Source organism: Anabas testudineus, chromosome 14, assembly GCF_900324465.2.
Source record: "Anabas testudineus chromosome 14, fAnaTes1.2, whole genome shotgun sequence".
NCBI classification, from domain to species: domain Eukaryota; kingdom Metazoa; phylum Chordata; class Actinopteri; order Anabantiformes; family Anabantidae; genus Anabas; species Anabas testudineus.
This window is the reverse complement of record NC_046623.1, coordinates 16,260,717-16,549,074: the sequence shown is the minus strand read 5'-3', so window position 1 is coordinate 16,549,074 and position 288,358 is coordinate 16,260,717. Positions and strand designations below refer to the sequence as shown.

General features: G+C 40.3%; 10 protein-coding genes across 18 annotated transcripts; 5 read left to right on the top strand and 5 right to left on the bottom strand.

Annotated features, from left to right (window-relative positions):
• Positions 1-88,052: 88,052 nt before the first annotated feature.
• Positions 88,053-113,768, bottom strand: sept8a (septin 8a). Of its 2 annotated transcripts, XM_026370369.1 has the most exons (10): positions 113,628-113,768; positions 106,368-106,482; positions 105,970-106,165; positions 104,535-104,721; positions 100,169-100,330; positions 99,222-99,318; positions 95,152-95,320; positions 94,912-95,044; positions 94,492-94,661; positions 88,053-88,221 (listed from the first exon to the last, which is right to left on the bottom strand). In XM_026370369.1, exons 1-10 carry the CDS (start codon positions 113,655-113,657, stop codon positions 88,053-88,055), a joined length of 1,428 nt encoding a protein of 475 aa, XP_026226154.1. In that variant the 5' UTR covers positions 113,658-113,768. The 2 variants fall into 2 exon arrangements, with proteins under 2 accessions (XP_026226154.1, XP_026226153.1); XM_026370368.1 differs by lacking the exons at positions 88,053-88,221; positions 113,628-113,768 and adding an exon at positions 91,650-92,805.
• Positions 113,769-114,687: 919 nt separating this feature from the next.
• Positions 114,688-117,257, top strand: LOC113169178 (ankyrin repeat domain-containing protein SOWAHA-like). 2 transcript variants are annotated; one of them, XM_026370367.1, is made up of 2 exons: positions 114,688-115,634; positions 115,722-117,257. In XM_026370367.1, the coding sequence occupies exons 1-2, from the start codon at positions 114,786-114,788 to the stop codon at positions 116,367-116,369; spliced, it is 1,497 nt and encodes a 498-aa protein (XP_026226152.1). In that variant the 5' UTR covers positions 114,688-114,785; the 3' UTR covers positions 116,370-117,257. The 2 variants fall into 2 exon arrangements, with proteins under 2 accessions (XP_026226152.1, XP_026226151.1); XM_026370366.1 differs by having other exon boundaries at positions 114,689-117,257.
• Positions 117,258-119,328: 2,071 nt separating this feature from the next.
• On the bottom strand, positions 119,329-144,960 carry shroom1 (shroom family member 1). 4 transcript variants are annotated; one of them, XM_026371455.2, is made up of 9 exons: positions 144,787-144,960; positions 126,855-129,759; positions 126,567-126,753; positions 126,414-126,466; positions 125,353-125,997; positions 124,552-125,130; positions 123,742-123,850; positions 123,248-123,520; positions 119,329-121,710 (listed from the first exon to the last, which is right to left on the bottom strand). In XM_026371455.2, the coding sequence occupies exons 2-9, from the start codon at positions 129,539-129,541 to the stop codon at positions 121,456-121,458; spliced, it is 4,788 nt and encodes a 1,595-aa protein (XP_026227240.1). In that variant the 5' UTR covers positions 129,542-129,759; positions 144,787-144,960; the 3' UTR covers positions 119,329-121,455. The 4 variants fall into 4 exon arrangements, with proteins under 4 accessions (XP_026227240.1, XP_026227243.1, XP_026227241.1 ...); XM_026371458.2 differs by having other exon boundaries at positions 124,552-125,127; XM_026371456.2 differs by lacking the exon at positions 144,787-144,960 and adding an exon at positions 137,416-137,443.
• Positions 144,961-147,106: 2,146 nt separating this feature from the next.
• On the bottom strand, positions 147,107-173,864 carry aff4 (AF4/FMR2 family, member 4). 3 transcript variants are annotated; one of them, XM_026371460.1, is made up of 21 exons: positions 173,573-173,864; positions 161,400-161,529; positions 158,056-158,859; positions 157,693-157,731; positions 157,441-157,527; positions 157,071-157,098; positions 156,883-156,946; positions 156,554-156,643; positions 156,162-156,306; positions 155,174-155,930; positions 154,843-154,994; positions 154,365-154,450; positions 153,704-153,938; positions 153,245-153,342; positions 152,861-152,924; positions 151,959-152,095; positions 151,448-151,519; positions 151,164-151,257; positions 150,974-151,017; positions 150,514-150,731; positions 147,107-150,262 (listed from the first exon to the last, which is right to left on the bottom strand). In XM_026371460.1, the coding sequence occupies exons 2-21, from the start codon at positions 161,523-161,525 to the stop codon at positions 150,135-150,137; spliced, it is 3,468 nt and encodes a 1,155-aa protein (XP_026227245.1). In that variant the 5' UTR covers positions 161,526-161,529; positions 173,573-173,864; the 3' UTR covers positions 147,107-150,134. The 3 variants fall into 3 exon arrangements, with proteins under 3 accessions (XP_026227245.1, XP_026227244.1, XP_026227246.1); XM_026371459.1 differs by lacking the exon at positions 173,573-173,864 and adding an exon at positions 165,958-166,215; XM_026371461.1 differs by lacking the exon at positions 173,573-173,864 and having other exon boundaries at positions 158,056-158,854; positions 161,400-161,491.
• A 1,126-nt stretch (positions 173,865-174,990) lies between these two features.
• zcchc10 (zinc finger, CCHC domain containing 10) lies at positions 174,991-180,795 on the bottom strand. Its single transcript, XM_026370123.1, has 4 exons — positions 180,721-180,795; positions 179,469-179,630; positions 177,959-178,000; positions 174,991-175,858 (listed from the first exon to the last, which is right to left on the bottom strand). Exons 1-4 carry the CDS (start codon positions 180,759-180,761, stop codon positions 175,618-175,620), a joined length of 486 nt encoding a protein of 161 aa, XP_026225908.1. The 5' UTR covers positions 180,762-180,795; the 3' UTR covers positions 174,991-175,617.
• Positions 180,796-182,167: 1,372 nt separating this feature from the next.
• Positions 182,168-194,365, top strand: hspa4a (heat shock protein 4a). Of its 2 annotated transcripts, none has more exons than XM_026372669.1 (19): positions 182,168-182,480; positions 184,197-184,254; positions 184,369-184,509; positions 184,950-185,072; positions 186,029-186,128; positions 186,371-186,504; positions 186,944-187,188; positions 187,426-187,502; positions 187,874-188,025; positions 188,166-188,272; positions 188,796-188,929; positions 189,212-189,393; positions 189,893-189,961; positions 191,614-191,769; positions 192,112-192,237; positions 192,419-192,526; positions 192,796-192,915; positions 193,105-193,266; positions 193,418-194,365. In XM_026372669.1, exons 1-19 carry the CDS (start codon positions 182,374-182,376, stop codon positions 193,619-193,621), a joined length of 2,505 nt encoding a protein of 834 aa, XP_026228454.1. In that variant the 5' UTR covers positions 182,168-182,373; the 3' UTR covers positions 193,622-194,365. The 2 variants fall into 2 exon arrangements, with proteins under 2 accessions (XP_026228454.1, XP_026228453.1); XM_026372668.1 differs by having other exon boundaries at positions 189,893-189,976.
• Positions 194,366-194,857: 492 nt separating this feature from the next.
• rnf14 (ring finger protein 14) lies at positions 194,858-199,912 on the top strand. The gene is made up of 9 exons (XM_026373114.1): positions 194,858-194,931; positions 195,539-195,697; positions 196,284-196,414; positions 196,674-196,863; positions 197,100-197,476; positions 197,602-197,830; positions 197,939-198,111; positions 198,310-198,440; positions 198,526-199,912. Exons 2-9 carry the CDS (start codon positions 195,547-195,549, stop codon positions 198,581-198,583), a joined length of 1,440 nt encoding a protein of 479 aa, XP_026228899.1. The 5' UTR covers positions 194,858-194,931; positions 195,539-195,546; the 3' UTR covers positions 198,584-199,912.
• Positions 199,913-201,934: 2,022 nt separating this feature from the next.
• On the top strand, positions 201,935-205,801 carry endou2 (endonuclease, polyU-specific 2). Its single transcript, XM_026372714.1, has 6 exons — positions 201,935-202,036; positions 202,253-202,358; positions 203,947-204,068; positions 204,275-204,387; positions 204,584-204,737; positions 205,547-205,801. The coding sequence occupies exons 1-6, from the start codon at positions 201,935-201,937 to the stop codon at positions 205,799-205,801; spliced, it is 852 nt and encodes a 283-aa protein (XP_026228499.1).
• Positions 205,802-206,718: 917 nt separating this feature from the next.
• Positions 206,719-214,470, top strand: ndfip1l (Nedd4 family interacting protein 1, like). Its single transcript, XM_026372065.1, has 7 exons — positions 206,719-206,899; positions 209,252-209,339; positions 209,646-209,776; positions 211,438-211,525; positions 211,656-211,780; positions 212,056-212,122; positions 213,245-214,470. Exons 1-7 carry the CDS (start codon positions 206,870-206,872, stop codon positions 213,346-213,348), a joined length of 633 nt encoding a protein of 210 aa, XP_026227850.1. The 5' UTR covers positions 206,719-206,869; the 3' UTR covers positions 213,349-214,470.
• Positions 214,471-254,705: 40,235 nt separating this feature from the next.
• spry4 (sprouty homolog 4 (Drosophila)) lies at positions 254,706-259,965 on the bottom strand. The gene is made up of 2 exons (XM_026372092.1): positions 259,733-259,965; positions 254,706-257,785 (listed from the first exon to the last, which is right to left on the bottom strand). The coding sequence occupies exon 2, from the start codon at positions 257,731-257,733 to the stop codon at positions 256,585-256,587; it is 1,149 nt and encodes a 382-aa protein (XP_026227877.1). The 5' UTR covers positions 257,734-257,785; positions 259,733-259,965; the 3' UTR covers positions 254,706-256,584.
• Between the last annotated feature and the right edge of the window lie 28,393 nt (positions 259,966-288,358).

Genomic DNA, 288,358 nt, shown 5'->3' with positions numbered 1-288,358 from the left:
TGCTTTTGTCTTTTCAAGTCTTGCACTTCCTGTCCTTTCATGTCCTCCCTCTCTTGCCTCACCCTGTCTTGTCGTGACTTATCTTGTCTCACCTACTTATCTCTTTTCCTTCCTTTTGGTTTCATTTGATTGTACAGCTCTTTCCCTGCAGCCTCCGCACATCAGTTTAAATTTAAATGCATCTGGAAAATGGCACAACTAAAAGCAATGATTAACATAGTCGGAGATGAATTTTAATAACTCAAATTTTTTACTTGGAACTGTGTTACAAATGACACTTCTTTTTATTCTCTGTGCTGTCATGGGGAAAGAGCAGGCTCCAAATATGTTCTCTGATAAGATTGTTGGCTTAAGGACACAAAGTGGGAACAAAAGCCAAGTCTGATATGGCTGTATAATGTGGGTCTCCTTGGGCTACAGGTGCTTTCATAAATATTTATTTTAAGCCTCAGGTTGGCATGAGTTGTGATTGGTTATTCTGGCAAGCAGTTGTCAGAGCAAACATGCTGATGCATTAAGTAGATCAGGAAACATTTGCATACTGGTTTACACGTAATTGAGCCTGACATGCAGTCATGCAGTTTGAGTTAGAGACAGAGCTCCTGCTGGCAGTCTTAAACCCACTATGTATTTAGTTTAGTTGGTAAAATTAATTTTCCTCTTTCCCTATCATTAAGTAAAAATTACATTCAGAAACTTCATATGAAATTTGAATGCAGGTTGGTACATTGTTGACCTATTGATATGCAGTAAAAATGTGAGCATCTTTTGCATCCGACCACATACGTCAGTGATTTAAATTATATGAACTGATGATGAGAGGCCTCTTTGTATCAAGCCTCTTATGCATTCCTGCAAAACACTGTGGACTTCATACATTTTCCAACAAAGAAACTGGCTCATTTATTGTTTTTGTTTTAATGCAGAAAGCTTGCAACAGAAAAATCAGTGCAGTTTCTTGGCTGTTAACAACATTACTTCAGGGGAGCTTACTTTCAGTCTACTATGTCTATTAGACTGGGTTTGAATGACAGAGCCGTTAGGACTGGTCCCCTCTCTGCATTCCTCCTTTAGCATTTCCATCTTTGGGGGGTTTGTGTTAAAAATGGTGTAGAAGGCTTGATGGCTTAAAGGTGAATGGAAGCCACTCTTGGTAAATTGTCTGTGAAGGACAGTCTGAGAGCAAGAGATGGATGGAGGAAGAGTGAGAACATGAGAGACTGAGTGGGAATAAGCACCAGCAGAAATGCAGAAGAAAGGTCGAGGACAAAAGACAAGTTACAATGGGACAATTAGGACAAAGACGCTGAAGGAGAGAAATGAGAAAGAAAATAGGAATCTGCTAGAAAATAGAAAGAAATGTGGAAATGAAGAAGGGAAAGATGTGGTTGCCAGTCACTTCTCTTGATGTCAGGCCTTGGCTCCTGCTGCCTTCGAGGCCCAGACATAAAATGGTGTGAATCAGGAGGAAAACAGGAAAGTGAGAGCTCCAGGGATATTGAAGAATAATACAGGAAATTGCATTGTGAAACTCTCTACCTCAGAAAGTTTGAACCTGTCTGACTCAGACAAACTGACAAATACAGCTTTGGAGAGTAATAGGACACTGAAATATTCACGAATCTTGGTTTTCCAAAAGCATAAAATAAGTATGAGATGCATTAGGACATTCCGTGCTGAAACTAAACTACACTAAACACAAAAAAATCTTTTTAGGATTTGATATTGTGTCTCCTGTTAGAAGCTATGAACTTCACCTGTGGTTCACAATATGATTTATTTACATGTTTTGTTTTAGCTTGAAGAGAACTACGTTTCTTTTCGGGTGTTACTTTCTTGCAATAACTCTGGCTGAGATGTTTATTCCTCTTATTATAAATGTTGTATTTTGCATATTAAGCTAAATAATTATCCCCTGAACACCTCATCTGAAGCATTATTCTTGCCATTAGCTCTGACCCAACTTCCTGCAACGTGTATGTGTGTGCACGCACACGTGTCCACATTCTTCCCATATTTAAGCTCCTCCTGTAGAGGTTGTATGATTGTTATTCGAGCTGACAGTTTCTAGCCCTTGTCAGGCAGTTTGGCAGCCTGTGGCTTTCCCCAACTCTAGGATTTTCCACTATGTCGCGTTATACAAAGCGGATAAAAAGTGTTGAAAACAAGCTCATTTTCCACTTGAAAATGGTTCATCTTAAAAAAACTGAAGAAAGGCTTTTCTTCCTGTGCTTTATTCACACTTAGAACTTTAACATCTAATAGATTACCCATCCCCAGGTCATGCACCTTCGCAGTAAAAAAATTCGATATGATTTTTGTTTAATTTACTGTGACCATCTCATGGTGGATTAACAGCAGAACTGGAAGGTTTGCCCAGTATGGGAACATATTTAACAAACTTGTTTTGTTAACTAGTCTCCATGTACAGTGTTTCAGTAGCATTCGACCACATCTGCATCTAAACCCATTGAAACGGCGTTTGTGATTTTCAGCTGTTTAATGTGGTTCAGACTGATTAGTCAAATCAAGTATGCAGACAGTGAATCCCCACTGGATGTTTGTCTGAAACACAAATGCTAGAAATAGCCACCTACTTTAAATATACTAGAATAACCAGTCATGTGTCTCAGTTTGCACACCAGAACATTTAAGTGTAATCTGTAAATCTGCAGGTTCATCTAGTATCCATCTATGTAACATGATTTACAGCCTAAAGGGTGACCAAAGCTGATATGAAGGATTGTGAGCGATAACAGAAGCACAGAGCAAGCTGTGCGTACTCTAGAAAGACAAGGGAACACTGATATAATCTCTTCTCTTGTCTTCTCCATATATCTGCAGCACCTGCTTTTGTTTCCATGTGCTAAATTTGTTTCCCCACTAAATCGTGTCTGCAGCATTTATTCACAGGCAGATTTGGCTAAATCAAGGAGTAGTGGGATGCTCTGTTCTTTCCTTTCAGGGATGCTTCTTCATTAAACATCAGAAAACCCTGCATGGTAAATCCAAACTACTCAGACCTCAGTCTCACTACGAAACTGAGGTCTTGTTTGACCTCATTCGTAGTTTGTGACTACGAATGAGTAGTAAATCATTTCCTTTCATCACAGAGGGAACCTCACTTGGTCTCTGTGAGCTACTGTAACAGCACAGAGGCCTGCACACAAATGTCCACCTCACAGGTCAGTGGGCTTTGATGGAGAGTGGGGTCATAGTGAACTGGATGGGGGGGCCACAGATTGAAGGAGGAGGTGGCGCCTCTCGGCGGGTGGCTCGGAAGCAGCCTCAAGTTATTTTATTAGCCAGACAGAAACACTGCAGGATGCTCTCTAATACCACCGGTGATTTACATGGTTTCTGGGACACACACACACACACACACACATATGCTATCATTGTGAGATCCAGGATGAATTTTTAACCATTGGACTGAGGACATTTTTACAAAGTGTCCTCACATTAAGAAGGGTGTAAAGGATTCCAGGGTTAAGACCAGCTTTTAGGGTTAGAATAAGGTATTAGTTAGGGTTAGGGCAAAGTTTCTTACAGCACTATGCAGAGATTAGCCGTTACTTTACATCAGCAAAGCAGATTTAAGGAAAGTTGTTACTGTGATCTTGACATGTAGAAAATGGCTGTGAAGTACTGTATGTATGCAACTTACGAGTGTGATCCAGCTGTGCACTGTCTGCATGTTCAGTGTGTGTGTACATATAGCTTCACGGGGGGGAGAGAGTCAAGAGTTTGACTGTTAATCTATTTTTAAGAAAAGAAATAGCATACTAGAATTCTTAGTTTTTTTATGATGATCAGTTCATCATTTATTAAGTAAACCTTTTGTTTATAATGGTTTATTTCTTTAGTAGAATAGGTTTCCAAACTTATCATGAAGAGCTGCCACCGACAGGTCATGAGTCAGACCGTCAGTGGCACAGAGATATTTGCTTGTCTTCATTTTTGAGTGAGAATTTCCACTCAGTATTTCAATGATTTCTATTTGACTATTAAGTTTTGGAGCTTCTTATTAATTTTGATTTGACATTGAGTAATACTTTAAGAGCTGTACAGAACATGGTGGAGATTAGAAGAACACATCAGAGGGCTACTGTCTGTCACTTGTATTGTGTATTATTATGCATTATATCCTCATTGATTCATGTATCTGTATTATATTAAGACCTTAAATTCATAGTACTTGAGTGTTCGTGCCTTGGGTTATATGGTTTTTATTTAAAACTGCTCTCCCTCTTTAATAGAGCCTCTCAAATCAATGCAAAAAAACTGCTTTTTTTTACAAACCTTTACATTTTTATGTGTAACATTGTGAGATTTGAGTACAACAGATGAAAATTTGCCTTTTGGCTAACTCTCGCATGATGTTATTAATGTACCTGAAGTCGTTATTTCCAAGGAAAAGAAAGAAAACACACACACATTGTACACAAGTAATACATTTCCATTTACCCTAACAGAGGGATATTGTGGCTGAAGTAAGAACTGACAAGAAAAATACCACGTTGTAGATAAAGTCAAATTTTATAAAGTACAATGCCACAGCTCTCGACGACCATTACTGTCAAATGATTACGGTGGCTATTACAAAGAATGAACAGAAAAACAAAATGACAAAAGCTCTTTGAACGATGGACTATTTTGAATGATCTGTAGTTCTGGAATGGGCCTAGTCAACTTCTACTACTTCTATCATCACTTTTTAATGGCACACATTAATCTTTCAAGTCTACCTAAGCGGCTCCAACAGGAGTTATCATAAGCCCAGAGATTTCAAAATACTTCTTCTGAGCAGAGTGACTTATCTGATGCCAGAGGCTGGGAGATGAGTCAAATGTAGTGAAATTCACTGCCTTTCCTTTGCACCTCTTATCCTCATATGCAGACTCCTTGCTAAAGAACCTTATACCCCACCCAGATTTATCTCACTTTTATTTCCTTCTGTTTTTTGGGTTTGTTTTTTTTTTTTTTTTTGCCTTGCTGTGACCCAGTTGCAAAGGTAATCTTAGTGAAAGATCCTTTTCTTGCTTGACTCCCTGTCCTACATATCAAGTTAAAAAATATTTTAACTACATCTTATAATACACTCTACACATATTGATATATTGGTTTCATTCTTACCTCAATCACCATTACAAGCACTGAGAGCCATTAACGTGACCCTGAAATGAATTCCTCATGCTCGAGTCTAATTCAATATCAATTCCATTCGATATTGATAACTCATTAAAGGCTCATTGTCATCAAATGATTTAGTGAAGCGAGTGGCACTCATTGCCTTTCAACTGTCCATGCATGACACAGGTTCAATACGATCAATAAGTCATTCTCTTGATGTTTCACCGTTTGATAATGACCTTCAAAAACCCTCCACATTCCTGGTTGGATTATTTAACCGTTCACTAATGAATTCAATCACTTCTACTTTGCTGCTCTTGTGGTTTGATGACAGGCTAATCTATGGACTAAAGACATAAATACATTACAAACAAACATACAGGTGGGAAATTTTGATGTTTAGATTTCTTTTCTTTTTTTTATTTTAAAATTTAAGTACATAATAAAAATGTACAAGTTGCATAATATTTGAGAGGGAAACTGCTGAGCGAGCAGAGGTGGGTAGGTCTTTCCACAATTGTGGAAATACTGAGATGAAAATGTATCCTTGAATCTTTTGAGGTGAGGCGACCTACAGGAGTTCCATGTCTGTGGAGGGACCCCTCTTGACTGATTGACATCAAGGAGGTCGTTCCTAGAAAGGAAGCCAGTCAGTTATTTCAAGACTGCTACTTCAAGGGTCTTGGCAAGGAATGGGATAAGAGAGACAGGTCTGCAATTCTCCACAAGGGAGGGGTCAAGAGCAGGTTCCTTAAGGAGTGGGGTGATCTGGGCCTGCTTAAATAAGGTGGGAAAGGTGCCTGTTGTGAGAGATGTGTTAATGATTTGTGTAATGGCTAGGATTAGTGTGGAGGCAGTTGTTTTAAGGAGAGTGGAGGGAAATCACTACCTCCATATCACACTGTTAACCTGTATGGTTTGTGACGTAACAAACAGGGTTCAGAGTTCATTTCACGTGTCAAAGGTGCAGAGGAGAGCCTGGTGAAGACGTTTGAATCCACCTCTATTACAATGGAAGGCCATGCAATTCAAAGCATGATACAGAGCCAGAAAGCTTTAGTGACTAAGAGCACATTCACCCAGGGGAATTAAGAAGGGAAGAGGCCTCTAAGAATGATTGTGGCAGGTTCTGAATTATTGTCTTCTCCCATCTGGCTCCCCTTTGCTTTTCTCTCTCCTTCTCCTCTCCCCCTTGGCTGTGAATACAACCAAATCCCCTTGCTTTGCCTGACTGGCTAGTGTAATTTGACCATGCAGAAAAGCCCCATAGAGATTTAACGCATGGTTTTGTCTGACTTAGAGAAACTAACTATAAAGTTAATGCCAGGCAATAAAAAGATATTATAGTAATAACAGTAATAAGGAACAGTGCCACTGTGTAGACATCATTCTTAGTTCCTTTTGGTTCCTGTTACAATTGATCAAATGCTGGTATCCTAGTATTTACAGAGAGAAGCAAACAGACAAACCAGCAAAGAAAAACAGAGGAGACAAGTGTTCTTCCATCAGTTGAGAGAATTAGACCGTGTTGGCTCTTACAGTCGAAAACTTTACAAAACGTGCACTGATTTTACTGTACCTGAAAGTAAAAAGCAGGAAATTGCTTCATCTCACCTCAGGCTCTAAATGTCTGCTTTACAAGTGGAACTCTCAAAGATAGATTTTCTTACATAGGCACTATGGATGTTTCTGGAAAAGCACCTTCAATTTAACTTCACCATTACAAGTGGCAGAGGTTTCACATTTCAACAGCCTTAGAGGTTAACAAAAATGGGTTAGGGAAGCTGTCTACATTTAGATTGGGATTGAGCTTTTTATAGATGTGTATGTCTGTATGCATCCCTGCCTGTGTGCAAATTCAAGACTGTGCATGTCATCAGTGCGTACTGATTCGGCTCACTTCGTCCTTATTCATGCATCGTCTTTTTATATTCAGTGCAGTGCCTCCACATGAAAAGAGCTATCCTAATTGGAGACTGCTTTCTATGCAGGTTCTGCTCCACATTGCCACATCAGGAATTCACAGAAAATAATGATAGCATGGAACAGTAAATGGAGAAGGACATGTGTGTTTGTGTGCATACTACAAATCAGTAGAAAGAAAATAAGAGGCTGGAAAAGAGAAAAGAAGAGAAAGAGGAGGAAAACTGAGACGTGATTATGGCTAAACTGTCCTCCTCCATTTTCGATCTGAATGATTCTATTATCTTGACATAATCCATCCAAGATCTGCTTATTCTCCATCCCAGCTCTGAAAATTTCACAATGAACGAATCGGTTTCAGTTACTGCATCTCAATCAGGTCATTGTCTTACTTTTCAAGGGCGGGCGCTCAGCTAGCACTCAATAAAAGCCAAAGAAAGGGCCTTGAGGACTTTGATTATACAACTCCTTCATTTTGTATACATCATCTCTTCTTCCTTCTGTCTGCACAAGCACACGTTTCCAGTCATCTGTACATTTTATGCTTCTTTAGGAGAGAGTTACTTGGAGGTGTGGTCATCGTGAGCTCTTAAAATAAAAATTCAGCTTAAGGCAGGCTAAGGTTAGGAATTAGTGTCTGCAGCATAGCTTGGCCCAGGTCCTTGGTCAGATATTGGAAGAGATTTTAATGTGGTTAGCATGCATGAGAACAGCAGTCCCTCCACCCAGAAGATGAGTTTGCCTGGCACGGAGAAAAGGGCAGAAAACAAGAAAGGGTTGACAGGCGGAGAGGGCGAATAGTTGGTGAAGGGGAAAGCATAAAAAAGGACAAGAGTGAATCTGCAAATGACTGGAGAGAAATAAGAAAAAAGCAGGGAGACTGGGATGATTTAAAATGAAACAGTGAGACAGAGAAGAGGGGCAAAACGGAGTGAGGGCTTTAAAGAAAGAAAGTGGGATGAGGATAGAAGAGAAAATATACAGAAAAGACAGCAGAAAGGGGAAAGAGAATAAGGAGAGAAAGAGGAAGATTGGAAGAGTGTGGTTTAAAAGTGAAACACAATGAAAGAATTTCACCAGAGGCACAGATTGTCTATCCAGAACTTTTCTTTTTCAGCACCATCAAAGAAGGCAATACTTGCCGATGCGGCGCTTTTTATCTCTCCATTCTCTCTCTCTCTCTCTCTCTCTCTCTCTCTCTCTCTCTCTCTCTGCACGTCTATTTTCTTTCTCTCCAAAAGACATCTGAAATGGCTGACATTCAAGGGTGACCTCATTGTGGATTTCTTATTCTATTATTTTTGTTCCCATTAAACAAGCTTTGCTGCCTCACGCCAGCGGTACCCAGCAACCTCTGTTGTGAAATTGCACTGATCTGGGACAAAGATTAATCTCCTTATCTCTTAACGAATCCAGGCCTAAGGGTGTGCATATTATTAGCTTTAAGACCTCTGTGGTTTAATATCACTCCACCAGACATGACTCCTCACCACAGACAAAGTGTTGGTGATATATCTTTGGATCCAAGTGACAAAGAGATGATGGTCCTTTCCACAAAGCCCAGTGATCAATGAACAATCAGGCAGCAGATGAGAGACTGCTCAAATTTTTTTAGATTATCAGGTAAGTGCATACTAGGAGGAAAGATACAAATGAGGTGATTTATGTACAGGTGAGTTTGGCAATAGACAACCTAGCAGTCTAGCAATGTAAGCATTGATGTGGTAACAAACCAGAACTGAAAGCAGCTACTGAAAGCACAGATGATGGGACTGATCACAATCAATCATCCCTCTAAACAGGTGTGACTGTCAGTCTCAAAACACTAGTTTGGAAATGATTTGGAATTTGTAGGCAAGAGGTTCATGAGGAAACAGCCAAAATGTCTCATCACACCTTCTCATAAGATTCAGTCCACAACATAAGGCCACCAGTTAATTTTCGAGAAAGAACAAGAAAAACAGATTCAGTGTTGAGAACATGGAACCGTTGATGTTTTTGACATTTTTGTCAAACAACTCTAAATCTGAATAATATTCATTCTTCCCTGTGGCCAGAAAACAATAAACAGCAGGGTTTCAGACAAAGCATGTATATTTTAAAATGAATTGAGAATATAATGCATTCTAAAAATGACCTCTGCTTTGCATTTTATTGCTTGAATGGCTTTTCATATTCAAGTTGGTGTAGCTGAAAACAACTCAGCCCAGTAAGCCGGTTGTGGTGATTAGCAGAAAAAAAAAAAAAAAAAGAACAGCCAGGAATTTGATCAAACTGCACATGTAGTGGTCAAAAGTTCACATTTTTATACATCTAAATTAACTGTTGTCTCGAAGGCATTTCAACGAACATCACTGAACCTTATTGCAACCTACAGGTGAAATGAATCCTTTACTTTGAATATAGCAGGTAAAGGGAACCGAGGATGCAGGCAGCATGCAGATCTCCACAATTCAATCACTACTACACTTTAAACCACTTTTTACTGTGAAATATATTCTCAATACAACCTTCATAACATTGAGTTCATACATTTCATCCACTCCCCCACCCCACTAAGACCTGTCAATCATCTTGATGTGCTGTCTTCCACGAGAAGGCATCTAGCCTGCAGCTGAGGTAAGGAAGCTGCATCCATAAAGCTAGAGTTGTTCAAGAAGCAGATGGCGAACAGAATCAATTGGCAATAAAAACAGGAAGGTGAACATTGACTTCCAGCACAGCAGTGCATCTATAAAATACATACCTACAGCACAGTGGAAAATGCTCCACATGTCCAATATTAGAAAATAAACTGAGCACATACATGCATTATGTAAAGACACCATATCTGGTATAATGTGGAACAAGGCAGAAGCTTTCCTGCAAAAGTCTTGGAAATAAATCATCAGGTATCAAACTTCAGTAGCAGGAAAACTTACTCCAATGTGTGTTTTTATATGTAATTGCATTTTCCATCAAGGTTAATGGAATGAATTTTTAAATCTCAGATCTCTGAGTTAAGTTGTGGGCTTACCCCTCTTTTCCTTTTGTCTGTATCTTTGTCTTCTAATAATGTCCTCTCAGAGCCTCTGTAGTCACATAGGAAGAGAACTCTAGAGGCTCACCGATGGCAAACCATCATCTCTGTCCAAAATAAAGAGTTCCCTCATCATTCAGAGCCCCCCCAACACCCAACACACCCCCACCCAGAGGCACCTGTGAACATTTTCTCCTTAAAAACTTTCCCACCCTGGCTCTCAGAGAAAATGAGCCATCTTTCACTCTTTCTTCATTTTTCTCGCTCGATATTTCTCTTACTCTTCCAATTCTAAGCTCTTTTATTTCTGTCTGTGTTCATAAAAAATTTATAACATAGTCAAGAGTTTGAAAAGTTCTTCCCCTTAAAAAAAAAAATTCACATTAAAAGCTTCAGTTTTTAAAATGTGTCAAAATGATTGTCACAGTTTTACTGTGCAGAATGAATGTTTTTAAACTTCTAAATGCACAAACAAGGTTTTTATGACTTAATAAATAACTACGATATGTGTGGGATCCAACAAATACTCATGTAAATACGTCATTTACACAGATGTAATGTGGAAAGTTAAAACCTCCATTGACTGCTACAAATTAACTTCAATATTGTTTTTATTTCATAGACAATTAAGCAGACCTGATGCAGTCTTGGAGGCAAAGATAACATAGATGGATCGAATCCCATGGAACTGGAGAAGTGTCAGGGCGCTTAGCCACCTCAGTGGCCTCAATCACAGCCATTAAAATCAGAAAGAAAAAAGAGAGGGAATAAAACTTGATTTGATTAAATTACATCAGCTTCTTATAAGATATATTTATCTACAGATGAGGAGGAAATATGTTCATTATAATGTGCAAAGAAAATAAACTGACATAAAAACCTAATCGCTTTTCAAGAAGCTCAGTGGTGAGCAACTCAGGGTCAAGGCGACATGACGATATTAGTGTCTGCCATCACTTTTAAAAGTGTGGGGAATGTTTCTACTGTATCTCCTATCAAATATGAGCCAGATGAAACCCCACTAAGTCCTCTCAAATTGATGCAAATGGAAAGATTTTTCAGAGCACAGGCACGAGAATAAAATAAATAAATAAAGAGAGCTAGGAGAGATATATCCAAAGAGCAGAAGAACTGGGTAAGAAGGATAGTGCTGCTTCCCTAAAACAAAAAGCTTTCAGGAATAACGCTACAGCAGCATTAAACTTCATGCAACTAGTCAAAATATTTCAGTGTAGGTGACTCAATGTTAAATGCTCAAGTGAATACATGCATTTTAGAGCAGCCACACAGCACTGCCTGCATTACACCATGATTACTTTTGGACATTGCAATTCAAAGAGCAAAGAGAACAAACACACCGATATATATTTTCTGTCAGTTTGTGGAGACCAGAAAACAGATGAGCAGACAGTCTGACAGAAGAAACATCACTCAAGGACAAAAGTGGTTTCTGAGACTTGAGAATTTGATCAGATGGCTCAAATGAAAATTCTCTATAAGGCTGCTGTCCTAGCCAAATGCTCGGGGTCAAGATGGTGAACTGTTCTAAAGCTGAAGAGGACCAGGATTGGTCTAGAGGAAACTCTGTTCTGTCACAGCTGTGTTTGTCACTTAAAGTCCAGATCAAATCAATCAGCTAGACGTGCAAAAATGATATGAACCCTCATCGTAAATAGGTACTAAAACAGTCCATCCCCTTATTTCAGGGATGATCTTGCTGCTGGATCTAGAAACTGTGTTCTTCTTTTTCTTTTTCGGCTTTTCCCATCAGGGGTCGCCACAGCGAATCATCCTTTTCCACCTCACTCTATCATGAACATCTTCTACCCTAACACTAGCCAACCTCATGTCCTCTGTTATAACATCCATATATCATCTAGAAACTGTGTTCCAAATCTTTAAAAAAAAGTTATCTTTAGCATTTATGAAAAACCATAGAAGGCATTTATTTGATTAAAACATGTTATGCTCAATGTAAACAATGATCTTATAGTATAGTTAAGGAATAGTACCTTTTTTTATTTCTGAACCTCAGAATACCAACTATAGCAGCTAGACACAAAGCTAAATATACCCCTAATTAAAATAAATGGTCTAATACAACGCACCTCGAATAAATCCTCCCTCCATACAGGTTATAAAGCTGTGTTTTAGAGAGGTGATATTTCAACTTTATGTTAATTTTGCACCGTATGTTTCTAATATTTAGTCCACACCATTAATATCAATAAGGCTAAATATAAAGTGTAACATTTTCAGCATAAACTGGAAGATACAGCCCTCACAAAAAATAGGATTTATTGCAGGGAGGTGGCACAAATTGTGTTAGTTTCAGCTGGATGTGCCTATTATACCGAGTTAGTCAGTTCATTTACTTCCATAAGAGCAAGAACGACACAGGGACGAACAAAACTGAGACCATGTATTAGAAGAAATTAACACTTTCTATATAACATATATAATATAAACAGCAATCTTCATAATCATAACTATTCCTTGACTGTAGCGTTAAAAGCTTCAGTGTCACTTTTGAAGGCAGCCACTAATGATCTGTTCTGCCACTCGGGTATGGGGACCTCTCGACCTGTGCTAATGTGCTTGAAATTTGGTGAGAGAAGAGTGATGTGTGATTCTGTTGCTAAAGCTAAGTAATGAGCTCCATCTCCAGCAAAATGACTCAACCTTCTCCTCTCTCCAGGAAAAAAAACACAACATAGATGTCATATAATAAGATTTATTACGTTTCACTCTCCCTCTCGCTCTCTCGCTTCTCCCCTCTCTGCAACAACACGTCTTTATCCCACCCAGCATCCATCTCTCCTGGCTGCATATGGACCCAGAGCCCTGTGAGCCCTCTCAGCAGTCCAGTCCTCGTGCACCTCTCCATTCCTCGTTTCACTATCAGAAGCTGAATCCACTGATAGCTCCCCATAATAGAGAAATCCAATCAGTCTGCCCACCTGCACAATGGGAGATATGAACCCAGCCTTTAACAAAGAGATAGACGGACAAGGAGAGAAAGATAGAGAAATGCCTCGGAGTATATTTTTATATTTCAATGGAAAAGAAAAGGGTAAAGTGGGCTTGCAGTTATAATCCTTACGATTTTCATTTTATCAAACTCTATTTATATTATAGTTATAATACAGTCTGCCTTTCCAACCCAATATTCAAGACACACACACACACACACACATACACACACACGCAGGATGTACTTCATTAACTATGGAGCAAAACTCAGATGTTGAATAGCCAATGATGAAACCTTCAGTCTGACAACATGTATTTCTGTTGAACTATTCCTCTAAGTGATACTGTTCATAATATTATCCAACTGAAAGACGCTTTGAGGAGCTGCAGGCAACAGGCTTAGTGCAGTTTGTGCAATCCAGCACATCAGACAGAGCAATACTGTAAACAGGAATCACCAGGGTTCGTGCATAATGTGATCTTAATTTACAAAACTAAATTTAATAGGCCATTAGTAACAAAGGGTGGAAACAAACTATATTATAATGTAATGCATTTTGAGACAGAAGAGAGTCGAGACCCGGTTAAATATTAGAGAAATCACACACCTATAAATGTTCTCACATTTAAAGAGAACTTCATTTAGTGCTTTTAAAAATAACTTAATCATATTAAAAATAAACATTACAACCTCACATTGTGTATTCATTCTTTTTTTTCATTTCTGATAACAACCCAACTCTACTCACTCATAACCTTATCCAGTCGCTCTCCACGAAACTCCAGCTGTACGATGCATAACGGCTGCTGCTATTCATTACTCACCCCACTCTGCATATTTTTGATTATTATTCCCCAATAGTCTCATCCTAATTTGAACCACTTGCTTGGCTCTTGAGCTAATTATACTGTGTAGCACGGTTCTTGCTTAATGCTTACAAAGGGCTCTGGCACACTGCGGTACACAACTCTCCCTCCCACCTGTTTGTATTCAAATCTGTACTCATCTTGCTTCTAGTGTTCACAAGTCAGCAGTTTGCCTCATCTTTTAAAAGTTTCAGACCTCGTTTTCTGTCCTCTCATCCTCTTTTCTCCCACCACACAGATGAATAATAAATGGACCATCATGGGGTTTGCGCTTTCAGATGAGCAGCTGCGTTTTGTGAGTCAAATGCCCTAAATTTTAACCGACATGTATAGAGTCAGTGGCAGAAGTTATGAGGAAGATTAGTTCTGGATGGTTTGTTAAAATCCTCGGCATTTAGGGCCTGGAGGATCATGTCTAGGGAAAAGATATTTATCAAGAATCAAGGCATGCAAATAAACATGCAGTTCTATTAACTGCAGCTAAGAGGTGATTTGAATTGCTTAATAAATGAAAACAAATTAGAATTTAAACCAAACAACATGAGTTATTAAAATTCTTTAGAGTATGATGATGCTATGGTATGTTCACCATGAGATAAATTAGTTTCATGTGATTTTTCAGTGTTTCCTAAAGTCTACCACAAACAATAAATCAGTCAACTCAGAAAAATGATGTGTAGAAAAAAAAAGGCCCATTACAATCTGAAGAGAGAAAAGGTTCCACTCATCTCTCAGTTTTATAAAAAGGAAATTCACACTATGTAAGTTGGATTTCATCCTTTTATTTTATACTTGCTATTACATTCTGTATACCATGATTCATCCATGCACCTTTCTAATGTAATGTAATGCATAACTACCGTTACTCACACTGAACTTTATTTAATTTTGTGTAAATATGTCATGTCATGATATATATTATTACTGGATGTTTACAATCCTAATGCAACATTACACTGCACTCTGTTTCATCATACAAGACACTATAACGACAACATTTTAACTGGGCAGCAACATACTACCCAATATCTGACGATACTGTCGTCACATTCCAATAAACTACTGTTACTGATAAAGTTCATGCTCAGTTTGCTGCTCACATCTGGAGAGTGATGGGCAATTTCATGATATACAGATAAGAAACCTCATTATATGATATTACCCTAGTCATCACGACTCTGTGACTCCTTCAACCTCTGTCTCTCTCGCTCTCTCGTCTTCTGGAGGAACAGATAACGCTGCAATAGCTCCATCGATAAAGTGGACTCTCTTTGTGCTCTGAGCTGTGGCTGTTTGAGGAGGCCTAAATCGCTAAATAGATCCAGTCATTAGAGTCAGGGATTATGGCAGAACATTAGGTCTTGTCCTCTCAATAATTAGCTGGAGAAACAGCTATAGATTTCATTTTGAACTGGACTCTTCTAAAGTGATTTTTTTTATCCTTGTGAATGTGGTTAATGTGTTTTAGTAACATGGATTTTGGCTGTGATTCATGTGAATAAGAACAACATAATTCACAATGACAAACTGGTCAAAATCATCTCATAATATCCTGACATTTAAAGCCCCGTCAAATCAAACACTAGATCCTACCGGTGCATTTCCTATAACGCAGTCACACTCCATCTACTGATTGCTAGAATACCTCCCTCCCCCTCAGACTAAAGGAAGCCATTCGGTTTTACCCAACACACATCTATCCATCCAGATCCTTATAAAATCTAATGAGGTTAAGTTTTTAATACTTGCAAGTAACTGGAGTTATAAAAAGCAAAAATCCAAATGTCTCGTTAGGTGAGAATGGAGACGACATTTTTGGTGGCAGCTGAAATAATGTTGACAACTTGCTGTGCCAACCTAAAAATGAGACAAGCAGCAGAAGATATGATTAAATATGTATGTGACACACTGAAAAGCAAAACCTGAGCACCTTATTTTTGTCAAGCTATTTGCTCCAAACTTTTCTGTATGTGGAAGGCAATGTGAAATGTAACACATATGAAACAGAAGCGGGACAGGATGTAATGTCATAACTCCGGCTCTTCATTTAGGAAGCAGACCCCAAAATGGAACAAGCACTCGGAAAGCAAACCTTTCCACCAGAATCCCGGAAGATTTTTCATTAGCGTTTTCTTAAATTCAGAATGAATTCACATGAAGCTTCACAGATTTTTCAGGCATGATGAAATTACAACATTGAATGGAGCCATTCTGAATGGGAGGGGGCACAGGTTGGTGAGGTTGAGTGGAGCTCTGAGGGTGGAAGGAGATGGGAATCAATAGAGCTCGACAACATGCACTTGTGATAGCAATTTGTAACAAGATAGCTATCAGACATAACTATCTAGTTCCCAACAACATGCAGTTTAAAGCTTTGTATGCTGTTGGAGCGTCAGCCATGAGAAAGAAATTAACATTTTAAACAAGATGAATCGCTACGATTTTACCAAGTCAGGGTCCTAAATAGGCAATTACTCATGTACTACCATCACATCTAGGCAACCTTAGCCAATACACTGATGTTCTGTAAGAGACTTAGGTTTATAAAGATATTTTCCTACATGTCCACATCCTGCAAATTGCTTTCAACAGAACACATGTAAAGGTTTTTGCCTCAGAACGCAACATTAACCAGCCACCTTACTTTATGTACAATAATTTATGTGTTTGTGCTGCTCAACAGTAAATTAATCTTAAACTACTGTGGCTCCTGAATGATGTGTACCATTTATGAACTCTGAATGTCAATAACACAGTGGATGAAGTCACTTGGAACTGCAGGGTGTACATAAAGTCAATCTGAATAATGACCAATACAAATGTCACCATATGGCTTGCACGCACACACGCGCACACACACTCCGTTGCCTGCACATTTAACATTAATATCCATTTAACAAAAATTTACTAAATACGACAGCACAAACATTTGGAAATAGTCACTGGTGGCATGATCGTCCTTATGTTTGTATTATTATTGTCAACAGCAGGTTTCTACAGAAATTAATTCCTTTGGGCTACAACAAATTCATTAATTAGCAATTAGATCTTTAATATGCCAATTATGTTCTCAGCTAATCAGTTTCTTGGTTTCTAGAATGTCAACAGAGTGAAAGTGTCCATCAGTTACTCGAAGACTTAGGTAACGCTATAGTATATTAAGCTTCAGCCGAGAAATAATAATCATCCTCATCGACTAAATCATCAGTTCTGCTTCTTTACAGCACAGGAAAAGGTAGATGCAAAGAGGTTTTATATAATGTTAAGGTTTGAGAGTGGAGTGACACGGGCACTGCTGTTTTTCTAGATCCAGGCCTCAGTTAATTCAGGTAGTTTTTCCTCATGATTTGACAACAATAGGTTTGTATTTTAAAAACACTGAACGACATTCTGTGACTTTTCATCAAGAAAGAGTCTCTGCAGACAGCAGCAGCCAGAGAACATGCACACCAAAGCCTTCTACCCTCTTTGAAAATTCACATTTATCTCTATGTGAACCCTGTCAAACACGTGTCTGCTTTTTTTTTGGGGTCATCACCCGAGTGAGAAAGATCAGACTGTCCAAGTGCAATAAAGGCTGAGAAGTGGGTCTACTAGTGCATATATTCAATTTCACAGGACTGAAAGTAGCCATCATAACGGATATAGTCACTCAAGTGAAAATTCATGTCCACGATAAGCTCCTGTATCTTCTCATGAGCATAAAACTGTGGAGCATCGTGCAGTAAACACACATTTTTCCAACCAACTGTATGTGGTGAAACAAACTCTTTGATTGCCTCAAAGAGAAGAAGATAAAGAGAAGTATCTTCCCATACAGCACTTATTAACATCAAAGTGACTATAAGCACATTTTATTTCACTTGGTTATTGTTTTAGTTTGAATCTGTTACTTCATCGTCCCAAAGTTTTCTGTGGCGTCTACATTGTGTAATTCTCCCATTGTGATTATTGGTTTAAGTAATTCATTTATCTTTACAGCAGCTGATCAGTTCTTTGCAAGTTCACTAGTTTTATTTCTGTATAAGCCACTAGTTGTATAGTTTTAATTTCTTCTCTTTATTATTGTGTTTATACAAATGAAAGCAAATGAGTGTGTCAGCTATTTGCCTTTAAAACTGGCTAGTTTGGTTTCCTCTGCTCAAAGCATCGGAAAAGTCAACAACATCCAAACAAGTTTTAAAAAACGAGCAACTTTCAGCTACATTTTAGAAAGTTTCCTATAATTGTTGAATAGTAAATCCTGGTACTTTTACAATGTCTGTTCACCTCAAGGGCAGAACTCACCCTGTTCCCAGGTTTGTTCAGATAAGAATCAATGATCAAGGTGACTTAACAGAAATATTGTGTGCATTTTCTTTCTACAAATAAATGCAGTTGTTTAATTCCTCTGCACCTGTTTCGAGGTTCTTCAGTACTTTTCGTTGGCTATACTGTATATGCCAATGGCTATCTATAATTACATCCACCGTCATTTGTGTGGAGAAATGATTACACTTGGTAGAGCAGACATGAGGCGCGGAAACGCTTTGCTGATAAAGCACATGACAGAAAGTTTGCAAACCCGTGTCATTGCCAAGAGACAGGGGCACGAATACAAGCGTAGAAAGATAATGTATGCACGTACAGACACATGCAAATCTGACAGAAGTTTGTCTGCAGTATCATAAGTATTAATATACGTCTGAGCACACGCTCGTTTTGTTTATTTGCATTATGATTTTTAATATCGTCAATGGTTTTGAGTCCTGTAAAAATGACATAAGCAAAAACTGTTTTTAGCTAAAGCGGCTCACAACTGTGACAAATGCAGCTTCTTTTTACAGCGAATTAACTAAAAAAAGAGAAAGAGGCAATAAAAGGTTCTAAGATTAGAATGCTTAATGCATTTATATTATCAACGTGGAACAAAATCAAAGATTGAACGTGCTATCAGAACAACCATACTGCAGACACTGGGACAAATTAAGACAATGCATGGTGTCCCTGTGCAACACACATATCAATGCCATTGGAGGGGGAGCAGCACTTCAAACTCCTCCACTAATGTGATGATGGGGAGAGCTATTGGAGTAACTCGTCTCGATCCAGGCCTCCAGCAGCTCCTCGACACCTGACTGTATTTCCTCTTAGCTTTGCATTTTGTCTTGGATTTACCCTTCTGTCTTCTCCTCGTCATAAATAATTTACATTTTAGCCTTGAAACATTGTACCAGGGGATCTGCAATACACACATTCATACACACGCTGTACACTGTGGCTTTAGGTCATACAATTTCGCATTTCAGCTGTTTTTGCGATAGAGTTTTAACTGTAATTTGAGTAAATCTTTTAGTACACCAACCTTTCCCAAAAAAACATTTTATAGGCCTCCTATCTTTTTAAAAACTCTCTTCAGTTTCTGAGAAGTAAGTGAATGTGCAATGTAATAAATATTAATCCCATGCAAATAATTTGCAGACACAAAGAGGTGTTCGTTTGCACAAAAGTTGTGTATTTCTGCAGCCAATTATCGTTTCAACAGCACCGTCACCAACTTCTGTAAATGTGTTTCTGTGAGTCACACAAACACAAACATGCACAGATGTTAAAATGCAGTACGCTGCTGTAAACCATCCTTTTCTGAATCCCCTTCGGGCAAAGATGCTCAGCCTTGTCTAGACACTACAGTGATGCCAAAGTCTGTGCTTCTTCATGGTGCTATGAGTACTTCTGCCACACTCACCAGGGAACCCGCTCTATGTAGTGCCACTGGCTCTCAGACCCAAGTGCCCACATTAACATTGACTTGGAAGACTTTACACTTCCCTTTTTCCAGCTATTCTAAACACATTTTTCTACCGAACCATGAAGAAAATCATTCCCTTGAACAGGATTTTGACAGTCCTGCAGCAATTGTATATATGCTTCTATTCCCTGGCGGGTGTGGCATTGTTGGGTGAGCAGAGGGGGAGATGGAGCTGACACAAGGAGCGCGGGTGGCTGTTGACATTCAGGGACACATCCTCTTCTTCTAGCATGGAGCCAATTTTCTGTTTATCTCCTTCTCAAATACACAGAAGCATGTGCATGTACAGCCAGAGCAATCAGTGAAGATGTGTGCATAAGTTTCAGAATGTGTCTGCGGCAGTGACGAGTGGTGGAACGACATGTTAAGGATGAGAGACTCATGAGAGATCGGTTACTACTGTGGAGAAACGCATGGGGAAGCTGTAAAATTGGAAATAAACACAGTATACACACTGTCAACTTAAAATAAAATTCTACTGTAAGATATCTTTAGTCAAATTTGTCACTTGTATCTTATATTACCAATTTTTGGAGAAAACAAAACTGCTGCCTACATAATATTGAGACAACTTTTTCCTCCCAGTCTGAATTATTACCTTCTTAGACTGGACCACACAAAAAAGTTCTAAGTAGGAATGTGGACATGAAAAACAGAATGAATTGAGTTTTTTTCCTGTGTTATTATGTGTGGGTTACAAAGACCCTTTGTTAAAAGATCCTGGCCTTGTTAAATATTAAAAAAAGAAAATGCATCCTGTCTCATGCTTCAAGTCTCTGTTGACTTTTTAAATATTTAACTGGGACCATGATCTTTTCTGAGCCTTAGCCAGAGTGTCAAACAGTGTTTGAGAGTACAGTATCACTTCAAACTCGGTGAACCCCTTAGAATTTTCTCCATTTCTGCTTGAATAGGACCTATAATAGAGATTTTAGCAGATAATAGAACCCAGTAAAACAAACTTAAAAATGCATTCCACTTATTTATTAATCTTAAATGTGAGCCTCTAATATTATGAGGTAATTTAAAGAAGCAATTAGAGATCAGTGGTTCAAACAAATGGATCAGTATGTTGTGATATTTGTGAAAATGTGCTGTGGCCTGAACAAAAGAGATTTTAAAGACCTTTGGCATCAAGTGAATCATGCCGCTGGCCAACAACCCTAAGAAAGTGTTCTAACAAAGAACAGTTAAAGAAGAAGAAATCTAATGTTCTGGAAAAGACGAGTCAAAGTCCTGACCTTAATCCTGGAGAAATGCCGTGGAAGGACTTGAAGCAGGCAGTTTATGCAACGATGCCAAGCAACACCCCTGAGCTGAAGCTGTTCTGTAAGTAGGAATGAGCTAAAATCCCCCCAAGCTGATGTGCAGAACTGATAAACAGTTGCTGTTTATTTGAAGTTATAGCTGCAAAAGGGGTCACATCAGTTACTGAAGGCATAGGAAAAAAAAAAAGGAACCTGCAAATATGTAAGATCAGATCATCTCCTACAATATGTATTTGTCTTACTTGGTTAATTTGGTTCCTTTTAGTTTTACAACTTGCATGAAGATTTAATTTCCTCCTTACATCATTAGAACATTTTACCAATGTACTCTGAGAAAGAACCATACAAACAAACCCTTTGTATTTTTTATTTCACCTACATCTGTCCAAAGAGATGTGGCTCATTTCCCTTGTTGGAGGTCAGTTTATCATTGAAGGAAAGATGCAAAGTGAACATTTGAAGACTGCAGAGCAGAGCACCGCACACAGTCACGTTAGCGTCTATCCATGTGTTCTGATCCGCTGACATCTAACAACAGGCTTCATCGAGTACTAATGGGTACATAAAACTTTATGTAAATCAGTAACAGTGTTAGTCTTGTTTATTCCTCCCTCCCTTAATATACAGGCCAAGACAACAGCGGGCAGCACACCGGTAACTAACTCTCTTCTTCTAGTCTGTCAATAATGAGGCCTGACAGTAGCTGGGAGGAAAACATGCACAAAGCACAAACAAGTACACACACACGCACACACACGTACACACACACGCACACACACGTACACACACACGCACACACACGTACACACACATTTTTGTCAGGGAATCAATAACACAATCTCCAACATGCAACACGTTCGTCCATGTGTGGACACATTTGTCTCTTCAGTACAATATCAGTAAATAACCTGAATCTAATGCCTGCAAACAAACCAAAATACATTTGAGATTACTCCTGAGCGCATTATGCTCAGGTGTTTCCCAGGTGTCTTTTGTCCCCGTCATTTCTTCCCTTCTTCTCTTTTCATTGCTCTCCGTGGTATCCAAACCTGTCCTCCCTCGTCCCTCGTCCCTCGTCCCTCGTGCCTCGTCCCTTCCTTCCTCTGATCAGTCTGAAACATTGTTCTTCCACCCTCTTTTCACGGTGGTGTCTATAAACAGATCAGTCTAAAGTTGTCCTGGACAGGTGTAAACCTGACACTGATTTTAATAGACTCCATTTGACACAGCACAATCGCGTTCTAAAACACACACACACAGACAGACATTTAGACACAAACACACCACACACACACTCAAAACTATTGCTAAAGCACACTAAAACCAATACTGTTTACTCAATATATTGTTGTATTTAGAATCAATACAGTATAATATAAGAACAACTCCAGTATATTTATTACTTAATGTCCAATTATACTTTTAGTCTGACTTAGCGATGAATGATTTGAGGAAATGATCGTAATTTTCTGACCAACAATGCAACTGTGATTTTGTTCCATTGATTAAAGCTCAGGTAGGATTCTTGGTCTAAATACAAATACACAAGACAGGTTTGTACCCCAAATTTACCTCGTCTCTAAATGAACAGAATGAGAAATAAGTGATGTAGTTGCTTGCTGCTGGCCTCCTCCCATAGTTCAATAGATTCAGTCTCAGAAACGTCAAGGTCTAATTAACTTAATTGTTTTTCTCGTGACCAATTTAGTTTTTATATTTATTAAAATATTATACTAATGGCTCATTGCTGTTATTCAATAATATTAAATTATAATCGTGACATTTAGTATTACGTGTTTTTTGTTGTAAATTAATTATCTACAGATGAGTACATTTGCTGGTTACAAAAGTGATTATGCAACTAAAAGGCCATGCCATACATTATGAACAGCTACAGTCCTAAATGCTGTGACATTTATCCCTTACAATCCAAGTAGCTGCACTTTAAGTTCTATTAGGACGTTTACCTGAGATGTATGTGCGTTACCTATGTGAAAGTTTTACAGCTGCCACAACTGAAAAGTTCAAACATGCAAGAGTTATGACTTTGACTTTTTTGCCTTCCCAGCAAAGCTACTGCTGATGAAACGTTGATGAAATGAATTTCTACAGTCTGTACTTGTGAATTACTGTACGTTTTTTTCCCCCATATCTTGAGACCAGAGACTCTGATTGGCTCCTTTCTTCTGCAGAGTCAGAGTGACGACTCACTGCTCTCTGTTCCTCTCTCTCTTTCCCTAGATAATCTGTTGAAAGTTTGTCCAACGCCGCTGCAAGTCTGCCACTCGATGAGCTTCAAAGTAAATTCCACAGACTTCTCCTACACGTCGTAGCCTCAGAGCACAGCCCGTCCCTGAGCTCCAGCTCCCTGCAGATCGAAAGCAGGTTGCTGTCACTGGGCTTAATGAAGACCTTGCATTCTATTTCATCAACCCTTTCTTCTTCTACTACTATAACTAGATTGCATATGGCGATTTCATTATTAATATAGTCATTTCTTCACTAATGAGTACACTGATTTCAGAGCTGTTTTGTTTGAGTGTCATGTTGTTGTGACAAAAAGTGAAAAATCCTGGCTTTGATTTTTTTTTTTGAGTTTTTTGTAACCAAGATTACAAATGAAACTATATAAACTGGTATCTTGTTATGTTATCTTGTGTTGTTTAGACAAAACTTGGGAAATGAGGCTGAGAGTCAACATGCAATTAATAAAAAGTAAGAAGTAAGAATAAAACAAATGATTGTGAAAGACGAGGAGGTCCAAATAAGCTGGTTTATTAATGTTGGCTGCAGTCTAGAATCTGACTGTGACCTTTGAAGCTCAAACATTTATTTTTGCAAGTAACATTTCATGCCAATTACACCTCGGAAAGAGTAATTTCCTGTCCTCGCTTCTTCCCTTTCTTGCCCCACTTCCTTTCCTCTAGTTTCATCTTTGTTTCCCTAATTTCCCACATTCCCTTCATTATTCTCATCACACCTGCTCCACGTTCCTTTTCACCCTTCGCTCCCGCTCTCAGCTATCCCCTTTTCTCCCTCTTATTCCACCCATGCTACCTTTCACCATTTCACCTGTTAGTTCCAGCTCAGCGTGGCCTGAGTGCTGTCAGCATGCAGACACACTTTCTTTCCCCCTGTGGTCGCAGAACCAACCTAATCAGCTCTTAGCTCCTTGTCCTCCTGCAAGACACTGATAGAAGTGCTGTGGTTTGTTTTCCTGCTAGTGTTAATTATGTAACCCAATTATACCATCACAGAACTGATGCAGGGAAGCTAAATTAAAAGTGATTGGCTTCATTACAGTCGCCTGAAAGCTGCACAGGGTGCTTTCAGGAGCCCCATTTAAAGTTACTCCTCTGATGAAAATCATTCCAATCTGCGGGGTGTCACTTTATTGGATTTCCAGAATAGCTGCAGCAAATGTGGCGCATATATTTAGTGGAAATTTGATTTTCATTCATTTCCATAAGAATACATACAGACTGATGTTTAAAATCCACCACCTGATCTACAGGCCTCCTTTGCTTCCACTCATGATGTTCTGCTTGTTTGTACCGGCAGACAAGTCATTACTGCACCAAGACAGAGGCAAAAGGTCTTCAATTCTGCTGGATTAGAACAAAGTGGGAGCTTTCAAACAGAAATGGCACGATCTGCATATATTTCTCCATCTCCACACACACACACACACACAACCAGTGTGTAACCTGTGATCCATCTACCCTCCTCACTCAGTGAGACACGCCTTTTCAGTACTCCACAGTATTTGTCTTACCCCTAATGGTGATATTGTGCAGTTCATGTAACGATAATATCATGTTCATTCATACAATGTTTATGACTCGTTCAAACATTTATAACATTGAAAATGTTCAAAAGTGAAACACCAAGAGATGAAGCCTGGAAGTAGACTTTTAGCAGGTAAGTTTAAAAGTGAAACATTGATAACCATGACTTCAAATTAGTTTTAATATTCAATACTCACAACTTAAAACCTTTACCTCTTTTTACAGTTTAACACTAAACAAAACCAAGTCTACAACCATGCTAGTAGCTCTGCATGGATGTAAATAAGCCCAGGATTGCACTTGATAATTTCCACTGCACGTCACCACAACTGAGTCAGTGTATCAACTTGTCAGGCAATCCATTAAATAAACGAGATATTTTACTTAAAACCACAAGCGTCCACCTCATTGTAGCAATAGAGGAGAATTCAGGGGAAGAAGATTCATTTTGTCAATCTATGTCAATCTATCCAGTAGATGTTAAAATATTCCACTTGATAAAACTAAAGGTCAGAGCATAAGTTCTACCAATGTCATGCAAAATTCAATTAAGACAACAATTAAGATTAAAATTAATTTTCTGTTCTCTCATTTCCTGTCTACTGGAGGATTAAGGCACAATAAGTCACAGGATTCATCATCTGGGGACCATGATTATCTGCACAAAGGTTCCTGTAATTCATCCAGAGGCTGTTGTGATAGTGTTTCAGTGTGGACTGATGTGATGGACCAACAGATTAATGTGTGTATGTGTAGAGTCAACCTGGCTCAGAAACTCCAATCTGTTTAATCAAGATGTTGGAAGTGCATTTTAATCAAACTCAATTAACTGCGTTTTGGCAGTAATCAAACTACTTTCAGAGGCAGAAATCTCTCAAGTGAAATAACAGTTTTAACTCAAAATCTACACTTTGAATGATTCCACCCCTCATTTCTGTAAAGTCATACTTTAGAAATATCTGGACGTGCACAGACCAACCTAAACATGATGCTTCTGAATCTGGATTTCTCTTCTCTCTCCAGTAAAGTGGGTCAGATTATGACAAAGTGAAAACTTGAGCCAGCCCCTCCCTCTGTGGAACTTAACATCCAAAAGAGGGGTTTGGGTGCGACGCCCTGCAACCGCCTAATATTTTGTCCAGAGCTTTTATTTGAGCATCAATCTGCCTCAGGCTACAAAACAGAAGATTAGCTGCAGCTCTGGGTGCCGTTTTAAAATAAAGACGCACAAACTTTGTGTAGTTATTTTCTCATCTTCTTCTGCGAGTGTCCACATAATTACTTGTTTTGAGCCTTATATACGTGTCACTTCTGTTAAATTACTGAATTAATAATTGAAGTATTCACCTCTGAAATAGTTGTGTTGCATCCCTCTTGACCTACTTCTGAAGACAAAGCATTTTAAGGACGCCTCTGACGTTTAGTTTGTTTGAGGTGAATTAATTTCTCTGAGTAGCTTGATTCCACATCAGCTCCACAGCATGACACTGACATACATAAATGCCTCCACTTGATCAAGGGCCTCATCTACCTGAAGAGACAACACAGAGAGAGAAGGAGGCCGTGACGAGGGAAAAAGATAAAGAGGAAAGAGAAATGAACAAAATCAGGGATTAGGAAGGAAGGGATTGGGGAAGACGAGGGTTGAGGGATGCGAGGGAAATGTATTCAGCTCAGTTGAGTGTGACTGCCACACTTTGCTATATATTTAGCCTTCATAAACAGAGGCAGCTATTTTTGTGTACCAAACCAAAAGCGATGACTCGCTCAACTCGCTGCTCTTCAACTCGTCTTGTCCTGTGTAGAATTTATGGTCACTGTTCATTTCTGCTTTCCAAACATGGAACAAGGATCAAATGTCGGTTTCTCCTAATGTCTATTCTAGGTAGAGGAAAAGGAGAGTCATGTTAGCCAAACACAACATCATTAAGTCAATTTCTCATAGCTGCCTGTATTAACATCACAGCCATTAGTGGTGATATTGTTGTAGCTTCACAAACTTACCACTACCCCTCTGTTCTCCTCCCACCTTTTTGTTTGCATATGCACTCATCCAGCTTCTCTCAACTTCTTTCTTCTTCTTCCCAACATTTGTTCTTTCTCCAAACTCCTACACTTCTCTGCCTCTTCTCCTTCCTTTCAGTCATTCCCTCCTCCATAAAGAAGTTGTAAGCACTTTCAACAAGTCTTCAGAATAAGGTATGAACCAACACTGCCACCTAAAGGCTGAAGGAACTTGGGAAAACTAATGTTAGAGGTTAGAGGTGGATTTGTAAAATGAATACACGTTTTATAGATTTATTGTCTGGAGAATGTGTTCGTTATCTTCACAACTCTGCATATAATGTTATTACTCAAAGGAAATGGTGAAATAAAAAGGATTTGTCTCTCAAAGGCAACACTTTCTGTCCAGTAATGAAAATGAGAAATATGAAAAAGGATGAGGAGCCACAATTCACCATCAGCTTAAAGTTTAGTATTGAGAAAGTCTGTTTGTCACTGCTGCAAACTACACTGTTCATCCCATTTTGTGGAATTAATGTGTGTTGATTTTTCACTGACAGTCATTTGTTTTGTTGTTTATTTAGTCAGCAAGTGGATTTGGCTGCGAGGCAGCGTATCAGAAGCATCTAAAAAGAGTTAAAATAACTCTGATGGATGTCGACTTCCATAACAACTGGCACGGCGTTTACTTGTTACGCTCCCAGTTTAATTAACAGTGATTTTGCTGTGTGCAAGTCGCTTTGTAAAAGCACTTGTCAAATGTTTGCTGCATCATTCTGAGAGCCATATGCATCATGCTCACTAGAACAGGATGGGTGCAGACAAGAGAAACAGAAAAACATTGGTGTCACAGATAACAAGGCCGCAATAACTGAAAATCAGAATCAACAACGCCGTCTACCACCTTCTAGTGTAAAGCGTGTGCAGAAATATCAGCTTGAGTTATGTTGTCAGACGTGAATACACCATTTTAGACTTGCCAGACAGATGTTTCATTGAAGCTCTGAGGTGGAAAGACACATGTTTTGCAAAGCAGTGTTTGGCAATGTTGCAGTGTAATCATAAACATCAGCATTTCCATTACTACTGCATGAAAATTACCATTCTCCCCTGTGTGCAGGATATTGCCGTGTACTTTACTCTGAACCTCCGTCACCTGAAAGTCATTGATATTCAGTATTCAGGGTGGATTCTGACCTGCATGCAAAGTTAGCACAGTCATCCTCGGCTCGCCGAGTAACCACAAACTCTCAGCCACGTGACACTGGGGGAACCTGTTGTGAAAACTGATGCATTGAAAATAGATTTCCTCAGCAATTTTAGCTGCCACTGAAACCACGTAGCCTTTATCCTCCCACTTTAAGTTAAGAAGAAGAAAACAGCAACAAAAGGTTTTCAATAGGTGTAGTGAATGATTCCAAGTCATTTTTTTTCTATAAGCTGTTATATGTGTTTTCCTGATGTCTGCTATACTCCACTGTACTGACATCAGCTTTCACAGAAACCTTATTTTTCTGCTATAATCCTAAAAGCTGCGACTGATGGTGTGTAGAAAAGATTTGAATGTCAAATCAAGAGTCGTGACCATTAAGATGCAATGTGTGCATCATGTAACAATGAGTAAGACTGTCGATTAGTCAATCGTGCTACTAGCACTGGGTATTAACTATCTTGGATCAAGTCATTAGAATTACTAACTCACAGTTCTACTTGCGCTTCCTTGTAAATCACAAGAACATTTGAATTTTACAATTCAGTGGTTTTTGGCAACGTTTTGTTTTCTGAAGAGGGAGTTCAGGCAAGCAGACACTCAGATCCCTGATTGGACTTGCTAATGTAAAGGCTCGAAGACATTTGTCTGTGTGATGTGTAAAACAACAGTGAAGTTATGGTTGGTCACGGAAAACAATAAAATAGACACATGTTGGATAAATAAATATATATTAGACAAACCAGAAGAGTGAGAGAGAGACTTTTACTTATGCAGGATGAGAGTGATTATGATGATTCCCCTTCAACACCTACATGAGCCAGGTTAGTGCACGACCAATGATACAAGAGCCTGAAATACATTTACACATTTAAACCTGCCGTGGTGACCAATAACATTGACCAATATTACCTGATTTAGGCCATTTTATCCATTAGACAGCACCGACAAGTGTATTTTTAAACTGTAAAAGTTCTGTACATATTTTGCTTGTTAATATCTAAACTAAAAATCAAGACTTAAAACAGTATCTGGTTGATTCATTTAAAAAGCATCAAATTTATTTAAACATTCAAATATTGTGTGAATCATGCTTCAGTGTTTACATTGCACTTCTGCACAAACATTATGTTTTATAATCTGGGGAGATAAAAGGCCTAAAGTTATTTTTGATTGCATAATCAAGTTTGCATTTAGTTATTAATCACACTTTAACCAAAGCAACTAACAAGTGAGGCACAAAGCAAACACAATATCGAAGCCAAGGTGACGAACTTTACTTTAAAGTGCTTTAGAAAGAGCTGCTTCAGTTACATGAGGTATGCAAGATTGTTTTTGTGGTTAAGTTTTGTTTTAGTGTGCTGTGATCAAGTGTGTCTCAACACAAACCACCACACAGCCAAAATTTGCAAGAGCAGTTCAAGTGCCTGGTGCAGCTAAAGAAGAACTAGAGTAATAAGTGAGAACAAATCCTGGGACTGTCAGCAGCAATGTGGCTTTTTGTTGTTGCCAGAGCTGAAATATTCAATAGAAGAGTCTTGTTTTTAAACAAAAGTCTGCAAGAAATCATTTTATTTAGTTTCATTTTCTGTCAGAGCTGATATCTACCTTCTTTCCCACAATGTACACTTCCAGTGTTACACTGTTTAGCTATTAAACACTTCTAGTAACCCTAATTACCTTCTCTCTCCAGACAACATAGACCTGTGTGCTGTGTCATCTGTTCTCTTTGTAGATCAGCGTGACCCCTGGAGGATTAGTAGGAGACCCCTGCCTCAACAGGGTCACTGGAACACTGCCTAATGAGACACACACTCACACACACGTGCATAAACAGCATACTCAGAGAGAAAAGTGATGGGGAGTAATGAATATCTCACCAGCTCCACTGTAGACGCAACCAGCCAATTACTGTCTGTGTGGTGAACAATGCAGCTGAGTCTCTCAATGACTTCGAGCATTAGTTAAAAAGAAAAGAAAACGCAGAGAAAGAAAAAGTGAGACAACTTCAATCTTCACCTTCAGATAATACTGTAGCTGTTATAAGTCATCAATACTCAACTATTTTTAACAGTCTATTGATAACTTATTATAGTTACTAACTAGTGCTGTATTCCCATTTCCTGTTTGGTATGAATTTTTTTATTTGATGCCATACGGTCGCATAGCTGAGCTACAGCAGGAACCTTGTTGTTCATGTTTACTCTTCTTACCCATATTGATTTTTTACCTACACCTTTTATAAACTTCACAACAATATGTGACAGATGGACAGTGTGTAACACTAATAAATCAAGGCTACACCGTTAGAAAACTGGAGATGAAACGAGTGAAGATACATCAGAAGAAGTTTTGGCAAGAGAGAAGCTGTGTCTGCAGTTTGTAGCATAGGTTACAAAAACATACAGACAGTCAAGCGAGGTGGTTCCAGAGGAATGATGAAAACAATTAACAGTTCATTCTGTGTTTATTATAGTGTCTGTAAAACATTTTATGACAATCCATCAAACCATGAACAATTGTTTCAAATCTTAAATTGCTGAAACTACCATGTATAAGTAAAAGTAGTAAAACAGGTCAGCAGCACATGGATTGTACTGCTCTAAAACCTCAATCTGAAGTCTTGACTGGAACATTTGTAAAAACCAGACAGTCATGACCCCTGTCAGCAAAAAAGCAACTAATCACAAAGCCCGTTTGGCAGTCCTTGATTCAGTGCCAACGCAACAGAACCAGTGAAACAGTGAACTAAAGGTCGGGGGTGGGGTGGAGGAAAGCCGGTCTTCTGGGTATACTCTATGCCCAACTCTTGTGTTTTATTTGAAACTGATGGTTTGTGCCAGAGATGATAAGGAGGCAGATGAGAGCAAAGCAAAGTTCATCAACTTCTGATTTGATTAAATATCCCCAGAGGAAGACTGTTGAAGCAGATAAGATGGAGAAGAACTACAGTAAAAGAATTCTAGTTTTCCAAAGATTAGATCACCTGTGCAATTTGTTATTATTGCACAGGTGATTTGTTCCTTGTGAATGAGTGAAATGGTTTTGTGCTACAGGTAGACTGGTCTTTGGACAATGAAACTGTGACTAATCAATTGTTAATGCAGGAAAAAGTGCACGTGCAGACTACAGTATTCACACTAGCATCACCTTTATTTGTCTCTTGAATGCTGCACATTCTTCTCAAGTATTTGAGTACAGGGAGCTTTTTTAACCTTTTAACAAGGAAAAGGCTTCTAAGGTCACATTCCTATTTGCAGAAGACACCTGAGGGATTAGCTGCATGTGGAGAAACGGAGACACTAATTCACACGCTCGCACCTGGGAGCTGCCCAGTGTTATCACAATGTTATACAGCAGTTCTGCTGAGGGAGCCAACTGCACCTTCACCGAGAATCTCATCTGCTTTGTTGTCTGAGCAACACCTTCGCTCAACAACATGCTACAAATAATTTTACCCACAATTATCGTTTCTTTTAATTGCATCTGAGTGAAACAGAAACAACCAGCACACAAGTTCAAATACTCACAATAGCTTAACCTACAGCATATGTTCTGCATGGTGTCAAAGATCTCACAGCAACAAGCCTAAAGTTCACTTGCTTTTACTTTTATTCTTTAAAAACTTTTGGGATTGCTCCATGCCTATCCTATTATTTTTGAAACTCCTCTGGAGAATGTCCTCGTTTTCATATTCATGCTTTTCCCCCCTTTCAATCCAAGGACAATCTACTAGAAGGGCATTTTTGATGCATTACTGTTTGGAGTAAATCAAATCTGAAAAAAGCTAAAATAACTTTAAACATAGAAACTCGATGGAGCTGAAGATCGAAAGTGCCACTGGCCAACTTTGTCTCGCTTCTTGACATATTAGCGATTGAGTCAGTGTGAGTCAGCTGTGTGCGTTTGCAAAAAAACTGGCCAATAAATGGGATGTATAAAGGTAGAAGAACAGTTTAAGGCCACACAGGGCAAACATAACATAGCTCAGTGGGTCCCAGTATACAGCAGTGGATCTTAGTGAGACCGAATTAAATCTTCTTCAAAAGAAAGGGAATAAGTCTATTCAGTTTATTAGGGGGCAAAATCATTGCAAAATTTCTGGACCATTATGTATTTTGTAGTTCTTTACAACAATTTTGTAATAACTTCAGTAGTGGCCGACTTAATCTCCATAGCAACAGCAGCTGTGGTTACCATGGTAATTACAGTACGCCACACCAAAGAGCAAAATCTTTATGAAATTGTTCCCAAAACACAACCTAGTAGGAATGTTTTGAAAATAAGCATAGAGTTCCTAGTTTGAAGATCATTTTAATTTTCTATTTCTCCTGTCTATGACAAGTACAGTATATAAAAATGAACCTGCCGATACAGGAGCACTTTGCTAAGCTTGTCAACATGAGATAAGATGATCAACATGAGAATACTCAAGCAGATGCCTGGTAACGCTGTGAGAAACTGTATTTAACTGTTCCAAGTGAGCATTAGAGAAATGGATAAATTATACAGTTTAGAGTAAAAGCGAGTCAACAAAAACAGATGAACCAGTTACAAAAAGAAGCTCTGACAGATCACTCAGGAGCACTCTGAAAATCGTTTAATGTGTTGGGTTGTTCCTTTTACAATGTAGTTGATTCTACTTTTGATCAGCCTCTCTGTATTCTGGGAGCTTCAAGAAAAGAAAGCAACAAAGGGCATCAGTCCATCAGAGATGAGAGCTGACCTTGCTGCGTGTACAAAGATATTCTGTTCTGCTGTTGGTAAAAGTAACATTTCTCCATCCAGTACAATATGGTGAGAATATAAATGGAGATATAAACTTCAAAAGAATGAGTAAAAAAGCTAAAAGAAAAAAAATTATGTCTATGCAAAACATCAAAACAAAAGGGAAATCTGCATTCATCATAGTGACACATGAGAAAAAGGAAAAACTAACTATGCTTGATGAAAGACTACCTGTCACTTCAACCCTCCAGCTCTCGATTGTCAAAGACACATCTACAGTGAGTGTTTGTGTTTTTCTTAACAGCAAAATACCTTCTTACGTTTCCTTTACAGTAGCTGTTTAATAACAGCCTAGTAATCGTGGTCTGTTTTGGATCTCACCGTTCACATCCAGTGCTAATGCAGGAAAGCATTGTGTACTTTATGTACAGTAGCAAGGCCAGAAGTACGGACGTAGAGGTTGTGGATGGATGGATGGAAATCAAACTGTTGATTTTTATCAATAATTCCAAAGTGTTCTCCTCAAAATCCCAGGATCTGTCACAGTGAAGAAAGCTAATAGTTAACAGAGAAATTAAACCTCTATCACAGCTTTATTCTGTACTAAATGTGAGCTGCAGGGAAATTATGTTGTTTCAAACCAAGTGATCCAGAGTCATGGAACGAGACGCAGAGGCATTTACTGTGTCAAAGATTCACAGCATAGAGGAGCTGAGACTTTTTAGTCTGGTCACATTCAATGTTTGAGTACTTAATGAAAAGAATATCTTAAAAAGTATCAGCGAAATGAAAACAAAAGTGCATTACAAGAGATAAAGTTGCTCAATGAGCAACATTGTGGTTGCCTTGTCTCACCAGACTCCGCACAGAGCGACACTTGGCTGCTGATATTACAGCCTGGAGGCAACTCACAGCTTTAGAAACTTTACATTTCACACTTCAGAGGAAAAAAAATGGCCTAAACTTTTACACTCAAACTAGTCGAGTAATTTCATCCATGGTTACTGGTTCAAAAATAAATAAATAAATAACTTCTGCGATAGGCTCTCTAGAAAGTAGGCCGACTTTAATTGAATCAGAATAGGAAAAAGGTTTTTAATTTGTTCATCTTGAGGCAAAGCATGAACGGTACAAATTATTTAATTAGCAGTGACTGCCATGGTGAAGTATGCCTACATGACTTGCTTAATAATTTTGATTTACCTTAACCGTAAGCCTGAAATTAGCACTGAACATCCTACTTTTGCTTCTTCTCTGTCTCTTCTTAAAATAGCACCAAGTCTGAGCTAATTTATTTTTGACTCGGCCTATGTGAGAGCCGGATGTAATGAGCAGGAGCTATAGTGAGAAGTTACACGTTGCCATGGCACCTTAGATAAGAAGCAGACAGGAAACTGTTGATTTTCCATTTTCAGCTTTTGAGTTTCATAAAATCTGGATTTTATGAAACAGCATAACTGCAAGACTTCAACTGTCTTTTGCAACTCACCACTCAGGCCTCTAGGAGTCTTGGACATTTTCTTCCAACTGCAAAGAAATGCATTTTCAGCTTCACATGACTCAGTCAATTTCAACTTGCAGCCTATAGCAAGTCACTGGGTCAAACAGAAGTTGTTAAAGTTACATACAAAGTCACCAGCAGCCACTGAGGAGGTGCTACACACTTAACTGCTGGTACTTATTAAATACATCAAAGCCATGTTGTACTGAAAAAATTAATGCAGATCTCCTTAGCAAACCAGAATTAAGCGTACGGCCAGAACGGTCTACAAGAGGGTTGTGATACCAATAATCTGTATTCTAATGAATGTTTTATCTTCTAATATTCCCTTCTAACCGCAGAGCGAGTGCAATAAAACCAAAACTGCTGAATTTCATGGTAGTTAAGGTTAAGGATGAGCTTTAGTGCGTCTGTGCACACAACTACTCTGTGCACGCTGTAAGTACTTGTGTGCAGTAACTGTATGTGAATGTAGTAAACATCAAGTCTGCAGTATTCTTACAATGTGACTTATAGGCAAAAAAAAAAAAACAACAGGAAGTTCCAGAGTCCCATTCAGGAGCACGAACTTTAGTTTATGGCTTTGACTTTACCACATGTACTGTATATAGTGAATCTTGTTTAGCACCACCGTCCATCTCCATGGGTGTTAAGACAAGCAGTAAAGTCACCTAAGGCAGTGAAAGATGAGGCCAACATTAATGAGCACAGAAGTAGCCAGTGCGCTGTTACTGGTAATGTTTCCCATCTGTATCCTCTACACATTATCACCCACAGTTCATATCTTTCGCACGCAGTTATTCCCCAGGCTGCAGAAGATCAAATAATGCTGTAGAGGTGATGGATTACACTGAAAACACTTACAAATTGTCCTCAGTAATGACAAAAAAGGTGTGAACTGTGATATGCATTATAAACTCGTAACAAAGTAAGCATGACACTGGACTCAAAGAACAAGGGCACTGTCTTGACAACACCCAAATCTTTGTTTTCAGTCATGTCATCCTCCTCATCTTCCTCTGACTTATGAGCTGTCCAGGCTGGAGGAACCAGATACAGGGAATCTGCACATTACACAGCCAAACTAAACTGTACTGAAGGCAGCTGAAAGCACAAGAACAACTTTCTTAAACAAATTAAGTATCTAGTGTTGCTGATTCAGTCGAATTTCAAAACGTACGGTTTGCCAACAAGGCTGCTGAGAAACACTTTGATGCAGGATTTTCACTCTACCCTTGTAAAACTTTGACTAGAAGAGTAACTGAGGCTAACCTGATAGAGGGGGGGAGAAAACTCTCACATTCAACGCATTCAAGTGTTCAATCCAGTTAGATTCTTCCAAAATTAAATGACAAGACAGAGACAAAACATTTAAATGTGAAGACGAATGTAAAAGGCCCTGTAGCACCTGACTTCACCCTCGGTTTGTTCAATGCAGTCGCCCCAACGTCCACTAGTAAAGGTCTGAAATGGATCAATGTAGGCCGTTATATCTGTGTATCTACATGTATATTTGTTTAAACTCAAATCTCTGAATCTTTGCTTTTATTTTATGTCATTTTAAGTTGAGGCAAAGACATGAAGCAAGTCAAACTGTAAATTTGAGCCCTCCTAATGATTAAAAGAGGATTTTGTGCTCACAGTCTTACAGCATGCAGAAGCTTTATAAAAGTTGCTGGGTTGTCAAGATATTGACAAAACACACACAAGACATGTTCCATATTTAAATAGCAACACCTATTGACACAATATTTATTTTAATTAGTGTTCCAGCCTTTTGCACAATGTAGCAGACATTATCCTGAAGCCACAAATCGAGTTCTCTCCCTCACAGTCAACAGTGTGTTTGTAATCCTGTTTGCAACACATATACACTGTCATAGTCACTGCCAGGCGAAGCTAAGAACACAGCAAACAAACACTGTGCACAAACACACACACACACACACACACACACACACACACACACACACACAGCTTATGTATGCTGCAAAGTACTTTAAGCTAAAATTGCCTCCACTATACACTAGCACAAGTTGGCAACAGAGTGGTGTTGAAGACAGAAAAAACAAAAGAGCACAGAGAGGGAGGCATGGATGAAAAGACCAAGAAGGGCCGAAAGAGAAAGAAGCAGCAGGAGAAGGGTGTGGGTAACTCAACAAATTGGATATCAAATTAGATTATGAGCTTGGACATGTCTTTTGTGCACTCAGGCCTTCTCGCTTTGTCTCATTCGCCATGTCTGCCCCCGTCACACCTGACTAAGAGACAATAATGTGAGATGCTAGTGTACATTTGGCCACAGTGAAACACTTTATCCTTGGCCACTTTCCACTTTGCACTCAAATAGATGTATACACAACAAAAAGCCCGGCTATACACATATAAAGAAACTCACACACCTCTGGCAAAGTGTCAGGTCCTCTAAGGAAACTAAATAGGCATAAGAAATGATGTTGCAAGTCAATGTCCTTTGCTGTTATCTCTCATTTTCTATTGTTCAACCACTGAAGTACAAGGTGTACCAAGTTTCAGTGTGGCAGAGCAAACATAAAATCTAACAGACAAAGAAGACGTGTTTGTCATTCCATAGTATACAAAATAGATTTAAAAGTCTCTGGATGCAAGACTAGAGCTGCAAGTTCTTCAAAGTAGATGGCGAGCGGAGGGCTTCAGTGAAGACAACTTACAAACATAACAGCATTTTTTATTGCTTTCAATTCATCCACTTTTGTCATCTTGGGTTGCTGTTCTTCACAAAGCCAGAGTTTGTGGTAAGTTGGAGGTTTCATAAGCAGATTGGGACACACAACAAGATCGCCTCAATCAAAAACCATGTTTGTGCATTCGTATGAAGGGGGCGGCCTCCCTGTCAGAGTTGGATCAACTTCTATTACTGAACATGCCACAGAAAAAAATGCCGTCAACGCAGAAAAAACATGTCAAACAAAAACGTGAATGATTTCTTATGAGGCACCAAAGTGAGACAAGGGAACAAGAAAACAATCAATACTGCACAGAAAACAGAGGTGTGTGGTATAGTGAGAACAATCAGGCTGAGAGAGCAGAGTTGATGTCCATCGCTACATATATGAATTCCCAGAAGCAGCTCTGCAGCAGAGTTATTCAACATTTATTTTACAGTGGCCCCAGTTTTAGTAGTCATAACTGTCCCATTGCAGCTATTAAATGTAAAATTGAAGATGGAATTAATTTATGTGCATTTTCAGATAAATTACACTATAATACTTAAAAAATTATGATTTTCCATATTTGCTCGATGGAAAGACGTCTGTAAAGCATGCTGGAGGCATTTGATGGACTGGGGCTGCTTTGATGGTAGTAAAGTGTGAGATTTGTGCAGGGTGAGTAGAATCCTTCAGAAGGAAGTCACTTGATTTACCAAAGTCATGCCACACTCTGCAGACGGCATGAACCTGTAGCCAATTTCACCTTACAACAGGACAATGGCCCAAAGCATATCTCCACACTATGCAAAAACTATAAGCAGTAACATGATATTCTATCAATAATGGAGTGGCCAGGACAGTCACTAACTTTTACTCTAATTGAGCTGTTGTGGGATTAGCTTCACTAAATGGTTTATAAGAGGTGTCAGTCAAGTCAATCCAATTTGCGGGAGTTGCTTCAGAAAGCACGAAGTAAAATCTCTTCAAATGATCTCAAACTGCACTTCTTTGATTCCAGCAAAGTTTGAAGGGCGCTTATTTCAATTAAACATGTTTTTTTCCCCACCTTCCTTAATGACTACATTCCCTTTTCATTTAGCTAAATATAACATCTTATTGAAATTCATTTCATGTATGTTTGAAACAAAGAATATTTCTATGTGGACCCAGACAGTTGAGTGCAGCAGGAACACAGACATCACATCACATCACATCACTGAGATAAACTTGTAACTCACCAGATTTTCAATCCCAGTGGTTCAAGCATTGGCACAAAAGCAAGTCATACAGCTGGGGTAACTTTCAAGTACAAACACAGGTTACTGCTGCAAAACTTTTCAAATTGTAGGAAGCAAGATATAAATGAGGTGCATCAAGCATTTTCAATCAAAATGCTTGACATGAAGGTTGGAAGCTGCCTCAGGCAAAGACGCTTTTACTGAAGCATTTTGGCTTCCACAAAGGGGTTCACTGGCAGAGCTGTTTACTCAACAAAAACATTGTTTATAATAAGAAAATTAGACATATCCGTCATGTTAAAACAGATACGAGACTGTTAGGTAGCAGTTTACATTACACAAGCACGTACATTGCAGAAATCACATAGCTCTTTAACGAAGACTCCTGATATGGTTGTTGTTCATGTATTTGTTCACCAGCTCTGCTTAATTAATATGACACCAAAGTGGAGAATCTGATCTCCATTTCTGACCTGAGATGCAGACTGACCGACGATACTAACAAAAACTAAACTCTGTAATGACAAATGAATCTAGTAATTCATAAAAACACAATCATCTGATGCTGGCCTTGCCTGTACTTTTTGATGTGTATGCCAATACAACAACAGAGCGTGTAGCCACTAGGAGGAACAAAATGCAGTCCATGCCAAATAAGACACTCGCAGATGGGAAATGGCCTCACAGGTAGAAATGGAAACCCCCCAGACGGAAACGCACAGAGACATGAACAATTGTTCTCTTGATGTCACACTCTCACTCAATCCCACGGACACACACACAAACACAAACGAGCCGGCATACAGTGATTGAGCCAGGAAGACACAGGAGGGATTTGCCCAAACGAGCTGCATGTGAGAGTAATCCCTGCAGAAGGTAAATAGACTGGGGAGGTTTTATACAGAAGCCAGGGAGAAGAGCTGGGAGTGTCACCTCCCGCTGCGGCTTTGAACGCTGGGGTTGGAGAGCACGAAGGCAGATAGGACAGGGGGAGCAGGGAGCAAGCATCAGGTTTTGTTTTTTTTTTGTTTGCTTGGTCTGTTGGGCTGTTTTATCTGTCTCTCTTCCTGCTTCTTAGTCTGTATATTTCTTTCCTTCTTCTGTCTTGTTCCATTTTCCTCAGTCTCTTTGTCTGTGTGGTGTTCTCAGACTTTTTCCCTCTATGAAGATAAAGATGAATCTTTAATGATCCTCCATGGAAACTTTTCCAGAAGCAAAAGTCAGAATAAAGAAGGGGGAAGTATAAACATGAAAACAGAGTACAAGGAATTGAGATTATATAAAGTTATCTGAGCTGTCAAATAAAAACCTTGTAAATCCAAAATGTTTTTTTTTATCCAGAACTTGTCAGGAACTAAGAAAGCAGCCATTTTCTTGCATGATTCATTTAAGACACAATGCAAAGGGAACTTGAAAGAGGTTAAAAAGCCACTGGAGTGGTAGACAAAAACAAGAACCTTTATTTAAAATGAAAACTACTACATGTGGAACTGTTTGATTCACATGAGCGCACATATAGATTTAAGATAACAGATTCTGTTTCCAGAAATTACACAATATTCACACACACATACAACTGTCAGAGGATATCAGAGTGACACAGGAAGAGTACCCAACATTGGTGAAGGCAGCCATCTCTAGAGAGCGCTCAGGCTCCATCATTTATAGGACACAGTTTTTATTTCACTGTCACTTTTTGATTGATCACTTCCTCTGAAGAGAAATGATGCCCTGTCAGTGATCAAACCTACCAGCAGAATTTAATTTTAGAAAATACATTTAATATTGCTTCAGTCTCAGGTGGTGACACAGTCACCTGCACGGATGGTCCACTTCACCCTAGGAAGTGTTTGTCAGTGGCTGCGGATATGCATGTTGCTTGTGTTGAACGGGTGGCCTATTTCTGTACAGACATTTATGGTTTCCAGACATTGGGACCTCGTTAAATTTTCAACAGACATGTCATCGCTTGTCCCACAAATTATATACATCCAACACTTATCAGTATGTTATGTCTTTAAAAGGTACAATGTCTACATGTTTTTACCTTAATGACACTGTATAAAAACCTAATACCGATTCAAACACTGGATAATTCTAATCTACAACAAATTAGTTTTGCATGTCATGTGGACTCAAATGGTACTTCATCAATGTAGCTGATTCTTGGACACATTAATCTCGTCATCACTACATCACTCAGCATCTGCCTCTCATCTCTTCATCTGCACTGCAACACTCTCTCCCTTCCTCCACCTTAAGAACTCTGAACGTATTTAACACCTTATTGGCCCTGCACAACAGCACATTCCCAAGTCCTGCTGTCGAACAGAGGTTTATATGTATGACTCAGAGAAGTGAGGCAGTACAGATAGACTGTACACACCAAGTAAGACAAACTCCAATACAGTGCATCTTTAACTTATTTTTAATTACTACAACATCCATTTTCCTCTCTTTAGGAAATTCCTTTAAGCTCCATCACCATATTTGTCCTTGTTTCACCAACGTTATTCATGGCAAAAAGCAGTAAGTAAGTAGTGGTGGTAGTGTACAATGTAAGAACAGAGAAGAGATTATTAAAATACATGAATGTGTACAAATACTACTCTCAAATACTGCTCTTTTTACACAGAAGAATGCTCATCCACACACACTCTAACAGCAATGTACACAGTCAAAAACCAAACAGCAATAAAATAAGTCTCATACAGCATGCTTATTCTGCACATGTACATAATGTGCATCTTTTCCACACAAAAATCAGCATGCTCTGATATACACTCACCTAGAAGAACCCTTAAGCCTGCAAGCAGACAAAGAGGACAGGTTGTTGGCCTTTAAAACGCAGAAAGTGCTGACGCCTGCCATCGATTGATATCTTTCATCTGTTCGATGGGGTGAACGCATGCATAATCACAATTACAGAGGGCTCTGATCTTTAATCTACAGCTGATTCATTTTTGTCGATGCCTTTCATTTATATTCATTAGCTCTTTGAAGCTGAAAAGACAGGTTTCCTTTTACACCTCTGAGGTCAGATGCTGCTTGCCGTCACAAAACCTTTGTACTCGAGTGTCATTTTCCTTCTCCATGTATCCATTCATCCATCCATAAAATCCATATTTCAGGAAAGTTACCTCGGCCCTTGTTTGAGGATACAGTACCAACATCAACCTAAACTTTGTGGGAAAAATAGCTGCCTCATCGGTTTTCACCAACTCTCACTTTGAATGCTCCTGCTAGAACATTACTTCAGTTTCAAAGTGGTTTCATCATAAAATGTGTCTCTAATATCCAAAGAGAGCAGAGGAGAGGCCATAAATTAGCACATTTATTACTCTTTCATCAGAATTGCCAAAGTAAGCTTGTGTTTTAAAGTGAGGGGAAGCAGACAAGTCAGACAGACTATTCAGAGGTTTCCCAAAAGGAGGAAAAGCTAAATGAGAGCCCTCAAGGTCCCACCACTAATTGATCTGAGCTTTTGCAAACTGTATGTGAAGTACTTAACAAAAATATTGCAATGACAGTTGCAAAAAATGACTTTTTAAAATGGCATTTTAAGACGTGGATACAGAAAAAGAGCATAGCTCTGTTGCATCTATATTTAAAACATGTATTAAAAAAATAATCAATACATGTTATAACATAAACAGACAGTATTTTAGGGACAACATCAGCATGCAGACGCCTCCTTTCATAATCTTTCACCTCACCCTAACCTCAGATATGCCATATTTTTAAGTGCTGTGATAAAACATGATGAGATACCAAGGTGATGGCATAAAAACACAATTACTCTAGTCAGTTTTTGAATGGATGACTTGACTTTTTTTCTCCTGAACTCAAAGCCTTCCTGGCTGCAGTGCTATGGGTAACTAATGTTGACAGATCTGTTTGAAAGTGATTATATTGATGAGACGTTTGGGGCCAAGTATGAGGAGAGACACCCAGCAGCTACAAGCAATACGATTTACAGTATGAACAGAACCTCCTTTGTGCCAGCAGACATGAGGAAACCTACAGTAAGTGCACAGTGTCATGTCTGCATTTTGAGTAAAACATTTTAGATACCTAATCCACCCGGGGAGGAGACGCAGTCTAAATAAAAGGACTCCATGTGCATTTTTCTTATTTTGAAATATGTTTTCACTCCTCAACACTCACGACTCCAGCAAGAGAACAACACAGACAGAAGCTTGTTGGCCTGTTGAAGACAATTTGTTATTTTCAGAGATGCAAGTTGTCAAATCCTTTTTTGTTAACGGACTTAGAAAAATCAATTAACCAATTAGGTTAAAATCAGAAGGGGGGCCGGGTGCAACTAGTTGTGGCAAGTGAAATTAATTACACCATCTAACCAAGCTTAACAATAATCCATCACTTTAACCATCACGATTAGCGTCATCATGGTTCATTCACTAGTCATCTGTTGTGAATGACTGGGACCTGCATTATGCAAATCCTGCAAGTTAACAGCACTGGTGCTCAGATGCACCCTGTGAGGTTTGATTGAAAATGTAATTACTGTTTTTCAGATTAATTTGTCAGTAAATTAGCCCCAACTATGGCACAAAAACAAACAGGCTGATTTTAATCATTTTCTAACAATTAACAATAAACCTTTTGAGTTGTGAACAATCATGAATCTTCCCAGCTGAGCAATATATTATAGAAGACTCAGTGTTTACTTTCCAATGCCAAAACTCATAGGTTTGCCAATATCTGTTTGGTAAAAGAGTCAGAAATAAGGTTCCATATGAATATGGGAACCCACGCATGATGGAACAGAAATATCAAAGAAGAAAAAAGTGACGAGTTAAAACAGGTTCTCACACACAGATCACATTAACCTTTCATCCCTGTTTAAAGTTAACTCTTTTAAAGCTCTTATTACTCTGAAGTCCAGTCCCTTTGGGTGTCCCTAAGGAACCTGTTGGTTATTTATAAAAACACAGACTCTTGCCTCATTACTGTAAGGATGCTTCTCCAACATGCACCCTCTTGGTCAGAAGTTCATTTTCACACATTTAAGATTTGCAAAAAAAGAAATTCAACCTATGATCGATTGTTGTCATGCTTTTCTCCCTTTGCTCAAAGTAACAGGTCATTTATTTTGTCTTTTCAAAATATTTGATTAGCATTTTTGCACATGCACATTACCTTTAAACGCTTATGTGGCCTTGTTGGCCCAGTGCCAGTGGAGGGTTTTTAATCTCAGTGGGATTCGCTTTCCTACGACCTCCTCTGGCCTAGTTCAGCATTCCCACAGAATAAAAGAGGAAACAGTAAAAAGAGGCAGATGAAAAAAGAGACTTAAGTTAGTTCAGGATAAAACACTGCAAGTCCTAGAAAGTCGATAAAGTTGCGTAACTCAATTTCCTCCAAGTCGAGGAACATCATGAAGATAATGGATTTCTTGTCAAGGGAGCAGGGACTTGGTGGTGTAAGATGCCAGCTGCACAGAACACAAACTCACACACATACTGTAGTGCATAGAGTTTATGCAGAGATAAGGATGACTAAAACGTATAAAAAGTAAAAGGGATAGAAAAGTGTTGGAAGAAAATAGAGAAACTGGGGAAGAGAGAAGGATGGCAGCTAAAGATAAAATGAAGAGGATGGAGGACAGAGGAATGGATATTTTAGCTGGAGGATAAAAGGAGATCCTAAGGGAAATACAGCGGGCACAGGGAAGGTTGAAAAGAAAGAGTCTGAGAGGCAAATTGACCAAAGAAAGAACAGAAACAGGAAGAAGGTGAAGTATTGAAAGGAAGAGAGAGTGAAGAAAGGACAAGTAATTTGACCGGTGGTTTAAATGACATCCTCGGGGAGCATTAAAGAGGCAAAGAAACTGAATCGGGGGAAGGACAAGGAGAAAACAAAGAAGATAATTATATAAAGGCATTCAAAGGTAAAATAATTTTGCTTGAGGATCCAGCATCACAGATGCACGTTGATCAAAGAGAGAAAAACAAGCAGAGGGGGAAACAACGGAAGGACAGAACAAAATTATAAAGACAGAGGGAAGAGAAGGAATCAACGATAGATAGTTTCACTGAAGGATTAAGGACCCTGGGGGCCATCCCAGAGGAAGGGAGAATGATCAGAGAGAAGCACTGACAGCTGGTGGAGATTCAAATTCTCACAAGTTTAACGTGAATTACCGAGGGCTTTTTAAAGTTAGGAGTTCACTGTGAAGTTTGTGCCCACTAATGAAAAATGTCTGAACCACCTGCAGCATTAAGAGACTCTGTTTGCAGCGTGGCCTCAGCTGAGGTCAATTCATTGTCAGAAAGAGAACGACAGTGACTGAGCACAGAGGAAAAACAGTCTGCTCTCAGCAACAATATACGCTGTGTTAACATAGCAGTGATATGTTGTCATTTCCTAACCCTAACCACGAGATCGCAACCATGATAACAAATATGATCCGACCTTAATATTAAGACCAAAGTGAAAGCATCTTAACGAGGCAGGTGCTAAAGCTAAAGGAGGCTGCAACCATGAACACTTCAGGTTACAACAGCGGTATCATCAAATCAAATTACAGTTTGGAAGCTTAGTGGTATAGATGTCATGCAAATGTGGTGTACTGTGGTTTGTTTACAGCCTAGCAATACCTTTACAAATCAGAGGTGATGTTCGTTTGTGAAAAGTTACTGAACAAAATGTATCATAAGCTTCTGTATTTGCTGCAAAAAAACAAAATGTAATGGAAAAAATACAATTGGCTTTTGTGAACTAAGGTGATGCCAACTTCAGGACTGCCCCACAAACAAAATAGAATTTATCACCTTCAGGCTTTAGAGAGTTAATCTATTCTTCTATTCCATCTTGTTTTACGTCCTGTTCAACACTGAAAGTGCATTTTCTCCACATCATTTTTTGAAATGGTACATTTCCCTGTTGGACATCAGTCTATGACCTGAAGCACGGTGAACAGTACAGTACATTAACTACTGGGCCATGAGTGTCATCCATATGGGAATAAGAGGAAAGAGAATGAGAGAGGGAGAGTGTTTCTCTGCTGTTCAGCAGCGACAGCGATGTAAGAGTTGTAAATGTTGCTCATTGATTTATGACAAACTGGACATAAACGCATTTAATCTTGTTCACTTTGAATTTGTAAAGGTGGACAGCAAAGACATGAAACTTGGTACAATCACGTCTGAGTCAGCATGTTAACAAGGAGCATCACAGACGCTGCAGCAGGAGAAGATGTGTGATGTGCTTCACAGAAGAAACTCTAGAGAGGGTTGAGAAGGAAACAAAATGGTTTCCAACACAGTGCGAACAATTAGCAGAGCTGCAGGTCAGCACATGTGGAAAGAACCAGCTCGTGGTCAACATTTCAAAGTCCACACAGATGGAGAGTGAAGAGAAAGACGTGCAAAGAACGTAAGCCACATGCAGCATGGTTCAGAGCTCTGGAGAGGACACGTTTGTCTAGGTGCTGACACCACATGAGGCAGGGCTAGAGTATTTGTAGCTGATTGAAACCAGCTGGTGTACAGCCAAATTGATTTGAAAGGATTTGATGATGACACACACACACACACACACGGACACACGGACACCAAGGGGGATGCTGATTAGAGCTAATGGTCAGGAAAGTCTGAGATGAAAGGACTAAAAGGAAAAATACAGTAAGTGAATCTAGTTGTGGGGAGTTGATATGTACTGTGGGTGGGTGCATCTTCCACCCACTGTATTTTATTTATTTATTTATTCTTATAACATTACTGTGTCTTGTAACTAGCTCAGTATGAAAATGCACAGCTCAGAGTCGTTTCTCTGTTGTGCACAAGTGAAGGCTACATCTCAATCAAAGAATATATTTTCTGCTTACCCAGATAAAAACGTCAACAATTAGTTTATTGAACCACTATCCTACTTCCAGAGATCAGTTAGAGTAACATCTATACAGTGTCCACAGTACCTCTTCCAGTTTCTCAGCCTTTTCTGTATCTCTCGGTCCTTTTTACTCTCACACTCATTACTTTATCTCATCCCAATAAATCCAATTTCTCCTCTTGGGCTTTTCTGCCTTCTTCTCTGAGTGATTAAAGTTCTACCACACCCCGTTCTCTGGTCCCACTGCAGACTTATACACAATCATATTAGTGACATTACTGAGCAAGGCCAATAGAGATGATGCTAGCAGAGTGTGCTTGAAGTGAATTAGGAATATGTGTGTGTGTGTGTGTGTGTGTGTGTATCTCTGGACAGCTGTCTCCATGTTTAATCATTTCAAAGTGAAAGCCAATAACCTGCACCAACAATGTCGCTCTTGAGGTTTCGACAGATCAAGTATAAGCCTAACATTAAAAAGGTAGGTAAAAGCAAAGTGGGTGCTTGGAATTCACAAGAAGGAAACTGTGGACTTGAAAAGTTCAATTTCACACAAAGGCTACAACATCTAAAATGAATTAACCTCAAACTGTGCCAGTGTTGCTGCACAATTACCAGAAATGAAGACTGTGATTCTTCTCACCAGGCCCAGGTGTCTGTAAAATGTGGGTCTGAGAGAACATAAGGGTAAGATTAAAATAAAAACTCTATATCAGCCTTCAGCAACATAAGTCAGGATGGATAAATGTTAATAAAGTTGCATGTAAATTATACATCTGAAGTGAAATGTCATGAACAAATCAAACAAAGTCCGGATACTTTGTTCATTTTATTATTAGTGAGGTAACTTTAATCTCACCTTCCCTGGTGATTTTAATTCAGTCCAGAACACATACTGTATGAGATTCATTGTCCAGCTCTTTATTCCAGGCATATTTACAGTAGAAATAATATTTTCCAGCAAATTCAGCAATTTATCACGTGGCCTTTGTGGAAATAGTCAAAAATGTTTTTGCTCATCAGATGAATGGATATATGCTAAACAACAACAACTCGAGAGCTGATCTGATGATAGGAAAAAGCTCATCAAATGGGCAGCTGTGATGCTGACAACCAGTATTAAGTTTGAGTCCTGTCTTGCCTTATGTCTGTTTGCATTTTCATCATTGAAACGACAACAAGTGATGGGGATACATAAAACACAACCATCACTGGATAATCTTGATACAGAAAACTAAGATGTAATGAGTTTCATACATTTGCTGAGGCGTCTGTTATTTTTAACCAGATTTATGGATGTTTATGCACAACTGACAATACAATCCTTACAATGCATAACTCACACTGAATGACAAATGTGTTTCATGTCTGTGTAGTAAGAGTTAGTGAGGCTGTGACACTGAGTCAAAGGCATCTCACACAGCATCTTTGAGTCCCCTGTTGCTCTTCCCTGTGGAGGCTTTTGGACTTTCTTATTTGCTATTATTCTTGCAAAGTCACATTAATTCTAATTACATCAATTAGGAGCTTGACCTTTATATATTGACAAATCCTCACAGGTCAAAAGAACAGTTTGCACTAAATCCACATTACAGTCTTTCATCATGGTTCTCCTAACATTTCAGGGCTCTAGAGACACCTACCTTTAAACATCACCTCGCACAGCTATGGCCACAAAAGTAAACAGACAAGATCACTGCATACATGTTGGTGTAAGTCGACTTAAGACCTGGCAACTCCCACTGCAGTGTTTTTTTAAGTCAGCTGCAGTCACTCACGCAAGCACAAGCTACAAATATGAAGTATACAGCAGCTATAATCTATATGAATGTGAAACTGTGGCTGTGTTAGACCAAAGCAGCTTGCCCACCCATCCAAACATGGCCATGGAAAAAAAACATTACACCACCAATAAGAGCTTATCATATAGCAGCCATGAAAAAAGGAACAATCAATCAGAGCCCAATGACAGCTGGGTAATTTAAACAGCAGCACGCCGCGGGCTCGCCTGTGTGTGTATATGCCTGTAAAGTATGTGAGAGAGCATGCTCCTCATCGGTGTGTCTGTGAGCGTACTGGTCTACTACCGCTCAGCCCCACAGCCACTGGCAGGTAATGAGAGCTTTATGTGTTTTCATTACTTTGTGCCAGACAACAGCATCACACTGAGAGCTGTTGGCAGAGACAGTGGCTCAAGGAATGGAGTCAAATCAGATTAAGGAGCTGAGATATATGGTACTACAGGTGAGCAGGCAGGCTGAGTCCTGCTCCTGCTCTGGGGAGTAACACACACAAAGACTCACATAGCGGCATCACAAAGTGTGAAAGCATGCCCTCAGCTGTGTGTGCACACAAACACAATCACAGTTATTGATGCGCTGTGTCGTATATTTGCTCACATCATGGCTGTCGCGAAATTCAAAGTAGCATTCGAAAGAGGCAAAATGTAATTTAATCTGATCTGTAATCATATGTCATTTTAGGTTTCGTACAAAGGCCATGCTTCATATGCCTTGTAAAAATCACAGATTAGGGCAAGGCTACTTGCTGACTTGGAAAAATGAAGCTGCTTTTCAGCATTGTGTGTTGTTTTTGAACGAGTCTGAATGAATTACAGAAGAGCCGCTGCTAGTATGGTGAAGCTCTGGGGGTCAACTGTCCACAAGAGGCCTAAACTAGTCAAGGAACCAGCATAAAAACACAACAAATTACAGCAGAATCAATCGCCTTACAAGAAGAACAACAACAGATGGCACCACATAACAAACATGCTCAGTAATGACATCGCAAAAGACGTAGTGCCAATTCAAGAAGCTGAGGCAGATGATTCCAAACTACTTTTAAATGCATTAGTCCTAAGAGAGACACTGCCTGGACAGATCAGCCGTTCTGTTTCACACTTTACCAGTGTGATTTACTTATTGACAAGATCCCAGGAAATATCAGGGTTTTATTTGTCAATTCCACACTCCCTTAATTAACTTCAATATATTATTTGTATATTTACTGACAAATGCAAGACAGAGACAGCTTGTTGTTGTTCGCAACCTAAGAGGGACCAATACACCAATATGATTCACTGTAAGTGGCATTGATTCACTCACACTGACTCACTTTCCACCTCCATGCCAAACCCTGTCCTTATGTTACAACATCTGAATGAGTTTCACACAGAGAGGCACCAAATACACTGAATCTAGGTAGTGGAATTGCAAGAGGAAAAACAAAATCTGTGCATCCCTACCAATACTGCAAACACAGTCAAGATTGGATACAAGTAGGTGGGGGTTCACTCCACAGGCAGCTTGTGCTGAGGAGACAACATGTCCATGTAAGTTGAAGGTTTCAGAACAGCTCACGCTTTTTTCCAAATTTCTTTTTTTACTGACAGTGACACAAGAAAAAAGGAGACTTACTGTAGGAGTCTTAAGGAAAATGAAAGACACAAACAACCGGAGTTTTCAAATCACTCAGCATGCGAGTCCGAGCTTTAACGCTAACAGACACTAAAGTTTTTACTGCTGCAGCCGACGTCTGCGCCATCAGTTCATAGATTGTCTGAGAAAAATAAACACGGGTTGCAGAAATAGTTATTCTCAGTTTGAACGCATCCTAGTCCATCTCCTTGCACTTGTCTTTCACTGCATATTGACTAGAGATGCTGCTGCAAAGGGAAAATAAAGCACTCAAGCTCTTTGTTTCATAAAGCACCTTCAGAAACTTTGCCAGCACAGATGCAACCACACATACTGTTCAGTCACATTGTTTCTGCATGTCCAAAACTTTGGAGAGTCTACAATCAGTCATAGTGCAAATACAGCCTGAAAAATAACTTGTAAAGTCAATACAGGAAGAGGAAAACGTGAGAAGAGGAAATGAAAAGCGATAAATGGGGGATTTATGGAGCGAGAAAGGGAGATCAAAGATATAGATTTTAAAAAAAGGTGACAGATTTAGAGAAAAAAATGACAGGGTAATAGAAGGTAAGTGCCGGCAGACAGTACAAAATTTAATGCAGCTGCCTCCAGACTCACATTTATCCCTGATGAGTTTGGCCTGAATCCCACCACTTTCATCTGATTTTTGCCACAGGCCCATGGATTGGACTTATCGCTCTTCTTCGCAATAAAAAAAGACAAAGGCTAGGTCAGGAACAAATGGAGCAGTGGGTGCCACAGGAATTATTAGTAGTAAATTATGGATGTGGGAGCGCAGAGACTGGAAATTGGTCTAATAAAGGAGCAGCAGAATGAAGAGAAGTGATGAGCGCTGGTGGCAGGAGAACAAGCTGTGGTGTTATTGGGAGCAATGAAAACAACTGAAGTTACTCCTGGAGTACAACCGATATAGCTCCTATATTAAAATTTAATGACTAAATGTTTTGGCTGCAATATGTTTTACAGATGCACACATAGTTGTTTATGTTCACATAAGATGAGTAAACCAGGAAAAGACCAGTATTTAAGTTAAAACAGTATCTCGGTGTGATTTTGTTGGTCACACTTAACCGAGTGAATAAGACTTTAAACTGACAGAAGGAATAAAAGATAAAACTTCCAATGAGACACAAACTGAAGTCCAAAGTCAAGGTACATTGGTTGCTTAAGGAGTCACTGTTTATTATTGTGATCTAATGTCCTTGTTCTTCTGTCTATCTACATGAAAGATACGTGAGCAGTGTGTTGTGTCTGTTTAAAAAAAACTATTGGAGAAACCAAAAGCAAGTCAAAAAGTGTTCTTGTATCGTGTCAGCCTTTATCTGCGTCTCTTTCTGGCTGTCTCTTCTTCTCAACAATCAGGTCAGTCACAGTGTCTCACCAACGTGCATGTGCTCCCACAAACCCTGCTCTCACACTTGCAACCTGACGATGCAAGAAATGCAGCATGAGGAGGGTAAAGGGGTAAAAGAGGAAAGGGGAAAATATGCAGCAATATGCTCAGCATCTTCAAAGACGACCATTATCTTTAAAAAAAATAAAAAGAGAGACAGAGGGTGCACAAAATCAGAAACATAATTAAACAGAGAAGGGCTTGTTGGCAACCACACATTCTCCTGAGACCGTCATCTATTTTTGCTGCCTGACGATCATGTTCTTTCACTGTGATGTGCGTCAGGGCAGGGGGGACACAGTGAACACACAGTGATTCAGCTACATCTCTCTCTCTCCTTTGCCATCTCCCACTTTCTCTCACACGCGCACATTTGTCTCCCCATGGATGCCATGTCACCGACTTGAAAAGAGGAGCATTTGCATTTCTCTTCCCCTGCGTTTCCAAACTCACATGCTGATTCACGTGACAGTGATTGCATGTGCTTGTTAGTGTGTGACTGATACTGTACAGTATGCAGATTCAGTATACATGTGCTTACAAGCATGTCATGTTTGCACATTTTCACGTGCCCGTTTGGGTTTTTAATCACGCCTTGTACAAGCGCAGGGGTCATGTGTGCGCATGTATTTGTTTTGGCACGTGATGTATATCGTCAAGAAAGGACGTGCTTAAGCCAAACATCTTTACGCTTTTAGACATGGAGCTTACAGTGGGGAGAAACACAGAGGGGATTTTGTCAGAAGGGAGTATTTCCAGCTGAGAGCCACAAGGCAGATATGAGGAAACACGGATAATCAGCAACATTTGGCACATTTTTCAACCATGCACAATTTTTACAAAGTATGACGAGTGACAATAGGCAAAAGATTGGAAACGTTTGTTTAAAACTCTAGAGACATGCTGGTACATTCTATAGCTAAAATGCATTTATGCAGATATAACACGATTATCCCTATGCTGTATACACAACAAGTCTGAATTCATGGTAGTCAAGTTAATAACTTGACTATGTGAGATAGACACGAGGGTGTCAGGCCATCCAAGATCTTAGAAGTTAGAAGAGCAGCTTCATTTAAGCAGCACAGCAGGTCCAAACCTTTCCAAAAAGGTACAAGCTACAGCAGTTAATGAACTGAAAATATTCTGTTTCAAAAAGTGAGTTGAAGGAGCAAGTGGAAAAAGTTAAACTGTCATGAACTTTGTCAGCAGCAGCAAAATACTGTGAAAAAAACAAACTGCAAAAGGATGATATGTGAAATATGTTTTATAGAAATGGAAAAAATAAAAGAAATGAATCAAGCAACAAATAAGAGCGACCATGACTAAATTCCTCAGTGCTCCTACTTTAATACTTCTGAATATCCACCATGTACTGCACACCAGAGGGACTAAAGGGGCTCCGAGTCAGCCGATTGCAGCTCCTGAGAGTTCAGTGGCTGGATGACGGACTGACAGAGTGACACGTCAGCTGGTTCTGTGATTAACCTTGTAGTTAAGAGTCACAGAAAAGGCTGAGTAGTTTAACCCAATAGAAAAAAGAAGGTTGTGTGAGAAAGAAGAGAAAATGGGAGGCACAGGATTTGCCTAAGCATCTTATTTTACCCCTCCCCCCTCTGTCCTGACCTGTGGAGATGAAGTGTTTTAATTAAACTCATTATCCTCAGGGAGAGGGTAAGGGTGAGCAGGAGCAGGGAGAGAACAGGAGGGCAGAGGTGAGGGAGTGAGGGCGAGAGGGAAAAGGTTCATGGGAGGATAAGACCACAAATGGGAGGGTGAGATGAAGGATGCCATCACCCCGGTTCTAATTTTATGCCTCTCACGGTCTGTATAATAGTTCTGTATACTACTAAGAAAAGTGGTCCTTGTCCAAAGAAACGGGTGGAAGGATTATAACTGAGATTTAATATTGTCAAGTGTGCAAAACCTGATCGTGCTTGGGTGGATAAGTTAATGCATATGCAAAGAAATGATCACCTTAAGGAGGAACGTGTCACTCCTGCAAAGAAGAGTCGGAACAATCGGTTACAGGAAATACAATGAGAACTTAAATTACAAAGTTGGACTGGATGGACCTGTGAATGAGGTCACACACTGATTCAGTAGCATTTTAAACAATATAAATATCCCACTGTGTAAGATACAGCAGCCGCCATTTGCAACAGACGCCTGTCGCAAAAAAGGCCATGCTCTTTAAACACATGCTCGTGCTGGGTGCATGAGGTGGAGGTTCTAGGAGCAAAGTTGGCACAGAAGAAAAATTAAAGCCAATTGTGGGTTTAGATTATTTATTCTAGTCCTTATTAAACTACATAAACTCATAACTAGCCCCTTGATGTCAGCAGGAGGTTCCAAATACTGTAGTTACTCCATGGACATGTAGCACAGAAATACCCAAGCTGCTTGCAGCATTTGATTAAACTGTCAGCAGCAGGAGTAGTTGTCCAGCACTGCAGTCTAATGGCCATTAGACTCGACAGTAGCTGAGGATTGTAGAGTGAGCAATACTGATGTACACTTAATGGATATTTCATTGTCACTACTGGGAACATCATTAGGGTCTGCTAGCCTCACACGGCACTGACATTAGACAATTACAATGTTTATGAGTTCAATTAATTAACACCATCTGACTTTTGGTGTGAGGAATTTTTCAGCGCGCTGCAGGAGAAATGTATCACTGCTTTGGGAGGAGGTCTGTTTATGTACACCTGCATCATCTTGAGAAATCTCTCTATATTATGGTGAGACTGTTTCCAGAGCCGTTTGTTTGTGCTCTGTGGGGTAATCTACATCCTTGTGTGACACCACTGTGGGCATATTACTTTTTATGTGATATTTTAACTACCAGTCAGCCTCTAATGATCTGTCAACCTTCAAATTCACAATGCACGAGCACAACAGGTCACACTGTACCTTGCACACCAGTGGGAGGTGATTATATAAGATATATGGCACACAAGGTTACTTTATCAGTCAATTCAGCAATTGTTGACCTCTTCATTAACACCAAGGAAGAATTCTAATGATTAGAGGTGAACAGATAATGATGGTGACAAAATGTCTGACAATGTTCGAGCATTTTAGATTTCACACCGTACAACATATGGTATGGTGATCTGGCTTTTCTACCTTTTAAATATGAATAAAGCTTTAAAGCAACTTTACTATAACAATAAATCTGAGGTCACTTGTTGCCATTAGCCTCCACCCCCAATTAGGAATGCCAAATCAATAATGCAATTTAAAAGAATATGATCAAGTTTTTTATTTAAAAGGTACAGACTAAACAACCAGAGGCATACCCACAGGCTTCATGTGCAGACACTTTCTGGTTGTAGATGAGAGGATGCGCAGCAGGAACAGGTGTTGTGCTGAATGTGTTTGGCTAACCAACCACATGAGACAACGCCACAAATCTCCAGCATAACCGGGCTGAGTTGATGATTTAATGAATAAAAAACACATCTGTTGATACAATTTTCAACCACCAAGTATCAGCTGACAGGCGTCATTTATTACAGTACCAACTTGGATGAAAACTTGAATGGACTTCATCATCAAAGCAAAAACAACTAACAATATATTGAGTTGTGAAGTTCACAGTTCAGGGTATTTGTCAGGGGACAGTAAATGTTTTTGGATAACAGGCATGGGTGGGGAGGAGTTTGAAATTCGCTCTTGAACTGAATCAAACAAGTTCAAAAGAGCTGATCTATGCATCATTAAAAGGAGACTCTTCAGAGAAACCAGAGCTGGGTGATTAAATTGTGGAGCTGTTCAAACAATGATGGAAGCACAGTATATATTGATTGATGTTTGGCCAGAGGTGTGAGGACATCTCAGACGGTGGTGGCAGTGCTGCCTCAGCAGAAGAGCGAGGGGACTTTATCTTGGCTGCATCACAGGGTCGATCTTTCCCCAAGCACTCGGGCACCAAGCAGTCTCTAGCAAATGTAACTAATCACCTTATGTTTCGTGCTCGTTTACGCCATAAACATTTCATCCAGCAGCATTTTGGAGGCCGGTCTCAGCTCCATCACCATCAGAACAAACCTAAACGGCTGAATATAATTTTCAGGTGGGCAGTGAAAGGAGTGCCGAGCTCTTATTAGCACCACGGGACCAAGTTCAAGAAGACTGATCAAACCATAATTTCAAAAGGAGGCGAGAAGAGTAAATTCTTAGCTTGTTCCATTATTGTCCTAGATGAGTAAATTATGGATTTCCATTGATGGCTCTAGATGCTGATCGTGCACACCTTTCAACAATGACAACAGGAGGATTCCTTGTGAACTACTTTACTGATTGTAGTTTGGCAGACGATGTAAGAGGGGGTGTGTCTTCAAATGATGAAGGTGGTGCTGATTCAGCAGAGATCGTGAAGGTTAAGGTGACTCATTTCTAATCCTCCCAATGAGTGTTTTATTAGTTTAGTTTCATAGACCATAAAATGAATGGATGCAGTGTACTGCACTACAGTCTATGGATTTTTGGACCGTTTTCACAGCAAGCAAAAAACAGCTTACTTTGTCTGTGTAGCTACAGTAAATTATTGCAAACTACTTAACTACTAGACATGCTTTATCTTTTACTCTAGCAAATACAGTAGCACTGCTGCCGCTAGTTGAATTTCTAATCACTGCACCAACTTTGCGCAGCCCAGAGGGACCCATCTTTGGAGGTTACAGTATATGACCCATATTACTACTGTGAAATTACCAACTGCTCTCACAGGATAAAGTAAAGCTCTTCAAGGAATAGCATTTGACATATCTGCAATTTTATACAACGAGGGAAATGGAAAGCTTCAAACGTTGCCATAAGGTTTAATCTGGTTTGTTAAACCTGCACCTACTATATTGTAATGGAATTTGCTGATTGCCTAGTTAACACTTGACATGTTTCATTCCACTTTCTCTGATCTACTTGATTTACAGTCACCATATATCCTCCAATTCTGCCTTTGAATTGTTGAAACCATTTAGAAATTAGGTTAATCCTGACAAAAGAAAATCATGTGTGTTGTCAAGAAAACACAAAGTAAAAATGTTGACATCTCTCAGCCCTCGAGTGTTGAATTGTTTTACTCGCTTGGCTGGGTCAGCTTGAGCCCTTGGTGTGAAGTTTATTGATCCATCCTGAGAAAAGAGATTGAAATACACCAATGGCGCCGCTTCCCATAGACACTGGAGCTTAAGTCCTTTTGTCAGACCGTTCCTACTCTCACAATCTGATGAATGTACAATTAATGTGAAGTATCTTAGGAGAAGGAAAAGCCAGCGACCAAACAGAGGCTAATGCTGCGGAGCCAGAGTTTGGGGAAAAAAAAGCCTCTTGTAAAGTAGATAAAGATTAGCGGTGCTACGAAGAGAAACCAAACTGAGCTTTGAGCAGGAGGCACAACGTGCAGTGGTACAAGACAGAAGGCAATATACACATAATCTTTATGGATCATTCCTCACTTATAAGGAGGCGTCACTCTTCACAGCACACCTCAAATAAATCTCTAAAAGAGAGAAACACTGTTGGCCTGCTGCAATATTTACTTTAATACAAACTCCAGGGAATTCATCTGCCACTCAGAGTAAAAACAAACATAACTTAATGAATGTTTGTCGGCCCTGTGTGCAGGAATGCTAATTTAAGGGATTTCCCCTCACACCTAACCACTTCTTCATCCAACTCCTCTTTAATGTTCTGCCATAAATATTTTCTCTTGTTCCTTTGCTCATTTCCCCTCTGTGCTTATACTTCCTTCTACAGATTTTATATCTTCCATATTCAAACAAATGTCCTGTTTAACACTGCAGAGCTTCATTCTTCCATTTTTTTAAGAGTTGTTATAAACTGAAACAACACCGCTGCAGTTTATCTTGGCTTGGCTGGTTTAACACCATCTGTGGCTGTATTATTTAAATCCTGTTTATTTTAAATCAGTATATTTTGCTCTTTCACCCAGTTTCCCTAATGCAGGATGGATCATGATCAGGTTCAGCTAAACCAGCAGTAGGTGGCTACCAACACTAGTTCCTGTCCATCAATCCCAACGAGTCTGCTTCTTACTGTAGATGCCACTTGTTTAAATTGAAAGTACAATAACACACCATCATAACCATTTAATGGGAGTCCATTAGAGGTTCAGTCTCATCACTTAATCTAAAAATCAGTTGTGTGTGCAGCTAACCTTGTCAGTGAGACCTGCCTTGATCAAACACAAATATCTGCATTAATCTCATTTCTTCTTGCCTTCTTGTCTATTCTTTGTCTATTGGCATATTCCAACAACGTTTTCATTCCCTCACTTTCCATCGTTGCCATCAATTACCAGTCTCACCTATCCTCCAAATCCAACATCTGCCTGTACTAGACCGGGAGACTTGGGGCCAATGAAATACATAAAAAGGTCTCAGCTTGCAGTTGCATCATACGTTACTGTAACAGGTCTGATGAAATAAGTCACTATAGCCCTGAACACTGCATCATCTCAGACATGACTCATGTCTAGTGGTTTCCACATTTAGTACAAATGCATCAACCTGATGCATTTTGTTAGCCCGTTCCAACATCAGAGGGAATAACCAACAATCTGCCAATCTGACGTGAAAGATGTGAGGTTTTTTATGTTCTAATCTCACTCTCACCAAGCTGGAAAAACGGCTGCTGCTATTCCAGTAAACCCATGATAGAGGAGAACATTTTCTTCCAGCAACATGACCTCAACTTTTCATCTCTCTAAGCAATTTCCTTGCATTTAAATACACCATCATTTACTTTGCAAACTCTTACAAAATCAATGTAAATCTTTGATGTAAAAGTGCACTGTTGTCTTTCCAGGAGAAAGTTCTGCCTCAGGGAATTATGTCCTGGAGCTCCTTGCTATGTGTATCGGTTTGCATTAAACCACACGGTAAATGGAAGGACACCGCTTAGCAAGCTAATTGTAAAAGCAGTGGCTCCACTCCAGAGACTGTCCTCAGGAGTGAAGCTGGCAGTAACCAACACACAGCAAAGAGGAGCAGAGGACATTTAGGCAAATACTACTTTAAAACTGATCTGAACATTCTTCTTTTTACTCTCATTATTCCTGCTGATTACTTACTTTGGATATTTAGGTAATGACTGCACCAGTTTTGACATCAGGTGCCAGAATGATGGTCTGTTTAGCACTTACTTTCACCCTAAACTATCATAATGCTGGGAAACAATTGTGCAACCAAAGCGATTTGACATCCACTCCAACCTCCACCTGGAGGACAGAGGGTTTTATTTAATGGTGGACATGTAATATTCACTGCAGAGAGACAAGACATATGTGTTGATCACTTCATTTGCTGCCATCTACAGCAATGTATTTCACACGAAGACAGTGTCTTACATCCACCTGGCCACAATATCTGCCTGTGATAGTCCATGCACATTTATGTTCATCTACAATCAAAAAGAGAAATCAGGGGACAAAATCTTAAAACCCTGCAGATCTTTGCTGCCTCCAGAGGCTGTAAGCAGCAGCAGTTGGGACCCCAGAAAGATGCCTCTTCATCTGCATCCATCAAGTGCAGATTATCAGTCAACTGTGACTTTAAATTGATTGAAATCTGTGTTTTTATGGAAGAACACGTTCCATCACTAATTTATGCAGAAATCCAGGAAACTGCAAACTTTGCCATTACTTTTTCTTGTGACTGTAATCCACTTCTACTGTTTACTGGAGCCATCAATGCTCAGATCACTACCTCACGCCCCCCCAAGATGAAAACTAATATGAATCTGGATCTGCTTCAATGTTTTTCTCATTAAACTTTAACAGTGGGGTTTTTGGGACAGGCAAGATTTATTAAAAGAAATAAAATAAAATAAAATAAAATAAAAGAAAGTATGTTTAAGCGAACCGCTGTCCCGGATTCTCTCTTTTCACATACATATTTGCTAGATTCAGCACCCTGGTGAAATCATGTAAAGAGTGTTAGATGCAGTGTTCTCCATTTGAGGGCAGTTAGTGAGAACACGCTGCAGGGCAGCTTCAATTCCCACGACTGTTAACGCCGAGGTTGCAGTGAGTGCCTCCAAGACTTGCAAAGATCAGTCTGTCCTTTAGTGGGAACTTCGGGGTCTAACCTCTCCCACAGACATAATACACTCTCTCTTTACAAGCTTGACACTGGCTAACTTTTGTGGACACACATGCAACGCGACTGACACAGATACACACTCAACCTCAAGAGGGAAACCACCGTAATACTTCCGATCCTCACCCTCCCTGATTAAAATGTGATGGCTTGCTTATTGTTCCGCTCCTCTTTTTTTCTGCTGTCAGCCATTGATTTCCCTGGTCTGATCTAATCCTGGGTTCACATAGCTGAGCATTAATTAGAGAGGGAGGTGGAGCAGGAGAGGGAATAAAGTCCATATTACATACAGTACACATACCAAAACTGCACATTCAGAGTTGGATCAAGAGCCAGATAAAAAGCAACCCCTGTAAAAACACAAAACATCTGTTTTTTTATTGTGTTACCCAAACATTAGGTCCATTTGTGAAATCTCTCTAGAGGTTCAGCACCAACACCCTGACCCTGTCTTGCCTCCAGGCTATATAGAGGTTCCCTATATCTAAAATCTGATCGGTCTGTGAAATTGGGCCATCACATGTAAGGAGCACTCTTTCTACCTTTATAAAAGTGATTAAAGAGGGTCCAAAACGATTGGTCTGCCTGGTAGCAGTTCCTGCATGCCACTCGCCATCTGAAGTAACTCATACCCAGCTTGTCCTTTGTGCTGGTCTGTGTGACTTTGCTTCCATCTACTGTGCACAGAGGAAACTGCAGGGGGACATTGGGGCAACAAAGTCTGAAGAACCTTACTGTATGTGTCTTGTGTCAGTGAGACTTCAATTCAAAGAAAGGATCATTGTAATGAGTTAGTAACTTATGACTTTTACTGCTGAGAACTGTAAACAACACAGGCAGCTGTCTTCATTTTTCACTCTGCTCTTTCTCTGCTCTTGGATCTTTAACAGCTCTCATATTTCTTTTATGCCTGCAGACTAGAAATTGTTGCATGAACTAAAAGTGGGAAATATTGTAAAAAATATTGAGTGTATCAATTAACAGATGCAGAAGTCAGAAACAGCTGCATCAGTTGGAAACCGGCAGTACAGTGAAGCACTGTGGAGAACTGAAGCACGTATCGCAATGCATTGCATACTGAATGATTTGAGAGGCAGAGATACACACCCCTAGAAAAAAACTGATTCATATTGCATTTTTGAAATAGGTCTATATGTATTAACACTAATGAAGTGATGTTCCATTCAATCCATTCTGACTTCGACTGCCATTCAGTGCCATAAACTGCTATTTTTAAGTCTGTAAACTGGATTTCTTTAATGTATCTTCGAGCATTTTCAAGAGATGGAGAGATGATGACAACCAAATTTTGTTAACTCTAGTGATGCTATATGACTTGTAAATAAAATGCTTTAGATGAGCTCATTACAGCGATGTTAAGTGTGGCATGGTTACCTGTGAGCTAAAGCATGAGAAGTACTTTCACCTGGGCTTCCTGGTTGGCAGCAGCTGTCTTCTGCCAATTAGACATATCGTCCAAGTGTGCATGCACACGTGGATTCATCTATAAACAAATACAATGCAGCTCTCCTTACCCCCCCGGGCTCATGCTGCCTGAGCTCTGGCAAGCCTCCTACTCATACACAAACGCACACGATCCTCACACTGAAATTAAAGCCCCAGTTTCCCCATATCCATGTCCCTGCACCCAGAAGGCACAGAGTTGCTCCAGGGTTGACAAACACAAATTCCCTCCCTTATCAATTAACATGTAATGCCATCTAAATATGGAACAAGCTGCAGTGAAAGAGGAAGGAATGAAAAGCAGCAGGAGAGGACAAGAGTACTGAAAATAATAGAAGAAAAAACAGTTAAAGATTGATTTTTAATTTGTCAGTATAAAAGGTTCACATAATAAAAGTTGCTTCCACTAAAGAGAGCATTTAGACTCCTTCACTTTTTTAGCACAGCAATGCAGATTTCATTTTTAATGGATACAAAGTCAAAAAGTGACCACTGGACCTGGATAGAAAAGTGGAAAATGATTTGGAAATATTGAGTTTATGTTTCAATTGCATATTAATTTCAACATATGTTACAGTCTCCTCATCAGTCCACAGAGATCTGATGTTTTAGTCTCCTGCTTTCAACAAGTCCCTAAAGGATCCAGTTGCCCTGGTTGCAGAAGTCAGATTGTGGACATGTGCGAATGTGCTCACAGCTTTTAAATATACACCACAGATGTACAACGTTGACTGTGCTTGTTAGGTGGTTAACAGCATATTTACTGTAAATTAGCTAGCAGGGACAGCTAGCAGCAGTAACTAACCAATTCTGTGATTTCATTAAACACACATTACTTTACAGTGTTGTTAAAAGAGACAAGTAAACTCCATGTATCTATTATCTATACCACTTAACCTGTAAAGGGTCAAACAGGGCTGAAGATGTACCCAGGATAGATCACCCATCTATCACAGCACTGACACAAAGACAGATAATCATTCATGCTCACATTCACACTAAAGGTAATTTACGTTAACCAACTAATCTGACTGCATGCGTTTGGTTTGTGGAAGGAAACGGAAAAAATCCCACGCGAACGCGGGGAGAATATTTAAGTTCACACAGAAATGCCACAACGGACAAGACAGATTTCTGAAATCAGTACAGAACTGTAGAAGATAAAAGCTAACTAAAGAATTTGTTTATCAAAATAAATATTGGTGCTTCGTGTCACATTTAAATATCAATACATCATATCCCCATTAACAGACAGTATAATTACAGTAATTAACATGCTTACTACTCAAAGCTTCTGTTTGTATGCATGAACACTACAATTTACAATAAATGCAACTTTGTGCTTCTTTGTGGCAGATTATTTTACCTTTTTAAACAAACCTATGGTATGTATAATTTTCTACCATTCTAAAAAAGTCTCAGCTTTATCTTTTCCAGTCTAATTAGGTTCACATGATGAGCTGGAAGGCCAAGTTTGAGCTATATAGAACAGACATTGAGCGCAGGTTCTTAGTGCTGGAACGGTAGGATCTCTGCAGCTTACACAGTGATGGCTTGTTTACAACTTTAAAGTTTTACAATTTATTATCTGCACACTAATGTCTGAAGGTATACGTCTCAGCAGCCCAGATCCATATGAGCATCCACAATGCAGAGAGGCATTGTTCAAAATCAAATATCAATCACATTCAAATTTATTTTACTATTCAATTATAGAATAAAATTTAACATTTGTTGACAGCTCTAATGAGCTGATGACCAGCAGCAGATGATGTTCATATGATGATAAATTGGTGCTCTACTGTGTGTAATATTCCTCCCTTCTGTCTACAAAGAAAATATACTTGACACTGAACAGACTTTTTTCCTCCCCTCAAGAAAAAGTCACTAATGGAAGGATAAAAGCTTGAGTGCTCTGAGGTCCCTTTGCCAGACTGCCCTCTTACTCCCACAGCGAACCATGGTTGTAACAAAACTCACCAGCAAATGTGTGCACACTGGTAAACATTAATAAGGGATGTGTGCCAGTGCTGACAGCTGTGTTTGTGTGAAATCTTTGGGCTGAGACCCTAACCAGGCTGCCCGTGGTAAAGCTGATGCCATCTAACACACACTAAGAACAAACAATGCAACAATACATTTTTCCGATGACCTCTCGTTTTTAACCATAAACATGAACATAAAATTGTGGGAAATTTTTTCATTATGAACTTTTCTCCTTCTTAAAGCACCGTCACTCACTCGTAACATCAAACAGCACTACAACAACTTACTATGCCCGTCTTGTTAGACAAAGAGGCCTGAAAATGACAGCGGCCTGTTGGAAGGTCACAGCCTGTGCACTACATATCCATTTGAGCTTTTTGGGATGGCGATCTGCTATGATAATGGCTGCCTGAAGGGGGAACTCACTGGATTGATGCAGCCGTTTTAATCTCAGAGTGGAAGACCTCTACGACCTTGTCAGGTGGTGTCCCAGGTCTGGGTGACTGACGAGGCTCCCCATAGGGAACACACCTACAATCTGATGCAGTGGAGAACGGGGGGGGGAAAATAAAGATAAGAGGGGGCGTGCAGGTTTCACTTCTCAGGCTTACAAAGAAGACACAAGCATAAATGAAACAGATAAATGCATCTACAGTCTGTCAGAAATAAGATTTGTAGCTAAAACCACCTATTCAACACACCTCACTTTGAGTTTCTACTGCAGACATAGTTGAGCATCATGTTATATTTCAGATATTCTCCGTGTCGCCATATTTTCTGCTCCCCGACTCAGACTCAAACTTGACTGACAACTGATAATGAGGGTGCTGTTCAACATAATGAATTTATGAAAAAAGAAACACCTTAATTTCCTCCTGCACACTCAGAAGCCTGCAGAAGAATATATTAAACATCCAGAGTCCATAACACAGCAGTGCAGAAGCCAGCTACTGTGGTTTGGCCCAAGTCAATTATTACAATCTTGACTGATGGTATGTCAAACTGTAATTCCTGCACAGTGTCGGACCATCGGCACCAGCAGTGGAACATCCTGTATTACATTTTTTGTCTTCTAACGCAATTCACACACTTTAATCAATAACCATCTTCTCATGTAACCTGCAATTATCTGCAGCATTTTGGTCCAGGTCAGTGGGTCAGGCACACAGATCGAGTCAAGATGCTTGTTCCATTCATCTATTCAAAGTTCCTCGAGGCACTGGTTACAGTTTCAGCTGAGCTGTCAGAGTGCTGCCAGTTTTGAGGTTGGGTTGTGTGTGTTGTCGCCATCTCCCACGCGTGTCAGTGCTGGTAGGTTGATTTGGCAGACAACACAAGACCCCATTTCACTTGGTGACTTAGAGAATTGTTGTTATCACACTGTGTCAATGTGATAAAGTTCCTTGATTGTCAAGTACTTGTATTCTACTAAAAAAAATAATACACATCATCTATAAGTGATTTCTTCCCACAGAATGTTCTGTTTCCTAATATACACTACCAACTCCTACTGCGCTGAGAGATTCCTGCCTCTACCTTCAGAAAACTGAATGCAGACTAAGGTGGTGATCAGCAGCCAAATGCAGCCCATTTCAACTCAGCCAGACAGGTGAACGTTTCAGCACAAACTCAAATCAAAGCCAATGTTTATCCATCTGTTAGATACATTTCCATACATTCATTCCCCGGTCGATTTGGCCACCGTTACCATGGTAACAAGTGAGCACAGTTTAATACTACAGCAAACAATCACTGAGCAGCTACTTTGTCAGAAATACAACAGAGGAGCAACGGGTGCCAACAAACAAACATTTTGTCCAAAATTAAATCAGTCAAATAGAAACTGTGATCCAACAGTAGGTTTTCCCACAGAACAGCCGCGACTGTTCACTCGCCAAGTAGTTGGAGTGCAACCTGTCATATGCTGCATCTGCAAGAATTGCCTATAATATTTGTGGTAAATGCATACTGCATTTCCCATGATCACTTCATAATAAAACTGCCTGTGAAAAAAAATAATAATAATAAAAATCTGCATTATCATCGGCAGTCGATCACTAATAGATCATCTCCCAAAGCATTCTGTTAAAGGGGAAACGAATTTTCCCCTATTGTCAAGGATAATGGTATATTGGGCTTTCTGAGAAACAATCGTTTACCATAACTCACTAAAGCTTATCACTGAAACCTGAAAGCAATCAATTGGAAATGTTATTTCCAGTGTCAGGGTTTGGCTGAACAGATGGTTACTCCAGTGACCTACAAACAAAAGAAAATCTATTTCACTGAACTATCAATAATGCAGCAATTCTAGTGATTAACATCGTATCTTAATGTCTATAATGCCGAGATAATTATACGCTGCGCTGTCCTTCAGACATTTCTCTTTGCATCGAGGAATAATTACATGAACAGTGAACACATGGTAATGAGTTCAGAGAATTCAAGTCACAACTGCTGCTGAATGTTAATTTGATCCAGGTGCTTAAGTTCACCTACACATTTGCCAATGGCTGATCCACATGTTTGCAGGAAAAGAACAAGAGTAGGCAGTTAGCTGCATGTGGCCTTTATCTGCTCTTTGAGAATGACTAAGCTCGTTAGGTAAAACGTCGCTGCACCCCCTGTAATAAAAGTTAAGTTTACGATTCATGCTGAAATTCATGTATTCTGTTGAAATAAACTTGAAATCAGAGGTGGCCTGAAGGTTAGAGGAGCGGGGATGTGACTGGAACACAACTGGTCGTACCCGATTGGCTGGAGGTGTTACCACAACGTTCAACCGCAGCCGGGAGGAACAGTGGCTGCTGGACAAGTAAATGCAGTAACACAGCTGACTAAGGCAAGATAATCAAACAGCTTTGTGTAAATGGACTTCCCAGGGACACTCAAATATCAAAATGAAAGATTTACAAATAAAAAAAGACATCTGTAAGTGCTACACAGCCTGAGGGCGACGGTGCAATGTGTACGAGTTAAATCACTGAAAGCTAGCTTTGTTACATGAGAGGAAATCTCATCTCAGTTATGAAAATATGTATAAAATGTTAGATTTCCCTGCGTGGATTACTAGACTTTTAGTGTTTGTCATGAGAAAATGAAAGCGTTTATGTTTCTAGCAGGTGAAACTGTCTCATACGCTCTCTCTAGTGATTTTTATTTCATCAGGGGCCTTGAACCTCCCTGGCAGAACAAGGAACGATATGATGAAATACTAGAATTTGCTGAACAAATTGGAGGGTACAGTTTGTAGTAAAGTGTTATATCCACTCTCAACTCCATGTTCAATATTACACTTCCAAATCACATTTGTTCTGCTGAAGGTTAATTGCAATCCAATGCAGGGAACTGGGTTTTGTAACAACATGTCCTGGAAGATGGGTTGTTTTTGATAAGGTGTATATTCCACACTACATCACCGTCACAATTATCGTTCAATTGTAAGTGAAACTGACATCTAAGTGCATGTCCTTCTCCTGTTAATACACACACACACAGTCTAGAATCAGCAGGGCTGCCTGCAGCAATTATTGGAGTTGTTATGGCCCAGTAGTGAGTGGCACAGTGGCGCTCCTGTTTGGAAACCTAATCGACAGGTGAACTCTATTATTTTGACTGCTGGGCGCTGCAGTCAAACAAATAAACACACACACCCACCCAGACTGCCAGGCCCGACGTGACAGCCACCTACCCTCTGGTTCCCCGCCAGGTCAGACTCGTTAACTGTATCCACGTCCATTTAAAGCCACTTAGCACAGGAAACAACTCCCTCTATCATTTTCCCCATCTCTCCTGTACCTCACTGTGTCACCGACTCGTTCAGTCCCTCACTCTGCACCACTTGTTTGTTTTATGATGCCCCTCCTTCCCTTTTCTCTCCCATCGAATGGGTTCTGGCCATTTAGCAAAGCCTATTACGGTCTATTGTCTTTGGAGAGCAATGGCCAGTCAAACCAGCCCTGCCTAATCAGAGTGCAGGGAATTCATCACCATCTTAAGGGAAAAGAGCTGTTGATGCCGTTTGTTTCTCTCACACTGTTCCAGAGGCAAAAAACACACAGCTCAACTAAACAGCTCCACAGAGAGTGTGATTCAACCATGTGTGTAGCAGATTTGCTTTACATATACAGTATCTATATATGCTCTCAAAAGAAACTTCAAATAAGACTTAAGATAATATCAACTTCCTTCGAAACTACTTTGAGTGTACCTATAGCTAATGACCCACAAACCTAATTATAATCCTAATAACTGGATGAACCTTCATTAGCAGCAGTAACATTAAACTATAGCTACCATGTAGATGGAGATTAGACCTGCACAACATTAAGAATTTTTGAGCCATTCGCCTCTAAAAGTCTAAAACGTAACCGACATAGGAAAATTAATGCAAGAGGCAGTCACTTCTCAATACAGACACCCATTAAAACAAGTGCTTGTGCCAATAATGCTAAAACTCACTGCACTCAGTGCTGCATTCACGTCTTCTGAAATTTGGATTGGTCTTAAATATTTGACTAATGGAGGAATTAAAACTTAAATATTGCCAAATGCTGAGCAAAAGTGGAGCTGACAAGCCCATTTGTCTACAGGACGCTCAACCACGTTTCATTACTAATGTAATTTGTTCTCTAATTTGGTTAAATGAGCTCTGTACATTAGGATGGAAACCTTTTTGTTTAATTGTCTTTGAGAAAGAGACTTAGATTCAGCAAAGGGATCGTCTCTGAGGTCAACCAGATCCAACATCATCAGCCAACTCAAAGGTATCTGTGATTGCCAGTTGACATTTGGCATCAATGCTCAGACCTCATAGTTGGCACATGCCTTAATACAGGGGAACATCATGAAGTAAAGTATCTAGTGAATTAATCAGTCCAAAACAGTCAGCTGATATGCACAGACCGTGTGGATTAAGACTCATTTTAAACCTGATTTGGTCTCCTCCAAGTGCTGTAAGAACGGGCTGAATTTCTCCCAGATTGGATGTCGTTGGACAAGGAGTTTGAGGGAGGTCACAACACCTGATTAACTGCCTGAACGACCAACAACCTGGTTCTTGGACGACTGGAAGGATTTTAAATTGGGCAATTTGGCCTGCTAACTTGCAGCTTGAGCAGTTTCATGATCCAATTTTCCACATGGCTGCTGTCAAAAAAATCCAATATAAAGTGTAGAGAGTTTTTTTGTGGTTGTTTTTAATATTACTGGAATGGTGCTTTACATGTTGAGGCTAAAATGTAACATGCTGCAACATAAGACTGAACTTCACTGCAGACCACACTACATCCTGCAGCCATCTAAAGGTTTTGTTCCTAATTATCATCATCATCATCATCATCACCATCATCATCACCATCATCATTGTGGAAGTGCACAAAGTAACACTAACTATCTAACTTCACTCCTCAAAAAGCCAAGTTGTTCCTACTTAATTTGTTTTTATAATATCAGCATCAAGTTTGAGGCCAATTAAAACACATTAATGAGTTTACATACAAGATGAATAAAGCTGCACAATGCTAAACAACCCTAAATATTTCACATACATCAAAATCCCTTAAAAAGGCTAAAAAGAAGCTAAACACCAACTACTAACAACAGTTTAACCTGTGATATGACAGTTTTCTAACATCACCAAGTGCGCAAACCCAAACAGAGCAACAACAACAATAAACCTGTTGGCACAAGCAGCAAACACTTACTGGAGACTTGAGCGGTCATGCAGTGCTGCTGGTCCTCTCATGGAGAAGAAATGTTCCCTTGGGAAAAGTTTTAGTCCAGAAAAAAAAAATAAAAAAGACGTGACTGACTTTGAAACGCGCAACAGCCTTTGGCTAAATCACAGAAGAGGAGTGGACCGAGCAGCGCAGCTCAAATAGTCCGCCTGACTGCAAAGGTGCGTTGGATTCATGTCACAGCCACTGGAGGATGTCACATGTGCTTCAGCTCCAGTTTGTTTTACTACATTTATCATCTCCACAGCTCAATCAGCATTTTTAATGCTGCACAGAAAAATATAAAACACTAAAGCACTGGATTGGAGAGGAGATGGCACAGAGCTATCAATTCAATATCAGTAAAGACCATTTTTATTGCAGCTTTATTGATTTTTAAATGTATTTCAGGAGCCAAATAAAACCGATAGAAATGACCTTTTTGTGATTTAGTCCAGCAACAGTTGAAATTCAGCTCAAACAAGAGGATCATACACGTTATGGTGAAGTGTTTGGAGCCACAGTTAATCATTAGAGTTTTCCCCCCAATGATTAACAAAATTTAACAAACTCAAAATAATGCTGAGAATGCTGTTCTGTTTACACTGTGTGCGTAGCATCAATGTGATCAATAAAAAGAAGGTGAAAAGGAGCAGAGGAGGTATGAATGTGTATTTTCTAACATGTGGAGCAGAGCTGCTGTGCACATGCTTGATGACTGCCACTCATTTCACGTAGAAAGAAATTACATTTCTCCTCAGGCGATTACATCAAGCGCCACATTATTGCACTAATGGGACTATATTGCATTGATTTAGGGAAAAGAGGCATTTTTAAAAGCTGCAAAGCTCCAAGGGAGGGGGGGGGGGGGGTGACACAAGTGAGCTTTGATGTAAGAGAAACATGAACAGTGATGACGCAAGTGAAATGTGGGAGTGTGAACAGTCTCAATGAAGCAGCTTCGTCTATTTTTAGTGTTACTTTAAAATATGAGGAGATGAAAATAAAAACAAAAACACACGAACCTACAGACAAAGATTCTTTTCTGGGGAGAATATCGGATTTATTTTCTCAAACTTAACAAGTTCTGTTGTTGAGATTCAAAAAGAATAAAAGAGAAAAAGAATGGATGAAGTTCACTGTGTTAAATTATCATGCAGAGCTCAGAGTACTAGTGATGCTGCACCATAAATTCATTCCTACTGGTAAAGTATGTTGACGTTATAGATAAGTTCTTTTTACTGGTGTTTAAAGTCCTGAAGATCTGAAAAGCCTCAGTGTTCCACTAGACTGAAATATAAAACTATTTTTGCTCCTTCCTTTGAATACTAGTGCCTTTGGATCACAGACTATCTGACAGGTCAGTCTCAGACATGTACATCAGACACCGGAGTGGGCAGCAGCAGAGCTCCTCAGGGGACGAGTCCTGTCACCCTACACACTTCACACTTCACATATGAGAGTGGGTTCTTGAATGTCTGCTACCCTAGGCTGTATCAGCAGGTAACAAAAGGATGAATACAGAGGCGTTGTGGACATGTTTGTGGAGTAGTGTGGTGAAAAAACATTCCCATATTCCTCATAGGTACGATACCACAAAGGTCACCCAGTAGCCATCAGTCTGTACAATCCCATCTCCTATTGACAAGGATTATTATCTTGCACGGTCATCATGTACTTCAGTACTCACTGTAACTTGTTTCTCATGCTATTTCCTCCCATGATGTGCACCTCTGGACTTCATACATTTATATCCATTCACTGTACATGTATTTTGTGTTATTTCCCAATCAAGGAGCATCAAATCAAATCAAACAGGACAGTGATTGTTTATTTATTAGTAAATGTATGAAAAGTGGAAGAGAATGATGGAGCCGGATGACAGGAAAGCGTAGGCACCAGATGACCATGGCTTCCTTTGTCTGTATTTTATTTATGAATGTAACATTGCTTTGCTACTATCCACCAGAAATTCATCAGTAAATAATCTGAGTAAGTAGAAATCGGAGTAGTAAAGGCTGCCACTCTACATTTGGTCATGTGTGTCCCCTAGTTTTTAAATTCTGCGACATTCATAATGTTTCTTTCTTCCTCAAGGCTCATTAATTTTGTTTAAGTCAACCAGGGAACAAACTTTTTCGCCTCCTGAGCAAGAGCAGTGTTTATTTTGTGTTCTGCACCATCCCACCCACTCTCACACAACACATAACAACACATAACCCCCTCCACATGAGCAGACTCTTCTTCACATTATTCATTTCTACTCTCTCTTCTGATCCTTTAAAGTGGCAGATCTTTCTGCTTTGTTCTCCTCTTTTGTTGTTGATTTCATGATGGAGTTCTTTTTATTTTTCTCAGTGAGCATTGATCCCAGATGGGCCATTTTCTTTGTATGTTTTTGTTCTAACAGGTTATTGAAATAAAATGCACTGTTTGAAAACACTCATGGAATCAATAAGAATTTCTTCTCCAGCAGCCACCATGCAAAAACATGCCAGTCAAATACTGATTGAGTAGAAATGTTCTCAAATTCAAATTCAGACAATACAAAACATGAATGCTTGGACTGAAAGCAAGTTATGCAGCCTCTAATTGAAGTGTGTTTCGTTTTGAAACTCTCATAATATAAACCTTCATTAAATGGCAGCAAAGCATTCTTTCCACACAAGTGCTCCCCAGTTGCTTTTTAGAATAATACAGAATCTCTGCAGCTACTTCACAGGGACCATGGAGACAGACGGAGGAAGTGGTTTAAATCATGGACTATTTAAAACACAGGCACATAGGAAGCAGACTGCTTGTTGGATAGTTGGCAGACATTTTCTAAATCCTGAACAATGACCACCGTGAGCTTGCAGAAGAAGACATATGACGAAAGTGACATGGAGAACTACTATTGATCTTGATGATGATTATATCAAGCAGCCTAACATAGGGAAGGTACCTGTAATTAAGAAACCTAATTCATTTATGTCACCCGTTTAATATTGGTAATCTCCATTGTAATGACTTGTTTTTAAGCCCCATAACCCAAGTTTCATATCATATAAGATGCATGAGGCTCCACTGACATTAAATACAGTTTGAATTGTGTTATGTCACCTAAAGTTGAAAACATGTTCGCTCATCCTGTTTTAATGCACTGGTGGAAAGGAGTTAGCACGGGAAACTTTGAATACTTAACTAAAGTCTGCTCAAACCTAACCCCAACCACATGCGAGCCTGCCAGTGTCCACTACCACCGCCTCCCTGCAATATATATAGAACACATAGAAGAAGAAGTATATCTTTAAAAACGTTAATATTAATATTATGTTAATGCAATTTCTAGGATTAGCTCACCAAGTCTGGCAGATGTGCAAGTTGAGCTAATTTTAAATGTAAAAGTTGGGGAAAAATATGTTTAGAGATTTTCAGCAAATGCTACAGCTCATCTGAGATCCTGGTCAATGTATGATGACAAACCCGAGAGTAGGAAAAGGATCACTAAATATTTAGTGTATAAAATTAGTGCAGTATCAGTGCCTAAAGAAAAAGTCCTTCGTCACTTCACTAAAGAGAAACCCAAGGTTTTTCTGTTCAAGCATAAACGAAAGCAAAGTAGCAGGTCATGAGAGAACCCAAGCAGGAAAGATTATTTTCCCTCTCACCTCATGTGGGGTGAGCACAGGGACAAATCCAGCAGGAGGGCATTGTGAGTTAATGGGTAGAGAAGTCAGAGTGAGTTCATTTGCATCTTTCATGTCGATCTGAAACTTTAAGGCAAAGGAGAAATCCAACTTTCACCCAAACGAATTTGGAAGATTAAATCAGGTAGACTACTTAAGAGACGTACGGTACTGGGACACTGTGTCCACTCACAATGTGTCTTCATTTCTCCTGATGCACTGTGATGAGCTCTACTTTCAACACAACACTTCATTGCTCGATTTGCCACAAACACTAGTTTTGAGAAGCTGCTACTCTGCAGTACAGAACTGTTGCTGTCCACCTGTGTTAACACTTCAGACACGTCACGTCCAGGTATTACCAACAAATAGATGTGGTTTGATGCCTCAATTCAGTTCAGTTACGTTATTGTGCTTCATGGTTGGATGGTTGCACTTTACACTTTCCTTTCTAAAATGTTGTGCTAAGTAGGAATGATTCAAACTAATGCAGGTTTAGATTGCCAAAGACAGACTTTCTGACACCCTGTCACAGAAGATGTCGAACTCTTTTCTGACTCATAGGGTATATTGCTATTTTTACCTGCATGAAACATGGAAACCACTCACACAAAAATGTAACTTTTCGCCTTGAGTCAGGAAAATGAGTCATTAGTCGTCACCTCTTCCCCTCAGTCGGTCAAGTTCACACCCCCACATTTGTCAACCATTATGATGAGCTGTCTACCTTTGCCTACAGCATCCTCGACGCTGTCACCGATTTTAAAGAAGGGAATTGTCAAGAGAAAAAGTAACGCTGGTGTCGCCCCCTGTTCATGACCTTGCTAATTCTGCTACATGTTTAGTGACTGTCAACCTTAGGCCACAAATGGACACTGGCAATGTATCCTACATCCTTGTTACACTGTCTTGTTGTATTAATCTGGAAAGGTGGTACATTAAATAGAGCATCACATTATGTACGTGCACTGACACAGTCTAGTAAATTAAAGGTAAATATTAAGTAAATGAAAAACCTTTTAGAGATACTTATTTTAAGAATAAGAATAAGAATAAAACAGCAGTTGGAGAAAAACCAGTTCTTGTGCTGTGAGGTTTTGGTCCTGATGGAGCACAGTGTCTTAGCAGTGGGGAGTCTTTCAAAGCGTTTCTGTCCAGGGAGGGAGGGGTCAGACATAATTCCCATGACTCTTCAGGGTTCTGGAGTCGTGCAGTTCCTAGAGCGATGGCAGATTGCAGCAAATGCAAATGATACGCTGCAGCGTGCTTTTATCCTTGACGGTGGAGGCAACTGGTGATGGAGCAGGTCAGGGTAGATTTAATGAAGGCGGTGTAAAATGCACCAGTATTGACTCTGGCAGGTTGAATTTCTTCATCTGCTGCTGGAAGAGGAACATTCTGCTGCACTGGTAGGGAGCAGTTGTTCTGCTCCCATTGGAGGTTCTGATTATGGGGCCCGGGAATCAAAATCACCCTGCAGTACTGAGCTCGATGGGGTTATAGGGGACGGAGTCCAGGTAAAAAATGTGAAATATACAAAGTTATAGCAGGCCAAAGCATAAATAAGTGTACTTGGAGACGGACAAATGATTAGTATAGTTAAGCTGTGTTTTTACAAAGTGTATTTAAGTTGCAATAAATTTAAACCAAATCATTTCAACCCACACATAATGCTTCTATAATTCCTTGCAATTCCAGTGTGAACTACGAAGGTCAAGTGACTATCCTACTCAGGTCGCTCAGGTCAGTATAATAATATGAGCTATCACTCACACATTGCAGGAGCTTGATGGACTGGTGGCTCGAGGTGCAGCTGTGCAGGGAAGACGAGTAGAGACGAAAGAAGACAGACATGTGGCGCCTGTGCAGATGGTTGGGGGGTCAGAGACACGTTGGCTCAACTTCACATGCTGCTTCATGCCAATAGCATCAATTTATTTATTAACTTAATATCTCAGGTCACACTGGGACGCAGCCTTATGGCAGGTTGTAATAAAATGATGGAATACAGTTTCCCAAAAAGATTGATTTTTTGAAACTACTGCTGCTAAAACAAAGTAGAGGAGCAAATTGTGCATAAGAGCAGTTGTAGATTATTAGATTGTTTGATCAAGATAAGTGTTGGACTGATGATAACAACTTTTAATTCACTGAAGGTCATTTTGGGATAACCAGATTTGAACTTGTGTAGAAGACCCACAGGTTTTCTACACCTACAAGCCATCATGCTTTTGCTTACGCAGTATATGTGATCCCAGTGGAGTCAAACCCCCTTAGCTCTGCAGCCTTCAGACCCTTGATCCCTTTTAATTTTCCCTGCTTCCATCCCTTTGAACCAAGTGTTGGTTCACTCATTAATATTTATTTCCCTTTACATCACTTTGATGGTGAAGCCTTTTAAATGTTTAATTTTGGTTCTAAGCCATTAAACAGCAACATCTTTTAATTCTAATGTCCACATTTTGGCACAGACTGGATAGAGGATATGTGGAGATGAAATGTTTACTCTGCACCTTGTTTCCTGTTTCCTAGTTTTCTGCTTCTCTCAAGCAAAGGAATTTTGAACACAGACACTGATTGAGGTTCACTGTCTTTACATTTATTACAAATGTTAAATAGCTGCTGAGAGAACAAAGTGTGTGGTGAGGATGCACAGGTACAACAAGTCAATTTACTAGTCAAAGGGAGAATTACACAATCTGTTGCATAATGTCTCCTGTGGTTCTGAAGGAGCTTTTAAAAGTCTAAGGAAATTACGCAAGCGATGAAATTTGAACAATATCGACTCGAGCTTGGAGAATTTTAACAGAGAGCCTGCATCATAAAAGACGTGGGAGTTCATGATTTGAGGTAGATTTAATGAAAGATGCTGTCAGGTTGCATTACGGGATGTACAGTATGTGACCTGCTGTTTTGAAGTTTGACCCATACTAAAATCAAAATTCACAATATCTCAGCTTGTATTGCATCAAAAGAGTGTAGGATATTTCATATCTGTCTTTCACAACTTATCCAACACTACAGAGGATCAACACTCAATCCCTGATCATGTTTGTTCATAAACTTTTCAAGTAGTTTTACTCTAGAGGATGTTTTGGATGCAGTTGGAGAACAGAGAAAGTTTTTTGAATTATTTTTACCTGAAGTTAACAGGAAACATTTAAAAATAAAATCTAGAAGCTAATGTTTCTAACTTTTACTGATGATTAAGGTTAGAAAATCTGTGAGCAGGAAATCTATAGGAGCAATAAACTGGTGATAAAGAGCAATTCTAAAAAGTGATATTTAATATACTATAATATCAGTTTCATGATTATAAATGAAATACAGAAGCTAAGTGTTCTCATTTAAAACCATTCGGCCATGTGAAATAAAATTAGAAATAATATGAAAGATATCAGCAGAGTTAAAACTTGGTGGCTGTGGCTCTTCTCTTCTAACACACTCTTGAGCTTTATCGTGTATGTGTGACTCACAAGTAAATGATAAAAAAATGATAAAAAAAAACATAAAATAGGAAAAACCCAAACACACAGAGCCCTGAAGCAGTCACTTGAAATGAGGTTGGCACCATCAGAGCTGAGACAAACAGGAGTGAATCACATTAGCATGGATGAGTGCTGCTTGAGGCCACAGCACGGGCTACTACAGTGTGTGCATCTGGATTCTGTATTCAGCTGTGGGCACGTGTGCACATACAGTAAGCTGTTGTTAATTTACCAAAACCAATGTTAAAACTCTGTGAAGAGCAACTCAGTTGTAGTAAAGCAGTTAGTAGGAGACGGGGTTGCAGCAGAGGTTCAACTAGATTTTACACTTACAGAGGCACTTTCTTTACCACTGGGAGTTTTCACCCAGTGCATGAACATTCACAACAGTTAATGCTCTATTTATATTCTATTCTCAGCCACGCAGCATCTTATTGTTACCAGTGAAAAACAATCATATCTCACAGGGTTCTGTTTCCTATAAACTACTTTCATTTCCTTTGGGGATATCAGTGAAGTATTATCGTACCTATTGCAACAGCAAGTGACTGGATCACATTTTCTACTAACATAATGAGAGTTTGCTATTAATTTACAACCTTTTTCAAAATCAGTACAATGTTCACAGACATATCATTTATATTTATACAACACGTTGAAGTTTTTCTGGATATATTTAGGAACTTTCAGATCCTGGTATAGTTTATTACAGAAATAGAAACCACAACCATGAGCTTTTCCTAACCTTAACCAAACCTAACCATAACTATTAACATATTTTGTGAGAAGTGCGATGTGTGGCTCTGTCTTTGGGAGAGTTTGAAGAGCTTTCCTCTATGTGTCCTGGCTCTCCGATGGCTCAGGCAGATTTAAAATGGGATAATAAACAATAATTTGGCCTGTTGGAGTAAATAAGAGAAGAAAGGCTCCTGAGTGTTGATGTGAGTTTTTCGCTCTATGTGTGTGTGTGCGTCTGTCACTTCTTTAATGAGCACCTCGCAGGCAGGTTGCTATGATGAGAGCTGGTTCTGCTCTCCTTTCCACAGAGATGAAAAATGATGGTGGCAGCCCAAAGTGTAATTATGAAGTGGGCCTAACTAACAAGCTGTTCTCTCACAGTTTAATGCCTCGAAGGAGAGAAAACTGAATTTTCCTGTAATTTTCACTCTTTGTCTTTCATGTGTTTCGCTTCCTCGCAGAGCTGATGGCTGGTTTGTCTTGTGCCTCCTCCTCCACCTCCTCCTCCTCAGTCACCTACACACTGGCCGCTCTCTTCGATGCAACTTCACCTGTGATTTTTTTCAAGGAAGAAAAAATTAAACTGTAGCAACAACACTTTGAGATGCTGTTCGGTTTATTCTTTTAAATTCATGTAGGAGGATGTCTGAGCACTGAACATCCCTTTAGACGTGTTTTAATGTTCTCAGTATAGCGTTTCCTGTACTCTTTGTTGAAAGCATGTTAATAGCAAAACATCTCTGCTGTTAAAACCCGTTTTCCTATTCTCTGACTTGGGGTTGGAACTCCCTAAAGGAATCCCCTGTAATGATTAAAAGGATAAGAAAGAATAAAATCTTTCTGACTTTTTGTTTTTTAAATGATTGGCTTGACCTCTGTTCAGAACTCTGCTTCCAGCATCTGCCAACGGGCTGCGTAACACTGCTCAACAGCCTCGCGCCCAATATAATAAAAAGGGAATAAATGCATTAAGAGTTTAAATGATGTACGCAGAAACATCAAGTGGTTCTATTTTTAACAGGAATTGATTCTAATAGTCTGCAGCAACACCAGCAGCTCTGTGAGGTTGTACTTACAGGCACAGAGACGCATGTTAAGATGGTCTCAATGAAAATACTAATGCATGATGGTTAACAGGTAAATGCTGATCAGCACGAAGTACAAAGTGCAGCTGCAGCTGATGGGAATGTCATTAGTTTGGGTGGTAATTTAAGCACTGGACACTTGCTGGGACTAGATAAAAGGTCAGGGTTCCACCGTTTGCTATTGTGGTTTGAGAATTCTGATATTGTACTTCTACCGAGAAGTTGTTTCTCACATTTCCAGGGGTGTGAACAAGCGCAGTTGACTCCTTACATAAGACGCTGAGGCAAAGCAAGCGAATGAAAAACAGTCAGAGAGGGTTGCAGTGCTGCATGAAAAAATTCACCTTGGTGAAATTAGATCTGAAGGTACTTTGATATTTCAAGATAGATGCACAGCTGGTTCATGACGGGAACTGCATTATTTAGTCATTTACTCTGGGAGCTCAACAATGAAGATTTTGTACATTAACAGGTCATTTTGAGCACGTGATTTTATTATTACTGAGTTCTTCAGTGAACTCAGGATAATGGTAAAGAATATGCTTGCAGGTCTTACTGCCGTAATAATATGTACAATTAGCTGTGCAATAATGATTATTATACAGTGGGTTGTTTAAGACAAGCAACCTGATGCCATAAATTTTAATTTGTTTAATGCCTGAAGTAAACCCACACTCAATACTGATTAGTCCTAAAGTTAATTCTTCACCCAAGGTGCTATACAACAGAGAAGTGATTTAAATGGAAATTTGCTTATTCCATTTTAAGTACTTGCATGAGACTGGTGATTAGAATTTAATTTAAAAGTTAACAAGTATTTTACAAAAGGCACAGAGTGTGGCTCAGCCTATCAGAAACAGAGCTGGAGCCACATATTTTATAGCATAATTATAAAAATGAGTGGGTGTGAAGGTGGACATTATAATAAATTGCTTTCACAGAATAAATTATTGAGCCTTTGCTCCTAAATTTAACAGCAAGGGAAAAGTAAGTTTAATGCACTTGAGGCACAATCAAAATCTAAAGGCAAACACACAAGGTCTGCGCTCCAATTACAGAATCAAATGCCAGGAGAGAGGCAGCAAACACATACTAAACTCAATATCCATACTAAAATGAAAAGTTTTTCACCAGTATCGTGATAGTTTTCATATGAAAGGCAAAAGGCGACACGAGAACCCGAGATAGAAACTCTAACTCAGACAATGAAAGTTATTGAGTTTCCAGAAATTCCTAGGTGACTGCTGCTCTGCTTCCGAGATGCTTTTATTATATAATATTTTCCTCTCTTTGTACTCATGAGAGCTTTAGTGCAGAGGACACAGGAAGCAGCTGCGGTGTAACCATACTGCCCCCTGTTGATGAATCGCAGCACTGGGAGCTTGGTGCTCCTCTGACTCCAAAACAAAATCATCTCTGACTCATAAATTAAATATATTTCATAAAGTTTCCACTTTCCAACATTTAGTTTTTACACAGGAAACTATGACACTTGTTTAAATGTGTGAATTATTAGACAGAATAAGAAACAACAGTTTTTTTAAATTGTACAAATGTTTGTTTTGTTTAAGATACTTCATGTGCTGTATAGTTGCAGAAATCATCACGTCTCTAGTCTGTTATGCTGAGATTTAAATGTATTAAGTCCTCTTTACTCAGGCTTTAATAAGACATGGATTGGTGATCCATGTAACCTTCTTCTGATTTATCACCCATTATTCCACATCAGACACACTGACTGTACGGAGTAATAGGACAACCTGCCACCTTTCTATTAAATAGACCATGAAATTGATTGAGCTGGCCTCAATGTTATTATCTCAATGTTTCCCACCTTCAGCGTTCAGTCTTTAATAATGACATGAAGGTGGGGAGAGAGGAGGACTGTGTTTCTGTATTATTCAGACCCCACTCAGTGGTGGTGGTCAGGTGGCCTGCTCCCACCACTTTCTTTCTTCTCTAACATTAATGATGTGAAGTCTCTCCCTCTGGAAATTCTCCACAGAAGCTTTTCAAGGCAATGACGTGTGAAATCTGACTTCTGAGAGCTGACCGCAGCAGGGATCTTCAGAAGAAGAACTAAGCAAGAAAAGAATTTCAACTGGTCCTCTTCATATCACACAGATGATGAAAAAAAGGCCAAAACATCGCTGAGGCTGAGGGATGCTGACGAATCAGCAGCACCCATCTTGATATCCATGGCCTCTGTCTCCCTCCAGTGGTGGAAATCAGATCCATCGTTAAAGCTTTCTTTATGCTAATTATTACTGTGAGCAGGCAGGAAGTAAGCATATCTGCTTCTAATGATTCCAGGAGCATGTTGACGGCCAGCTTCCAGTCATTCCTGCTGTATCTGCGCTATGTGGGGTCGATGGATCAGTGCAGGATACACAGTCAGGTCTATTGACTGGCAACCATCTGCTAATCTGCTTAAATGGTTCTACTGAATTTGAACAGCACAGCTCAGCAGGAACACTAAAATTATATAAGTATGACTCCACCCTGCTGCAGTAGCCCCATTATAACTGAAGGCAAATAAGGTCACATCACTGTTAATCCCCCCTTTTTCTATTATATCACTGCTTTCATTCTATCAGCTGTGAAAATGCTCAGTAAGTGAATTTTTCTGATCATAAGACTAGACGTCAGGCCGGGATTAACACTGAGCTAAATTAGGTTGAATAAATGACTTCACAAGGCCACCGTAGAGTCTGGGAAAGAATTCTTCAAAGTCACTGTTGGGCTCTTGTTCATCTCCCTTCCTTCTCAGTACGTCAGTTTAGCCAGAAGACTTCTTCCATTTAACTTTTACTGAGGCTACTAATGGTTTTACATCCTCTATATCTTTCTACATATCACAATTCACAAGACATATAATTCACAAGTCTATATGTGCATGAATGCATTTCTAAACTACTGTGCACAGGTGGATGACAATGAAGTAAAACTGCTGTACGATGTGAACTAAGAACGTGTGAGAACATTGTTTTCTTCTTCTCTGTAGTTATGTCTAACAGGTCTGTACCATGAGTATCTGTACATCGTGTCCTAACAGTGAATTCCTGAAAATGCGAACCGCCCTCAGTGACTGTAAGTTTAGCTGAGCCAATGATGAGGCGACAGTGCTCGAGAGGGGCCTGAAAAGATAAAGAGAAAAGAAAAACCTTCTCGGTTTGGCCCAACATGCAGCGATCAAAGTCAAAGATCAGATGTGACTTTGGGAACATAATGTGCTCGGCCAAGTGCACAAAGCTTTCCTGACAGGACAAAGTTGGTTGGGGTTGACATTGATTTAATGGGTTCTTTGACTGTGGGAGTGGAGAGGAGACACAGGGGGTGTCCATTGTAAACTCGTGTTAAACTGATCAGAGAAGACTGAAATCCTCACGCTGAACACTTTTAACATTTAGGATCCAAGAAGCCGACTGCAGCGTAGCCCCCAGGCTCTGTAAGTGCTTTCATCTCTTGTACAAGCCGCTCAACTTTCCTCCCCTGTGGATGTAATGTAGCACTGTATATAATGATAAATGCATTTCCTTTGGATAATTCAGTGTTTAATGCTTCGTAATGTTTCCCTCTTTTTAGACATTCTCACTCGTTTTCTTATTATTTTATTTTTTATTTCATAAAATAACAGGATACACACTAAAGAATGTTTCATTTTTATGGCTTCAAATAACAGTATTTCATAACAGGTTTGCTCAGCTGTGCAGCACTCCCAGTATCACAGACTCTTTGGGTTTTATTTAGTTAATCACTAATAAATAATAATAAATAGTCTGAATAGTCTCCAGCAAATACCTCATTTACTCCTGTCGTAGCAAAAAAACGACGGTGTCCGGCTATTTCGTGGAAAGATGGATTCTTCTGTAAACATGTCAGTGTGTATTTGTGGGAAAGTCAGGAAGCACTGAGAGAAATAGAATAACACATTTCAGGCTTCTGTGAGATTTGTTGATAGTAAAGAATTATAGAATATCAGCTTTATCATTTATTTATCCTTCAGCACAAGGTTTATTTGCTGAAAATGAATTTCATCCTGACTTCTGTGTGTATTAGCAGTGTTGGTGCCACTCTCTCTCTCTCTCTCTCTCTCTCTCCTCTAAGCGACCTTGAACTAGTGATTCAGATGCTTATGTCGCCAGCAGGGAGAAACATAAACACAAGTCAAACTCAAACACAACAGTTTTCGGGTCAGTTATGTTCCCACCAGTGATCAGAAAGTGAAGGAATGTAAACGCACACAATAAAATGCCCAGTCAGCAAAACCCCTTTGCAAAGATGCGCTTTAGCATGAGCAGAAATTCAAACTGAAGCACATTGAGACAAATAAGGAGAGCAGGAGGTTCACAGGGAGACAGGAAGATAAAGAGAAGGACAGAGATATGTGAAGGTCCAAGCTCCCAGAATATGGGAGAATCCCCATCATCTCACTGTTCTCATCTCCAGCACTCAGAGACCCCAGAACAAACAAGATGTGTAAGTCAAACACATCCCGAGTGGAGACAGTGAACAACCAGTGTGTTCCCACCGGCTGTGACACTCTGTCAACACGCAGACAAGCTGCTCGCTGCGACCGTCTTTTCTTATCAACGTTCCCGTCGTGACCTCGACTCAGGCACACTGGTCAACTCAGTGTCGGCTGAGTGAGACGAGCAAACAGGAGCAAACTCACTGCTGCTCGTTCAGGGACACAAGAGAAGAAGAAACTACAGCAACTCTGAGACGTCTCCTGCACAATTCAAAGTCCAGAAGTCCTCATAAATAATTCAGTGATACTTCAACAGTAATAATAAGCTCCACATAAATTACATTTGAGTGTCTTAGTTCAGTAATTAGTAATTCAATGTGTTTAAGTGACAATTCCAACACTGTGTTAGAATAAATGGTCATTTTTAACTATACAACAGTCTGTGTGGCTCTTTTATAGTCTTCAAATACAGTTTACTACAGCATGTTGATCACATCGCTGCTATTCATGATCTTTAAATTGATCACAGGTGAGGATGCTACATAAAACTGAATAAAACTGAATTTTCAGTGTGTGTCGCTGTAACACAGATTACAGGGAGCAAAAAGAGGAAAACAAGCTGCTGTGCTAAGAATTGGTGCATGTTCTAGTCGTGTTGCTCTAAAGGCTGATGTTAGTTTGAGGTGAGATGACGCTGACTTTAAGTTGGGATTTGTGGTGTCCTGACACCCACATTTATACAAACAGGATGAAGCAGCCATACAGTAGGTGCATGTGTATTTGGCAGCTGTTTGTTGGTTCGTTTGTGTCTCTTTGCAGTTATTTCCTTGTCTTTTTGTAGTGATTGTGTGGTTGGTTTACATCTTTATAGTTGTTGTATGTCTCCTTGTGGTTATTCTACATGTCTTGTTAGTTAATGTGTTGTCTCTCTGTGGTCTGTTTGCATCTCTTTGTCACTGCGTTTCATTTACTACAGAAGGAAAATGTTAATAAATCATCCAGAGGCTTAAAGAGCTGGAGTAAGTAAAGCATGGGATAGGATCAGATGTGCATTTGAATAAAACAGCTGATGACAGCAGTGATCAGTCTGTCTCTGTCTCTGTGCACGTCAACAAACACTGAGGTGGGGGCTGGTGCATCAAATCTTCCATTTCCAGTGAAAGCTCGACCATTTTGTGCACAGTGTCCCGTATGTTTGACCGACTAACACACTTTCCTGCAGAACCGACGGGGTGACGTCAGCGCGGGGCGGAGCCTGCAGCGTTCAAAACACAGCCTGCCCTCCAACCTCAGGCTCTGCTTCCTGTCCTCTTTCTTTCTTTGCGCTTGTTTTTGCCTCAGTGTTTTGAAACGCACCGTGAGTTTTTCCTTTTGAGCATCTTATTTGATTTGCTCTTTTTCTATAATGCGGCTCTTTTCAGCAGATTCACCGCAAAACGCGCCGAGTTCCGCTGAGTTTTCTCCAGCAGCATCTCACTGGTGTTTGTTTGTTTGTTTGTTTGTTTGTTTGTCTGTTTGTTTGCTGCTATCTGTGAACATGGACTAAATTAAAAGGATAAATGCACCTGTCGTCGAGGAGATTCCCTGCATTTGAAATCGAAGAGGTAAGAAAGAAAAGTAAAAGAGAAAGTCAAACGTTTTGTGTGCAGAAGGCTGCAGCTGCCGCCCATTATCATCCCGCCAGTGTGTGTGTGTGTGTGTGTGTGTGTGTGTGTGTGTGTGTGTGTGTGTGTGTGTGTTTGCATTCAGAGTCCTGCTTCTCGGTGCAGCGCCGCCTGCACAGTGGAAAATGGCGATGTTGTAGTTTGAGCTCAGAGTTTCCTGCTGCACACTTTACTTCAGCACTGAGTTCATCAACTGATCCTCGGATCATAATAACTGGCGCCCAAACTTGTGCACACTGCGACTTGGAGTTGAATTCAAGTTGCTGTTTTGAAGCACAAACCGTTTTTCTGCAGCTCTGAACTTTTCATGATGTCTTTTATTTGCTTTGCTGCTCTAAAGGGAACCAGAACCCTCAGTTTTAAACCTGAACCAGACCTTTTATAGGAGAATACAGGTGACATGCTGGTGCCTGGCTGTGAGAGATGTGTTTTTGCATGCACCATTTAGCTGAACCTGTCATCTCCACCCCCCTCAGGTGTGTGTGCCCTGGGTGCAGCCTGGCCTGTGCTGTGGTGCAGATGAAGAACCCAGGAGCTGTGGAGAGCCACCGGCTGCTTGGCCTGCTGGAGGCTGCTCTGCTCCGAGAGGCTCGCCTCTGGAAAGTACCGGTCTTCAAGAACGGGTGCATCCAGGTGAGACAAATGGTCGACACGTGTACGAGTGAAAGGGAAGATCTGGAACTGACAGTGAAAAGGTGAAATAATGTAGTGTCACTGAGCAGGTTTGGTTTTTTAACAAAGGTCGTCTCCTTTAACTACTCAGGGCGCTGACATCTCTTCATCACAACACCAGGAAATGATCCTTTGGCTTGCAGAAATGGGCAGGTTGTTCCAGTTCCTTCCAGAGACCTTTGCACTGGGAGTGTGTGTCCTCAACCGTCTGCTGTCCACTGTGAAGGTGAACTGCTACGATACATCAAAATACTTCCAAACACCTACTCAAGTACAAGTAGGAGTAGAAACTGATGCTAAACATCTACTATAAAGATGAAAGTTACCATTAATTAAATGTACAGTGACAGACTTGTTGCTTCGCAGTGAATTGTCAAACATCATGTCTTTAGTCTATTAACTTGCAGCATTGACTGTATGAAGTGTATTTAAATTTAACGATGCACAACATCTCATCTCAACATAACTTTAAATGAATATATTATTATTTATTATTTGTACATCGTTGAAAGGCCTAACTGAGCTAGTTTGCACTTGTTTTGCAGACATGTCTTCAGTCTCATCAAACCCCATTAAAGCGCTCATATCCCATTAAAGATCTGTAATCCAGTAAACATACGTGGCTGCATGACACCTCCGAAAACAGGTTTACATTTTGTTGTCACGTTCATCAGTTGTTCTGCTTTTTAAAACAAACCTTTTTTTAGGCTCAACCAAAATACCTGAAGTGCATTGCTTTTACCTCCCTGGTGCTGGCTGCCAAGATCAATGAGGAAGATGAGGTAAGAACAGGAACAAATAAGTTAAAAACAAATAAGTAAAAAAACCAACACAGACTTCAGGGCTATTTCAAAACAATACGTTTATTTGCTTCCCTTTGTCGGTGCCTCTTCAAACAGGTAATAGGCTCTGTTAAAGACCTGGTTGTGCAGAGCGGATGCAACTTTTCAACAGCAGAGATTCTTCGCATGGAGAGGATCATTCTAGACAAGCTGCACTGGGACTTGTACACCGCGACGCCGGTCGACTTCATTCACATAGTAAGTTAGATTTCAGCAGATAGTCAAGCAAACAGGACTTTATTGTTTTAACTGGACCTGAACTGTCAGAGCATCTCACGGTGAGCTGACTGACATGCTCTGGGAATTCACAGCAGTACAAAAGCACACATTAAAACCATCATGCTTTGCTTCAAGGTGGAGTTCCCATAATTTCACATAACCTCCCCAGTCCCTACAGTAAAGAATTGGTCCAAGTAGAGATTGTGCACTTGTTTGATTTAAGTCCAACCCAGGTTGGAGTGTGTCCTCCCCTTTTTAATCATGACAGGAAATCATGCCTCTCACCAAAGCAAATGTAAGAACCAAAGAGGACGTGTTAGATGTACATTTGGCTTTTCACATCAGCATAAAACTGACGAAAACATCATTATATATTTGTTGATTATAACATAACGTGTTGCTGCTTGGCCTCAGCTATGATAGGGCTGTGTTTACCTAGAAGTTTATCTCTAATCTACACTGGTATATCTCAGTCCAACCCTAACTGTCACGTCATCCTCTAAACGACATGAAATAAGCTGCACTGCCCCTTCTGTTTACAGATTTTAATAGTTAGTTAATAGAATCTGTAGGTTCACTACAAACGTGACAGGCTTTTAAAGAAATCGAGCCAAGTCCTCAGAATGATGTATGGAAACAAAAACACATTTAAGCACAAGTTCTGAACAGAGCTGTGTGAGATTCCTTCAATCAAATAAGACTGCATTTGCAAGCTGCCAGCAAAATAACATGCGTGTTGCATATCAGGCCAAGGCACTTCTGACTAACTCTTACCCACAGCCCTGCAGTAGAAACTCAAACCCTGCTGCCGTGTGTGCAGATCGTTCATGTTGCCAGGCCTCACGAATCCTAACAAAGACGTAGATCATCTGGGTTGTTGGAGTATCAGTAACATGCTGATGATAGTTGACTGTCTCTAATGTCAGAACAGGTTCGTCAAAAAGGTTCCACGCTGTGTTACTCAGTTTATGGCACAATATTATTTCACAGCTTGGATCTGTTCCCAGAGGTTTCATTGTTAACCCTCACAAATCATTGCCTGAGGCAGTAACCACTAACTGAGCTGAAACACACACACACACAATGATTTAAGTCCTTTCATGGAGTTGGTCCAGAGCTGTATTCATAATGCTTTTAAAGACACATCACCCAGAATGTCCTGATTAAAGATCTGTATTCAAACTGGTACAGAACTAATACAGTCCTGCATTAAATCCTCCCTTCATACAATTCGGAGGATGTATAATTAATCAGTTTCCTTATTAAAATGATGCTCAGTGGAATAAGCCGTAAACATGTAAAGCAGATCTTCCATAGCTACTGTTAATATCTGAACCTGGCCGTAAACTCTTAGACTTAACCACGTTTTACTTGAAATCATTAATTTAAACAGAGTTCACAAATCCACTGATGATATTGATTCGCAGTCAAAAAGCTAATATCACACCTGTGCATTCTCAACAAAAGGTAATGTAACTAAAACTAGATCCTCCCAGTGAGGTTGTAGACCAGCTTTGTGAATGCAGCCTGTTCTGTGTAGGCGTATTGGTCCACACTGTTTTCATTCATCATCTCACCACCACCAACATTCCCTCAAGAAATAAATGACGGCGCTTAGATTTGTGATACTGAAATTTCGTGGAGGACTTCAGATTTTTCTTAAAGCCACAAACCATCACCAAAATCATCTTTGACTCTTTTGGACTAAATTGGGCACGTCTCCAGTGTGCATGTGCAAGCTATTGTTGTGAATCTGATGTCTTAGCACTTCACTTTGATTAATATAAATTCCAAGACAATTCAAATAAAGAGACATAATGTATAAATACAAACTATAATAAAATAAAGACTTTCTCTTTTATACTATTCAAATATTTTCAAATAAATATTTTTGCTCTCAATATCTCAGTTACATTCCCCCCCTGCCCTGAAGTTATTACTCTGCATTCCCTAAATAAATAAATAAAAGGTTATTCTCCATTGTCTATAAAACAGCAATCAATCAACATAATGATGAGTTTGTCACAGACTCTTCACTCAGACACTTTGATATGATAAATAAGAGGATTTAAACAGACGCTGTGTCGTTACCGCTCAGTAAATCTCTTGGAAAAGCAGAATCAGCCATGTGATGCTCATTTCATGACTCTGAACGTGCAGTTTCATGTGTTTGCTACATTACCCAGAATTCTTTATGTTTCCAGAATAAAGACGGAGAACTTGAGGAAGGGGAGATAAGAGAATCGTTATGACGTTGAGCAGCTGTTTTTAGGGGTTACTCTTTCACTTGGGCACCACATCGTTGACTCTGCCTCCACTTCCTTTAAACACATGGCTTAGTTTTGCTACAGAGCGATAAACACGAGCTGAGAAAACATCATGAATGAAAGACGCTCAAAAGAAATTGGAGCATAACAACCACTGGAAGAAGGATGTTTTCGAACTCTAATCTGTGGTTTTCTTCACCAGCCACTCGCTGTCTTCACACCAGAGGATGGAGCTAGCTAATTCCTCACTGACATATAAATATATTTGAATGACACCCCCACCCCTGTCTCAGGTTGTTACTTATAATTCCTGTCTACACATGGGAACACAGAAAAGCACTGCACGTACAGTACGATACAAGACGAGATCACTATTATTAATTCCACAGGTAAACAGAGGTCTTCATTAGTGACACCTTGATGGGGACGTTCTCTGTCAAGTGTCCTGCACAGAGCTTCAGGTTTGCACCTTCACAGTAACTTCGAATGCAGCCGTGAACACTTGAGAAGAGCCGAGCGTTAGTGTCCTGGGTGGTGGGAAAGAAGGAATGAATGCTGCGTTGATCTTGAGATATGCATGGCTGGATGTTAAATGTACTTCTGAAGTATTGGAGTTAAGGGAAGAGCGATGGGTGGACAATGAGACAACCATGACATCATTATGCTAACATTTTGGTCTCGCTTCTTTTCGTTTCTCTGTTTGTCTTTGTCCTAGTTCCACGCCCTGCTCGTCTCCAGCCACCCCCACCTCATTCCGTCCATCGGGCACGGCTCCGGCGTCGGCTGGGACTCAACGGACCCCGGAGTGCTTCCTGTTGGGCTTGGGCATCAGAAGACGCCTCCGGGCTTCCAGGCGGCGCTGTGGACCAGGCAGGTGCAGCACTGTATGGCGTGCCACCAGCTCTGGCAGTTTAAGGGCTCCACGTTGGCCTTGGCCATCATCACTTTGGAGCTGGAGGCGCTCACACCCGACTGGTTCTCCGTGTTCACCGACCTGCTGAAGAAAGCACAAGTAAGAGAAACGCACAGGCCTGCAAGGAAGGCAAAGCTCTGAATGTGTTTATTATCAGATGATTTTGACACAAGTAAGAAAAATGCCAAACAATAATATTTACATGTTCTGTCCACCTGAGCGCACTGAGCATACCAAGTCGTAGGAAAGAGGATATTTTGTGATATTTTAATGAGCTCCATACAAACTGCCAGTGCTAGTGCACCAACCTGTTGTCAGGAACATATTTAGTCAGACCCAGTGTAGACGCGTACATAAAGCCCCCTGTGAATATTCAGTCTAGTGTTGTCAGTTGGCCTTGTATCATGCATCCTTGTTTATTCCCTCGCTCTCAGGTTGATAGCGCCGAGTTCATCCACTGCAAAGAGATGGTGGATGAGTACCTACACAGCCTGGAGTTCTCCCTGCCGACCAACGCCGTCTACATCTTTGACAGCGCTCAGATCCAGGAGGAGCAAGTGTGTGGTCCCACACAGCGCCTCAGGCAGATCAGGAGGGGACGCGGGGAGCAGGGAGACTCAGACGAGTATTACGACGGATTTAGACATTTGTATAACGAGGAGACGATCCCGGGGGAGCAAGAAGGAGGCGGCATGGAGGGTTTGTTTGATTCCCAGCAGAAAGACATCTCCCCCTGCCCACCACTGCATCCTGCCGTCAACTAATGGGATGTTCACTTGTACCGTCCATTCACCGTGCACAATTCTTCATTTTAGCACATTTTCGAGCCCCAGTTGTACATTTGAAGGGCGAGTGAGGCGAACTTTAATCTGGATTTTTCCCCACCTGTTGTAAAATTTAGGTTATTTAAAAGATTTGAGTTAAAAAAAGGTAGAAAATCCTTTGTTATGGCTCAGCTAAGCTCAAATTAAGTAACAGTTTTATTCACTTCTGTGCTCGAGTCTTCACGTGGATCAGTGGAGAATGGATTGAAATTGAAATGTTTTGGTCCTTTTCTGTAAGTTTCTATGTATTATAATGACTTTTTTGTGCTGTGTTTATTTACAAAAGCTACTTTTTAATTTTTAAGCTTTTATTTTTTTATTATTATATTTTATTACTAAATGCTGCAGTTGTCTTTCAGTCACGCTTCAGCCTGGGTTTATTATTTTAATTGTCACATATCCAACACGGAGCAACTTTGGGAGATTAATTCAACACTAGAGCAAATTAGAGTTTTTGACATGATGAAATTGTCTGATTAGTGATCCAGCATCATACTGTACATGAGCTCCAGTTATCACTCAATAATCATATTGCTGATACTGATATAAAATGAAATGGCAATAAGTAAAGTTTGATTTATACTGTATTTAATGTTGGCTGATGCACACGGTGTGTCCAGGTGGATTTACCTCTACTACCATACACTTGAAACCTGTAGACTGAACAGTTTGATTTGAGTTCTAGCTATTTACCATTTAATGTGAAGCAGTTACTGTCTGTTTTCCTCTGTAGACTGTAAAGTCTGCTGCCTTTCATACAGGAGAGCTGGATGCTACACCAGTGACCAATGTAAAGTTTGTTTCTTTGTTTGTTTTTTTCATAATCCATACTCGAGGCAGCTTTACCTTGTTTTGTCAACCTCAGAAATAAAGCTACGACTTCAAAAGTCTAACGTGCTGTTTTCTGGTTTGTCACCTTCAGACGGCAGCAGCAGGTTTGACAAACTGTCCTGTGACCGAATGTTTGTCCACTGACACGAGACAAAGTGCCCTCGAGCACAAAGCTACTGAAGTCTCTACTTTGCAGATGTGTAATCATGCACAATAATTCATATGTATTGCTAATGATGTAATGCTGTTTCGTTGTTACAGCTGCTGGGGAGAGACTCGTACTATTATTATTGGTACAAAGTTTACTTTCATTATTTAATTCCTGAACAACTTTGTCCAACTTTCACCTGTGCAGATGTTTAATTAGGTATTTGGAAACATCTGTATGAATGTCAAGGGCTTTAAAGGTTCATCGATGGGCGTCTAACAAATGAACATGGGGTGAAAAGCAGTAAGTCGAAACTCTGAAACACTTCGTTAAAATGGGACTAACAAGAGATCCACGTCAATTTGTAGGAAATTAATAGTAGTCAAAACTACTTCATCAGTGATGTCATAATATAAACACCACCATAACCGTGGTTTCCACTGCCATGAAACAAGTTATTTATTTTCCTGGCTCTAATAGGATTCTATTAAAAGGCCCACCAGGGTGCAGTATCTAAATACCACTTAGTTAGCAGTGTGATGGATGAAAGTTGAAATATAACTACTGTCGGTAATAATGTACAGTATGTGGGACAGACAGAGCTCTGTTATCACTCAGCCCTGTTAGCAGAGTGAGTGGGAAAACTAAAGGATAGAAGGAACCGAGAACTGTGAACAGATGGTACTGCTGGATGAGCTCCAGTGAGCCCTGCAGGTGGTGGACAGAATAATAATAGTTCTGGCAGAGTCTTCACAGTAAACACACAGACTACTACAGGAAGATCTCAGGACTGTGCCATGACTTCCCCTGTATGTTCTTCATGAATACCACATGCATTCTGTGTATTTAACAAATACTAAAACCAGGTTTGACAATTTATGAACTCAGAAGTTTGTCGAGTGGAACAGACACAAAGAAAACACTTGAAGTCATCAAACAGACCAACTTGTTTATGTTGCTCTGTAAAATCTGCAGTTACTTAATCTCACTGTCAATTCTTAAATGCTGTGTAACATCACTTAGTCCCTGGCTGGAAAATCTTCACACCACCGACATCATCCAGTCTTTGTTTATCTGTTTTCACACTAGAATAAAAAAAAGTCTGAAAGAGAGATGAACTGCGGAAGCTGCCCTTGAGTGTTGAAATGCAGCCATGTGGTTTCTAAACAACAAACTGCAGTTTGTGTCAGCACACGTACACGACATGCCCCCTTCACCCACACACTTCCTGTCCAAACCTACACAACCGCTCACTTAGAAATGTCCTTGTTCTTGATAGAAAAGCACATTTTAGAACTAATCATAGATGGAAGCTGCGCTTTTTATTACAATATCTACCGAGGGGTAAACTGTGTGGTGTTGTGTTGCATTTAAAAAGCTAATTGATAATTTAAAAAATCCTTCTGCAATTATGTTAGCACAGCTGACAACAAGGATATTTAACAGAAATCAATAAAGTTCACATATTTAATTTTCCTCACACACACGGTAAACATGCCATCTTGCACACACAGGAGCATGGAGGATAATATGCAGACATCTCTCAGCTGTTCAGCTGAGCAGGAAACGCGGCATCACAAGCTGACAGCTGCTGAAGCCACCAGCCTCTTTGCGTGATCGGATACTTGTCTTCACCTGCCTGTGTTTCACTTTCATCTCCTTCCTCTTTGAATATCGTCAAATAAAACATGGCAGAGAGACACAGCAAAGGGGGGGGGGGGGTTGCATTTATTTCCAATGACAGACAGTAAATACAGCTGCTCTCTTCTTCATCTCCGAGTGTAAACTCTTTTACAGCGAGCTGAGGCTTGTATGTTTTCCTGAACCCTGTGTGTGTGTGTGTGTGTGTGTGTGTTTATACTGGCTTCATGTTCCGAGTGCGTCCTCGGTCACAACACTCACATCAAGGCGATATCTCATAGTTACATCACTTATAGACAATGTACACTGTCGTATGAGCTTCTTACAATAATATATTCAAAAACAAGTTCATTTTGCATATTAAGCTGTGTAAGCTCTAGAAAATATTCACATACATTTAATGCATTAATATGAAACAGCACCAGAATATTGCAAAGTTTTTTATTAAGATTTAAGACTAAGTTTGAGGTTGTCAGTACCTATGTATATGCAGTTATATATACACAGGTACTCAGTTCTTTTGCTTGACATACTGCTGTTTAAACATATTTATATGATACAGGGAGTTATTCTACTCTGACATGTATTTATGCTGAATCTTCATGGTTACAAATAGGTTAATAGCCACACCACACCTGGACAACATTTCAAACAGCTCAGGTTTTTAGGAAAGGCTTCATTTCCACTGACATTTTCAATTTAAATGTCCTATAAAATGAAGCACATTCTAACTGAACAGTTACTGAACAGTTTCAAATATTTTACCCAGTGCATGTGTATTACATTGTAGTACCAAAACAGGTTCGCGGGGCTTTAATTTTTTATATCTGTGTGAATATTTGATGATAAAACAAACAAACAAAAAAAAAACAGAAAATGTTTTAAACCACAACATAGAAAAACAAAATTGCATATATGTTTAAAAAAGTGTCCAAAACAAACAGAATGAAAGATCCTGAATAAATGAGATGGCCACTGCTGGTAAGTGAACATGTATCATTATCTCTCACCATCGTTCACTCACTGTTGGCTTCATCATCATCATCATCACCACCATCATCCTCAGTGTCTTTGGTCCATGTGCACATTATCAAGATGGAATGTCAGAAACAAACAAACAAACAAACAAACAAACAAAAATAAACAAGTGTTGTCGCTGCTATGGTGATGGAGGACAAATCCATGGTCGTGTGTGTTGGAGGGTGTGCAGCGCCCATAAATTAACTGAAAAACAACCACAATAAACAAAATAAAGTGAATGAATAAACTTTAGGTAAATAAATAAATTATTGATTAAAATGATTCTAAGAAGAAAGCAGCATCAAAGCAAAGAGGTGCAGTTAAAATAACAACCAGTGCTTGTGTTAGTGAATAGAAAATAAGTATGATGTAGTTGATCTGTCACCAGGGGGAGCTCCACATTTTCCTTTCCAATCAACATCTAAATAAAAAGCTACAAGTCATCAGGAACAGACAGAGTTTTATAATCAGTATGTTTCCTCAAATGTAACGTAAAGGTTCAATCTGAGGGATGGCATCAAACACAAACCAGCAAAGTGAGGATTTGTGCAATCTCTGTCTATCATGACTGACAGTGAAGTGTGTGCGTGTGTGTGAGCCTCCACAAGATGGCGCCACGTGTCCTGGCTTAAATTATGAAATAACTAAGATTTGTATCAAACACACACACACACAGATCCAAACCAGAACATTTCTAATCTTAAAAACAGTTTTTACTTTTAATTATTCTCAGTGCAGCTTGGAAATGAATCTTCAGAAACCTCGAAGCTTTTTCTGAAAATTACTGTTCAAGAAGTTTCCAACATTCAAGATGTGGTAGTGCATGGGCACATCTATACGTGATAAAAATGCCACCTTTGCAAATCATGTGCATTAATCTGCTGCTGTAACACTCTCCGCTCTTCTGGGAAGGTTTTTCGGAGGATTTTGGCACCTGGCTGCAGGGATTTTCTCCCATTCAGAGCATTACTGAGGTCAGACTCTAATGCCTGGCTCACAACCCGCATTTCGATTCATCCAAAAGGTGTTGGAAGGAGCTACTCGAATTCTTTCACACCAAACCTCAATAACACGTTAGGTCTGTTTGTACCAAACACAAACTGCTGCAACAAGCTGTAAGTACACTTACCGTCTGAAATAGTACAGTTGTTTAGGATAGCAATAAGAGTCGTCTTAACTGGAAGGAAGGAGCTGAACCCAAACCAGGAAAACAAGCCACAGTAAACAAAAGTATATGGATAGCTCTGTCTACATAATTTGGGCCAGAAGAGGCCGACGGTTCCTTAAATTTAATAAATACATGCATTTGTGCATTAGAAATAGTTAAAGTTAAAATGAAGACAAAATCGTGTAGTTCTACCTGTATTACTATGCTGTCAGTACATAATATATATTGGAAATGAGTTTGTGTTAGCTGGATTCTGAACCACGTATTTATAAGCCAAGCTCTTGCATGCCTCTGTGTTGAGTTCACTGCCTCCTTTCTGAATATCCTGAATAATTAGAGCGGGGCAAAGGAAAGAGTGAAAGGACAGGAAATGTTAAACTTGGGCAGGACAAAAAGGGGAGGAAGTTTCCTTAGCACATGCCAGACCTTTATTATAGTAGCTCTAAGGGTTGTGTATCGGTTGACAGCAGCACAGCACATTCAGTTAAAGACTCATTAATGTGACACGGGACTTGCAATGCAAACCACCTGCTTAAAGACTTGTAACAGCAGCTCAAGAGCAAAAAGAGAAGGGACGAATAAAGCAACAGAAGCCTTTTTACAAAAAGGAATTCACTCGACGACAAGTTAAGGAAAAAAAGAGCAGAGCTATAGAAAAAGCAGCTTCCTGCTACAGAAGAAGAATGAAAGCAGTGAGTGAGTGACAGAAGGGATTGGCTTACTTTTTCTTGTCTTTGTCTTTCTTGAGGGGCTGAGATAAGGACAGCGTCTCAGCTGCCACCTTCCTCTTGTTGAAGGCGTTCATCTCGTCCTCCAGGTCTTTCCGCTTCTCCTCCACCTTCCTCTTCTCCTCCTGGTGCATCCGTTTAAGCTGCTCGAACTTGTCATGCAGCTGAGAGATGGACATAGTAGGAGCAGCAGAGGAGAGACAAGACATATGAGAAGAAAAGTCCAACAGGATGTAAGGAAAGTTCAGTTTCATTCACAATCGATGTCTCTCATCTGGTTCACTGTATAATGTTATCAGAAGCATCACATGCTACACTCATAAATTCTGACCTTCTGCACAAGGAGCTTTTAAAAATGTCCTGTGAAGATGCAGTGTTGATAAGTGGACATGCACTGTGTTTATAGAGACCCACCTCTCTCTCCTTTTCTTTCAGTTCTGCCTCCGTCTCTTTCACTTTGTTGACAAACATCTGTCGCATTTCCTCCTCTTTGCGCTGCAGGTCCCCTAAGAACTCTTTCCTCTTGGCCTCATATGTCTCTTGAAGACTGGAGAGAAGAAATGAAAGAGCAGGAGAGACAGATAAGATAAAAACAGATAAGTAAGTATTTGGAATCTGCATGTACATGTGTATGTGTCCGCTCTCCCTCTCTACCTGAACGGCTGGCTGTCGGGGTCTGTGTCTTTGAAGCCCATCTCTTCCAGCTTACAGCGTCGGTACAGCTCATAGTGACGGGCGTGGGTCTGCTCCCTCAGATCCTCCATGTTGACCCTGATCAGCATCTCTCTGAGTTTTACAAAGTCACAGTGACTCTCATTCTCGACTAAAAAGAAAAACACACACACACAAAGCATAATTAGGAGAGAGATTTTGTTTAATTATGTTTTGTTATTGAAACGCAGGTGACTGCACACATACAAATGTGCATTCATGTCTAGTTTCAAGCTCTGAGTTTTCGTTTGTCACTCTCATTCTGTGCCTTGCTGTCTCTTTCACTGCTTTGAACTATTATTTTAACACCCCATCTGTCAGCCTGTCACCCTCCCTTCCTCTCCATCTCTCTCTGAAAAGCAGGAAATCAAACAACTCTGCTGGAATGTGAATGTCACTTCAGCTCGATGTCCCAGTGACTCTCTCAGTTAAATTAATTCCTCAATAAGCAAAGGGCAAGAAGCTTTCTCTCTCCCTTTATTACTCACAGGTCACTTCATTTAACTCCATTGCAATTAAACACAGTTAAATTCAAGACTTTCTACTATCAAACTGCTCAAAGCATCAGCCCTCCGGAGTCTGTATGAGACTGGGCATATTTTATTAATAGCATAAATTTTAAAAATAGCATCCTCACTGCACTAAGCAATTGTTTTCAACCTGTTGGCAAACCTCTGAATATAATGTCTAATATTAAAAGTTGTTGTGGGCGAAGGGGCATTGGCTGGAACACATTCCATGAACCCTGATGTAGTAAGTGATGGAGGATGAGATTCGTGCTGTCTTTAAATACCGCGAGCTGCAAGTGCTCATGATGTAAACACAGTGATAATTATACTGAGTGACAAATTAGCATGCATTTAGTTTGTCCTGATGGAACATGCTGGAACAACACCCTGCAGTGCCTGACAGCAAACCAGAGTGCATAAAAATGCAGCATTAAAACAGTCAAAGTGCCTAAACAGCTCAAAACTCACCTAAAAATAAAGACCTTCCTTCAATAGACCACGACAGAAAAGCAAGTAAATAACCACTAACTCACCTTCTTCTACTTTAATGTTTAGACCCAAAACAGATTTTACAAAACACTAATGGTGATGCAGCTGTATGACTCACTCAATATTATTTTTACTCAAATCTGTTGGTCAACCACAAATTAGTGGGAAGTAAAAAACTGAAACGAGCTGCTCTCTGGGCTGCAGCCAGGCTGCTGAAATTGCCTGTTTATTTGGCATCTAATATTCTCTTTGTACCGCCACCCCTGCTGAGGGCTGAATGAGGGCCAATCCTCTAACTGACTGCAGCACTGAGCCCTCAAGATATCTGAGCACAGGGATCTGCGAATATAAACATGCAAACACAACACGAGAACAGTAAGATACAAATAGAGGAGAACAAGGACGTGGTTGCAAATACATTTACAGTTATCAAAATGAATGAAAAGTGACGTGCAGAATTGAATTAAATGAAAAGCACCACATTCACTGGTTCTATGCTTTTTACCCAGGCTTCAGTGGTTGGCATTTTTTAATTTGTAGATATGTAAGTGAACATGCACTAGAGCTACTTGGTAATTGATGATAAGTGACATGTCGCGGTACTGACGCAGGTGAAATACACTGAACGGTGTGTCTGAACGCCTCCAGTGTAGATGAATATAGACGGAGCTGCAGGCTGATTATGCTACGTATTCTGCACGTATTTATTTATAGATTAACCCTAACCCCAGATACTGAAATGGCATCCAAGTTTACTTAAAACACTACAATCTGCTTGCAAGGCGCATCAAGATCCCGAGAGGACACACACACACACATACACAAACACACTAAGCTCTATCAATTACTCTTTGTCAGTAGACAGTCCTTCCACTATCTCTCTTCAAGTCGGTGGAAATTTCCCATGGCTCTTTGAGAGGTTAACATAACCCATCTATATGACATCTGGCAACTACAAACTGTTTCCACTGACACAGACCCTCCTTTCAGCCGGCTGAGGGTCACAAAACACACATTTTTTTGTCCTCTGCTGCCTCTGTCCTCATACTATAAATGATGAGCCATCAGTTTGCAAGGGCAGTATGTCTGACTAAAAGACAAGTAGGTTTTTTTGCACTATATCCTGTCACTCTGGATAATTTTGTTGTTAAACAGCAAGTGACACTTGATAAGATAGATGCAGACTAAAAACCTTTTCCTTCACTGTTAATCATTAGTTGTTTGAGCCCGTTTGCAGATCTCTAACTAATAAGAAATGTAAAGATAGTCTAGAGTCACTCCAGGTTTACTGGGATGCCCAAATCTTTTCATAAAACAATGTAAATTTAGATAACGCTGCTGTCTATTGACCTTCTTATGACACATGTCATGTGAGAATTGGTTCCAATCTTTCCTTCTGGGCACGTTGAGCATTTTGTAGCATCAATATCGGTATCAAGACCACTTCCAACATCTACTATCCCGCTCATTTCTAAAAATAATGAAACAAAGAATGGATATTTTGTGATAGAGACAAACCTCTGTACAGTAAGCTGATAAAGTTTGGCAGACTCTATCATAACTATTTACTGGACTGTACTGTAAAGTAGCTTTGTAGTGACTGATTGAGTCCAGAGGGATGTGTCCCACAGGAGACACAACAGGCTTCATAAATAACCAGTGTCCACTGAGGTTTGGGAATGAATGTGGATAATGGAGAGAGGAAAGGAAGAGAGAGTGAGGACACAAGAGAAATAAACCAAGGAAAGAGAAGAGGATACAGATGGAGAGAGGGAATGAGAGAGTATAACTCCCCTCTGAGCAGTAATATTCTCACAGCACAACTCTGACTTTATTAGATTAAACTATTAACTCTCATAAACTGTGGGAAACAAAGATGTCAAGATCGCTGATACAACAGCCAATGTCTCCGTGGACAGCACACGTACGTAATCTAACAGACACACAGGTAGAGAAACATGTGACGCATGCATGTAAGGAAAGACACCACATACATTATACACACACTCAAACACACACACACAGGCAATTTGTCAAAACAATCTCTAGCCACTCGCCCTTCATTTCACAGAGTCGCTCTGCATGAAGTCAACACGCAGCTGCAGAGGACACTCCACATTAAGAGGAGGGTATAAATAGTCAACACGACTGTGGGAAGCACTTGTCACTCTGCCATGAGCAGAAAACATCTTTCACCATGGATACTGACCGACAGCTGCTGGGTCCCTGTACGTTACGTGCTGTTCCTCCATATGTGCACCGTAGGGCTGATTGCTTTTTATTATTGATATATCTCTTGTTTAATCAATTCTACAGAATGTCAAAAGGTCACAGAATAAAATCCCCAAAGAGTCACAGTCATTTTAGAAGATAAGATAAACCTTTATTCGTTCCTCAGTGAGGAAATTTTGCATTGGTATTTAAAAAGATTTCTCCACAGCTGACCCTTAGTTGGTTGAGACACATTTCATTGAATTTCATTTCAATTTTAATGTATTACTCCACTCATAATGTAACCAGCATCATCAGCTTTATGCAGGGCAAACGACAAATCTAAGTTTTGAATTTGCCAGCAGTGTTTAGCTGCCAAACATGTACATTCCTAAGGATTCGTGGCAAAGGAGAAACAACCACTTCAGGCCTTTCTGCTGTGTCACAATTTAAGTGACAAGTGAAACATGTCAGAGTTCAGCAAAACTTTTAATACTTACTTATGACTCACAGGAAGTGAACAGGGCTGAACCCTGTGCTCATCTGCCATTTTGATGTTAAAAAAAAATAACTTCAACTTTTAATTTAACTGTTAGAGACAAATTTTCTGTCCATCGATTAGTAGGATAAATCTTAATAAAACTTACATTAATGCCTTCATACTTAGAAATCACAGTTTGGCATTTGTGTGTCTTATTTCTTTAAGTATTTAATCTGCAGCAGTCTGAAGAGAAAAGTCAAAGGTCAGCTGACACAAACAAACAAACACACAACCTGATCACCTTGCTTGTGGATGGTTCTCACCTTGCACAACACCCCATGGGTACTGTCTGGCCCTCACTGTTTTGTTTCCTACTTTGACCTCTTCCACGCTCCCGACAACAGCAAAAGGCAGATGGGCCTGTACAGGAAAAGAGGAGCAACAGAAACAGCAGTTTTAAAAAGGTCACGAGGTCACAGGTGGACCTGGAAACATATTGTTTTATAGCAACAATTAAATAAAACAAAAGGGACGACTAAGATTTGAGTGTTTATCATCAAATAAAACTTGTTGCACTGTGGCTGTCATCTCTATTATCATTCAAAACCAGACCACACTAGAGCAAAGTGTAACCATTTTTACATGTGGTTTAGTTGGGGCTGAGAGGTCTATTTTTTGAAGTGACTAAACACACACAAACACACACACGCGCTTTCAGTGAGGCATCATGGGAAAAACATGCCCGATATGCAACCTCAAAAATTAGTTGGCGAGTTGAAACCAGCTGACTGTTTGCAGCTCGAAGGAACAAGCTGGTGAGTGTGGGCGCTGATGTAACCGACTGTGAATAAATGGGGATACTGTACAAGAGCAGTGCCAGAGAGAACCAAATGCAGTCTTATTTATTCAGAGAATTTACCGTTTAAGCATTTGTTCATGTGTGGGTGTGCGTTTGAGGACAAAGTGATTATAAAGTATATTCCCATTATAAAGCTGGCAATAAAAAAAAGCCTAAAGACTCTCTGCAGGGAATGAATATTCAATTATTAAGCTACTTGCAGTTTCTTACCAGTACATCTCAATAACTGTTTAATTTGGACAACATATGTAGATTTATAAAATGAACAAAACATAGAAGGGGAACTGGTGCGGTTAAACAGATCTGGCATTACTTTAACTAAGTGTTAAAGAAGTGTTTACGCCACAGATATCCTAAACACTAAATCCTTTTTAATCCATCTATATGTTGGGATTGGCAAACATGACTTACGTTCATGGAGGCGTTGATCTCGCTGACGGCTTCATCGTCTGTTGGAAACTGATATATCTGGACACCGTTGCTCACCAGCTCACTCATTATCTTTATTTTGAACTTATGGAGCTCACTCTTGGAGATTGTGTCTGCTTTGGCAATGATGGGAATGATGTTGACCTGACAATGGATAGAATAAAAAGAGGGTGAGTGTAAGCCATGTTATGTACAGTCAGAGGCCCAAAGTTTGAGGTTTTAGTATGGCTAATTCACGTTGAGTAACGAGTCAGTGGTGTGGAAAACCATAACTATCCATCCACTTCAGATTCCTGCACCTCTTATGTCGTATGCACATGTCCCACCCACCCTCTCAGGTTGGCTGATATATCGATATTCATTCCTGTGCTAAATATGGACAAGGAAGCATACAAGACCATATTCAGTAAAGCTATACAGTGAGTAAGTTCACTCAGAACCCCAACAGATACATAAAACAAACAGTGATTATGAAAACAAACGAGGCTCCATCTTCAATTAGGAGCAGATGTGCAGAAATAAACACACATTTTGTCTGCATTCCTCTGTGTGGCTGCATTACTCCAATCTAACTGGCAGTATGAGGAGGATTCCCACAGATTTACTCATCACTTCCACTGTGTGCCTCAGAGCAAGAGCTGGAGCTTATTAGGAGTCAAATTACAGGCTCATCATACTTTATTGGATCATTAATTTGCAGCAGGAAAGTAAGTATCATCTTTTAATCTTTATTCAACAAACCAACTTCACTAATCGCTGTAATCCAGTGCTGACAACAGCGTTGTCTGGCCACAGAAGCCGCTGGGATTTAAGTGTCTTGACATGGTCAGTGAGGAGGGAAGTGGGGGGTGATATGTGTTCACTTCCCACAACCGGGTTTTTCCAGTTGGTAATAGTTCTTTAGTGTTTCCTCAGAATAACTAGGAATGCCACACGGGTAGCTGAAACCACACCAGAGCTGTTCACGTGTATTAAAAATGCAAAAATCATGCAGATAGTTTTTCTTTTTACCTTCTTTGTCTTCAACTAACAACAATAAAATTTGTTATTAGGAGGTCCTGGGTGCAATGTACCCATCTATGTTCTGATAACTATGACCGTTTTGTATTCCTCTACAGACTGAATCCTCTGAATCCTTATTTTCTAATGATGTCCACTGATACAAGAGAAATAATCTTATTTTAAAACAAAGAACGCCTCCTTTAGCCACTTCTCTCTTCCTGCCTCTGTTCCCCACAAATCACACTCAATGAGGGGCCTTCAAGCATCCTCGGTAGGGAGGGGAGATTTGTACCCCATTACAAGAAAAACACCATTGTCTAGCCTTGACAGCAAAATCTAGTGGTTGGTGGGGGGGGCTGTTCCTGATCTGCTTCCCTGTTTTTTTCTGTGACAGGACTATCTGACAGAAGAAACAGCTCTGTTGATTTAACTTCAGTTCCCAGATACAAGTTAATTTTCACACACATAAACGCTTCCTGTGACGTGAATATAACTCGGCAAAGAAACCAAAATGTGACAGAGATCTAAAATTTTGTTGATTCAACTTGAAAATCATTTTATCATTATAAATAAATGATACAAATGTAAGTTTTGTTGGGAGAAAACAAACCTAACTTTTGGATCTGTGAGACATAAATGGTAATTTTCTTTATTGCATACTTTTTCCAGACTGTATAGTTAAATAGGTTTACTGAAAAATAACCAGTCTAATTGAACAGCATTGAATATAATCACTTTTTATATTTGTGATATGGGGTACTGTCTGTCCACCTGTAGCACGCTGGTTATCTTAACATAGACAGAAAACAGCAGCACAAGCAACGGCTGATATTGTGAGTAGCTGTTCAAATATTGCCCTCACGCATTTTTTTATATCTAGAGATAGACCACTGCATAAACAACCCCACTAAACCTGTGAAGCACAACAACGTCGTATCCACTTGTGGTCACTCAACACTGGCCCGCTTTCAGATTAAACAGCACATTGTGGTGAGATTGCTGGGACAGACCCACTGAGGTTGGACTGGTGTTCGCTGTGGCCACCCGCACAGGCTAAAACTGGGTCCATTGTTGTACTGTTGTAAATCTTTTTGGATGGAACAACATTACTATTATTTTACACTATCAACACATTCTGCTGCCGTGCAACTGAAAATAGCCTGTGAGCTAAAATGTCTCCAAATGCCACGAGAATAGAGTTTGGTTCATATGAAAGAATAGGGAGAGTTATCTGTGGTAAGCTATCACTTATATTAGAGGTGGGCTGCTATGCTAACAGAAATACATTCAGCTCACGTTACCTGCTTTGCTGCGGTTCATCTAAAGGGATAAAGTTCATATATTTAATCTGCCACGGCTTGCTTTAAAGCAGGGGTACAGAGATTTGGCTGTGTGTTGGGGTGGTTTGGATGATATCAGGAGACAGTTGGCATACGTAGGGTGCCAGACTTTGATCGCTCTGTTGGCTGGTAAAGACAGAAAAGAGGCACGGTGATCTGCATCACCTCACAGCAAAATGAATAAATAAATAAAAAAGTCCTTCATTTGGATCTCAGCCATTTCTGAAGTTTCTTTTCATGTTGGAACAGTATTTGTTTTTTTTTTTTCACAGTAATAATTAAGAGTCATGGCTTTGGCCTGAGAAACTCACACAAATCTAAGGTAAAGTTTTGGTCACTTAGTATTAACTGTCCTGACTGGTTGCTGGGCACATACGGCAGAGATGCAGAGTTGTGCATTGACAGTTGGCAGAGGTAAGACAGCAGGTTTTAGTCACAAGCTGACCATCTGCTTTCTTCTAGATTTATTATTATTGCATCAACAGACACAAACAGGACTAAAGCTGCCACTTTGCCAGTCCTACATCAGTGTTATCAGTAGTTAAATGTATATACAGAAATACTGTGGTGGCAGTAAACAAAGCCCTGTAAAGGAACCTGAAAATCAACTTAACTAACGTCACAATTAGTGAACCATGTAACCACGTAACAGGGATGAGGACACATGCATGCAAATTAAACAAGTTCAAACTCAAAAAGACATAGAAGATTTTGTCGTCTACATGTAATTTACATAGTGCAAACAGTAGATGTCAAAGCTAATCAAAGTGAAATCTGATGTTACAGTTTACTAAAATATTTTACACCTTCCAACAAACAGTGAGTTTATTTATCTCCTTATTGTCCTCAGGTTAAAAAGTACATCGCCTCTTTCATTATAGCTCCCACTCTTCTGGGCTCTGAACATGTGCTTTGAAATACTCTGAGGTCCTTTTTTCCTGCTGAAATTCCACATGTCCCACAGTCTGAAACCATGATTTAGGATCAGAAACCACTGACAGGTTTCAGCTGTGTTTATCATCACATTGAGCAGTGTTCAATAGGCTTTTATGAAAGTATCAACTAAATATACATGCAGAAAGAAAACACTGCATATGTATAGAAGTCGTGTTTAATATTAACGCCTATACACTTTGTTTAATTACAGGGAAGGGATCTGGCAAAAAACACCACCAATGACCACTTATCCCCAAAGATTTTGTCAAAATTCAACCACACAATTTCAACAACTACTAAATGGCTCCAGCTTAGAACATAGACTTTTCTTGCCCTTTCTGAGTCCTTGTCCTTCCCCCACTAACACTAGCTCTCTCCCCCTCCTCTTCTTTCACGCTCCAAGTACTGTTGTGATGAGATTTTTTTCCACTGTTGTCTAATTGAGGCCAAGCCAGTGATTGTATCTGCACTCTGCAGCTCATCAGATGTACAGTACGACAAAACACGGACCACTAATCTGTCTAGCATTACTCACATTACAGAGCAATGAATCACAAATCAATGTGGCTCTGAATGTGCCAGTTACAGCTGTGTGTTGACCTATAAACATGTCAACTGCAAACACACTAGAGCTACGAATAAATAAGAATTGTTTTAAATCAGAAAAATGTTGTTTTCCTTAGCAGGAGTGTGTTAAGTGTGAACTTCTTATAGTGCTCAAATATATGCTAATAACCTCAATCCTTTTCTACAGAATCAGCCAAATTAAAAAAAGAATGGCATGTGAACTTTTCTTAAGATCCTTTATGATAAAAACAGGCGCCTGAATTTTCACTGCAACATTTTTTTATCTTTATCCTTCTGGGACACAGAGGCCACACCCTTGCAAAGAGATCAGGGATGTGCATCTCAGTGAAACACACACCAGTCACAATGAGGTAAAGGTCAGATTTCAGCAACAAAGATACTAATCACAGACAATGGGAAAGGACTCCTGAATAGTTTCCTTCGCCAAAGGGGACGACCACAGCGTATGTGACTAAGTGTGTTTTTGAGCTGATTGTGTGTACCTTGCTATCAAGTTTTTTCATAGTGACGAGGTCCAGTGACTTGAGGGAGTGTCCTGTTGGGGCGATGAAATAAAGGCAGATGTGGATCCTGGTGTCGTGGTAGTTAAACAGCGAACGTTTGATCTTCAACTCTTCCTGGAGATAGTTTTCAAACTGAGTGTCGATGTAGTCAACGATGGGCTTGTAACTGTGGAAAGAGTCGAAGACAAATCTGTGAAGATTTATGTCTGTGGATAAAAACTAAATATTTGTTTTCTTATTCATGCATTGGTAATGAATATAAAAGGAAATAAGGCCTTGTCACTGGGGAAATGAACTGAGACAATTATGTTTTCAGTAACTGTATGATCTGTTTCCATGCCAAGACCTCAGATTAGAGTTGTACTGCTTAGTGCTGCATGAAATTTGTGTTTGGCTTGTGGGAATCTGGTTGAAAGAAATCACAGTGACTGCAAAACATTCTGTTCTCTCCCACAGTGCATTTACATCCTTTGGACTCTACAGTGTCACCAGTTAATCACTTTGTATGTGTAAGTCTTGCTGCACTGATACAGGAGACCAACTCTGACATAAACTCACACGTCTGCAGATGTAACTGCAGATGTTTCTGTTTTAGAGCAACCCTGTTAGAAACTGCATCCTAGCTGTGTGACATGCAAGTCTCTTTCAACTGGAAAGATGCAGATGTGATCATTTCATTGAGATAATCTCTGTTCTAGATAGTCAAAATATTTATCCAGCGTCACATAAGTTATTTGTCCTTTCCCCTTCACATCTACCTTCAATCTACTCTGAGGAATGCAAACTTTCAGTGTGTATTTTCTGTCTGCTGTCGCGTCTATCCTTCCACATAGAAGAACAGTCCATTCCACAGCTAAATGTTAAAAACCATTTCCTCCTTGTTCCAACCCCCCCGTCCAATTTCCATCCTACCGAGAAAAGCAAAATGTGCAGGAACCTGGACTGATGTCTGTTTCTGTCATTTGTTTCGCTCTACAACGTGGATCTAATTTGGATAAAACTGTCAAATAGAAGGTATGCTTTGGATAAGGATTGACAGGAAAATCTTGTACACACTTGTTACATAAGTCAAGAGTCAAATGGAAAAGTCTTTAAAGCACATGTTGCATACATGTGTTCTGAGTATCAGATGAATGGAATTTGCCTAATGGGACAATATAATGTGTAATGTTTATCAGAATATGCCAAAACCACGGCCAACCAGATTTACCACGGTGAGTTTTATACAGAGAGCCATGAAGATTCTGCTACTGCCTACCTCAAATCACTATTATTGATCAACAGTTCAAGACAAGCCTGTGAGTGTGTCAATAGTTTCAAATGTGTTTTGATCTGCACGTCCCCAAAAAGCAGGATCACAGGGAAGTGTTAACCATCTACTGTCTTAGCATCATTATTATTTCACCATGCTCACCTGTCCTCTTTGTTGATCTGATCACCAAAGCCAACAGTGTCAACAATCGTCAGCTTGAGGTGGACGTTGCTTTCTTGCAGGTCGTATGTTCGCGGCCTCAAATACACGCCATTCTGATAATGGCTCGCCTCTTCGTTCTCAAACATGGTGTTGAAGAGCGTATTCATTAATGTTGACTTGCCGATACCAGTCTCTCCTGTGGACGGTAGGAAGTAGAGAAATGAGTCACTGGGGACTAATTTGTCAGCTTTCAGACGTATCTCTTTACTAAAACATTACTGGAAAGCCTCAGCAATTCTTTCATGTCAGGAAAAAACAACACAGTAGTTTGCAGTAAGACCTATACAATAGAGAAATAGTGCACACACAGTGCACACACGATGTCATTTGGTACTCACCTACGCAGAGAATGTTAAAACAAAATCCCTGTGTCACCGATTTACTGACCAGCTGGTCAGGGAGGCTGTCAAACCCAACATGGCCACCCAAATTCAGGTTACGTTTGTCTTCATTCTGCAAGAAAACAAAACGATAAACACGTGGTTGCATGTGAGAAAAACACGTGGGAGAGACGAAGAGCTGGGTGGCACAGAGGCTTAAGACTTGACATTTATATTCATATGAAAATCGAAGACCCGCTGTTCATTCCGCAGATGTGAAACCCTTCAAATGACATCATGAGTTAGGTGGTCATGGTGTGCAGAGAGGACGAGCTTCATGTATGATCTTACTCAAGAAGGAGCAACTAAAAACACCCAGAGAAAAAAATGCACACAGGAGTGCTGATAATTCTCTTACAACCCACTATGGAAAATTATGATATCTTAAACTGGGAATTAAAGTCAAACTTTTTGTTTAGTAGGTCTTTGGAAAAATAATTAAAACCTCACTAATGGGAGGCAACAACACATAGAATAAGCAATCTGGATATGCAAACACACCCCAAACTTATCTCCAATCACCTCTGCTACTGTAAATGATTGCAGACACTTGCACAACCACTCTGAAATCAATATGAATTGAGAAAGGGCCTACTGGAATTTAAAGCACAAAGATCTTCCAATATAAACCAAATAAAAGACAGACAGCACTATTGGATTGTAAACGTTTCACCTTTGATCTTCCTTATCTGACCTATCAGGGACAGACAATGAGAGACGACGTTAGAGCTGCAGAGGAAGGGAACAGACACCTTCAGATGAATAAGGCCACCCGAGCTCATCTGGCTGAGCCACGATGGACTGCATACTTGAAGGCTGATGTCACCGAACACAGGCAGCCTGAGAGCAGAGCTCAGCTAAACGCAGCCTGACAATACTGAACTGAGAGGTGGAGTCAGGCTCCGCATACACAACAGACGAGTTAGAAACCTGACTGAACTGCACAATACAGGATGAGCATTGTGTGTGTGTGTATGAAGGCAGAAAAAGACAAGTAAAGTAAGTTATGTTAGTAATCTTACATAAGCTGCTCCAGACCATCAAGGGCTGAGATGCAGCTCTGTAGGTTAACATGAAGCAAAACAAACGAAGCTGTTCAATCTTGCACTTCATTAGATTATGTTAATCACAAAAAACACTCATCTAGAGCTTCTTATTCCTTTTGTGACTGGATGCACTTATTGTAAGTCATGTAGGACAAACGTTTCTGCCAAATGAGTGAAGAGGAAGAGAGCCACTCTGTTGGTTGCTTACTGTTAATTCAGAACTTGTTAAACAACATTAATGCTTCCCTGTGGTATTCAGCTTGCTGAATGAAACTCACGCAGACATTCAGCTAGATTGCTGGAGGGGCAGGGTGTGGCCAGGAAGAAAACTGGCACAATCACGCTGGATTCCTGTGTAGTGTCTAAATTAAGAAAGGCTGAAAGTTTATATTATCATTTGCATTATCGTTTTCCATCAACACTCACATATACTGTTTTTCCAGTTTCACATATGGCAGCTGCATCATTTGCACGCAGTTGTTGGAGAGGGTCCTTGCTCAAAGGCAAGTTGACAAGATTTCTTTATGCAAGAGGGGAATTATGCCACAAGTCTGGAAATTTACACGTCTGGAAGCCCGCTGTGCCTTCTCAAAACATATCTGACATTTCAGAGCGTTATGGCTACCGCAGACGTCATCTAAAGTCAAAGTCTGTTCTTTGATTCTGTAATCTACGTCCTGTGAAAATTACTCCAAACTTACCAAACCACTATGGCAAAACTCTCAGATTAACAAAAATACCAAAGATCCTGACTCATGAGATAATTGTGGGTTGATCTCCTACACTGAACCAAGTTGTTCTGTGTGAAACAAAGGAGGCAGTTAGGTCAGTGAACAAAACAAATAAATATTATTTAATTCAAACATTTACAACGTCAACTGAAAATAATGAGGTTGGTGTTTTGGTGTGGTGTGTTAGGTTGGACGACTTCAACAGTCGTACAGCAAGCACTAAATGCACTTAAAAGGACTGGATGTCAGTAACAATCAGCACCGCTAAAAATAAGCCTTTCTATTTTCTAATACATTTACATTTATTTACAGGGCTTAACAGCCCCCATCAGAGGCTGCGAGGCATCAGTCTGTCCACCCACACAAGCTAGTTCAGGGAAGAGCAACAGCCAGAAGTATGACAGGAATGAAAAGCTTCTGGTTAACTGCCCCAGGGTGAGGAAACAACACAGTTCCCAGGCCACCGTATCACCAGGCCAACAGGAAATGGCTGCTCAGTGGAGGCCCAGGTGGCTCAAAGTAAAACGAGGCACAAATCATATAGGCTAGTTTACTGTGCTGTATGTGTGCAGCTGGTTGACGTGAACCAGCACTCATCATCATCAGCACTGTGTGTGAAGAAAAGGAGTAAAAAAGTGGGTTTGGCTTATAACGGCATCGTTACTACCCCAGGCTCCTTCTGTCGTCTATCCCCTCTTCAGCTTCCATCTCGCCTTCTGGCCGCCATCACCACCCGACTTACATCTGACTCGTGTTTGCAGGTTGTGTCTCCCTCAGAGAGCCTCCACCTGACAAGACAGCAGCAAGCTGACAGACTGAGATATGCACTGCTGCCGCTGATGTGTGTGGGGAAATATAGAGTGAAGGCTTCTGGAAAGGCTTCAAATATTTAAAACAACTTGAGGTGCAATTTGTGTAGTGGTTTGTCTTAAATGTCAGGTTTTCCCATGAAATTTTAATAGGCCAGAAAAACTGCTATATAGTATTTCATATTTTCCATTTTTTCCTTTGATCAATCCGTGGGCAGTTTCCCCTTCATACATGGACTATTTCTGTTCATCGTTTCCAAGACATTAAAAGAAGGCTTTAAAGAATCCACGAGTACAAATAAGGCTATTAAGCTGTTTGACTGCTTTGTATGAAAATCTCACTGTCTAGAGAAGAGGGAAAACCTTGTCACCTTATTTTTAGATTTGTTAAGCCTGAAATTGAACCACTTCCTACTTTAAGTTATTTTTCAAGCACATATACCAAACATTTGCAACAGAGATGTCTTTATCATGACTACACTCCAAGCAGCTTGAGACTTGAGCTGATTCTACTTTCCTGACTTTGAAAAAACTCAATACTCAATATAAGGTTATAAAACCTTCCAACTTAGTCACATTTAGATGATATCTTACCAGAAAGCATCTCTTTATGGCCATTATAAAAAATAAAAAATAAAAAATGCAAGCAGTGTTCATACAGGCACCTGGTGGTTGTTATTGTTGTTGTTGACTTAATTTAAAAACCAATTTTTTGCGTTTTAAGTTTTATTTGGCATCATAAGCAGATATAGGCTTAATTCAACTTAATCACAACAACAAACTAACACTTCCACATTTGGTAGCTGATGACGGTGCTTCCTATGCAATAACAGTCATGTGGATTTATGACAGTTTAGCCTGTGTCACCGTGTGCAGATTGGTACATCATGTTGTTGAGATCCGAGTGTTTTTTTAATTATGCTCATAAGGAATCACACTAAAGCATTTTAAAGCCCTTCCTATGTTATCAAACTTCGTATGTAATGGTAAAAACATTGACAGTTTTCCCTCCGATAAACTTTGGGAATGCTCTCATTCCCGTTCTTGTCTCACAATCAAGCACAGCAATGGTTCGGCCACATTACTCATCAGCGTTATCACTCAGCGATCACCAACAGGAAACAAATGAGGCCGACAAGAGGAGACAGAAACCATTTCATAAGACATATGTATTGCACACTTGTCTTTACAGTGCCTTTCAAAATGCACAATTTTCCTGCTGCCAAATAAACAGTCTGATTGTAAAGACATATTTCATAGTACTGTCAGATGTCTTATTGGCCTCAAACCAAACTATGTGGATCAGATGTAACTTGTCTGGATCTTGTGAGCTTTTCTCTCTTTCACATGCATGTAAAGTATTACACTTGTGCTAAGTCAACTAAAACACATTCCTGTTTGAAGATCTGGACTAGTTCTGCAAAGACAACATCAAGGAAGTGATGCTGATTTAAGCACAGACTGATTTAAGCACATTAAATAATAATAGGTCTTAGATACAGTACATATGGAACAAAAAAAAATTACCTTTAAACACCAGATATACACTTATATTATTTAACATTAAAACAAACTGAAACAGAAATTGTAAGTATAAGTACAGATCATCAGATAATGTCTGACAGTCAGTCAGACATTCCCTTAACTTTCAGTTTTGTGTTCTTGTCCTCTTGCTTGCTTAGCCAAGTCGACTGGAGCATTCACACAGACGCCTTGTGTAAGCTGCATTTTTTTTGGAATCTAAATATCCATGTGGTCAAGATCAGGATAGAGAGAGAGATACCTCCAGTATTCTCCGTCTGAAGCAAACAATCCAAACAAGTCACATGAAGACTGATGGATTCACTGGGATCCAACTTGTGGCCTACAAATTATGGGACAGTCTCTAAGCTCCAGTCTGTCCAAAAGAAGGCTGTAGATACAGTACAGAAATACATCTAGTACTTTATTTTGACCTTTCCTTCTTTCACTAAAACAAAAATACTAATGGTATTACGTCAAAACAAACACATGACTGTCTTAAAGAAAGATACAGTGCCTGTTCAAAAACAAAAACAAAAAAAACTTTAAAGTTATTTAACCCAAACTGAAGCAGTGAGCAGTTTCTCATTTTTTTAAACACCCATGTCTGAAGACACATCCTGCGGTCGTGGAAAAGATGCATCAATCATGCCTAGTGCCTAATGTACAAGCCTGTGGGGGCAGTGGTATGATGTGGGGTTGCTGCAGTTCAGTGCAGGTCAGGTCCCAAAGAAAGAGGTCAGCTGACAACCTGAATATACTGAATGACCAGGTTATTCCATCAATGGATTTTTTCTTTCCTGGTGTCACGGGCATATTCTAAGATGACAACGTCAGGATTCATCTGGCTCAAACTGTGAAAGAGTGGTTCAGGGAGTATGACACATCATTTTCACACATGAATTATCCACCACAGAGCCCAGACATTAACCCCACTGAGAATCTTTGGGATGTGATGAAGAAGACCATGCGTAGGGGTCCGACTCAATACAAGATCTTGGCGAAAAATTTATGAAACTCTGGATGAGAATAAATGTTGTGACAGTGCAGAAGCTTATGGAAACTTGCTACGGGGAATGTGTGCCGCTATTAAAGCAAAATGTGGTTCAACGAAATATTGGAGTCTGTGACTTTTGTTTTTGGACAGGCAGTGTATTTCATTCTAAGATGCACCACACTGGTCTCTGATGAACTTAAAGACCTTATTCTACAGATGGATATTCACTCATCGCCACAGAGACTGCAGCTCAGCTGTCATCATTAATCTACAATGCTTGATATGACAAGATCATCTGTAGGCAGCTCTGGCCTGGACATACACTGATGATGCACAACAGTCACTAGCTACGATCAACAATCTGACCTCATAAACAAGACATATTGTTGTTTTATACTTATACAATAAAAATCTGTAACTAGAGCACATAGTTAACATAAAGTGCAAGTGACTCACTCCATAATTTCTCCTTCCACGTCTCTTGCCTTTGAGCACTTTGTGAGTTAATCTGACTTTATGCAAGCAGGCCTCATGGGAGAGACAATACTCTTCAGGGTCAGTGAGCACTGTACATGCTAAATATGCTATAGGCCATTTCATTACATAACAATCTAAATGAGCAGCATAATTTTAATGCTACACACAGTAATACAATCAATAAGTGTAAAAAATAGACGTTGTGAGCTACATTGATCACCTCATGTGGCCTAGAAACATTGCCTAAATCTACTGCCTTTATTGGAATGAGCTGATATGGGTTAAAAGTGCAACCAACCACACATCCCTATCAATAGCTGCACATAATTAACAGCATGCCCTTTACACAAACTGCAAGGCGAGCGTGTCAGTTTTTTCAATACGTCTCACTTAGTTCACAAAGTTAAGCAGAAAGTTATAAGGAAGAATTGTGCTGCCTCTAACCTCACGCTGTTCTGTGTCACTGCATTTTCAGCATTTTTCTCATTAAACAATCTGAGTCAATCTGCAATGTATTCTACAACCTGCAGCATCTCTTTAACAACTTCCTAATTTAAAAAAATGCCAACTGTGCAATATCTCCCATATCCTCCTTTTGGATCCTCTCCTTTATTTGCAGGCGTGTTGCACTAATAAGCTGTAGGAGTGGCCCGGAGTGTGTTCTTAATCTCTTTATCCCTGCAACTCAATGCTGCTTACTGTCCAATTCACTACCACAAGGATCTCTTCAAGCATCGGCCAAAAAGTTAATCTCCTGCTGTGCATTCACCTCACTATAATGTTGGTTTTCCATAGCACACATCCTTTGTTGTGACTGACTCTGCATTCTTGACACCAAGCACTGACTATCTTAAAGTTACAGATGCTGTCTTAAGCCTCTGTTGCATCATCATAACATACCTACATAGTCGAAGCTGACTCACAACAGGGCTTGTCTCTGTAAAATAATGCAAGATACATTCCAGTCTCATTTAGTAGTCTACTGACATGATATGCAAATGTGCACTATTGGGAAATCCAGGCCACAAGAAGCCAAAGCCTGTTCAGCATCTGGCCTGCAAAACTGGCATGGCCTTAGTTTTAAATCAAACATTATTAGCCAATGTTTGCACCTCTTAACAGGAAGTTAAAATGAAACCACATGTCAACACACTAGTAGGACTACAGTTAATCAAGTACTCCCTAGTAATTCGTGATAATAAGCAATTCTACACAACAACACTATCACTAAAACATAGTAAAGGGACTTTAAGTGAGTCTGGTGTGCACACATATATTCAGTTTTACAGCACCACAGTGACAGCTGCACTGAGAAATGTGAGATATGAAATTAGCCTACGTTTATAATCCAGTTTAATGAGACCATATGGTTAGCGAGTGTAGCACCATTACTAAAATAAACCCTTCAACGCACCATATATTAATCATTTCACACACAGCAGCGGGGTTTTTAGTTTGTCATCAGGGAAAAATCACTTCCACCGTCCACATCGGAGGCTTCGCTGGCGGGGGAGGCTTAGCTAGCGTCTCCTGCCCCACACAGCAGCTAACACCCGCCGCTTTCCTGGTCACCAACACTTGCACTTGTTTTCACTCCCAACACACCGAGGAGCTTTAAAAACAAAAACAGCGCTTACCGAAAATACGTCAACGTCCGTGGCGGCCATGGTGCGGAATGTTCGGGGTTTGGAGGCGGTGGGGAGCAGCCCTCGTCTCTCCGTGGTAGCCTGCTGAACTGAGCCGAGCTGACAGACGCGAGGGGACGGACTCAAGACGGAGAGGAGCGGGGCTAGCAGCTAGCTAGGCGGCAAGATGATTCACTGCTGCGTGGGCTCTCTGTCGCTCGCTAGCGTTAAGCTAGCATTTCTAGCCTATTATTCAGGACTTTTAAAGTAGCTTCTCGTTTTATCCAGCTGACTTTGTTCATTTGTGAAATGACGGGGTTTGAAAACGCCCCGAGGCGCTGCGACGCTCAACATCAACACGTACGCCGAATCGGGGTGTGAGCTATCTTGGCGTCCGTGTTGCATCTTTGGGCCGCATCCGTTCCAATATGGCCGCCGCTCGGGAGTTCCCTGTCAGTGCAGGAATGTCACCGTGCACAAGACGGGGCGGGAGGGCTGTGCATCAGTGCCACGGTGCGACACGGAGAGGGGAGACGTGTGTGTGTGTCAGCGGAGCAGATCATTAAAATATATACACATATAGTGCATAAATTCATTAATTAAAGATGTAGTGAACATTGATGTTTTTGCAGCTTTAAACTTTATGTGTGCTTTCAGCCAGTATGACTGACTTGTCTAATAATTTGTAATTAATATTTTATTAAGAATTGCAGTAGCAGAAGAAAGAGTCATTTTTTATTAAAAGTAGAAAGACACACACATCTGTTGTCATTTTACGTTTAAGTAATATAAACAAATATAGTTCAACAGTACCATATACCACATACAGCTTTTAAAATGAATCATCACTTGTATAAAAAGTGAACAGAAACAAACATTATCAGCTGTGTGATGGAGAGTTTGCTGCAAACAGGGGAGAAACACACAAATTGCGTAGCCGGACTACAAAGTATTATTCTCTGGTTACACTGTATTATACTAAATTAAATAAAGTGATAATAACCAGACAAGGTTTCATTAGGCCTAATGTGTGCAGCATTAGTCCAGTGCATAACTCTTTATAACCTACAGTAGGCTATAAGCACTGTACGTGTTAATTACTGCAATATAACATGTCATATTTAAATAGGGAAGTTTCTGCACATCACTTTATTCAAATTGTGTCCACGTATGAGCTCATCCCGGAAAAACACTCCTCCAGGTGGGGTGGAGGAGGGAAGTGAGCGGCAAGGTGAAGGCGACTGTGCTGCTGCCAGGACCGAGCTGAACCAGGAGACATCTTTCCATTTAATACAGGGTTCGGGTTTAACTATGGTTCTGACGCAAGAATCCATCGTTTCTTTGCTGATTGCCGAGGGAGGCAAAGTAAAAAAATCCGACTTAGTGGAAAAGTTCAAAGGTTTAATAGACTGCGTCGATCCCGCAGAGAAAGCACGGAACAGAGAGCTGTTCAGGACTCTGGTCAACAACGTCGCCTGTGTCAAAGAAATCGACGGTGTCCGGTATGTTGTCATCAAGAAGGTGTATGAACACTTGCTGGAGAATGGTCCTACTGCGGAGAGCCCCGTGGAAAAGAGTGGAAACCAAGAGGTCCCTCGGACAGGTGAGCAGCAGCGCCCACCTGTGCGCAGTGAGCAGACTGTCATGTCTCAGGGTGCAGGAGGGGAGAGGTCAGCTGAGCTGGATCAGGAACTGGCAAGTGAAAGCATGGAAAATCCCTCAGAGCTACTCTCTCCCATAGAGCTGGCATTGCAGAGGGCCAGATACGCAGACGTTAAAGTGAAGAGAAAGATGAGTTTTGAGATCTTCAAGTCAGACGCAGATGGAGGTAACTGTACAAGAAAGGCTGTAAATGCACCCACCACCCTCCAGAGCAAGCCGTACGCCTTGCCTTTGAGGATGCCGCCCAGCACCACCAGGATAGAGGTCCGCAAACTCAAGCAAGACCCGCATGATCCTCCTGAAACTCAAAAACTGGATCCCTGCAAGAGCAAAAGGAAACCCACTATAGTGGAAACGAGCAGCGGCGTCGGATCACCTCAGCTGAGGAGGGCGGTGAAGAGCACCAAGGTGCCAGAGGAGCTCAAAGACACGAGGCCTCCCTCCATGACTCCCCTGGAGATATCAGAGCATGAATGGCTGGTCAAGTGTGCCTCTGGGCACTGGAGCCAGGTTTACGGCCTGCTGCTTAGAGATCACCAGCTGGCCGAAAAGAGGGACTTCATTTCAGGGTTCACTGCTCTGCACTGGGTGGCCAAATGTGGGAACAGTGAAATGCTGGTGAAGATCATTGACATATCAAAGCAAGGAGGAACGGACGTTGACATAAACGCAAGAACGCATGGTGGGTACACTCCTTTGCACATTGCTGCCTTGCACAACCAGGAGTACGTCATGGCCATGCTGGTGGGGGAGTATGGAGCCAATGTGAGCATCAGGGACAACTGTGGGAAGAAGGCCTACCACTATCTGAGCAACAGCACTTCTGGGACTCTGAGAGAGATGTTGGGTGGACCCAAATCCCAGCAGGCTGAGGACAAAGCCCTGCATGAGAAAGAGGAACTGGACCTGATCCGGGATCTCTCCAAAGGCCGGCATTCAATAAGCCGTATTTTCCAGCCACACGTGACGGGCCACAAGAAGAGGGACAAGCAGAGGCCAGGATTATACTCCCTGAGCAATGAACCCGGTGAGGAAAGAGAGGACAAGAGCGGCGGCTTCAGGCACAGAATCATGTCAGACAGTTTTATGTAAAGGAAGAACTTGTTCCTGTCTGATTTTCATGTACTGAAAAAGAAAGACGGACTGCAGAATTGACTCTTTTCCTCTTTTCATTTCCTGTTTTATGTATAATTTCTCCCATAAATATCAGATGCCGAGTTCGGTTGTGAGTTGGCTCCATTTTGCAATACGATGGCAACACCTGCAAAAACAGATGCTTCCATCACAGAGAAATCAAGATTGAACTGGTGACGTCATTAGGAGTCAACTTCTGGAGCTGGTTTATTGCCTGTCAATCTGTAGAGATGCAGTTTTATAAGTTGACTTACGTCTTATTATTGTGTTTCCAGGTATGAATCAAACGCTGTTGTTCACCATCTGTGGTGTCTTGAAGGCGTCAGTTTCTCTGATGTGTTCAAAATCAGCATGAACTTTACACTTTATACGTTTTAGTGAATGTTGCTACACATTTTCTTGGCTAAGATGTTATTGTCTGCTGCATTTCAGCACTGATGCCAATCATGCATCAGCAAAAACAAGCTTATTTATTATATATATATATATATATATATTATATTAAGGAGCTTCCATCACCTGCTTAGTTGTCCCATGCTTTCACATTTATTGTAATTTGGCACTGCACAGCCTGAAGAACAAATCCTAACTTTTCATAAATTTTGTGTGTTATTCTTAATCTAATCTATTTATGATTTAACAGTGAATAAAAGAAAAACAGGAATTCATAAGCCACAAAGAAATATTTGACTTCAAGACTTGACTTGTTCTTCTCTGTGTTTTCATCTCTGAGTAAGAGCTGAACTGAGAGCGGGGAGGTGGTCATACTTTCAATTTCCAGAAGCAGAATTGTATAAACTGAAAAATGAACAGTTCAGACTGAAACGAACCAATAAATTAAGACATAGCTTCTACATCTCCTCACTTTGTAACAGATTCATTATTAAACACTGTGCAGCTCTGGGAGGAGGCAAACCCTCCTGTCACTGACACACAATGAAGTGGATTAGAAAAGTTAAAGGGTGTGTTATCTACAAAGGGGCGTGAAGGTGCTCCATAAATCATTACACTCTGTGTACATGCCAAAACCTCTGTGAGCTGCAGCGTGGATCCATCCTCTGGCTTGTTGAGACAGCTGTGATTCAGCTGACAGGGAGAGAGGGCTACAGCAGGCAGACCAGCGACGTGAGGACAAGCAGCAGGAGGAGAAGAAGATGACGACATGCTAAGCTGCAACATGTTTTGAAAAGGGAACAATAGGTTGAAGAGGTCGTGTATTTAGCGGCAGTAGGAAGCCTGTGGTCAGCCACATTCGCTGTTCATCTGTCCACGCCTCAAGTCGCCTGACTCTGCTTCATTCGTGTCGTGTGATGTCACTTCCCCATCAGCACACACTGTCTTTATGTCAGGATGATGTTTCATCTCCGAGCCTCAGGGTTGGATCTAGCCACTGTTAACACGAGGAGCAAGATCCAGAAGAAGAGAAGCACACAGTCTTAAACTTAAATTAAAGATTAAAGATGGATTTGAAATAACACCTTTTAACTTTGACTGTAATGAGAACGGTTTTAAACAGGCTTTAGCTTAATTAGAGCAGAGATCCAACAGAAACATCTACTGGAACAAAGAGGCAATAAGTCATATGGATGTAAAACTAAAACTGCTTTACAATCAGTATTTTGGTTTGAGGAGAGGCTCTGTGAGTCTCCTTAGCTGAGCTGTGATGTGGGAGGAGGAGATCGAAGGTGCGCTCACATTCCTGCAGGCGTAGAGTTCAGAGTTCAGTTGAAAACTGAGCTCTGGAGCCACTAATCTGAGCACCTGGCAGAATGAGTCATTGCTCCTGATAAACAATCCTCCTGACCTCGTGTAGACGTTTTATTATAACCGATTTAACAGCTTTTCTGGAGAATGATGCAATAAAAATCTCCCTTTTTTTGCAGCTCTGTGCTGTGGACTCCCAACTGGAGGTTATGTCTCATCCACCATTTTCTGTTTTCATGCCGCAGTGTTGAGACAGTAGGACACAGTCAGTGATTATCAGCTGGAAAGCTCCTCATTACCCAGCAGCGCAACAGAACTGCTGCTGCTGTCTTCGCGCCATCCAGCTCCCTAATTGTCCACCGTGAACACCAACAAATGCTTCATCACTTGTGCTGTCTTTGTAATGACGCTAAACCTAATTACCGTGCAATTAGTGTCTGACAAAGCCCGTACTTGTTTAGAGTCCCCCGAGTTGTGTTTGTGTCCCTGCTGCCTTCAGTGAGAATCTGATTTAAAGTGTTTTTAACTTTGGGAAGTTTTTTCTGAGTGCTGTCTGGTGTGTCTCACGGCCCTCGTGGGGGTTTTCCTCTGCTGCTTGACAAAGTGAAACTCCATTTTCTCTCAGCACATTTTGTACATTCTTGTAATAAGAATTTGTTATTGTTGACAGACTCGATAACACTTCACCGTGGGGACTGGACAAACAAGGGCTGAGAGGCACGAAGAGACCAGAGAGGAGGAACGACAACTAAATGAGCATGTTAGTGATCTTTAGAGGAGCTCCTGGTTGGATTTTATTTCCATTGAGCAGAGACAGGATTGCTGTTTGCTCCTGGTTACAGTCTTTATGCTAAGATAAGCTAACTGGTCGAGCTTTTAAAAGGCTGATTGACCTTTTGTTAACATAATTATTTACGTGGCATCAGCCGTCCTGTCTCACTCGTCCAAGCAAGAAATAAAATGTGCTTATTACTTATATTTATTCCATTAAAACCAATAAAATATTTTACAGTGGTGTTTTTGTAGCCTTATTTCACCTAAAAAACACTTAAATTTACCACAATTTATACTGAAATAGCAACAGTAAAGCATTTAGTCACCATTTTCTTTTACCACTGAAGCTTCCAAGCTATGTTTAAAACACAGAATGTAAAAACAAAGTATGAGGAAGCTGATCGCTTCTCACTGTGCAAGAAAAACATAAAACACTAGAGGGAGAGGGAGAGCTTAATTTATTCACAATATTACAAACATTGTGGGATTTACAACTCCAAACAGGCACAAAAACACAATTCAAAAAAAAAAAGAAACAGTAGGAAATAAAGCAGTAACAGTGGCTTTAGAAAAGTCTCTGCAGTGCATCCCACCAGCTGGGACTCAGTGAAGTACAATCCTAACTCAGAAACAAGCCCCTTTTCTGCAACAGGAAGAAGAAATGACTAAGGAAATGGTCAAGTGTTAGTTACTATGTGCGCATACAAACTAAATGTTTATCTATGTGCTGCTTCTTCGTGGGAGAATTTCCTCACTTTCTCCAAAATATGGATCTTTTGCTCTTTTTAGGAATTCTTGCAGGCTGCAGGGAACAACACGAGAGCCTTTCTGACCCATCGGCCCACACAGGCCAAAACAAACATACATTTGTTTAACAAACTGAGTGTGGAGAGAGTCGTAAATCTCCAGAGAAATGTTTCAGGGCTATTGAAATATGGTTCAGGATGGAAGAGTTTCCCGTTTCTGCTACTTTGAGTCGCTTACATCTCCTCGTGGTTGATATTTTGTGAATAAATGTTTTCTTTGTGGTCATTATTACTTAAGTATTACTACTACTACTACTTCTATTATTACTACTTTTATACAGCAGCCAACCCACACACTGGATCAACTTTTTTCAGTACTGTCAACAGGTTTAATTTCCTGAGGGGCTTTAACATTTGGATCATTTTACGACTTTGCAGTTTCGTTGAAAATGACTTAACACAAGACACTGACACAGTTCTGTGTTTCTGTTCAACCTCTACAAACACAAAATTAAGACATTCATGATGAGCGGCTCATGTCGCTCCCCAAAAAGATGCTTGAATTCAACTGTATATGCAAAACTAATATGGAAAATGTGAGAGGTAACTAATTAATGTGACTTAATTCATTCAGGGCTTCTTAGTAAGACACTGTGATCAATTTAAATAAGTGTAACTGTGAGTAAAAGGGGCTCCGTATTTGTTAAGACACCTAAAGTGACGATTGGTGATTTTCCTCTTATAAAAGTGTGTTCAAGTATCACATGTCACCACTACGACAAGAGAACGGTGGGCGAAAATACTCTGTGATATAATTGCTGCTTATCTCTAATCTGCTTTAAAGAGGTTTAACACCTCTGTAGGAGGAACTGTTCCAGCTTGAAATCATCAAAACTTTGTAAGATGAAGCCAGAAGACTGTATGAAATTATTAATGGTGCTGGATGTGCTCATGTACCTTTCACAAAACACAATAGCAGTTTTCCTATTTGAAATAAACAGCAAAACAAACTAAGCAAGTGAAATAGAAATAGATTAAATGGATGGAGTAAGGCTTTCACTTGAAATCATTCTGAAAACAAATCTGATTTAAAGACGTGTGCATTTCTGTATCATTACAAAGTGCTTTTTTCGTTCACCTTTTTTGGTTTTTAGTGCCTTAATTTGAAACATATTTAAAAAAGAACATAAAAAAAGATTAAATCTACTACATCTCTTGTACATATGCTAGCTTTATACACTACCCCGCTCCCTCTCAGCCTACTCTCTTTGAAGCCTTCCAACTGATCAAAATACAATCTTAAAGCTTATAATGGGTTTCCACAGGTGCAGATACAGGGCTGTAGCACTACCATTTCAATGAAGAGTGAAGAACGGCTGCTGAGTTGCTACCATGGTGTGCAAAAGATTCCACAAAGCAGTGCTAATGCAAAATGTTCCACAGCATCACCAATATAAAAAGGCACACAGAGAAACAGTTGGGTCTTCTGTTTCGAGTCAAAGCACGTGCATGTTCAACATCATGGGAGGAGATGTCTTCAGACACACACTGCAGACTGAGAACGGCGATGGGCAGAAAAATCAAGGAGCCTTCAGGAAGGCGAAGAGCTTCAGTTTCAGTAGTTTTATTGCTCATCTTATGTAGCGAGCAGAACGGAAATAATGGATTCCTGCAGACCTGTCAGACGCTTTTCAAGAACAAAAGACAGTCATGACAGGGTGCAAAGGGTTGAAGATAACTGGATTTCTTATAACCTATGTCCTTTAGGGCAAACTGAGACACAGAAAAACAGAGCATTTGATGTCCCTCCCCTTCCGTCTTCACAGATTCAGGCTGTTAGAAAGCATCTCCAGCTGCTCCTCTCCGAGTTTCTGCTTCTCCTCCAGGTCCTTCTGCCTGATGAGCAGCGAGGCTTTAGTCTGGACGAAGCGGCGGTAGTCCTGCAGCTGCTCGGCTGACAGCTGGCGTGACAGGAAGGTGGAGACCAGGTTCTCCCTCCGGTCCAGGTTATCCTTTAGATCTTTGGCGTCTTCCCTCTGTTTGCACAGCAGACGGTGGCGACTGTCCAGAGATTGCTGAGTGGAGAGAGGGAACAAAGATGATAAATTATAACTGATAGAGATAATACATCTTGCTGGGGACAAACACAGATGTTAGGTCTGTTACTGAAATCCCAACGTTTGTCATAGATATAGAATATCCATATATGTAATAGAACAAACTGAACATGAACCCAGAACTTTTTTAATCACAATGTTTTAAAATGTAATTTGGGGTATGAGTTGTATTAATTATTTTGAACAGTCATAGGTGCAGTTTTCCCTTGAGTCAACAGAGGGCAGGGTAGATACAAATGTCATCGAAACCGGGCTGGAGTTTCGGTGACTCAGTGTAAATACCAGTGTTGCTGATAACAGCAAGAAAACAAATGAGCCTCTAACAAGCCCTCGGTATGCACATGTTCAGCCGGGCTTTTACAGATGGACAAACTAACAAAGAGCCCTTTCAGGGATCAATCTAGAAATCTAATGCATCCATGCAAACATAAATTAATGCTTAAAATACCGAGATGCATAATGGAACAGGATATTCTAAATGAAAACAAAGCAAAGCCCAGAGCTTAAGTGAGATCCTGTGACATTATACGCAATGATACTTGAGGCCAAATTCATGATTAATTAATTAGTAAGTAGATAAAATGTGTAAAATGTGACTGGCAGTAAACAGCACTTTGACATTATTTCTCAAACCACTTGGAAACTACTTGAGGTTCAGCACAGAATCTCAAACTGCAGTATATCTGAAATAATCTGACTCAAACACAGATAAGTTAGAAATGAGCAATTAAACACAGATAAAGCTTGGTGCATTTTTGGAATTCCACACAGTGAGAAACCTTAACTACTTAAAGTTGCCCTTCAACTTTTCCCAAGTGGCATGTTTGCTGTTCTAAAGTAAACAGAGCAGGAGTACAGCTGAGGGCATGGGTGCAGCCGCACACGTCTAATGGCCTTTTTTCCAGAAGCTCTAAATGAGCTGTGGTGAATCATAAGACACGTAAGGTTACATGGCTTCGAGTTGCCCCAGGAGCACTCGCTGACCGTTTGTTTTTCCTCGCATGCAGCACTGTGTGTGTGTGTGTGTGTGTGTGTGTGTGTGTGTGTGTGTGTGTGTGTGTGTGTGTATGTATATATATATAAATAAACAAGCTTAAGGGGAAATATAGGAGCGTAAATGGAAACATAATACACAGAGCACATGGTGGTGCACTGCAGTGCATCAGCAGATTTTTATCACGTGTTATTTTCAGGTATAATTGTTGACCTTAACCCTCAAATATAGGTCAGACTACATCTCCAGCTCATTCGCTGTGAGAGAATCCAAACGATGACAGATTTAGATTCAATTTCCACAGAGATTCTGAGCTCATGGAGCCTTTCTTCAAACCACTGAATGCACCAATGAGGACAGTTTGTGTTCTTATCTATGTCTCAAGTTTTTAAAGCAGGTTTTCGTTGCACTTGTTTCGTACATTAGAGGTTGAAAACCTCTAATGTACGAAACAAGTGCACCCCCCCCTAAAAACAAAACAAGAACATTTTTGGTCCTAACCTTCTCCTCAGCATCTGTGTGTTGGTCCACGGTGCTCAGGGCGTTCTGCACTCTGGCCAGTCGAGCTGAGAGGCACAACAGCAGGCTGACCACCCTCTCCAGATCCCCTATGAACAGGTTGTACCGCTCCAGCTCCACGGGCTGACACCGGTCACGGACCAGCACCTCCAGTGCTTCTCCACGGGCAACGTTCTCCTGAATCTCTGTCTGGAGAGCAGCTTGTGTCTCCTCTAGTGAACGTAGGCGCTCCTTGATACAGGACACTAATAGACGCTGTTGTTTCAATCAGAGAAAGAAATAATGGATAAAGTTAGTGTTAAAGTAAATATTCAGCCGGGAGACTGTGATAAAATGTAGACTGTTGTACTTTCTAATTACGTATTTCCCCTGCTGTCTTGAGGAATTTGTAAAAGATGTTATTGTGTAAACAGATTTAAATGTACACGCTGCTTTGAATGAAACCCTTACAGCTGTTTTGTATAAAAGTAAAATACCTTCTTCTCTGTGATGTCAGTTTTGCTCTGCAGATCTGTACACTGAGGTTCAAGACTGCCAAAAGCAGAAGGACAGGGAGATGGATCAGTCCCTTCCACCGATTCAGCACTGGAAAAAGAAAGATTACTGTCTTACACCCTGCAGTTTCACTCTGGTTTTGTTTGAATTTCATTTCCACCACAGCTGTGCCAAATGCACTATATTCACCTTCTGTGCACTCTGAGCAAGGCAGCTGTTGTTTACATATTGCAAAACACTGAAGGACAATTGCACACTCTCTCTTTATCTAAGCTGTGCTTACACTAGCCAAAATCTGAATGTGTGCACAGCAGTAGGCAGACAGAAAGGTGGGTCTGTGCATGTGACACTGCAAAACACTTACAGTATCAAGTTTGATAGAGAAACATTAAACTTGGAATCCTAATGAGTTTTGCTTTACCTGCAACAAAACCATGTCAATGCTTACGTTTTAGTTTAGCTTTAGTTTGAATAGGGTGAGTGGTACAGGCTGCTCTTTCAATCTACACAGCTGTGTGCAAACAAGATAAAAGATAATGTAGTCATCTGAAATGAAGGAAAGTCAAGGATTTGGGAAATTCATCGAGCTGATTTAGCATCTTTCCAATTATCTTATGCTCATTTTCTTATTCATTACATCAGAACACGTTTCCCAAGCAGTGTGAGTGTGACTTAAGTGTGCAAGTCAGACAGTAAAATGCACTCAGCAGACCGATAAAATCCCCATCGTTGGTTAGTAGAACTTTATTTTTGATGCAGCTAAAGTAATATTCCAGGACATTAACTTTTACCTTTCTGCAGCTCCTCTCTGTTCCTGTTTCTTCTTGTAGTGCTCCTCCATCAGCAGTGTGTCCTCTGAGAGCAGCTGCTCCATCAGCATCAGTGCCGTCTTTCGATTGGCCAGAGGGTAGAGCACTCTGGCGAGTGACTGGTCAGCCTTGACCACTTCCTCTACAATCTCCTCCCACCGAGGTCCCATGGCAGACCCCTCCAGGCTCTCCGTCTCTCGCTCTGGTGCTCCCCTCTCCTCCATCTCCTGCTTCTCTTCTGATTTCTCAACTTCAGTTTCTGGACTTTTGTCCTCTTCCACCTGTTGAGTGACGTCTGCATCAGACATGGAGGTGCAGGGAGACACAGAGGTTTCACTTGTCTGAGGAGCTGAGTTGGTGGACTCGTCTTCAAAACAGTCCGTCAGTGGTGAGATCTGGACTTCCTTTTTGATCTCTTCTTCTGGAAGGACTAACCACAGCGATGGATCTGTGGTGACACCGCAGCTCAGAGACACTTCATGTGGCAGGGTGTCATCGTCACTTGGTTCGTCCACTGACTGCTCTTTCTCTAATCCAGTCACTGAAGGAGTCCCGACTCTGCTGGAAGTTAAAGAAAATTATAGTTAGAACTCAAACTTGTCCCAAATCATATGTGCACAATAACAAACACCTGTTTTTAAAGTGTTATACATGCACATGATGAGAAAGCACGTGAATGTCAGTATGTTGTGGAACAAAATGTTGTGTCAGGTGCAATTAGTCAAATTCTTTAAAGGTGGAAACAGCTTTTGCGCTGATATGGAGTCTCTTCTCCAATCTTACCTGAAGCATGACCTGTTTTCACAAGGAGGCTTTGTCTGGGTGGGGGTAGACGAGGTGGATTTGATCTCCCTCTCACTGGTCTCTAGACCTCTGGGGGAAGGTGGGTTCGATGCACACTCACTGAGAAGTCTACTGCCCTTGAACTCATCTGTGACAGGGCTGTGAGATCCCGGAGAGCCAGACAGAACTCTGGCCCTGAGAGAAGAGCAGGAGGCTGGGGAGGTGGGTCTACTTGAGTTCCTTGTTCCCACTGTCGCATCCTCCTGTGGTTCAGAGTTCTGCTTTAACAGGGACTTTTTCTGGGTTTGGTTCTGCGCCTGTCCCTGAGTGTTCTTCTGAACAACAACCTCTGGTTCGTTTACCTCTGGCTCTATTAGAAGCTGCTTCTTCCTCGTTCTCTCCTGCCTCTTGGCTTCACTGACTTCAGCAATAAATGAGATGTCTCTGTCAGGTCCTCCTGGGCCACTTGAACTCCTCCACAGTTGATCCAGCTGCTCAGAACTTTTACTCAGAGTAGACGGCCTTGTTAATTTCGAAGCCCCAAGCTCTTCCATAGATTTACCCCTCTGTGCAACCACACGGACTTGCTGCTGGCCCTCAGGGGCTGGCTTTACCAAGGGGTCCTCAGCGGTATTTGTCTGGGGACTGAATTTAAACATTCAGTGTTCACATGTGTAGCATGAGCCATTAAATAATATTAATAATAATAAAAACTATAATGATTTTGAAACAGAAATTCTTGGCCTTTAAATGAAAACAACAAATGCATCGGAAAAATGTAATTCAAAACAGCAATACTTTTATATTCCTACAAATCATAACAGAGTTTTAAGAATTAGGCCAAGTCCCTGAAAATAGTTTATTGTAGGATTCTTTTTTGCAGTTCATGCATAAATCTTTAGAAAGGAATGTTGGTTTGCAGGAGCAGGTGGGTGCTGACTTTCCAGCGCCACAATGAATCAAGTTGAGATTTATAGTTTGCACACACACTACTGACCTAATATACTTCTGACCTAAAACCAGTGAAAATGGCTCAATTTGTCTACAGTGCTGGTTCATACCTCCAAGTTTCCACAGTGTCAACTGGTAAAGGATCCTTCTCGTATTTGTGCACCTGCAGGACCAGGAGAACAAAGAAAAGGCGAGACGTGATTTAGCAAAAGTGAAAATGTTAAAGCTAAAGTTCTCCACCTATTTAAAGACGGCTACAGTACCTCAAATGCATGTGGTGTTGATGTTGAACGGTTCCTGAAGAAATTAGGTGGTTCTGGCTGGTCCAAGAGACTCTCCACTGAGGCAGACTTGCCCTGAGATGGACCTTGGCTTTCCCTCCATCTGGGTTGATTTGACTGACCAGCATACTGGCCTGAACAAGACTGTGCTGAGAAGAACTGTGCATACCTGGTTAGTGAAAAATAAAAGAGAGCTCTCAAATGTCTGATCAAACAAGCGTCAAACAAGTCTTGTTTGTGTTTTTCTCGGTTTCTGCTTTTCTTTTGTACCTGATGGAGCTGGTGGGGGAATCAAGAATGCGGCCTGCAGAGTGGGGCCTGTGGAATTTCTTCTTAGTATTTTTGCCTTCATGATTTCCGGATAGCGGCCTGGGACCCCAGTCAAATGGTTTCTCTCCTAGAGAATGCCTTTGTCTGGCTGGAGGTGGTAGCTGAGATGCTGGCTGTTGCGGCTCAGCCACTTTCTGGCCTGTCTTACGCTCCATATACTCCACCAGGGCCTTGTGTTGCAGATTTTTCAGGTTAGTCTTACAGGCGCTGGCTGCTGAAAGTGCTCGACCTCTCGTCTCAAACATCTTCCTCCGTGCTGCAACCAGTCCCTGCTCTCCTTGCTGCTCATAATCCTCTTCTTGATATTCAACAGCAAACGGGTTCTCGTTTTCATTGCCAAACGAGCGGCAAGCAGAGTGGCTGGGGGGACCACCAATTTGATGGAGTTTCTCTGGCTCAGAGTAGCACATCTTCTTCTGCTCTGGGGTCAGTCGTTTCCTACCTCCGATGCGTGCCACCTGAGGCTGGGCCACATTTGCTGGTCTCCCGTTTTCCTTCTCAGTCTCTTTGTCCATCCTCTTCTGATTCTCCTTGACCTCTTGATTTATGCTCCCTCTCTCTGTCTCCTCAGAGGTCACAGAAGGAGTGAGTGTGTCTGTAGAAGTCTCAGAGTCCTGTGACGAGGAGAAAGAGTGAATCACAGTAGGCCTGAGCTCAGGTTTTTGCCTGATACGGTGAGGCCATGACAGCTGTAGGTCCCTCCTTTTAAACGACGTCTCCCTAAGGACTTTAGACTGGGCATCCTTCAGCTTCTCCTTGTAGTACTTCTTAAATGACTCATCCAGAGTGCCACATGCAACAGAGATAACCTCCCCTCTATCGTTCCTGCTTGTGTCATCTTGTGGAGCTCTCTCATTATCATTTACTGACACATCTCCGTGACTTGTTTTGTTTAGGACCGTCTCCTTCTTAGGCTGCAGCGCTGCCCTGTTGGCTCCTGTTAGGTGGTACAGGAGCGGGGTTGTTTCTTTGTTTATCTTCTCACTGGCTACATCTCCCAAGGGTTGCCTCTTCCCCCTCTTTGCATGCTCCTCTCTATTATGGTGGTTGAGCTGTTCATTGCTTACTAGTGAGGTGACCTCCTTTGTCTGTGTGGCTGAATGTGGGGGGCAGTTCCTGTCAGGTCCACAGTAGAATATAGGATTGCTGGCAGTGTGGCGGCCTATGTCTCGAGTCTGAATCATGTCGACATCTTCCGAGGCGTCAAAGTTTTGAGGGGACTGTGTCGAAAAGAGGGGTGGTCTGTGATTCTCCTGATCCTGACTCCTGGAGGACAGATCCTTGACCTGGGGCACAGAAGTAAAAGTCTCTCTCTCAATTGGAATCATACAGCTAGACGCACGAGAACTCTCGTCGAGAGGTCTGAACAAATTATCCATTGTGCTGTGGCTTCTTTCTTTTTCCCTCAGTTGGTACTTTTCCAACACCTTGGAGCTCTCACTTGCAGCCTCAGACCCGCACACAGATGCAGAGTGTGTCCTCATACAAGGTTCGGACTGCTTACACACTCCTGTGACGAAGTAGAACTGACCCTTGTGCTGAATGCTGCTGTTAATAAAACTGGGACCACCATTCCAGGGGCTGGAAGCTCGGATTGGTTCTGAACCAAGCGCATCACACACTCTTTTTCGCTGACTCTCAAAATGGCTATTGGTACCACTGGGCTTGTTCTGATTGTCTCCATTACACCCGCCACTGGTTGAGGGCTGTCTGGGTTTCAGGTGCTCGGGCTGGCTTGTGCCTCGAGGAGGTGATCGGCTTAAAATGTTTGTTGACTTCTGCTGCTCAGACGCAGCTTTGTTATCGGTGATGAAAAGGTATTCTGGGTTCAGCAGCGGTCTAGTCTGATCATGAGGCTGGAGGTGGGGGCGGTAGCTTGGAGGTTGTTGGCCTTGTGGTTCCTGCTGTTGAGTGCCCCTCCAAACTGAGTACACTGGTTCAGAATTTAAGCCTGTGTTGCCTGTTTCTGGGTTAGCCGTCTCATGTCTTGGGACATTTACACCATGGGCTGGTGGATGGGGTCGACTGTAGGGTCTGGACTGTTGCTGTGGCTGCTGGGTTTGAAAATCAGTACCATGCTGGTGCACCCGGCTGTTCTCCAAGTTTTTTGTGGCTATAAAACTATCCAGGCGTGTTGGGACTGGAGGAGGGCGAACCGGAAAGTAAGCACTGTGGGATGGAGCCACGTCTTGTTTAAAGAGTGCTTTGTTGTTGGTATGTAAACCATCATTGCCGTTGTGGTTGTGGTGGTTTACGTTAGTGTTAGCATTGCTGTGATACTGCTGAGAGATAGCTTCTACAGAGCGATAGAGCTGGTCCATGGTCTTTGAGTCTGACTGCAGTACCTGGGTCGGATGATAAATGGACCTTACATACTTTAGATCAGCATAGTGGCTGAAGGAGCCGGACTGTAGGTCATCTGTGAGGAAGGGTGAAGGGTAGTCGGGGGCAGTGGACCCACCAGAGAAGGAGCTGTAGGCAGAGTCTCCTTTGCCGTGTTGGTGGTGGGCAAACTGATCAACGATGCTGCTGTTGGACTTGGCTGGCGAGAGCCGGCTAATCGGCAGGCTCAGAGGATGCAGGTCCACGTTGCTCATTCTCTCAAAGTGAAAGCTGTAAGAATCCATGGAGGACCAGGGCAGATGGCGGGAAGGGAAGGGCAGGGTTTGCAAATGTCTCAGACGTGTAAGTGCGCTGATGCATGTGTCTGCCTTTTGAATTCAACTGGGGAAATTACCACCAACACATTTGAACCAGGTTGTCTGTCACGCTTCTTGCTAATTAGGCCATTTTCCTGCCTCCTTTTTGTTTATTGAAAGCCTCTTGAAAACAGTCTCAGGAGTTCCTGAGGGAGAAAGCACAAACATGGCACAGAGTGGTTATCAGCCTGCTATAACCTCAGGAGTCACACAACAAATGACTGCTAGAGAGTGAAATCAAATGTCTGAAAACAAAATATTTGTTTTTAGACATCAGCTGGAAAAAAAGTGAATGACTCACACGGCTTTGTGTAGTTAAAAAACTGCTGGTACACCGTACAAATAACAAACAACATCATCTACACGGGAAAAATAGTATTAAACACTATTAAGGAGCCAGAAAGCAAAACAATTTAGAGAAATGTTTCCCCATCTATTAAAAAGTTTTAAAGATAACTTATAACCCCTCACTGAAAAAAATTTGAAGTATACTTTCCCCAGTAGAGAACTTACAGTGGCAGGTTAAAAAATGTTAATACCTACCCAGTGGAGCAGAGGTGCTGGTACATGGCAGTACTGGGGGGAAACCCATTTAACTATAGCGTGTTTTAACCTTTATTCTTCATTTATTTGGGAGTTCTCCTTTATGATAAACACTTATTTCACTTATTAACCACAATTAACAGTAATTAATGTATACATTTAAAGTATATTCCCTAGTTCTCATTTTTTGTTTTACCTCTTAGGGCAGTACAGTTACTGTTGAAGGAGTCTGCCGTTTTACATCAACAAGGCCTTTAATTAAGGGCCTTGAGGTTGGCAGTGCACGTTGCAGCACACGCATGAAAAAATGTCAGGAATTTCATATGGAGCTACAGAAATATGGGAAGATTAGTCACGTGATAGATGTATGATGCCTTGTTATAAAGCACTGCAGCCTGCACAGACTGGTCTACCTTATCAATATAACTCATGTAGTGACACAAGCACCTGTTATATTGTCAAACGTGGTAAAACCAACTGTAAAACTATTTGTTTTCTATAAACATATCCACCATGATCAATCCATCTTAGGTCCTGTAAGCTGAATCTCCTGCAGCAGAACCATTCTAGAGGCCTTTCATTTAGACTGGGATAAATTATTTAATGGCCAGAAACTAATTACGCTTTATCCTGATTTCAGTCTGTAGATCATTTGAGATTAAGTAGATTTTCCACAATAAATTTGTTGTTCACTTTACAAATACACAGAATTAAATATCTTGCAGATATAAAATTCCTGCAACCCAGTAACAAATAAAAATGACTGTCCAGACCCCAGTTGAACGACCACTAAAAACTAAAAACTTCATTATACATTTTCCCAGTATTGCAAAGTTTGTTGGCCGAGCTGAAAAACCTAAATCAAAGATTATCCTAGGTGGTCGTTTTGCATACACACAAAACCCAACTCCCATGAGCCTTTGAAACTACAGTATTAAGGGGGATTCCATGTGTTTATGAAGGGCCTTCTGATCTGTGGTGTGTGTGTGGGGTTTCCAGCCCTCCTCTCTCCTCTGCGAACAGAGAGAGGCTCCCAAACAGGGGAGCGCTCAAGTGGAAGTGATGGAGGGGACAGGCAGTGACAAAATGTACAGAGAGCAGATAGAGGAGGGAGGGAGGGTGAGGCAGAGGGTGACCGGCCCAGACAAATACCCTCACACGCAAACTACAACAACAAGAGACAAGAGAACTGAGCAATGACAGCAGGAAAGCTGAAGACAAGCTGGACGACTGGACCAACAGTGATACCCTGAGCTACTTTATTAGATTGAGAGAGGAGCACTAACAAGAAACAAACAGGAAAACTCACCCCAACTTTGAGTTTAAGTCGTTCCTGATTCCCATGTGAGAAAGAAATTAATTCCTAAGTTTCAACCTGAATGAGGATTAATCAAATGATTCCCATCCTTGATTCCCATTCAGTGTGTCTTTCTTCCTCTGAAGAGAGACCAGACCAAGTAACCAAGAGAGCCAGATATTAGAGGGAAGACTTCTAGCGAGTCCCTTCTCCCCCCACCGAGACTCGAGGTTGCCTAGTGGGAGCCACTGATTGGCCAGCCGATGACGTCCGGCTCTCCGAGGGCACAATGAGCGCAGCGGAGGGAATATTTCACTGCTGCAGATAGCTGCTAGAGCTGCCGGCTGCATGAACAACAGAGCGAGAGAGAGAGAGAGAGAGGGGGGGGGGACAAAAAAAAAAAAAAAAAGAGGCCTCGCATTCCTGGCTGGCTTCAAAGACGGAGCACAGCCCGGGCGCCATTCATTCCCAAGGCCCTGAGCCCGGCACATGGAGAATAGCCAAGGCAGGAGGGAGGACGGCAAAGGGAGGGGGCAGTGGTGGTAGGGCTGGTGGGTGGATGGGTGACCTCCCAGCCTCCACCCGAGAAAAAACAACTGTCACAAAGACTACCAATCATCACCCTGATTTCCCTCCTTTCTAATAACCTGCATTGTTCCACTCTCTGTTATATCTAACTTTATACTAAGTTATATATGAACAGAGTCATTTTCATATCAATGATCACTTGTTATACAAAGTCATAATGAGTTTAGATCGTTAAGGCCAATATGAAGATATGAATCAGATGTAGAAGCACATACTAAAGTGGTCCTGATCTGATTTTTTAAAATAATAATAATAATAATAATAACAATAAATGGTTTGTTCGCTCTTAATGACACCATCAGCTGTGTAATTGTCTACTCTCAGACAAAGACCCTTCCTGCTTTCTCTATTGTTTTCCATTCGAGCTCAGCTATGCAAAGGTTTTGTTACCGTTAATACAGCGTCAGACAAAGTGGAGCAAAGAGCTTCTGCTGTTCCTTCACCCGACGGCTCCTCTTTTGTTTAAGAATTATAGCTTTAATAAAACTTATTTGTTTTTCACAGGATTCACAATGTAAACGAATGCAACCTGCTCATAACAAGGCCGGGGCCTGAAAACTGGTCGGACCTGGGAGCTAAACAATTAGATTTGAAAATCATTTCAGCACGTGACTACAACAGTAACTGCAACAACACGGATTAACATTAAATACAGAGGTGAAAATAAGGATAAGCTCAATCGCCACTTTCTGCCTGGCAACTGAGCCAAGTACTCCAGCCTTAAGAAATTAAAGATCATATGTTTAAAAAAATCTGGCATGGTCAGAAAAGGACACATTTTGTTAAAGATGGATTCGTAAAAAAAGCATGAATGAGACAAAAGGGGGTTCCAGCGTGACCCTCACCATACAGCCGTGAGACTAGACCACCGGGCATCTGAGAAACCACAGAAGAGAATAAGGAAGAGCAGGATGATAAAAAGATGCTACTGTACCACATAAAGAAAATAAGAGGCTGATGCCATCATAGACAAACAAACCAATCAAACAGCCAAAACCACAGACCTCTGACTGAGGAGGTAAATGGATCAGTCCTATCCTCAAAAATCTACTGTTTACACTCTCGATCAGGAGCTTTCACTGGTCACAAACAGGACTTTAAACCTGCTCCGTAGTCATGAACATGGAGACCAGGTGTCCAACTACACCCTCACAGTCAGGTCGCCTTCTAGAATATGTACAAAACAGAAGAGTGAGAGGTGCAATGAACAATTCATCCACAGTATTTTAGGCCCTTATCTGAGATATTAAGATTAATAATAGCTGCAGATTAACTTGTAGCAGTATTTATTTAACTCTCACACTATTCTACTGCATTAGTCCATTCCACAAAATTAAAGAATGGCTGGATAGTTTTTGTGCTGTATAACTCCTCCTCCTTTAATAAAATATCTGTTTAACTTTAATTTACTCAGTAAGCACTCAGTTGGCACTCTTGCTTGAACTAGATATAAACCTGCAGTCTGTCTGTTGTCATCTTGTAAATGTGATTATAAAAAAAACAAGCTGTTCTTTGACCATATGGAGACACTTTTGCCCACAGTTCCTACTGTGATAGGAGATATTTAAGTTGTGAGACAGTCAGGACAGTCACTCTGCCTGAGAAAATGTACAGACATGTCAGCAGACTCAAAGTACTGTACGTACTGTGCAGATCACCAATCATATTCATGATTTCAGCTACTTCCTCCACTGGATTCAAATCGTTCCACTGACCTTTTCCTCTACAAAAACCTTCATCAGAGTCATTCTGTTCTGCATTTACACACAATGAACAGGACATAGACATAACTTCTTGGCTCCTCACTTCCAAGTAGAACAGACTTAACATAAACCCAGAGAAACGTTTTCCGGATTCATTAACTGCTTTCGTCAAATCATTTCGAATGTGAGGCTAAAATGGATGAAGGAGCTGTTACAAATGTTCAAATGCCCAGCGATGACTTCACTTCTGGATCAAGTCTCTCCCAGGAGCTGAAAGACATCACTGCTATTGTCTCTGATCAAACAGAAACGGAGAGGAAGCAGTTTTTGAAAAGGTGGAAATGGTCGGGTGTTGAGAACTGATACTGAAAGCATCTAATAGCAGGAAAGGGAAGGTCGTGTTGCCCTGCAGAGTTATCACCAGTGGCTGCAGCACTATTGCTGCTGTGTGTGTGTGTGTGTGTGTGTGTGTGTGTGTGTGTGTGTGTGTGTGTGTGTGTGTGTGTGTGTGTGTGTGTGTGTGTGTGTGTGTGAGAGAGAGACAGAGATGTAACCATGTGTATTTGAAGCAGCAGAAAGAAGCAGTGGTTGCGTGTTGCTGAGCAGTGCTCACACCAGTGTCTACAATCTTTAGCTGACCAGGACAAGCTGTCACACTCTAATACGCTCTGCATTCCTGCACTGATCTGGCCTAAATACTTAATATTAACATTTGGTTTGCCTGATTGTGATGTTGACTTTTCCCCTAACCGTACACGTAAAGCAACTTACTGAACAATAAATGCATGTATGTGCAATTATAACGATAACACTGCTCCTTTTTGCATTTACAAGGATGCAAACACCCCCACCGATTGTACATCAACTAAGCGTCTTTTAGATAAGCAATTAACAACTGCATAATAACACAAGCACACGCAAACAAAATGCATGAAGGTCAATAAGAGTATAATACAATAATAACACTCTCTGCTATTATAAAAAAGTGACATGTACTCTGTATCGTAGCAGGTCAAACATTAACCAGGAACTGCATCATGCCTGTCAGGCTTAAAATGAACCTCTGTGAATGATAAACTTCTTAGTACATTCAAGTGGCTTCTGAGAAGACAATTACTTTTGTATTAAGGACCCCCCAGGGGGATGCAATATGATCTAGTCATGGTGAGTTTAACTGGATACTGCAGGAATTCCTCTGTACGAGAATAGTACAAGGCTGCAGGCGAGTTTCACAGGTATGTGTTTAGTCTTCAAACGGGCTGTGCAAAATCATCATGGCTGCAGCGCAGCGTTTCCTCAGAACATACTAATCTAGGTCAAAGTCAGTGAAATGATTATAACAGTGCAATAGTGGAAGCAACTGGACAATCAGGAACTGTATAATGATTAAATGCTGTCAAAGTCTTAAAAAACAAAGAGTGAACATCAGCAAACCTGTCCTGCATTCTACCAACACCTTGAAGAACAAATAGCAGAAGCTAACACGTTTATCTTGATGCAGGTGCCAACAACTGATGTACAGGTGCACAGGTGACCCATGTTCAAAACACACCCAACCTCTAGGCTCAAGGATTACACGCTTTACCGGATCAAAACAGTCATGATGGCATCTTACAGGATCTCTACAAAGGACGAGATTAAATTATTCAGAGCAAAGGTGTGATGCTATGAACAACAAGAGAGCCTCGGTGACAAAGGAGGACCAGAGAGAGGAATGTATGAAAGGAGAGAAAGAAGAGACCCGTTTGTGCAGGAAGCTGTGGACAAACAACACGAGAGGAAAAACACACACACACACACACACACACACACACACACACACGCACACGCACAATAACGAATGACCCATTTCCTGTTCAAAAGGTGGGAAGTGACTCCATCGTAACAGAAAAACGTTTCCCTTAAAGAAAAACATCTATTGTTCACAGGCCCCAAAGATGACATGACAAACGTACGGAGCTCAGTGTGGTCTTCAGCTTCTCCTGTTACGTTAACATCACTAACTTCTATCTCCTGATTAAAAATAAATCTGAATTAACTTGAACTGTTTGAATTAATGAACCAAGCAGACAATGTTGCAGATGCTAAAGCCAGACAGGACAAACGCCACTGATAACCTAACCTGTCTGAGAACACACAACAAGCATCAGTTTCATCAAACATCATTAAATGTCAGTAATGCTAAACAGTGGAGAACAAAGGGGCCATGTATTTGTCCCTTTCTATCGGAGTATTTATTACTCTACTCATGGAATGTATTAATGCTGCTAAAATCTGATTCAAAAGCTGTTAATGGACTTATCACACCTTATTCAGAGTGGTGTGGCATAAAGGCCATACGACACGACCTGATTCTTTGTCATGATGATTAGAGTGAGCTAGTCGCCGCTCTTCTCCTTGTTTGATATGATCAGAATTCATTTTAATCTGTAGTTTCTAGTGTTACAGAAAATAAGTGGATTAACATTCATTAGAGCATTTATGGACTTTAGAGTTGGTAACAGCTCTTTTGCTTTTATGTAAACCTTATATGTTGTAATTCAACAGCCTCATTTATACTTTGTTTTGAGTACGAATTAGCAGTAAGTTCAAAAGTGGTCACACAAATACTGGTCCTCTGGAAAGAAGAGACGGTGACACAGTCAGAGTTTGTCTACATATAAAAACCACTCCATAAAACCATCTACAATCGAAACTGAGTGCACACGGTGACTATCAGCAGGTCCAGCGCTTTATGGCAGCATGGCACTCTGACCGTGTCTTATCACTTCCAATGTGGCTCGTCTGGGTGTTTGACAGAGCAGCAGGGAGAGGAATGTGCTTGTTAAGCAACAGGTAAACACGTTATATTCAGTATAAAGCCTTCGGTTTGTCACCTTAAAACAAAATATGCAAACTGTATTCAAATGACTTAATGCTCTGTTTATCCAACACAAAACACTTTGGGCCACAGAGAATATTTAGTTATCAGTTGGGTAAGCAGTTCTTATGCAACAGCATCACAAGCCCTCAAGTTGTCATTTCAACCACCAGCAAAGCTTGTTCAAATATATCTGCTCTCAAAATCTTCACTATGTCTAAAAAGAATTAAATCTGTGGTCAAAAAGGCTTTGAGTACACGGCTCTAGTCAAGTATCTCTTACATAACAGACACTCGTTTGTGCAACGATCTCACCAGACATCTATTGCCCTGTGCAGACAGCAGGTGAACACACCTGATAAGAGGGCACTTCCTGGTAGAACAGACAACTGTGCAAACAGAAGCATCACAAGAATATGAAGCTGTGGGGCGTCGTTTGATAAAGTACTGTGGGCTGCAATTAACTATTGTCATTATTATTTTATTTTGTAAAATGTCCATTACAAGGTGATTATTTGCTCTTCAAATGTTCATTTGCCATGCACGCAAAGACCGGAAAAACAGGCGGAGACGTCATATTTAATAAGACATCCTGATTATTTCATATCATGAGGCTTTGTTATATCATTAGGACAAAGTTTTAGTTCCAATTCCCATTACATAATAACATTAGATATTTAATCCTGAAGTGAGGGGGATATGCAAGGGAAGAAGTGCCAGGTTAATAACGAGCTTAGACGCCTAAGCACCAATCATGAACGCATGAATTGACACTAAGTGTTTGGCAATAACAACAAATGACAAAACACACCTTAGTTGTTTGAGTCCAAGTTCAGCAGGGCCTCTTCAGTTCAGCTGCAACACATGGAAACAGTATGACAAAAGCCCTGTGTTGTATAGATATTGCACACAACCGTATTTCAAGGGAGAACATAAAAATGCCTATCCATCTGCAGCCACACAAATCCCCAGTCTGAACACACTATCCTATTCACCTTGAGACACACAGACATAATTAGAACTGGGTGTTTTCCCGTCCTGTAATCGCTCGACCTCCCGGAGTGGCTAAAGTCAGGTTACAGTACTAAAAGACCTGCTGAGTTCCAACACAACAGCATTCCTCGTCTGGCCTTTCTGCTCCCCTAGACTCCTGCAATATAAAGGCAATTACACCCACTGATTTCTGTTCAGGCTGAAAGTTGGTGGAGCTACGGTTGCAATTATGTCTCCATCTGTGAGCTAATAATGCTCAAATTCATTCTCATGAACCATTTTCACTTCCAGTCACGTTTGCTCTTTGCAGAGTCACACACTTTGATTTTAACTACCAAGCAGAGCAAATTTCAATCACGCATGAATCCCTGTGGTCATTTTAATAGACATACATGCAATCCTACATACATCGTCACTGACGTCAGGCGAAAAGGGTTAAAAGCAGCATGAGTCATTCCTGCCTAGGGTTCCTGATATTACGAGCATGCTGGTGACGTCTGTAACAAAGAAGAAACAGCAGACAACAAAGGGAAATATGAGGACTACAAAGGCAGAGGTGTGAGAAAACACCTTCCGCTATCTAATATGAGGTGTTGAAAGTGAATAGCCACGCATCTGAACTCCCCTTTCGTCCTTTCAGAGCATAAAAAGGACAGTACAGATACATGACACGACGCCCTGTAACAAGAAAACATTTGCTTGTGTTGCAGCAGGGATTTGAATTGCAAACTAACCCCGAGGTGGACAGAGACACTACGCAAGAGCGACTTCCCCCAACATGGCTTCCACTGAGGGCAGCTCTGAGGCAAGACATATTTTTGAGACCTGACTTGGCCTGTTCAGTCAGACGCCAAATGCCATTTTTGTTTTTGCTGAATTACCTCGGCAGCTCCAGACCAAGGAGCTCTTGTGGGTAACAGGTGTCCAACGTGCAGAAAGTTTCTCTTTCTCATGTTACTGCTTCTACAGATCCACTTATTTTCTGTCCTTTACAGCCTACAATCAAATCCCACACGGTACAGAACAGCACCTTTCTCCTCTATTCACACTTCATCCACAGACTAAGGTTAAATCAGGTACTTTTCTTCTGTTTCAGTATTTAAGATTGATCTACTGACTTTAGTCAGTCAGTCTGAATGAAATGGAGAAATATTTACTCAGTTTAGAAAGAACTGGGGCAAATCAATTGACTTGACTCACTTTATCGTATTTACTGGTCAGAGATCACCGTTTGTCAAAGAAGTGATTTTGTTCATTTTGACTCGAGGGAAATTAAACCACCACATAGATGCTGATGAGCAGAGCATCACAAACATTTTACTCCAAACGGTGTGAGGCAGACTTTGATCCAGAGAAAACCTAAAGTACAGCTCATATGACGACCAATCAGATGAAATTCAACTTTAAAATCGTATCAGAGCTCAAACTGGGCCAGATACATACAGTACACCCCCTCCAATCACTGTTCTACACATTGAGCAGAGGAGAGAGAAAAGTAGAGGGCTCAGAGTAAAGAACTGCGGCTGCAGAGTAAAGGAAGGGTCCGCATTGATCGGCTTTATTTTTACCAATCCTTTAAAATATGCCCGGACCTGACCTGATACCGATCGGCTCGGGACATCTCTACAAGGAAGTAAGGCCGAGCATGGCACTAATGACACATTAACAATTACTGAGAAGAACCCCTGACCGTATGTTATAACTACATGAATCTCAATTATAAAAACATCTTTATTAAAGAGTCAAACATCTGGCAAATTATGAATTCATATGTTCACTCCTGTTTCTCACTCTGGTCTTAAATGTGAACAGATAAACTGTAAAAACAAAAACATACCAGTGAGGCCTACTTAGACCAGCATTGTAAAAAAAAGATCTTTGACCTTTCTGGTATTACAGCACTTTTGACATTTAATTAATCTGTTGCAGGTGGGCACTGAGTTAGCGTGTTGCTAGCGTTGTCATTCTTCAGGCCATTATAAAGCAGATGATCAACGTAACAGCCGACATTTTTCCCTGAACAGGCTGATAAGTCTCTCAAAGTGAGTAATCCTGCGTAAGCGCTTTTCCCCTGAGAAGTTTGCTTAATGCAGCAGAAAGCTATATAATGAAAATAATGTAACAATGAAAAAGAAAATTATTATTTTATCCGGTATACAGTAGTTCTTTGTTAGCTTGCAGTGCGATTTCAACATGGGATTGTGGTTTTTTTTGCATTTCTCTCGCCTCCAGCTGGATCATTTCAATAACGGGACACGTCAGAGCTCCACTGATGTGTAATGTGCTGATAATTACAGAGTCCCACCTACACCTCAGGCTACAGACGACAGGCCGCAGAGGATCTCTTATTCTACTGATGCCCCCGCTGAGGAGAAACACTCGTCGTAACTTTTTAAGTGCCCAACTTTGAAACCTATACAGTAACTTAATAGTACTGATCATCAAGCTCAGGAGTCAAATGATTTCTAATTTCCATTGTGCTCCCCCAGCACCCGTCTGCCAAAGAGGTTAATTTCGGGGTGCAGATCACAATGGGCTCCTTCTTAGTGCAGGCTGCGCAGATTTCCTCCCTCAGAACTGTAGAGTAAAGGGTGGGGGGGGTCAGAGGTGGTGGTAAGGGGAGGGTTAAAGCTATAAAACAAATCACACACAGATTAAACTTTACCAGAGTGAACACTGAAACACACTCTGGACTTTGAAACATGGCACAGAAAAGTGAACGGTGGTAGTCAGACGTGGAAAATACTGAAATTCAATTCAGTTTTATTTTACTGTTAATACACTGAGCAACAGTTTGAGGAGGCTGGATGCACGATTCGATTGATTTGGGTTTTTTGGCTCATTGTGGTCTAAAGATCACCTATATTGGCACAAACCATTTAAAACTAAAGGATTTCATCAGTCTGCCCATTGTCTTAATAATTAATTGTCTGTCTAACTGTTATTTCATTTGATGAACTGCTTTCCACTATTGTTCATTTATTAAGCTGTTTGATTTCAACAGTTCCAACTAGAACACACAAGAAAAGAATTAAAAATAAAAAAAGACGTCAAGCCCGTACTTCCAGCCGTGTCAGACAGCTGTAAATGCCTCTTTTATTGGTCAGTATCACAGGCTTATTATTGCGTCTGAGGTCGGTTTAAGTCTCAGTGACAACCCCTCACCCACACCTTTTCATCAGGGGCTATGAAACCTGAGAGGGTCCTCCAGCAGCAGACAAAAGATGAAGCGATGCTGGTGTCAGGTCCAGTTTTCCTCTCTGCTCCCACTTCCTTTATGTGATGCATGCAGAAACCTTTGTTAACTTAACGTTTACATGTCACTTTTCCTCTGTAAAATGCCTCGAAGCACGTTTCAAATGCATTCAACACATTACATAAGTGCACATAATGCATTTTGTTCAGCTACACAAACGCTGTTTAAAGCAAAGCTCCACAGGGCAGCTGACTGTGTGAGGTTATTTTATTACATTTGCTAAATTAGAGTTTTTGTTGTCTCTGCAGTTTGTTGATGCTATGATTTAACCAAAAAGTAAAATGAAAAAAAGAACAGGATGCTCCTGTAGGGTTAAAAGATGCTGTTCCAAGTAGGTAACTCACACGCTCTTGCCACGCACATGACATATGACACTGTCATGTCACAATGAGGGTCCTATAGGGCCACACAATAGTGTAGGTGCGGTCATGTCAGATAAGCAGAATAGGTAGAAAGACACACATAACCATACACGCTTTCCAGACTGCCCTCGAGGGGTCTCGTACAAGCAAGAGATAACCTCTGTCACCATTCGTCTCCTTTACATCCACCAGCTCTACAGACGCTGAAGAGGCCTACAGAGCAGACTGTTGTACAAAGGGAGGATGTGACATAACTCAGAGCTTCAGACGATCAGGTAAAATAAAAAAGGCCACAGGCGAAAAGAGCTCAGACTCAGCTCAGAGGAGATGAAACCAGAGAAAAGAAAGGCTGCGAGTGTCTAACAAGAAATCGATCGACCTGAATCAACTGTGCAGTGCATGAGGGTCCATGTTTACACGTCTAGCAGACACCGAGCAACACTAGCAGTTCTCTGGAGCTGTATTTCTGACCACCTGAAGAAACTAAATCCACTGTGTTCACTGCCTCGTTTCTAGTCACACATCCTACCTACTTATGTGGTAGCAGCCAGTCGCTCAACATATCATTAACAGATTTTGGTGAAATGCTTTTATTATATAAGTTTATTGTTTCAACCAACAAGGACAAATCAACACTCACTTCTAGCTCCTGGTACTGCTGGTATTTTCCTTACAGTGTTTCTAGTTGCAACACGCCTGATAGTAACAATAACCTTTTATTTCCTATTACTTATTAAAAGCTGTGGGGAAATTTTAACTTAAATAAGGCATCTCAAGCATGCTTCCTTCTCTTCCTCCTTCTTCCTTCGCTGAGCCCTTATTCTAGAGAATTCAAGAATTCATCCTGATCAGTTTGAGGTGACCTTCCTGGTGGTTCCTGCACCGTCATTCAATGTAAGCGTTCCCGACGACAGCCTGCATGTTACACACAAAACACACAGCCATCATCTTATCGACCTCTCCAAGGACATTACTCTCAAAAAGAGGATGATGTCATGATGACTTTCACAAAGCAGGACTGAATAGCTTTGCCATGATATCAACAGTTTAATTATTATCTCCTAATAATCAACACGATGTACAAGATCAGCTACTTCAGCACCATGTAACGTGCACGTCTTATCTCTTCAACGCACAATATATCATCACGAACAGTCTGATGATATAACCCTGACAGACTTTGGTCAACCAGGTAGTTTTCCCCCCATTTGTTGTTCCTCCTAATTCAATTACATTCTCAATCACACACTGCAGCTGATTCATATTCAATTCATGCTGAATCACATGACAATAGTTTACACCTAATTTAATTACAGATCCTTTTTAATTCCAGATGCCACCCAGCCTGAGTAAATCATTTCACTGTCAAAAAACACACTGCTGAATTCCCCGTGCCTTTGAATGAGTCATTTACTTCATCGGCCGTTTCCCTTCACAAAGAGAAAATGCGTTTATTTTCCTGAAAGCCAAAATGCCAGTGACAGCCTCACATCATGCAGGTAACAAAGGAACAAAGGTGGAATTACAACGCGATCATCTTTCCTTCACGAGAAAACCGATAAGAATAGAAAAACCAACCGAGCCGGCACAAAGTGAATCCAAAGAAAGCGACAAGGATTTCATTAGAGCAGAATTAGGTCACTCAATAAATATCTAAATAATCTCTAAATCATCAGACTAGTGCCTCCATCAGGTTTAGGAAATATGTTAACCGGTCTCCACCCCATCTAACCTTACCCACACAGCAAAACCAGTTGGTTCATAGGTCACTGAAAGGATGTAAACATCCTTTGTGTCAAAACCACACACTCAAACATAGTGTAAGTTATTTTTAACAGTTAAAAAATGTCTGAACAACATGTAACACTGAACCTCTGACTGCTGCTGCATCTGTGTTTACAAATATGCAGAATGGATGTGCCATTAACAGCTTTTTGGTTCCTATTTTCTTAGAGAGCGGAAAAATGACAGAGAGAAACTTACACCCCAAAGCTTTGTAACCCTAGAGCCTGGTCTTTCTATTTACGTCCATCTTTTGTTCTCGTTTCCTACGTTCTTTACTCTACCTACACACACACACACACACACACACACACACACAACGCTAACACAACAAAAGCTATCAGATCACGCCATCATCATTTATTTTACCAAACACATGTCAGCATGTTTTAACTTTCAGTCAAGTTGTCGCACAGCGTGTTGCTGAGTCACCGTTTCATCTGACCTGTAGTGGTGTGTGTGTGTGTGTGTGTGTGTGTGTGTGTGTGTGTGTGTGTGTGTGTGTGTGTGTGTGTGTGTGACAGTCCAAGCAGCATTAGCTTAGCTTTGTATCAACAGGTGTTTATGAGGGCACCTGTATGGAGAAGGTGGATGCCTGCATTTGTGCTCTTGAGTTTCTGTTTCCCTCGACGAACATGAGTCTTTGTCTGTTAGACTGTGTGCACACAAATAAACACGCCTTCCCCCTTCTCGCTCGTCTACTCTACACTGTCATCTGGTTTCTTTGCAGCCTCCAGGTCTCCGGGACTCGGTGGGTGCAGCCGAGTCGAGCTGGGCCAGCGGCCCGATCACGGCATCCAGACAGAGAGGCCAGTGTGTTCCTGCTGCTCCCACCATCCGACCAACGCACCGCATGAGTGCTTCAGTTTCAGCCACAGCACAAAACACCAGTGTCTCATTTCCCCCCCCCCCCCCCCAAAGTCACCCTACCACAGCCGTGGCGCCTTTTGTTCCCACTTTAAATAAAACATAGTCCCGTCATTAGGCAGAAAGGTGCTCCTGTGCATAATTCAGACAGAGGTATCAATTCTAGCAAAGGAAATAAGGCGAGTAGAGGACGGTACTAAGTTCTATGTTCAGTGGCAATGACAACACAAACAAGTGTGACAGAGATAATTAAATGCAGCAATAATAGTAGTTTGGTTTGTTTGTCTCCCAGCTGTCCACACTCACCATGACAGAGCTGCAACTAATCATTTCCATCATCAATTCATCTGTCTGCCTGTTCTTTAGTGTCACTAGATAAATACTTTAACATTTAACCAGTCAGCTAAATAGTTATATTCTGTGAAATGAACTAAACATAAATTTGTAACTGAAGATTGAGATATAAAAAGGCAGAGTACATCCAAAGAGGCTTTAACATTACACTAATGATTATTTTTTCATTACTCATCACATGTTGAATTACTTTCTCAGGTCATCTGTCAGGTACTTGATCTATAAAATATCAGAAAATGGCTAAAATATTAATCAATTAATTAGTGGAATAATGTTTTAGCTTCAAATCATTTTTTTTTTTGGACAATCTGAATAAAGTAAAGATTTATAATATAAGGCACACAAAGGTTCACTATAGGAACCGTGTTGCGTTTACATGTTGTGTATGTTATTATGTCACCAGGAGCAAGAAACAACATAAATAAACTGAAAGTAGTTAAATAGAGGACGGTGTTGACTAAACACTGATGTTTAACATGAACCATGTTGTTTTATTTGACTCAAACTATCCTGTGACAGCTGACGACCGTCGACAGGCACCTGTTGCTGCGGTGTCGCCTTCACGTACCTGCTGCTTCCCCGGTTTTCCACTTGTAGTCCTCTTGGATTGCTTTGATTGTTCCTCTCCACTGAATGACAGTAAAATTCATCAATAGACCGACTTTTCTGGGTGGCTGTCGTGTCTCTCAACCCCCGGTAATGAGATTTCCTCTTCCTCGCTCCGCTCTCAGCTCACCTTTACTCCCCGGAGCGACTGCAAGGTAATGAGGAGCACGTCGACCAATCAGCAGCGGCGGGAGGCGGGCCCTCGATGAAACCAGGGCATCCTATTGGTCGGTCCGTGCTAATGGCGGAGCAGTGAAAGCTGCTGCGTCTTTATTGTTTTGATGTTGACCACAAAGAAGCAGCAGTTAAACCTGAAGTGACAGGTTTATCAGGGTCTGAGGAAGTAGTTCAATTATTTATGAAGTGAAAGCTGCTTTAGTAGAAGTGCTCTACCTCTAACAATGCTGCACAGGAAGGTCTGCAGTCAGTTTGCAGTATTAAAAGGATAATAATGGTGCAAATAAATGTCCCCTGTCACAACTCACTGAGAAAAAACACTTTAAATTAATCTTTTAACTATAAGTTAATAAAAAAACAACTAAAAGCAAAACGGAAAGACAGAGAGGCAGTGGAAAAAGCCTCAGAGGCGACAAGAGTTCATGTTGTCAGAGCTGCACAATGTGGATTGAAAGCAGCTAATCATTTGTAAGAGGCTCTGCAATGCAAAGCTATATAAACGGCTTGGAATACTTTTGTTTCATGCACAGAAAGATTAACTGAGCGCCATCTTTTTCTTATTGGAACAACAGAGGCTGCATCCTGTTCGGAGGGTCCAGGATACAGTGAGATTTCTGTACTGAATGTAACAAGGACCAACATTTTTATTTCATTTATTAATCCATTACATTTTTTAGACTGAATAGAATTTAATTTTTAATTTAATGGAGTAATTTGAGAGTTCAGAGTGAGTTATCAGACAGATTGGATTAAGATTTGACCTTTTAAACTGCATCTTTTCCCCCTCTATCTTTACCAAGTACTAAATTATTAGTTAACTGAAAACAGCCAGGGTAGCTGGTTTTAAGCTTTTGAACTAATCCAAGTGCCCTTAAAAATGTCCACATTAGGTTTATTTAGTGTCACCTCTATCCCTGTCCAGCGACAGGAAGGCTGATGGGACGACAACAATGACAATAGCATCTTTTGGCCACTTGGTGGCAATTTATCCACTAAGATCTGAAGAGCAGGTTTGGATCTGTTACCATCGGCTGTCAGAGCAATATTCTCACAATGTTTAATTATTAATAATTTATAAATTAATGCCACTGTAATTTGGGCACAGATTTGGACTTGATTACTGGTTTATTGTATCTGGTTACTAACACAATGAGGGCGATCAGGCCTCATTTACCATCATGTCTACAGATATATTTTGATATGTTGTTGTCACTGCCCCACTGAAATATGAGTGTTCGGTTTTATCACTGTTTGAAATCTGTATGTATAACCTTGAAAATATGAAGACATGAGATCCCTTTTTTGCACGTCTACAATTAAGTAACCTGCTGCTGCTGCTAAAAGAAAATGAGCCATCATTAAACATATACATATATATTTTATTCTCAATACGGCAAAATACAAAGAATATTCAGGACAGACTCTCATTAGTCACAATTAATACTCACTTCACAAGAATGCTTTTAAATTACATAACCTAAGTTTGAAGATCAAACTCAATGAGTACCTTTTATCATATTGCATCCATCGTATATAGCATCTCTATCATCAGTTCTCTTAAACCTACTCCAATTTTGTACATGGCGTATGCTGCTGGTCTCACATCAGAGACGACTTTTAGAAAAAAGGTGTTAAATAACATACTGTATAAACTGCTACAACTGCTTTGACGTGTAGAGAAATACCTCTGTTTCAAAAGACATGTTGGACCAATCGTTTAAAAGGGACACAGTAAATACATCTCTCTCTCTCTCTCATAAGGAAGAGACAGACGTGGTTTTACATAACAGGACTGTACACGCCATCCATCCCACTCATGAAATCAGCAATATACACTTCATGAAAAGTACACACCTCCAAATACAGAGAAGACAAAACAGTCACGCTTGGATCAAGAGACATTAATGATTATGTGGCGACATGATACTGAGAAGACAGTGAAGCAGAGGACAAAGTATACGAGCACAGTAAGAGAACGACTGAGAAATCAATTTGATATACAGTGTTAAGAGACGGGGATGTCATCTGTAACAGCGTGGAAGAAGAGAACACAAAAGCCCACAGTGGGAGGGGAAAAAATGTGCATAAAGTATCTCACAAATGTATTTACAGCATTTTTAGATTTAATAAAAATGTCATCCTGTAGTAGAAATTCACCCTTAAAAGAAATGTTATATTTACAATTTATACATTTGTATTTAAATAGAAACATGCAAGTGTTAACACCTTCCTACTGAATGTCAAAAGAAAAAACAAAAACAAAACAAAAACAAAACTCATCTTCTTACCCTGGATTCTTTCAAGTTAGAATTAATATTAATTAAAAAAATCTCATCATGAACAACCCGATACATTTACATCTTCCTTTTTCATAAAATGGCATTAAAAAGGCAAAATAGAAAACAAAATAGGAAGAAAAAAAAAACATTAAGCAAAGGGGCAAAAAAATAAATAGGTGTGAGTAGCAAACAGTTAAAAATTATTCTAATACTAAATTTGTACATTTGACTACAAGATAGTGTAGGGAACACAAGGCGCCGACCTGTACTTACAAAGTGTACCAGTGTATGAAGACGTTGACTGGGCTGGCAAAACCCACAGAGGAATTCCTATGAGAAAAGTGGCCTCCAGCTTTAAGTACAAAATGGCTCAAGCCATCTGTGTTTGGTTATAAAACAGATCTATATACACATACATACTAAACCAGTACACAAAATTGCAAAAGCTAAAGGCATTGGACGCTTGAGTTAAACAGGTTTCTCGCTGAGGCAGGAAAAAAAAAAAAGTGGGCAAAAAATCCCAAGCCTAAAAATATTAGGTTTTTTATCCCACAGAAACAGATTCTTCTTTTTGTAAAAATCCTGCATAGATTAAAATAATACCTCCTCTGCCTTTCTTGTTTTCAAGTGCAAGAGGAAATAACAGTATCCCCTCCTACAATACAGGTCAGGGAGCCAGGCAAGGAAAGAAAACATAACACACACAAAAAAGGTCAAACCTGGGCCAAATTGCATTTGTTCTCTTGAGATGAAAATCGTGTAAAATGAGGTGCAAAGAAAATAAAATGACAACATTTAAGTTTTAAAAGAGTAAAAGTGCCACAAGATGGAAAAAACTTCACTTTCTGGCACTTTAGTGTTGCTCAAACTCGTCCACCACACTCAACTAAATCAGTTGATATTCTGCATGATTACGATTTGGCCGCAGTTTTAATATTTTCAGCACGTTGTAGATTGGGTGGGTTTAAAATAACCAAAGAGGACAGTCCTTCATGTCACTGATCATTATCAAACACCAGAAATGTCTACTAAAACCCTGGGTGTGATGTTAATGTCTTCATTTCAAACCTCTGCCGTGCACACCTGCTTTGACGGCAAGACGTCATTTTAAATATGAGAAATGTTCATACCTGGACAGCTGGCATGCACCGTTCCTCTGTCAGCTCTACTCCGCCTGCTGGTTCTGAACAACTACCTGACTCAGTTCTCATCTACTGTCTTGTAATACAAGTGTGATTAAGATTTTAAATAGGAATAATTACATATACAAATACTTTGCATCTTATAAGCCCTGCTCAACCCTGTTTTAAACGTATGCATTTGAAAAGTTATACTTCTGCTTGGACAGAAGGAAAAAAAAACCTGTTCGGTATATAAATAAAATCTATATTAGCTGTTATACTTCTAATTTGAAATATATAATCATACATTTATATATTCAACACTGCTAATCTGCATCACTGATGAGTCTGCCTCTATAAACAGCACCTTTCCTTTCAAATGAATTTGCTTGTGTCGCGCCAAATTAGTGGTCACACAGGCCCAGTTATCATAAACTGCAACTGTAAATAACTGCATTGTGTGTGTGTGTGTGTGGATAAGCTCTTCAATACTTAAGACACTCCCTGCTGTTCCTTTGGAAAATACACTGAGCAAACAAGGGGATCAAAGAAAGATAATACTGTCTGGAAGTGACTCTTCTGAGCAAATTTCTCAATGAACAAATTAAATACAAGTGTGAAAACATTTCACAGGAGGAGACTCGCTACTGTGGAGCTTCAAAGAAGCACAAAGTCTCTTAGAGAGAACATAAAGTGGCCAATTCTTTAAGGCTAAAAGTCTAGATGCTCCCACTAGTGGCCCCCAGAGTTCACACTGCTCCTTACATCCAGCAGGACCACAGTGGTTTGAACAAAAGCCAACATTTAACTAACATTTCATCATCTAGCAGGAATAAAAAGTTCATGATTCTGAAAATTAAGATGACACTGTCAAAACAGTGACCTATAGAACATTTATAAAACTGTGTGTCGTAATTCTTAATTTAGTAGTACTGTCCTTACATATAAGATTAACCTCTAGTGCCTAAAGACTTCAGCTTAATGAGTGGTGGCCAACACGTCTTTGCTCACATGTTTTTAGAGGACTTGACTTAAAAGTGAAACGCTTCAAGAAAAATAAAAAACATAATTGTTGCCAGATTCCATTCATTGCTAAACAAAAAGGACAACTGTGGCTATAAGCAAAAAAATAAGAGGGCAAAGAAAAATACTTTATCCAGATACGATAAGTGAATGTTTTCCTGTAGCTCACATACAAGGCACAAAAATTATAAAGAGAAACCTTCATTTTAAAGCACCTTTGGTGTTTGTGGGAGGTACTTTGGTGAAACAAAGTCAAAGAAATAGTTAAAAGCCAAAGTAGCCTATAAACCAAACCCCATTTTTAGTGTCTATAATAAACAATTCAGCGCTTCCATGCCACAGACATAAAAACATGGCCTTCAAAGGTTTCTTGAGAATGCCGATACGTAGAAGCGTCGCGATAAGCTCTTTATTCCTGTGTTTTGATGCTTCTCCCTGTGTGGTGCTATCGAACATGTGACATGTTTCTAAATTGCTCAGTGTTTTTGGCAAGCTGGTGTAGAAAATGGACACAGTGTTGGAGATACGTCTGAGAAGTTCATCACGTGTGTGTGTCTGTGTGTGTGTGTGTGTACATGGAGGACCAGAGGTGGAATGTGCATGTGCACATGCTGCTGAACACAAGAGGCTGAGGTGTGTGTGTGTGTGTGTGTGTGTGTGTGCGTGTGAGTGTGTGTGTGTGGAAGCAGCGCGCAGGGAGCAAGTCCTTGCTAGGGGATAAGCTTAGCGTCTAGGCGCAGCCAGTGAAGGCCCTGCCGTGTGTACCGCACCAGTTCTGTCATGGTGCTGGTGTTGAAGATCAGAGGACCCATCACTTTGTCCAGCTCCAAGAAGAAGTCTGAGAAAACAGAGACAGAAGCAGTGTGAGTTTAAAATCCAGAAACCATAAAGCAAGTTCAACATAAAGTAGGATCTGTCAGACGTGGTTAGAACCACAATCACCAAATCTGTTCACAATTTTTAACTGTGATGGTAAAACTGCAAATTATTTGTAATTCTATGGACAGATGACTTGATTATTAATCAACTTCCCTTTGATTAACTAATAATTTAAAGGCTACAGTGCGAGACAGTAACCTGTATCTTTACCTTTCTGCTCCTTAGATAGCTGCTCAGCCTGGTCCCAGACCTCGGTGGCATACAAAAAGTTGGACGTAACCTGGACGTAGCTGGCAGCCATCTGGTGGATACGCTGAGGTATAGTCACAGATGAGCTGGTGCTGCTGCTGCTGCTGACTGATGAATAGCCACCGGCTGTGCCCGGAGACAGTTTGGGAGACACCGGAGAGGGCATACCTGCTGCCTTACTGCATCAGTAAACGGAAACACACAGACATGGTGATGAGAATGCCCAGTAGAGGATCGGTAGCAGCCGAGTAGCAGTTAAATGTTATTTTTAGAAATTGCAGAAATATACTGAGCACAAACTGAAAATCGCTGATGGAAGAATTTGTAAAGCTGCTGACCAATAATAATTCAACTGTTCTTAACAAGATGTAAAGTTTGGTCTCTGTAATTATTTTTAATCTCTAAGGCGGACATTACTTACTTTCCCATTCCAGGAGAGGGAGCCTGGGTGTTACTCAGAGAATTCTGTCAAAGAAAATCAGGCAAAGAACATTTTGTTAGAGAGAAGAAGCAGGTTACACATTCACAGGCGTTAACTACATTTATGGAATTTATATTGTGCCCCTGTGGCTCTGCAAAACCACATTTCAGTTTCTTGGAACCAAATGTACCTTTAAGTGTTCGGTGAGTGTTTTGGAGTATTTTAGTGCACTGTCTTTCCTCAGCTTGAATAACCGCAGGTAGAGGAGGGACTGGCAACGCAGGCTAGAAAGAGAAATTGGTAAATATTGACCTAAATTTTGCGAAGAGGAAAGCTTTAAAAGGAGATTAAATATACAAGTCTTCTTATTCAAATAACAAGGACTTCAAGTACTTTGACTTGCAGCCTAAGGACAATACAACACCTTTGGCACATGCAATGGAAATCCATCACCTGATGTCAGCCAGTACTTACCAAAGCACAGCTAGCCTCTTGTCTGCTGAAGTAGCATCTGGAGCCATGTAGCTTTTTAATTTCATAGTGTATCTGAAGGTAAAGAGGGAACAAATGATTAGTCTCTAGACAAGTGTCCATCATTGAAGAAACATTTTTAACTTCTAACATTGTTTTTGGTTTTAAAATGGGTTTCACTGATTCCTGTAACACTGTCAGAGGAGAACCTGAGCAGGAGAACCAGCGATATCATCTGTTTTCCCACATTAACCACCATGCAACTCGACCTATGACAGTTTATTCAGAGAGTCTAACAAGCTCACTTCTGACTGCAAACAACGGTTTTTCAAGCTTGTAGTCTTGAGCTCTGACCGAGCGTCAACACTCTAGGCAGTTTATCAGATTGTGCACAGCTCCCTCAAAAGACTTTACACAGCACTCCTCATATGTGGTATTTAGCCATGAGTGGTCCCCAAGACCTGTAAACAAACTGCTGTTCCCCTTTCACAATGATATTTATGTTTGTCCTTACTTGATAAGCTCCACTGTTTCAGCATACATGGGAAAGGGAGACTTGGCCTCCTGGGCGCTCTTCTCCAGAGCATTACCACATTCAATAAAAGACACCACGGCGTCCAAGTAGTAAACTGCTTTCTCAAACCGATCCAACTAGAAAAGCAGGAACAAAGACATAACACAAATAAAATCCCCTTGAGGATTCATCCCAAGTTAGTGAACATGCACAACTCACAAACTGCATTTCCAACTCAAGCTGATATAGCAGCACATGGCTACATACTGTTCACATGACTTTAAATTTGTAGGTTTCAGGCTGACTGAATGTGACTGGGTGTGTGTTACCAAATGCTTTCCTTTAAAACAGCAGCAGCAACAGATAACTTATTTATATACGTTCTGAACTTTGGATTCACTGTTCAGTTATGATAAATGCAACATCATAAATTGTGATAATGAAGATAGCAGTGATATATTTATATAAAATTTAAACGCATATGTACAGCGCCAAGACAATGTGAAGCTTTTGGAAGGTCATCGTTTTCTGCTTTAATTAAGTTCTCAGAGACATGACAGATCAGATTTTTTGTGTTATTATTTTAGGCTCATATTTATTAATACTCATCTTAGATGAAAATCAGATCACGTTTTATGACATTAGTGCAGAAAACCATGAAATTCCAGAGGTTCACATACTTTTTCTTGCTACTGTATACTAGATATTTATGTAAACTATTACTTTCAGTAGAGAACAATGCAAACAAAAATATATTTAGATTATTTAACTGGCTTTGGAAATGTTGAGTAAATACATCTTATGCAATAAAACACAGTTCAGCAATGACAGAATGTGTTAAAAACAGTTCTACAACTAAAACCTATCTCTATTACACATGTAAACAGTCAATAGGCTCTTACCAGTGCATCTGCATTGTGTTTAAGTTTCTTGGCCTCCTGTAAGTAGTGATCTGCTGAATGGACTCTGCAACAAAATTATTAACAGACCAATTAAAATTATTAAGATATACACACAGTACACATAAAACAATCTTTGTACTCCTTTAACACCATTACTTCAATTTAATCAAAATTCTGAAATAAGAAGCAAGACTATTTAGTTTCTTTACTAAAACATGAAAAGGACACAGCAGCGCCTTTTTTACGTCACCTTCCCTGGATGCTGGCACATCTATTCATGACCTCCTACAGTTTTATGCATCAAAGGCAACCCTAGATCCCCACAGCAGTTCTTTCTGTATACCCCACTGAGGGGTTATCCACAGTGGAAAAAGCTCCTCTTACCTGTCCTCAAACACCAGCTTGGATCTCTGAGACCTGGGGCCGTCCGTGGAGAGCGGAGGCACAGCCAGCTGGTTATCACAACCCTTTGAGGATTTCTCCTGCAGAGACAGCAAATGAGAGGGAATAAAGTTTCAGGAAAAAATGGGGCCAGGTGTTTGAAGTGGAGGATAAAATGTAGAAGAAGAGAGAGTTGGAGGGTTTAAAATGAAATGTACAGCATTCTACAGATATTAGAGATAGAGTACAATTTAGAGAAATTATTAGCTGCAGGTTAGACACATGGCCTGAATACTTGACTCACTCATTACTTTAATACTATTTAAAAATATGCATATCGATACCTTTTACACCCTTTGTCTTGACCAATTGCCTTCTACCCAGAGCCACTTTCCAATATCTACTGTGTTTAAGTATTCACATGGACAGCAAATGTCTGGTGATTAGGTTACCCGCACCAACCTTGCCATCACGTGTGCTCCGTCCCTTGTCCTCTCCTTTTCTATGTTTAGAGGTGGAGTTGCCTTTGGTGCTGTGGCTGCCCTCCTTCCCACTTCCTGTCCCACTGGACAAAGATGTGGAGGACTGGCTGACTGTCCTCTTTCGACTCGGATGCTCTGCCTTTGGCGTCCGCTGCAGTCCTGACATGGACGGAGATGGGACAGGCTCCTCTTTCTTTTCCAATGACCTCTTTGACCTTGGGGGATATGAATCATCATTGTTAAAACATTCAATATAGCGTATTTTAGTATTATTTCAAAAGGAGCAGTTTGGTAGCTCTACTTTAAACCACATCACAAAATATTAACACTCAAAAGATTAAATGTTAACATTCCAGGTTATTCAACACCAAGAACATAGAGATGACGTTAAGATAAAAGTTAACAGGTGCTGTGTACACAGGCTGCAATGTAATAAACAAGTTACATCACTGAGATCTTAGCCTTTGATATTATGACACTGATTAGAGTTTATAAGGTCTATTTTATGTGTTGTAAGAATAGAAAAAAAGAGACATCTGGCAAGCTTCATTTTGTCTGTGCAAACTGACAAACCGAACGTGTTTAGCATTGCCAGTGTTTAGTTTAAGAGAGAAACAGGAGAAAAAAAGAACAATACTCACTCTTTATTGCTATTTTTATGATGAGATAGCGACTTATCCTCTAGCTTGCATCGCTTGCTCTCTGGCTTGGTGCTTTCTTCGTCATTCTAAAAGATACAATGGTCATGGAAAGTTCAGACACTACTCTTGTATAATATGTCTACACCAGCAAAGACCTAGAGATATATAAAAAATGTAAACATAGCACTTTAATTCTAAACCTGGGATTTCTGATAAGTATTATGATAAGAATCTAATGGCAAAAATTCCACATTACTGTAAGACATATCTTCTTGGAAAATAGGCTAACAAGTGTGGTGCAATCCTAACTTCCTGATGAGTCATGTAAGCAAAAGACCAAGTGTACGAACATCGTACCGAACACATAACCTTTTGAGGTGGAGATAAGTCTGTTTTGTTAAAATGAAACTAACACACAGTGACAATTCGTGTTTCACTCTGATAAAATCTAAGTATAATGAGCTGAAATTATCTCTACCTTGTGTTTCCTCTTGGCCTTGCTAGAGCTCTTCTCTGAACTCTGCTTACTGAAATCCTTGCTGTCCCTGTCTAGAGAGTCATCCCTCTCAACTTTGATCTCTGCAGGTTCCTTGTAGGGCCGCCCTGGGATCCTAGATAGCAAGCTGAGATCTACAAGAAACGGGAAGGAAAGGGAAGGGTACAGTGAGTTTATTCCACAGAAAAGAGAAGCTTTAAGAGTGTAATCCATATTAACTCCATCTACAGTAAAACCATTTCACAGAATACAGAGGAAGATGTGTGTTACATTGTTATAGGACCTTTTTGTCTAATGAGCAGTTTCGACTAACCTATCTTCACTAGTAAAACCTGCTGCTGAGGCGGCCTAGCAGGATAGCGCTCCTCAGGGTCGCTGAGAGGAGATAACAGCTCCTTCTCTTCCATTGGAGAAAACACACACACAGGGGTCCTGATGCTCTCGGTGTACTTGGGCGTCTGTGACGAGGAAGGGATGCTGTCATTTCCCTCGGAGTCGGACGATGAAGAGTCTGTATCGACAAATTCTCGAGACTTCTGGGAAGTCTTGGTGGGAGCCTTGGCCTTGCGTTTATCTGCAGTGGTTGTGACAGCAGCCGTGGTGGGCCTTGGAGAGGATTTGGGCTCTTTTTTTATGCTTGGTTTGCGTGAACCCTTAGTTGCAGCTTTAGGCCGATGAGGTGGTATCTCCGGAGCTGGTTCACTCTCCACTCTTAAACCACCTTTGGGTTCCTCCACCACTGGAGGCTTCTCTGATTTTTTAGGCTGTTTTTTACCCACACGGATTCGTGGATTTGCACTGCCCTCACTCTGGGCAGGGGATTTCTGCCGACCACGGCCACCCTCTGCACCCTTTTGTGCTGCCCGAAGGTCCCTGCTTGGGGTGGGTGCCGCAGAGTCTTTTGACCCCCCTCCCTGGCTACCATAGCCACGTCCTGAGCTGTTATCTCTGCCCTCTTTCTTGCACTTGGTTGGAACATTGTTGTTGTCCACTGGAGAGGCTGGTGAGAACTGCTTGGCCTTCTTGAACCAGTTGTCCAGTTGCCACTTGTTGGCCATAGGTTCTTCAGGCTGGATGGTTGCAAGAGGACAAAGACAAGTGAGAATTTGTCTTGGGAAATAAAAAATGTTTATGAAACTTAGTCAGACAGAGAAATCTAAACAAGATGGTATTTTGGTCAGATGACAGAACCACCACAACCCAAAATAAGGGTTAGGAGCACTGAACAATGGTAAAACACTGCACAAAATGATCATTAGGTAGCACTACAGCAGTGTAGAAAGTTACACTTAAGTCATTACTTCAGGAGATGCAGGCCGCGGGGGCTCGTTGGCTTCACTGTCTGTTGTGCTGCTTTCGCTCTCGCTGTCGGAGCCCGAGCTGCTCTCTGAACCGCTGTGGCTGCTGGAGTCATCCCTCGATTGATCGGCTTCTTCACTGTTATTGCTGTTGTTACAGAAGAGGGAGTCGCATAATGTTAACAAAGACACCGTTTTTCAAGCTGCCAATGTGTGAAGAAAGTTTTTCACACTTTAGGACCTTTTACATCTATGAAGAAACTTTGTAAACTGTGTCTCTAACAAAATAGGGGTTACAGCAGAGAAAAGAAAAACACACAAAATAAGCCCTAAAACTTTAATACTTCCCTAAGTTTTAATTTAGAAAAGCACATTTTCTATGATTTATGCTTTACCTTGCTGATGTGTTCCTTGAGACATTCTTGGCAGAGTCCTCTACATCACTATCCTCGCTGCTGCTTAGCTTCAGGTCATCTTCCAGCATCCTGAGATACAGGAATAAAAACATAATTAAATCTCTGAATTCTATTACAGCGGTGTAATTGCTGCAGGTTGGGAGAGCTGGCCATGTCTACGCCACAATTTACAGCGGCAATCTATGCATGCCTGGTTATTTAGGTTTCATAACTCATAAATATGTTCATCTTGCCCTCCATTGTCCAAATCAGAGTTGGGGTGACTACAAACTGGGGATGAGAATAGAGGAAAAAGATGCTATACGTACGTGGGCTGGTCATCACAAGCTTTGGGCTGGTGGCTGCTAGAACTCTTTGAAGAACTACCTCGCTCTAAACCAAACACAAAATGACTTATGAACAATATTTACATATAAATATGTATATATTACACGAACATATAATTTATGAAAAATTTTATATTAAGGTTTGATTCTGAAATTTGTGCAATACTCACTGTGTCCACTTGGAAAAGTGTGAGATTCCTAAGATAAATACAAAACAAAACCATTTAAAAATAAAAAAGATAAGATAAGATAAAAAAACAATGATTGTTTTAAAGAACCTAACTTAAAATACGTCCATTTAAACCGAGAGTTCACTGCTCCTCACTTACTTTGGGGTCATTTATCTTAACAGGCAAAATGTAAGTGAAATAAACATAAAAACCTCCATCTCTTTTTAGTTAGACAGCCTGGATTATCTGCATGTGTTATGTAAGGTCTGTCTGCACCACACAAAAGTAATCAACAAATAATTAAGCCTTATTAATTCATCATGGCACATAATCACTTGAATCCAGCACTAGTCACTGGTGCAATGCTGACCTTCGTAGGGAATGGAAACTTGGAGGGCTCCGTTTTGCAGGGGGTGTGGATGGCTGTCAGTGGAGGGGGCCACGACTGAGTCATTTCCTGAAAGACGAAAAAAATAAACACGCACAGGGAAAAATGTGAAAATGAGTTGTAAAGTGTTAGTAATGTGAACAGCTCTCTCATTGACTCAAATCAGTAGGCTTCTTGCTGACAAGTGCTCGCTTGGGACAGAAAGTTTATGGTAAAATATTGTTCTGTACATACCTTTAGAATTTCATCTACACAGCTGGCGTCACCGGGTCCCTAAAGACAAAAAACATCATGCTCAGTACACGTGTTCATAAACAACATGATGTCAGTGCAGCAGGTGAGAGCTGGCTTCCATTTTGAGTACCATGAGTCATTCTATAGGCATTTTATGGGGCCTAAGAGTTCAGTGAGACCATGTGTAACTCACTGTGAAGTAATTTAATAGTTATTAAATCATTAAAAACATATGGTCCAAACAAAAGACTGTGTGTGGCCATTTTAAATGTCTACCAAGTCGACATGAAATCTCACTATTATAGATTTATACAAGTACAAAAAACAGAAAGAAAACATTAAGGCCTGCAGATCAAGTCGCACCTCTACAGGTTGTGATGGGATCTTGAGTTTGGAAAGCGACGCCTTGCCGTTGGACTTCATCTCTCCCATGGTGTTGCTGTGCGACTGTCCGCTGTAGCTTTCTGCTTGCGAGCTTTTGGGTTCTGCAGTTTCCTGGCCGTCCATAGGCCGCACATAGGCTGTGGGCTTCTGTTGCATGGAGCTGGGCTTGGACATGAGAGATGGGGGAAACGCCTGACTCGAGTGCTGTCCACTGCTGAAGGAGGTGTGAACCCGGGAGGGCGAGTCCCAGTTGGCCTCTTTGTCTCGAGGGGACTTGGAGCGGTAGCGCTCCTTGCTGTGATGCTGCTCGGCAGGCAGGGAGCTCCGCGAGTGGCTGTTGCTGCTGGAGGAACTCAAAGAGCCCTTGGCCGGACTCGATGTGTGTGACTTTGAGTGCTCAGACCCTCCACTGTGTTTACTTGACTTCTTTTCCCGCGCTTCTCCTCCGTGTCTTTGGCTACTGTTGCTGCTGCTACTGCCCCCGTTGCCCCTCTGACTGCTGTGCCCACCCTGGAGTCCTGAGCGTTTCTGGGACTGGGATGAAGATCCACCTGCTGCGGGGCCAACAGGAGTCCACTTACTGCTCTGGCTGCTGCCACCACTACCGACGCCACGCTGGTCCCCGCCAAACAAAGGCGGGCCTGACTTCTCCTCAGAGGAAGACGAGCTGTTAGAAGGTTTACCACCGAGCTTTGGAAGTGTATCACCAATGGGCTCTTTCATCTCGTCGTAATTGCCCAGCATGCTCTGAATACGGCTGGACAATTTATCTTCCTTGCTGGACTAAAGAGAGAAAAAGAGAATGGGGAAGGGAGAGGTAGGGCAAGAGACAGTATGATGAAAAAAGCAAAAGCCAGAAAAGAGGAGAGAGAATTCATTGACAAGAAAGTGAATGAGGGAGAGAAATGAAAGCAGGGTGGGGGGGTGGGGGGTGGTGAGGAGACAATGTGTTAATATTGGTATCACCCATAATCAGAATTTTACAATGCGTCATAAAAGCTAAATGAGTGTAACAGAAATTAAGAAGTTTTGATTTAACAAAAAAAACTGTTTCTTTTTCCATTTAAAATAATCACCATATGATATAATCACATGACCATAGGAAGAGGCCTAAACAGCCAGTTTGTTCAAGCTGGGGCCAGATCAGCCCACACCCATCTGTGAACTCAGATAAGCGTTACCCATAGTTCCAGCACAGAGGTTAATCAATCACTTTGAGTCCACAGGTTTCAGACGACCTGCCTGTGACAGAAGTATGTGCAGAATATCCAGTTTCACATGCAGCCTCAGACCTCTGTTTTGTCTGTCAGATTCACACAGAGGGTGTGGAAACAAGCCGTTATCTGAAGCAGGAAATGTAACTAGCTTGGTCATAACGTGCACTTCTTCTACCTCCTGCTAACACAGCCTGGCTTACATGTGTGCAGCTGGTGAACTGTAGCATCACCTACTTTTCTTAAAGAGGGGTTTGGTTTCACTTTGTAGTACGAGCATAAATGACATGCTTTATTATCGCAGCATCTAAGCTGCAATGGAATAGAGATGAACATATGTGATTAAGTATTTTAAAAGGTTGTTAACGCTAAAAACAAATAGAAAAGAATATTCTTGATTTAATTACAATTACAGTTCAACAACCACACCGTAGAATAGAAGTGGTGTATAAAACAGAACTGTTTCGTAACCGTTGTGCTACATGTATACTTATAATATATCAATGTTTCTGTCTTCAAAAAATTAAGAACATTTTAAAAGGACTTTAGGATCAAGGTTTAAACAAAGACTTCCTCATCCTGAAGCAGTACTTTCCTTCTAGCCAGGAACTATCCTTTCCAATATCCCTTCAATACAGCATAAAAACAGCATTATAAGCACAAAGCACTGACTGTCATATCTTCCGAACTCCTCTGCTTTCCCTTCACAGAGTCAGTTTTTAGCTTGTTACTAGTCTAATTTTCCTAATCTTCATTATTCTTGACACGCAGGCAAAATGCTGACATGAACGTGTCCGAGGATAGCTCGTAATTTTTAATAAAAAAAAAAAAAAAAAAAAAAAAAAAAAAAGCATTAGCTTCAGAAACCCAGTATTATGTGGCTTTCATATTCAACAGATAGGTTTGTGCTCTTTATTCTGTGCACTTTAGAAGTGAGTGAACTCTGCACCGTAAAATGTTACTGCCCGTCTACATCTTGGAGGCCACAGCTGCAGCTGTGTGCACACATGGCCTTCACTGCAGAACACAGAAAACTTCCACTTAGTGGAGCATGACAGAGAGGGGGAAAAGTCAGAGTGGAGCTTACATGAGACTCGGATAAGCAAGAGACAACATGTTAACCTTAAAAGCAATTTTTCAAGACTGAAGAGCCAACACGAACAATGACATTATTTCCTGAAAGTGCTTTTTTCCTTCACAAAGGTCAGTGACCTTTCATTCTTCAAAGTCAGCCTTTTACCTTTCACTTTATTGTGGTTCAGAACATGCAGACCAGCAATCATTGCTCACCTCTGGTACCCTTTCTATCCCCAACCTGTCAGGACACATTCTAAGGAGAGGAGCCACTTACCTCTGCACAATCTGGTTAGTGGCAAAGATTAGATGAGAACAGAGAACGAAAATCCTCTTTATGATTATATTGGCTGTGTGGGAGCTGGGAGTTGGCCTACATCTGTGTATGTGTGTATGAGCACAAGAGAAAGACATGGGTGGAGGGGAAGCTTCCATGTTCTTGTGTTTACTTTATACAGTTGCAGTACAAAAGAGCTAAACAAGAACAGGTGTTGTCAATTCAACCAAGTCCCGTGTATTTTGTGTCAGTCTGGGAATTCACGTGATATCATTTTGGTTAAAAGAATAGTTGGATAATCGTTGTCAGAAGGACTTTCTTGTATGGGAATTAAAGAAATCTTGTCTTATTTAACGATCACTGCGTCAACTCAACACAAATCCAAGACTACAGGATGCTTAAAGTTGGAGTGAAAAAGGTTCAATCTTTTTTATTAGGGCAGCAACAAAATCTTCAACCTCAAGACTTTCCCGATAATAAACAAACAACTTCAAATTATTTTCAAACTGGAATGAAGTCAAACACATGCAACACAGAGTGTGCACACACAAACACAAAGCCTGAAGCTAAACATTCCTCTTAGCAGTTCAACAAAGCAGCAAAGAGTAAAGGCACTGACGTGAGTGATGACAAAGCTATATTGACATGAATGCTTCTAGTAGCATGTGCAGTTCTCACTTCCTGTCACAGTTAGAAATTCCTCTAACCTGACTAATCGATTACATGTTAACAGTGATGGTGTGGTAAAGCAAACTTACCACTTTGTAGGGTTCGGGGAAGAGGGGGGAATTCGCTGGAAAGGCCTCTCCTCCTCCCTGCTGGATTTCTTGATTTCTCCGTTCTCTTTCTTTCATTCGGAGCACATTCCGGTCCTCACGGTTCATGTTGCTGAAAACACAAACAGAGCAACAAGTCAGCATAACAAATAAAAACACACTTAGGAGAGACGATAAACTGAGTGGCTATCTCATGGCTTGCCAAACATTGTCTTACAAGAGACAGTCCTATGAAAGTGAGATGTTCTTAAAGGAAGCACCTGTAAAGTATTTACCTAAAGTCAATCAACATAACTAATCTTGGCTTTTCTTTTTTTCCTGCTATGATGAAGTTGGCAAAGTTAAAACTTGGTCAAGTTTCCATCCATTAACCATAATTCACACAGTCTAGTAGCCCCATCTTGCTCCTCTCATGTACTGCATAAATTCGAATCACAATGCTAACTATCCAGATACCCCAAATTCTACAGGTACTTTACAAATCCTCATACATCCTTCTAGATGGTCGGAGTCAAAACAATCTGGTTCAGTCTTGGAAAATTATAGATTTAGACCATTTGTCTGGAAGGACAATTTCTTGTCCACAAAGACAAAAATGGTGACAGGAATATAAATGGTCTAAAATTATACTTCTCCATAACCAGGGCGACTGTTTTTGACTTCTACCACCTACAAGAGTCTATAAGGATAAGGAGTTGGAAATGAAATGTACCACTGTACAGGGGATCTGGAGAGTCAGCATTGTGACTCAAATGTACATAATACATAAGAGGCTCAAGCTGGAGCTAGGACTCCAGCTATCTTTATCTACTCTGCACTTTGAGTTACAGTTTTCTGGCAAAACCACAAAGAGCACCATTATTAGTAAAACCACACACATCATAAACAGGGCAGATCACAGAGATGGTCTGGAGAGAAAGTAGTCATTAATAGGCTTAGGATGGTCTAGACACTGTGCAGTAGCCTACTTCTACTGCAAATAATCTCCTTGTACAGATGGTCAATGTAAATGTGAACCCTTACTAAACCTACTAATAGCTATTTTTAATAGGTGTGGTTTATTTAAGTTTATCATCATTTGTAACTGCTGCCAGCTCACCAAACATAAAAAATTAAAACACCGATGATCTGGCAGGAGACTGTAAAAAACACCCATGACACTCATTAACACCGCCGCATTGAAAGGATATCAAGGATGTAATGTAATAAAAATTAAATAATAACCTACTACCACTATCAAACTGGAGCTTAAAGCCACTGATTCCCTGTAAGTGGTAATTAAACACGCCTCTCTGTCCTTCTGAACTGAATGTCCTTCTGAACATAATGTGTGTGGTACAAACATGAAAGCTATTTAAGGGTAGTGTCCTAAGTGGATGCATGAAGAAACAACGTCAAATGCATGCACGTGTGGTAAAACTGTGTACACAACAAGAGGTAAAGCACACACAGATGAAACTTCACAACATCTTCTGGAATATCATAGCATGTGTTCATTAGGAGCGCTAGTCTGACACTAAACAAAATGTGCACTTTAACAGAGAGTGACCACAGATCTTTGAAATTAGAAACAAGCAAATGATCAGCCAGGCGTGTCGCCTCTCGTTCTAAGTTGACAGCTTCAGGCTTTGTCAGTGACAATAATTTTAAGGCTGTTGACAGTGTGATTATGCAGCAGCCACCCAGCCTCCTCCTAGATTATAAACACAACACACAAGGTGCTTTAAACCTTACTATGTGTGACTGAGAAGATACCATACCGTTTCCAGATCAATACACACAAAGAAGCACAAACTAGAGATGTAAATGGCAAACAAATGAGGCTACACATTTGAAACAATGAGAGTTTCCTGCAACATGGCTGATTGCTGTAATAAAAGGCTCTTCACTGCTTTTATAAACTACAAAGACTGATCCAGAGTTGTTATAATTTCTCACTGGCTATCAGGAAGCTATCAGTAATTTCCCAACCAACCTCTTCACTAGATGTCTGCCTGTTTTACATCATCGCTGCACTACAGTATCAGTAGTTACTCATAACAGACAACATGACTTACACACGATCACCAGGCTACGTTGAAGAAAACCTCAGGAAGCAACACATCATTAGCAACAGTTGCTTAAGCAGAGGTGTAAAGAAATAGAGGAAATAAATGTTTGGGCTATCCATCATCACTCCACTGCTGTTATTTCTGGATCAAGTTTACTCACAGCTCAGCTAAGAACCAACTTTACACTGAACAAGTTCGAAAGACACTTTTAGAGTAGAAATGCATAATAACAACTGAACTGACCACTGATTACCTAGTACAGAAAACAACTGCCCACTTCAGCTAAGTGTGTGGAAGAGTTATTGTAACCACGTGCTAGCAAATTTAGCGTGATGGTAGTTATATTATCTGAAAACTCTACACCCGGATGAGTCTTTATCCTACACGTAATCTGTGGTCCAAGTTGAAGCCAGTTTCAAGTTCTGGAAACCAAGGTGTTTACATTTCCTCTGACCAGAGTGGTCATGAAACCAAAAGCTTTTTAGTGTGCTGGTATATTAACATGTAAACAAGCCTGTTAGAGTCAGTTTTAGAGGACTGCATGTGTGAATGGGCCTCTGTTAGTATAGTGCTAAATGATCAAATGCCCCAGGTCCAGAATCATTTGTAACACTGATCATGTCCATACCAAACCAACTAAGGGACCTAACCTGTTATAGCCGTTATTAGTTAAAGAGAGGTTTGGGTTAAAGCCTCTGATCCTGTGTTATAGCACTACAGAGAACCATTCAACAGGAGGCTTCATTGTTTGTTATTGATTTGAATGACAGTGGTGTCTACATGCTAGTTTTTACCAGCCAGTAGTCTTACATTCTAACCACATGCTTTGGTCTTGGTCAAAGTGAAAAGCTAAACATAGGCTTTTCTCTCATGTTGCTCTTGTTTCTGCTCTATGAAAAAAAAGCAACGTGTGCTTTTGGTTTTGAGTTAATAAGGAAGTACACCAAGTACTCAAATGGAGGCATGAATGTGGAAAACATGTCTTGGTGTTCTGATGTGACTGTGTGAATATAGAGCAAGCATCTGAGCGCAACCGGTTTTTAAATTGGCCACAGATCAGCAACAAAATTAAAACTAGGTTACATCGAAGCAAATCAAAACCTACTTCAACCTAAATGCTTGTCTGTAAATACTACACTCATGTCTCGAGAGCTTCCTCCATTTATTAGGAGTAAAGCCACAAAGTGCAGACATCCTTATGACATGTGGGGATGTCACACTAACCTCATGATGGTGTGGTTTTGTGTCAAGAACTGTTTCTACAAAAAGTTCTGGCTCTAATTGTACAAATCAAGAACCTGTAAACATGTTTCTCATGTCAACTTAATGATTCCTGAAAAACATTCAACCTACTACACTTCTGTATGCACCGCTGATTCCCTGTCAACACATGTGTACTGTTTACAACATGGAGGTAGGGAACTTGTGTGCACAAGTGTGGCCTTGCATCACAAAGGAAAACCAAGACAAGCAAAAATACTGTCACTTCATAAAAACAATCTTAAGCAAGAAGGAAACATGACAAAGCAACTACTGCAACATGGTGGCTAATAGTTCAGTTGTAGTCACAGAATCATGCACACAACATACTTTTATATTTGATCTTTATTTGAAGCCTTTACCCAGTTAACTGGGGTTCAATTAAGCATATTGTTTCCTTTCTGAGAGCAGCAGCTGAAATAGCGGGCTGTACAAATACAACATAATGCAATAAACACAAATTTAGTCGCCCTTTACCTGTGGAAACTACACTCTAGTGCCTAATCCCAATAATAGGCCTGTGTGGGAATCACCTAGAATAAACATTCATTTCTATTTTCCTTGTTTAAAGTGGAAAAACACAGGGGCACAGATCTTACATGAGCTTCTGGCCAAGGCTACAACCAAGGCCTGAGCTTTAAAGCACAGTGTTGATTCAAGGAGTGGATCAGTAGCCACCATGGTAAAGTTAGCAATGCAGATAGTTTCAAAACAAAGAAAAGACTTTGCCTAAGCAAATCACCTCTTACAAAACAGAATACATTTAAATGCTATCCATTACTATTAACGTGTAATGGCCACCTATGTTTTCTGTCATCACACAACAGTATGAGCCAGACTAAAAAGGTCAAAGTCTGTGGAGCTGAAATGGCAGTACTCTCTGTACCTAAATTAATCAGCTCATCTGTCTCTTCCTAAGTCACAAAATAACAAGCAGGCCACATCCCCAAGTCAAGTAAGAAAAAGGAACAACTGATGCTTATCTAAAAACCATGAAAACAGGACTTGGCTTCTGTGACACGGCCATTACATAAGGCCAACAAGAAACGTATAACTGTGACTTGTACACACACACACGCACGCATGCGCACACGCACACGCACACACACACACACACACTTATATATATAGATATACATATATACAGTAGGACAAAATGAAGTCCTTTATTCCAACCAGACAGCAATCGAAAGAAACGTAAAGCAGCCAACTAGTTGTGCATTTCTTACCCTGACTGAGAGGCCATGGCCCCAACCACTGAAACATTGGAAGGAGGAGGGGAGGAGGGTTCAGAGGATCTCCCAGGGATTCAGAAGTATTCTCGTCATTACTTGTCAGGCTAAGTTTCTGCGCCAGCCTCCTTCAGGGAAGACAACCTAGCCCTTATCTAAAAGTATCTACTGTGGGCGTCCAGCTGCAAGAGTAACTACAGTTTCTTTACTCGACTCGAAGGTACACTGTATTTCCTTGGAGTGGAGACAAATCTGAATTAGGGAGGGGAGGTGAGTCCTTGTTCTCGGGAGATACCACGTCGGCAAACAGCGGGGGTAGTCACATGCTAAGTGAAGTGTAGAGGCAGCCGCAGCTTTTGTTTCTCTTGGTGTGGTTAAAGCATGTGTGGAGAAGCACCGGTGCGAAAAGAAGCTGTGGGGGTGGATAAATATAAGAGTTAAGAGTGAATTTGAAAGAGACAGATAAGAGATTTGGCAGCGCTCACGTGAACATGAGTACCAGACGGTTCTAATGGTGCCTCTCGTCTTAAATGCAACTCTGAGGGACAATCTTAAGCTGCAAGCTATGATGAGAAACTGCTCAGCAAGGAGTAGAGGAATCACTTTATCACAGCTAATTAAGTATATGAATAATCTGACAGGAGCCTTGGTGCAAACACAACTCAGCACAGGTAGAGCTTTAACTTTCAAGTAACTTTTGTTTTTACTGTAAAAAAAAAAAAAAAAAAAAAACTGCAACATCAGCTTTGTTAATGAAAACAAGACAAAACAGGGCTATTGAAAGTTAAAAATTAGCAATTAACGCCATTAAAAATGGAGACGATCTTGCCAGATCTCAGGAGCTGTAGCAGTAGTTAAATCTCTTTTCAATAAAACTCATTTGAATATATAGATACCACACGTAGAAACCTCCTAAACCTATGGTAACCTATGGTTGCATACTTTCTATTTGGGTAAAATAATCAGCCTAAGGAGACATAAAATGGAAGCATTAAAGACTTTTTCATGAATTTGACGTGACGCCTATCACCACTTAATTACTACTGCAGCTCGTGCACTCTTTGAAGGGCAGAATATGTTTCTACATCTAAAAAAAATGTATCTGACTAATTACATATTAGCATTACATCAAAGAAAAAGGACAAAATGTAGAAAAAGTTAGTTCATTAAAAAAAAACCTTGACCTTAATAAAGTAAAACGAGAAAATAAGAATTGATTAAAAACGATGATGAACACTGAGAAAACAGGTTTTGTCTAAAAGAGCCTAACAGCAATATTAATTAACAAAACAGCCTTATGGGACAATTAGGGTGAAGCTCATTTGGGAGGAACGCAGCACTGAGGGAGCAGCAAGAGGGGAATACATCCCCCCTCCCTCCCAGAATGGTACGGTCCACCTCATCCCATAAAAGGAGATGTTATTTTACACCACAGGGCCTCTCCTCCACGTGATGTCACTGCCCTCGCCAAGGCCCAGCCAATCAGGCGGCCTTTCCGTCAACAACCTCCCTCCCACCTCCCCACACGATGCCCCAGGCAGAGGGCAACGCACCAGAGCAGCCTCTTAAAGAGACAGCGAGCAGTTTTCAGCATGCAAGTTGGAACAAAGTGGAGACATTTTCATCAGCAAAACAAGATGATGACATGTGGACAGATGTGTTATCATCATGTTGCAAGGATTTTCATCTGATACACAAGCTGACAACATCATGCAACTTTCCTGTCTTGCAGCAGGTTTTTGATTTAACTGTTGTTGTATGTTCTACTTACTGCCTCTAACTTATACTCCAACTTTTTGATTCAGTCAGGTAAAGTCCAGTTGCACTGACTCAACTTCCAAATATGACTATTAAGCTGTAAATATGGACTTTTCTGCTCATTGAATAATCAATAGTTCATTTAAATTTTTTTATTTATTTTTTTTTTTTAAAGGTCACAAAATCCCCATTACTACTTTGCAGACCTGTAAAGAGTCAAGGTGGCATCCCCAAATGTCATCATTTGTTTGACCAAAACAGTCAACGATTATTATTATTTTTTTATAAATTAGTTGATCTGCAGCTACAAAGATCAGTTCTTTCACCTTTGACCTGTCCAGTCCCTAAGGTATGGTCCTTTCTCCTTACCATTTGATTGCTTACATTTTATTACCAGAAATCCTTTTACTGAAATAAATGATTATCGTTTCAAAAGACATTACATTAATGTTCTTTTTTAAAGGCTGCTCTGTGGTTAATGTACATACACTAATGCTTGTGCTGTATCATTTTGTAATTTGATCTATATGATGCGGTTTTTAATTGTTCGCATTATTTACATGAGAGTGCAAAGTGAACAAGCGAGAGAAAACTCCTGTTGACCCCAATGTAATATTCCTAACTCTGTTTTAAATCATTTTAATACGTAATTGTAATATTTCTTCTAAAGCATAGCCAATTTATTTTATAGTCAAGTATTTCTCTCTATGGTTACTTCTATAAATTAGTCAATTATTCAAAGCACATCAATTTTATAAGACATTTACTTCTGTAAATAGAAGAAGCAGCCTACTCGTGATAGTGTCCCACAAGATCCATTACACAGAAATGTCTTAGAGCACATGAACATTGTGATACTGTTGAACTGGTACAGGATCTAAACACTATTACAACACTAGCAGGTTTTCATTCACACTCTGTGCCTATTAACACAATCATAAATAGTACACAACCATATCTGAACAGGAAGTCACCTGCCATAAATTATATACCATGTCTGATGGTGTAAATGCGGTTTACAAAAAGTAAACTAACGCATCCGAACAACAAGTTCTCAGTAATGGGTACAGCCTGTGCCACCACCCATGGTGCTTTTGAACAAACCTGCTGACTACAGGAATTCCAAAAGGAGTGTCCATTCAAATGCAGCAAACCTGGCTCATATGAGCAGCTGTCTGGGGAGGAGAGCTGTCAAGATCACATGCAGCCAGGACACAGACTACCAGAAATAACCAAAACATAATGATTTGTGAAAACACAACGACTTTAAATCAGGACTCTACCACAACATCTAAGAACTCATCTCACAAAAACCAAGTAGAAAGAGAAGTCCCAGTTTAAAAATTAAAAATAAGGTTTTCATTAACACAACTGAGGATGTTTGAAGATGATGTCAAAATTAGGATTAAGTCTGAGTGTTGAGGATTCCTCAGTTCCTGCTTCAGTTTAAACTCTTCAATATTTGTGTGGTGCTTTGGATTAGCTCAAATTAACATATCAAAACAAGCCTCCTAGTCTTGATTGGCATGTTCTCTAAACAACTGCTTATATCCATTCATTCAGGCAGTTTTGAAGCATTTGAACCGACTCACTGCCTGGAATGCCTCCACTCAGCAGGCGTGCATTATTTGAATCAGAGGGAGCTGGAAGCACTTACCAATCAGAGTCCAGTGCTGCGATTGTTCTGCATTTACAAACTAATTAATCTTATTAATTTAGAACCGTTTACATATCTGACATCCAGCTAACCCGTTTACTTCGAGGTGAGCAATGAAAACTGAACTACATGACTCTAGGTTGGTGATGTCTTCACACCAATATCATCATCAAGATTAAACCTAAAACTAAGAAGTTGGTAAAAAAATCAGATAAGCTCAAAAAGTAAATTATCCTACTTGCAGCTCTGACACAAAATGTTCCACTACTTTTTCAACCACATTGTTCATGGAACATGACACATAACCCTCAATTATCTTGGCAGCATTTCCAAAGAATCTGCGTCATTTAAGCTCGTCAGTGTGAACACCGCTTGTCGAGAAGCTTGCACTTCATCTGTATATGAGCTATGATAACATTTTGCACAATTTAAAATTCCTCCCTTGGCCCTGAGTCAATGTTGACTCAACATACTATGTTGTAACTACAGTTGAAAGCTCAGCATTTTAGTACACTTAAGTTAAGTGGGCTTTTAGCATGGATGGCTTCACAACAATCCAAATCTGTACTAGTGTCGAATTGTGAAGGGTGAATACACGAGTTAAACAAGGCTCTCCAGCACAGACTGACAATGCATTTGTTTCAACCTAGATTTGTCACAAAGGTATTTGTGCAAACTAAGAAACTTCCTCTAATAAAAACTTTGGGTGCAAAATTATTCTCATTTTTATCTTATTGGAAGACTTGTTGAATACAAGTAATAGCAGGAGCAGGACCTGCAGAATTGCAGAAGAAACAACTACTGTCAATAGTGTTATTGAAGTTTTTATATGCACATGTATCCCTATGCTAACGACTAACTGTAAATAGATCATTAATGAGGGTGGTAAAGAAGTTACTCTAAACTTTGTTATAACAGCCTGTCCTTTAACCTGAATCAGGAATACTAAGCTGAACAAAACGCTCCACCTAATACTGCATTAATCGTTCAACACATAAATTAACTGCTCCTGAGTCATGGTAATTTTACCTTCTAAAAATTACGATTACCCAGCTGAAACATGACCTAAGCCATTAAAACTGCAGGCATCATGAGAATTTTTACTGCACCAAGATTTATCACACACAATAACAACAAGAAGGGTAAAAATGAGCCTAGCTTTACTGAGGAGCCTTTGTTGTGTCATAGTTTCCCATATATCACGCACCGGACAGTCAGGACTAAATTTAACACTGGTTAATTTGCCCTACCTAGAAATAGAAACACTCAAACCATAGCTTACTATGCCGAACCTCAAAATAAGCGTCTACATCACCACATGCTTTCATGCACGCTGTGGCCAAACATGAACATAAAATGAGAGACAAGTTGGTTAAATAAATAACTGGCATCATTTATGAATTTGCAGCTTTGTCTCACTGTTTTAGATATTATCGTTCGTGTTACTGATACGCTTGATTTTACCCACAAAGCACTTAAACTAAAAGATTTCCCTAGAATTTATCAGGAGTACTACGGCTGCAATAAACAGTGCCTGGTGTTATAGTTTCCAATATGACAAAGCAGTATCTCACAGTACAGATCTATGCCAGATCTGTGAAATCAAATGGCCTTAATGAGCTTCACCTCCACAGAACCATATAGCCACATGAGAGATTAACTCACATCCTAGAGAACAAAAGCTGAAGAACAGATGCATGAGGTCAGGACACAGTGAGCAGCATGTTTTTCTGCTGTGTGAGCAACAGTACTGAGAGGAGAAAAAAAAAAAAAAAAAAAGAGCTGCTGATGTCTGATTAGATTTGAGCTAATTAAACTGGCAGGCTTTGGGCGAGTCTTCAAACAACTCACTTTCTACAAGCTTCTCTTTGTAAAGGAAATACTATTTGATAATAAACATACAGACCTTAGCTGAAGACACAACTTAACTTACTTTGGGTGGGGTAGAAGGAAACAATGCAACTGTTAAAAAGCTACAAAAATCTTTTTGATACTTCCTAAATCACCCTTTATAATCATGGCAGCCATCAAAGGGAGCTAAAGTCAAAAGTGATGGTGATGGTGAGACAAGACGGAGGGGTAATCTTAATAATCATTTGGTTAATTCAGACAAACAGTCATAGTCCAGTTTTGGAGTGCACCTTTATCTTGTACAACCTTTTATTGTTGAAAAGACTGAAACTAACTACTGATCATTTCCAAACTATTCAGCCAGCAAACCCACACTGCACTACGACCACAATGTACAATGGATGTGTCAAAGCCAAAGAAAACATGCACCCACTCCTATGTCTGGAATGGACAAATAAAAAAAGTCACCATAACATCTCAACAAAACACGTACATGTGCCCTTTGCTTGGCTACAGAGGAAACAGTCATGCTAAAACCACAGAATAAAACCTTAACAGGAAGCGAAGAGGATTTCACACTGACACGCACGCACACGCACAACAGCAGAAACCTTTAACCTACCAAAACACATTGACCACGGCTGCACAAACTGCAGTAGTCTGAATACAGATGTTTATTACGAAGAATTACACAGTATTTGAATAAAGTTGTTAATTTTTGTTTAATTAGTATTACTAAAAGTGACATTTGGGAGCTGACACCTAATCTTGCCAAGTCATTATGCAATTACATTCTTCTATCTTCTACATTCTTTCTTAAAAATAACATGTGTTGGGTCTGAAACTTTTATCGTGTTGCAAGATTTAAGCAAGTTCTACAAAAGTGTAGTGCTTTGAGATGCTCACTTTGCTGCTATACATGGAGTAGACTCAGAAGATATCATCACACAACAGGACCACTTTGTGTTCCCCAATAGAGTTATTAATGGAGACCATGCTATAGAGTAGTGGCTATAGATTAGTAAAGCCTGCTTCTTAATAATAAGTAATTTTTTCTTTATCTGCAGTTAGTGGGACTCTCTAGGTAATAGGAGGTCATTTTTCTGTCTTAATCAAGCATGAAGGTAATATCATAACTCAAGTATGTCTACATGAAAACAAAACTCTCTTGGTATGTACAAATTGTGCGAGGTTCCTACACCCACAACACAAACGGCAAACATACATCCAGCACCTGCCTCAACCTGTTGTGCCAGTTTACAGCTACCTCACATGTATGAGTTTATGACCTAGACTTAGGCCTTCACTACCATGATGTGTCGAGCAAAAGTAAACAGGTTGATTGCTCTGTGTGCCAAGTGTATCCTGCTGTCTGTTCACATGTATCAGTGTTGTGACTCTATTTTCTGGCCCTTCCCCCAACTGTGGCAAGTAAAATGGCTTCCTAGAAAAGCACATCAGCTGTCCCTTTTGCTAGACACATAAGGCTTTTGTGCTGCTTTCATACGCAATAGTAATTTAAAGGTAAATCATTTGTGTATGCACTACGACAACTAAGAGTTAAAGTGAAAGCGGTGTCTTGTGAAATGCAGGATGTGCCGAGACTACAGGACAACAAACCAAAAGTTTTTGCTTGTCACAGTGAAAAGTGTGCAAACTGATAGCTGCTGAGGGCCTCGGTTTCCTGAAGCTCTGCTTTTCATGACACACACACACACTGGAAGCAAGTCAACTCATTATTGTTCACATTTAAAACTGCACAGATTTGACAGTTCATCAAGACTTTAATAGCATGTTTTTACTATAACCAAACTGTGAGCAGCCTCTGCTCATTATGTGCACTTAAAACGAACTACTCATCTGCTTGTATGTAAAACATATTGAGGTTAGTTAGCAAACTTAGGCGTGTAAGTTTTGTCAAGCCTAGCTAAACCGACAAAACACAAACATCAGACGTCATGACCTGTTAGCTAACAGTCCAGGAACAAAAACATGATCACTATCACTACGATGTTTCCTTAACAAACTTCAACATTTATGCTGCTTTCAATGACGACTTATTATCATTTCAACAATCAATATTTACGATCATGAAAACTCAATCTACCTATTTTGCAGGATGCTAACACGCTACCTACAGCATTAGCTACCTGCATATTTGCTTTAGCATAACGTTAGCTAACCAATATGCTAGAAGCGTCTTGAGGCTAGGCTAGAGGCTAGCTAGCGTTGAAACCATTGATTTTTCTAGCGGAAATCTAAATTAACATCCACTCCAAACGTCAAATAAACACTAAATACAGCTGATCACTAAATAGTGTGTTTAGTAATATTCAGCATCCTTACCTCTTGTCTTCTTTTTAGGCCCAAACCATTCTAGCTATTGGAAAGCTCTTTTCTCTTTGTCTTTTCCACTTCCAGTACCACGAAAAATGTACTCAGCAAAACGCTATAACAGCTAAAATACTGAAACCAAATGGATGGTCTCTATCTTCTCTTTAAAATGAAACTGCATATCGGGTAGAAAACACAATAAAATCATTTTGCCTTTCGGTTCATGATGTTATTCCTGAACAGAAGTGGCTGATAGGTGAAGCTGCTAGCTAAGTTAAGTAGCCAGCAGTTACCACAGACAGCACTGGATGCATGATGTTAGCAAGCGGTGCTGCCTTCAGGTGCTGTTGGAAATATCTCAAACCGATCACCTAGGGTGGTCAATACCTGTTCATGTAAATATGACAGGGGACGTGGATGAGGTTTGGATGGATAGAAACGATGGATCGTTTGAAAAAGGGCTTTAACTTTAATCACTGGGTGTTACATACAACTTTGGAGAAATTATGTAATTCTGACAGTGATTAAATTGACACCTTATCAGATTGAAAAGTCACCTATGAGGAAGTGAGATGTAGTAAACTATTTCGTTTGTACTTGTTAGTTTCACAATAACAACGAGGTGATGATCATTTTAATTTAGTCGCGATAATTCATTATAATCCTAATAATTCCAATATTCTAGAAATGCAACATTTCTGTGACGCACAGGTTGCGGAAATGGAAATGTTCTTGTTTACTGGACTACAGGGAGTCCAGGTATGAGCCTGCTGATGTCACTAGTCTAATAAATTAATCTAATGAATTAATTACATTTTCAATTCAGTTCTACTTTAGATTAATTCCTATAAATCAATAGTACGCTTTCTGCCATCATCATTCCTACCAACATTTTTCAACTATAGAATTAAAGTGGGTTCTGTATTATTAGACAGTAACTTGTGTCTGATTTGTAAAGGTGCCCTTAATAAAGTTCAGTTGCTACTATGGACTATGCTCTCAAATACAGATGGGGATTATGTGTTGGTCTGTTTTCACAGGACTTAATAGGAATTCAGGGGTGCACTGGAGGTCAAGTATTCAGGAGTCAGTGCAGATTTTTGTGTCCAGGGGCCCCTCAGCCAGTTGCCAAGATGACACAGGAATGTCTCATTTTATGACTTTTTGACTTAACACACCGAGTTAAAGCTTGAAACAAATTTAGGATTTAAAAATCGGACCAATGAGTTTATATTTGGTACTTTAGGTAAACGTTTTTGAAAGAAAGTAAGAAAAATATAGAAGTGCATTTTAAAAAAATGAAGATACTCAAGTTGCACGTACAAAACACATTTCAGTGATTGGGTTGTGGCTATATGGATAGTTCTGTGGTCTGCCACACCCAAATTCATCATCAGAAGGGAAAATATTAAACTCAAGAGTTTGCTAAATAATCCTTTATTCTGAGACTAATTTTAAGATTTGCATTTTAGCTATATTGAGTATTCTCCAGGTTTGCATTTTGCTTGAAAATATCCTATACATAAATGAGTTAACAAAAAAACACTCATTTATTCTCAGATTCCTATATGTAAAGTCGTTATAATGTGTTCCACTTTTATAAAAGCAAACATACAACCTGGAAAAAGAAAAACAAAAAAACAAGCCAAGTTCATTTTACAGTGAAACAGGCATCTGCAATTTTATAGCAACAAGACCTTTTAACTTTAAACTCATTTCAAATTTTACAAAGAGAAGTGTATTTTCTGTCCTTTAAAAGGTTTAATGGCGTTTCAGTACTAGATAGTTTGTTGTTTTACTAAGGTTGTCAGCTGTACAGATTCAGTTTGACTAAAAATATACTTTAGTACAAAATCACAAGATTCAACATGAATAAGCCCAAACAATTTCGTCGGATATTTAAAATGCATCTCCTCAGCAGACAAACAAACTTGAGAAAATGTTACACTAGAAGAAGAAATGTGTTGAAAACAAGACAAGTCCTTTTTTTTTCTAAAGAAACCAGCTAATATTCACTAAGGGAAAAATAACATCAACAGGGGACTCCACTTATTTATTCATTTCTTCTTCTTCTTCTTCTTTGGAGGTCCTTGATCTGAATCGCTGCTGCTTCCTGAGTCTGAGCTGTCTGAGGACGAAGAGGAGGAGGTAGAGGAAGATGAGGAAGAGCTGTCATCGTCGCTGTCACTGCTGCTGTCGCTGTCATCCGAAGACGAGCTGGAGGAGTCGCTGCTGTCTGATGATGAGTCATTGGAGGATCCATCTGAGTCACTGCTGCTGTCACTGGAGTCTTTAGCCCTGAGTTAAGTGGCAGAGCACAAAGGAAAAAGCATGAGTACAAAAAACAGAGCATACTGTTGTTAAGTCTCACATTGTACCTGTGACAGTCAACAAGATGTTACATGAGCTGTGGCTGCTGTTGTGCTTTGACTTGGCAAAGAACAAGATTAGAAGAAATGTGTTGACGCTTAACATGCTTGAGTTATGTGCTTTAGAAGGTAAATGTTTGCAAGTTGAGTGGCAAGTGGCAATCTGATCAAATCAGAATTAGCTGGAAACATTTCCTGCACTTGTATTTGTTGGTTTATATCAAGTAAATGTGGTTGTTGGTGGAGTACAAGGGTATAAACAGTAGGGACAGTAAGATCACAGAAAGCCAAATGGGGCACGATTTGTGGTCATGTACACACAAGAGCACGGGTTCCAGCCCTAGCACACAGACACCAAGTGTCATTTAAGATAAATCGTGACCTTTATATTAGCTTAAGTGGACTGCAGAGAGATATTGTTGTACTAATTTCAACTTTAATGTATTTTGTGTTTCTCCTTTTTACTTCATCTTACTTCAAACATAATGATGATGAGGATGAATTGCAAAAAAATGACACTTAATCATTATTATTATTTTGTTTGTCTTATAGATCAGTGCATCAGATTATAGGAACACCATTTAGATTTGTTTTGCTGATCAGATCTTCATCAAATACAACAGTGTATTGAAGCTTATTGTGTATTCAGCTCAGACCTGGAGTCTGAGGCTGTCACAGAAAGACATGCACTTTAGGTGAAGACAGAGAGAGACTCGATCAAGCTATTGCTAAAAAATAAAAATCTTTGTGATTTCTAATTTCATGACTAATATTTTCTTTGAGGACACGTGCAAACAGTTTGTTATTGTGTGGAAAATTCGCTGTGGGAGGGTGTTGATGAGATGAGAGGCTGTTGGAGCGATTGTGATCCAGCCAGTCAGCAAGAATCACCTGATGTGACACCAAAACCCTGCACATTAATTACACACCAGTGCAGAAAATAACGAAGTGACCCTTAACCCACAATTAATAAATCAATCAATGTTTGGCTATATATTTTAAAGTACAGATGACACTGATTCAACTTTATCAATGACTTTAATCTCCTGTAATTCAAACACTGACCTCACACCTGTGTGGTTATATTATTGTGACTTTTTATTCAAACACCACCCACAAGTGAATAATCAACATGTTATAATGCAAGTAAGTGTTTTCTAAACTGGAGGAGGCGGTACACTTGAGCATGAAGAAGATAAAAAGCCAAAACCTGTTTACTGTGTAATAACTGCTGTAAAAGATCCAGTGTTAAGGTTCTAACTTCTACCAGTGATTTCTGTGCTACTACGATAAAACAATAAAACATTCTTTAAAAGGAAAAGCAAGAATTTTAATGCTTCATGCACATTGAATTATGTTTATACGTCAAATGGAGCAAGACACCAGATTGCAAAATTAAATGTTTACAACCTTGCCCAAACTACTTCCTGTGCCTTCCTGCTGCCACACCAAGGGGGTAGTACTTACATTTAAAATATCAACACACATAACAAACACAACCATGTCATCATTTTATAAGCAAGCAATGAAAATGCAGAATTAAAAACTAACACCACTGTTAGAAAGCCTAAGCAGCTTCGTGAGGTGTGTTGCATTGCACTTATTAAAAGCCTCCACTAGAGGGAACTGTTAGGTCCCCTTTATGTGCCCCGAGGTGAAGATACACCTGTACAGCTGAGGCTTTGAAACAAGACTGGGACAGTAATGCTGCGGGGGTCATCTACCACCCATAAACAGAACAGGATCACAATGCTATGCTGACATCCCATCTCACTGACTCCTGTGACAGTGTGAAAGACCTAAACAAAATACTCAGAGACTTAGTAGGACTGGAAAAGCAACTTGGTTGATGGATTAATATCTTCAAAACGTCACTCTATTTGTGGAATTATTACTAGTTATCTGGTATTTAAGTGTGTTTTCGTATATAAGGTTTGCATCTCTACTAATAGTTAATAACATCTAATCTTAAACTGTGTGGAATAGAAATTTGCGTCACCAGTATACTGTTTACAACCACCTTACTTACTTCTTTTTAATTTTCTTCTCACTGGAGTTTTGGGTTCCTGGTCTGTAAAGAGAAAGAAGAAACAGTTTCAATAACTTTCGTTTGAAAATAAACTGAGAATGAGAATGAATTCGCCAGAAAAGTAAAGTAGGAAATGATACGTGTTGTTCTTTAATTATACTTCTTTATGCTTTACATATGAATTCAAGCTGTTACATCTGGTGCTTAATGTGTAAACCATTTTATGGCTAGAAGCACACTGTATAATCCATAAAGCAGCAACAACATTATTTTAGACTTTTTTATACTTGTACGTGATTATCTGCTTGTCCAAACATTAACCTTAAGTTCGGTAATTCATTGTTTAAACCAGACACACTTTCCTCATGAAAGCCCGAAGTGAAATCTGAATAGACAGATTTTAAATGTGTTATTTCCAGTTCAGATGCAGAAAATGATTCTGAAATTATTTTTAGTCAGTTAAAAGGAAATATTGTCAGTAAACCAATAACACAGTATAGTGCATTTATCATTCCATCCTCTAGAGGGCAGTAAACTGATTTTCTGCTCGTCGTCACATCATTTTACCGACTGCTTTACTCTGTGGGTTGTTTTCTAATTATTACATTTTCTGAATAGTACTCTCAGATTTTTACCGCTCTGTGGTACACAGTGTCTTACAACGTTACAGCTCAGCCTGACCGCCTCGCTGTTCCTCTGATAATCCCGATTAAGCTGTAACAGCCATGAAAACTAAATGTGATCATCCACCTCATTCCAGGTCAAACAGCCGAGCAGATAACAGCAAAGTTTCTCCTTGTGTTAAAGACTCCTGACTTGTTAAGCAATGATTACTGATGGTTGATACAAAAGCATTTGGTTGTAAACATAAACACGTGAGGTTCATGTTCCTCATTAACTAAACAGTACATTATAGAATGGTGTAATTAGGTGAATGTCAATGTGTTATTTATCCAAATAAAGTGAAAATGTTTCTTAACGTCTGAATCTTCCCTAGTGGCCCTTTTTCAAATGTCTCTGTCAGAGCACTGCTGGGGATATGTGCAACCCCAGCACTGCCCCGATAAATATGCCCTGTAGTTTGCACTTTGTTGCACAGAATGATTATGGGAATCTGATAGTAGTTTTACACTTGTCTGAAATATACCAGTTATCATTTACCACAAGTCAAGCTCACATCTTTAAAAACCTAGCCTAACCTAACTATGTTTTTATGGCACATGACTGATGCATCTTTGTGACTCACTGCAACTCACTTCATAACACTGAAAAGTGAAAAAAGCTAGAAAAAGGTGATTATTATAACTGTAAGTCAATCGGGATCCTGTGCTCACAGTAACTATGAGTGTGATTTATGCCTTTTTAGAGGTAATTACACTTGACTTTGCATTAAAAAGATTTGATTTCCTGATTTTTTCCACAAGTCTTGTATATTCCTGATTGCTAAAAGAGCCATTCTTCTGACCAACGTGACAGCAAAACAACACTAGTGGTGCCTGGTCCGACTCACCCAGTGATGCTCAGGGGTTCGTTTTCATTCTCCTTTAGTTTCTTTTTCATCTCGGTAGTTCTTGATGGTCTGTGCACATATTTCCGCTTCCCTGTGCATTCGTAAGTCCAGTGCCCCATTTCTAAACACTTCTGGCAGCGTACATGTTGTTTGTTCGCCTCTCTGCATGAAACACAACAGAAAAAAATCTAAACAAAGTGCCACAAGGGTCAACTACAACTGTAAATCAAAGACCAGTGATTGCTGTATAGATACAACTCCCTGTTGTTTGAGTGATTACTAATTGTTAAGAACTAGCTGAGGCATTTTTCTATTAATGATTTTGTCTAGGTTTAATATTATATATCTAACTAATATAGATTTAACTCTATGTTTTAACACCTAAACTATAAAGAGCATTGTTTGTCAGTGAATTACTGAAGAGTTTATATAAATGCTGTCTAATCCCCCCCAAACTACTTTTACAACAAATCACCACAACAATTCAAAACGCTTTTTAAATACAGATATTTCTTTAATGCTTTATACAGAGGTAAATATTATAGTAATTGTCTAAAGCACGGCTTGTGTCTTTTACTTAGTCCACTTAAACAGGGGATAGAACAGGGTTCAAACCCCTTCTGAGGCCCACATCCAGGGGGGGTCCTTAAGCAAGACCTCCTTAGACTTACCCTTCCTCTGCCTTGTACCTTGTATCTCATATGTAAGTCTGTTAAAGTGTTCAGATCAATCTGTCTTTGTTGTTTCCACAATGTTTGGTTAGGTTTCTTTGACCACAGCAGGAATGAAACACATCGCGTTGGCTTTACCTTTTACTATTTACTTAAACTAATACTCATGTATTCGATATGTAAACGAGAGTTACACAGTTCTACGGTTAAACGTCTAAAGCTACACGCACCATCTTCCTCAATATAATTTTACAAAGTCTCCTGTGAACTAAACACTCACCGGTTTATTTTTTATCGAAACATTTAGCTCACAGCCCCAATAGTTACATAAATACTGTAAGACGTGAAACGGCCCCAGATTTCATAATAAATCTGAACTATTCTTCTCTAGTATTGAGAAAGACTGTGGCGCATTTGTGTTCCACTGTAGCTGCAACTGAAACGACCGTAATTTACCTCTCACGTGTGACATGAAGCTCGACCAGCTCAGTGTCTGCATCACTAATGTTTTAAAAACTGATGTATTCACAAAACGATTAAATCGACGAAGTTATACTGAGTAAACTATAAATAATACTCACGCTTGCCTCCTGGCTATTAGTCTATGCATGGGAGTCGCCATGTTGCGGGTTACTTTTTCTTCTTCATCGGCAACTGCGCAGTACGTATTTCCGGTTAACTTAACGCATCAAGCGCCGTCTAACGGTAGCTACTGTGTACTGCATCTTTGTGATTGTGTCTGTATTCATTATTGGTGCCAAGAATTTTCCTGTCGTTTATTATCGTGTTGTCCACCTCATCTTGGATTTTAAATAAATTAAAATATCCCATTACAGTGAGGCTTTTCACATCAAACACTGTTCGCTTCAATCATAAGCACTTAACTGAAAAAAAACTTAAACTTAAAAGTAAACTTGTGCTGTGTAATAAAATAGTTTAAATTTACCGTATTAGTTTTTTTTTTTTACAATTCCTACTGTCAACCGTGTAAGTAAATGCATTCACTCATAAAATACACAAATTGTGTTTTTAAATGATTCCAGCATGATTGTAAATTGCAAAAAATATTAACAAAAAAATTAGAAATTACAGTTATTTACTTATTTTGTGTCTTTTTCAAAATTGTATTTCTATATTCTCAGATTATGTGTGAACAGTTGCCGAGGCTGAGCATTTCGTTATCTGTCACCAACTCAGTGCAACCTACCACCATTCTAGTGACATTACTCGCTGCTGTTTTCATTTCGTTTCGTCATTATCTCTCATTTCTGTTTCACGAGTTCTTAAACAGCATTTTAATTTTACCACTAAAACATATTAGGTCTTTATTTTGTAATAATAAAAGACATATGAAGTATAACTGGTATATAAACAGATAATGAATGACAGTTGAGGGAAAAAAACAGTTTTAATGGTATAAATTATGTCATCAAAAAGATGTAGATTAATAAACACTTAAAATCTCCAAATTCAAAAACTACATTATAGTGTATTAGAAACCCTTTTTAAATATTTGCATAATTCTTATGAATACTATGGGGAAGTGTTTAATAGTATGTCTGTCATTGTTTATCTTAGATAAACATATGATAATAGATAAAGAGAAGATGAGCAGCCACAAAGCAAGAAAATAAATATTTGTCACCTAAAGAAACATTTTTATGCTTCACGCTTTGTCCATTTTATACTTAATAACCGAGTAAAAATTATTTATCCTCAAAAACTGCTTTTCACTGTGTGGTAGACGACGACTTCAGTCTATTTCTGTTTCCCCTCCTACATTTCATCTGAGGCATCGTGAAATGAATCCAGCCTGTAGTTTCTTCAAAACAACGCACCTTCAGTCCTAAGATGTTCTCCTCACAGTTAGACATCTCAAGATATTTTATTATTATTATATTATAACACGCTCCGCTCTTGGAGAACAGTCCACATGGTTGTAGAAAGGTCCAGAGATGTCGAGAACTGCTCAAATCTCGCGATGACTCCCGGCGACACTTCGAGAAGTCACAAAGAGCACTTCGCTGCCGCAGAGATCCAGCGGACATCACAGAGCGCAGACACCGGTGTCAGCGGCGGAGTGGATTATGACTTGAAGCAGCCGTATTTAACACAGCTCAGCACAGAGTACTGCTTCCTCGGACTTTTAGAGTATTTTCAAACCGCCGCTATAGCCTTGTTCTATTTTCCCAAGTCCGTGTGTAGATAACGTTGACGCTCGACAGACGCTGAAGATGTCAGTGGTGGGATTTGACTTGGGTTTTCAAAGCTGTTATGTAGCTGTAGCCCGAGCTGGAGGAATCGAGACAGTCGCTAACGAATACAGCGACAGATGCACACCGTGAGTACTTAAATACAAATCATATTTGTTTGACTTATGAGGAAACGACTACACGAACGAGGGGACGAGGCTTTATATCGTGACAGTTGCCTTGCCGGTGTTGGGGTAACGCTAATACACGTGAATGCAACATAACTGACTAGTTAGCTACTGTTAGCTAAACTTGTACCGCTGTGTGCTGTATTGGCTAATTAATCCGCCTTAATGAATGTAAATCTGCGAAACATTTGTGACTGTTTTAATGACGAACGTAGAAACGTCGAGAAACCATCCTCAACTCGCACAGTTCATTCACCCAGCAGCTAACTGGGCACTTAGCTAAGCTCACAGTTTCATTAACGTCGCCGTGCAGTTTGAAAACGGGCTTGAGTTGCCCGGCGAACTCGGGCGGGCGGTGTTTACGCCCTTCTTAGTGATGAGAGAGCGATAGCTCCGTCCAACCGGTGTGCCCCGTGTGACAAAGTGTGCGCCTACCGTCATGTTTCCTTCGATGACGACATCAGCCAACAGCAGCTTGTTGGAATATTCTAGCAATGTTAGTTTCTTTAAATAAATAAACTTATTAACTTTAAAAACAGCATTTACTGCAAAACAAATGTTGTTATTGACGTGTTTGTTTTGTGTTGTACCCAGTAGATTATAAAGGCTAAGATTAAAGAATAGGTTGTGTCATATTATCTAATGAAACATGCTGTGAATGTAAAGAGGTTTGTATGTGTTATTAAGAAGACAGTGTTTTATCAGATAGTATTTAAACCAATACTTTATAAAGTCAGAATATAGTCAGTGGCTTTTGTAGTAGTTGTAAAGTGAATAAAAACTTGCATCACAAAAGATGATTCACCAAACTTTAGGGAAACAGAAAAGAAATGCAAAACCAGCAGTTCAGATACAGTTTAGTATTCATCTAATGAATAACAACATTTCCGTTATTGATTAACCGGCTATTGTATTTTCTGATTGCTCAATTAGTTGTTTGGTCTTTTGCCAGTTACAAGTTTTTGAAACATAAAAACCAACCTGTGTGTAACAGGTTAGTTAATAATGAAACAGTTACATGATTTGTTGTAATAGTTGTTGTCTATTACATTATTCCATTACAATATACATTTATTACTGAATATGCTGGAATACACCTTCTTTTTACTTAGTTCAGTTTAGTTTTTTCCAATTGTTTTTCTCAACGCTAACATTGACAGTTATTAAGGAGGTGTGCTCAACTGTTGTAGCTCATTGCCCGTTGAGCCCATTTCCTGAGAGACTTGTTGCATTGACCCCTTTTTGACAGCCACTGTAGCTGTGACGTCTGCATTTGGGATGATGATAACAGCCATGATTAGACTATAACCCGCTGGGACTGACCACACCACCTCACACTGTGTTGATACAGTATTGTGTGACAGATGAGTCTGAACAAGCCTGTGTACAATTCTAATCCTGGATTCTTAGTAAAATATTTTGGGTTTAATAAAAAGTAAGCTTTTTTTTCTACACTGTGATTTAAACAAACTTCAGAAATGGAAAATGGTTTGTCTAGCTTTATGTGGGTTGGGCTCTTACATGTCATCTCATGTGAAGGCTTGAATTGATCAGTCATTACTTAACTGACAAGTAAATCTCTCTAGATTTAAGTTGTATTCAGAAACCGGTGCATGGCTAGCTTGTAAATGCATGTCGTGGTTTTGTATCTTCACACTCTGCTTTGTTGTCTTTCAGGTCATTTGTTTCATTTGGACCAAGCAATCGATCTATAGGAGCAGCAGCAAAGAGCCAGGTAAAACCAAATCAATCACAATGTTAATATCAGTAGATACTGTAAGTAAGTAAATGCATCATGGTTAATGAGAATTGTTGTAACTTAGCTTTTTATGCTCACTTTGTTGTCCAGGTCGTGACCAACTATAAGAACACAGTTCAGGGCTTTAAGCGATTCCATGGCAGGGCCTGCGCAGACCCCTACGTCCAGTCAGTCAAGTCTAACTTGGTGTATGACCTGGCACCAATGCCCACAGGAGCCACTGGAATAAAGGTAAGAAACCTTTCTCATAAACGATTAAGGAGAAGAGTGGACATAAACCATAGTTGACAGCAGATTATCAAAGTTGAGATTGATTGAAGAGAGCATAGAAAACATAATGGCTTGTTTCTGACCATATTTCTTACACTATTATGGTCTGTTCTAGTAGAAACGCTTCATGTAATGCTCTTTTTCTCTGAATCATGGCTCTTCTACTAGATCCTACATTCTAACCAATCTTCTAAAATGTACACACTTCTGGAACTGTCAAATAGCTAGTGTAAGCTACATTTACATTTACACATTATTTTGTTATTTTTAGGTTCTAGTGGTGTTGCAGGGCCACAATTTATGATCTTTTAGGCATTTAAAATACCATAATTGAAACTGTGGTGGCCCTTTTTATTATCAAATAACTATTAGTATTATGTCTCATTTCTTATCAACTCTAGGTAATGTACATGGATGAGGAGCGAGTGTTCAGCATTGAGCAGGTCACTGGCATGCTGCTGACCAAACTGAAGGAGACTGCTGAAAGTGCACTGAAGAAACCAGTTGTAGACTGTGTCATCTCGGTGAGCATTCCTGCACACAGCAGCGCCAGTTTCACAGCTTTAGCAGGGTGTCTGAAAGTCTATAAAACCTCTTAATTGGATTTGTCAGTGCTTTGCATCAGTTTTCTTGTGAAAAAATTCCTGTGTCTGCTTATTTACGTCCACTAATATTATCAGGCGTACCTTTGTGACACTGTATTGTAGCTAATTGAATAATTAAATAAAATTTATGTTTAAGGAGGTTTTGATTTATTCATAAATACTTGGACGCATTTTACTCAAACATGTGACACTACATTGACATGAGACCAACTAAAGTTACTGTCCTCTGTAGTTGAAATGAAAGTCGGCTATTTAGGCCACCCTTTTGCATTCTCAAGTGAAAGCTTCCTCACATGTATATAAATGTGTTACCATCTGTTCAGGTGACATGTTGAGTTAAGCACTTCACCAGATGTCTTGTCTGAAAGCTTTATTTCCTCTTCTGCACCTTGTCGGTGAAGAGTGGGACGTGTGTGTTTCTTGCTGTGTTCAGTACATGAATTCACCAACAGCATGTGTTATGTAATGTCACAAATCTCACCCAGAGTGGCTCTTACTTTCACTGGATCTAAAACTGGAGTTTACATCAGCCCCAGAAATGAACAACAGGTTATTATTACTTTGGCCTGTAGCTAAATTTAGGTGCTGGCCAAGGGGATGTTTTGTTTTGGCACCCGTAGTAATAGCATGGTAACATTACCCAGACATCTTGTGATGCAGGAGATGTATCACAAGATGTCTGCATCATTGGTTTCCAAAGTGATCACTCACAGAAATGTAGGATTGGTTTTAGGTTTTGGACATTTTTAGTATGTTATCGATACAGTAATACCATTTGTTTATTTTATTTATGAATTGCTCTAATCAAATCCCTCATTTTGACACAACCCACAGTATCTTCATTGATGTAACACTGTATTTGTTTTGCCTCCTAGGTCCCGAGCTATTTCACTGACTCAGAGAGGAGGTCTGTCATTGATGCAGCTCAGATCGCAGGACTCAACTGTCTGCGGTTAATGAATGAGACCACTGCAGGTACATGGAAACACATTGTGTTTCACAACACAATTATAACACTGTGCTGTCAAATATCAACATGCTATGTTGTGAGATATGGTGTTTTTTTTGTAGCTATGCTTAAGTAAAAAATCAAAGTAAATGTCACATTGGTAACTTTCCCATGAGTTACAGTGAAAGTTGATCATAGTACATTTGGTATACAGCATGCTAACTACTGTCAGCCCAGACTAACACTTTATTATGCTTGTGTGCTGCAGTGACTCTGGCATATGGCATCTACAAGCAGGACCTGCCAGCTCCAGAGGAGAAGCCCAGGATAGTGGTGTTTGTGGATCTGGGCCACTCCGGTTACCAGGTGTCAGTTTGTGCCTTCAACAAGGGAAAGCTCAAGGTAAGTAATGAATAATTTGTGCATGTTTTGAAAAGCAATTCTGAAGTAGAAGACTGTTTTTTAATAACTTGTTTGTGGTTGTTTTGCTGAGGTGTGAAGAAGGGTGAAAACATATAGTTATGTGGTAAAACCACGTTATTTTTAATAGGAAATATATTTTCCCCATATATGTGGGCTGCCCTGAAACTGACCTAGATCAAAACCCTGCAACCTGACCTCATAAATGTTTTTAAAACCATGATATCTAATCTAGCCACGGTTGTTCTTTAAATGAAACATGAAATATAGGAAGTAGAAATGTTGTGCACAAGTTGATCTATATACACCTCAGATCTTTACATACATGCAGTGATAAAATATAGCAAGTTATTAATAAAACTATTTATTGCCTTTAATAATTTGCCACCAAAATTTCCTGCTTCTCTTCCTCCACCATCAGATCCTGGCTACAGCGTTTGATTCAGAGCTTGGTGGGAAGGACTTTGACGACATCCTGGTTAAGCACTTCTGTGAGGAGTTTTCACAGAAGTACAAGCTGGACGTTAAGTCCAAGCCACGGGCACTGGTGCGGCTCAACCAAGAGTGTGAGAAGCTCAAGAAGCTGATGAGTGCCAACTCCTCTGACCTGCCTCTCAACATTGAATGTTTCATGAACGACATTGATGTGTCCAGTAAACTTAACAGGTGAGCTGCAAAAAAACTTAAAATAGGTGATGCTTGATTGACAAATCTTAACATGCTCGTTAACATATTAAAGAACACTGTTAGAGTTAGGTACTAATTAAATCAAATCTGAAATGGCTTGTATAACTAATCAACATCTGTCACACACCACTGGTTTCTCTGTACTTGTTGGATGTTCCTGGCTGTGCATGTGTGTAGCTCTGCATCTATTAATAATCTATGACCATGTGTCCACAGAGGTCAGTTTGAGGAGATGTGTGCAGAGCTGCTGGCCAAAGTAGAGGGTCCTCTGTGCAGCGTCATGGAACAAGCGAGTGAGTATATATGACTTTAATAGCAGCTGGACTATCCTCACACGTGCACACTCACATAGACGAGGTTCAGTCATGTGCTTCACTGAGAGAGCCCGTCCCTCCGGACACTGGCAGCATGCCTGCCTCCCTTTAATCATCCCTATCTCTGCTTGCTCTTGCTTGTCCACTCCATGTCTAAAATGTTGTACCAGGTTGTATTAAGTTTGCAGTTTTAAATAGTAACTAAATACCATTAATAGATATGGTATAGATAGTTTTCTGTAATGAGAGTCTAATACTGTTCATGGCCAACATGGAGAACACAAAGTGAAACCATGACTCTAAACTTAAACTGTTGTCCATCATTCTTACCTGCTCCTTTCTTTATCCAGAACTGAAGAAAGAAGATATCTATGCAGTGGAGATTGTTGGCGGTGCCTCCAGAATCCCCGCCATCAAAGAGCGAATCAGCAAATTCTTCGGCAAAGAGCTGAGCACTACCCTGAACGCAGATGAGGCCGTGGCCAGAGGCTGTGCTCTGCAGGTACAGCTGCCCTGTAATAACCCAAATGTCCTGTAAAACACGTTTCATGTGATAAACTTTTAGAATAAGAAAGCAAGTTTAAGATAAAACTATGGTAACTTGCATTTTTGTGTGTGCTTTTGTCCTCTTCTTCTCCTCAGTGTGCCATCTTGTCACCAGCTTTCAAAGTCAGAGAGTTCTCCATTACAGATGTTGTCCCCTACTCCATCTCCCTAAAATGGAACTCGGCCGCAGAGGAAGGACTGAGGTGCGATCTCTGTCAATGTTACCTCAGAACACCTAATAAGGAAAAACAGTCAGGCCTGTTGTATTTCATGTTTGGATTTCACATAGGGAATATGGAATAAATTTTTCCTCACACTTGTTAATTGGATCATCACGTCTAACTGTAGATGTGGATTAATGGAACTCTTTAAATTAGAACATGACATTGCAGCAAATTCTTATAATTGTAGTATAATGTATAGAAAGCAGTTTATAGGTTCTTACTGTTATGCCATACTGTCTCATTTACAGACTCTTATTGGTAGGTGAGTGGTATTATTCAAAATGTTTCTGCAGGTGTTTCTGCACGATTAGTGACTTGATGTTACTGTTATTTAAGGCCACACCTGCCTGCTTTGTGTTTTCAGAAGCATTAATGGATACCTGCAGGATTATATGCCACACCTACACACACCCACTAAGATTGAATGAATTAAATCTCTGTATTCACATTTTCTGCAGTAGGTTGTTCAGGACTTACAAGCTTTATGTTTTTATTCCAACAGTGATTGTGAAGTTTTCCCAAAGAACCACGCTGCTCCCTTCTCAAAGGTTTTGACCTTCTACCGGAAAGAGCCCTTTACCCTTGAAGCTTACTACAACAACCCCAAGGAGCTGCCCTATCCCACCGCCTCCATAGGTACTGCAACCTCAGTAACAATTCATTACTTAAACTTCATGCTTCATTAACTTGAACATATACTCTTAGTCCATACAGCTCCTAGCTTTGAGTGGTTGCAGCTAATTTGCAGGTAGAATTTTGTATGTACTGTAAACAATAATCAACCCAAATTAAGTCACATGTTTGATATTACGTTGAGTGCTGTTACATGCTCATTGTGACTACTAAGATATTTCTCAGTGAACTTACTGAATGTATATAATAATGTTTGAACCCTTTGCTCTTTTCTTTGGCCCACAGGCCAGTTTCTGATCCAGAATGTCTCTCCACAGCCATCTGGAGAGAGTGCAAAGGTCAAAGTGAAAGTTCGGGTCAATGTTCACGGCGTATTCAGTGTATCGGGCGCATCACTAGTAGAGATCATAAAAACACCTGAAGGGGAAGAGCCGATGGAGACGGAACAGACAGTGAAGGAGGATGAGGTGTGTTCTCTGTGTATTTTCTCTAGATATATTAGATTAATGATATACAATGTGTATGTGTATGTGTGAGAGTGAGAAGAGAGAGAGTTATCAGCTAGTTTATTTGCTTTGGTTTACCTCAGGGATCCCATTTACACAATGTGTCTTGTGTGGCCACACTTTAAAAGCTCTTTGAAAGTTATAACATCACTATGGAATTTAAGCATTGCCATTAACAAGCTGAAAACAGCTTCAGGTGTTTGAATATATCCCTTTTTAATAAACCTTTGTAACACTGTTTCGTTTTTCATCACAATCCGTGCAGCAGAGACAACTGTTGTTATTTACAGGGCCTCCGGAAAGTCTGACAACAGACAGGGCAGACAGACACACGGTTTTGTTTTTGCGTGCTTTTGTCGATGTATGCTGAGCTCACGTTGTTAGAACTTAGAGAAATTAAAATGTCAAATGTAATATCATTTTTGTTTGTTCTTTATGTTCTTTTGTTATCATGTGTCAGAACAAAATGCAAGTGGACCAGGAAGATCAGAAATTTCAGGCTGGAGACAACGGAGACAAGAAATCAGAGGTCGAGGAGATGGAGGTAACCTTGTGCTGGGCGATATGGCAGTTTTTACTTATGTACTGATACGATACAGAATATAGCATATAATTTGGAAACCTAATAAGCCCTTCAATAATATAATCATTATAATGAATTCAGTGTAAACTAGTGCACATTAGATGCATATTACTATTGCCTGTAAGAAGTAAAAGTTCAGCCAACTTTGCCTTTTCAGAGGTTGCACGTAATGGTCTTATTGCTTTTTTGAGGGAGGGGGGTATGTGTGTTGTAGCATTGCTGTGTTGTGTTCATTCATAATCACTTTTCCAATATTTATTTCCAATACACATTGCTTTTTTTGTTTTTGTTTTAGTTAACACAACTTTTATTAAGATATAAATCTTACTAATAGAACACATGGGCACAATTATGACAGCAGCAGCAGCAGCAGCACACAGTTCAATAAACAGTCAGTTGACGTAGCAATAAAAGAACATAACAATAAACAAACGGCCTTATAGGAAACTCAGGAGGCCAATCACTGCAGGTATAATGACAGCATACACATTTCCATAAACAATTATGTGAAATAAAAATAAACGACCTTATAGAGCAAACAACTGTAAATATAAATATATTATATAAATAAATAATATAAAAATAAATAAATAAAATAAATCTACCCAGATAGTGGCGTTGGCAGAGTTATAACAGCAGCACATATTTCTATAATCAATTGAAATAAAAAAATGAATGAGCAACCGAGCAACATTTGAGAGATTGGCGTCCCTTTAACAGCCACAGTGAACTAGAGGTGTGATGTTCACTGTGGTGTCATGCGCTTGGGCTGTAATATAGTCTTAGAAAATAAAAACAAATAAGTCAGAAATATGTCTGTATGTGTGGTGTATGATAACTTGATTGTGATGCAGTCCCCCTCAAGCATTGTGGGAGTGCTGCTGCAACAGAAATGAATCCACAAATGTTCACACTAGTGTGAATGCCATCCACGACTTCAGACAGTGTAAATACAAATTGAATCAATGAAATGTGAATTTTATATAGCTAGTTAAAACAGATCCAACAAATCAGGAGATGTGGTCAAGCACACATGCAGATGTCAGCCATCTTGTTTAATGAGTTACTGTGCAAAATTCTATTATACATTAATATTTATTATCAGGTATTGTGAGAAATATTATTTTAGCGTGGTATGGGAATTGTAATCTTTTCAGCCATATTGCCCAGCACTAAGGTAACCGCTGCATTAAGTATACTAACTTTTATATCAACATAATGCTTTGCACTGGGTGATTAACATTCAGTGCATGTGATTGTCTCACTCGCTCTCATACACATACACATTATCAACACTATTTACTGTACTTAAGGTATTTATAATCTGCATTGAATTTGATGTATTCACACAACAAAAAAACACTGACACTGCAGCTTTAAAGTGACTATTGTTAAGTTGAAATGATTTGCTAACAAAAGGTGGCTAAAAGGAGATTCTACTAAACAGTGATAAACTGCAGTGACTGAAGTCACAACAGGCTTCATCTCATGAGACATCTGTTTAAGAATAACAACATTCTCATATTTGTTTTTTGTTTCCTCACACAAAGCAGCACAATTTGCACAGACTAACATAATACTCATTTCTCCTTCCACAGACAGTGACAGGGGATCCCAAGCAGGAGAAAAAGAACGACCAGCCCCCTCAGGCCAAGAAGCCCAAAGTGAAAACGAAGACAGTGGAGCTGCCCATAGAGTGCAACTTGCACTGGCAGCTGTCCAGTGAAGTACTAAATATGTTTGTGGAGAATGAGGTAATGCTCTAAAAATCACAGGGAATGTTGAGCGTGTGCACACAGTATTAGTCAAAGCACTGTGCTGGGTAGACTTACTGGTTCTTGTTTCATTTACTTTTTATTAACACTAAAAAATCTTGTTTTATCTTATCTTAAACGTGTGGATGAAGGCTTTCCCCCTCATTCTGTCTTATTCATCATTGTCACATTTAGTAATCACCACAAGTTTCAATTGTTCCTACTCTTACTCTTTTATTTAACATGAAGGCTGTTAGTCTGTCTTGGTTTGATCGGCCTTCAGCTGTCGGCACTGTTACACTTCAGCTGCCTAATGAGCAACTTTCACTATGGCTCTTCCAGGGTAAGATGATCATGCAGGATAAGCTGGAGAAGGAAAGGAATGATGCAAAGAACAATGTAGAAGAATACGTGTATGACATGAGGGACAAACTGCACGGTGTCCTGGAGAAGTTCGTGAATGAAGCTGTGAGTATAGGGGGTCTGTAGGTGGCAGACACTATTCCTCTTAGGAGAAATGAGCAGTGTCATGTTGAAATTGTGGGGGTTTTAACCATAGATTCGTGCACTTTATGTGCTTTCATGCTTTGTGCTGTTGATATTTGTACATTTTTTCAGATTTTAATCCAACCTTTTGTATGACATGTAGGATCGTGATTCATTCTCATTAAAACTGGAGGACACCGAGAACTGGCTGTATGAAGATGGAGAAGACCAACAGAAACAAGTTTACATTGACAAACTGGCTGAACTGAAGGTAATATAATTAGAGAAACAGGCAACTTATAAACTTTGAGAAGACATTAAATGGCTTGGGTCTTGGCATGGTGATCACTGTTTGCAGGGGCTTTGAAAAAGGTCTCTGTTGGTTAATAGAAGTATGTAGAACTAACTTTACATGTCTTAAAGCTAACGGCATACAGAGATAATCTGTAAAAACTGGTTGATTTTAGCCATTAACTAATAAAATACACAGAATCATTATTGTTTCCTCAGTTTTGATCTGACTGACTGTTCTTTCTACAGAAAATTGGACAGCCTATTCATGACAGATACATAGAAGCTGAGGAGAGACCAAACGCATTTGAGGAGCTTGGGAGACAAATCCAGATGTATATGAAAATCATTGAAGCTTACAAAGCAAAGGTAACCTGACACAGAGCAAGTTTACTGGCTTATTAAAGTGGTTACTTACTTATATTGATTAGTGATTGACTCTATGAATTACCTCTGTGTTGTAAGAGAGGGACAGAGAAACCTAAGATTACTTGGATAACAAAGCAGGTTTTCAGTGACTGTAAGTCAGTGTATCAGTGAACTTTTTTTTCCCTACAGGATGAACAGTACGATCACCTGGATGAGCTGGAGGTGACAAAGGTGAACAAACATGTCAACGATGCCATGGCCTGGATGAACGGCAAGATGAACCAGCAAAACAGTCAGGACCTCACGGTGGACCCAGTGGTTAAAGTTGTGGAGATCAAGGCCAAAACCAAGGTACTGTGAGAGAATTCACCATAAGGCCTCCTTACAGGGATAATAATAATAATAAACATCTTCATTTTACGAAGTACTTGTAGAAATAGATGTAAATTGACTAAAAAGGTCTATTTAATCGAAAACAATTTCTTTCCTCGTCCTTTTTCAGGAGCTTTATTCAGCCTGCAACCCCATATTGTCCAAACCCAAGCCCAAGGTAGAGCCTCCTAAGGAGGAGAAGCCGACAGAGAATGGGCCAGTCAATGGACCAGAACCAACAGAGAGTCAACCATGCAACCCAGACAAAGCCACATCTGCAGGCACGGAACAGGAAACAGTGGAGAACAAGCTCCCTGAAATGGACATCGACTAATTGCTGCAGCTGAGTTTCACCTCCCTCTGTCCTGCTACTCGCGGCCAATTGTGTCATTCTCCTGAGATTTTTACTGATGACCCAGTAACCTCTCCGTTGAAGACACAGACAGCAGCGTTCTTTACCGATACCGTTCATCAGTTGACCTCCTGGCACGTGCTTTCTCATTTTCTTTGAATACAACAATATTGCTTAATATTACTATTGAATGGACTTTGTTACATACAAGTTGTGAATGTTGGATGGCAACTGTTTTCTCCGTGTTGCTTTGATGGTCGTTAAAGATTATTTTTATTCAGCAGCTAAGAATGTCAGATTCAAGAGGTGTAAGGAAATGGTTCTCCTAATAAAGAAAGGATTCTTGAAAATGTAAAATGTCTAAATAAGATATAGATACAGTGGCACTTGTAAATGAAAATGGATTGTTCCAAGCTGTACATGACAAATACTGTTTTTCCACTTCAGATAATTATAACTGCTGAATTATGATGTATTTAGTTTAAAAAGGTGGAAGGAGTTTTTGTTGAGTTTAATTGTACTGTATGTTGAAACTAGATGCAGTACTTCTTCACTGTTTGGCTTTTCTCCTTCCAAAGCAATGGTCTGTATGTTGTTCGTAGGCTTGTAATGTTTTTTTCTTTTCTTTTTCTACTTAACAGCTTGAATGCTGGTGCAACAAATCACCTTCTCTGTGCTGTTGTTGTTACCACATTACAAAAAAATAAAAAAATAAAAAAATCTTGATCAGAACAAGTTTGATGTTAGGATTTCTTTATTGATTAGTAACAGTCACTAGCAGTTGTTGTTTTTTTTTTTTTTTTTACAAGAGTTTTTAGATTTAATCTATAATAATATATTAGTTTTAGATTTAAATCAGAATTCTGGACTTGCAAACTAAATGTAGAGATGTAAAGTAAAATAATTCTATACCAAAAGGTACTGTATGGCAAATTATACTTGAGTATGGACGTTTACACCTTTGTAGAAGGAATGTTTCCTTAAGATACTTATAGTCTTTGGTACATACTGTATACTTTATCATAGTGAATATAATTATTTTATGTTTAAATTTCATTTAACAATAGGAAACATCATATAGAGATCATATGAGATTTGTGCTAATTAGTGGATCTATCAAGAGAGTCCAGGAACAGACTTATAATAAAAATCATCTGAATGAAAGAAGTAATAACGAGGGTGACTATTAGGATACGTATTGTTAGTCAGATCTGGCAACACGGAGTCCACCCTGTTTACACAGTCATGATCCAGTCAAAGGGCAAGAATCACTAGTGCGAGGGCCGGACAAGGTAGGAAACGTGTGGCTTTTACCCATTTTACCTCACATTTAGTGGCTTGTTGCAGCTTTGGTTAATAGTACAGAAGCATTTGCACTGTTTAAAAGTTAGGGTCGAGTTCCAATTGTAGCTATAGCCACTGTGTATCATAGCTAGCTAACAATGCTATTTAGCTAGCGTTCACGTTTCTGCCCAAATTGAAGTAACTATCCAGTTTCACAAGTTTTGCCTCTCCGTGGTGTTTGTCAGCTTGTTAGTCACTAACCTACAATAATCCTAGTGGCTGTTAAATTGTCATTAAACAACAACCACGTCTATCATGGGAAAAGTTAAGTTACATTAGCTAGCGTGCTAACAAATTAGGCTAGTGTTAGCTAGGGCAAGCTAGTGTTATGTCACAGTTAAGTTACCTCAGCTTCAACAGCTACTCTTTTTTCAGTGATGGTGAGTGATAACGTTATAAAGTTAAACGAAAAAGTCAATACACGTGTGTAAGAAGCGTGTGTAAAAGGGTAACAGTCAAATGTTTGACTGAGACTAGCTAACTATGCTTTCTATTAGCAGTTCGTTCCTTTTTTATATACTTTAATAATCACTAACATGTGTCTCGTTATTGCAGGAATGTAAATGTCTGAGGACAGGGAAGCCCAGGAGGATGAGCTGCTTGCTTTGACAAGTATCTATGATGATGAAGAGTTCCACCGAGCAGAGTCTGCTCAGGGAGGAGAGATCCAACTCTGTCTGGAGCTCCCACCTGACTTCAAAATAGTTGTCAAAGGTACAGCTGTCAGTGGGGAGGTGTTATGTATAACACACTGCAATTCATGCAGAGTGGGTTTGCAGTCGTGCAATAGGCAGTTTCATACTGTCTGCAATGTACAATGCTGTGCAAAAGTTAAGACTTTAGACCTCCTCTTTTGTGCATGATGCAGAAGCATCATGGAGGCATCTGAACATTGAACAGTGATAAGAAAACAGATGAGAGAGATGAGATGAGAAAACAGTTTCTGTCAGACCCATCTGCATCAATATGTTGTCAGTCTGGGATTATATGAAGAGACAGTCGACAGTGAGGCAACCTAAATCTACATCTGAACCGTGGCACGGTCTTCAATATACTTGGACCAGCCTACCTCCCAAGTACCATAAAAAACACTGCACTTAGCAGCATTTGTGTTGTTATAAAGGCAAATTTAGATGTTGTGAAGTCAGTTGATACATTAAATCTATTTGTGGCTCACAAGTGTCTGAAACATTTGCACAGCAGTATCTGTAATGTTCCTCCCTCTAAATCTGAATCTGGATATGTTAGTTTTGCTGTAATAAGTAATGTACTGTAATTGCACCTTCTCTGTTTGTTGCAGGAGAGAAGCAAACTGAATACAATGTTGGCTTCTTACCTCCTTTGGTGCTCAACTTTGAGCTTCCTGAAGACTATCCATCTCAATCCTCACCGATCTTCACTCTCAGCTCTAAATGGATGACCAGAACACAGGTAGGACTGGTGCAAAGCTTTGTAATGCCTTGGTCTAAATATATAATAATTAATAGTAAATCTATTCACACAAACCTAAATATTATTACAGAATTGTGTATTTGATCTAATGTATTAATTTTTCACTTCACTTTGCATTAGATGGCCTGCACATGTCAGCATAGTGATATGGCTTCACTCTTTTACCTTTTTGTTGAATTTAAGTCCTCATCTTCTAATGCTCTTAATATCTGTTTCTTCTCTTCTTCCGTCTTGACAGATGAGCTCTCTGTGCAGACGTCTGGATGAGCTATGGGAGGAGAACCAAGGCTGTGTGATTCTTTTCATGTGGGTCCAGTTCCTCAAAGAGGAGGCTCTGGACTTTCTGGGCATCGATTCTCCTCTTGAAGTCATAAGGGGAGGAAGTAAGACGGCCAGTGAACGCAGGAAAACAGACTCTTCAGCCACAGGTGCAATATAATATCTCATCTCCCAATACTGTTTTAATTAGAGTTAAGCTTAATTTTAAACATGAAGTAGGATGAAACAAGTACAGACAGGCTTGTCTTCAATTTTTGTGCTGTTGTCACCTTCATTGGCTGATACTGTATCACCAGCATTTCACAATCTGAATTTTGTTATAAAACTACTGCTGGCTGTGACATGACAACAACAATTTAAACTTTTGTTTGTGAATTATGTTCAGCTGTGACACAGTGTGAAAGTCATTCTGAAAATGCAGAGGAGAAGAAAAGAGAACCAAAGTCTGAATTGCATTCATCGCCATCTTCTAAACTGGACCCGCGGACTGTCCTGTTGATGGACCCACGTGCCGACCTCCTACCTCAACTCCTGGACTTTGACGAGGCGCAGCGCCAGAGAGTGTTTGACAGCAAGGTTTTCTGCTGTGGGATCTGCTTTGTTGAAAAGCTGGGCTCCAACTGCCTCTGCTTCAAGGAGTGCCAGCATGTCTACTGCAAGGCTTGCATGACTGAATACTTCCAGATTCAAATACGCGACGGCAACGTTCAGTGCCTTAATTGCCCTGAGCCTAAATGTACCTCCTTAGCGACACCACTGCAGGTAAAAAATAGTACCATAGAGATGGTAGGTGTGTATAAAAGCTTAAGTGCTTTTCTCAGAAGAGAGAAGCACTACACCACTAAACGAACTCCTCCTGCTTCCCTCCCTATGCCTTCATCTCTCAGGTGAAGCAGCTGGTGGATGAGGAGCTGTTTGCCCGTTATGACCGTTTGCTGCTCCAGTCCAGTCTGGATCTCATGGCTGATGTGGTTTACTGTCCTCGCCAGTCCTGTGGCACTGCTGTTATGGTGGAGCCAGACACAACCATGGGCATCTGCTCAGCCTGCCAGTATGCTTTTTGCACACTGTGCAAGCTGGGCTATCATGGTCTCTCTCATTGTAAAATTACTGCAGGTGACTGCTGAAAATGTTTTATAAAGGAAATTTATTTAAAGACTCTTTTTGTAACAACCTATCAACCACCATGCTGAGTCCACGCACTTTTGTGTCATTGTTTCTTAGATGAATTGCGTAACCTCAGAGATGAGTACCTGTCAGCCACAAATGAGGCAAAAAAGTTCATGGAGCAACGCTTTGGGAAGAGAGTGATCCAGAAAGCAGTGGAAGAGTCCTTTAGCAGAGACTGGCTCAATGAGAACTGCAAATGCTGCCCACGCTGTGGAACCAATATACAGGTTGTCCCCCTGCTGGTGACAGTACAGTAGAGCAAACCTTTACTAACATTACACAAAAAGTAGAGAAGTTAGATGAACACAAACTGCTGCATAAGCGTGATTGTTAACTGGTCTAAAACCTTTTATACAAGATTCATACGTCATTTAAGAGAGAGATAACTCTTCTTTTTTTCTAATTCTCTGTTGGTTTTTATCTAGAAAGTGGATGGCTGCAACAAGATGACGTGCACCTCGTGTAAACAATACTTCTGTTGGCTGTGTTTAGGCCTCCTAAGCAAAGTCAACCCGTACAGTCACTTTAACAACCCACAATCACCCTGTTATAACCAGTGAGTGCTCATTCATCTCTCTTTTTAACCATTTGTCCATCCTGTAAACACCCTGGTTAAATGTGTTTTCTCTTGCCTGTTGCAGACTCTTCCATGGGGTGGATCCTGAAGAAGAAGCCTTCTGGAGTGATGAGGAGGACTGACACCAGTGCAGTGCCTCATTGCTCTATGCTCCATTTGAATGCACTTTAGCTCATTTATCACCATCTCTTCACCTGTGACTCTCACCATGCCTGCTCTTGCACAACAGTGCCACTACAGTCGTTGACCATGATGCCGTTGTTTGTGTTGTGAATATGATCAGGTATCTTGAGTATAACACCTTGTTCATATTTGCGCAATATATGATATAATGTCACATACGTGAAGCATTCAGCCAGAAATAGCCAGAAAATGAACAGTTTGCATCCTAAAAAGAAACAGCTGTGGTCGTTTTGGTAATCCTAAACACATCACTCTTAGTTAAGACCATTCAAGACGTGTTCGTGGAGATGGTGGTAGTGAGCGGACATGTTTCAGACTTCTTAAAAATGATGGAGTTCTCGAACAAGCTCGGTGTTTGCTCACAGTTAGCAACCATCCTGTCTGAATGTTAGACTGTGCATTTGGCACCTTTGGCTTTTTTGTTAGTAAGTATTTTAGTTTTCTGTTCGCTATCAAGACATTGTTAGCTTTACTTCAAATAAACAACAAAGTTAGGTAAATTAATTTTATGATCTAACAAAGCCTCTTTTACTAATACAAACATACAGAATTAAAACAAGTCAAGCCTGAAGATTCATTAACCAGCTGTATTTTCATAATAATTTTAATAAGGGTTTGGTATTTTATTTCAGTTTTAGGGCGTTTGTGTTGACTGATCTCCACAGTGTGACATCTGGAGGGTGTAATCTGTTACTATTTCAGTTTTTCTCGGCATGAGTTAATTTACAGAAATGGTAGTTTGTGTTTACATGGCAGGATAAAAGCTAAGCAGGTTGGATTGTGGGAATGGTTTCCTTATTTCTAATGTATTTGTTCATATAGAACATAATAACGTGTGCTACTTGGTTGTAAACAAGTTATTCAGGGAATGTGGTAAACACTTGGCAAACAGCTAAGATATTTAGGGATGATTTTGATTTATTCCCTCCATTTATACAACTCTTGTTTTAATGTTGCCAAATATTAGTGTCCCAAGAGAGGCCAAAGAACCTCGATCGTGTCTATACAAAGAAAATAATTGTTATAACTTTACACATTTGGTCTCATGATTTCATGCAAGGAGGTGATTGAAAATGAATAAAATCAAGGAAATAATTTCACGCACAGAACTTTTAGAATTGATGCTGGACCGGACCGGTAACAAATCTCTTTAAAAATGCCTGAATTTACTTTGTCATTAATAATAACCAACAGTCATATCATGTCTCGTTTGAAGACCTGCAGAATCCTGTCAACATAATGTTCCTCAAAATAAATGTTACCACTGAGCTTTTTGTCCATTTTATTCACTGGAGGTGTGACTGAAATGAAAATGATGGGAAAATAAAATCAAAACAACCGCATAAACAGAAGAAGTTGTGTTTATGACGTTTAATGAAAATCAAACCTAAAAAGTTGAATAAAACCAAAACCTGGTAGAGTATCAATCTCTTTATTAGACGGGATTTAGTGGAGTGATTGTCGTTAATGTTTAGGTTATAATGCTGAAATAACTTTTATATGCTCTTTAGAAGCTGATACACTCTTTAGTTGTTCCTTATAAAACTCATTTAGCTTTCACATAATATTAAAATAGCCCAGTAAGTCAATATTAACTGGGACATAATCACATAATGGTTGTTTAAAGATGTACTTTATGAAAGTACAACTGTTTTATCATGTTAAAGTTTTTAAAATAATCAAACAAACCGTGATAATAAAACTAAAAGGTTGAAAATGATACAAGGCTGTTCTGAAACGTTATCCTGCCTCAGTTTGACCGAACATGTGCTCTAAAGAATTAGGATCATTTAGCACTTTTAATATACTCGTCTTCCACATCTTATTACCTGAAACATGACCCATATTTACCCTGTAATCCAGAGGTTGTGCTGTGACAGACAGAGGAACAATGAAAGACTAAAGGAACAAAGAGCCCACGTTTCAGCCTGAGATTGAAAAGAGACGACAACATTGTGTAATCCCTTTGGCTAGAGTTGCTGACAGGGGACAACCCTTTAAAATGCCCCCTCTTTCCTGCACTGTCCCATCCCCTGCCTCGTGCTCTCTGCCCCCCACCAGCCCCTGTCGGTCTTTCTCCATACACACTGACTGACTGGCCGGACTATTGCTATGCCTGTGAAGACACCTACTCGCACAAAACAGGAAACCGCCACCTGCAGTGAGGACCTTCACTAACATTTTCCTCATCGCCGTTCTGTCGTCACTTGATACAAATACAAAAATCAGAGATAAAAGGTCAGTGGACTTTGATGTGGTGGATGATGGGATGCAGCCTGGGGCTCAGATGGTGATGATGAAGTTCATGGATGTGTGATCTGTTATCAGCCATGTTTTTGTGGAGTGCACGAGGGTTGAGTTTGATTAATGTCTTAACTTGTAGGACGGCATAGTGACTGTAAATCAAATTCTGAGACTGAAAAGGAAACTTAAGTCAAAATAGTGTTAATGGCAAGTTACACTGAAAACTAATCAAGCGAAGTCCAGCAACCTCCTACAGGCCCTGTCAAATCCTTCTTTATTTCCAGTGAAGGTATAAAATATAAACCATGTGTGCATATAAACTGATGTTAACTTGGTTTAACTAAAGTAAACTCAACTAAATTCACAAGACCTTAACTTAACTACACATGCACACAACTGCACTAAAACTGTGGCTTAAATACCCTCTTCAATCTGGATCCACCTTATTCTAGGTACTAACAGCTTCTTTCTAAAATCAAACAATTGATAATAAATGACTTTTATCAGAAATATTCAACACAGCCCACACTTGGTCTACTCCATGACATCGCTGATGATGTCATAGAGACTAAAAAAAGAGGAAGTAGTTTGTCTCCTTAATACATGGTGAGTATAATTATGATCTGACAAACTTAGTTTAATTATTAAACATCAAACTTAATACTCGTCTTAAACACAAATGGAGTGTTCTCACCCACTTTGTCACAGTTAGACTCAATTTAATCTGAAACTTTCATCCAAAAAGGATAAATATCATAAAAATAATCAACCAGGTTGAAACAATGCACCGTATTTTATTAGTTAATTAGGTGCGTCACAAAAAAGCTCTCCTCCAGCATGTAGTGAAGTAAAGATGTAAAATATCAGTATCTAAAAAATATTTCTTACCAGAGTACATGTAACTGAGTTACTTCCCAGGAGTGAAGCTCAGTGTAAAACCTGCAGACGCTTCATTAAGAGTTCCTCTCCTGTTAAAGAGCTACTGAGACCGAACCATTCACAGCTCATCCACTCCGGGACCAAGAACACAGCCGAGAAGTCGGATCATGATTGAAAGTGACAGAGTGCTGTCGGCCATGGTGCAAGAGCTGTGGGACAACGACATCAACAGACTCCAACCTGGAAAAGACTACAGGATCTCTCTGCAGGTGCAACACACTCACTTATCACAACTTAATATATAAACTTATCTCTAATTTTTGCACACAAGAGCGTCTTCAGTACATGGTACATTATAAATTGATCATTTTTTCTTACAGTTGCACACACACACAAGAGCATCTATTCAACAACATATGAATATTATTAGAGAAACCTGAAAGCAGAGAGCTCACATAACTTGAGTGATTGTGTTTCTGCTGCAGGGCAAAGCTGGAGACAGCATGGCCAATAACGACAACAATGACGGAGCAGGTTATCCTTTGTTTACGTTTGTAGATGAGAACATTTTCAAAAAGGAGACTTTTTTAGGTAAGTGCGTGAGGGTGGAGGAGTTTCTTCACGCTTCATGTTCAGTGTTTTGCTCTTTCTGTGGATGAAACAGCCCAGAACCGAATTTCTGTCTGTTTCTGCTTCTTACACAACTGCAGCCTCAAAATGTTTGAATTGACATGCTCTTCACACGTTCCACTGCACTGTTCGTCAGCGTGATGCTCCCCCCCCTCGCCTCGGAGTAAAGCTTTTTCATCTACTCTTAATCTCCTTATGACGAACAGGCGTGTTGCATAACCACAGAGCACACAGAGTTCACTGCACTGGGTGCAGAAAGATGCTCTCCTACAACCAAAGTCTTGTCCTAATAACTGCTGAGACACTTTCTTTGATTGTCTAATGATGCGTTTGATTTATGATGTACAACATGTTAAAAGGAAACATTGCAGTATGGATAATAGTTGCTAGCTAACCTACTAACTACCCAACATAAATACAGCAATATAGCATCCTTTACCCCTAATGTAATCAATACAAGAATATCGGGCCTCAGTGTCAGTGTAGTGGTTCTCAAACCCAGTCCTCGAGCCCACCTGCCTTGCTTGTTTTCAGATTATCTGGTGTCTACAGGCTCAATAGGTAGAGCAGTTGACTGCCAATCACAGGATTGGTGGTTCGATTCCCGGCTGCCATGTCACATGCCAAAGTGTCCTTGGGCAAGATACTGAACCCCTAGTTGCCCCCGGTGAGTCAGGTCAGCTGCATAGCAGCTCTGCCATTGGTGTGTGAATGTGTGTGTGAATGGGTGAATGAGAAGCAGTGTAAAGCGCTTTGAGTACCAACTAGGTAGAAAAGTGCTATGTAAGTGCAGACCGTTTACCATGTTCCAGATTCTGATTGACTGAACACTGATCCACACAAAGAAAGGCTGTATGGATGCATGTGAGTGTGTATGATCTCTATGATCTAAGCCAGACTTGTGCACACAAGCTTCAAACTCGCAGATGAACCACCACGATCCTTTGAGTGAATCATGTGACTGATTCAAACCAGTTAATAATACTTCGTAAAGCACGATTTAACACGTTCTTTGGCACAGACCCTGGTTAAACTCATCTCATCTCATCATTTTGCCACTAGATGTCACTGAAACTAATCTTTGAATGAACCCATTTTGCAGACAGTTGATAAAGTCGTTCAATACCAAACCCACAAGCACATACTTCATTTCCACATCAGTCCAAATCAGCAGGTTCCTTAACACAACAGGATGTGCAAAGGAACAAAGACAAAGTTCCAAAGAAATGAAGAGGACTCACAGTTTTTAACAGGACTCATAATGAATCCCAGAACCTGATTGGAGGCTCAGCATAGATGACTTGGCTTGGGAGCTGGGATGCTCCACCAATCTGCAGTGTGCACTGGCATAAGGGCTTTTTTCTGAGGGCATCAACCAATCGTGAACAGGCACCGACACATAACTAAAAACAAAAACAAAAGGGAGGCCTGGGGTACGAGCAGTTGTCTTCTTAATTGTCCTCATGTAGACTGGTTCACACTTAAACATATTTTTATATCATGCGTTCTCCCCGTCTGGGTGTCTGAGCACCTACACTTTCTTCTGCAGCCTTTATCTCCCTGTTGGATAACTACGAGAGTGACACTGGCGAGCCAGAGATCGTTACCCCCGAGGAGGTGGCAGAGAACCACAAGTTCCTGGACGCCATCATTCAGACTCCCACCATGAAGGTACCTGTGGGGACGGGAGGAAACAAATGTTTCCCATTAATCCACCTCTACTAAAAAATTAATGAGAACAAATGTAGAGTTTTTCAGCTGTTTAAATATTCATACAACACACTTTGGTTCATCGGACTTATGACTATAACTGCACTATATCCTGTTAACAGCATTTGTTGAAGTGATCATGATGTTTTCTTTTGTTTTTTTTGCAGATAGCCCATAAATACCTGGTAGAGAAGCATCTCTCTCCTGAGGATAAGACACAATTCAAGGAGCAGCTGTACAGGATCTGGTTTGAACTTTATGCGAGGAGAGGATCCAGCAGGTGGGTGTAGTCCGGCACAGCACCCAAATATAACTTAACTACAGGAACCTGTGACTATGATGTTAACGTCGTACTCTATGAAAGTGTCTCAAACATATTTCTGCAAGCGATCAGCTGCTTATTTGTAAAGGAACAATTCAACTTTTAAACTGGTCTGTGTTTGTGGAGTGATGTTCTCTTTTCTGTCTCCTGCTAGGCCGGACTCGTCAGGGTTTGAACATGTGTTTGTTGGGGAGACGAGAGGAGGGCGGACCGTCATCGGCTTTCACAACTGGATCCAGCTCTACCTACAAGAGAAGCTGGGACATATCGACTATAAAGGCTACAGCGTCAATGCAAATTCACCCCAGGTTTGCTGTCATTTATGTGTTTCTGGCTTTAAATAGGACACGCCAGAATAGGACAAGAATGTATTTTCAGCACTTCTTCATCTATCTAACATCTATCCAACCTAAATATTATTGGATCATTCAAGTATTTAAAAATATACAGATCCTGATTCATCACTGCATGTCCCTCTAAATGGCCTCATGTCACCCGTCTGCTCCCCCACGTGGCCTTGACGTCTTCCTCTGCTTATCTCTACTGTATTGCTCTCACCATTATTTTTGCAAACCGATAAGAAACCTCACATCCTGCTATGACCACGTTTGCTCTACCACTTTCTTTCTAGCTACAGAGTGTACAGAGATGCTGATACTGCCTGGACTCTAGTTAGACTGTATAGTTTTGGTTTTAGGGTTACTTGTAAAGCAGTGCATCATTTTTGGCCTGTTGGTTAGTTTAAAAAAAATCTGAATTTAGAGTTTCTGTGTGTTCCTTAACTCACTGCTACATTTTCAGTTGAGTCGGGTTTTTATTACCTACACATTTCCATCTTTATATCCTCTTTTGCATAATTCTCACCTGTCCCCTATTCTTACTCCATACTAAAGTATTTGCATGGTATATTTCTATTTGTTAGCTCGCTCTCACTTTGTGCTCATTCAAATTTTCCCTCTGTAAGTCTGATACTGACCTACTGACATCTTTCTCTGCAGGCACTAATGAGCACAATCCTGCAGCTGCTCTCGCACACAATCCAACCTGTTTTCTCTGAACCTCACCTTTTTCTCATCACTTGCCATTTGTTCTTTTTTCTTTCTCTCTCTTGCTGCAGCCTGATGAAAACAAACACATCCTGGCGCTACAGTTCAGCTGGAAGAACGGTATAAAGCCCAAAGGAAGCATCTTCATAGGCGTCAGTCCTGAGTTCGAGTTTGCTCTCTACACTCTCTGTTTCCTCATCTCGCCCAACGAGCGCGTCAAAGTCCAGTTCAGTATGTACGACGTGGAGATTGTTTGCCACCACTACAATCAAAAACACATAGGCACCACTTACCCTGTGCTCCTTAAGTACCAGACTCCTAAATAGCCTGACTAGAAGCTATTTTGACATATTAACACTTGAACTTACATCCAAAGTGTCACAGGTGTTGTTGTTGTCTTTTTATTTTAGACAAAGAAACAATAAAACCTCATGAGATCAAACTTGCATCTGTCTGTATTTTATTGATCAATCCAATGTACTGAAGCATGAATATGAAGAATCTCATCCAGTACTTACTGGTGTTCATTATCAATGGAGGTCTATGAAGACTATGGTACTGATCTCAGTCAGTTTCTCTAGCAACTTATTATTTCATGCCAATAATAACTGTGTAGAACTGTTTATCTTTTCATGTCAATATAGACTAAACACAATAATCACAATATTTGGATTGTGACATTCAGAATGAATAAAACCAGGGTGGAATAAAAATCCCCAAACAAGCACCATCTGGATATTTATATCAATTATTTTTGTATTTATTTTCTGACGTGCGTGGCTTGAAAGCTTCGATTCAAATGGGGGCAGTAGAGGTTTTGTTGTGACTAATGACGTCATAGGGCGAGCCCGACCTGCGTCACGTTCACGGGATTAAAGCGGAAATTGGTATGTGTTTGTTTCAGAATAAAAGCATCGTCGCTTATTAAGCTTCGATACGTGTGTCATCGCAGACAGTGATTGAAGAAACATATGTTTGTAAAACCTTTAATATATAGCCTTGCAGACCTTACATAATTTAAAAACATTCGTATAAAAATGCAGTATATTTGAACCACAAAATGTTCAGTTTAAGCAGCTATTTTAATAAAATAAATAAATTATATATTTATATATATTATTTATAAATAAATAAATATAAACATAAAGATAAATAGTCTTAAGGTCGTTGATTTTGTTGCTTAAAGTTCGTCAATGTGAACTGTTCTTCTGAAAGCCAACAGGAAGTCTTGTGTTTAATGCTAACACTTCAAGTAGCTTGACAGTGGTGCGAGCAGACGAAGGAGAAGCAGGTTGTCGTTGTGGTGAGGGTTAGCTTTACAGCGTGACCTGCTGTATAATTTCCTTTTCTTTGGTCTGTTTGGCTGCTGTCTATTACAAGCCGTTCACATCGGAATGGCCGAACCGAGCGCCACATATCAGCAGGTAATGTCACGTCCACAGCTAACGCTAGCTAACATGTTAAAGTCAGCTGTTTACAGTAAACACTGTAAAGCTGATTAAAGCGGCTCACACTCACCAGGGTGTGAAGCTTTAGTTTGTGTCCTACTAAAAACGACAGTTTACTATCAGAAGAACCGAGTGTTGCTGCTATTCAGTTAACGTTTGGTTAGTTTAGTTGACGTTATTTCATCGGCTGAAGCTGGTTGTTAACGATAGGGTGTTAGCATTGTTGCTAGTTATGTTAGCACGGACTGACGTTAACCTTAAAACCGACGCTTCCTTTATAGGTTGTTACCTTTTAAAGTTCATAAATGTGAACTTTAGAGCCGGTTCGGGTGTTTCCTCTTTGTTTGTGGGTATTTAGCTATTGTTGAGTTAGGATAGCTTACCATCTTGAGTTGTTTGTTTGCTAGCTAGTTAACTAGTTAGCTTAACTTTACAAACATTAGTTAGCTAACGTTAGCTTTCACACCTCCCAACGCTTCTCAACGATCAAAAGTGTACTTTTAACTAATGTCAGTGTCTATTAATTAGTAATAAATATTATTAAAGTGTTAATAAACCCATGTAAAATGACTACGGTACAAGTAAAAGCAGTGAATTAAACATTTACATAACCCCTAGGTTGGCTAACCTAGTTACTCAAGTGCTTTTAACAAAGTCAATAAACATTTTGTGAAATCAAAAGCGAAAGTCTGTCATGGTGGAAAACGTAACTTATATTCTATGAGACTGTTTAAATGGAACAGCAAAAAGCCCCAATTTTTCTGACTATAACCTATAATCTTATTTATCAAATTCCTTATCAAAATAAGTTTACCTTATGTACCCTTTGGCCTTAGACCCTCAGATCACATAAGGACAAATTAAATTTACAATGAGGTCAGATTCAGATTTGCGGCAATATAAATTCTAAACATTTATTTAGAATATGACCAACTTCAAGATCTGACATAACCTCAATTCTTAAATAGTATTTTGATCTGTTTTTAATTCAGATGACACCAGTCTAAAACTCCCAATAGCTTTAAACAAGAGACACGGGTTTTGTTGTTGACCAAGTAGAATAAAGAGGTGGATAAACCTCATGTTGGAAAAATAACACTTAAAACTGGAATAGTCATAATCTGATATATTTTTACTTCACCTGTGCGTTACAATATATGGCGAGTTATTAAAGACTAAAATGGCTTGATGAGAGTTTTGTAACAACTAACACTAACCACAACTGGTTAGTGTTATTGTTTAGGTAGATCATCTGGCTTAATTAAGCTGCTTACTGTAGATGTTGGTGTAGCAGACAGTCCTATTATGACTGAGGTTGAGTGCAGTAATAATTAATGGGCAGTTGCATTAGAGAGTGGCCGGGTTGATGGACAGTTATGATCTGTAGGTTAGAAAATCTGGTTAGAAATGTACGTGTCAGTGTAGGCAGAGAGTAGCAAATGACTGACGTGTTGTGTTACTTTCAGTGTCTTAACTCTACACTGACAATAAGCTCTGTTAAACATGGTCAAACGTCTGACTAGGAGGTGGTAATCTTCCAAATGTGGCTTTAATAAATTATTTCATTTCAACCCGAGATGATTCATTCATCATTATATTTTTGTTCTATAAGAATCCTCTGTATATTTTGAAGAATGCCTTCAGGCAAATATGATACTTTTGCATCTTCCTGGCATTTTGTTGATTAATTACTTGGAAATGTAACACTTTAAGTGACCCATTTTCCCCGAAATGTAATCCTGCTACTCTATGGCTTAATATCACTTCTAGGAAATGAAATCAAGTGTTACTCACACAAAAAGGGAAAACAAAGGTGTTGGTAACTTGTAATTTACACCTCTGCAAGCCTAGTATTGCAGGCTTACAGTAGTACTTGGTATTCAGTACCACCGCTGTGATGTTTCCTGGAAAGTGACAAATGTTAAATGTGCTTGGTTTTTAAAATCTTGATTAGGTAAATCTGGAGTAAGACCAGTGAGTCTGGCTTGTTCTTTGTCTCAAGTGACAGTCAAAACTTGTAATCAGTTTTTTTTCTCACTTTTCATGCTTTTATTGAGATAAAGATAAACACATTATAGGTGCTGATTTCCTCCTTTTAAAGTTCATATGTGCATAAAAAATGTTTTGATGTGTGATTTCTACTGCGCTTCTCTCTTGATGCAAGCTCGTTCAAGTAGGCCAGGATATTGCAATCTTTATTTAAATCTAGACAGGCATTGTGAGACTTCCTTATCTATAAGCATCTATTTAAAATGGAAATCAGTCAGTGCTGTCACATGTGCTAGTAACCTTCAATAAACTAGAAAGCGGTTTCTTTACCTCCCACAGCTGTCCAATGAAGAGGACCCAGAAGAGAGGCCACAGGTAGCGGCTGACTCTCCGCCTCCATACAGCAGCATCACAGCAGACAGTGCTGGTGAGATTATTACTTGTCCAGATGTTTTTGTTGTCCTGAGGTTGTATGCTACAGTGGCACGCTGGGGAATTGTACTTATGTTTGGCTGAATGAGGAATACCAGATGGAGAATGGGGGCTTCAGCCATCAAAAACTGAGTGTGTAGTGTTTATACAAGACATTATATAACACGTGGGTTTGCATTAAAGTATACATGTGTCTAAGAAACTGTCTGCTCAGTGTGAATATATTACTACCCAGCTGTCTAAATGAAATAGAACTATGTTCTGTGAGATTTCTTTCTTTGTAACCGTGTTTTATCTTTAGCCTACTTTGACTACAAGGACGATGGGGCTTTCCCCAAGCCTCCATCATACAACGTAGCAACTACGCTACCTTCCTATGATGAAGCTGAAAGAACCAAAGCTGAGACTACTGTTCCCCTCGTTGCAGGAAGAGTAAGTGTTTAATTTTTCCTTTATGCTGGGCCCCACACATACAGTGTTTGTCCACACACACACACACACACACACACATATACACACACACTTACACGTAAGCCTGAGCTCAAACACTTCCTGTGTTGTCTGCAAGGCAGGAAGTATTTAGCACCTTGCCACAGAAAGCTTTTGTCTTTAGACGTCTCTTTGTGTGCTTCACTTATCTGATGTGCTCTGTGTATTTTCTACTGCTGTCAGTTTCTCATACTTGTTAAACATTTTTCTCTCTGTACTTAATCCCTCATGCTAAATGGCTTTGTTATATTTTTTGTTTTTTTGCACAGTTGGATTTACTGCCAGATCAAGCAGTTCCACCTCCTAAAATCAATACTTTTACTGAAATTGAGGGATTTAGAAAATTTAGAAGGGGGTAGTTTATGATGTGTAGCTTTGGGATTTATCTCTCTCTCTGTTACTTTGAACACTTTGAAATTTGCAGTGACATTTTCAATTTGCTTTCAAAAAGCTTCTAGTGCTCATGTTTTAGTTAAGACCATTCTTTACAGTACATTTACATGCATCAATAATTAAAGTGCAGTTATATAATCTGTATTCTGTCTCTGTATTAAATGGAGGAAACATTTGCAATTCTTTATTAACATTGATGTGTGGCTACGTTTTCTGTTTCAGTAAAAGTATTATTGTCTTTTTAACTGCCAAAATTCAATGTACACCCTGTCTTGCTGCATTTAATTTTACCAAGGGGATTAATTAATAGTAGTATTATTGTTATTAATGACTGTTTTGATACCAGTGATGTAACCTGCTACGCACACAGAAGGCATCCCTTTCTCTCTTCTGTTAGTAGCAGTAGAAATGAAAAACAAAACAAATATGTAATGTGAAAAGTAAAAGCTCATCTCTGGCCTCTTGTGGTCACTGTGATGCATTGCGCCTTTATGCATGTGGGTCCATCCTGTTTGATTGCTGGTTGTGTGTTTTTCTATCACGCACTGCCTTGCGCTCAGCAGCAGCCTCAGCACAGGGAACGCCTGGAGACTTTTGATGATGTAATTCGCAGTTCGCTGGAGGTAAACTGGGAAGTGTGGGAAGAGAGTGGCTGATGAGAGAAAGTGAAGTAGTCCTGGTTTGGTGTGTGAAAGCACAGATGTAACTGCAGTGTTTATGTATTCACTACCCCACTGTTCCTGTATGTATGTGCATTTAGAGTACTAGCTAGTGCTTAGTTGATGTACACGTTGTCCCACATAGAATCTGACTCCAGACCTTTGGCTTAAGTGATCATATTATTAAATGGACTTGCTGTGTTGTGATGTTCCCACTGGTCTTTTGGTTGTTTGTGTTGCATTTACTCTGTGTTGTCAGCAATGCTTGGTTCCCTCTAGCAGGTGCTTGCCTGTGCTTTATCACATTAATTTTGCTTTCACTCACTGCATTGTGTTTGTACTTTTTTGAAGACAACATTGAGAATGGGTTAAAATAAAACATATTTATCAAATTGATTGATTTGGTTGATCTGGTCCTTGAACCATTTAAAATGAACAAAGCCTTGGACAGTTCTGCTACCTTTCTTTGCTGTGGAACACATGGTTTAAGAGCCTAAATAGCTCACCTTTATCTTTTGGTTTTGCTCTTTATTTTGGCTTATTCTATCGCAGGATGAAGACTTTGTGACCAGAGACGACTTTGAGGATGCCGATCAGCTGAGGATAGGAAATGATGGCATCTTCATGCTCACATTCTTCAGTTAGTTTCTCAAACTACTTGTTTTATACTTTCTAGCTTTGTACAGAAATCTTCTCTTCTACAGATTTGTGAACTAAACAGTGTTGTTTTGATGACACTCATTCTCCTCCTTCCATCCATCTCTGTCCAGTGGCATTCCTCTTCAACTGGATCGGTTTCTTCCTGTCGTTCTGCCTGACCACATCAGCAGCCGGCCGCTACGGGGCCATCTCCGGCTTTGGCCTCTCCCTCATCAAATGGATCCTCATAGTCCGGGTATGACGCTACACATAGAAAAACATTTCACAGCACACATACAAACACATAAAATGTGGCTTTATGTACACACAACAACTCAAAAACCCCAAACACCACTCTGACAGTTTAGTGTTGTTTCTGTAGTGGTTGGATGTTGGTGCTGCACTATTTCCTCAAAAACGTTTTCGCTGCTTTATTCATTCACTCTTGAAATGCAGAACTCTTTTGTGTGAAACCAGTTCAGGCCATATTTATTCTAACTAGTCATTTCTGTTTTTCTGTTGGGTTTTTAGTTTTCCACATACTTCCCTGGTTACTTTGATGGGCAGTACTGGTTGTGGTGGGTGTTCCTGGTGTTGGGTAAGTAGCCAGAAAGTTTTACATTTTAATGAGTCGAATGGTTTTTCTTTTGTTTGTGACACATCTCTGCTCTCTGGAGCACCATTACAACAGCACTGGGTTAGATATACATAAGTTAAATGTTAACCTTCATTATCGTGTTAATCATAATTTGGTAGGTTAATTGTCTGACTTACAAGCTAAACAGTGCAACTTCAGCCAGGGCTAGCATGAGCCTCAGTCTACTCTTCTCCAGCCGGCCCTTCCTCTTCTACACAGTCCTTTGGTCTTGTAGCAGCATATTTTTCTGATACATTCACTGTCCAGTTTTGAAGCTAGAAGGAGCTAAATAATGCACTTGGATTTGTTGGGTGGACAAAAATATAAATGCTGCTTTAAGGTTTGTAAGATACAAGAAAAAAGAACAAATACCACCGTAGTAGAATTTATACAGAATTGACTTGGATACAGACGGGAACTGATTTAAACTGTGGATTCTTTGTAAGCACTTTGATTTCACAGTGTTTCTTACTGACATCTTTACTTATTGTTATTTTTTTTGTTCACAATCGCATACCTTTGAATTTTGATTCAAAAATAATTACACGCGTCATGTCCATTTAAACCTTTAAAGTACAAGTGAGCTACAGCAACATTATCCAGCAGAACATTAAAACAAGTCTCCAAATAATGATTCGTAGTTTACATCTTTGCCTGAACAAAGCATTCAACTTCCGATCTTTGTTAACCTCAGATATATTTGAAATTCCTCTGTGGTGTGTACATGCAATCTTCTCTGCACAGTGAATTTTCATGATCAAATCAGCTGATTGAATTATTTTAAAGTTAAGTTGATCATAACCAGACATAACTGGTGTCTTATCTGTGATTGAGCAGTTTGAAACACCCGGTTAGCATTAAGAACTTTATGTACTAGGAAATTAAATGTAATGCTACTTAACTTGATGTTGTATTAGTTACTACTTTAATCTTGGACTACATTTACTACATATCTAAACTTTTATCAGGGGATATATTGCTTAACATAAATACCCAATCAGAACAGTTGTGTTGTGTGTCTGTGTTACTCTAGTACCACTTAGTACTGTCAGTCTCATGTTGGTCCCATTTTTACTTCTTCAGGCGTCTTGCTCTTCCTCCGAGGGTTCATCAACTATGCCAGAATCCGCAAGATGGCCGACACCTTCTCCACTCTGCCTCACACCCGAGTTCTCTTCATTTACTAAACCCAAAAAATCTGCAGTTTCCATCATCACTCTTCTCTTTCTCTCTCTCAGTGAGGCATACTGTCTGACTTTATTCAATCAAAACCCGAGAAAGGAACTTTTCTTCCCCCTCTGCTTGACATGATTTGGACAAAACATCTATTGTCCCATTTTGGTGTAAAATAGCAAATGCTGAGAAATCAGTAAAACCCTTCAGTTGTTAGTGGTGAACTGTCAAGTGCTATTTGCGAATATGAAGTGTGTGACGTATAAATTAATGCCTTATTTAATATTTTACTGTCTGTTGGTAGCAGCACCAGCATGCACTAGCCTCCCCTTTAACCACCAGGTGGCAGTCTTGTTTGTGTTATTTTTTTTCCCACCAGTCTTAAGGGTGGTTCTGAGCCCAGGGTTCAGTGGGTAAATTTGGGGTTAAGGTTTGATTTAAACAGTGTGAAATAATATATTACAAATACCATGTTAAGATATTAAGTTAAGATGCTTTTAATCTTCCTGCTCCTTGTGAAATAGTATTTAATTCAGGTAATCCAAGGCTGAAAAGGGAAAATCATTAGTGTTTATGTTGGGGTGAGTTGTACTAAAATGGTTGAGGCCACTTGTGTAAAAGAACAGGGGCTGAGTTTCGCCCCGGAGCATTTTTCCTCATGTATTTAAGATTTGTCTCTACACACGGTGTGATCAGGACTTTTCTTCCTTTATAAACCACACATGTATTTCAGCAGATGCAGGGATGGCCACGCTAGCCAGGAGCACACCTTCTGGGTCAGGCTGGGCGTCACTGCCTTGCTCAAGGACACACAATATGCTGGAGTAAGCTGTTAGTCTGTCACTGGATTCAAATGTGCAATCAGACATTTCTGGCCAAATGATATCCTGTCTTAGGTACTTAAACCACATTCCATTTGCTCATTTCCAGTGAGGAAAAATCGCTGTATTTCCACATATGATTTGGAAAGAAGAACAAAGAATATATAATTTCAGAGCAGAGAATTTTCATTTCTTTGATGTAACAATGAAGTCACTCTCTGTATCTTCACCCTCATTATAGTGAAAGTGGAAGGTTCTGTTGTTTTACAAGTATCCAGCTTGTAAAATGTTTTCAATTAAACTGGAATATGTACATTTTGGTGTTGAGGTATTTATCAAAACAACAATGGAAAGTTAAGTTTAGCTACTTTCTCTGTTCTATAGACTGACACATGATGATTGGTATTAACGTCCAGGAGGACGTTTCAGTCGGTGCTAAATTTAACACAACAAGATGATTTACTGGTAACTGTCAGCCGTGTTTTTCCCTTGCAGTTGGATCAGAAAGTGAAGGTCACCCCACCTGGAAGACATGTCACTCTAACTGAAACAGTCTTTGGTTTCACTGGAAAATTTAGCTGTCACGCTGTGTCACATCATCTCACCGGCCTCCCCACCAGATCGTGGCTGGATATTGGCCTCTAGTGGTGCTCCCTAAACATGGCATTGGCCCCATTCAGGTCATCTTTCAAAGGGCACAGGGGCAAAATATCCCCCCTGACTCACTAAAAGGTTTGTTGTACAGAATCTGATTAAACAGTTTTCATATCATTTCACATAGAAGTTAAGCAAACCACGTTTTCACCTAGTTTAGAAGTTTACGTGTGTGTTTCGTGTATTTTTATCATATTAACCCATATCAACAAGGCTATGAAGCTATATGAATTTCATAAGAGTGGTTTTAGATGCTGAGCGATGTGATGACAGGAACTCAAACACAAGTTTACTGTATCCCGGAAGAAAACTGTTGAACGTTAGAAGACATTTTTAGTTTCATGACTCAGTGAACCGTAACATTTACCCTGTTTTGAGCTTCTGTTGCTGCACCATTAGGACTTTTTTAAAAATGGGTTTTCCTGAATTAATTTCTCCTTCTGCAGCTCACTTTAGAAAAATAGAAACAGCTGTTGGTCGAAAATTACAGATGTTCAGTTGCTCCAGGCCTGAAATGTGAACTTTGACCTCTCCCAGCTTTAGAAAACTTACTCTAGTGTTTTAAAATCTTGTTTTTTCTTCTACTTTTATACAGCACTGTAGCACATAAAGGTGCAAGAGGCACAATATATATTAGAGAGCAAAGGTCCTAGTATGCCAGACTGTCAACACCGGTCCAGTGAACCACCACGTCACCAGATGACCCTGGATAAACAAACTTCAATTTGCCAGGTGCAGACAGGTTTAACTGTTGACAGTGTTTCAGCTGTTAATTCTGGCAAAACACACAAACAACAAAATTCTTTATCATCTACATCTTACACTAATTTAGCCTCAGTCCAGTCTAATCCCTCTGTAACATCACTCCTCCTGTGCTCCAGCGGGGTCACGCAGTGCAGGTGTTCTTGTTATCCAGATGTCATTCATAAAATAAGTCCATTGTGCCAAGAGCTGTCTGTGTCTTGTCAGCTGCCCTCGATTTACAGAGGCGGAAGTATTTCTTGGAGTAATTGATGGGAATTATGTGTGCTCGCCAAGTGCCTGCACTGCTTGCATGTTTTAGCTATCAAAAGATAAGAGGACACTTTTTGATTTACAGAGAGCCTGGGAGTGAGTCATCTTTCCAAAGAGACATGCTTTTATTTTCTAGCTTCTTTTTATACCGACGTTTTGTGCTTAAACAGTTTGAATTCAAACATGATAAAGTCATACGACAAGTTTAAGACAAAACTGCTTTTTAACACAGCTCAGGTTTGCTGATTGTTGAACTGCTGTAAAAGCTGTTGATTCCGTAACATTAACAATAGCTTTGTAATATTCAGACGTCCCAGTGAGACAGACGGCATGCACAATACAAAGCAGTTAAATGAAACGTAGCCGTCACTAGTTATGTAGTAAATAAAAGAAATAGATGGAGCACCTGTTAAGCTTTTTTGCTTTTGAGAATTCCCCCAATGAACTCTTGTGTCTGTACAGCATGTTAAATATAAAGCTGCTGCCAGTAGCAGCTTCGCTTAACTCAAAAACTGTTTGGCTCTGCACAAAGTGTAAGTTGTACGCTTTCTAGTGTTTGAATGGATAAAACTAAGATGTTATAATGTGTTTATGAGCTTTAGAGATGCTGTAAGACACATTTTATCGTCTTTAACCAGAGTCAGGTGAACTGTTTACCCCCCTGTTTCCAGCCTTTACTAAGACATGAGATTGTTGTCAGTCTTCTTGTTTATGTGCTGACAGGAAATCAAATAAGTGCATTTGCCAAAATAGTGGTTGAGCTGGTTTTGGCTTCGGAAAATGTGCGCAGAAGTGAGTCAGTACAGAACTGTTGTATCACCACTTTCTCTTTTTAATATTTTCACCTCCCCCTTGGCAAGACTCTTTATCTCCTGTTACCACTAAAGTTGCTCAACAGCTCGGTGTTGGCCGTATGAAGCTACTGCTATTTGAAGGAAGAATAATAGAGCACAAATCAAAAATGGAAGATAGCATAAGTAAATTAGACAATTAGCTTTTTAAAATGTTGTAAATAATAGGATAATTTGTGTATGTTTCAGAATAGTTTCAATACATAAATCAGATGCACTGATTCATTGATTGGCATTGATTCATAGTGTGTATACAACAAGCAACACACACAACAGAAACATGGCACAACAGTATCCTGCATGTGTGTAGTGCATTTAACAGTTGCACTGCTGTAGCTGGAGCTTTTCTCCGAGTGGCAGATGGGAAACTCATTTGTAACAAGTCTATCCTCCTCGGTAAGATAAAGATTTTTCACATGTGGAGTTTATTTATTTCAAATCTCTATATACTGGAGATTTCCCATCACCTTACACAAACTGCATTCAGTCTGAGCCTCCTGCTGTCAGTGAGTTTCAGATGGGAGGTTCCCCAGGATGTGGGGAGGATGTGGGTTGCATCCAAATGATATGTCCTTCTTCTTCTTCTGTGTGTGTATACGTGTGGCTGGGGCAGGGGGAGGGGTGTTATCATTGATGTGTGAGTCATCCTGACCCTCCCCTCTCCTCCTCTCCCTGCACTCCATGAGGTGCGTGTGTGCATCTAAGGGCATGTGTGCGTTCACGTTGTGTGGAAGTGGAGGCGACACGCTTCTAATGTGCGTGTGTTTGCATGCGTGTTGTGCTTTTACATGTATGTGTGTGTGTGTGTGTCATGGTGTATGGCGTGAGCATCCCCGTGTGTTGTATGTGTATGTGTGAGGTTGGTAAAGCAGTGGTGAGTCATCCGCATGCCAGCATTGCCTGTTACCATGGGTCACACACAGCAAGTACCCCACCTCCCCATGTGCTCCTTCTTTTTTTTTTAATTTAACCAACATCTCTTCCTTATCCTCTTCCTCCTCCTCCTCCATCTCCTCCTCTTCTTTTTCCTCTCTGACTCACAGATGACTCCCCCACCACCACCAATGACATCACCACTCCCTCCCTAGCACTTTGTTGTGGTGAATCATACTGTACGTTGAGATTTTCTCTCTGCTCCTGTCTTCAACCAGTCAGCAGGGCAAACCTGAATGTCAGCCGATTGTTCGTAAAATGAGACGCTCGAGTGTTTGTCTTTGACGACTGGGACTGTTCAGTAGCTGCGTTACCTTAGTGATGTAATGCAATACGACATATATACAGTGAAAGAGCTTAGAGATAATCTTTCTGATCACAGTGAGAGAAAGATCCTATAATTCAGCCTTTGACAAACACAGTATTCCTCTTTGCACATTTGAAATTCGTCGTGTTGTTTCACGTATTTTCTAAATAAATCCTCAATTTCTCTGCAGAATTGTAAGTTTCAGAAGAATGTTGCATCTTTTTAATTACGTGAATAGATGTAATTGTAATAACTTTGTGTGAACAGTGTATTTTATGATGCAGTTAACCTCTTTTCTGAGATACTGAATACATGGACACATGAGAAGATAAGGTTCTTAAGCACAGACATGTAAAAGGCAGAGGGAGTGCGTCTGCTATGTGTTTTCTTTCTGTGTTTGGTAATTTTGTGATTTTTTTAAATTATTTTGTTTCTGTTTTTGCTCATTTTGTGTCTATTTTAAACTTAAAATTGCACAAAGATAGTAGTATTCTGTAGTCGGCACGCGTGAATCTTTATACAGTGTATTTCCTACCTTAGCATTTTTTAACCCTACTCACACATTTCATAGGTCCTCAGTTGCATTCAGTGAAAGATAATCTGCAGTGAAGAGCATCATGTACACAACATCGAAGGCCAACTCTATGCAATATGCAGGCTGTGGCCGTCGCTGTCACCATTTACTGTAAATAACTAAGATACAAATACTGCAGCTTTCAAATAACGGATTTAATTCCCCTTCCGTGTGTTTTTGGTTATCAGACATTGACATATCATGTCATCATATCTCTTCCTTGATTTTTCTCATTGGGTTGAAATATTCAGTCCGCAATATGAAAAACGACCGTTGTTTCTCACTTTACTGCTTTCAAGTTAAATCCAGCCGACCATTAAAAAACACAAATCTGTTGCATGTTGGATCATTGTTTGGAGTTGTACAACAATGTGATGTACTTATTACACTCTCTGTAGTGTATCTTGGTTTCCCTTCAGGTGCAACACAACCTGTATTCACATGTGGAGAAAATATGCAAAAGAAAATGCACATTATTGATCCAACACTGTCACGTGAATGTAAAGAGTTAAATAGTTGGAAGTGTTCAGTGCTTCAGTATTAAACTGTTGCAGAAGAAGAGGGTGTAACGAGATGACATAATTAAAAGCGTGTCAGTAAAATCAGGTTACAGTCTCCTCTTTGCTCCACGCTGATCTTTTTCCTCTGCCAAGTAACGTGCTTCATGTCTGTGTTTACTCTGTTTCTATTGCTCTTTATGCCTTTAGTGATAAACGTTTCCAACTCATGTTCATTCATGTTCATTGTGGCGTTGTGAATTCACCTGCTGTGTCTCTCGTTCTACAGCTTTTTGTGAATGAAGAACTGTGCAATGACGAGAGGGTGGATTAATGGGAGGGAGCAACGGATGGATGAATGGGGGAGATGGAGGCTACGTCACATTACGTTTCCGCAGTGCATCAAGGGAACTGGTCTGTCTGTGACTCATACTGTCAGGATTGGGAGGGGGAGAAGGTGGGGGTGATGGAGAGGCGAGAGAGAGAGAGAGAGAGAGAGAGAGAAGGGCAGAGGGAGGAGGAGACAAAGAGGAAGAGGATGAGGATGAGGAAGAGAGAAAAGAGAAAGGAGGGGTGTAGTCTTTTTTTTTTTTTTTTTTTTTTTTGTCCTCAGCTGACTGCATGAATGAACAGGCCTCTCTTCTTTTATTGCGGTGGGGGAGGGGAGGACACAGGAAGCCATGAGGCAGACGCAGACCAGGAGAGGAGGAAAGAATAAGTGATGAAGAAGAAAGAGAGGGAGGAGAGAGAGAGTTCCCATGGCATCTGAACGGATACACATTGACTGCTGATCTCATCCTTTACGTGTGAAGCCGCTGCTATTGTCTAGGTGTGTGTGTGTGTGTGTTGAGAAGTCCACGTGCACACTCTGCCACAGTCTAATTCAGAAAACTTCTAATTCTAATTCAGAAACTTCCTCCATTTGTCATCTTCACCTTAAAGAAACTATAGAAGAAAGTAGAAAAGTAGAGTGTGCTGCCACACACACCTGCACCTGGTGGTCTCCACCGAGGCTAGCTGCAATGTGAACGCTGGATTAACTTAGATGAAGTCGTACCAGCTAGTTGGGCTCGCCTCCATACCTACCCTGCCGAATAGTGGCTGGACCTTTCCAGACTTGGCCCATGGTAAAAGGTGCTGGCAGGTGTACTGTATGGAAACTCACCCTGGCTGAGTGCTGTGAGTGATTGTATTTGCCTCAACGGAACCTATGTGGCACCAGTTATCAGGCCTCTGTGCTGGTCATGGATGGGGCTGTCAGGGCTGTCACCTGAGTTGGATTAGATGTTGGGAGGGGACTAGTCACAATCGTGGTCCAGAATTGCCATAAGGAGAAAGTCAGACTGTTCAGAGAGTTCAGAGAGGTCATGGAGAGGGACTGCTAACACGACACGTCCTCTGCGGATGAATGTGTGAACGAGATTCACCCTGAGATCTGTAACATATTCACCAAGATCATCGTATGTATTTGTGTTCTTGGTCAGTTTCACAAGTAACAGCTGATGCTGAAGTCACTCAACACAAGTTCAGTTTCTATGACGACCTGCAGTTTAATACACACAGGACGGTGTTTTTGAATTTTTTATTAAGATTTTATGTTTGGAATTTAAGACTTCGTGTGATAGTTTTCAAAAGTAGAGAAGCAAATAGGAAACATGAAGAGAAACAGAGCGATGGTGGTGTGTAACAGTGCACTGCAGCTCTGTCTAAGAACCCGTGGAAAACAGATTTACTGTTTGTAACAGTGGTAACTGACTCGATCTTAGCATCGGTTCATGCTTATGCAAAGTATGCACAGTGCTATAATGGATTATAAATACTTATGCACCATATATGTATAGTGTCCATACAGTTTTACTTTGCTATATAGACCATATCTATCAGTGTGTGTGTGTGTGTGTGTGTGTGCACGCTCATTGCTAGTCATTAGACCCTGGTTGTCTCTGCCTCCACCTTGTATGAGTCAGAGCTGCAGTACAGTGTGGGAGGGGCTGGGATTGGATATCCTGCTGGTGGCTCGTCCACACACACACACACACACACACATGCGAGAACACACACTTTTGTATTATCATGCTTGTGAGGACCCTCAGTGATGGAATACATTCACAACCTTACAACCTATCAAAGCAAGGACGGGCAAGAATCCACAGTGAGAGCACAGGACTCACGGAGATGATGTCAAAGAACACGCATGAAACACACACATGTCCACAGATACTGTCGGACTCTCTATGCAGAAAAGATACACATAGCGACAGTGACACAGATGTCTGCACTTAACACATATAAGCATACATACATACACGATGCACAGACGCACACACACAAACACAGCATGCTGTCACATCCGGCTCTGCGCTCCACAGCGTAGCCTATAATTAGCTGCTTGCAAAACTGACTGCCTAGCAATGAGATGAGCTAACCAGAGAGAGAAGAAGAGGACGAAGAGGAGATGAGCTAACCACATGGAGGTAGATGCAGCTCCGCTGAGAGAGGAGGATAGAGGGGGGGGGGGGGGATGTGAGGAGTGAGAAATAACCACATGGAGGTGAATCTTCATGAAGGGAAAGTCGTATGTGAAAGAGGAGAGATGGAGCCCATTCACAGGAATTCTCACAGTCTGGTAGTTTGAGAGCACACACACTCTCCTGGTGGCTGCAGCAGGGATTAAACACCAAGCAGCGACACACTCGTCCTCAGTTATACAAGACAGCCGAATAAGGGATTGAAGGTGTGTGTGTGTGTGTGTCTGTGTGTGTCTGTGTGTGTCTGTGTGTGTCTGTGTGTGTGTGTGTGTGTGTGTGTGTGTGTCTTCCTCTGCACATACTCAGGGGCTGGAGGATTTTTATGAATGGGGCTCAGGCAGTCAGCATGGTCAAGTATGTCAGAGTGCTATAATGAGAGCTGCAGTGTTTGAAGTAGCACGATTTCATCTGTATAACAAAAGTAGGCTTGAGACTCGGCGGTGAATGAATGAGTCAGGATCGACGTAACCTGGTTTCGTCATTTGGGAGGTGGGGGAAGAGTAAGGAGGGAGGGGTCTGTGTATGACTCATAATCTATCCTCTTTCATTGTCACTCCACTGCAGCAGCATTGGAGGACTTCTGGCCTGCTGTGCCCCCCCCCACTTATCTCCATCTCCCTGTCTGCTTCACTGCTTCTTCAGCACTGCGTTGTCCTAAAATATCTGTCCCCAAATCTCCCTTTCTGTTATGATGCAGGTGAAAAGGGAGTTATTTAAACTGCTAAACCCTCTGACCCTTATGGGTCAATCAGTACGAAGTCATGCTTTGCTGCAAAAGCAATGTCAGAACCCACAGAACTTTATTTTTGAATTCCAGTGGAGAACCCAACACTCCCAAATGTACCAAATATGTCAGTCTTAATTTAGGTGAAATTAGTATAGAGGAATGTAAAAAACTGAAAGAATATTCTCATTTGATAAAATATTGCAACCAAAAATCGATTAGATTGAATGTAATTGATCCATGATTACAATGAATTAAATGACACTCACATATATGTGGAGCACGTTTTGATGTCTTTGTCACTCTGTTCCTGTACGTGTTGTGATATAGACTGGCGATGTGGTCAGTGTCTACGCTGCCTTTCGCCCTTCACAGGATAAACGGTTTACATCATGGACGGATAGTTTTCAACTGCACTATAGTCTTTGGTTGTGATAAAGTCACCAGATCTACTATATCTGCTGTGCATCTATGTTTGGGTACAGATAACTCGAGACTTATACTCACTATAGCATCACTAAACCTTTTGATAGTCATGTTCAGGCGCTGGCAACATTCAACTGTGGTTTGGTGATTTAATACAGGAGAAGTTAACCGGGATTTTAGTTTTACAGTGTGTTTATTTCCATTTAACAGAATTGATGAGCTTTCCGTAATCTTGACCAGTGTGCTTGCCTTGACTGAACCTATCAAACACTGGGTGTTGATTAGATGCTGATTTATGGTCTATGTGATTTATGGCCTGTCATCAACATTGTTTTGCCCAAATATTGTCATGTTGGGCCAGAAAACTATGACTAACCACAGGCGCGAGTCAGGATTTCAGAAATGTGGCACTTCATTAAAGTATTGTCACCACTGTGTTTATGGAAGTTTATCTGTGTGTTTGTCTTTAGCTCAGCCTCTGGCTGAACTCAGAACTCAACAGAAAATCCTTTCTGTTGTTTCCCTCCAGTCTCGCTCCTTTCTTCCTCCTGTCTCTGGATGTTTATGAAGTAGAAAGATTTTCAACCTGAGTGGTGCCATCAGTGTGCTTCACCCTGGGTGATGCTGCGTCTACTCATGGTTTGATTTGTTTTGGGCACAATCACACCTTTAAAATTCACTTAAAGTTCTGTCTGAACCTGCAGTAAGTAGTCTGACATTCTACTGTTTTAGTACCATGGTATTTCCATATTTACAGGTATTTATCAAAAACATTCCTACTATGTTAATTCATTCAATGTTCTTTTACATTTCATCCAAGAAAGCAAAGTGAATGCGAGAATAAAGCCAGACTCATGGAGCACGGCATGACATTAGGAAAGACTTTATGGCTGGATGCAGGACTGCTTTCTCCCTCGAGCTCCAGTATCGGTCTGATTAGTGTGCACAACAGTAATGTTTAAAAATATAGTTACACAACTATAAAGTAATGGAAACCTTAGAAAGTGAGACAACTTGCCATTACAACTACCGTGAAGGCATAAAATGTAAATGTAGTAAGTTAAGCAAGTGGAACACAATAGTATGATGTGACCACTGTGACTAATGGTGATTGAGACAAGTATAGATAAAGATGATGGCGATGTGTTGGAAAGGAACCTTTGTGAGGTAGAAACAACCAAGTAGTGACTAATTCTTTCTGCTTGGTCCATATCATAGCACTAAAACCAGAAAGTCTGCTGTCTATGGAGAGATCTGTTGAAGTTAGAGGGACATACACTACATTTAACATGATGGAAATACCTCCTGGAAACTCAAAGAAGGTGGTGGTGGTGGTGGGGACTTTACTTGCTCATTCGTGTGCGTTCATTATTATTCCATGCCTTCCTCGGCTTGACTAATGGGTGCACTGGGCCCTGTGCTTTCACGCTGGGCTGGAGGAGGCATGGAAATAGGATACAGGGTTGTGTGTGTCAGTCAGTGGCCATTACAAATTGACAAACAGCTTGCGACCTGCACACTGTATGCAGTTAAAACCACAGATCTGTAATTAGGAGATCATGGAACGGCGTCTAAGTAACTTCAGAGTTCCTGTGTCGATAATTATTCCTTATTCTATTCTCAATTGAAAAAAAATGCATTTGTGCATTTTCATCTGACCTCTTTTCTCGTGCTTCTTTTCTGCCAGCGAAGCAGCCGTGAAGATGAAATTATTTTCTTTATTGTGCTCTTTAACTTGAGCACAGCATATGGAAAATAACAAGTGACTGAACAGTAAACCACGACGTCCCAGGAGAGTGCTGGACTGTATGTGCTAATATGGTGTGTTATGCCAAATATTCCAATCATGGCTGATATGTAATCACGTCAGGAATCTTCTCACACTGGTGTGATTTGTGAATAACAGTTGGTTAATTTGGACAAGAGGACACACGTATTCATTTGGCTGACACTATAAGAAAGATATAAAGCAAGAAAACCCACTATCCAACAGAGAGCTGACCAGAAAGTGTTGATATTCAAGCTGGAGAAGAAAGTGGTCCATCAATAACTTTCCCCAAATAGCTCCCACACAAACATGCACAGATTAATGTTCCACAGGGTTTGTCTCTGGAAAACCTTAAAATCGTCTTCTGGCTGATGTTGTGTCATATATCAGATCCCACTCGGTCAAGATTAGAGCTCGTTTTAAAGTCCCCGCGAGCAGCGTTCTGTCAAAGTGTGCTAATTGTTTTACATCCCCACTTGTTTTGACACGTCCACTTTCCAGTCCAACAGAGATAATGTGCTAAAATCTTGATGGGAATAGAGACAGAACCCTCAGTACAAACCAAAAACAAAGCTCAAAGCTAGAGATCATGCTGCAATTTGTAAAGTGATATTGTTCTCTTAAATATAATAATGGTACATTAATAAAAATCCCACAAGAATTTCCGTCATGATTCCTTCTTAATGTCTTTCCACTGTTCCCCTGAAAGACTAAAACACACACACACACGTCCCTGCAGCTAATGCTATGTATTCTAACATATGATTCTAATTTCAGGTATTTTATAGTTTAGTGACTTGTATTTCATGGATAGCTAGATACACTAGATATTTCTGCTTTCAATAACAATCTTTTTAGATAATGCATTATTTTCCAGGGAATTAGGTGAAACACACAAAAAATGTCTTGAGGCTTTTTAAAAAAATTGAATTTCATGTTTTGAGATGGTTTTAAATAAACATTGCTGTTTTGAATAAGTGCAATTGACTCACATTAGCAAAAACGATGTCCCTGGGCATGTAATGTAAAACACTGAAAAAAAAAATGAAACACGGCTTGCAAAATTGGATGCATGATAAAATTACATGCCATGCTTGTCCTTTGTAAGTCAAGTCCTTTATGCTGCAAAGTGGAGCTTACATAAGGCCTCCTGGGCATTATGTGCATATGTCTTTGTAGGGGTATTATGTGGCACAACAATTTAGTGGCCAACTGCCAAAAAGGAAGTTGTCCTCTGAGGATAACAAAGACGTGTTTCTACACTCGTTTGATTATATACGCAGTAGTGGTGTAGCTGTCGATTGAATATTTTACCTGGGCTTCACTGTGATTTTAGTTCCTTTAAAAAGACTAACTTTCACACATGCGATAAAAGAACCATTGAGTTGTAATTTTGCCTAAACTTTTCTAAGTAGGAGCTACTTTTATGAGCAGACAGGTCATCTGCTGACAGATGATGTGAAGTGCCACAGCACAGGGAGTCATTGTGAAGGACTGGCCGGAGGAAGGGAGGAAGAGGAGAGGTAATGAAGGTGTAATTTGCTAACCATCTGTGAGGTGCCTGGCTGCCCCGGGGGTTTCCTCTTCTCCGGAACTCCCCCTCTGCTGGGGCACAGGTGCTGGGGAGAAGAGGAGGAGGTGAGGATGACTGGTATAGAGGGAAGGGAGGGTTAAAGTAGGAAATATATAAGGGAATAAGAAAAACAGGCGGGGAAGGAAGACAGATGAAGACGGCTAGAAGGAGAGATGGATGATAGGGAAATGACAGCAAGTTGTTCAACAGGTATACATTGTTTGTATTAACTCCTCTTCAGGCTGTAGGTGATATGCCTGGATGAACTGTTAAAATGTACTATTGAAAAAGTAATGACACTTTTACAGTGTGACAATATAAAATCCACAGGTCAAATCAAAATCTAGATTTATTTTAAACCATGGTTTTGTTTATACCTTGGTTTTTGTGTTAGGGAGCTTTGAAAACACAAATGACCTACACTCTGCACTGTTCCCTGAATGCCTCACACTAGATAACCTACACACTGGACAGTCCCTGAATGCAATGAACCACAGCAGCTACTGAGCAATTTCCAACTTGTACTGATGAGTCTTTCTTTACTTACAAATTTCGAGTAAAAACAAATCCCACAAAATTGTCTCCTTCCTTTTTACCCTTGTATCTCTTCTCATCCATCCTGCCCTATAACCCCCATCTCACCCCGTAAACTCCTCACTTCCCCTTAAACACGCAGGCTGGTGGAGGTGGTGGTGGTAACTGGGCTCTTTGCTGCTTTGAAGCGCTCCAGTCAGCCGTGTTGCCTCTGACTGCTTCTCTCTGAGGGGCATATAATAGCTTTAAGACTCCCTGGCTTCCTCCATAATGACTGCTTCCTCTGCTCTTGTCCTGTCCTGGCTGGCTCAGTGTGTGGGTGGCTGGCTGGCCACCTGACAGGCTGACCAATGCTTAGCTAACATCTGCAGTATTACTACTAAACTCCTAGAATCTGCCCTTGTACACGAAGGTCTGTCATAGTTTGTGTTGTCGATTGTTTGTCACTGTTTAATCAGGTTTCAGAAAAACACTGCTTACTTGTTTGCAGATTATTTTAAAAGTTAGTTTGAAATCCTACTAACTCACAGACTGACTAGTTAGTTGTCTTGCTGATTAACTGATGGGATGAATGGTTGCTTTACTGACTGCCTCTTTGACTGACTGGCTGATTAAAAGCTGGCTCCTTAAGTAGCTGACTTATTGGCTGTGGAATGCAGCAGGTGGTTGAAAATCTGAATGGGTTTTGCAGTTGTATGTGTGTGTGTGTGTGAGTGTGTGTGTGAGTGTGCAGAAGCATATTTGTGTGTATGTGTGCGTGTCTGAGTGCATGTTTTTTCCCATGGTTGAAGCCACTGAGCTTGTCTGCATTACTTCTCTAATCTGGCATGTTTCACATTCCCAATTTCCTGCACTGATGCATGACTCCTCCGTGTTGTGTGCAGCCAGACTGCAGACAGGAAAGCGCAACAACTGCCTGCTTGTCGATGCTCGAGCGCTTGTTCCTCCTGTTGATGAATCGTCGTTTCTGTCCGCATCTGTATGTGTTGTATGTAATACTGCATGTATTGAATACCACCCACTAACATAATGATAGACTGTGTGTAATTAATTGCCCTTTATTCAGTGTATTCAGTACTTGTATGTATGTTAAGCAGTATCTTGTACTAGTGTATATGTCTAGTGTGTATACTTGATAATGACACAGTCATGACATAATAACAATGTGAAATCACTGTGTTCAGTTGTGATATATCTTGTTTGTATTACTGTTTGAGACGGTGTATACAATGCCCCACAGTTCACACAAAAACAAGAGAAAGAAGGGTACTAAACCATTTCTAAAGCTCTGAATGTTCCCAGGATCACAGCCGTCTCAGTAATTGTAAAACCAAAGAAGGCTGGAACCACCAGGATTTTTCCTAGTTTGCTGTCTGGCCAGACTTATTAACCAGACAGGAAGGGCCTTGATGGGGACAGCAGGGGACACTCTGGACTGGAAGACGGACTGAACTTAAATGGATCCACTGAATGGATGCTTTTCCTGAGATTCATTACTTTAGAGGAGATTAAACACCCACCTCCCAAAGTCAGAAACAGCATTATACAGAATGTACACCTGATCATACGTCCTCTATCAGATTCAAGACGTTCCTGCAGGACCGTTGCATCCTCATCCTGCTCGGCTGGATCCTGTTGACATTGACCTACTATTTGTCCACTGCCTTCTCATGCTGGACTAAAAACACACCCTTCATGCTAAAGCTGGCACATAGATGGACACTGCAGAAACCTGTATACAATATAATAACAATTCCCACTCACTGTGGGCCTGAAAATGACTTAATATAATGTTGTTTATTAGCTTACATCTGCTTTAATGAGCTTAGCTTAGCTTAGTTTATCAGTCCGGTTGCTTATTCGGAGTTTCAGTTGACCTTCACACCTGTATTTCCACCACATTTGCCGCTGTGTGTCTCAGAAGTGGCTCTCCTCTCTGCACTGCTAAAGATACACACCTATTTTATTTTTCATGGAAGCTGCTTTTAGTATGCTTGAAAAAGTTAAATGCACCACTCAGTTATTGCTTTGCTCATGTTGTTTCCCTCTGTAGCCTTTTAAGTAGGAGATGCACTGGGTTTCACCCTGCTAAGACACAGCTCATGTGAAATACAATAAATGAAATTATAAGGCACACGTTAGATCGTTTTCATTCATGCCTACTTAACTGTAGACTGTTTAGGCTACAGCACAACAAACTAGGAAGTTGTGTGTAAACACAAACACAGGACTTCAACTATGTAAAACAACAACAACAAAAAGACAAATCAACAAAATTCTGGACCTCAAAAACCTGCTCTGCCTCTAAAATGCTCACAGTGAGGTATGAACTGTGAGGAGGATCGAACAAAACAGTATCGCTGCTGGAACGCTTTGCAGCTTGTCCCAGTGGAAAATCGCCATGAGCTGTTAATCCTGTAATTAACACTATGCAAGTTTGAGTTGTGCTCAATAAAACAGAGGATTTTTTTTTATTTTTAGAGAACAAAACTAATGAAATCTCATTAATTATTTATTTAAATTATTCCTTTAGTGTGAGGATTTACAGTTTGATATACGTTAGGTTGCACCTGTTTAACCAGAGAGCTGATAAACAGCTTTTCATTGTTATTTGGCTTCAGCTACAAAACTGCTCAACCAACTGTCTGCAGGCATTTATCTTGAAACTTAATTTAGAATTACTAAACAACGAACAGTCACAACATTAAAGCAACTAGATGGTGTAAATGTTACAGCCGATTGGTGTCGAAGCGGAAACAGAACCTGTGACATTTCACTTCTGATTGACCTGTTTTACCTCTACGGTTTCTTGACATGTGCTTTTTGCTTTTACTTAAGTTTGTGGACTAAAGGACTAAATCAATATATCCCAGATTTTCCATCTTCAATCATTCACCGGCAGTTCAACAGCTACTTGTACTTACTTTTTCAATAGTTATATTTGATAGTATAGTATATTGATAGTAACTTTAAGCATGAAACAAATTACTGACATTTAACTAGGGTTCAGTTCCTAAAGCTGGTTCCATTTCAAATTCAGTTCCTGGTTATTAAAATACTTGGATTTGTAAAGCTCTGATACTGATTAACCTTTAGTTGAAGCCTTATCTCTTAGCATAGACCAATGTTGAAAACGTAGAGTATCATTAGCTGGTTTTCCATTTACAGCCCTGCAGTGCTGACCTTTGCTGATGTCAGCTAAAATGACCGATGTCACCAGCAGTAAATTATATCAACTTCCCAAACCTTAAACTCCACCACATGCAGGACGCTGGTCTCAAAGTCCTCAGACTTGTGCTTCCCGTGTCCAACCCGACAACCTCTTAGCATAGGGTGCAAAACGCCGTTGCACTTCTTACACCCAAGTGAAAAGAATCGAGAGCCAACAAGTTTCTGTCAAAATGTACAAACATCAACATAACGAACCTTGTTGTGGTGCAATAGAAGATGGAAAACCTGCACATAACCAACAAGTGTTCATGGACACACACACACACACACACACAGATCCACTTGATCAGTAGGTAAACAAAGGACAGCGGAAGCTCGGGAACACTCTATCAGCAGGTTATCTACAGACACTGTTGACTCTACTGTCGCTTATCTATTACATGAACTCTTAACGGTCACATAACAGTGGGGATGTGTGTGTGTGTGTGTGTGTGTGTGTGTTGCGTCTTTGGCTACACACTCATAAAAATAGAGTGCAAGTGTGTAGTCCTAGTCTCGATGTCTTTTCGTACATTCGATAGTCTATTATATTCACATGTATGTTTCTGTGTGTTAAAAAAAGAGAAGAAGTGACCGTGGTGTCAATCGGTCTCCATCATTTCCCAAATTTAAAAAATATTGAATGGCAGTGAGAGAAACTGTTTTCATTATAGGGAAAACTGTTGTTGCTGTTTGGACCGACGTCCAGAGCCTAGTAACGTGATCGAAATAAATATAATCAAAGCTAATTTTCAAGCAGACAAACACATGGCACGTGCAGCTTGATGGGAGAGGTTTATTGTTCTTTCTGGAAGCTACTCATTAGTTGCTCATTTGCTTATTTTGAGTAGTGAGATGCCTGGAAAAGGTGACATGGTGTTCTTTTAAAAATACTCCCAATGTTAGCAAAGTACAGCAGAATTCATCAGTGCTGTGTCACTTTTCCCAGGACTGTAGGTTATCAGCATCGGTTAACTGGGTTAGAATCTTCTTGTCATGTAAATATAGAAATCGATGCACAATCTGTTTCACAGTCTAGTCTCAAATCAGTTCAGTTCAGAAGAGGAAAAAGAAACAGAGAATTAACCATAAACCATAAAAAGTCCAGCAGTAAATGGGTTTTTTCATGTTCTGTTTGGCATTCACCTCTCTTGTTCAGTCCTACCCCCATTTCTTCTTTTTCTCTCTTACTGTCCCATCCTCCATGCTAAATGAGAACCAGACGTTCAGCAGACCTAATCAAGATGTCCTCAGCTGAATGAGCCTTATTATGGGATCGGTAAACAGTGAGTTCCGACTTTGCCCGGGGAAAAGTCCTGGGACAAACCAGAGTTGATTGAGAGGAACGATACTGACATCGCACAGTGAACACTTGTCATGTACAACTATGGTCTGTTGATGTCTGAGGTGAAACTAAAAATGGTCAAATCTATTCCTATGTTTTCATACGCAGAAGCAATTAGTGTAAAGCTATGATGCGTTTGTGAGAGGGTTTGGGGCCACAACAGTTGGTTTGCTGCAAGTGTGTGTTTGGTGCATTCCAGTGGATGGGTACTGTACAAAGAAGCTGGCAGTGGCTTCTCATAAATCAGTGTTTCCGGGGGTGTGTTGTAATTTATAAACTCAGCTCCGACTGGACACTTGTTTTCTGACACAGCAGTGGAGGGGATTTATTTTCCATCCGGTAACTCATCAAAACCTGTGATAGAGAATAGGGACGCTGCAGTGGTTAGTTTAAATGTCCTCTACTTAGTGGCGTGGAGGAGTTGGTTGACTGATATTTGTATAAAGTTGAGTCTTCCTCAAACTCCCCCTGTGGTGCAGAGAAGACACACGGCTGCAAAGCTGCAGCTACTTCATTGTGAATCACAGCTGTCGCTGGCTCAGCTTTTTGGATTTGAACAGGTTTTTACTCTCCTGAACTGTCTTATAGAGTCAAAGAGGGATTTTGTAGAGGGAGAGTTGCCTGTGAATTACTGATTTGAATGGTCCGACTCAAACCTCTGACGTCTGCTTGTTTTGTTGCTAGTGATGAGAGGCCATCCTCTACCTGGCTCGGTCTGAGGGCTCCTGTGGTGGAAGAAGAGTCAGAGCGTTGTTGCAGTGTGCTGCAGCATGGCAGATGTCTAACCCCAAATATTTGTTGAAGGATCTCGTTTCCAAAATGTCTCTGTCTGAAGATGAATGGCAGGTTCAGTCTGTGAGAACAAGCAGATAAGCTTCCAACTGTTTATAACATATTTAATGTAGGTACATGGCTGCTGTTGTGCTGCAGCTGCTGCCAAATTTCTCCTTTTTAAAATTGGATTTGTTCACGTCAGGTTCAGGTTGGATTTCCACCAGTCTGTTTCGACCAATAGCAGCTTAATGAGCTAACAAATAACCATGCTGACTGTAAGCTAATGTCAACATTCACCACCTCGTTCAGAGGATGATTCAATGAGGACAGATCAATGACATGCACGTTTACTGAGTGAGCACAAATGCTGATTAGACCTGATTGATGACAAAGCTTTGAAACTCATACGTACGCTAAGATGGGATATAGGACGAATCCCCCAGCGTTTAGACACTGGTGGTGATGGATTAAATAATAACATTTAAAAAAAGATACCACTCCTGGATGAGATGAGGTGCATGTCATTGTAATTATAATTTAAATGTCAACAATATTACAACACCAGCCCTTTTGGCCTAAATGTAATCAAATGTAACTGCTATCTAATGTTTCTTTTGCTAATACGCATTTCAGCTACAACAAATAGAAGTTTAGTCATATACAACAATTAAAAGGTTCCAGATGTTCTGTAATTCTTGTACTACACAGAAAAACTCTTAACCAATCTTGTGTCAAATTACACATATCACAGAATCACAATCTCCTTCAGTTTGACGCATGTCTGGAGTGTGGAGCTCCAATCTGGACTCACTGAGAGCAACAATTAGGTTTTTATAAAAACTGTGTTTCCCACTGTGGCCTCTGTGTTGACTGCAGCCTAACTGGTAGTCAAACGGAAAGCCCTTATCGTAGGTAAACACTAAGTGGCCACTCAGCCATCCGGCTACAGAGATAGGCAGGGAAAGATAAACATCTCTGTATCGCCATGTGGTGCTGCGTTCAAATCGAATTTCCTCTCTGATTTGGAGGCTTGTTTATATCCAAAAGCATCTGGAATATTAACATGCCCTAGAAAGTATTTCCTGGCATGCCTCATGCAGTGACCACATGCATCTTTGAGTGCTGTATTTGTGCAAGTGTGCGCATGCACAGGCCAACGTCCCAGTGTGTGTGTGTGTGTGTGTGTGTGAACATATGATCTGAGGAAATTTGACAACCACTTACACTGTTTCTTTAAAGTTTGTCATTTTCACTATTGTCTACATTTGGGTTCCAACTGTTTTAGTTGTTTTTACTTCAAGAGAAAAGCTGGTACTGTTCACCAGATCAACAACGTGTGTTTTAGACTTTCTGCATGTTTGTGACCTCAAGGCAATTCCTACTAATGCTAAAAAATCCAAAAATCAAAACAAATATGTTGCTATTATTATTTTTTTTAAATGTCCTGCACTCATTCAAACAGTAAAACGCCCTTTAAATATTTGTAGTGGTGAAAAAATACACATTTTTATTGAGTTAGATTCAAGAATGGTGCATGTGGGATTGAATCAAAATAAACTACAGAGGCCATGTTTGTTATAATGAATGGACATGTGACCAGAGCAGCCTTGTGGCTATCTGATGTGTTTTTAATAGATTTTGGACAACAGTGGAAGTACACGGTGCAGAGAAATAAGCTGTATCAGGCTTTGGCTCTACGGGCAATTCTAACTTGTAGGATATATTTATTGCTATTATTGACGTTGGCATGGCATTTGTTGAAAAGTATGAAAAACACACAACATTACGTGCCTTGTTATTCAGTATAAAGCAGTTTAAGCTGGAATACAAAATGAATAACATGTGCTATTAGGTTGTCAACTGCTCAAACGTTGTGTATATGTGGTGTATAATTTAAAAAAGAATTTAGTGTTTAAAAGCCCAGACAGGAAGAACTTTTATGGAATTTTCTTAGATTTAAGAATTTTGATTGCGGGTCAAAGTTAGATCGAGGTTTATGTTTTGAGTAGGTGAAAACCCCAGCTTGTACCTTTATTATATAGATTTGAATAACAGTGCTAACTCTCTGAATCATTTAGTTATGTTCACCCAAAATCCAGTTCTTGAATCATAATAGACTCTTCTACATGTTTGGACTCGAAGATAATCCAGCTCGGTCCAGGAAAAGTATAATTTTAGTTCATTTCTCAAGTTTGACATTTTGTTCTCCACAAAAACAAAGATGGAAACAGAAAATAAAAAAGGAAAATACATTTTGTCATTTACATGTGTAGTTATAGTTATCATCTATGATTCTATGTAGTCAGTATAGGTGGTGATGACGTTTATGTCATGTCAAGATTTAAATAATAAACCTCAATTATGCTTCAGACAAAGAATTTGCTTTGGTTTAGCGTAGTTGAGGGAAAATGCAAGTTAATCAAAAAGGCATCTAGAATAAAGATATAAGTGTGGGTTCATATACACGACTGAATTTGTGTATTTGTGAATTTAGTATAATTCTTTGGCACGTCTGTTGCCACGCAAAGCACATACTCCCCAATGAACTTCACACAAGAGCAGTCTGGAGAGAAGGACGTTGTAAAAAATCTAAAAACAACTCCCTGCATTCTTATTTTGCTCTTGTTTTCCCGCAGCACACCAGTTTTTCATTTCATGGAGGGATGGAGGGATGGAGTGAGGAGAGGAAGGCGGGATAGAGTGTGTAGCGCTGACAGTATTTATAGCCCGGTGTTCTGACCAAAATTATCAGTGTACCACAAAATAACTTCCTCTGGCCTGACCGCCAAATAACAGGAAGCCTTCAATTGTGCGTATTTATTAATTTTAACACACACACACACACACACACACACACACACACACACATGGTTTGTGCATACCGAAATGCACTCGCACAAAGAGCTCATGAAAACATACAACATATGTGTGTACACACACACACACACGTATGTAGAGAGGATTTGCTGTTGTTATAAATGGAGCTGCTCCCGGAGCTCTGCAGAGTTTGCTGTGTAAACTTCCTCCACTTTCTGGAGTTGGTGTTTCTTTGTACTCACAAACTCTCTCTGTCTGTGTCTCCGCTCTCGTGCACACACAGATGGACACAAGTGTGAGCGCACGTGGAAACACACACACACACAGTCTGGCCTACATTAGATAGCCATTCAGTGGAGTTCGAGTGGGGGCAGTGGAGGTCAAAGGTTAGAGTGTGTTAATGGGTGACGTGGGGGGTCTTTTCTGCATGGCTGACCATCACTACCATATGCACACACAGGTAAAGAAGGTGGCCAAAACATTAGAAACACTTAAAACAATGCACTGGAGCACAACTCCACCACCCACTATGACCTCAGTAATAAACAACAATTTGACAAAATCGGAGAAATTATAAAACCGATAAAACACCCGATGGCCTTCTATAGAATGAGGACATTATACAACAAACAATGCAATGCATTTTTTTGTGTGTGTGCTACATTTCGGGTGTCAGATTTGAATTTTCTGATCCAATGTGCAAAGCTATACTTATCTCTTAATCCCTTTTCAGACATGGGATATGTAACATTTCCAACTAATGTCGTGATACCGTGTCCGATCATAAAAGTGACACCATTTATTTTATTTTTGTGATTTAGAGTGATCATCCACGTCCATATCATGTGAACTGAAATCCCATTGAGCTGCTGTAATAACTTTTGAATGTGCCTGTAGAGTTGTGCGTCTGTTTTCTCACCCAGGTATATTATCAGTGTGTGTGTGTGTGTGTGTGTGTGTGTGTGTGTGTGTGTGTGAGAGGAGTCGAACAGTTGGCTTTGGTTGCGTAATCACCATGTGCCTGGGTGCCTGGAGCCGGCAGCTCATTAACCTGCCTTCCTTCCTGCTGTCACCTCAAACTAAATAAACACAGAGGCTATCTGCTGTGCATGCACATGTGCGCTAACACACACACACACACACGCACACATATATAAAAACTCACACACGTTCATGCACATGAACATTTCTGTCTTTCTGCCTCTCTCTCGCCTTAACACACGAGCTTTGCGCGCACGTCACCGGAGGCTTTTTCCTTTGAGGAGGACAGATCATATATCTGTTCTGATTACAAACACACACACACACACACACACACACACTAACTTTGAGGTTTTATTTACCCAGTGGGGAGGATGTTACAGTTAGGATAGGATACAACATGTCATTGAGGAATCCTGCCTCCCTGACAGTTGAAAACAAGCTGCCGAGCCTCTGTGGACTTTAACCTCCACTTGGTGCTTTTCAGCAGGTGGCTTATTGGCACCCAGCAGATGTTCGCAGATGTTGTGACAGGGCAACGAAGATGTTCTGAAAATAAGACATCATGTATTAGATTGCAGGTCAAGAAGTGGATGAAATAGCACGAGTTTTAATCTTTTGTCCTTTGTGTTGAGCAAACACGGTTATAAATACTAAAAAGAAGCACAGAAAGCTCAAGACGCGGAAAAGTTTAACTTCATCCAAGTTTAACTTTTCACCTTTTTTGTCCCGAGGCCTTTAAATCTGTTTAATACCCACTTTGAAACTTCAGCTTTTCATTACACAAACACAGAACATATCAAACCACATGTAACAAACCCACATCAAGGACTCGTGTTTGTTTCATAAAAAATAATTACATTTACATCCCCACTTTCTATTTTTTTTATTTTTAGATATTTTTTTTATTTAAACTTGGACTCACTAAACGTACTTGTGCCTCCCAGTTAGTTTCCCTCTCTTAAAAAAGTGCATGGGGACATGAGGGAGGACTAGCAGTTGAAGCGTTAATAAACAAGGAAATAAATAATGTTTATTGTAAGCCAGACATCACAGTAAGTTTATGGCTGGACTGTAAACTAGAAGACCCGGCTTAGAATTTACATAATTACTTCCTGGTGTAAATGACTCCCCCCCTCCCTCTCCCACTCTGCCTTCCTTTCTGTTCCTCTCTCCCCAGTCACTCTTAATCATAACCACTTTACATTTTCCAGTAGCACATTGGAAAATAAACAAAATACCCCAAATGAAGTATATCTAAAAGGAAAAATGTTTTTCAAAACACTGCTTGACATTCATGCCGTATTTTATAACTTTACAACAGAATTATATTTTTATGAACATAACGAGGAGACTTTTTTCACCGTATTGTTTTTAAAAATCTTTATGTTGAATTTATCTACAAAACATTTACTTGTTTCCATTCAATATCTGCTCTGTCATAGAATTTCACAGCAACAGCAGCGTGACGTTGTTTATGGAAAAACATTTAAGTAACAGACCACAGAGAAACTGGTTTTCTGTTTTCCTCAGCTTGTCCTTCATTTGACCCGTCAAAGAATTCTGCATTTAAATGAAATATAACTTTTGCAATTGGTTAATGATAAACCCATTTGTGACTCCAGTGTTAGCTTAGCTAGCTAACTAGCCATGACTCACAAATAGCCCCGTTTGTAATTGGAGGATTTTATACATACAGGCTCTATAATATAATTATATCATAATAATATAATTCACCATTTATTCAAAATGGTACTAGCGTACTATGATTAGATGATTACACAGTAAAGACAACATATTTATAAATAATAATAACATTTCTGCTGATAGATCCCTCGAAATCTTAGGTGGTGCTCAGTTGCTGTGTGTTTTGGCCACAGCTCAACCTGCCGGTTTGGGGTGAGCAGCTTCAGACACAAAGCCAGAGGACTCACTGCTATTGTAAGAACAAAGAAGTAATTTAGGAATTGTAAATCATCCAAAACTATTTCAGTAAAACCCCAGAATAAAAATATGATCCTAAACTCATGCATAATACGGCCTCTTTAAAGAAACCATGTTGACTGTTGGATGGAAACAGGAAACAAACAGCGGCCTCCCTTTGGAAAGTCCAAATGCTTTGTTGGCCCATCCAAACAGGTCAGACTCCTCCCGACCTGCCTTTCACAGCCCGTACAGCGTCTGCCACTTGAGCACAACAGTGTATTTTTGGGCATTTTCTAAAGTGACGGATGTTGTTGTTGGTTTTCTTGTGAGGACATTCTGCGTTTAGCACTTCAACCAAAAACAATTGCATTTGTTCTCGTTCTTCCCCAGGTTAGTACGGACTCTCGAGATGTTACAGCTATAGTAGAAAAGATCGGTCTTCTTTATTGCAGCAGGTAAAGACAGGACTAAATTAAAAGATTTACATGACACCAAGTTGTTTTAGTCTGGAGTGTTGCAATTACTGGTAACATGGTCTAACACAGATTAGCAGATGTATTTTTTCCCAACTGTTATTTACCAAGCGGTTGCATCACAGTCGTACCCAGGAACACATTACATAACTTTCAGCTGTCTATTATTGTTATTTTATTTCACTAGCACAACTTCACCAGTATGAGACATTATTGTTTGACTTGGGACACAATCAAAGTTTCTGCAACAACAAATCTACTAGAAGTGAAAAGAAAATCACATATACAACACATGATCAGCAGAAGTCTCCTTTATTTTCACATTGAACCGATACAATAACACACTTTATAATAAAAACCCTTCAGCTCTGAGCTGCAGGGAGTGTTTTCTGTCCCGGCTCCAGTCTTGAATTGTAAAGCAGGGGTTAGGTTAGGTTAGTGGAGCTTAGGGAACACAAGGACAAATTGCTAAATGAAATGTTTAGTCTTCCTTTGGCCAAACTCTTTCCCTATCTGGTGTTTATGTCCTGGGCTCATGAAGAGAGGGATGCAGGGAGGAAGTAAAGACGACCTGGAAGGAAGATTAAAGACTTTTATTTTGTACAAATGTCCCTCTCAGTGGCTATTTCTTTCTTTTCCTCTTTTTTCCTCTAGAGTCTTCTCCTCTCTCTCAACCTTTTCTCTGCGTCTGCCTTCGTTCTCACTCTTCCAATCTATTTCCACTCCCCTCTGCTTCTCTCTTTCTCTGTCCTTCTTTCCCACTGGGACAGCAGCCATGTGCTTTGGAGGCCCTCAGAGATGAAACCACACACTGGAGCTGTAGCAGGGGGTAGAAGAAGAAGAAGTAGGTTCCAGAAAAAGCTCTTCTGGCGCTCTCAGGCAAGACACCAGCCAGAAACCAAACTGGATGTGGTGAAACTGTCAAATTACTTAAGGAAACTGCAGCAAAACCTCAGGAGGCGAAAAACAGAGAGGGAGAGGAGATTTTGTTTTTCAGTGTGTTGCAAAACAAGCAAATCAAAATGGTATTTGTTAAAGAATTTATGATTTAAAAAAGTTGTGGCCTGGCTGTTGGAGAGCACATTTAGTCAATATGAATATGAAGTGTTGTTTTTTGTATCTAAATGTACTTTTATTAGATGAGACGGGTCTAGAGTAAGAATAGTCTTCATCATCTAGATTATTTAGGAAAACGTAGTTTAGATAAAACATTATTTATTATGGGGGTCTGGTGGCCTACAGACACCAGCAGCACCTACTAGAAACTGCATGTTCAATTGAAATCCGTCTTCCTTTATTCATCTCTCTAAAGAAGTGATAAACTCATCCACCTAAAATACAGTTACAGGTTTTATTTGAATGAATTCAATGGCGAAGTCGTTGTTTTGACAACAGAAGAAAAAAGACTTGAAGACTTTCTGAGTAGGTTGTGATTTGATGTAAAGCTCCACATATAAAATAAACTGAAATAATCCAGAATCCAGTCTTTAAATTATAACAAATATCCTTTAAAAAAAAAAATCCCCACCTTGAAATTGTAAATTAAAGACATCATCTTTTACTCGTATCCACATTAGTGCAGCTGCGGTCTCTGTGATGCTGTAACAACAATAGAGTCATGACGCTGGCACCTCGGTGACAACAACACAACAAAAGCTGGTGCATGTTTTATAGAAGCTGCAGAGTGAAGGCAGCTCTGTCCAGCTGCTGCAGACCTGTCTGTTTAGAGGGAGTTTACCAGTTGTTTAGCAAAGGAAACCAACAGGACCACAGCCATTTGCAACCCTTTTTATACTAAATTTGTTTTGTGAGTTATGTTTTTGTACAACATGCAAGTCATAGGGAGTTACCCAGTGTGGATGGAGGGCACATGCTAGGAATTGCAAGATATTTTGGGCATCAGATATATTCTGGTAAAGGTTAACGAAAGGTTTTCCTTTAATTGTCTTTTGAGTTTGTCATTTTTATAATCTTATGTTTTGCACATATGTTTGATGCAGTATGAACATTTGTGAGTTACATAGGTAATTCAGATTGCATATTTTTGAGGTATGTGCTGTTACAGTTTAGTAGTACATTAAAGTAATTACTACTACACTGAGTCTGCACACTGACTGTCTTAAAACTGCAGACTTAAAAATGCAATAGTGCACTGGAAAGGGCGTTTGTTCATATGCAGCCCCATTAAAACCTAATTCCCTCTCTGCTCCACACAGCACTGAGTGGTAAAGTTGTCTGGAATGTGCAGCATCGCGTGGACCTCCACTGACAGTAATGAGAAAAAGAAGCTCTCAGTTGCAGCAGCCTCCTCTGAATTTGCTGTTTGTGTTGTCCAGACATTACAGGATGTCCCGTAACTCCAGAGCATGCTTTTACTCTGCTGGAGGTCCAGCTTATTTGGCACCTCCCCTCTCCTGTAAATATCTGAAATGTTTTCCTAACAAAAAACAAAGTGAAGTCATAAGAATTTCAATTATTGGTGCAGTGCTTTGTGCTTGTTAAACTGATGCAGGATTTCAGTTTGATGTTACTTAAGAAGAAGATGTAACACGAAAACACCGAATTGACATACGGGATGAATCAGCTCAAGGCTTGAGTGGATCATTAGGCCGCTATAAATCACTGCTATATGTTTCAAATAAAGTGTTACCATTTGTGTGTGTGTGTGTGTGTGTGTGTGTGCTCTGGCTCCACTGAGACTCCATGCCCAGCAGTTATAGACAGCAGAAACTGCTATAACTTCCACTGCCTCCGTCTCTCTCTTTCTCTCTCACGTACACGCTCTACCTCCTCCTCACTCCATAACAAACAGCAACAGCCTGGGCCCCCAAGGCTTCCTGTATCCTACTCACAGCCAGCAAATAAACACAATCACATTCATTTACCCCTACACACACACACACACACACACACAAAAGTATTCATTCGTGCACAGAAGGGGATACAAACATGTCCCCGGACCCACACAAATACACCACCGCAAGCATTCAGGCATGTGCAGACACACAAACAGACACACACACAGTCCGTGAGTGAAGGAGGACTCAGACCAAATGGGTAACCACTACTATTTCTTCCCTCATTAAGCCGCAGTATTATGAGCTGACACTCTGAGAGGCCTGTGGGCTTGGACTCAGTGTCCTGAGGTTTCCACTGTTGAGGGGTGAACATCTCCTTCTGTTACAGGAAGAGGAAAGAGAGGAATCAGAGGAGATAACCAGCGATTCCGCAAAGATTTAATACCCATATTTCTGAGGTTCAATCAAGGAAACTGTGTCCACAAGATGGATAAGGTCACAGAGAAGTGGTTGACTTTTCTTACAATTAAGCATTGACATTGCATATTTGTTATCTTTGCAGTTTTTCATTAATTTAAGTAAGAGCAGGAAAATTTTCCCCCATTAATAAATCATCATGACTTATAATACTGCTATTAGACTCTTAATTTAAAGTGTTAACCATACGTGCATCTGTATGTGATATCTGTTGTCTCTGTAAATAGTTTTAAATGATGAGCTGAAGTGTTTAAACCCACCCTGGATGAACAGTGCACGCCAGACTCTAAGAAGAGCTTCCACTCTTTTTACTAAGCTGCACTGTTTGTTTGCAGACGTGATAGAGAACTTGTCCCTTTTTCTTTGCCTATGTAAAGGGGCTTCCATTTATTATATGTCATTATGTACATAACAGGAGGCTTTGCAAATGAAGTGACCGTCATCTCAGCCTGATTCACCATAAAAAAGCAAAGATTTGCCTAAAAGTGCTGCAGCACAGCGAGAGGCCAACCTTTCTGAGTCTGGATAGAGAGCAGTGGTTTCTGGGTAACCATACCTCACATAGGCCTCTAAACACGCCGGCATGCAAGCCTCCAAAATGTCAAATATTCCTCGAGCAAATCTGTGGTTCTTTGCATTAGACACGTTGTGATTAGCCGAGCAGGGAAGAGGTTCAATGAAAAGCGACTTGTATTTATGTTGGTGTGGTGTGAATTCTGAATCTCCACAATTATAAATCATTTACAGCGACTTTGGTAAAAGCTTATATAACTGATGTATAAAGTGCTAAAGAAGGACTTTTTACCTACGAAAGCCACAAACTAGCTTCACAAGCCTTTATTTAGCATTGATGCCGCTAATGCAGTGTTTTCTTTGTTGTTTCTTTTAGTAGCTTTGATATATTTTTTATTTTTCATAGTTTGTTGCACAATATTCATTTGTTTCCATTTAATTTTTATTAAAAAAAGTTCCTTAAATTTCTATGTGTCACTGGCTCACAGGTGAGAAAATGGTTAACTTACTGTACATTTGTGGAACTATTTATTTATGGCCTTGCCCAAAGACGATCCCTTCGCTTATAGTGAGCGTCTTTGTGCCGTTGTTGCACAAAGACGCTCACTTAAAACCACTCCACACAATCGCTGCTACTGTTTTGTCTACTCATGTAGACTTCCTATATTTAGCCTCGTCAAATACATATTCTTTACCTTCACCTATACATATAACCTGTGTTTATAATATCCTTTCCTGTCTCTGCGTCTTCTTCCTCTCAGGCGTGTGAAAGGAAGATACCAGGGTAGCAACAGAGGAAACATAGCAACCACATAATTGGCAGCCAGGATCAAACTTCAGTCACGTCGTGCTATCGGTGAGGCTTTGTACCCTGTTCTTTTCCCATATATCTCACGCCATAATGACTGTGACACAGCTCTGCTACTACAGGGTTTGGTTGAGTTGGAAGCTATGTAATTGGTTTACAGAAGTTGCATTTAAGAAAAAAAAATCTGCAAGGTTGTAATCATCAACATGTAGGCAGTGTTGTAGTGGAATCTGAACTCACCAAAACCCGCCCTTAAAAGTATAACATCATTTCTGAATATACATTTCCATATTAAGTTAAAGGTTACAGTGTATGGAGTGAATTTGTGTCCTTATTTCATAGTTTTAAAATAAGTTCCTGCATTTATTATGAATTACTTCATGTACTAGAGGTTTTATTTTGAAGGGAACTGAGCCATAAAAGCAGCTGCAAGCAGTTAAACATGTCCTTTTATGACAATCTGATATATAATCAATGAATGTCGTATTTTTAGTATTACATTTGGAAGCGACACCGTAAGTTCAATCTGTGGCTGCAGCAGTTACAAACATGAAACTGTTTACAATATATTTTATTTTCTAAGTCTGTAAGCAGGAAATGGAAGTCAGAAAGCCTTGATTACCTTGAACTGTACAGGTATAAAACTCCAAGGACGTGTTTGTTGATTTTAGTTTAGTGTCCTCACTGTTATCAGAGACGTTGAGGTGGTGGACAGCTATGTAACACACATATCACGTATTCTGAGGCCGAAGAAAAGACGAAAAGAAACAAAGATAGAAAGAGAAAGATCCTTTGATGTGAGCTTTAATGCGCTGTCCCCATTTCTAAAAAGCTTTTCCCTTTCTCTCTTGTTTTGACCTATTGGTAACTACAGTATTTCAGAAATGCTACGTTTCCTCTATGGCTGTTGAACTGTTTCCATGGTGATGGCAATAATAAGTCTAAATTCTTCTATTTTTTGCACCAGACTCCTGTTTTCTCTTCTTCTTTTTATATCCTGTAGACAAAACATGAGTTCTATAAATTTGTGATGATTCAAATGCATTTAAATCTGTAATAAAAGGAGGGAAAAATTCACAAGAAACAACCCAATCACCTCAATCAGCCTCAGGAAACTCCCAGCGGGAAACAAAATGTTTGTTCTGGGTGGTTTAAAGTGATTAAAATGACCGAATTGACTCAACCAATGCAACTAATTGGTTCATATTCTACAGACTGAAAACTTTTCAGCAGTTTCACCAAAACAAAATATAAAAAACTTTAGTGCGAACTTTGTTTCTCTGCAGCAGATGACCGCTGATGATAGTTCTAGGTTTGATTTCTGCCCACCACTTTGTGTGCGTGTCTGTGTGAATGGATTCAGCCTGCACAAACAGCCAATGTGCTTGTTGTCTCACCAGACACAGGAAGTTACAGTGTCCCGGACGTCATTGTACTGTGGGACAGAGGTGTCTTTGTCTGAGCCGAGGTCACTGAGCAGGTGCTTGGAGCTTTTTGTTCCCTCAGTGTCTCTCAGTCAAACTGTCTTCTCTCTCTCTCTGTCTTTCTCTCACTCGCTCTAAAAATCTCCAAAAGTTTCCCTCCGAACACTAAACACATGAAATTACAAAATATTAAGCATACAGGGTAAATGCATTGAAGTTCATGCAGTTTAAAGTTTCTATTTGCTTGGCATTCACTGCAACCTCTCATTCATTTCAGCTTTCTTTCATGCTGTTGGGCTTCACTTTCCATATTCTAAGACAAATCAACATTCTCAAATCACTCAAGCACTCGAATCTAACATAGAAATAATAAGCTAAAGCTAACTACACAGCTACTTTATAGATATTATTAGTTGGTTTCATCCACGTCCAGAAAACGGACACATGCTCTTTTCTAATTTGTATAATTTTCCAGTTTCTAGTTGTGATGTCTGCTGTCTTCTCTTTCACTGTCCTGCTGTTATTATAGAAATGTCTCAGTCAGCTGTAGAAGACAGTTTCCATGATTTCAATCACTGCTGTCGACTTCACTTAACCACAGATGGGACTCTGGAGTCTGCAGCTTCTGTCAAGCCTTGGTGTTTATTCTAAGGTGTAAGGGACACGGAGTTGATTAAAGCCTGCCAAAAATTAATATAATTAAAAACACACTATTAGATAATTCTTCACAAAACTATGATCAAATTTAATGTAAAATCCCTGTATGCTAAATTTGATGATGGAATAATTTATACTTTAACAGGTAATAAACACGATGTGTTTTTATTATACTCTTCATAGTTGGATGTGAACACTTCTGGTCATCAAATGTTAATTATATTTAGTTTGACCTCAGCAATTAAGACATTATACATGAAGATATTCCACCATCAGGAGGGAAGTGAGGACAAGTTGAAGAAGAAAAAAATGTACACAAACCCGTGCACGCAGACCAAGGAAAGAGGAATGTGAGAAAAACACCAGAGGGAGATTAACACCCTAATCCAATATCCGATGCTCTTGATGGAGGAGTGGCTGTTGAATGATGCCCCTGTCTTTATCTTTCACTTTCACACTCACTCACACACACTCACTCACACACACACACTCACACACACAAGATGTGCATGGATATACGCCAGCAAGAAGACACACATTTACAAGATGGAGAGGGGGGTGTAAAGGATCTGTCTCACAAGCATTTCAGAGAGACCAACCACAACCTTAGCTGCACACACACACACACACATCCACAGCCACATGAATGGTGTTCTGGGCCAGACCACTTCTCAGACAACACAACAGCCACAACATTTACAAGCTGAATGTGCTAATACACATTTGTGTGTCTGTGCACATGTATTTGGTTCAGCTAAACTAGTTCCTGTAGTTCCTAGAGATTCCCTTTCTTGGAAACCATTAACTAAATCACTTCTCATAATGGCTGGCAGGAGGTGAATCCAGCAGCTTTATAATTCATTCCCCCTCTCCACTTTTCAGAGGTTTTCTCCTCTAAAACCTATTAATTGGCAGCTGGATACAGAGCTTTGTTGGATAAGATTAAAAGAGCAGTCAGGCAATTTAATTCTGTCACTCATACAAACTCAGAAATATAAAGACATGTCCTACCTTTTTTGTCCTTACATGCTGTTACTGCAAAAGCAAATGTATTATTATACAAGTGATGGGTACTTAAATGCATCAGTAATTATAAACCTTAAAGAGAGTTTGGGTTACATTTCTAGATTTTACTTTTGCAGAATCTGGATACATTTTCCAAAAGTGCTTCATTAATGCTCGTCTTATGGGAATTTGAGGTAATGCAACAGGTTATAATTGATTGCTTGTTTGCTGTGGTTATGAACAGTACCGTACAAACTGACTGACTCGCTGCCATGCATTCACTTCTCTTAATAGTTCCTTGCTCAACACCCTATCATTATACTACCCATAAGTCAGACTTTTTGATAAAAATGGTTCTATGAGAAAAAAAAGTTTCATTAAAGTTTAATGGCAGAACTCTGGATGTTATTTTTACATGTTTTAATAAAGCATTTCACTGAATGATAAATAAATCACAACTTAAAAAGGTCTCAGGAGTGCCCGAGCTCGACTGAGCTGCAGCTGTACTGTCCCATAATCAAAAATAAACCCACTGTACCTGCTAAATATTTCAAATTTGCGTCTATTTCTGGGATAATGTTCCACTTTCTAACCTATTCATACCACAGGGTTCAGCTAAGAGATATGTGACCTTGGAGAACAGAGAATGCATGACAGGAACTTCACAGGAAAAGAAAAGGTCAGCCAACAGGAACGTGAGAGTGCCAGCAGAGCTAAAAGGAAACATTGAACCACGGTGAGACATGCCAAGATACCCCACCCTGAGGTCCTCAGTGTGCACACGCAAAAGCACACATGCACCAATGCACACAACTCTCACGTATTCGAGAAAACATGACTTGACCTCTCTCCTCTTTGCCTACAGGTATGCTAGTGTGAGATCTGGAGAGTTGATAGCGGTTTCTGAGGGGTTGCCATGGTGATTTGTCTTGTTGCTTTTAATATTGACTAAACAGATGTATGTTAACAGGAAGGAAGAGGGGCAGTTCGGGGCAGAGCTACGATAGCGACTGCCTGTAGAAAAAGGTGCCACCATGTGAAAGTTACAAAAAGAAAAATATCACTGTGTCTCCTCTGCTTTCCTTTACCGGTGAGTGAGTTGGCAGATTTAGTTGAGTAACAGATGTGCGTAACATCATCATTTCAATTTCTGGCACGACTGCTGTTGGATTTGTAATACAAAGCTGCTGTAGGTTCATCCCAACTCAACATCATGTGTGCATTCAGTTAGTTTGCAGGATAATGAAACACAGTCTTGCCATCATGTGCGCTTGTCACTGGATAATCTTCAGAAAAGCCATCGGATGCGTAACACGGATTTGATTCTTCTGGTTTTTGCAATGATTGATGCAATTTAGATTTATATACATGCACACAAACTCCTGACAGCCCATCAGTTTGAGTGCAGTTACCCATAAACATGAGAGAAAAACCTGATCAATGACAAAGCAAAACATCAAATTGAATAATATTATCCCTGTTTAATATTTGTGTAGTGATTTGAATCAGAGTATTACTTGTGTTGTGCAGTCGGTGCAGTCACACAGGGCCAGGGATACAACTGGACATTGATTTGTGCTCCCGTATCCTCACATCCAACAACAGCGTCATTGTGAACCACAAAAGTGACACCCAGAAAAAAAAAGAAGCACAAACCCACAAACACAGATGGATCAGCACAGAACAATACGAACATGAAAACAACGTTATCAGGTGCACACATGAATTGGCACACACGCTCGCAAACACACAAGTGCGTACAAGATATACAAAGGTCTGGGAACAGAAAACAAACACACACACACACACACACACACACGCACAATGACTTCCTGTTAAATCATACCTGTTACATAACACCCTCTCTCTCTCTTTCTCTCTCGCTCTCTCTCTTTCTTTCTCGGTGTGTGTTTGGTTGCTTTTGTGTTTGTTCTGACAGAACAGAAACTGGAGCACAGACTGACAAACAGACGTTAACTTTCACGAACCTCGGTGAGAACGGCTTGAAAAAGAATCTTGTGGTGATTTTAAATCGAGAAAAAGCTCCTCTCACAGAGAAAGTCAGCTCAATTATGTCAAAACACATGTAACTTAGGTCTGCATTCATATTTGACTTTATTTCCCACTTTATCTCTATCTAAGTTAATCTAATTACATTAAATAAACGCTCCTCCTCGTGTGATTTTTACAAAGTAAGACATGAGTATAGAAAAAGTAACGGCTGTTTTTGGATAAGTGGTCTGTGGTTTTCCAGTATAAAATGTTTTATTCCATCTTTCAAATTCAGTTTAGTTCAAGATTTGGTTGAACTTAAGTCAGTTTGGGATGATTTTAGAGAGACAGCAGCAAACAACACTCACTATCAGCAGAAAATTAATCAGTCAGTTTTTAAAAATCCAAACATCTTTATTATGACACAGTGGATCCAGACAGTAAAAGATTATCTACACCTCCTATTGGAGCAAGAATCCATTTTAAGTATATTTTGTTGCTGATACTTCTGTACATTAACTGTAAGTGTTTAAATATTTCTACTGTTTTTATTATTACCAATTAACACACCTTCAATTAGTTAAATAATTGGCACAAAACATAATGAAGTAGTTTAAATTATATGTTTATAAGATGTAGTACAGTTTGAGAGCCCATGTAAAGAGACTGACAAGGCTGAGGAGGAAAGGATATCAGCCGGATTCTATAACCAGTAGAGGTCAGGTGAAAGGAGATGTTATTCACTGTGTGGTGAAATAGTGAGAAGGGGAAAAGTCAGTGGAGAAGCTCGAAAAGAGAAAACAAGATTAGAAAAAGAACATCGATACGAACACATGGGCATGGAGCCGGAGAGGGAGTGATGTGTGAGCACAGTTGAGAATCCAAACAGTGTTTTGCAACTCTGTTTTCTGTGCATGGGTGCATGCACATAGACGCAATTTGTTTCTTGCGCATGTGCACGTGTCTGTGTGTGTTCACTGTTTGTGTCAGAGACCGAAGCCAAGAGATAAATGTATGAAATGTTATTGTGGTGGAGCTGGCCCTGCTCCAGAGGAAGTGCTTGGCTTTGACAGTGCTCTCACCAGGAATGCACTGCAGGCCACCGCCAAGTGGGCGTGTCGCTGCTCTGGGGTCGGAAGCCAAGTTTGGTCGGTTCAGTTTTGGCCCCTTCGACGCCTCGGGGGACCGTCCCGCTCCGCTGTTGTTCCGAAAAGCGAGGGACCAAGAGGGAAAAGGAGAGAGAAGGAGGGTGTAGGTTTGTGTGTTCTTGGGAGCTTTGTGTGTGTGTGTGTGTGTGTGTGTGTGTGTGTGTTTTCCCTTTGAGAGGAGGATCTGAAAGGAATGCAACTGTTCCTTTACACATGTCCACCCCCCTTAGGCAGCCATAGGGCCTGTTGAAAACAGACACGCATCCATGACACACACACACACACACACACACACACACACACACACACACACACACACACACACACACACACACACACACACACACACACACAAACAGAGGTTGTGGAATGGAAGGAAGTATCAAACTACACCGGCAGAATACTTATCAAGACCAAGGAGCAAAGCTGCCCATTAAGATTCCAGACTTTCACTGCTTAACCTCTGCAATAAGAAAATAATAGGATCACGGTAAAGTAGAATAGAAGGATCAGTGCAATGCCACCATTTTATGTTTCACATGTTTAAAAAAGTTTCTCCCTCAGCTGTAAATCTGAGAATCAAGACTGTGGTTTAAAGCCCTAAAAAGTTGTTTGTCTAAACTTTTAATACACATTTCACAACATCACCATAATAATGTTCTCTCAGCTAAAAACACTGTTGGATGAATTTAATTTGTTTCCCTTTTTTGTGCAGACCCTGTCGGGGACATTGCTGAAAGCTGAAATAAAACCCTCCCGCTGGGTACAGGTTTAGTATGACGGTGGTATAATGGGAGAGGGCTGTAACAGAAAGCAGCAGAGAGGCCGGAGTGGTGGAGGCCTTGGTGTTCTGCCGACTGGCAGTGCCTGGTGATAAGAGGCTGCGGCCTGGATGGCCTCTCTGAGGGGAAGTGATGCAAGACAGTAGCTCTTTGTTTAGTGGCATTACTTGGTCCCATGCCAGTGGCCCCACTGAATGAAATGGACCGGTTGGCTTGTTTGCTGGCTGGGTGACTGGCTTCGTGGTGGACAGGCTGACTGCCTGGCTGACTTGTTGGTAGGCAGGAAACTGTGGCACTAAAAATCGTAGCTAATCTCTCTTTTCTCTTCTTCTTTCTGTCCTTTTTCCTCTTTCACCTCCTTGGGCTCAAAGGAATGCTTCAGCCGTGAAATGGGAAATATTTAGTTCCATTAAAAAAATACACCAGCATCCCTGCTTTGCTTTTTGACATGCTGGAAGTGAAAGCTATTTGGATGTTTGACAGCAGCCTTATAAGATGTTTTTAATATAGTGTCTACAGTTTAGCTCGAGCACACAGACCATTTTAGCATGCACGCACATTAAATCAGACAAGCTTCTTAGACTCCTGAACAACTGCTCCTCCTCTGCTCCCTGTTCTCCTCCTCCTCTGACTGTCCCAGCCGTTCCTCCTCTTTTCCCTGCCACTTTCCATGTGTTGAAATGTGTGTTTTTCCTGCAGCTGAAGCAGTCCTGTCACACTTAGCTTCATTTTGCTTTTGAATTCCTCTGAGAAAAGAGAGGAGTGGAACAGAAAGGGCAGAGGATGAGATACTGTGTGTGTTTCTACATCTGTACGTGTGTGTGTGCTGGGACTAAATGTCAGGGGCTCCATTTCCAAACAGCGTGCACTTGCCATTTCTGCCCCATATATGACCATGCTTTCCTGCAGACCTGCACATGATCTCATGTGCGAACAAGCATTATGAACCTTTTGCAAACCCACTCATGAGAACATATACACATGAAATCTTCCTCCTGCACTATCATCTTACTGTTCCAGAGTCACCTGCAGGCAGGCAACCAAGACTATTAATCAAGTTTCCATCCACATATTTTTAAAATGCATTTTTACAAGACTGGTAGCATTTTGCTGCAGAGGAACTTCACTCCTGTATAAATGTGATGTGCAAAAATATGCAAAGAAACGTGACATGCTTGTCTTTTTTGAGTGGTTTTGTGAGTCATATTGAAGGTACAGAATAAATGATTTTCCACTATGATACATGACAGAGGATAAAATGACTGATGCTCAGACACAAGCATTAACGTGATGATTTATAAATTCTGTTCTGTAAAAACAGAGAGGTATCTAATGAGAGAAAAAGGAAAAGAAAGAGAGGAAAGTGTGTGTCTGAGTGTGTTTGTGTGTCTTGGGGTTGTCTGTGGTGCGAGGGGGTTCGGTTGAGCGCTACACCAGATGTGAAAATGACTTTTGTAATATGTCATCTAAACAGCAAACTGCAGGGGATTTACTTGAGCTAACTTGAAGCACATAAGTGCTGGAAAGTCAAAATTACAGTTAGCTTTTTGGAAGTCTTAAATGGATTTGGAGACCAGCTGAGGGGAAACATCATTCATTGCAGGAAACTGGCGTGTGATTTTCCCCAGAGACTTAGTTTAACATATGTTACCTAAATGCAGATTCATGCTGAAAAATGGCGGTTTCTCAGGTCACATGGATGATCAGCGTTACGGTGGTTTAGCAGTACGAGTTGTGCTGGTTGTGAAACGCTGAAGATAAGAAGACAAACATGAAATGGGTGAAGTCAGATTACGTCGCTCTGAGGTTGCACCTGATGATCCCTGCTGTTGTTAGTTTGACAAAGACACATTATTTCACATGTCCTAACTGAAACAAACACTCCTCTGGGCTGAGGGCCACTGACACATTTTTACAGAATGAAATGACCCTTCTTTTTCTGTGTCATCTCCTTTCTTCTATGAGAAAACTATATAGATGAAACACATTCTGTTAATGTTGTTATTTATGAATATTCATCCAATGCCCCTCTTTGGTTTGTGCCCAATCAAAAACACAACAGAGAGACTTGAGAACAGCTGACGTGTGTGTGTGTGCTGCTTGTGACGACCTTATTCTTGACATTATACAACACTGCTTCAAATGAAGTAGAGCACAAACATGCAACCACAGCAGTCAAACATGCTAGCTACACCCCACACAGTTTAGCAAATGAAAGTTTGAGTTTGTGTTAGTCTTTAAAGTTTTTTCAATATTTTCCGGCTGGTGCTTGCTGCATTGTCTCCTGTGGTAAACCTCAACTCTTGTGGTAGCACAGCAGGCCAAACCACAGCACAAATAATTATTTGCTTGTACAGTTTTCAATCTGGGACTGGTTCCTTGTTGAATCCAGTCTGCTGGATAAGAGTAGCTGCTAATAAATGGTTTCCTCTTCACCTGTCTGTGCCAAAGCTTCCTGTGTTGATGATATGTATGTGGCCCGATGGGGTGGAGATGACAATATAGGTGTGGAGGAAGTCAAATGCAGGTGTTATGTGTGTGTGTGTGTGTGTGTGTGTGTGCTGTCCCAGGTGGGTGCTGACAGACCGGCAGGTAAACAGGCAGGTTGGTCTCTGATCTCACCTGTTGGAGCAGACACAGCAGTGCCTGCAGGGTTTCTGCAGCGGAAACATGTTCTTTATCTGATGCTTGAAAGCCAACTCTTCTCTTCTCTTCTCTTCTCTTCTCTTCTCTTCTCTTCTCTTCTCTTCTCTTCTCTTCTCTTCTCTTCTCTTCTCTTCTCTTACCATCCCTTCACATTTTCTCACAAACTCTGTGTTGTTCATTTGTTCTGCTCTGCTCTCCCAGGTGCACTTGGGTAAACACCCAGGAAACAAGCGTGCACAGGGGAAAGAGGGGGAGGGCACGAGGGAAATAAGAACACCTTGGGGCAACAGCAGCACAGGTGGGCTTGGGGGTGGGGAGTGACGGCATTGTGTGTGTGTGTGTGTGTGTGTGTGTGTGTGTGTGTGTGAGACAGGAAGATTTTGTGTGTGCTGCAGCTTAATAAGGAGGTGCTCTGGAGAGAAAGGAATGTTACACATCCAGATTATAACAAACCACCCCTATAAACCAGGAGGAAGTCAGTTTAACCTACGAGTCCAACACACACACACACACACATAAATCCAGCACCCATCACGTATAAGCTTTGATATGATGGTTTGTGTTTCATGTTACATCGTCCAGAGTAAATCTGTGAATTATTTCCTGTAACTTATGTAATGTTTTCTTTCAGTTTAAGGTCAAGCTGCTTTATTTGGCCTTCACTGCTCTACCAGTGTTTTATGGATCATGATTTATTCACACACAGGAAGGCAGAACCTCAGGGGGTTGAAGTGTTGATGTAAAACAACTAAAGCCCTTAAATATTCCTTTACAGACTGATGAATAATGAAATTAAGCAGCACCTAGTATCTAAAGTGTATTAATTAGAAGTATATAAGTGCCTTGAAAGGAGTGGTAAGTCTAAAAATAGACTTAAGGTTTAACTCCGGCTTTGTCATTTAGTTGAGTTGTAGAAAATAAATGTTTAATACGTGTTTAGATATATGTAAGTTAATGCAAAATGGCCTTAACTCCTTGCTATGTGCTTGGTTATTGGCCCCTGAAGCTGTAGGACACGTGTGTGTGTGTTATCTTGATGAAAACTACTCAAAGTAACGACACTGCAGCCCAGTATATTTAACAATATATATTTCCATTGTCAATGTACATTCCATTTCGACATAAGCTTTCTTCACAAACAAAAGGTTGGCATCTAAATAAATACTATATAAAATAGAACTTCAAAATAAATATATCTATAAAGGGAACCTTTTATATGAGACTTTTTTCTTTTTGTTATATCTAAACAGAACAAAAGCACAGATCTCGTATCTTAATCCCCGACAATGACATTGCAAAGGCATAAAGGAATGGAGTAGCATCACCCTGCGGTACGAGACTTCTCCTCTTGTTTGGGTTTTAAAAAAATGCCTGCAAGTGACACAAAGGTGGATGGGTGTGTAAAAGTCACAGCAAAGGAACATAAAGGTTTTAATCATTCATTTGTTGATGGTGATTATTCCACACCTTAAACAGGCTAGTGAGCACATGTAGAAGTATAAAGCTAATGCGACAGAGCTGAGGAATTAAAGTAAAGAAAGGCAACGGCTCTAGAAATAAGAGGTCCACTGGTTAAAGAGGTGGCACTGAACACAACTCAAGAGAAACATGAAGACGGAGGGGAAAACACAGAGAAAGGGAGAGAAGGAGAGGCAGACTTGTCTTTCTCTCCCGTCTCTGTCGCATGACAAGTTTATGCACAGCAGCTGTGTTTGTCAATCAAGGCCAGGGGTGTTTGTTGGACACTTTCTCAGGGAGGACGGGAGGAAGGGGAGGGAAAGTAAGAAGGAGAAAAAGAAGGGAGAGAGCTGAGACACTGAGCAGTACCAGCAGGAAATGGGTTGATCCGGACAGGGGCAGATTGTGTTTCCTGTGTTGATTCAATGGGTCCACAGTCTTTAGGACTCAGAGAGGAACCAGGGAATTAGCTTAGCCTCTCGACTGCTAATGAGCCATGGATAGCATTAACAGCAGGAGTTTTTTTGTTTCTTTTTTTTATTGCCGGCCACACTTTTCTAAATCAAGTGCTCATCATAGAAAGACCTTTTTTTGTAAACCCTTCACAAACCTTCCTCTCGCCACCGCCATGTTTTTCCTCTTTCTTACAACCTTAAAAACATCTTAATCTTACCCTCAAAATATATATCTAATATATTCTCTATATATTTTGTACTGAATTGTAGTTATATTGTACCATGCAATCTTTCAAGGACATTTAAAAGTCTCTTCTAAAGAACACAAATGTTGTGAAACTATTTACAGCAAATAACATTTCGCCTGTATAGCTCTATTACTAAATATATTGTCAAAACATTTGTGATTTTTGTTGCCCACCTAAATCTACTAGGCCTTGGCCGAGTCACACGATCGTTCTGAGTTTTGGCACCTTTCTTTCGGACTGAATTGCTAGGTTTTGAAAATATTGCCTCATACATTCAAGACTAAGGACATTGTGTGTTTTTTTTTTTCCTTTTTTTCCTGTGTGATATCAGTTTTGTGCAACAAGACAAATACAGGTGTGAGCAAAGTTAGGTGGCCTAATGGAGGTTAAGGGTCCAACATGAAAGCAAGTTGTGTGTTATGGTGCAACAAAGACAGTATGCCTTTATGCCAAACAGAAAAGGCCTTGTGTACTAAAGGGCAGCATGCCTTTAAAAACCAACTGCCGTCAACTCTGTTTGGCATGAGTGCATAACAACTGCGATCAGTCAGACAGCGAAAACATGCTACTGTACGCTAGCTTCCTTTGGCAAAGTCCTAAGAACACCATGCAAGCCACAAAAATAGACTTTAAGAATAAAAGGTAGACTACTCGGCTAACGCAGCTACGCAGCATAATGATTAGAATTTAATGAAGACTGTGTGTGTGTGTGTGTACAGAGGGGATGAGGCGTGTGGGCTAAATGTAGTGCATGTCAACGTAATGTGAGACAGCTGAGGTGGTTAATACTGTGCTTTAGTACGTCCTTTAAGGGGTTTGCGTCTTCCTAGAAACGTTGTGCAAGTGGCAGGTTTGATTTTGACAAAGGCTGACTAGACGCAAACACGACAACAACTTCGCTATGCCTTCTCTCTCCCTCTTCACTCTGTAGCACTTGCACCCCGTCTCCTTTGGAAACATCTTCTGATCAGTTTGTCTCCCACTTAGCTTACATGTTTCAAATATTTCACTATTGCCTTTTTGCCCCTAAATGTTTCTTTGCCTTCTTATGCAAAGAGGAAGTACACCAGGCTCGTAGGCAGTTTAGTAATTAACATGTTGTAGGCCAAGATCTACAGAGGATTACTGTAACAGTCCCTGAGAAGGTTGAGTGTACTTTTTCACACATTTCTCTACGACACATCGACTTCTAGCACGATGGGTAACCATTACACTAGAGCATGCAAGTCATGACATGCATTACCTCTGAGGTGATCGGCAAACAGCATTCAAAATCTCTTTGAATGTCTGGGCTTCACCCCCCAAAAATAGATCACACACTGTAAAGTGATTATCTGTCCCTCACTCGCAGTACAACTGCTTACACAAAATACAGTGAAAATTATGGGAAATTACTATTATTTTAAAGTCTCAAAAGGTTTGTTTTTTTGCTAGAATGTTAGCAAGCTACCATCTTTAAGCTATAAGAGGAAAAAATGGCAACAGTAAAAGATGGTGATCATCGTAATAGTGGAGACAGTGAGTAAGTAAGTGGTGGTTTCACGCTTGCAGTGGCCTATTATAAAGCCATAGTATCACTTGCTTTTATCGCTTGCTTTTGTTCAGACAGGGGAACACGGGCTGTGCTTTTGGGGGAGGGAGATGTTGTACAGATATTTATCTCCATCATATAGCTTCTATGTTATCTGAGGATCAGCAACCAGCTTCTGTTTAGTTACTGTTACAAAATTAGCTGAGAAATAGAGAGCAGCAGAGAGGTACAATGACTTTGTGCCTTCAGCGATCTTCACAAAACAACACAAACACCAGTCCCAAATATAGTCTCTTCTTCTTATGCCACTCTTACAAGAAACAAAATAGCTCAGAGGCCAGTTAGCTATTTCTACTAGCCAACTCTCTCAGAATAGGCCCATTTTGATCATCCACCCTATCAAATGTAGGTCAACAATCCATTTAAGTACCTTCGTTTTACATAAGTCATCTTCCACCAGATTAATGGGGTAGTTTAAGGGGTTGGTGTTGGATTGTCCTATCCATAGAGAGTGAGCATGTACTATGTAGTCCTGTTCATTTGTTAGCAAGGCCACCGTCAGCCAGTTATGTCCATTATCATGACCCTTGCTGTTGCTTGTCTAGCATCCCACCTTTTGCTTCCACACCTCCGTTTTTACACACAGGAGCGCTCATGCTACCTTGCAAGTTCTTGCAGCGGCAGCCAGGCCTGCTAACATTGTCGTAACACTTCTGTCCAAGTTTGGCCAGACCCGTAGCTGGCAAATAGCAGACCAGGCAAGGCAGGACAAGGGAAAGGGCGGCCATGAAGGACCAACGCATACAACAGTTGTTCTGGGAGCAGGAGCAGGGCTTGTCTGCACAGGAACCCTCATCATCCTCATCCTCTGTGCAGTGGTAGAAGATCCCCTTGACCAGACACATGCAGGTGGCTGTATCCACCAGGCTCTGAGCAGAGCACAGGCACTCCTGGTTGCAGACCCAGCAAGAAGGTAAGGTTCTGGGGAGTGTACACTCCGTGCAGCGGCACTTCCCACAGTGCTCGCAGAGAAGGAGGTGCTTCTTCTCAGCTGGGGAGGAAGGGATCAGTGCCAAGCCCTGCTGGCCTCCAGTGGGGCACACGCCTCCTGCGGGCATCTTTGCAGACTTGAGGTCCAGAGATTTGGAGGAGGAGGAGCAAGAAGAAGCAGAGGAAGAACTGGTGAGAACTTTAGATTCAGAGGAAGTGAAGCAGCCTGGAGTTCGGGTTGTGATAGTGTTGGCGGGACCCTGGTGCGGGTGGAGGTTTGGGTGGTGGTCCACTGTTGGGGTAGGCGCAGCGTGGTCCAGGAGCCTTTGATCAGAAGAGGTGCTGCTGCTGCTGCTGATAGAGCTGGGCCTCCCACTGAAGGAAATCCATGGGTGGGTGGTGGTGTCCTGCTGAGGATGGGGTTCGCACCTGCCCTGTTGGTGGTGCTGGTGTTGGTGATTGTGATGATGGTTGTGGTTTGCTCCCAGGAAGGCCTCTTGATTCTGACTGAGCCAGGTAATTCTTCGGCTTACAGTCTTCTGGCTTGGAGGTTGTTGGGAGACAACTGTGGGACTGTCGATGTAGTCGTTCTCCACGTGCGAGGATTTTATCTGGTCGATCGGGTAGATAGTGAGGGGGTGCTGCAGGCGGCCATAGGGAACTCGACTGTCCAGCAGGGGCTGGGAAATGAGGGAGGAGGCCACTCCTGGGATGTGGTGGGGAACCCTGGACTCCATGTGTAGGCTGGTGCCTTGCACGTCTTCACTCTAAAGCAGCATTTAGCATTTACTGCAAAGACAGGTACAAAAGAGACAGTTAAGATTGACTGCAGCTACTGTGGTTTACAAAGAAATGTAGACAGTGAAAAAATACAAATGCATAAGTTTGCATTAGGTTAAAAATGATATAAATGATCTAAACTACTCTCCCCCCCAAGAACTAAAGGGATCTGTCATTTTCAACTAACGCATAGGACAGCATGCCAATTCGGTTGGTAGACCAACTTTCAAATAAAAGTGTTTCAGACTCTCAACAGAAATCCGTTTTCAGGTTGATTTTTAGTCTGAATACCAACAGGGTTTCAAACCTCCTCCATTCTAACTTTGACATTAGAACAATAGAAGTTGGGCTCTCATCGCCTCCTTTCCAAAGAGCAGGGAGCACCAGAGAGCAAGGCTTGCATGCAAAAGACTCAAAGATGCAAAACAAGGCAGAGCAAAGAGAATACGGTTGCCAGAAGAGAGGCTTCAACAAAGACAAAACGAATGCAAGAGGCAAAAGAAATCAGGTCTTTGAGATATTGTCACATTAATACTATAGTTTTAATCTACACCAACATTTGATCTATAATCTCATACTGTTAATATTCAGTAAATAAACCCAACTTTAAAACTCATTTTTGTGAATTTGTGAATGAACCGTTTTTGTGAAGGACAGCTGGGGGCTGGCTTCAGTGTTGCATGAATCAATACGCTCCAGTCATGAACATGAATGGAACGGGTTTCATCCATTTTATCAATGAGCGCTCTGCAGCCGGTCCAGACCTAACCTACTTTACAGAAAACAGAAAGGCGATTGAAGACAAACGGCTCAGAGCAAACAACCGATGTTTCCGCTGACCCACATCTGGTGTTTAGTTAAACCCCCTCAAACGTTTGATCACACCATAAATTACAATGGGATTATTTTTGGGCACAACACAAATTATCCGTGGTCCTCCAAACTGTGGCATTATGATGTATTAACGCACATTAACCTGCTTTTTAGCCTATTTCTTTTATTGAAATATGCGCCAGTCGTCGCTTTTCTTTGCCGCCGGATTCTCTTTTTTCCATAAATGTGCAAAAAGCCTGGTTGAGAAACCTGTTGCGACATCGCTGGCAACGACACAAGCGCTTCTGATCTTCAAATCTAGACCATTATGAGCTCCAAGCCGGAACTGTGCGTGTGTGTGCGTGTGTGCCTCCCCTCAATTTGTGAATGGACTGAGTCATAAAAACTGGAGGCGGCTGCTCGGCATACTCAAATAGCATGTTTATATAGGCATTGTAATATCTGTACAGTAGAAAACGAGCTGAATAACGCTGATTATAAATCGGTACAGCGTCTGGATCGGACTTTCCCTCGGCTGCTGAAGTGCGTAGTTTGATGCGTAAACCTGTATGTCATCGTTCGTCGCAACCGTAAGAGGCAGATTAGGGCATTTTAAAATAATATGTTGCCATAAATACTGTGAACAGGATGAAAACGCTCAGGTTTAATGGCTAAAACACCTGACACAGCCGATGTGTTGTGCCATATCGACCAGCGGTCGCTGCAGAGCGAGAGCGAGACACGCAACCGAGCCGCCGGATATAGAACATGTCCGGAGGTTTTTAGAAACTGAAATATGGGTTAGTTCCGCTGCTTTTTATGGTAACAGCGCCTTTGAAGACACGAATAGCGACTCGATACATGTCGGGACGCGTCTCTCCTGTCAGAAAGCAAAGAAGTTAAACCACAACACAGCTTCACCTCCCCGTGTCCTCAACCTTGCATTTTTTGGTACGAATTCAGTGGTTAAATATTGACTCGCTGTGCAAACACTGGTCGGGGAAACAGCTTGTTGCAAAATTGAGTTTGCAGGAGCGTTTCCATGCCTGCGATCCAGTGGATTGAGAGGAACTGAATAGTCGGTCTGTGCAGGAACACGTCCACAGTTACATTTAACATGTGAACAACGACGTGATCACTCACCGTGGTTTCAGGATAAAATTCTCATCTCGTCGTTGCGCACGACGTTTGCGCGCAGCTTATAGTCCAGTCCAAGAGAGTGATTAGCTCCACAAATGTTAAGGAAAGATAAGTCCAAATGTTAGGAGATAATATGAGCAAGGTATACGACGGGAGAGCGGGTCTCCAGCGCTATTCTCCACTCACTGGTGCGTAAAGGCGACTGCGGTTGTGGACGCAGAGCTTTGGATATGATGTTGCAACCACCGAGGGGGAGGGAAGTGAGTTTTTATGAATGGGAGGGTAGAGGAAAGGAGAAGGACGGCACTGCGCAGATGCCTCAGCTTTTTTTTTTCTCTTTTTGTGAATGGGAGGGCAGAGCGACTCGGGAGGGCTGAAATGCGGAGGTTACATTTTTATGAATGGGGAGGACTCCGAATGGCATTGCGCAGGCGCGATGCCGAGATTTTTATGAATGGGAAGAAATTGCGAATGACGCGTGTGTGTGTGTGTGTGTGTGTGTCTGACAGAAAAAGAAGGGGGTGAGGAAACGAGGAGGTGGGGGCTTTTTTTGGTCACAAGGGCAATGTCAGGGCTGATTTCCATAAAGAGTCTGCTCATCGTGCTGTGGTGCCACTGTCGCTTCATATTAACCTGATTATTTATCTATGCACCCCCCCCCCCCTCCTGCTACATGTTAAAGGCGACTAGATTATGCGATTGTGTGATATATGAGCGTGAGAGTGGGTTCAATCTGCCATTAATTAACTTAGTTTTTCTCCGTCGCTAAATCTGGTCTCTAATAAAGCTCGGATTCTGATGAATGGGTGAAACAGCTTCTAATGAAAAACATGAAGATGCAGTCATGGGTTGGCTGTAATCTATATTTAATTTTAATTTTACATTTTAATTCGTGTGTTCTGGGTGAGGATATCAAGCTGGCAGAGAATCTTTCAGATCGCATGTCTAAGGTCGAGTAGGAAAAAAGAAGTAAGGACGTGCCCTTCCTTCCTCTTCCTCTGCCACATTATGAGGTTTGACTACAGCTTCTATGTTAGTGTAAAAAAAAAAGAGAGGACAAGAGAAGGGGGAGGAGAGGAGGAGGTTGGGGGGTTATAACGCCTACCCTGAAACGCAAACCAGCGTGAGGGCAGGCAGGATTCACAACAGGACAGGATGTTGTTGATTTGTACCGAAACCACACGGAGGAAATGAGTGTGAATTTCCTTTCTCTCTGACATCCCAGTGTGTGTGTGTGTGTGTGTGTTTCCCCCCCCCCCCCGCCACTCTAGCCCCCTCCCCTCTCTCAGCTTGGGGCTTTTAACCAGTTCAAAGGTTAACAGTTGCCCTATTATCCATTTGCACACGTCGCCATGGCAACCACTACACCTCCAAATTGGGATTATTGTTTTGGAGAAAAGCAAAAGACAGAGTGAAAGAGAAAAGGCAACATCACTGAAAGTTATTTGGAATTGGATGGATCAGGTTTGGGTTACTGTCAAGAGACATTCAGAAAAAAAAAAACCAAACATCAAGTCTGATGAACTGAATTTGAAATTTAGTTTTTAACCAGTGTGGAAATGTAAAAACTGAGTAACGTAGACTGTATCACACATTCTCCTTTCTGCTCCCTGTGGTTTTGAATCAGAATCTGTTTTATTCTCACATGCATAACACAAGTGGTGTTTATTTCATGGTTCAATCATCAGTAATATCACTGTACATTAACAGAGGAAACAAAGCGATGTGTGCTATTTTAAGGCAATTCCAATAAAACTGATTGGAGCACTTTTACAAAGTAAAAAACTAAAACTGAAGCCTATTTTTTTAATAGTAGGCTATCACTGAAATAACATATCTATCATATAGTTTAGGTTTGTATCAACATCTGTCCTGTTAATAAATTAGGATTTTATGGTTTCACTCTCTGGCTGCAGGGATGTTTTCAGTAGAGCTAACATAAAGAAGCTGTTTTAAAGATGTGCTGTATAACAATGATATTTTTCATAGATTTCCTACAAGGCAGACTCTCCTCTCTTTATCCCTTGGTGTTTCTTTCCATTCATAGATGCACAAAGACACATACTGTGGATAGTTGCAGATTACTCTCTGCAGCTGCGTGGCTTGCAGGCATGGCCTACATGAAGTGAACTGTAGATTTCTCGCTGGTGCGATCATCCAGGCACACATGTACGAGAGCGAAGGCCTAGATTTCTCTCTAGAGTCTTCCCTCCCAGTCTTCCTTCCTGCCACATCTGCTGGCTACTGCTGTGAGCTTGAGATTATAATGGACATCTCCCATCTGCTTCTAGAGCAGTTTGAAATACTTAATGTTAAACAGTGTTTTCCCTGTTGATGGATTTTATTTTTTACAAAACATGTCCAGTTCTCTCTTTAGATCCAGACTAATCCACAAACATCAGTTTCAGTTATCAGTCTAAATCAAATTGAAATGTCAATAAGCTTTTTTTTAGGTCTACCACTTGATGTATTATACTAATCTATTGGTGTTTGACAATCTTCTATTTCCCCGACTATTCAAGACACAATAACTTGAGAAAAGCTGCTAATTGTTCACTATGCATGTGTATTTGTGTGTGTGCCTCTGACTGCAGTGTTTAAATGCTAATGACTGTGATAGCTCCACAGAGTACTCTCAGCTTACATCAAACGCTTCCTGTTGCAGGTGAGCCATCCCTTATTTGCTTTGCTCCCCCGACACTTTACAATACACATCTCCCACCAGTTTACAGTTGTGTGGGACTGCAGTTGCAAAATGTGACAGGTTGAAGATTTTAAATGCTCCAAGATGGCATTTCACACAATTCCACCACGTCTGTGTGCTAACAGCTTTTCTCAGAGATATGGAAGAAAATCCAGAAAAGAAAACTAGAGAAGTGACGATGAGACAAATCTGTTGGTCACAAGAATTCATAGAAGAAGAGTTTAATCTACATTTACAACACACAGTATACACACATACCAAACCCTGTAGTTGTGCCCCTATTGAATCCTCATTCTGCAGCAGTGCAAAGTAACTACGAACATTTACTCAAGATATAAGATAAAGTAGGACATGTTCACATTCAGATGATTAAATGATGACACATGATTATAGGTTAGGATTCAATGCACTAAGTTAATAAGTTGTTTCCACATGTGACAGGTAAAGTAGCAGCTTTTAATCTGCACGACAATAAGTTATTACCCACATGGACATATCTGCTGTTTATGTCATAGTTGCCGTTTTCTCTGCCATGATCTCAACATTAATCTGAATTATATAGAAAACCTCAACTGAACAACCCCACTGAGCAGCAACAGGTGACAGCGGAGAGGAAAAACTGCCTCGACCGGTTGGGATGAATGAAAAGAGAAGAGAGAAAAGAACAGCTGGCAACCAAAACAACAACAAGCATCAGAAACACTGGACAGGTTGGTGGAACCAGTAACTGGACCCTGGAGATATACAGCTCCAAGGCAGAGGATACCTGCAGAGGTGAACAGAGAGGAGGAAGCACGACTACGGGAGAGAGAAGACAAGAAAGTTAATGAAATGTGGTATTTAAATGGATAGAGAAGAGGAGAGGAGCTCAGTGTATCAGTAGAGGTCTCTCAGCAGACTAACCTATAGCAGCAGAACTAAGAGATGGTCAACTAAGAGTCACTTGATCCACTCTAGGAAAAGCTCTTGTCACACCAAGCAAACGGTCTCGTCCTATAACTGAGCACCGTTGGCACTAGTCAGACCCCTGTCAGCAGCTTTTCAGCTGATTCAGCATGTTGACTCAGTGTCGGTGAGTAGCTCTCAAGTGTCTGTGACAGTAACTAAGTAAAAAGCAGTTCTGTATTCGCAAATAGCAATTTGAACATTAACTTACATTAACAAAAGAATTGCTCATGGGTTATATTAACAAATGTACAATTAACCATGTTTGGTCATATTTCTGCCAGTGATGTGGGACACAGCAACTTATACAAAACAAAAAATTCTGTTTCAAAAATATTTTTCCACTACATCCACCCAAACCCACACTGCTGGTAAAATCAGCTGTATTTCAAATTTAATACAGATGTCCCACATAAACATGTATCTCTCTCTATTTTATCCCTGAGTTGGCAAATCTTCTTTGCACACTTCCTGTAAATATTTGTGCTATTAAGGAACACAGAGCAATCATTTTCTGCCTTCTAACTTTGAGTGTCGGACGCTTTGGTGCATTGAGAAGGGCGACAATTTCTACATATCACGTGGAGTCTGTTTGGTGTTGATGTTCAGCCGGTTGTGGAGCTGAATGTTTGTTAGTCAAATTACAAAAGGATGTTGACGCAAAGATGCAGTAGAAGGAATTTTCACCTAGGACGCCCACAGGGTTATAGATGATCAGTGTGTTTGTCATACAGAGAATTTAACCAGCTGCTGTTAAAACAGAGCAGCTGATACACTCAATAGTTAAATCCCCTCAGCTGTAAAATGCAGAGGATGACCATTGTGTACATGCATGTTCACCACTGTTTCTATTCTACTGAGGAATATTTAGAACAATGCAGTGGACAGATTTACACACTTCACATTTCAACACCTATTTAAAGTATAGTAGGCCAAACAGAAGGAAGTGCAGGGAAACGGTATCAGTAGCCTAATAGATGATCAGGTGAAATAGTTAATGTCATAAAAAGAATGAAGCAGCTTTCATACCTCAAGGTTCTGTCGGATCAGTTCATGAGATCATATTTGGAACATAATAGGTGGTGTTGATGAGGAGGTGGGGGTGGGTGGGGTTGAGCTCATGGGGCTGTGAACCACTGCAGCACATCTCCAACACGTGTGTTTTGTCAAGTGTTGCCACAAGGGTGGATTTTTAAAAAGAGTTTAGGCTCAGGGCCAACAGTAACAGATTTAGGGAAAGTAATGACGTGTTAGACGCTGCAGGAACATTCAAGCTGACCAAGCTGAGAGCTGCATTGTAGAAAACTCTATAGTTTGTCTACAGTAAGAGGCGTATCTTGATCATGAGGCCAGGTAGCTTCAACTCCTCAAATATTGACTTCCTTCCTCGCTGCCTGCCTGAAGAGGAGGTGTGTTTGTGTGCTTTGGAGTCAGGAAAGGTGTGTGGTAAGAGAGGTAGGAAGAGGGGCGGGGGCACGCGTACATGTGGTTGTGCGAGTCTGTGTGTCCACATCCATCAATATAAAGAGTTTGATGACTTTGGCCTGCCCTCGTTGCACCATAAAAGCACACATTTGAGTTAATTCACTTAGAGCCACCAGAGAAAAGTCCAAACGTTCCAGCTGAAAAAGAAGAAATCAGCTACGCTGGCTGTGCTGCTGTAGGAATATTACAACAGGTTGTTTTGTAACAGGATGCTAGAGGATATATTAATTTAAATCAATACTTATTTATGGAATAAATAACATTCTTCTCAGCTTCTTAACATACTACTCATCTCTCTTTAGATACTTTCAAAAGACAATAAAGAAAACATTAGTTTGAACAATGAACAAAATTGTTTTTTAGCTTCCTTTGAATAATTATTTAGACTTTATATTATTTGTTTCATCAGCCGGTCCTACACAGCTTTATTTCACGCATGAGAACTTGACATTTTGAAAGTTAAAATCATGGCTGATAATTTCACTTGGGTATGCAGGAGGAAATGGGTTTTGTGGCTTCAGATAGTCACACCCATTGTGAGAAATTGCCGTGATTCCCCAGACTTTGCAGGTCAGCAGTGAGCCCACAGGATGCTGTGTATGTGTGTGTTTTCTGGGCAAGTATCCCAGGAAATGTGGCTTCACCTGGTTTGGGATCGGTCCTGAGACAACATCAAGTAGTTTATGCTATTACTGCATTATGAAGACGCCTGCTAAAATGATTACTGTTGATTAGTAGGAAGAAATCTATACTTCGAGGTTTCCTCGTTTGGAAACCTCTGACCTCGAGGTCAGTTAGACTATATTTTCACAGGATGACCCTGAGTCGGGCTCCATGTTGCCAAGCATCTGCCGTGCTGAAATGGTCTCGAATCTATTTCAGCTGCAGGGGTGCTGCTCCGTTACTGACCCTGACCTCTTAACTTCCTGAGTTTGGAGAAAGAATTTCCCGTAGGGATCAATAAAACCATCTCATTAAAGCACCGTGATACATTTTTAGTTCGTGTGGTTGCAGGGAATCGTAGGATTCAGCAGATCTAGACATTTGAAGGGGTTACAGGCGAAGTCCTTCATCACACATTTTTTAGATTCAGCAAATTGTCCAGTTGTCCATTTAGTGTTTGTTCTCAAAGTACCTCAGGTGGTCGTGTACAGTCTGCGCTCTATAAACGGAAATGGGGCAGAGTAATCATAGCTAATTGGCACAAGGAGCGCTCGAGAGATAGATGGCAGAGAGCACTTTACTAAGATGCTTTCAGTGCACATATTAGACCAACAGGAAGAAGCAAGTGCTCTGTATGTGCTCAGCAGGTCTGTAGCAGTTACGTTGTTTGTCACGGATATTCAGCTGAATTGCTAGCCTGCAAGTGTATGTAGTAGCAGCTAGACAAAGCTGTGAGAGACTAATGTTAGTGGAGTCTGCAGCTGGTCTTCCTCTCAGTAGCTCTTTAGCAACTGTATCCTACCTATGTGAGTGGTCATAGGTCATAACTCTCCTTATTGTGTTCTGTACATGCGTGGTTGTATTTTGTTTGGTTTGAATACAGTGTTTTATGTGACAGTGTAATTGGTCTTGATCTGGTCTTGGTAGTGTTGTTGCTGCAGGAATGTGTGCCCACCCCTTCTAGATGCTCTTCACTATGGAAACTACACTGTGCGAAATACTGGAAAAAAACTTTTGGAAGAAGTGTCATTGAAACCCGTTTGGAGACCCTCTGTCATGTCTCCGATAGTGTTGAAGAAAAGACGTGATCTCAATCAGGACAGTTCATATTGTTAAATGTTGCATTTCCCCTTCTCCTGTTATCTGACCCTGATGTTCTCACATTTGACCTCTGATACACCACAACATAAATGTGAACGTACAGAAAGACATTCAGAATCACTCATGAAGACACAGTACATGTGTCACACATCAGCACTAACACACACACCCTAACTTGGCCCATCATCACTGTTTCCATACTCAACCGGCCGACTGATATTATGTCTAATTTCAGACATGTAATTAGTGTGTAGACTGGTCTGGTTCTGTCTGGGTCAGTGTCGCGTTTGCGTGTATGAGGATAATGTGCATATGATTGGTGTGTGTATACATATGTGTGTATGAGTGGCATGTGTGTGTTAAGTGTGCTGTTAGCCAGCACCACAGGATGGGACGTGGACTAAACCACACAAGGAGGGTAAATAAAAAGCACATTACTGTACTAACACACACAGAGTCAGTCTATCCTTGGTAACTTTGTCCCAAATATACGCAAGCAGTCATATGTAGAAATACATAAATAGCGAAGAACAGCCAATATGAGATGATGCTTTTAACCAGGCAGCCGCAAAACACACACATCTCTCATATTAAAAGTCCAGAATGTGCCAAACTAAGCAGACAGACAGACAGTGGGAGAGTTTTGACTTTCAAATTTAGACAAAATGCTAATGATCCATGTCACAGTGACTGAGTAGTAATAGTGTAGAAATGAAATCAACATGTGTGAGCTGGATGTTGCATGTATGAACCTACATCAGACACCACATTAACACCTATGACAGGTGAGGTGATTCATATTTCTCTAATGATTTCGTCATTACGATGGCTGAAGGGGGGGATGTCACTCCAAAGATGTTACCCCCATCCACACGTGGTGCTGAACTTTTGTACTATACAGCACATCCTCCCCAATGACCACACACATATTGCTGCAGACCGTTTACACCCCAACTGCGCATTTTATTAGTAAAATAATCATTTGTACAGTAACTGTAGCTGTTAAATAACACTGAGGAATAATATTTACCTCTAAAATGGGTAAGAGTAATGTGGTATCAAAATGGAAATGCTAGTACAACGTGCATGGCGGTACAATACTTCAATAGCCGTACTTAGTTACTGTTCAGGAGCTGAATCTGTGTGAGATATGTGCATGTATGTGCATGTGTGAATGTGCATCCATCCCTGGGGCTGTGGGTGATATGTGCGCACAGCTACACTTGGAATGCCCAGAATGTGAGAGGTGGCGAGGAGAAACGAAGGTCTTTGTAGGTATGCCCCTGATGGCAGGTCACGCTTCAGTGATTGGTTGGTCCCTGGAGGTCGGAGAGCTGTCGGGGTCCTGTCACTCCTCTGAAGAAAGGTCAAAGGTCAACTTCCACTGGCGCTGTCCTTTCTTCCCTTCGCCCAGCAGGGTTCTTCCAGCTTAGATGAGAGCCATGAAGTCAGAACTAAGCTTTTATTTTTACTTTTTGAAGTGAACAGAACAGAAAGCCTTAATGCTAAAATCTATTTGTCCCACTTTGTCGACTGAAAGATAAACCCGTGTTGTTCCATTCAAACAGTTTCTATCTGACTGTTATGAATAAATTCTTCTGGAGGTTGTAGATGCTGTAGGTGTTTTAGTGTCGTGTCACTTCAGATATTATGTGACCACAGAACATGCAGAAAAAATAAACACCCCACGGAGAAGGACTGAAAGTTTAACACAGCTTAATCTCAAACACAGTGAGACATCCTGTGTTGGGTTAAAGGCCAATTAACTCTGAATCATCTGTTTTATTTTAAGGGTTAAAATAAGAGAAGCCACATCAATAAACATTTGACATTTCTGTCGTTAGTTAATTTCTTATTAGTTTAGATTCTTGAGACAGTGAGAACAGTAGGACTGCTTGTTCTTTTAGGGTTTATTATCATTCAATTGTTCTCAATACAAAGGCTTTCATCTTATTTTTAACTTTTTATTGTGATTCTAGTAATGGCAACACAAAAATATATATATTTTAAGTTTAATGTTCTTCAAAGTCTCACTTGAAAGAGTTTAAACTTGGAGCTTCCTGCATCACTTTGTTCTTCTTCTTCTTCTTCTTCTTCTTCCAACCTCTGTGCAGCCACTTTTAACATGTTAATGTTGCCACATTAATAAGAAAAGCCACCGTTATCTCACACCTACTTAACATTTAAAAAATAAATTTCATTAGAATACACACTACTATTTTCCAACAGCCTCCTCCACATGTAACATTTTGTTTTATTATTATTATAAATCATGTCATTACAACTAGTTATCACTAAATGAGACATCTGTGAAGGCACTATCACTTAGAGAAACACAATGTAAAGCAAATAACTAACTTAATAAATAAAGTTAAATATAAAAAGGGTTTAGCTTTTGCTGCAATGCAACGTCATGTCATCCTGCAGGGTGTTGCACTGGCTGATCCTATACATGCAAACGCAGTCTGGCGGCTTTTTGCTAATGCTGTGTTTCTCATTTACCCCGTCCTAACGACCATGGATAACTCTTCCGAGTTATTACATTTTAGCAGAGAGATTTCAGGGCCACTGTGTGTTTTTGTACACATACAGCAAATGTGTTTCTCCAGCTGTCAGTTTTAGTCTCGTTGGTCTCACATGGAAAAACACACTTTGACCAGTGAACACTGTGTTGGCTTATACACTCTGTATCTGAATCATGCAATCAGAATGTAAGTGACACCTTTGAACTTGTCTTATTTCTTTTCTTTTTTTAAAAATTGCATTAAAAAGACACACATTTAACACATTGGAGAAGTCAACATCATATCCTCCATATGTTTCTGTCTGTGAAAATATATTTCAGTCTACTTTTCTTTGCTTTTTACAGATTTTATTCTTTCTTCAACAACTTAAATGATGAGACTTTTTCATGTGATCAGGTGCAAATCGAGACCTTGCCGGCACACTAAGAGTCATGATGGTTTCAGCATCAGAAGTATCCAGCTTCAGCTCACAGACGGTCTGATGACAAGCTTAAATTAAGTCTTTGGAGGACCAACAGGGGGACAAGAGAAGAGGAGAGGAGGACAAAATGAGAGGACAGGAGACAGTAGATGAGAGGGGTGAGGAAATCAAAGGAAGGGAGGAAGGAGATGAGAGCAGGAAATGACGGGGATATAAAATAATCGAGGGAAGAAATGAGTGGTGGAAACGAGGAGCAGAGAACGGAAAAGACGATAGAGGACGTGAAACGCCAGCTTCTGGTGGACACGGAGAGGATCTGTTTCATTTTGTGGACCTGTAAATTGATCCTCCAGCAGCTTCTTTAAGGTCCTGAGGAAGTAAAGTTCATGAATGACTTTTCATTTCAAACATCCCACCATAAACCCACTTCAATGTTATTTTTAGTTAGACTCATCTTTTTTATTTTTAGTGGGTCGGTTTTATTTTTAAATTCTATTTTAGTCAGCCCTTTATTCATGAACAAAACCTTGTGAAGGTTCCGTTACTTTGTCGTCTTTGTTATAGGAAAAAGTTGTTCATGTCATCACAAATCCACTACTGAGATAACAAACAAGAACCTTTAATTGACATGTGTGTTTTGTCTTATTTAACACATTGTAATTTGCCTTTTGAAACTGAATCTACAAAAACTAAACACATGTCCCCTTTAACTCATACAAATAGTATGATTACAATTTTAAAAACTTATTTTTTAGCTGTCAAGGCTCAGAATAGTTTAGGATTTGTAAATCAGTTAGAACCTTTATTAGTGTATTTGTGTCCAGATGTGAGTTTAGTGAGTGTGCTTCACACGGCTCTGATTAATATAACACGATCTCCTCCTGAGCTGAGAGGGATGCTTTGACTCACTGAGGCTCTTTTGTTATGATAGATGATGAGGTGGTCAAATTCTAAACACAGACCCCGTCAATACAGGATATGAATCAGGATCAGATTCAATATGAAACGAGAAGAAAAAGTTGGTTTTCACTATTAGGTCTATTTTTATACAATACTGTTTTCAATCAAATGAATCATTTCAGCTTCAGGAGCTGAGTCAGTGTTAATGATCACATCCTGACTGCCAGCTTCTGTATACAAAGACTATTTTACTGCATCAGAGCAGATTGTAATGTTAGCAAAACATCTGGGAATCCAGTAAATCAACCCAGAACTCCATCTCTAGCAAAAACAGGACAAGCACATCTGAATTTATAAAAGAGAAAAAGTTATTGTTCAGTGTATCTGTATATGTTTTAATGTTTTTTCTCTTCGTGTCTGCGTGGGTTCTCCAGCTTCCTCCCTCAGTTCAATTAGGTTCATATAAATTACCCATAGGTGTGAATGTGGGATTAAACACTGTGTGTGTGTGTGTGTGTGTGTGTGTGTGTGTGTGTGTGTTAAACCAGAAGGGCAAGTGGAGTCTTTGATCAGGCTAATGAGCTGGCAGTCCTTCCTCCAGGGCCTGATGGTTGGCTGGAGGGGGGGTGTATGGACACCTGAAATAACATGGAGACCTAGCCTCTGCTGATACACACACACACATTCACACCCTCATCAATGGAGCACACCCGCATCCTGCCACAACGATTATCTCCCTGCCACCTCCTACCACCCCCTGCTAGTTGTCTCTATCCGTGTGTCACACCCTCACTTCACCTCCAATCTCCTCTGAAGATCCCACCCAAACAACAGTAGCCTCCCCTCTGCTAATGGTCATACCACCCAGCCACTGCCTTGCCCTACCGATCCTCTGTTCTGTCTCTCACACACTGTTGCACGTACTCTGAACATACACCATTCACCTTCATCTCCACTTCTTACATATATCCAATGATTGCACATGTGTACAAATGCATACAGTGACAAATAATCACAAACACTAGCTGGCTTCCTTCCTGTCCTCCACCTGTCTCATTCACATAAAACGTGACCAAGTGTCCTTTCATTATTTCCTCTGAATGGGTGACACAAGCCTGACTGTGCACATGATTCTGTTGCATAAGAAAACACTGGTTGACACCATCAAAATGAATATTTTGAAGTAGGAATTTTGCTGAGTGTTAGTGATCTCTACATTATTCTAACATGTCGACTTGTTAAACACTGAGAGTGATGAGACACGTTTTTGTGTTTGTACAAACAGGCTCAGAACCTGTTCTGTCTATTAACTGCTTTTATTGTTCCTCTCCAAGGAAGTGTACGGATCACACACATACATCACACTTCCTCACCCCTGCTGACCCCTCAACCCTGATGTGTGTCACTCTAGGTGGTGACAGTTGGAGATGGTGCTGCCGACATGAGGGCGCTCAAGCGATAAGCATTTGTCTTTGCCCTCCTGTTTTATAACTTCTCTTTCTCTTGTCTGCTGTGACCTTTGCAGCCTGTTGCTGTGTGACCCACTGACCCAGGACTTGATTGGTCACTGACAGCCATCAAATTATTTTTTTAATTTCATGATGACAGCTACGTGACAATATATAACTTGGATTTATTACTTATAATAAGAGCAGTTTTGAAACCCATATGGGTTATGCTGCTGTTTAAATGTATAACCTGGGATTTATTTGACCTTCTACCATCTGCCATGTGTTTGTTATATTATATGGCCTAGGATCTTTCCTAACCCATCATAACTCAAATTACAGGTCTATAATGATCTGGATGAGAAACTTAATATTAAGGTTCAAAACTCCTGAGCCTTCAGTCCAGTGAATCACATGGCTTCTTCAAATAAAATGTTCTGAATATACTGCTCACCATCCTGGCTGTGAGCCGTCTTACAATAACTGAGACGTATGCATTTTTACAGCCCACATCTCTGCAAAGTGCTCATCTGCATGATTTCAAAACCTCCTTAGCACAAGTGCCTCTGTGTTATATTTAGCTCTTACAGCCATGTGAGGCTGAAACAGGAAACCAAAAAATAAGTTTCCGAGGTGAGGAGAGTGGAAACAAAACACTGATACACTCTGTGACCAGATATGCTGATGAAATGGTGTCAGCATGTCTATGACAAAATTCAAATGCTATCTCCAAGTCATCACATTGTGGCTTTCCAATGTACTTTTTGTCAGATTAAAAAGTGCAATTTGACTCATTCTTCTATACAAAAAAGCCTGTGATGCATAAATGTACTTGTTGAAAACTTTTATCAGTGTTTGTTCCGATAGATAATGAAAAGAAGAACCTACTGTACTTTCCCTGACTCCACTCCTCCAGCTGAATAACTACTCATCTGAGATGGGCCGCTCTAGTGTTGGTGCGTGCGTGTAGCTGTGCATACGAGTGTGCATGGGGGTCTCAGTATGCGCTCAGGATGTTTTCACAGCGCTCGTTTTTGACGCGGTGATTTATATCCTCTCAGACCTGCTCACTGAAGAGATACTCACGCACACAAACCCACACTTCACAGACCAAAGAGCGGAAGACATGCTCGGCAAGAAAACAGGTTGATGATCAAACTAGTTTAACAGAGGCATTATGATGTTTGTGTAGAGATCTTGTCTTAGAAATCTGTTTCACATACTCAACCCTGAGAGAACTTCCGCTGAACTCTGAAAGTGAAGGGTGATGGATATTTCAGAAGTTAGCAGGGTCCTGTCACACAAGCTTTCTGTTTTTTTTATTAAAGTTTGGTTTCCTGGCATAAGATTAGAACCAGTTCTGAAGCCATTTTCTTTTACTTTCATAGCAAAGCAATACTTTTTGAACACTCACCTTGACATATCACGTGGCTTAAACCTCAGAGTTTTGCTGTTTCAGAAATGCATCATCATCTGTGGTATTCACAGCTGCAAAGGTTAACACTAAACGTGTCAACCAATCGAGGAAGTATACATAATATGTTATACATTAATTTCCTCCACCTATAGGCATAAATTATGCAGAAAATCGTAACTAGCTAGTGGGTGTTAAAAGTAATACAACAGATGTTCAGTGTCCATGTTAAAACAATTAGCGAGCTGTTGTGATGATTTGAATTTAAGCACGAGAGAGGATCTAAATGCATTTCATAAAACTGATGGCGAATGTATGTTTAAACCCCTTAAATTGAATATTTCATAATTCTAAATGCATTAAAGCAAACTGTAAATATGCATTAATCACTACTTAATAACAATTAGTGCATTTCCAGTTACGTTAGATTAACTGAGATTTTATAAGGGATCAATTACAATGTTCAGTATTCTTTGGTTCAAGTGCTGTTAGGTGGTCAAATCTGCCAAAATGAGAAATGGGGAAACCATGTCCAGCAACCTACCAAATTTAATTGGACAGCTTGAGTTACCTACCATCTTCAACCGTGCTTCATACAAACAACTCCTGGCACTTTTCATCAGTGGAAATGTATGAGTAATATTATGAATCATAAGAAGAGAAGAGACTATCTGAAATCTGGTTATCACAGTTCACGTCTTTCTACAACAGTTGTTTGTTTGTCCCCCTTTCAAGGGTAAAGGAAGAGTTAATTTGAATAATATCTCAGCCTTTGTAGTTGGGAAAAATGAAAACGATGGTCAACTAGCAGTGCTGAGAACAGGCTCGGGAGGATGTTTCATTTGGAAACACAACACCAAGTTTTCAAGAAGTTCTCCAAACAAGCTGGTCTTTAATGACGTGTGTTTGTACCATGTTTCGTTATAACTGTGCATATCTGTTGGAGAAACAATTCTTGCATGTACTTATGTATATTCTCCTGTGTGAATGTGTGTCTCTGAATGCATGTTTGTATTCACATTTTTCCTGCTCACCAACAGCCTCCGTCTGTGTAGCTCGCTTTTCCCCTTGTTGTTCTCCAGCTCAGGTGAAAGGGATCCTGGGAACCGCCAGGTTCCAGCTTCCCAAAAGCCTCTCAGCGCTCGCGGCTTACAATGGAACAAAGATTGTCTCAGTTTTGGGATGCTTATGGGAAACCTAACCCAGACAGTAATGGCCATAGTTTGACAACTGGGAACTAGTAGGAAAATGGAAAAAAGAATACATCTACCGTACAAAGCTGGGAGATGAGAGAATAATTAGATCCTAGTATTACATTCAAAAATAAAAAAAAATCTGGTAACCCAGTCTGTGGGATACAAAATATTATAAATAACCACAAAGCACAGTGCCATAACAAAACTGTTTATTAAAACCTCACGATAGGGATTCATGGTGTTTGTCACCTCTGATGTTGGTTGTGGTGGATCTGTACAGGATACATATCCACCTGTGGCCCAAAGCTTTGTTTCCATGCACCCTGTTGCACACACTTCATGCATATCATTGTGCAGCTGCACCAATTGTGTGTACCCCCCCATTCATGCATTTAAGGTACTGCTTATTTCAACAGTGCGTGTCATTACAGCATGCTGTGAGTGAATTCTGGGGAGATACTATATTTTTTTATATATTACCTTTGATGTCAATCCTTTCACTACTTTCTGGTATATTTTGACTGTCTGTTAGCTACTACTACATGCCACATCAAAAAACATCATACATATATCTTTCACAGTAAGTTTTTATTATTTATTTGACATTTTAATGTTGATCCGTCAGTTAGTTGCCAGCTCAGACAGATTTTAGCATTTACTAGATTGCCATAAAATTAGTACAAACATGCCCTTCAGAATGAATTGTAGAAAAGTTCGTTGATTTCCTGACTTTTCCTCTGCCACATTTTCTAACTTAACCCAGTGTTCGGTTGGAAAGTCCATGAAATTGTTGTGGACTTACCAACCGAACATGAAAACGAAATGTTCCAGCTGTCCAATCTCTGCAAGCATCCAAACAATATATTTAAAAAAATAGTATTCAGAGGGAAATTATGATCAGTATTGTTATGTGTTTGCAGTTTGTATGTAAAAACCTCTGGTACAGTTCACTGCAATACAGTGAATACTACCAGTACAAAGTAAGGGCACCAAATTTGACTCTCCCTGTCATTCATGGGGTCTTATCTGTCCGTCTATCCGTCTGTGTGGCTGTGGTCATGCCTGTCTGAAGTTCTGGGGTTCAGAGCGTAGCATTGTACAAAGTGACAACCCCATCAAAGAGACTGGGCCTGCATAAAAGGAAGTTTTATGACTCTGCCCTTCAAAAGAATTGTTTGAGGAGTTCAAAGCACACACACCGGGAGAGAAAGGCCGTGGATGGAAAGTTCAATACAAAACCAAGAGAGAAACAGAGGATGGAAGAGGGAGAGACATAAAAGGCGAAGAGAGGAAAACCCTCAAAAGCCATTTGATATCTTGCATCAAAGAGCGATGCTAACCTGCCTCACTTTGCATTTCCAGCTCGGCGCTAAATCTTCAGCATGAGGTTGTCATTCTCTCCGTGCCCGATCGAGCCCAGCCGCTGCGTTTGATCGATCTCACCAGTTTGCATGTGTGCTTTTAGGGCACACACCTTCCAGCCACATGCAGGGGATTTCTTCAGAATACAGGAAATGTCATTTTGTGATTTACAGCGAGGCACTGATGGATGGTTAAAACTGGAATAATGGCCAGTGCTGATGGACTGCCCTTTTGTATGACTATCTGCTATAGTGTAAAAATGTGAGCCTCACTCTAAACACAAAGGCGAACACCTACTGTGGTTTTAATTAGTGGGTGCCAATCAAAGCTGTCAAGCTGTATTTTCTTTCTCAAATGCTTTTAATCCTTCAAAAATCGTTAATATCATCTTTGCTCAGATATTCACATACATCGACACACCGTCTTACATGTGAATCTTTTGTAAACATTTAGAAAGCTGATTATCATTTTCTCGTTGTTTCTTTTCATTTTTGTATGATTTGTACCATCTGGATTTAATAGTTTGAGCCCAAAGTAGCGTGTTTGTCAAGTTTTGATAAAACAGGTACATTTGTGTGACAATGTCTTTACTTTACTAAAACACAAGTCTAATATGAACACATAGTTTTATTCTACTCTAAGAAGCTTAGCTCAAGCCGATGTTTTTCCTGGATAAGAAGCTGAAATTGTTTTGTATTTAATCTGTTTTTTCACATCTGGAGCACACAGCCAACATTTAACTTCTCTGACACAAAACATCTAAACCTTCTTCTCTTGACCTTGAGCTCAGTAGATATGTGTCTTCCATTAATTCATATGTCCATCTGTTTGGAGTCCAACCCTTTTGAGTCTTTGCCTTGTTGGAATGTGTTTTGTATTTGTTATTATTATTATTTTACCATATGTTATGTTGGTTTTAGCAAGCTGTTGTTGAAAGTATCCAACAAAGACAGAACTTATACCTTCCTTATTGAACCATGTTGCATGACTAATGCAACAACCAATACTATTTTACACATAAATCATCCCACATGGTCGTCACATACATCTTATTTCTGTTCTAGGACCTGCACGTATCCTAAAGCTCTATACAGGCAATTTGTAGGTGTGTGTAACTGCATATTGTACTGGTGGTGATTAGGAGAGGTGGTTTGGTCATACTAGTGACAACACTACCCTGACCTGGCTATTAATCCCCCAATAATAAAAGCCTACTTCTCTGCTCTGCTGGACTCTGAGCTCTCGCCTCAGCCTCAAGGCCCAAAAACCTGCTGTTTACAATTTCCCTATTCCTGCTTTGAATGTTGCTTCAGTCCAAGATAAGGGTGGGGAGTAATAAAGCTGGAGAAGGAGAGGCACAGAGGCCACAAAGGTGCTGTTTTGCCAATAGGAACAAGGGAGCTATTACACTAGAGATGCACGAAGAAAGGCAAAAAGGAAGGAAGGGCGATTGAGGGAGGGGGTGGTGTTGTCAAAGGGATCTGGGATTAGCTGGCTAGCTGCTCCTTCGAAATACAGCACAACAGAAAAGGATATTTTATTCACAGTTAGAAAACATCAAATGTTTAAATGTTGGAATTGGGGTTTTACAGTTTTGGACTAGCGTCAAGCTGAGACTTGTTGGTTTGACTGTTCCTCAGTGGTGGCTGTGACGATTACACCTGTGATGTCTCTGTGGGAGGTCTGCTGAGTGCCATCGTGACAGTGTCAAGCAAAACCGATACAGGGATACTAACCTGGATCAAAATGGGGTGCTCCACTTTGATCATCAGAATGTGAAGCATGAACACACAGGATCAATGGATGCTGTTTTCCTTTTAGTCAGAATAAGGCGACAACACTGAGACGGAAAACATCAAGAGATAAGTTGAGAAATACTTTAGAGTTCAGACAATGAGACAGCACTTTGTGTTGGTGACGCTTCTCTGTGATCAACACATTGACGAAGATGATACCAATAATAGTACGAGCTGCCAGGTACTATTCACAACATTTGCCCAGTGACAAAACAAAAAAAGCTACTAGAATCAATTGAGTTGAGCTGATACCTTGCTGTGAAAAGCACTAAAGGTGTGTGTGTGGTCATGGTTTGATATCTCCATCATCATTGATGAGACATTAGGTAGCTCAGAAGTACAGCTACATACATGCTGCCATCCATGACTTGAAGCCATCTAACAGGAAATAGTAACACAGCCCACGTAGCATCGTCACAAAACTGAAGAAAACCTCACAAGGCAGAGAGATTTTTTTTTCTTTCCTCGTTCTCCTCTGCCTTTCTTTCTCCATATGGCAGCCATTTGTCTGGAGGAGGTCTGTCAGACATAAATAATAGGTTATGAAAAAACAGAAGGAGGGAGGGGGACGGTTGCTTTCTTCCTGAGGGACAGGATCTCCAGAGGCCTTGTGTCCTTCACGGAAAAACGGGGAGAAAGCGAGACAGGCGGAGAGAGAAAGAGGGAGATGGATTGAAGGATCGACTGAGGGAGAGAGGAGGATTAAATGCAAACTTCTTTTATAGTGAAGTGGTGAGTATGTTGTCTGGAGAACGTATTGGTTACTGATGAAACAAAAAACCTCAGAGGACCCCAGTTTTCATGTTAAATTGGGACAAATGATTGATTTCTGTGACTTCTGCTTTATTGCAACTGTCTTGAGCTTTGACCTTCATGACACTTGCAATCCTGGTGCTGAACTAGTTGGATGAAGTGACTGATCCGGTTGGCAAGAAGACGACAAGCCAGGAAAGAAGGAGCGAGCGAAGGACAGACAAAGAGGAGGAGGGGTTTCTGTGGAGATGCAGTGCAAGGCAACGGACATTTCTCAAGTTTGTGCTTGCTGATTTTCATCTGAAACCAATTAGTTCCAAACCACGAAGACAACACCAAGCCTAGTTTTTGAAAACATCCCCTCTCTCTACCCCCCTCTCACCTCCTCTCTTGTTCATTCATGTGTCAGGCTCTGTAGCTCTCTGCTCAGCGTAGACTCCTACGAGTGCATGCATGGAAGCATGTGTGTGTGTGTGTGTGTGTGTGTGTGAGTGCATGCACTTAAAGGCATCGTGATTAACATTCGCCCCAATTCGCTGAGGGACACGCATTCTAAGCCCTTCCTTCCTGCTCTGAGTGGAATTCTCATTAGCTGATAACTACTTTTCAAGAGACTGCTGCATTCCTCTGCTGGATACCAGGAGCTTTACAGGACCCCAGAACACACACACACACACACACACACACACACACATGCATACACAAATACAAACTAGCATTGACAGGCAAACAAACACACAAATGAATACACTTGTTCAGCTTGTAAGTCTCATTTTGTTTTTTTCCTTGTTTAATTGAAAGGTTGAAGGCGTTTTATGCACTAACAACCTTCATAGCTTCATTCTTATCCCAAAGGTTTCCACAAACACAGACAGGTACAAAGGAAATAATAATACCTTATACTTTCCTGCATCAGTCTGCCTTGGTGAGGATGAGGAAGTGGACACTTCCCTTATTAGATTCTCACCAGAAGTTTTATGATATCTGTTAGCATTGAAACCAAATGCTCTCCAGCATCTCTCCCTCACTTCCCAGGACTGTGCGACAGGGTTGCCAAGTAGACCAGGTGGGGGGAGAGGGAAAGAGAATGAGAGGTGACTGTGTCTGCTTTTAAATGGGGGCAGACAGAGGAGAGACAGGGACACCTGGCGCTCAGTTTTCTCATCATCATCACACCTCATTTAATGTCATCCCATTTTGAACTTTGGGGAGAGCTGTATAAGATATTGACTACATTCAGAGGAGTCTGACATTTATAATGCCTTCGAGGGCAAACAAAAACTGATGATGGCCTGAAGAAATATGGTCATGTGGTGACATGGAATATAAAAAAAAACAGAAGGGATGTGGGGAGCCACATTCATGCAGACAGAGGAAAGAGTTCAGTCTTTAGTCAGCCATGTCTCAGCAGAGTGTAAATGTGCAAAAGGTGCTCTGTGAGCGATTAGTCAACAAATGACCATCTGTCTCATATTGTTTCTGCTCTGCATATGTAAACTTGCTCCCCTTGCCTCACCATCTGCCTTTTTGCTTACTGTAACGTTTGCATGGACTGTTTTGTTTTACAACATTCAATTCTCCAGCAAACCCTCAGATTTCTCTTGTGTTCAAACTGCACCGCACGCACGATGTTTCATGTCAACACATGGGGCTATTCATTTATAATGTGGAAGGCAGAGTTGCTTAGTTATTAGAGAAACTGGTAGCGGAAACTATATGTAATCACGGAGAAAGAAGAACATATGGTAGGGAGGATTTTTTTCCCCCAGACAAAACACTTAAAATTAAAATAAAAGCAGAATCAACTTCATTTAACACGGAGAGTTATTACACATAACGAATACGTGTGGATGTAAAACCCTGACAGAAATTTGAATAAAACATGTTTCAGTTTCACTAACGTAATTTTAATAAATGAGTTTATTGTCTTAAAATGCAAATACAGTGCTTCAGTCATTCCCCTTTCAGCCTGATGTACTTTAGAAAACTACGCTAGAAGATTAAATGCAATTCACTTGGTGTGACTGTCCCCCCCACAGAAAAATGAGAGCATCAGTCATTTCAGCAAGATCCCCACAACAACCTTTATGCATGTTCAAGTGACAAAGCCTTCTCGTAATTATAACTTTTGTCTGTCAACAGCAAAAGAGGAAGTACTGTGACGTTCTTTCAGAGCCACAAAGTCCACGCAAGAAGTGGTTGGAGCGGATGGGTCAACAAAACGTAGGACTGCAACAGTGGAGAGAATAGCTCGGTTCCGACCTTTGGTCACCGCTGGCTTGTTTTAACCACAGCCCTAACCATATGGTTATTATTGTAACCATGATGACGGAGTCGTTTTTTGTGCCTAAACCTAACCAAACCTTAACCATGGTAGTGTAAGTTTAGAAACTGTTTTGATTCTTATGTTGCTCTGAAGGCTGTGGACCAATTATATGTTTTTCCATTTAATTTGGATCATTTATTCCATTTTCTTCATTTCATTTCTACATAATTTGAGACAGGAGTGAGTACATATTTCTCTATAGGTTCCTGCTGTTCCACTTCTTGAAATCTGTAGCTGTAAATATTTTCTTAACACTTCGTTTTAGCCTGAAATAATAACTTGTTGACCAATTTAAAATCGAACTACAAACCATTTTCTCACTGTGTTTCTCTGCCTGTACATTGCTGCTCATGTCTGTGATTCCTCTTGTCTACCTGTAGAACTGATGAAGGCCAGTAGCTCTGTAATATGCCAGGGTTGCCACCCACTCTCAGTCATTTGTCTGGCTCCTTCCCCTCTCCAGGAACACTTCCCCTCAGCCTGTAAAATGATCACCGGATGGCTACTTTATTTCCCTCTCTTTTTCTCAGTCTACTCTCTTTCCCCCTTCCTCTCATCTCCTCTCCTCTTGTTTTCACTTTTTCGACATCTGAAATGTTCTCGAGCTCACCCACCACAACACATAATCTTATTTCTTCCAGTCCTCCTTTTCTCCTCCTCCATCATTTTACCATATTTCCAACGCTCTTTTCCTCCCTAAAATGGATGCTATTCCCTTAGGAGTGGTCAGCCAAGAGCAGAGAAAGAAGGAGGCACTCATTTTAGAGCATCTGGTGCTTAAACACTGAGGCTACTGTAAAAAAAAAGACTGTTAAGTTTCAGTTTATTACTTTATTTTTTTAAGTGTAACCAACTTAAACTATCAAGTTTTACCTAGGAACACACCTCTTTTGTCTGTGCTGCAGCACTTTTCCAGGTTGTGATTGGCTTAAGATTTAAAACTAGTGTGGGCTTGTTTGTTGGAGGTTACTGAGAAAATTGCACTAAATTAGGTCTTTTCTGCAATTTACTCCTTCTCCTTGGGCCAATACATTTTCAGCCTGGGACTTATCTGCAGTAATGTGCATAATGCAAGACATAGTTAGAATTTTTCTGTTTTTCAAGTTTGGACCATTGTCATCGACAGTTGATCGATACTTTTCTTTGTAACATTGGTGAGTTTCTTTCTATATTCAAGTGCTACAGATTAGAAACTGTTGAAACCTTTCTCATAGTTTGATTGGTAGAATTTATATCGCCATTCTCCTCCTATGTTTTGAAATATTTGGGATACTGGGTGATGAGAAAAAGCATTTATGAGGATGTTTTGTTGAATTTAAGTGGATTTCAACTCGATATGTCTGATTATGTGCCTTCAATGTTGCCAAGAGTTAATACATTACTGCATTTTAAACTGCAAATTATGTAAAACTCTAAAGGGCCAGTTTACACATCATTACATAAAATATAACTCCTTGGACATCCTAGTGGGAATCCTCTGATATGAGGACAACAGAGCTGCTAGCACAGCATTGCCCTCAAGACTGGGAATCATCCTAGAGAGAAGACTTGTAATGGATGCACTCACCAACCTGCCTCAAGCAATGTGCCTCTTGTTTGGCTTTACATACGCACTCCACCTGGAGTACCCGAAGTGCTTAAAAAACACTTTAGTAATTTAGCAGATGCTTTTATCCAAAGCGACTTACAAGGTACAAGGAAAAGGCAGGGTAAGCGTAAGGAGGTCATACCTAAGAATCCCTACTGGAGGTAGGCCACAGCCAGGACTCAAACTCCAGTCTCCTTCATGGAGGGCGGCGTTCTTACCACTACACTATCACTTTCACCTTTATCAGGCAGGTAACGCTGAATGAAGTGAGCTCCCAGGAAAGGTTAAAAATCTGAAGAATGAGCTTGCAGTGTGACACATTTATGATCATGGCACAATTTTTCCGACTCCACATTTTAGACTTTTATTGTGCAGCACAGTTAGACTGCACTGTTTCCTTTTGTATGCAATTACAATATATGCTGCTGGTGCTGGTGCTGATGCTGGTTAGTATTGTTAAAATGTGTTTTTATTTTCCAGACTTGAATTTTGTTTAAAAAAAAAAAAAGTTAAGAAAATGTGTTGTTATTGTATTTAGAGGAAGGAAATTGTTTCATAATTCGATATATAGAGATTTACTACTACTTTACTGTACTTGATTATTTCTATTTGAGGCAATCACTTGCCTGTTTAACCCGGATAATGGTTTATGCAGGTTTGCAGTGCAGGGGGGGCAGCCATCTGCCTTGACCGGTTGGGGTGAGTGGAAAGGGGATAGATAGGAGGGGACCTCAGCGTATCAAGAGAGGTCCTCCAGCAGGATTGGAGTGTATCCACTCATTTGAACCACACCGGGTGTCTGCATACGCAAACCTGTTTACAGACGTCCAATTATCATTTTTAGGTGTACAGAGACCCACACAGACCGGCCCTTAGCCTGGTTCCCCTATTGCTGCATGATCAGACAGGCTCAGGGGCCCCTGTTTTCACTGACTGACTCCACTTCTTTTCAATACGATCTGTGGCTGTTACAGTCACAGCCGTGGTTCTGAATTCCCCATACACAAACATAAGCTGTCCCTACCCATCCACCAGCACCGGTGGTATATGCTGAAGCCAGGGGGGCAGGGAGGGGGAGCACATGGGGATAGCCCCGACCGGAGGCACGCTTCTAGACTTGTGGATGAGGCAGAAAAGCCATTATGGATTGTTATGGTTGGCTGATCGCTCCCTTTCAGCTGCTGATCTGCACACAAAAGCAGCAGGCAGAAGCTAAAATAATGGATCTGACTTTATGTGATCACAAATGCATGTTGGAAGGTGGAGGGAAACATGCGTGCGTGTTTGTCAGTGCATGTGCAGATTTGTATGAAAGTGTGTGAGAAAAGAGAAACGTAATTGTCGTGAAGCTTTGCACATGCAGATGAGCAGTTGATGAATGGGTTTAGAAATATTACAGTTTCATTGACAAAATGCTCCTCAGGTGTTACCAAGGAAACAAAGCTATATTTAGTAAGACACACACACACACACACACTTAAATCCATGCATGCATGAGTGTGGACACATGCTCCCACACAAACGTGAAAAGAGAGCCACATACTGAATTATACTGAATGAGACTGTCTTGCTTCCTTAGGTTAGGTTGATATGTTGAATATGTTCAGCAGTGAGGGAGTGAGTGCTCATAAAGATAAAGAACAGACTCATCAGTCTGAGCTCGCTGCAAAAAGATTTTAACTTCTCCTTTGGATCCGTGAAACATGCAGATTCATCAAAAATCAAATAGCATCTCTAAATATAATTTAGAGATGTTATCATTGATTGCCAACATAACACAATAACAGGGACATGTTTGTTCTTGTTATGTCATTAGGCTTCTGTGACATTGAAGGGGAGTTACAGCCATCCACCCATCCATTAGCTTCTAGTCTATAAATAGACCCGGGGCTATTTATAGATGTCGTGATACGTGAGTGCTGCTTTCACCTGAGTGGATGCTTCAGTCAGAATGAGAAATGGACAATAGGATTATGTCTCAGTGATGGCCTGGTTTTTTAGAAACATACACTAATCTGTTTATGTATGTATGTATTTAGTTATTTATGTTTACGTCCAGTTAATTATTTATATGTTTTTATATTTTATTATGACAAATAGAACCTTTTAGTTTGAATTCATTTATTCATTGTTCTAATAAAGGAAGTGACTGTTTTGATAGGGGTGTGTTTTTCCATCTACCAGTGAGACAATAAAATATGATTCAGAAAATCCACTTCTCTAAATCTACAGGGTTTGTGATGTAAGTGGACATACAGTGGACTCTGGAGGCTGAGCACCCCCCAATACAGTAGGAAAAAGCTAAAGTCTATTAGTGTAGTCTGCTCAAAGCTGAAAGTCACCAGTACATATTTCTTTCTACATATCATATAGTGTGGCTTTGTTGTGTGTGTTATTCTACATCCTGTGTGCACAATTTATTAATAGAAAGGTGTCCTACACCTGCACGCCAAATGATCCACCAGCTTGGTTTGCACCACTCGACTTTTATCTGATCGGAAACAGCAGAGGTGTTGTCACTGCAGTTTATGTCACTGGTTTACTCAACAGTTACATAAGTAAAATCACAAACCTAAAGCTGTAGTGTGTGTGTGTGTGTGTGTGTGTGTGTGTGTGTGTGTGTGTGTGGTACTTTCCCTTCTGCTGAACATGTTCTTGCACCCACATGTGAATTAGACACATGAAGATGTAAAGATTAACCTCTACCGTCAATAAATCACAGCAGTGGAGTGATAAATCCAATCTTTTGTAGAAAGAACATTATGTTCACTGGGTCCAGGTCAGCGTGTAACATTTACTGTAAGACTATTGGATTCACTGGTATTATGGTGTGGACCAGACTCCTCAGCTCTTTCCCACCCAGTCTGATAAGACAGCTGGGCTGACTCAGAGCTCAAACAGTTATTTCCTCTCATTGTGTGTGATTCAAGCACACTCATTCACACACAATCGACTGTAGGTGATGAATTTTCCAATGAACTTGTGTTTTTATGTCTATTTCCACCCAAATGACGTTAATCAAAGATCTTTTTATAGCGTTAGTGTTGTCAGCGGAGTGTTAAAAATAGATATTTATTGTGTCACAGTTAGTGAGCCTTTGAATATGCTAACTACATTAGCATGTTAATGGCAAAATCTAACTTGTGTTAGCATAAAGCTAACCTAGTGTTTCTGATCATTATGCTTCAGTTGTATTTTGCATTTTAGCATTTTAAACTTGCATATTTTTTTAATTGAGGTGAAAGAATAGAATAATAATACAAACACACACACAACACAGTCAAGATGAAAATGCAACCAATCATATGGCCAACCCATTTAAACGTCTTTGCTCACTCCCCTGGGTGACAGATGAAATGACACCTCCTGGAAACAATACTGCTTTGGCAAGCATTACCATACTGTACACGGACTGACGGTTAAACAATATCCCCGTATGAGTTTCGTATCCGGGGAAGGGAGCCCTGGACTGATTGTACTGTCAGTGCTGATAATGAGCGAGTCTTGGTCATGTGTGAGTAACAAACCCCAGCACACGCTTTATTTCCTCTATCTGACCTCTTTTCAGAGCCCACTTAACAGGAATAATTACACTGTCCATACTGGTTCTGTTTGCTGCACATACATACAAAGTAAGTCTATGTGTGTGTGTGTGTGTGTGTGTGTGTTTGTGTGTGTGCATGAGTGACAGTAACATCTTTTCTGCAGTAATCGAATAAGAGGAAAACTGTTAATTCATCACAAAATCCCTGTTAAACACATTGAGAAATGTCTCACATCACATCTTTTTGCCTCCCGTCTACCTCTTCTTTGCTTTTATCTCTCCATTATCTCTCCATGCCTCCCTCACTACCTCTCACTGTGCCTGCGTCCCCCCCCCACCCGGTCTTCCCATGGGCCCACAGGAGATGATAAGGTGATGTCATACCTCCGCTTCCTGGGGATGTGAGTAACTGTACACTGTGTGCCTTCGGCCACGGCAGGGAGTGTGTGTGTGTGTGTGTGTGTGTGTGTGGACCAAGTAGTTTGTGTCTTCGGACAAGCGGGGAGAAGACGTGGAAAGAGTCAGTGGTGCAATGATCGCAAAAGCTGCTTGAACACAATGTTTTTAAATGATTGCTAAAAGACAAACAGGACACTGAGTCAGAAACCACAATCTGATGCTATAATCGTTCATTTTATACTGTATTAGGGTTTACCTGAGGTGATGGACCCAAAGACAAAACTTTCAGCACATTGTTTTGGTTTTCAGGTTTACATTTTTTCTTTTTTGCTCCATTCTGACCCAGAATTCAGACACAGGAATCAAACGTTTTCCAAAAATATTCATGTTGAGGTTTCTCTATGTTCCTGTTGCATGTTTTAATTAGCAAATATTGCTAATGATTTAGCCTTTTCAGTTAAAAAATTGTATTTCCAATCTTCTGTAGATTCAACTCTTCACTTCTAAACTGCTGCGTGAGCTAGATTTAACAATTTCTCAGTCTCTGTGAAAATGGGTTTTTATTTGTGGAGTTCAGTCCATGAGAATAAAATAAATGGATGCTATTATAATAGCTATTTTCACACAGTGGTTGCAGAGAAACTGAAACAGAGATACCCCACATGTACCACTAGATCAGCATTGATCATATGCAGTACAGTAACAAGGAATGCAAAGTAGAGTCTCTATTCAAAAAAATAACACAGGCAGCTGTGTGTTCTCAACAAGCCGTGTTCACTTTTTGTTTTTGGACCACTGACTAACCCTTCCACTGTTATGTTACTCTAACAGACGCACTATTCAGCATATTCTGCGTTCCTTTTTAGTAAAATTATGCAGACAGTATCTCTGAAAGTTAAGTGAAAAGAACAGACTGGAACAGAAGGAATCAGAAAATTGCTAAATAAGTGGAAAAATGAGATTCAAGATCCGACATCTTCCTTGTGCCGTATCTGTAAATAAGATCCAAGCGTCAAACCCCCCCCCCCCCACCCACCCAACTGGGCAATCGCATGAACCATCCCTGCATCCCGCTGTGTAACAATTTGTATTAGACAAACCTACTCAGTTTTAAATAAATATAGTTTTTCAGGAGTTGTGCCACCCGTAGCAGATTTGTTTTTCAGTGATTTTGGCATTACAGTATGAACTGTTAACTGGAGAGCAGTCTGCAAATGCTGGTGTACTGCAGAAAGACAATGTTTGACTCATAACATTACACTTTGAATTAGATTTGGCTCGTTAACAAGGACGTGACTCTGTAATCTTAATTAAATCAGTCAATCAATTGATTTGTTGTATTTGTACAAGTTAATTGAATGTGTTTTAAAGATGACGGACAAGCTGATAACAACACAGAATCATTTTCAACAGTCGAAACTAAAGTTGAAAAATAATTTCAGACTAAATAAATAAAAAAAAATCTGTGTAATAAATGTAAAGTATTAAAAACAGATGTAGCAGCACTATTTATTTTTTATGTTCTTGCACAACTTTCCCTCTCCTTCCCTTCTTTGTATGTCCTTTTTTGCAACCTTTCCATGAGTCGCCACCACTCCCTCTCCTCCCCTTCCACCACTTCCTCACCTACTGAGGTCAACAGACAATTGGTCACTTCAAAAGGCCAATTTGCTTTAGACATTCCCTTTGGAGAACAAGAGAACAATTATAGCTACTCCTCTGGTTTGGGTACGCACAAAAAAGGAAAGGAAGTGGGGACAGAATTAAATGGAGGATAAAAGAAAGAAAGAGAGAGGAAGCCGCAGTATCCTGCAAGTAAATCGTCATGGCCGCAACCACACAGTATGAGATATCTGGGATGTGTGGAATGTGAGGTATTTGCCATAAATAGGCCTCAACCATTTGTTCAGAGGTCTATTTTCTCCCTCAGTTGGACGTGTTTTTTCTTCTTTTTGTTTTCATGTTCTGAATGACAGGATGGGGAAAGGGAAGAGGAAGAGATAAGAGGTTAAACTTGGACGTTTCTTTCTCAGAATGGCGACTGGGCAGCAAAACAGAA

What these genes read in the sequence shown, in the direction of transcription:
- sept8a (XM_026370369.1), bottom strand. Translation starts at nt 113,657, where the DNA reads ATGGCCGCCACGGACGTTGACGTATTTTCG. An exon ending in AGATCAACGCCTCCATGAAC is followed by an intron (nt 99,319 to 100,168) that starts GTAAGTCATGTT and finishes TTTCCTGTACAG; the next exon opens with GCCCATCTGCCTTTTGCTGT. An exon ending in TGAAAGAAAAGGAGAGAGAG is followed by an intron (nt 94,662 to 94,911) that starts GTGGGTCTCTAT and finishes TCCATCTCTCAG; the next exon opens with CTGCATGACAAGTTCGAGCA.
- LOC113169178 (XM_026370366.1), top strand. Translation starts at nt 114,786, where the DNA reads ATGAGCTCATCCCGGAAAAACACTCCTCCAGGTGGGGTGGAGGAGGGA.
- shroom1 (XM_026371455.2), bottom strand. Translation starts at nt 129,541, where the DNA reads ATGGATTCTTACAGCTTTCACTTTGAGAGAATGAGCAACGTGGACCTG. An exon ending in GACACTGTGGAAACTTGGAG is followed by an intron (nt 125,998 to 126,413) that starts GTATGAACCAGC and finishes GTTTAAATTCAG; the next exon opens with TCCCCAGACAAATACCGCTG. An exon ending in GAAAACAGGTCATGCTTCAG is followed by an intron (nt 125,131 to 125,352) that starts GTAAGATTGGAG and finishes TTTAACTTCCAG; the next exon opens with CAGAGTCGGGACTCCTTCAG.
- aff4 (XM_026371459.1), bottom strand. An exon ending in GTGTAGATGAAATTCTAAAG is followed by an intron (nt 157,528 to 157,692) that starts GTATGTACAGAA and finishes TTCGTCTTTCAG; the next exon opens with GAAATGACTCAGTCGTGGCC. An exon ending in CCCTCTCCTGGAATGGGAAA is followed by an intron (nt 150,732 to 150,973) that starts GTAAGTAATGTC and finishes TTACTGATGCAG; the next exon opens with TAAGGCAGCAGGTATGCCCT.
- zcchc10 (XM_026370123.1), bottom strand. Translation starts at nt 180,761, where the DNA reads ATGGCGACTCCCATGCATAGACTAATAGCCAGGAGGCAAGC. An exon ending in GAACCCCTGAGCATCACTGG is followed by an intron (nt 178,001 to 179,468) that starts GTGAGTCGGACC and finishes TTCTCTTTACAG; the next exon opens with ACCAGGAACCCAAAACTCCA. An exon ending in GAGAAGAAAATTAAAAAGAA is followed by an intron (nt 175,859 to 177,958) that starts GTAAGTAAGGTG and finishes CACTTAACTCAG; the next exon opens with GGCTAAAGACTCCAGTGACA.
- hspa4a (XM_026372668.1), top strand. Translation starts at nt 182,374, where the DNA reads ATGTCAGTGGTGGGATTTGACTTGGGTTTTCAAAGCTGTTATGTAGCT. An exon ending in CCAGAGGCTGTGCTCTGCAG is followed by an intron (nt 188,026 to 188,165) that starts GTACAGCTGCCC and finishes TCTTCTCCTCAG; the next exon opens with TGTGCCATCTTGTCACCAGC. An exon ending in ATATGTTTGTGGAGAATGAG is followed by an intron (nt 191,770 to 192,111) that starts GTAATGCTCTAA and finishes TGGCTCTTCCAG; the next exon opens with GGTAAGATGATCATGCAGGA.
- rnf14 (XM_026373114.1), top strand. Translation starts at nt 195,547, where the DNA reads ATGTCTGAGGACAGGGAAGCCCAGGAGGATGAGCTGCTTGCTTTGACA. An exon ending in CTTCAAAATAGTTGTCAAAG is followed by an intron (nt 195,698 to 196,283) that starts GTACAGCTGTCA and finishes TGTTTGTTGCAG; the next exon opens with GAGAGAAGCAAACTGAATAC. An exon ending in AACAGACTCTTCAGCCACAG is followed by an intron (nt 196,864 to 197,099) that starts GTGCAATATAAT and finishes AATTATGTTCAG; the next exon opens with CTGTGACACAGTGTGAAAGT.
- endou2 (XM_026372714.1), top strand. Translation starts at nt 201,935, where the DNA reads ATGATTGAAAGTGACAGAGTGCTGTCGGCCATGGTGCAAGAGCTGTGG. An exon ending in ACTACAGGATCTCTCTGCAG is followed by an intron (nt 202,037 to 202,252) that starts GTGCAACACACT and finishes TTTCTGCTGCAG; the next exon opens with GGCAAAGCTGGAGACAGCAT. An exon ending in GCGAGGAGAGGATCCAGCAG is followed by an intron (nt 204,388 to 204,583) that starts GTGGGTGTAGTC and finishes GTCTCCTGCTAG; the next exon opens with GCCGGACTCGTCAGGGTTTG.
- ndfip1l (XM_026372065.1), top strand. Translation starts at nt 206,870, where the DNA reads ATGGCCGAACCGAGCGCCACATATCAGCAG. An exon ending in CATCACAGCAGACAGTGCTG is followed by an intron (nt 209,340 to 209,645) that starts GTGAGATTATTA and finishes TTTTATCTTTAG; the next exon opens with CCTACTTTGACTACAAGGAC. An exon ending in CTTCATGCTCACATTCTTCA is followed by an intron (nt 211,526 to 211,655) that starts GTTAGTTTCTCA and finishes ATCTCTGTCCAG; the next exon opens with TGGCATTCCTCTTCAACTGG.
- spry4 (XM_026372092.1), bottom strand. Translation starts at nt 257,733, where the DNA reads ATGGAGTCCAGGGTTCCCCACCACATCCCAGGAGTGGCCTCCTCCCTC.